At 39.3% G+C, this 259,882-nt stretch overlaps 1 long non-coding RNA gene across 1 annotated transcript; it reads left to right on the top strand.

Moving 5' to 3' along the window:
* Positions 1-16,995: 16,995 nt before the first annotated feature.
* On the top strand, positions 16,996-203,445 carry LOC145984450 (uncharacterized). The gene is made up of 3 exons (XR_014441316.1): positions 16,996-17,117; positions 200,946-201,100; positions 203,351-203,445. It is a non-coding gene; the product is annotated as an uncharacterized LOC145984450 (long non-coding RNA).
* Positions 203,446-259,882: the final 56,437 nt, after the last annotated feature.

Genomic DNA, 259,882 nt, shown 5'->3' with positions numbered 1-259,882 from the left:
ATGCTGTTTTTCAATATTTTAGTATGAAGATTGCACTTTAGCTATTTAAGCAAGGGTAGGAAAGGTAGGATTTCTGAGAATTTGTTGCAGGATTTTGTTGTCCAAGTATAGATGAGAACTGAGCTGGGAGACTGTTTTGAACATTTTCATGAGAGTTTGCATGTGAACTGTATGCAAATTGAGCACTATTGACTGTGCATGCTTCTAAGTTTTGCTGTTATTTTACATCAAGTCTGTGAGACTGTAGTCAGTTTTCCCATTTCAAGTAGTTTTTATTGATTGTATTTGTATATGTTTTGGGGACTTAGCAGTTTTATGTTATGAGGCAGTTTGTTGTAGAATATTTTTACCGGATTGTTTTGAGATATTGAGTGTCTGCTGTTTTACTTGTAATTATTTTCCTTCTTGTGTTGTGTATTTGACTATATTTTGTCCAAGTTCGTAGTATTTAGAATAATTGTTATTGACTTGTAGATGTAGGGACTAATAATCCTTTGCAAGATGCCCTATGCTTTAGTCTGAACATTATTCTTAGTGTTCACTTTTGAAGCCTTAGTATTCTGGTAGTATTATTAATGTAGAGGTAAATTAGCCTGAAACGTAGGCATTTTTCTGATATATTATACTCACTTAGTTGTTTCAGCACATAGAAGTTGCATGATGGTTTACTGCTGATGATGTTAATTTGCTCTTCTTATGTACTACGTATGATGTAGCTTACTTGAGTAATTGGAATTTTCTACTGAAAAAAGGATTGCTTGTCTATTTTATTCCTATGTTGTTGAGTTTGTCCATAAGCAAGCCATGTTTTTACTCTATCCTATGCCTTGGAAGAATCTAGATATATTGTGTTTGCAGTTTTATGTTTCTCTAAGGTTTCAGCTATGTAGTTTTTTAAACTGTGCTATGGGTGTGACTATTGATTTCTCTTTCTGTATCCCATGTTGGTTTCTGTGTATTCCTCTTGCTGCTTGAATTTGACTTAGGTTGTTTGCTTTTGATCTATAAAGATCTAAGAAAAAAAAGCAAACAACCTAAGTCAAATTCAAGCAGCAAGAGGAATACACAGAAACCAACATGGGATACAGAAAGAGAAATCAATAGTCACACCCATAGCACAGTTTAAAAAACTACATAGCTGAAACCTTAGAGAAACATAAAACTGCAAACACAATATATCTAGATTCTTCCAAGGCATAGGATAGAGTAAAAACATGGCTTGCTTATGGACAAACTCAACAACATAGGAATAAAATAGACAAGCAATCCTTTTTTCAGTAGAAAATTCCAATTACTCAAGTAAGCTACATCATACGTAGTACATAAGAAGAGCAAATTAACATCATCAGCAGTAAACCATCATGCAACTTCTATGTGCTGAAACAACTAAGTGAGTATAATATATCAGAAAAATGCCTACGTTTCAGGCTAATTTACCTCTACATTAATAATACTACCAGAATACTAAGGCTTCAAAAGTGAACACTAAGAATAATGTTCAGACTAAAGCATAGGGCATCTTGCAAAGGATTATTAGTCCCTACATCTACAAATCAATAACAATTATTCTAAATACTACGAACTTGGACAAAATATAGTCAAATACACAACACAAGAAGGAAAATAATTACAAGTAAAACAGCAGACACTCAATATCTCAAAACAATCCGGTAAAAATATTCTACAACAAACTGCCTCATAACATAAAACTGCTAAGTCCCCAAAACATATACAAATACAATCAATAAAAACTACTTGAAATGGGAAAACTGACTACAGTCTCACAGACTTGATGTAAAATAACAGCAAAACTTAGAAGCATGCACAGTCAATAGTGCTCAATTTGCATACAGTTCACATGCAAACTCTCATGAAAATGTTCAAAACAGTCTCCCAGCTCAGTTCTCATCTATACTTGGACAACAAAATCCTGCAACAAATTCTCAGAAATCCTACCTTTCCTACCCTTGCTTAAATAGCTAAAGTGCAATCTTCATACTAAAATATTGAAAAACAGCATATCTATTTACATAAAAGTGTGTACACATGTGTTTGTCTGCGTGTACTCTTAGATAAATTGATAAAAAAAGCAATATAGTTATAAATCAAAGACTATACCTAATAATATTAATTTCAAAATAAGCTGATAGAAAAAGATATAATAACTACAGTATAAGCTAGAAACATAAATTAAAAGTATTTGAAAATAAAATCCTTAGGAAAATATTTGGGACTAAAACAGATTACAAAGCAGATGAGTGGAGAAGATTACATAATTTAGAAGTACATAATTTGTATTCATGTACAGATATTATTAGAATAATTAAATCAAGAAGACTTAGATGTGTAGATCATGTGGTACAAATGGGAGAGAAAAAAAAAGTATACAGGATTCTTGTTGGGAAACCTGATGGTAAAAGACGAATAGGAAGACCAAAACAAAGATGGAGGGATAATGTAGAGATGGATCTAAAGGAAATTGATAGGGATGGAAAGGAGTATATAGATCTTGCTCAGGACAGGAACAGATGAAAGACATGTGTTGCTGCAGCCATGAACCTTCGGGTTTAAGAAGGCTAGAGAGTTAGTTAATTATACATTAAATAAGCATAATATTTGGATTGTAAGTAGAGAATATAACAAATGTACAATGCATTGTGCGAAAACTGTCAACTTTGCATTATAAACAGAAAATTAAACTAGTTTGCCCTAGAAATACATTTTAAGAATAGCCCAAAATAGCATGCGTAATAGAAAATTAAAAAAAACAACTTTCTGATGCATAAAAGTACTGACTAGTGCTGAATGAATCAATTACTGTAAAATATTATTCTCTGATTCAAGTAATTTAACTGTAAACATTATCTTTTGTGTGTAAAATATAATTGTTAGTCGAACTGATAAGTACAAATATTAACTTTATACGCCTTCATACACTCTAAATAACATAACTTTGATATATAAATTAGTAACAATTTGTTAAAATTAAGTTAAACTGTAGAATTGTTTTCTTAAATAAATATAAACTAGTAAAAATACTAAACAAATAATTCCTTCTTTTCCTATTTAAAGGATGCCAAACAGTGTAAACCAGTTGTTAGTGACTAAATAACATAAAATTTGAAGGCAGTAACAATAGTTTTAAAAAACACTGCTTTTTACCTAACTTTGTGAATTAAATACTAGTACATTTTGTCAAATTATAAATAAAATATACCTATTTCTTTGGTATTAGTACTATAGTGAAGGAAAATGTTACTAAAACTTGGCTAGTACAGTAAATCTGAGAGTTTTAGCTAACTGGATATAATTGTAACTTGTTAATCTCGCCAAACACAATCTTTACCTCAAGTTTGGAAGCTAGCTGAACTTTAGCGTTTCGAATTACATATAATGAAGGCCTCTATAGTGGAAAAATACACCCAGTCTGAAAACATTTGGAAATGTTGTCTCCTTCTCTGTCGAACCAGACCAAGAGTGTTCTCACATGTTTCAATATATTTCTTAACATAACTAACTTTTGAAGAAAAGAATACCTTGTGCCCAGATAGCTTAGTTGGTATAGCGTTAGGCTTTTAACCTATCTGTCCAGGGTTCGAGTCCCTGTCTGGGCGATAACAATTTTTAAATTTTGTCATCGGATCTTTTGCAACAGTAAGTCGTGAGTAAGCTTTTAAGTTTCTCAAATATCAGCATCTTTAGCTAACAGTACAGCATAACCAGTATTATTATGATAGAAAAGTTCTGGTGGTAGAACCTACACCTACTGTAATATCTCTGTGGTATTAACTTACATGCAGCTCATAACTTTTGGGACTGTTTGTCCTCCGTTACATTTCTTCGCCATTTACCCTTAGCGTCGCGATTAGCCTCAGAAGCAAAAAAAAGCGAAATCTTATAATTGTTCTTTTTATATCTCTGAAACCACCTATACTATAGAACTACATTTAATGAATTTTGCAGTCTTTCTGTTTGATCTGTTAAATAATCCAGTCAATAAAAATATACTTGCATAGAAAAATCTGTTTTTCAGATACTTTAATCGGGTAATCTGCTTTTGCGTACTTCCTCAGAAATATAGTTCTTGCCACATTTATATAAATCGAAGTGTAGTTAGAGTTGACCTGTGTGCTTCTGGTACAAATAGTTACTTGAAAAAGCAAATATTGGGTGTATAAAAGGTAGCATTCTTGTGAAACAGTAAAAATCAACCTCATTTCCTCATAGCATTAGTTGCAACTGCTTCTTGCAGATTAACAAAGCTCTGGCGTGTGGTCCTAAGTCACCTATAATCCTTTGTAAGGTTCATGTTGTCCTATAAATTGTCGCTATACATACTAAGTCCCTAGCTACACCCTAAGCTTTTAGTTTCAATCAGAGGATTTCAGTGTTCAGATAGTGATTGTAGCCTCGTATAATAAACCAAATGGAAATAACCCAAGTGTTGATGCACCCAAAAAATCCAGTAATACTTCTAAAATACCTTGAAAAAGGTTATAAGGCTAAATTATTCTTCTAGCATAGAAACAACATTTAGCAAGTGAACCTATGGTCCATATAGTCAGTCGTCTGTGAACTTCGTCTTGTCCTGTGAATTGTCAATATATTGATAAATGGTTATATTTTTTTTAAAAAAAAGGAACAATGTTCGTAAGCGTCCAGTTATGGACCCTTCGGTAAAGGCATTTCAGTCTTTATAGACACACAATAATTTTCGTTACACTAAAAATTAGGCAAATAATCGAAATGTTAAACATTTCGTGTACTTTATCCAGTAAGCCTTAGCTAGAAATACAATAACAGCGTTACAGACATAAAAATTAAGCAAGCTTTGATATTCTAGTAGCACATAATAAATATAAAATATCCTTTAAAATACTCTGACAAATAGTTGTGGGTTATCTGAAATGAAAATTTTCAAGCCCTCTCTCCTGCATAAATAGGCTCTAGAATTCACTAAGCCTCAAAATAATATTGGGTACATAAAATAAAAAGCAGATGGAGAGTGATGCTGGTCGCATCATCTCCAAACAGCAAAAACAAAAGTATATGGATGGAGCCCTACCTGATATATTTAGAAAACTTTACCTAGTATAAAAGTAACAAAATACTCAGCAAACTCTAAAATAAACAAACTTTCCTACGTAGCAGGCGTAACCGGACCTAAATAAATACATATAGAAATACAGAACCAGAAATAGCATAGTGGAAATCAGTAAACCCTAATAATAATAATAATAATAATAATAATAATAATAATAATAATATATTCTGTGGCTTACATTTTAGCTAAAAGTACTTTTTCTTTAGTGTTTTTTGAAAAAAATTAAATAAATACTAAACTCTAAATTAAAAATTTGTAAATGTATATATGATACGAAACAAAATAAATAAAAATTAATACGTACCCTGCAAAAAAATCAGTAAAAAAGTTGAAAACATCTCTTTGTGCATCCAAAATATAATAACAAATCCTTCCTGACTGGATTAAATTGTGTTATTTGAGTAATAATAAGCCTAAACTTGTAAAATAAAAGGGTAGAACTTGTCAAAACATACTTTTGCATCCAAAATATAATTCAAAACACATCTAAATTGTGTTATTTGAGTAAACTAGAGAATAATACTGTAAACTTGGAAAAATCTCTCTCTCTCTCTATCTCTCTCTATCTATCTCTCTCTCTCTCTCTCTCTCTCTCTCTCTCTCTCTCTCTCTGTGTGTGTGTGTGTGTGTGTGTGTGTGTGTGTATGTGTGGATGTGTGTGTGTGTGTGAGAGTGCGTGTGTGTCCAAAATGTAATAAAAACACGTTCAAATCGTGTTATTTGAGTAAATATTAGGCTAAACTTGTAAAATAAACAAATAAAAGTTGAGAACACACACTTTGTGTGTCGAAAATGTAACTAAAAATCTTTCCTGAACAGATAGAATTGTGTTATTTGAGTAATAATAAGCCTAAACTTGTGAAATAAACAGATAGAAGTTGAGAACACACACTTTGTGTGTCGAAAATGCGACTAAAAGTCTTTCCTGAACAGATTGAATTGTATTATTTTGGTAATAATAAGCCTAAACTTGTGAAATAAACAGATAGAAATTGAGATCACACACTCTGTGTGTCGAAAATGCGACTAAAAGTCTTTCCTGAATAGTGTAAATAGTGTTATTTAGGTTAAAAATAGGTATAAACTTGTAAAATAATAAGTTAAAAAGTTGTAAAAATATCTTTCCGAGTCCAAAATTTAATAAAAAAATGTTGCCTGAATAGTATAAATAATGTTATTTGAGTAATAATAAGCCTAATAAACAGATAGAAGTTGAGAACACACACTTTGTGTGTCGAAAATGCGACTAAAAGTCTTTCCTGAACAGATTGAATTGTATTATTTTGGTAATAATAAGCCTAAACTTGTGAAATAAACACATAGAAGTTGAGAACACACACTTTGTGTGTCGAAAATATAACTAAAAGTCTTTCCTTAATAGTATAAATAGTGTTATTTAGGTTAAAAATAGGTATAAACTTGTAAATAATAAGTTAAAAAGTTGTAAAAAAACCTCTTTGTAAATTCAAAATTTAATAAAAAATGTTGCCTGAATAGTACAAATAGTGTTATTTTGGTAAAAATTAACATAAAGTTGTAAAATAATAAGTTAAAAATTGAAAAATGTTTTTTGCGAGTGCAAAATTTAATAAAAAATGTTGCCTGAATAGTACAAATAGTGTTATTTTGGTAAAAAAATTAACATAAAGTTGTAAAATAATAAGTTAAAAGTTGAAAAATGTCTTTGTGAGTGCAAAATTTAATAAAAAATGTTGCCTGATTAGTACAAATAGTGTTATTTTGGTAAAAAATTAATATAAAGTTGTAAAATAATAAGTTAAACGTAGAAAAAAATGTCTTTGTGAGTCCAAAATTTAATAAAAGTGTTGCCTGAATAGTACAAATAGTGTTATTTTGGTAAAAATAAGGATAAGCTGTGAAAATGTTTGACATAAAGTCAAAGTTTGGTAAAAAATAAACTCAAAATTAAGTTAAATAGCACACAGTAACATACATTTACTACCTAAATCAATAATCAAAGGGTCCTAGGTTCGTTACCCCGTGATAAAAGCAAATAGTGAAAACTGTAGGCCCCGTCCCTAATAGCTCTCCCTTCTTCATAGTACAGATAAAAAAAAACCTGCGCTAAAGCGTCCTGTGCCTTGGAGGCAAACCTGAGCGGAATATTAATTGGCGGCGGAAACCGCATAGCTTCAGAGATTTGACCCTTGCTGCTTATTTCCAGACATCCTTTGTTGTCTGGTTGAATCCCTCCCCTACCCTACGGCATTGCATACCTTTCTCCTGTTCTTGCGTACTGGTTAACCTTGAAAAAACCGGTTCTGAAAATCTACCGACGCGTTCTCTGATTGGTCAATCGGGTTCCTTCTTTGTCCTGACGTTGTGACGTCATTTGACCTTGACCGCATATCTCCCAAATTCCTTTCTCGTCTACCTGCGCGGAATATTAATTCATTCTCTCTGTCTGGCATCAGAGCGGAGTCGAGATTCGGAGACCGTATTCTGTCTAGCGTGTTGCACCACCGTGTTTCATAACATGATGAAATTACTGCATAGTACTAATTAATAATATTACATATCGCGGGTTCGAGTACCGGGACCGTCCCCAATCGTAATTGGACCTGTACCTACAGCCATTACCACCGTTCATAGCGGTTCATAAACCATAGAAAACTTATTTTCAATATTATAAACATTAATATTAACATTTTATACATTACATACTTTGCAGTAATGAATATAAAACCATATGCATAACGTTTAGTACCTCTAATTACCTTCTATATACATATTTTTCATAAAATAAATAATTATATATTCATAAAAAGTTATAAACATGCAAATACATAAATGTAAAGTATTCTAAGTACATGCAAATGAATTCTAAGTACGTGCGAATTAATTAAAACCCGTGCAAATTAATTAAAACCCGTGCAAATAAAAGACCACCCACGAAGAAAAAACTGCCACTGGCGGGGATACCATCTACTCTGCCTGCTCCTCCTCCATATCTTCCTCCACCACTTTTCTGAGACGTCTTTCTAGTATCCTTGTGTATAATTTATAAGCGACTGATGAGAGGCATATTGCTCTGTAGTTATTACAGTCATAGCTACTGCCCTTCTTATGTAGTGGGATAATGATATTCTTCCTCCATTCATTTGGTATTTTGTTTTCCTTCCATATTCTTTGAAACATCTTGGTTAAATTCTTAACTACTTCCATACCTCCATATTTTATTAATTCTGGATTTATTCCATCGGATCCTGCTGCTTTTCCTGTATTCATCAGTTCTATTGCTATTTGTACTTCATCTTCCTTTATTTCCCCTTCTATATCTGAGTCTTGTACCTCCATGTATGGTCCATATATCACCCCTACCTCCTCTGGGTTATTATTTTCTTTCTGGAATTTTTCACCATAGTGTTTCCGCCATACATCCAACACATCCTTTTTTTCTGTGATCAATTTATCTCCATCTTTAATGGTTCTTATTGTTTTTCCATATTTTCCTCTCAAGTTCTTTACAACTTTCCAAAATTGCCTTGTATTCTTTTCTCTAGCTTTTTCTTCAACCATATTTCCAAATTTTTCCCAGGATGTTATTTTAGCTTCCTTCACTATTTCCTTGACTTCATTTCTTTTTTCAATGTATTTCCTTCTATGTTCTTCTGTCTGAGACATAATATATTTTTTCCATGCTTCCTTTTTGTTTTTTACTTTTTGTTTCACTTCTTCATTCCACCAAGATGTTTTCTTTTTTCTTGTATCTACTATTTTCTTTCCGCATACTTCTTCTGCAGATTTTATGAGTGCCTTTTTAATTCTCTTCCATATTTCTTCTATCTCTAGTTGTTCTACATCTGGTCCTTCTGTCAGTCTGGCTGTTACCTGTTCTTTATACTCTTCCTTCTTCTCTTTTTTCTGTAACTCATTTATCTTAATTGTTTGGTATTTTTTCATTCTGGGCTTTGGTGGTCTCGTGAAGCGTGTGTCCACTATTAATAATCTATGGTCTGTACCCAGTTCAGCACCTCTTATAACTTTAACATCCATTATGTTTCTCCTAATACTACTGGTATATATTATGTAGTCTATTATGCTTTTAGCATTTCTTCCTTCAGCCTGGAAGGTTATTTTATGTACTTCCTTATGTGGGAAGAAGGAGTTTCCAAGAAGCAACTGATTTTCTACACAAAACTCCAGTAATCTTTTGCCATTCTCATTCAATGTCTTTTCTCCCCCATAGCTTCCCATACTACCATGGGCTACCTTCTTATACATTCTCCAATACATTTCAAAATGTTATTGAATGTCTCATGTCGATAATTTGACCAACGCATCAATTCTTGACGCTGAGACGATATTTTCTGCAACTACTTCTTCTCTTCAGTCCCTTCTGTTCTTCTCTTTTCCTTCTCCTCTCCCCTCCTTCTGCTCGCTCTGCTTTTATCTCATATCGCCTTCCCTACTTTTCTCGCATCTTATCTCCATCCCACTCATCTCCACTCCTCGTATCTCCTTTCCTGTCTTAGATTTCCGACTCCACTGCACTCTTCTCCTCTTCTTTTCGTCCTTCTCTTTTTCTCTCCTTTACATTACTCTCCACTCCCCCTCCTCTCGTCTTCTCTTCTCCTCTTCTCTCTTCTTCGCTCCATTTTCCTCATATCTCCTAGAATCTTTTTCCATTATCCTCACTACATCTCCTCTCCTCGTTTATCCTCTCTTTCTTCTCTCCTCTACTTTTCCTCTTCTCCTTTCGCTTTCTCTTTCTTCTCTCCTTTGTCACCTTTCGTTTTCTCTCACCTCTTTTCCTTTCTGTAGACTCATCAGCGAAGAAATACTAAGAAACCTTTTTTTTTCTTTCAGAAAGAATTTTGTCACTTGCGATATAATAGTGATATTTTTCATAATTTTATACAATATTACTTGTTTTTATTCCTTTCGCGTATTTTATAAATATCTATTGTGCATGTGGCAACCCTGAAATTGAGCCTAACTATACACGCAACCCACCAACGTCTTGTGTAAATTGGGTTGCCTAGTTTAAAATGTCGTTGTCCTAAAACTTTTGAGAGACACTGTACAAAAGCATCTAGATCCGGCTGTCAGCACACGTAAAAAAAAGTTAAATTTGTCACACAAGGAAGAAGTATACACTTACATTACTTTAACATAAAACCAGCATTTATAACAAATTACTCAAAGTAGCAGCCAGCAGAGAGTGGAACAAATTACCGATATCTCAAGCGGAAATATCTCCCAAGGTTAGTTTCAAAATAAATCTCGAAACCTAACTACTAGCTCAATAGAAAGATGACTCCAAATAAATTTGTTGATCTGTAATCAGTCTTCTTGAAGCGATTTGTTCATGTATTACTTGGTTAACCCGGGGATTATCCAATTCTGTAAGTGAAAGTGATTTTGTTTATGCATTTCTTGATTCAGCTTTAATACTCCTATGTGAAAGAAACCCGCACAGGTCGCATCAATGTAATCACCCGTTACCACCTTCTGTTTCCAGCCGGCCTCCGCTGCTAAGTGGTTAGCACAGCCCGCTACGTCGACAGGGGTTCAGGATTCGAATCCCATGGGTGTGTGTGAGTGTCCCTTCATCAATGTCATTGTATTATCACTCATCCTCATCTTCGCGATTAGACAAATGTGGCAAAAAAGCGAGATAAAGTAAATCAAATCAATGAATAAAATCAATTAATCGAATTTCGTGCAGTTCATTTCCTTGAATTTTAAGTCTAAGTTATTGATTTGGTTTTAAGTGCATCTATCCCGTACTTATAATTTTAAGTCTATCTACTCATTATGTAACCTCTCATATTTTAATTTGAGTAATGTTATTTGTGACTTTCTCATATCTATGGGAAAGGTCGGTTGTTGATTGATTGCATTGCTTTATTTTACTTCGTTTTTTGTGCCACTTTTGGCTAATTTGCGAAGTTTGGAATGAGTAATGATATGATGAATTTGATGAAAGGACACTCGTAAACATCCATGCTCAGGCCAGGATTCGACCCCGGAACCCCTGGTGTCGTTTCGCTATGTGCTAACCACTCCACCACGGGGTCGGCTAAAGGTCGGTTGTATGAGTAGCAATAGAGGCCGAAACACGTCTGCTAAATATAGACGATATCTATCTATCTATCTATCTACCTATTTAATATATCTATCTGTCTAATGCTTATGATATTATCATATCTCTTTCTAGACTATATTTATGAAGATTAACAAAAATACAATCGAAAGTATTTAAAAAACATAACATTGAAATACAATTTAAAGGGAAAAAGTGGGGAAGGATAGACTAAGTCAGCTGTCACAAAAAATGCTTTAATTTCAGGGTTTTCCAGCGGTAGTTCTTACAGTATCTAGATACGTTAGATGACTATTTACCTCTTGCATTTGGGCAAAAACTGGTGAACCTACTTCAAAATGGTGAACGTTAAGCTTACCTTAACTAAACTTCAGAAAAAATAAACTTGGCTCCCTAGTGCCAAGAGAAACGTTTCATAGGGCGAATAGTCTCCAGTTATCAAGAAAAAGGACCTACAAATTACTGCTCTTTACGCCTTTTGTTACCCGAATTTCATTTCATTATTTTGGCGGTGGGGATGAGATTGTTGACAAATACATTTTCTGGCTAATGTAGGAGTTGCGTAGCACGATTTTATTATCTAGGTCTTCGCATTATTAAGTTCCTAAACCTAAGCTATCGACCTTATCCTAACTTGAAAATCTGCTGCACTTGCATTTCCTAGTTGTAATAGTCTCTGAAATATCAATAGTTGAAACGGACTTACAGATACGCTAATTAATATAATAAAACTGTCGATGTATCATAATTTGAAATGCAAAGGAGATCGCCCATTTGTGCTACACATACATATTTTCTTACGAAATTTCTGTCTTTTTCTAGGCTACATATTTTAAATCTTAATAATTTTTAAATGTGTCGGCTGATACTTCATCTGGAATTAAAAAGTTTCCTTGCTTTTCTACATTTATTTCTACTAAAAGGTGTGTTTGTGTTTATCTTATGTAGTAGTTATGCTGTCTAATGTATTTCTGTTTGTCTTGTGTAATATCGGTGATATGTATGTATGTGTCTTGTGTTGTAGTTGTGCTGTCTAGTATGTTTGTGTAGTAGTTGTGCTGTCTAGTATGTTTGTTTTGTCTTGCGTAGTAGTTGTGCTGTCTAATTTGTTTGTGTAGTAGTTGTGGTGTGTAGTTTGTTTATGTTTATATTGTGTAGTAGTTGTGGTGTGTTTGTGTTTATATTGTGTTATAGTTGTGATGTGTTTGTGTGTGTCTTGTGTAGTAGTTGTGCTGTCAAATGTGTTTGTGTTCATCTTGTGTGGTAATTGTGCTGTCTAATGTGTTTGTGTTTGTCTTGTGTAGTAGTTCCTCCATTCATATTGGGGGTTAGGCGTAGAGCTGACAACTCTGCACTGTAAAAAAAATGTCAAGAAACAGCAATATAAGGCCATGGATGTTTCCAAGGTAAAATATTCCGGAGGTAAAATAGTCCCCCGTTCGAATCTCCAGGTGGGGACTACTTTGGGAGATCCCTGGACTAAGGATAAGATCTACGTTAGGAATAAGGATATTAAATTAGGCACCTGGAATGTTCTGAGCCTTTACCGGCCTGGGGCATTTCAGTGTACAGTTAATGAGATAGTTAAGTATAAAGTAGATGTAGTAGCTGTCCAGGAAGTAAGGTGGCCAGGAGAAGGGAATGGTAAAACTAAAAATTATACTTTTTTCTATGGTGGCACTGAAAATCATAATTTTGGAACAGGCTTTTTCATAAATAATAGAATTATCTCGGCTCTTAAAACAGTAGAATTTATTAATGATAGGAAATCATATGCAGTTTTACAGGGTAGGTGGTGTAAAATTATTTTAATAAACATACATGCACCAACGGAAGATAAAGATGATAATACTAAACATGATTTTTATGCAGAGTTAGAACAGGTCTTTGATAAATTTTCTCAGTATGATATGAAAATTCTGTTAGGTAACTGTAATGCACAGATGGGCAAAGAAGAGACATTTAAACCCAGGATTGGTAAAGAAAGTCTTCATGAATTAAGTAATGATAGTGGTATAAGATTGATTACTTTTGCAACCTCAAAGAATTTAATTGTGAAAAGTACCACTTTTAAACATAAAGATATCCATAAATATACCTGGTCTTCTCCAGATGGTAAAACTCATAGTCAGATAGATCATATTCTCATTGATAAGAGAAGGCATACTAGTATAATTGACGTTCGTACACATAGAGGTGCTGACTGTGCCAGTGACCATTATTTAGTAATTGCTAAATTAAGAGAAAGACTCTCAGTGATAAATCATAAGCAACAAAATCTAAAAGTTATAAAATTTGATACAGGAAAGTTTACTGATGAAAGAATTAAGAAAGATTACCAAATTAAACTGTCAAATAGATTCGATGTTTTGCAGGATTTAAATGATGATGAAAATATAAATGAAATAGACGTAAATAAGAATTGGGAGCACATACGTAATGCAATAGAATCAGCAGCTAAAGAAAGTATAGGATACCATAAACCAAGAAAACGTAAGCCATGGTTTGATAATGAATGTCATAATCTAATAGAAATAAGAAATCAGGCTAGACTTAGGTGGTTAAATAACTCTAATGATACAAATCTAAACAATTATAATAGAATAAAGCGAGAAGTTAACCGCACGTTTAGAAGTAAAAAAAGAGATTACTTGAAAAGCAAAATTAACGAAATTGAAACAAACAGCAAAAATAAAAATATCAGAGATCTATATAAAGGTGTAAATGAGTTTAGAAAGGGGTGGCAACCTTAAGTAAACTTGATAAAAGATAAAGACGGTGATTTTCTAGCTGACCCAAGCGATATTCTAAATAGATGGAAGAACTACTTTAATGACCTTTTAAATGTCCATGTAGGAGATAAATCACAAGTAAATGAAGTCCACACAGCAGAACCTTTAGTTCCAGAACCTAACTTGACTGAAGTTAAAGATGCTATTCAATGGCTAAAGAATAACAAAGCACCTGGCATTGATTTAATACCAGCTGAGTTAATTAAATATGGTGGAAATTCATTAATATGTCAAATTCATAAATTAATTTGTTTAATATGGAATAAAGAAGAAATCCCTCAACAGTGAAAAGAATCCATAATTGTTCCTGTGTTTTAAAAAGGTGATAAAATGAACTGCAATAATTACCGTGGAATTTCTCTACTCTCAACAACATATAAAATATTGTCTAACATTCTTTTAACAAGACTAACCCCATATGCTAATGAAATTATAGGTGATTATCAATGTGGATTTAAACGTAACAGATCAACTACAGATCAAATTTTTCACATCAGACAGACACTTGAAAAAAAGTGGGAATATAATCAAAATGTCCATCAGCTATTCATTGATTTCAAAAAAGCATATGATTCGGTCAAAAGAGATAAATTATATAATATATTAGTAGAGTTTGGAATACCTAAGAAGCTTGTTAGTATGATAAATATATGCACCAGTGAAACAGAAAGTAAAATTCGTGTAGGTATTAATATGTCTGACAAATTTACAATTCATGATGGGTTAAAACAAGGAGATGCATTATTTCCATTGCTCTTTAATTTTGCCTTACAATATGCTGTTAGGAAAGTAAAAGAAACTAAATAAGGTCTAAAATTAAATGGTGTGACTCAGTTGTTAGCATATGCAGATGATGTAGACTTACTTGGGGATGATGTGATTACAATTAAGAATAATGCTAAAATATTTTTCAAAACTGCTAAAGAGATATTTTTGGAAGTTAACAAAGAGAAAACTAAATATATGCTTACATGCCGAAACCAAGTGTTAGGTAATAATCAAAATCTAATTATTGATAACAACTCGTTTGAACCAGTTTCCAAATTCAAATACTTAGGAGTAATATTAACAAATGAAAATTATATTAAAGAGGAAATAAAAAGTAGGCTTAATTCAGGAAATGCATGTTACTTCTCTCTTCATAAACTTTTTTTTGTTTTCTCATTTAATATCTAAGAAACTAAAAGTTAAAATATACAAAACAGTAATTTTGCCTGTAGTAGTATATGGATGTGAAACTTGGTCCCTTACGTTGAAAGAGGAACATAAATTGAGAGTATTTGAAAATAAGATCCTTTGGAAAATCTTGGACCTAAAAGGGATGAGGAAACAGGTGAGTGGAGAAGGTTACATAATTTAGAACTACATAATTTGTATTCATGTCCAGATATTATTAGAATAATTAAATCAAGAAGACTTAGGTGGGCAGGCCATGTGGCACGAATGGGAGAGGAAAGAGGAGTTTACAGGATTCTTGTTGGGAAACCTGATGGTAAGAGACCTGTAGGAAGACCAAGACGAAGATGGAGGGACAACGTTGAGATGTACCTAAGGGAAATCGGTAGAGATGGAAAAGAGTATATAGAACTTGCTGAAGATAGAGAAAGATGGAAGGCCTGTGTTGCTGCAGCCATGAACCTTCGGGTTTAAGAAGGCTAGGGAGTTAGTTAGTTTGTTAGTTAGTTAGTTAGGTGGTGCAATTAGTTTTAAAAATTATATTAATAATCAGTTTTAACGGTGATCACAGTTTCTTAATTTTTTAAATTTTTCAATATACATCATCATTTTGTTGTTTGGTACATTAGAAAAGCATAATATGTAAGATTGCGTAAGTGCAGTTCCAATTAATTATCTTATTCCAATTTTAGGTCTTACGTTTAGCAATCTATGTCAGTCAGTTAACATTGGTTTTTAAAATGGGAAGTATATGAAGGGTTTGGGTGTTAAACATGGCAAATGACATTTTGGTCATTTGAGTTACAAACTAATATGTGGCATTTCTTAAATTCTTGAGTGGAATTTCCATGTCAAAGAATTTGGATTGAACTCAGTGAAGTATTCTGAAATTGTTAAACACAGCACGTAAACATTTTATCTGCAGTATAGCTTGTAATAACCTATTTTCTTAATAAACTCAGCGAAATTGTTAGCCTTTGGTGCAAGCCGTCCCGGGTTCGATCCCCAAAGGGAGCGCCCAAAAATTTTGATTCTGACCTGGCGTCGTGAGGACAATTGGGGAGCTACTTGAAAAGAAGTAACAAGACCCGGTTTCGAAAACCACAAACGATGGGACTGGATGCATTGACCAAACGCCACTTAATGAAAAAGAACGTTTGGTAAGCCCTGGCTCTTAGAGGTCTGTTGCGCCATGTTTGATGTAAGAGATAATCAACATGATAAAGTAATGTAACGAAAATCAATTCGATTTCAAGCAGCATAGGAATTAAAGCAACGTTCAAATTAAGCAAATCGCCATGTTTCCCCTGAAATTTGCATATAGGCACTATGTTGGTAAGATATCCTAACAGGTTTTCCCTTTTCGTATATCGTTTATATGGACGTTTCAATCCATATTTATTTGTAAGGAATGTTTCCATACTTATCGACCACCTTGTACTTTACTCGAAGTTAAATTTTGAGATTTTGCTAAAATATTATTATTTGAGAAGCTTGTGGCACATACGCACAAGGTGGTGCGGAAGTTTCAAATTGCAAGGTTGCATTAGAACCTTCATAAAATGCAGCTTTATGGTATCAGAAATAGCAGTAACCTTAGCTGAAATGCAAACAATTTGCAAGAAAGGATATATTGGCCTTTCTAAGAAGACAATTTCCTTAAGACAATTGTTACTATCTGTTGACTTCGCGTAAGTGAAGTGGAATGCAGGATTCAAATTTCGTTGCATGTAATGCTGCACATTCCTTACGTCATTGTTCCGAGTATCAAACAATAAGCTTTTATTCTTCGGGGAAGGATGGTTTCTGACGTTGTGCAGTGTCTCGGCCGTTCTCGGGGGAGCGATCGCACATTTCGTTGTCTGCTGTCGTGTGAAGTGGTCGGTGGCAAGTGACTGTCGAAGAATGATGCATGATTTGATAGGCCTACTCAACTCAACTAGAGCCGGCCCCGAAGGAGCAATGGGTCCTCAAAGTAAGAATTGCTATTTATTATAGATAATTTTATTTCTTTTAACTCCCCTTTGTAGTTTTTCCATTAATTTACTAATCATGGATCCCTCTTTTAACTTTGTACATTGTTTTCATTCCCTTCATGTGTTCCGTAATTTGATTGATTGATCATTTTGTTAGTCTACGTTTCTTTCTTTTCCACTTTTGGTCAGTTGCGTGGAAATGGAGTATCTCTAAATGCCTGATGGAACGTTCATTTAGACATCCCTCTCACCTTCTCCAATTTTCACCAAAATGGTGCCAAACGTTAGTGCTTTGTTTGTACACGAATGTGCATGCAAAAAATTCGTTTGTGCACAACGGGAAATCCGAGATATTAACACCTCACCTATTATGGTCAGCCCCTTCCCCCCCACCTTCTCCGATTTTCACCGAAATGGTGCCAAACGTTAGTGCATTGTTTCTGTACGAATGTTCACGCAAATATTTCGTTCGAGAAAGAACAAAAGTATGAATTCTTTTGTGGTGTTCTCTTAATGACATGAAATGATTCCAATATTTTGTGTTTTTATTGCTGCTTTTCAAATATTCTACTGAAAAGGAAATAGGTTCATTGCTTGTTAAATAATGCAGTCTATTTTATCTACCGACACGAATCAATTGTCGGCATGTGAAATAGCCAAGTAAAATCAGTTTATTAGATAATACACTATTTTATAATACTGTTAGGATTGGCCTGGGTGGTGCTAGTTTTGTCACACCTCCAACTGTCATTGTTTGTGTGTGTGTGTGTGTGTGTGTGTGTGTGTGTGTGTGTGTGTGTGTGTGTGTGTGTGTGTGTGTGTGTGTGTGTGCGCGCGCGCGAGGGGGATTAATGACTTATTTGAATTCCTCCTGGTGAATTTTCTTTATTACTGTGCTTTGGTAAGTTAACCGAAAGTGTACATTTATTCTATGCGACTTGATTTTCTCTTGCGCCTTATTTTATTAATTTGCAAAGTAGATTAAAGGAAAGTCTTCTTCCTTTTGCTCGTGAAGTAGCTGTTTTGTAAGACACATTGATGCCTAATAACTTCCCACCACCGTAACATTTTTTGATACACATGGTGATTCAAATGTCCGGTGCAGAAGCGAGAAATATAAAGACGGAAAAGGCGTCGGTCGGAAATATATTGTTTTCAGTCTAAAGCAGAGCCAGCGATTAGGGGAGGCGAGGGGGCAGTTGCCCTCCCCGTTTCACCACCTTTGCCCCCTCCCTATGCCAAACCTTATCTACAAAGAGGAATATCCTGTCTTTGCCTCCCGGTTTTGGAACTCAATCGCCGCCACTGGTCTAAAGTGAGTGAATTTTCAACGTTGGTTCACCGTGGAGGTTGTATGTATATTTGTACGAGTCTCAATGGAAACCGAAAATGCCACGCTGCTACATGCTTCGTTCGAAATACCGTGCGTCGCCGCAGTAGCGTACAACGCTTAATAAATTAAGAATTGGTGACAATTATTATGGGCAACTTAAAAAAATTAAACAACGTGAATATGGGAACTGAAACACGTGCAGACCCTCCACCCCTTCTACCTGCACCACCGCTATTAGGAAAGGTGTTTCATGTTCTAATTTTACGAATACCTGTGGTGTCAATTCTTAGTTTTGCATGGCGTCGTCTGTCTCTCCGCAATTAAGCAGACACCGATGGAGTCAGCCAGTTATCAGGGGTGTAGAGTAGATCGGAGCAAGTTGAGACGGAGACAAGTTGATACATTGCCATTTACGAGGGAACGCGCATGCACTGGGCAATGTCAGTTAAACAGAAGACGCCGTTCACCAGTCCCTATTGTCTGAGCGTGTGTATGCTAACGAACAATTTTGTGGGCGAAGTTATCCGACCAAGTGTATTTTTCACGGTGTAAAGTAACTTTTTTGGATGTTGTTTGAAGTCCCCTGGTGGGCTTACATGAACTGTGAATTATTTTGTCTTGGTGGATGTGTGTTGTGCCACTAAAAGGTAAGAAAACTCGGTTATTGTTGTTTGTTTTTCTGTTGTCTGTAGTACGTTATAGTTCGTTAATCGAAATGGCACCGTTTGGGGAAAGTTGATACAGCTGAATTGGAGCAGGTTGATACGTGTATCAACTTACCCCAGCTGCTTCTAATTTTTTTTTGTTGTTTTGTTTACAGAAAATGGTCCGGCATTCGAGGAGAAATACCAATTGAAACATTTAAGAAAGCTTACACCGATGTCAAGAATGGTACCTTGTCACTGAAATAAGTCGCAAAGACAAATGGGATCGACAAAATGACTCTTATGAGGTAAACCAAAGTGAGGATACCAAAATACGAATGGGTTACTCCAAACATCGTCAGGTCTTCATTGAAGATTTAGAACTTCAACTAAAGGAATACATTGTCCATTGTTCAAGGATCTACTATGGTTTGACGCCTAAAAAACATCAGAGAGTTCGCATATGAATTAGCAGTAGCTAACAAGGTGAAAATTCCTGACGCTTGGATAAATAATAAAATTGCCTCGAAAGAATGGTTTACTGCATAGAAGAAAAGGCATCCTAGACTGTCTCTTAGAGAGCCTGAATGCACGAGTCTAAGCCGTGGTACTAGCTTTAACCGACACAATGTAGCATATTTTTCAACAACTTAAAAGCTGTTCTGGAGACGTACAAATTTGAGAGCAAAGATATTTGGAACACCGATGAAACAGGTATTCACACTGTTCAGCGCCCTGGGAAAATCGTTGCAGAAGAGGGTGCATGTCAAGTAGCCAAGGCAATGTCAGCAGAGATGGCACAATTGTAACAGTTGCCACTGCCATAAATGTGATTAGAAAATCCGTGTCCCCAATGTTCATATTTCCAAGGGTCTATTTTAAAGATCACTTTATTCAGAGCGGACCCCTTGGCTGTATTGGAACTTCATACCCCACAGGATGGATGACAACGGAATCATTATGTTGTTATTTCCGCCTCATACTTCCCACATACTCCAACCCCTGGGCAGATCGGTTTATGGACTTTTAAGAAGTTTTATTTTGCAACAATTGACAGTTGGATGACCAGCAATCCAGGGAAGACCTTTACGACATACCAGGAGTTGTTACTCAATGCTCTAACGCCAAAAAATATTATATCAGGCTTTCAAGCAACGGGAATCATGCCATTCAATCCTGATATTTTTACTGAAGAAGATTATTTACTATGTTCCGTAACTGATCGACCAATGAACGAAGAACATGAGCAAGATAGTTTACCTGATTGAAGTAGAATCTCTGAAACCAACGTCTTGGGATTGAAAGCCCCCCTTCCACCAGCAGTGACAATCAAGAATTGCATCGTGTGTCAGTAAGCCCAGAAGAGTTACGTCTGTACCATAAAGCTGGATAACGAAAAGCAAATCGAAAAGGGAAACAACGAATGATATCGTCAATTTTTACAGACACACGAGTGAAGAACAGATTAGAAAATGAAGCTCTAACAAGAGTTAACAATAAATTATTGAGATCAGAAAGAGTTGAAAAAAGATTGTGCCAATCTTTGAAAAATGAAAAAAAGGAGTCAGCAAATAATAGTCAGAAAATAAATAATGGACCGACCGAAAGAGAAACGCCATGTAAAAAGAAGAAAATACCAAACAGGAAATATCTGAAGAAGAAGAATTCAGTCAGAGTCAGAAGATGAAGACAGCTTGTGCCTAATGTGCCTCGAACCATTTTCAGCTTCTAAGCCTGGTTAAAAATGGATAAAATGCATTTTCTGCAGTAGATGGTCTCATTTAAAATGGTACGTGTACTACACCTGTGTTCATAGTAAATCAGATATGTGCATAACAGAAAAGTAGTATGAATGCTTTGTTCTGGAACAGTCCTTTGACCTACTTTTTATTTTACGACGTTTAACGGACTAAACTAACCTACAATGAGAGAAAAATGGACAGAAGAAGCTCTGGCATTACTTTTTTAGCTATTTTTTACCTCCTGCAAATTTTGCTCTTATGCTAACCTCGTCCTTTGACCTACTTTTGAAAATGACTTACGACATTTTCCTATAAGTCTGCTGTATCCTCTTACTGTAAGGTCCCTCAGTGTAATCTACTACGACCTGCTAATAGGCTTCTGCTCTCAGCGTAATCCGTTTTTTACGGACTAAACTAACCTACAATGAGAGAAAAAATGGACAGAAGAAGCTCTGGCATCACTTTTTTAGCTATTTTTTACCTCCTGCAAATTTTGCTCTTATGCTAACTCGCCCTTTGACCTACTTTTGAAATGACTTACGACATTTTTCCTATAAGTCTGCTGTCTCCTCTTACTGTAAGGTCCCTCAGTGTAATCTACTACGACCTTGCTCTCAGCGTAATCTGCCACGATGTTTTTTTAAAACTCATGTGTGATCTTATACGGTGTGTGTGTGTGATAATCAAAATTATTTTTGTTAAGGAAATCCCAGACCCCCCAAAAAAGAAAATATCCCGCCAGGGGTGCGTGGTGCCCAACACAGTTCTAATGGCCACGGCTATCATAGCCATGCCTCTGTAGAGTTTCATGGGTTCTTTTTTTTTAAACCCCCCCATGACTCCCTACAGAGGACCTCCGTGTGTAATGTGTGTGTTTTTATGATTGAGGAGAAGAAAAAATTTTGCTTAAGAATGGAATGTGTAAGAACTAATAGTTTCCGTAGGGTGCAGCATCTGAAAGAAAAAAAAAATATCCTCAAATAGTGTACATAATATGATAGAAAAATATAAAAAAAATATTTAAAACATTAGTGTGAATGCAAAAATTAGTGTGAATGATTGTTTTTTTTTAAGAAAAAGTGGTGGAAGAAATAATACGTACTTTTTGATGCAGAAGTCTAATGGTGCGAGCAGATTTCTTCCTCGTCATGGTATCCCCATTCTCGGGTGTGGATGTTGCAGTCCAGTAGTCTCAATTTGGTGTCATGGGGATCAAGCGCCACTTTGTTGATCATGGATGTACGTAACTGGTCGATGGTGCTCGTGATGCGATATTCTGTCATGCGTTGCTTGCTTTTGATGAATAAGCACGACTTATAATCTTCTACGGTTAGTTTGTTTGTGCTCGAACGCCCCACCCCCTTTGCCTTCTTTATTTCGGTCTCATCCTGGATTTTTATGGCGTACATTTTTGCTCGAAGACCAGCAAACTCTGTGATGATGCGGCCGTTGACTTCATCCTTCATCTTCCCGATCGTCATTTTCTGACTGTTGTCGAAGAGAGCGTGATCTTTCGGATAATTGGAGAAATCGAAATGCTGGCTCATGCTTTTGAGATCTTCGTATAGATCATCGGTGCGGATGTTGTACACGAAGCTGTCCGTGTCGGTGTACGCCACCTCGATCCCCTCTCCATAGCGTGGTTTCATGATGTCGTAGTGAAACTTGTACATGGCCAGCTTCGACAACTCGAGGATCGCGACTCCCACGGCGATTGGTTTGTCGAATGTTATGTGACGGAGAGCACGTTCGATCAATACCAACGTGTCGCTCAGTATCGTGAAGTTCTTGTACGTGGGCTGAGCGACGAGCTTGTTTATTTTCTTCGGGTCGGAGACCAAGTTGATATTTTTTCTTTTCCTCGCATCTTCCATGCTCTTGCCGTAGATGCTGTTGTTCATCAATTTGTATAGGTCTTTGTCTGCTGAAGAAGAAGCTGATGCTCGACGTTGAGTGTTGCCGTCGATATAGGGTGCTAGCCACCTGGTCTGTCTAAACTTCAATCCCGAGTGCACACGCTTCAAAACCAATCCATGCTGGATGTAGAATTGTAGGAGACGATAATGCACCACGTAATTCTCTTTGCTCTTGAAGGTGAGCATCAGCTTCTTCTCCGGAGCCAATTCCATCACAGGTGCCATCGCAAATCCATGGTGTTCTTGATGAAGCGATGCAGGATATTCCAAATGTACTTTCAGGAAATATCCATTTTCATGATCTTCGCTCCATTCTAAACAATCTTGAAGTTCCTGCTCACTCATCCATTTGTATTCTCCGATGGGCAGAGGCTCGGACATGGCATAATCATAGAGGTTGTTCATGTCCCAGTATGCCAAGAAGTTTGTCGGTTTCCCTGCATCGAAATCGGCAACATATGGATTGTTGGCCTTGACGTATCGAAGGGGACACTGGACGATTCCACCACGTTTTGCCTCTTCGACAAACAAAAGTTGATTGACGTCTTTGATGAGTTCTATCTTCACCTTCGTGGATTTTAACATCGCCTGCCAAGAATAACCCGGTGTGGTGTAGCTGATAGTGGGGTCCAAACCATATGCTCCCATTCCTCTCGAGCGATGGAGATGAAAACGGTCGCTTAATAGCGTAACATCCAGTTTCAAATACAAATCATGATAGTCGGCCATGGTTTGACAAGAGAATGTAGACCAGACAAGCTGAGCATGATGGTAGTCCTCTTCGGTGCAACAGGTGTCGCTAAGACGACTGTAGAATGATTCTCTCGGTGGTAACGATGTTTCTGAGAATTTGGAAGCATCCGTCATGTATTCGTAGGGGTAAACACCCTTGCGTCTCAACAGTGCTAAATGTGGGTCGCCAAAACATTTCCTGGTGGCGACCAAATCATCGTCGGTGAGTTGAGACGCAAGTGTCGCCAAACTCAAAGACAGAAAGTTGTAGGAGTCCAAGAAGCGAATTTCTACGTGATTGCCATTTCCAACGTCCACCTTCTTGCTGAATGAAATGAATTTCTCATTGGTGCGAGCTATGACGCTAATGGGTTGAGCGTCACATTCCATCTCTTTTATGAAGATTTTGGAATCGTAACCCTCCAAATTGTGAATGAATACAGGAATAAAATTCGTTTTTTTTATTACAGTTGTTACACAGGGGAGCCACATATTTTCCCGTGTGATGATTATGGTGGCAAACTTTGACATTTTCGAGGGTGAAGTTACATTCGCACGCATCACACTGAGAGGCAAGGTCGTATGCTTCCTTCTCTTCCTGGGTAAGAGGCTCTATTGCTTTGTCTTCTCTTAGTAGGGGAGCGAATTGTATGGCCATCTGTTTCAAGGTTTGAACGAATTTTTGTGGAGCATCATTGCCACGATGTAAAATAACATTGCCTGTGTTGTTGACCATCAATCCAAAAGCGCAGGCTTCGTGATGTAGAATTTCGGTAGTGCTCGATAGGCTGGGATTCGGTTCGCAGATGGCGAGTGGAAGTTGGAAACTTTCAAAGTCGGCGCATATCACCACGGGATGCCAGAGTAATACCTTGTAGTTGGAAAATGTCATGTCTCTAGAAGGCATTTTGATAGCCGTAGCCGGATGTTTACTACACATTTCATGATGATCTCGGAGTTCTTCATCACCATTCTTTTTTCCTCGACCGTAGAATATACTCAGGCATCTGTCGCATACTCGAATTTTATGGTGATCTGTGGTAATTTGACTTCTTGTTAATTTTGGAAGATTCTGAATTAGACAATAATGATAATTATCATCATCTTCGATCAGGAGTAATCTGATGACATGATTACTTTTAATGTTGCTATGTCTGAGAACGTAGATGGTGTTGTTTTTGTCTAATCCGAAGATGTGTACTGCTATACTTTCGTTTTTATCTGTCTTGTACTGTGTCTCAAATTTACTAATGTCTCGTAGATTTACAGGGTAATTAATACCAGCCATAGGTTTTTCAAATTCTGAGAGATATTCTGGCTTGTTGTAGTGGCATAAACGTTGTTTGTTATTATTGGCTGGGTGATGATCGGCAATGATGCACCACAAAAAGCATCTGTTATCCTCATTTTGAATTTTGATGATGGCTTTCTTACTGGCTATTTTCGGGGGCAAATTGATGAAGCTGGATGCTCCCATCGGGTTGTATCTTGCTACCTTCAAAGTTAAAGTGTGAGGCGAACCGCAAAGTGTCCAACTCGATCCACGTTTTTGGAAAGTCTCGTGCTTGTTCAACAAAGCATCAAACATCTGGTTGCAAATGGCATCCACCTCATCGACGTCGGAGGCGTGGAGGCTCTTTACACCAGTGTAATGATGGAAAGTTTCTCGCTCTTTTTTTACGTTTTCATAAATGACGGAAACGATGAGGTGGATTTTCAACGAGCATTGCAACAAAGCTTCGGTGATAGACGAAATTAAGTTGCTTTTGACCGAGCGAAAAAAGTTGTTTAGATCAGATGTTTCTTCAGATCGGAAAGTCTCCTCGGTTAAAATATTTCGAATACTTTCGCCGGCACTCTTCTGCTTCTTTCGTGGCGCTTGATCGTCAACATCGAGCTTCCTCTTACTTGATCCTTCCCCATGCACATTCTTCCGATGTCTACTCAAGTTAGAAATGGATATATATTTCCCACAGTGGTCACATGCACGTTTCGCTTCCTTCTTCTCCATTTTTTGCTAAGAAAAAAAGATGAAGTTACTAAATTGCACACATTTTTTGTGGTGTTATTTATATTAGACCCCAAGCATAAACGATCTACCATAGATGAAGTTACTATTTGTGGTGTTGTTTATATTAGATACGATCTCAATTTTTTCTTAAATAACCAACATGAATCTTTTTGGTTTCCGAAAGCAAACAATGGAGACTGTACACCGCACGACAGATCTACCTTCCATGTTATCTAAACTCAACGGTCTACTGATTATTCACCTCAACAGCATTTGGACAAAATTGGACGAGGACGTGGGTAACACTTTTTACGTCTTCAACAACAATTTACATTTCTACGAAATTCCGATCGACGGGAAACTTCGGATCACCGTGAATCCGAAGAACGCAGGGCGAAAAATCAAAATTTCTAGCGGCAAGAATATTTTTCGAATGAAGCACGACAAGGTGCTTTCTAACATGGCGTACGATGTTTCTGCAGGAGATTGTTTATACGTGGAACTCCTCGGAGATTACGACAAACTCATTCCTCTCTTCGTAGAATTACGAATCACCTATCCTTTAATAAATAACCGTTAACAAAATGCCTAACGACATTTTCGGCCACACCAAGCGTGTAGACCACGCAGAAGAGATTCTCATGCTGGACATTCGAGTTAAAAAGTTGAGGAGCGATTTGATTGCTTTGCATGAGACCTTAAACAAAAGTTTAGAGTCAGAGATCGCTACGCTCCAAACGCAATGTCTCGATCCTATTCTGAAAATCGATTCCGAACTGAAAACACTCATAAAAAATTATGTTGACGTACCTTCTTACGACAACGTTCCAAATATACAGTTGAGCTTCGATTCGCTTCAAAATGATTTGGCCAAATTACAGCAATTTCAATCGAAAGATTTGGAAAAACTGAAACTCGAAATCGAAGAACGAACTTCCGCAATTGAAAAGAATTTCTCTGAACTTCAAACCGTCGTGAATGATATCGATGTAGAACGCTTGCATGTCGTCGTTTCTAAATTACAAGAAGAATTCACCAGCACGTTGGAAGAAATTAAATCCAAGGTACAGACTTTGGAAGATACCATGACGAACCTACCATCGTCAGACGAACTGCAGGTCATCGGTAAAAGCGTTGCGAACATAAAAATTCAATTGGAGGCTTATCAAAATTTCGAACACATTCAAACCACCATCGCTACGCTTCAGGCGCCTTTGGAGTTGATCAACGAAGAAATTAAAAATATTCATGTTCAAGCAAGCGCGTTGACGAGTATTCAAGACACGTTAAGCACGGTTCAGCAGAAGATCGAATATTTAGAAAATTTGAACGTGGAATCGAACCTTGCTCATTTTCATCACGTACCCGACAACATACAGGGTGACTTGGAATCGTTACAGACGAGTGTGCCTTCGAAGGAAGATTTGGAAAAATTGAAAACGGCAGTGACGGCAGTATCCGATTCGAGTGACATCAAAAGTTCATTGAGCGATCTCGAAAGTACGGTGGCCAATCAGTAGTTGTATTTGTGGTATTATAAACCCACGAAAGGAAGAGCTCCCCTCAAGCAGATTTGCTACACTTAAAACTTGCTCAACATGTTCATATGAGTTTTTTGCTCAAGTGTGGAACCCTGCCTAATCCAGGATTTTTGTAAAAATGCCCTCGGGAATTTTTCAGAAAGGAAGAGCTCCTCTGAGAAAGGAAGAGCTCCCCTGAGAAAGGAAGAGCTCCCCTGTATTATAAACTCACGAAAGGAAGAGCTCCCCCTCAAGCAGGTTTGGCTATACTTAAAACTTGCTCAACATGGCCATATGAGCTTTTTGCTCAAGTGTGGAACACCGTCTAATCCAAGATTTTTGTAAAAATGCCCTCGGGAATTTTTCAGAAATGATGAGCCCCTCAGATTAATTTGTCTATACTTAAAACTATGGCAAGTTCTCTTATCATCTTATTGTTTATAGTATGTTTTTCTGTCAAAATCCCAGGAATCTTGAATTGATATTTATTGAGTTCTAAGACCCAGTGGAGTGTGGTGCATGGTTTTTATTGCCTTGTAATCAAAAGGTTCGGGTTTGAATCCCGATAAAAATGTGAAGCCTCCCCTGATGGCAAAATGTTAATATTGTTGTCTTGTAATCAGGAGGCTTTTGGGTTTGAGTCCTGAGAGATTGAAATATATGTGGCATTCCATATGTGAGATTTTGAGAATAATTTTGTTTTGTTGATAGCCCCCAGATCTTAAACCTGGTAAAAAATGTTGTACAACAAAACAAAATTATTCTCTATTAAGAATCACCAGAGTTTTGTTATTGCTGTTATCTTGGTAAAATATCAGCTCAGCTATACGGGCAAAATTGCCTGATCAATACAATAGAAGCGAACAAACATAATTAATTATTTCCATGTTCTTTCCAATCTTTTGATCAGTCCCATGTTTCGGCCAACAATAAATTATTGCATGCCAACAGATATAATCTATATTGTGTCTTTTCAGAGAGAAATAACATATTATTCATCATCAAAGAGTAATTGCCTTCTTTCTGTATGCCCGGGAGATTATATCTGTTGGCATAACCTGCACTGTGCCTTTTCCGAGGGAAATTACATGTCATTTGTCATAGAACTCAAAGAGAAATTCTTATCTACACTGTGCCCCCTTTCAGGGACCATTCATCATATTGAGGAAATTCCTGGATATTGTCATGCAAACCGAATTGCAGGTTTGGTCTTGTTGCAATAATATAGGCTCAAGTCTTTAACTTACAGAATAATCATTGCAATATTTCTGTATTTCAGCTTTTGGCTGTGTTATTTGGGTAGGTAATATATATATAAAAGCTTTTCTGCCACGAGCAGAGGTGCTATAAAATTTGAGTAAATAATATATTTCCTGACGGCAAAATTGTTTTATAATCAAGGGGCTTCTGTGTTTGAATCGGACCTCTAGAATTGCTCCGTGACTCTCTCATTTCTTACATCATAAACATATGATTTTTCACCTATGAGAATAACACTACATATGGTGTCATCAGGTAAAGCCTCATGGAATTCACAGATAATTTTAATGTTTGTCCTGTCATTCACCACAACTTGTTTTCTTTTTGAAGTGTTGATTACAAACATGGGTCTCTGTGCTTTGAATTCATCTGGTGTGTAATACATATCAGTATTGCCTGTAGTGACACGTTTGAAGGAAGAAAATGCCTCATATAATTTGAGGAAATCATTCTTGGACATGTCTAAATTGTAATTTTCTCTAGGGAATACCTCATTTCTGCCATTTTTAAGATACATGTTCTTGATGTTGCAGTTATCAAATCTACTTGAATTTTTTTCCTGATTATTGTGTCTTCCATTCTGAAACAATACCACCACAAAATCCGGCATGTCGTATTGTATGCTGGAGAATGAATTTGTGGCATCAAACTCATAATATGTACCAGATGCAGGCTTCTGTACAGATTGATATGTATAAAATTGCAGAGGAACCTGTGGATTTTTTATTATATCAGCTTTGTATTTAAGAGCATAACTGGCCTCATATTCAACAACCGGGATTCTTAGCTCCATAGTCTGAATAATGCATTTGCCTGCATCTGGTAGGGTATTGGGCAGAGCTTCTCCTGTAGGGTTTAATGTGCTGTATCTCATCAAATCATTATTATCATTGGCAGCTCTTCTAAATGTAATTCTTAACCCACCCTTCCACATAATATCTTTGTAATCTGAGAAGAATCCTGGCAACAGGCGCATGGGGAACAGCACTGTGTGATTTTTAGATAATGTTTTCTCACCAGCCTCAAATCCACCGATTTTGTAGTAAGAAGCCTCGGTTTTGGATAATTTTAGTGTGGCCAAAGCTGTGGAGGTAATGCCGGGATAATCTATTCTGTTTATAACAACGCCATGCTTTCTGATCTCAATTTCAGAGAACAGATGCGGCACAAAATTATCAACCAATCTTATATTTGAATTTGCCGGATAATCTGTACCATCGAGCTTTACAACATCAAATTTGATGTATAGATCTGCTCTGTGGGGGTGTATAAACCCATCCCCTACATCAAGATCAACCTCAATCTCTGTGTTGGGTTGATTTAAATTTGCAAATGTCCTCCTGTTTGGGGGGAATGATTGTAGCTCATAACTCTCAATATTTTCCATTGTATGTATTTTTATTTAAATGTTAATCTCTATGATAGCAGTTGTTGTGGCTCCAGCAAAATCAACTAATTCTTCTTTTTCATTAGTGACCATCAATTCAATGTAATCTATTCTATTATGGCACACAGGAAAATATAATGTTGGGGATGGATTGTAGATGATGGGCTCCATAAATTCAGAATTAGGTTTGAATGTTGCAATGATGCCGGTTTGTTTGTGAGTGCCTATGCCATTTGATTTGGTGATCATACCCTCAGCCACATTACAGTGAATATTCAGAGTCTCTATGGCTAAGAATTTAGGTATATTAATAGCAGTGTGTTTGATGGCCGGTTCAAGTTTTGTGTTGTTCTCAAAGCCTAACAGCTCTCCTATAGTACCCAGATTCACTGTTTCTGTAGCAGATACAATCTCTACTCTGTGAGTGACAGAATTTTGACTTAACACTACACCTCTGGGTAATTGAGCATTTAGAGTGGACAGATTATACTGCCCTGGAGTGATGACAATTTTTTGATCCCCTACTGCAATTTTGTTGTTGTGGTGTGTAATATTAGGGATCAGGTACATGCCGTAAAATGCCCTGAGAGCTATTGTTTTGGGATACACTATATCATCATGTAATTTGAGTTTCAATATTGAATTTTGGCTGGTGAGATGGAATACCCCCATGATGTTTCAGATACCACAAGGCCTTTTGAAAATTTTCAATTGATGGTTTATTTATTTGAGACAGATATCTGAGAACAGATAAACAGAAATGTCCGCAATTAACATCTTTGAAGTTTTGAACACGGGCATTATTGTAATAAAGATTAACTGATTTTAGATATTTTATTAAATTTTCAGGTGGATCAACTCCAAATGATTCAAACACAAATGCCTCATCTTTTACATATTTAAGATAACAAATCCAGTGAGTGCCCTGATTTTTGTACTTATCCAAATTAACAATGCCACACTCTTTGTTGAGTGGTTGTTCTGGTAAAGAATCAGACATGTACACACCCCTAAAATGTTTGATGCCCAGTGGCTTGATTAAAGCTTCAATATCTTGGTTTGTAAGCGGCTCTTGTTTTTTTAAACTTATTCATGGCTCTCTTAACACCTTTGCCTTTTTTCTCCATGGCCAGGTTATGGCGCCTCTGCTCATCTAATTCTGCCCTATTTTTCTTGGCATCTATTACTGTTTTTGCTATGGCAGCTGATCCCCCAGCCAAGCTCCCAACAGCCCCGAGAGCTGCTAAGATGGCAGGGATAGTAAATATGAAACCCCCTGTATGCAATTTTTTTCTTGATTGCTGTAATTTTTTTAATTGGGGGGTGCTAAGCAACAATTTCATACCATGGCCCTTTGCAAGACAAGAGCTTTTTTTCTTGCGCTGCTTTTTGGTTAAAAGACTATCAATAGTTTTAAGAGATTTAAGACCTGCATAAGGTATTTGATACATAACACCCTTGGCCTTCATTGTAGGTTTATTATATACATATTCACAACCCCCACCCCAGTTTTTGTTTGGTGCTCATAGCTATGGTGGTTCCCAATGCTGCTATTTTTTCACTTAAAGAAGCATCTTTGCTTACAAATCTGCCAAATGCAGCCTCTTCTAATTTCTTGTCTGCAACATGTCTCTTGTCAAGATCAGAATGTGTGTTGTATGCTATGTCATGGTCTCTACAAGCAGCATCTAGGGGATTTACACCAGGATCCCCTCTGTTTAATCTATGGTCCAATTTTGTGCCTGGACCACAATACTGATAGCCTGGAATATGTAGTTCAAATGGCAGCTTGTTTATAATGTCATTTACCAGGCCCCGACCCTCAGAAATATTCCAAAATTTGGGGGGTAAAGTATTAATAATTTTTATGAGATATCCAATCCCCTTAGTGTCATTCACTATAAAATTAGACAATTTTGTGCTTATCATGTCCATAATTCCAACCTTTTCATTGTAAAAATTGTGGTTCCCAGCATTTTCCTCCCCAGCTATCACCAATAACCTATCTACAAGTTTCCTGACATCATCAACCCAGACAAATTCTTTGGGCAGGGTGTTGTATTGTTTGATTCCACTGCCAGTCTTGACCTGTGACCATATGGGCTTGATTAAATTATTGTATTTTGCTCCACTGCTCGACTTAAAACCCTTTTTTGTGTGGGATCATTGTTCTGGTATAGAGCATCTGATTTTATTAATATTTCTTTGTAATGTTCATAATCTTGATCTGTATAGCTGCCAGGCCTTTTCCTAGTCATCAGTTCCCACAATCCAGGTGTGCCGGGGTACTTAACAAAAGCACCTTTTTCTCCGAGACGAGATTCTGAATAAACAATCAGATCATCCCCCATAAATGTTACTCTGAAATTGCCAATTCTATGTATGATGCTGCCATCAAGCTCTGTGTCAGCATATAAGCCAAACACCTCATCTTTGTTGTCTTTAGGTGTGGTTAAATATTTTTGAGCAAGAAGACCCAATTCAATAGGATCCTGAGTAGCTTCAATTCTTCTAGGAGCAATAGGACTAGGTGTATGAATACTGGAAAGTGGGGTGAATGGATAATCTAATATGTTCCTTGCAGCTACAGGTACAAGCTCTGTGATCAAATTTTGATTTTGCTCTGTAACAGTTTTGATATTTTTACCTAATTCACCAATAGCATCAATGATAGGCTGTTCTGTTTGTTTGTGTTGTTCATAAATTCCTCGGTTCTGTGATTTCCATCCCTTAAATCTTTTTACAAGATAATCTCTTAACTTAAGATCATCAATTATTGGCCTTTTCATGTTTATTTATTTATATTTCAATGTCTAGAAAATTGTTGATTTTATTTCTGTATTTTCCAGTATTATGTGTTCTTGTCATATCAATTGTGACAAACCCATAACTGTCCTGGTTCCAGCACCTACTGCAAAACTTGGAAAAATCATTGTAGCTCAAGTCCCCACCTACATATTCATCATGTATGTGTTTGAGGTTGGTATGATCTTGATGAAACACACATATAAAATTGCTGTTGTCTCGGATCAGCTGCTTCGGTATTTTAGAAAAAGTCTGTGCCAGGTAGAAACAATCAATGTTTTTGTGCCGCCCCTGTGTAAAGAAATTTCTAACCTTGTTTTGATTATCCAATATAATGTCATCAAACACAACAACAGAATTATCGAGACAGTCATGAAGTGGCTTAACATCTGGTTGAAAAGTGGCAATATCCAATCCATCATATAGCTTCATCAACTGCTGATATTTTAATTGTTCCAAGCTCTTAGAGAAGATATACAAGTGCCTGTTTTCCAGTCTAACCAGTTGGGTGCCAATAAAAAATTATCAACCATTAGTGTAGTTTTACCACAAGCAGATGGCCCAACAATAAGACACCTAATATTTTCAGGCAGCAAGTTACCATTTCTCTTATTCTGTTGTTCAGGTTCTGGCAGCCTTTTTATAACATCCCAGGTGCTCATATTATCACTTTGTTTGCATCGATCCAGCTGTTTTCCGGATGACCCAGCCATTTGACAAGTAACTTGTTGCCTTTTCTGCGGATGATTTTTTCTATGAGATATGTGTCAGGCTGTTTAGTTTTGCTGAGCTCTTGTTCATAAAACCTGCCTTTGAGAATTTCTCCTCGGTGATCTTTTATTATATATGTGTTAAGGGTCCCGGGTTTAACTTGAACCACTGTAAATAATTCAGTGCTCCAGTTTCTTGTAAAGCCTCTTTTGAATAAGTGCTTATATTTGCTGATTCTTACTTGATCACCCACCCTGTATTTGGCCTTTCTTGTTGTTGGCTGGTATCTAGGATAATAAACAGTCCTGATCAATTTTTGCTCATCAGATGAAGTTACTTCAGAGGGTTTCATGTTGATTGTGGAATGGACCGAGTTGTTATATTTATGTAGAAGTTCTGGAAGAATATTAATCCATTTATAATTACCTTGAAGTGTAAATTGTTTATACATAAGATTTTTTAAGGTTCTGTTGAATCTCTCTACAATTGAGGCCTTGAGATCACTGTAACTCGAGTAATGTTTTATTGCCTGGCTTTTAATAAATTGTTGAAACACTGAATTATAAAATTCTTTGCCATTATCTGTTTGTAAATAGCGCGGTGATCTTCCACTCTGATTGATGATTGTCCTGAAGGCTTCTGTAACACATGCCCCAGTCTTGGATTTGAGTGGCACAGCCCAGGCAAATTTTGAAAATGTATCTATCACAGTGAGTAGATACTTGTAGCCCCTGTTGATTTTGTCTAAGTTTTTCAACTGCCCACTTGACAACTCAATCAAGTCGCTTTGCCATAAATCATCTATGCCCTTTGTGACTACTGGCAGTCTCTTAAAATTATGTCTGGCCTGTCTGTGTAATTCATCAACAATAATTTGTCTAGACATAATATGTAAACAAAAATATTGCAACTATGGGGTGTTCAGCAGCTGAGACTGCAGGATTTTCTAAATATAATTTATCCCCTATTTGTATTTTAAATTCCAGAGAGCCATCATCTTCAGCATAGGCTGTTTCTAATGTATTGGGGTCTGTAAAATCCTCTAACTCTACACTGGTGATTTTTGGTTTGTTGTCAGCATTTGTTATTGATAAGGTGGGGTAGTGGTGTGCCTGTGGTTGAAGCCAATATTTGATTTTGATTGGTCTTAATGTGCCCACAACAAAAAACTGGTAATAAAATTGAGCAGGGGACAGCATATATATCTTGCCACCTGGTGTAAATGGTGAATCATATTCTTTGTTGGGGATGCTGTACAATTCAAGAATTACTGTATGTTTTGGATTCTCGATTATGCCTGTTATTTCCTTTTCTGCTGTGAGCAATCTGCTTGTTACAGATTCAAGGTGCTCATTGATGGTCCTAACAACATCATCATGGCCTGGCTTGATCTTTATGTCCACAATAAGTTTTTTGTATTGTTGCACAATTTCTTGAAGCTGGGTGGCAAAAACAGACAGAGCATTTGCTTGATTGGATTCCATGGTCCCTAGCTGTTGCTTGATATTAGCTACAATTTGTTGCAAATTTTCAACAACTGCCAATTTTGAATTTTGAGCAGTAAGATCATGGACCTGTCTTCTGATATCCTCAAACAGGGCATGCAGTTCATTAATATGTTGATTAGTTGGTAGAGTGGCAACTGTCTGAGTGAGTTGTTTGATCTCTGCTTGGATATTCTTGATATCTTCTGATTTCAATATCCTATTCACTGCCCTCTTAATATTTTTAAGTTCCTGTGATGTAGGAAGATTTGATACTGTATTTTGCAAAAATTCAAGTGCCAATTTCACATTGTTTAATTCAGAAGCATCAGCCACATTTTGCATAGCATTTTGGAGCAGGGCTATATCTGCCTGAGTGGGTGTTGATTGTTGTAAAATTTCAAGTTTTGTTTGAATATCATCAATCAAGTGATGAAAATGAGATAGCTCAGATTCAGTGTTGAGGTTTTCAAGCTTTGTGATTTGTTGCTGGACACTGACAAGTGTGTCTACAATCCCAGGCAGGCGGGATTCTAGTACATTTACCAAATCATTTTGCACTGCTGCTATTGTACCTTCAAGATGGGTTATGGTACTTTGAATTTTTCCAAAATCTTCATATGTTTCAAGTTGCAGCTTAATATTTGCTACACTCCGAGTTATTGCATTCAAAGCATCAGAAGATGGCAAGTTGTTCATAAAATTTTCAAGTGTCTCAATTTTTTCTTTAACCTCGGCTATGGCATTGTGCAGAGGATCCAGATTAGGTATCTGGAGTGACTGAATCTGTTCCTTTAGAGTGGAAATGACTAGATCAAAATCTTCTTGTGATTTTATGCTTTTGACAATTGTTTGGAGCTGTGTCTGGACATTATTTATCTGCTCTTCCAATTGTTGTTTCAATTGCTCGGAGTTGGTAGCCTGGGTCTTAAATTTGGCTTGAAGAGCTGCTACAGCTTCTTCTAAACTTTGAAAATTATCCAATGTTGCCAGATCAGTATATTTTTGAAGCAACAATTTGAGTTCAGAATCAATTTTAAGAAGAGGGTCCATGCATTGTGATTGTAAATTTGTAATTTCTAATTGAAGACTGGCATTGAGTGTGGTTTGTAAAGCTTGTAAATCACTTCTTAATTTCTTGACTCTGACATCAAGCATCAGAATCTCATCACTGTGATCTTCATGTCTTGTATGGCCAAATATATCATTAGGCATTTTTGTTTTAATGGTTATTTATTATAGAGTATCTGATTCTTAATTCTATAAAAAAGGGTATAAGCTTGTCATATGATCCAGGGACCTCAATATATAAGCAGTCACCAGCAGAAACAGTATAAACAGTGCCAGAAATCATGTTTGAGTGCTTAATTCTATAAATATTTCTCCCTACTGAAATCTTGACATCACCCTCAGGGGTTGTAATAAATTGCAATTGCCCACCTACAGGTAATTGGTAATGATTTAAATTATTGTTAAATATGTACAATATTTTACCTGTTTCATCATCAACATCTGTAAGTATGCTGTTCAGATGAATAATTAACAAGCCACTCAGTTTAGATATCATATCAGAAGAGGGTTGTGGTGTTGGCAGCTCCATAATAGCCTGTTTTTTGAACCCAAATAAGTTCATAGGCATGTTTATTTATTTCAAATCATGCTCTGTAATTGGGCATTGATTCCCATTTTTCAAATCACAATGCCCCCAAGGTAGAGTATGTATGCCGCATGATAAAATGCATCTCTTATCATCATGTGGGTCCAGAGCCACTTTTCTTACAATATTGCTAGTCAAGAAGTGATCCTCACTCTGGATTCTATTTTCTGATGTTTTGATTAAATTCTGGGATTTGAGGCAATTTTTATAATCTTCAAATTCAAGATCTTTTTCCACAGTTACTTTGCCAATGCCCTTGGCTTTTTTGACAACAGCACTACATGTTTTAAAACTGTACATCTTGGCACTTAACCCAGCAAATTCCACAATAACATCACCATGTGTCTCATCTTTTAACTTGCCACGCACCTTTTTGTTGTGGGGTTGAATCTTTGTATGTTCACTGGTATCAAAGTATTGAAACAATTCAGGCTGGGACATATCTTGATAAACATCTTCTGTTTGAATATGAAGAATAAAACTATCCGTGTCCATGTACATCAGTTTTACACGATCACCATAAAAAGGTTTCAACACATCATAATACAATATTAACATATGTAATTTGGCCAATTCCAATATTGGAGCCCCTACATAAATAGGTTTATCAAACTTAATCTTTGTTTTCTTAATGTTGAAAAGTGCCATGTGCTCATCATAAATTCTTCTATAATTGAAGTTGGGCTTTGCAACCAATTTTTTGCTCAGGCTGGGGTCAGTAATTATTTTAACATCGGTATGTTTTCTGACATTTTCAATTGTTTTGCCATACACTGAATTCACCATCAATTTAAACAAGCCCTTATCAAATTGGCTCTTTGCAGATGTTCGAAGCTCTGTATTTGTATCAATGTATGGTTTCAACCATTCTGAGTGCCTGAACCTTAAGACTTTTCCAACTTTGGTCACTTGAACACCATGTTTCATCAGGAACTGGAGGTTTTTGTAATATGTGACATATCCCTGTTTCGGCTCCAGAGTCATCATGAGCTTCTTCCTTTAGAGCCAGGTGAACACTGAACCTCGGGAGTTGGGGGCAGATCAGAAAATTTCTTGTGCAAATCATCTGGAATTGTCAGATCAACCTCTAAGAAGAGGCCATAGTCACTGTCATCAAAGTCCTGAAGATCCTCAATATTAAAATCTTCAACCCATTCAAGCCCTGCATATGGCAATTTATCCATCATAGCATGACCATAGAGGCTGTTTGCATCTACATACACTATATAATTTGATGGCCGTGCTGGATCATAATCAGGCATATATTTGTTATTTGCTCTGGCATATCTCTGAGAACATTGCACCATCCCTCCTCTTATACATTTCTCCATAAACAGATACTTATCTTGATCGTGGATCAGATCCAATGGCTTTTTGGTGTTCAAAAACGTTGCGGCCCATGCTAGGCCCGGGGCACTGTAAAAATACACTGGGTCCAGTTTATAATTTTGCATAGAAGATTTTCTGAATGCCTGCAATATATCAGCTAAGAGGGTGACATCAAGTTTTAAATATGCCATGTGATAATCACCAAATGTCTTGCATTTTAAATTGTTCCACATCGACTGAGCATGGTGATAATCTTCATCAGTGATTCCAGATCCTCTGATTCTGCTGTAAAACTCTTCTTGTGGTGGCAGGGAACACTCATCAAATTTAGAAAAATCTGTAACATAGTCATATGGATATACACCCTTCCGCCTAATTAATTTCAGGTCCTGATTTGGAAACAATGCACGTGTGATTTTGAATTGTTCATCAGATAATTGAGTGGCCAGTGTAGCCAGGCCAGCAGATAAAATTCTGTAAGAATCAAGAAATCTTATGTGAATAGGAACACCATTAACTTTAATTATCTTGCTAATAGATATATATTTCTCATCATTTTCAGCTAAAATATTTAAATTCTGCTTGTCAAACCCCTCGTACCTGATCAGATGATGGAAATCATAATTGGATGCTCCATGGCAAAATGTGGGGACAAATTTTGGTCTCTTGATCTTAATATTACAGCTATTACACAGGGCCATTAAGAATTTACCATCTGTATGAGAATGGTGTTTCACCTTGATATTTGCATCTGAAAATTCAGAATCACATACCGGGCATTTTTCTGCATTGTTGAAATCTTCAATCTGTTCCTCTGTTAAAGGCAACATGGGCTTTGATTTTAATAAAATATTAGATGCTATGTCATGGCACTCATTTTCTATTCTATGTGCAAATATTTTGATGGCATCTGGTCCCATGTATAAGTGTGGCTCACTAGCTACACCATCCCGTATAACTATATAACAAAAGCTGGAAGGTTCATGTAGCTGGTATGGTGTAATTGAAGATTCTTCGGGATCTGGATTGCAGAATGCAAGAGGTTTGAGGTTCGATTCAAAATCACAGACAATATATGCTGGGTGTTCCAACAAGGCTTCAAACTTTTTGAATTTGCAATTTTCACTTGGATTGGGCATCACCATATGAACAGGTTTATGGTTCCCACAGTATTTCAGATGCTCAATTAACTTGTTTTTGGCAATTTCTGCATTCTCTTCACAAACACCATTCACCATTTTTCTACCATCAAATACAGTTAAACATCTTCTGCACAACTTGAATATTGCATTAGATTTGTCTAGTTGTGTTCTCACCAAAGCTTCAAGATTATGTATCAAAGTATAATGATATGTGCCATCCCCTTCAATTAAGAGCAGATCAATCGGGAGAGCAGATTCATCATCAATTGTACTGATTCTGAGAGGTGCTATCGGGCAATTGCCAGTGGAACAAATAAATACATTAATAGATAATTGTTTGCCATTGATATTCCTGGCCCTTTTTTCAAATTTATCAATATTCTGAACAGACATTGGATATTCCAAACCCTCCATTGCATCGTCAAAATCATGTTCATGCTGTTTGAAATAACTTATTCTCTCAGGATGCCTTGAAACTGGATACAAAGCAGCTAATATACACCACAAAAAGCATTTCTGGTCGGTATTTTCAATATTGACCACGGCTCTTCTGTTTTTAATATTGGCAGGTAATGGCAAATATGTAGATCCTTGTAATGGAGTGAATTCAGAAATATTAACATATAACTTGTGCGGAGAGCCGCATAGGCTCCATCCGGACTCTTTTGCTGCAAATTCAGAGTGTTTGATATTCAGTTGATCTATCAATCTGCTTATTATTTTGTCTGAATTTGCATTTGAATAAACCGGTACAGTTTCTGTTATGTGGGGCTGTATAAATTTTGTACCATTTGGCTTCTTATATTGTGTAAACAATTTGAGGGAGAGCTTATAAGAGCCATTTTGTGCATTGAGAATTGCCTGCAGATCAGAATTTACACTGTTCAAAAAATTCTCAATACCACATCTTGGCTCTGATACAAACCGGTAATCCCTAAGTTGGGCATTAAAACTGCTACGGATGGGTTCATAGCGTGGCTGCTTTGCTGCTCTGGCATTAAGAGGTGCTTCGTGCCTTCTTTTCAGACCAGATGTGGATGGTTGTGTTGATGATTGTGCAGAGCAAGTATTTTTATGTGTATATGTGAAGTATTGCATGCTGTATTTTCTATTGCATTTGGGGCAAATTTTTGTGGGAGTTCTGTATTTGTCTGGGTTACAAATCTTTTGGTGTCTGGCCCAATTAGAGCTAAATATATTTTTATTGCACTGATTACAATATTTTTGATTCGGCATTTTTGCTGTTGTTTATTATATACAATTTCCTGGGTTTCAATTCAAAACTTTATACTGAATAAAAAATATCAGTTGGGTTCAGCTGTGTGCTTTGTGTGTGTGTGTATGTGTGTGTGTGTGTATGTGTGTTAATATTTTTGGCTTTGGTATTTATATAAAATTTCCTGGGTTTTAAATCTAATCTCTATGCTTATTATGACAGGTTGTAAAGCCAATAGCCCACGAGTGGAAAAAAAGAATAAATATTCATTCACACTGACCTTCCGCAAATACCTGCACAGACATGCATGTCCTAGAAAGGTAATGACCTTGTTATGTATTGATTTTTGTTTAACAAGCTGGGATAGATATATGCCTGACTCTAAATATGAGTGGATTACAACAAACAAGCTAGATGTAACAAATATTAGGCAAAATATTGTTCAATATATATTTAATATTCATATTAAATCAAACTGGCCTATAAATATGAGAAGCACTGTAACAACACATCTGTTCTCCTCAACCTCTCTCACAATACTGGCTGATGCAATACTCGGGAATTTCTGTAAGTACTGGCGCTGAGGAGAAACATGCAAAGCAAAAATCAATACTACCGTCTCGGGAATTGTACACACTGACACAGAGGAGAAACATGCGAACATATAATATAAAAAATAAGAGTGTCATGGAGCAATTCTAGAGGGGCTCTGCATATTGCATTGTTTTAATATTAGATAAGCAAATTGAACCTGGTATCCAATTAAACTTAAACCAGAAGTAAATATGTATGTGTATGTATGGGTTTTTGCTTAATTTCTGGTGTGGCCAAAAATATATCAATTTTTGACAAATTTATGGACAAAAATCTGGCTGATGCAACTTTTGTAAGTATGCGCAAATCAATCTGAGGGAGCTCTTCCTTTCTGAAAAATTCCCGAGGGCATTTTTACAAAAATCCTGGATTAGGCAGGGTTCCACACTTGAGCAAAAAGCTCATATGGCCATGTTGAGCAAGTTTTAAGTATAGCCAAACCTGCTTGAGGGGGAGCTCTTCCTTTCGTGAGTTTATAATACAGGGGAGCTCTTCCTTTCTCAGGGGAGCTCTTCCTTTCTCAGAGGAGCTCTTCCTTTCTGAAAAATTCCCAAGGGCATTTTTACAAAAATCCTGGATTAGGCAGGGTTCCACACTTGAGCAAAAAACTCATATGAACATGTTGAGCAAGTTTTAAGTGTAGCAAATCTGCTTGAGGGGAGCTCTTCCTTTCGTGGGTTTATAATACCACAAATACAACTACTCCAATCTCCCCACCTCCAAAGAATTACACGCTTTGAAAAGGAACATATCTCGAATGCTGAAACGACTAGAAACGGAAACGGCAAACGTGGAACAGATTCGAGATGAAATTACTTCGTTGGTGTCGACGTTGCCCACTTCGCAGAGCGTCACGGATTTTCACATGCAGTTTACCGAGATGCGAAGCATCGTGAACGATCTTACCGAGAAAAGTTCGAAATTGAATCAAGTCGAGAACCTTCAGAACATTGTCGTCTACATCAGAGATCAAGTTGGAGTGCTGGAATCCACGCAGGAATCGACGCTGGCCTCTTTCGGTGCCAAGTTGCAAGAACTCAACGAAAACTACAAGCAGTTGAACGTGGAAGTGAAAATCAAACCGTCATTTTCTGCCGTAACGGATACCATAGTCGAGTATTTGTTGCCCATCGAAAATAAACTTGGACACGTTCACAGTAATCTGCTCGGCGTCGACACTAAATTCGCCAAATTGTTCACCTTGCAAGCCATCGAAATCAACAGTGTTCCCAATCAGCAGAGAATCTCCACGTTCGTCGAAGGTAACAAACTGTACATGTTACATCCTTATCATCCGTATTACAAGTTTCTCCTCGATGGCACGATTCAGATAAACGAATTTTCGTACTGGTCTCACGGCAGAAAAGCTAGCGTCCCCACCATGACGTTGATATCGAATCGTGGTGTCCATTAAGCAGGAAACATTCCTCTGGCACGTTGGAACGAAACGCACAATATATATGAAATACACGAAGACGAAGATCTTACCGTTTTCGACGTGAGTGCCGGCGATAAGCTGATCATTCAAAACACGAGTGAGGTGTCACCCTCTTTGAATCCCATCACGCTCGTGCTTCTCTTCAAACGTAATCTCTAAAAAAATGTCTAGGCAAGCCATCGTCGAAGAATTGCATAAACCTGCACGCCGCAACTATGAACGTTTGGTGGTAACCAAGGGCATCGATGACCTCTGGGAAAGTGACCTCGTGGAAATGAGCAGCGGCAAGTTAAAAAATGTACATAAATTGAACAAGGGCAACAAGTACCTCCTCACCGTCATAGACACATTTTCGAAATTCGAATGGGCAGTACCTTTGAAAGCCAAAACGGGAACATGCGTCACGGAAGCATTCAAGACAATTTTTCGCGAAATCGGCAGACGACCTCGGTTTCTACACACGGACAACGGGAAGGAATTCTACAATGCCACGTTCAGCCAGTTTATTCGGAAACACGACGTTCAACATTACTCGACCTTCAGTGACGTCAAAGCCAGCATCGTGGAAAGATTCAATCGCACTCTGAAATCGCGCATGTGGTCACGCTTTACGCTTCAGGGAAGCTACAAGTGGGTCACCATTCTTCCGGAACTCGTTAACGACTATAATCACACGGTGCACAGAACGATAGGCATGAAGCCAGCTGACGTTTCGAAGTCCGACGAGCAGCGTTTAATATCTACCGTTTACTGCCCAAAGTACACACCCACGACAAAAAGACCTAAATACAAAATTGGAGACCAGGTGAGGATCAGTAAATTGAAGCGAACGTTCGACAAGGGTTTGACACGAAACTGGAGCACGGAACTTTTTATGTTGTTCGAGTTTTACCCGGGAACCGTCACACGTATATAATAAAGGACAGTGGCGGTGAAATTTTATTGGGGCGCTTCTACGAGGAGGAACTCTCTAAAACTAAATACCCAGACACGTACCTTATCGAAAAAGTATTGCGTAAGAGAGGTGACAAACTTTTGGTGAAATGGCTGGGACTTCCGGGAACAAGTTGGATCGATTCGAACGAAGTGATTCTATGAGTACGTGGAATGTTGTGAAACGTTTACCTGATTCGGAAAGTCAAACGAAAAAAGGAACGGCGAATTGCTCCCCGATAGCATACGATGTCTGATCATAGGACCTTCGGGGTGCGGAAAGACGACACTGCTCATTGATAATTTTATCCTCGCACCAAATTGGTTAGACTTGGAAAACAGACACCTCTACATATTTTCGAAAAGTCTCGAACAAGCAAAATACCAGCAACTTATGAAACTGTACGAGGGACTGGGAATTGCAACTTTCGCATCTGAAATCATTCCACTGGACGATTGTCTCGAGAATTCCGTTGTGGTGTTCGACGACATGATCTTGGAAAATCAAAACTAGATTCGTAATTTTTTCACTCGAGGTCGTCACAAAGGATTAGATTGTTTCTACCTGGCACAAACTTTTTCCAAGGTTCCGAAACAACTGCTACGCGATAATGCAAATTTTATTTGCTTGTTTCGACAAGACCACACCAATTTAAAACACGCACATGATGATTACTTAGGGGCTGAAATGAATTACAACCTATTTTCTAAATTCTGCTCCCACTGTTGGAACAGTGACGATTTCGGATTCGTGACCATTGACATGACTCGAAAAGCAAACCATGGAAAGTATAGAGTAGTGTAAGTGTATTGTTTCTAAGTCACACTTTGTAGGTATGCATTTGTAGCCTCTGTTTTTTACCAATCGAATATCAGTTTTTGACATATTTTGATAATTTTTTGTCGACGTTTTAGCGCTTAGCGATGTTTTAGTAAAATTTCCCTTTTATCCCACTCACACTTGGTAGGTATGCATTTGTAGCCTTTGTTTTTATCAATTGAATATCAGTTTTTGACATATTTTGACAATTTTTTGTCGATGTTTTAGCGTTTAGGGATGTTTTAGTAAAATTTCCCTTTTTTTCCCACTCGCACTTGTAGGTATACTACGATCTTACGTGATATAACTTAACCTATTTATTCTTTTTTTATTACGTGCTAAACTACACGAGAGCCTCTACATGCTTTGACCTACTTTAGAGTAGACCCAAATGGACAGTTCACAAACCGAAAATGGGGCTCGGTGGGGCTCGCCAAAACCTCAAAAACTCCCTTTCTCTCCACGTTCCGCACCTCATTTATTGCGCTGACGATGTTTCGCAGCGAAGAAAACAGCACCAAAACATCAAAAACTCACTTTACTCATTTGGGGTTCCGCCTCAAAGTGAGGCTCGGTGAGGCTCGCCTTAATGGTTTTACGTGATATAACTTAACCTATCTTACGATTTTTTTTTACGATCTTCAGTGATATAACTTAACCTATCATTTTTTTTATTTGCACACCGAACTAACTTACATTATATTTTATATAACCTTGTTGATTTTTTTTTTTAGTATGTGGCAATTTTTTTTAGGAATATTTTTTAAAACTGCTCCGTGACCCTCTCGTTCTTCACGTCGTGGACGAAGGACTTCTCTGCGATCAGGATGACGCTGCACACGGTGTCCTCGGGCAAGGCATCGTGGAACTCGCAGACGACCTTGATGTTGGTGCGATCGTTGACCACGACCTGCTTCCTCTTCGTCGTGTTGATGACGGACATCAGCCTGCGTGTTTTGAATTCGCTGTAGTACATGTCCACGCTTCCCTCCTTTACGAGCTCGATACGCTCCCGAACGAACGCGGAATCCTTTTTGGGAAAATAGCGTTCTTTGCTCGCGTCCACGTTGAGAGAATCGATGTACGCGGCCCACGACCACACTTGGTGGTGCTGCTGCTGCTCGCTGCCACCCTCCACGATCTGGTGGAAACGAAAATTATCGGGCAGGATCGTCCGTTCGAAGGTTTTGTACTGATTCGATATTCTTTTTTCCGTCCTCAGGAGGCGCAGAAATTGAGTTTTGAACGCGTCAGTTTCGTTTACGTCCTGGTACAAATCTTTCAGGACGTTCAACTTGTTTTCCAGAACCGTATAATGCAACACCAGGTAATTGATGTTGCAGTGTATGATGAAGAACGTCGGGATGATGCAGCAGAATCGATAGATCAGACCCCAGCCGAGAAAGTAATGCGTGTGGAAACGATGCTGGGTCGTCCACGTGAATTCGTTGAGAACGTGGCCGTCGCAGACGGTGTTCGGAAAAATCGTTCGCAGGTACTTGGCCGGATCCTTTCCGAAAACCTTCTCGAAAACGTGACGCCAAGCCAGAGCGTGGATGCAGTCGCTTTTGAAACTAGCCAGCGGAGCTGACAGATCGAGCTTCCTCCCCAGATCGAATTGAGTCGCGTGCCTTTCCACGAACTCCAAGTAAGCCTTCGCCGTGGGCCACACGATGCTCGTGACGATCTGATCGACCGAGTCAGTGGTTCGATATCCCGTGTTGAAGTATTCGCCCCATGCTTTCTTCAAGATTGTAAGTAAAAAATTCCTCTCTCGCACGTCTATGGCGGTCCTCAACCCTTTAAATTGCACCTCGTCGCTGTCGGCCAGCTGCAGGATGTATTTTTTCTTTGTCAGTGCGAAAATGTTTTTCAGTACGAATTCGACCTTCACCCGCAGTTCGGGAACCAACTGCTCGTGCAGGTGATCGATCAGGTTAGCCTGATGGCGTTTCTCCATGAGGATGAAAAGCGAATCCGTGTCCATGTACATCATGCGCGGACGCGGGTTCGAGGGGAAATTTTCAACTACGTCGCGCGATTTCAATAAGATGGTTCGTGAGAGAAAAGTAACTAGAGAAGCGCAAGCGGGATTCTTCGAAACGAACGAGCCCCACGTTTTCCCGTACGGCCTTCGAACGTAAAATTGGTTCACCTGAGATCGAATCTCTTCGGGTATGTTTTCAGCTCGTACATCTGACCGTACATGCTGTTCATCATCAACTTCGCCGTGTTCTGTTTCGCGTCCATTTCGAGCAGTTTGCCCGGCGGCAAGGTCTTCTCCTTGCAATTCTTGACTTCCTTGATTTTTTTACGCAAGGCCATGATCTTGCGGATGCACGTGGCGTTGAGCGTGTCGGGAGAGAAATACACGTGGAGATCCGCTTCCGTGCAGCCGGTTTGGGGATTCGTGCTGCCGCGATAAACATCGACTTCCGTGCCCGGTGGAACGGACGTTTGTCGGTGTGGAATTCACGCCCTTCAACGTGAACTTGGAGTGGCGAGAGCCCCACTGTTACCATTGCGCTCGGGTAGAGGGGACGTATGTGAACCCCGAGAAAATTCTATATAAAATAACATACCTGGAAATTATATTCACAGTATAGATTGAATTTTTGATTCTTGTATCACCCCGAGAAATTCTATATAAAATAACATACCTGAAATTATATTCACAGTATAGATTGAATTCTTGAGTTTTTTTTTGTATTCGCACCCAAGAAATTCTATATAAAATAACATACCTGAAAATTCTATTCACAGTATAGATTGAATTCTTGAGTTTTGTAATCACCCCCAAGAAATTCTATATAAAATAATAACATACCTGAAAGTTGTATCGCTAATATATACTAGACTTTTTTTTTTATTTCTGTGATTTTGGAGACATCATAATGGCATCCACCACCAGTTTCAATCGTAAAAATGATAAAACTGAATGTGTTACTTGTGGGAAGCTAATCTCAAGGAACAATTTATCGGTACACAGGGCAAGATGTAGCGAAACAGGTTCGAGAATTAATCGTTCGCTACCTTCTAAGCCTTGTGCTCGATGCGGAAAGATGATCAGCATTGCACATTTAAGTAAACACCTCAAAATTTGCAAACCATCGACCGCACAAGCATCGAAAAGGAAAATCGATAATTCAGAAACGGAAGCTTCTACTTCCAAACAAGTTAAATTATCTAATGAACGCAAACCGATTAGATCTGCATTCAACCGTCATATTCAGGATTTCTCTTTTATTTCGGAACCAGGCTGCGACATTCTTAGTTTCTTGCGTGAAACGAAAACATCCGTGATAAATATTCTAAAAAATAAATTTTAAAATAATTCCTTAAAAGTATACGTTGATCTATTTTCCGAATACGAAAAAGTCGACGGTACAACAAGAGTCTTTTATCATCGAACAAAAAACCAGGCTCTTCATTTGGCGGACGTCGATAATTTGGACGGATTTTATTCCGATCTTTCAAATGAACTGGTTAAGAAACACGACGATTTCGAGGCTAAAGGGTCGGGATGGTCTCTGTGTGGAAGCCCTCACACGTTAACCGTTTACGTGAACGGATTCTCGCCTCTTCGCGCTTCCAGCTACGTTCCTCTTACACCGAACATTCAACACAAGAGGGCCGTGTTAAATATACAGAACAGCGATAACAAGTGTTTCCTTTGGTGTGTGTTGGCGGAACTTCACCCGATTCATTGGTCAAATAATCCAGAACGGGTTTATCATTACAAGCAGCATGAACCTGAACTGGAAAATGCAATGGTTGGCATCGAATACCCGGTGACCATTTCTGATATATCAAAATTCGAAACACGAGCACGAGATGCAGAAGGAAAACGCTTAATCATCAACGTGTATTCCTACACGTTGGATAAACATGTCGTGCATCCCGTCAGGATAAGCGATGTCGACGATGACGATGCTCGTGTGATTAATCTTCTTCTAATTTCAAACGACAGTGTTCATCACTACACACTAATTCGTTCACTATCACGCTTGGTCAGAAGTCAATCAACCAAGTATGCAAACAACATCAAAGTTTGCAAGAGATGTCTAACCACGTTCAACGATCGACAACAATCCGATTATCGAAAATACACCGGACGTCAGATTGCTATCGATAAACTTGTTCAACATAAAATATATTGCGGCAAGAACAGACCGGTTCGAATGTTGATGCCCGAAAAGAACGAAGTGGAAGAATTCAAGATGCACAAGGCATTTCTGGAACATCCGGCCATCATCGTTGCTGATTTCGAGGCGTTCAGCAAACCACTCTCGTACTGCGATCCGGATCCCGAAGTTTCTTCCACCACACCTTACCAGCTTCACGAATCAAACAGTTTCGGTTACGTTGTCGTGCGACAATATATAATAGATGAACCGTACGTATACCGAGGACCCGATGCAATCGAACGCTTCTTGGAAAAGATGATCGAGGAGGTTGGGAAAATTGGATGCATGCTGCAAACATCGAAACCGATGCTTCCGTTATCTGCTATCGAACTTCAAAATTACTACGACACCGTCAAGTGTCCTGTGTGCGATAACCACTTCACAGACGACAATCGTAAAGTTTTTTACCATTCGCATACGGACGGTCGCTTCATAAGCGGAATCTGTAATGCATGCAATCTCAAAATCCAAAAACCGAAATTCGTACCCATATTCTTTCACAATGGCTCTAATTACGACTTTCATCCCTTAATCAGGAAACTCGGATACGACACTCAAAAAGAAGATATTCTTGCTCAAAACGAAGATCGATACATCTCTATAAGTAAGAAAGTTATGATTCCCGAGACTAAAAATACCATCGAGATGAGGTTTCTGGATTCGTACAGATTTCTCTCTGCAAGCCTGGACGCTCTTGCCAGCAAACTTTTAGACGAACAATTCAAAATTACAAAAGCTAGTTTTCCCAACGTAGACATAGAACTCGTTAGACGTAAAGGGATTTATCCTTACGAATATGTTAGTGATAATTCTAAATTTAACGACGACGCTCTCCCACTTCCAAGAGAATTTTACAGCAGACTCAGAGAGAAAGGAATCACGGACGAAGAATACCAACACGCGCAACTCATGTGGGAGAAATTAGAATGTAGGACACTCGGAGACTACCACGATGCCTACTTAAAATTAGACGTAACGATACTCGCGGATGTTTTTCAAGCGTTCAGGAAAACGGCAACGAATATTTACAAATTAGATCCAGCGTATTTCTACAGCCTACCGGGATTAGCGTGGTCGGCAATGTTATTCCAGACAAAGGTCAAGCTGGAACTGATATCGGACGTGGACATGTTACTTTTCATCGAGAGGGGGATTCGGGGCGGGATGGTACAATGTGTACAGAGATATGCAAAGCCAACAACGTGCACATGAAAGAAGATTATGATTCAAATCGAGCATCGAATTACATCTTCTACGTCGACGTTAATAATCTCTACGGACATGCCATGGTACAGAAACTTCCTTACGGGGGATTCGAATGGGCATCAATAGACGTAGAAAATTTCGACGATAGTGAGTATGGCTTCTTCGCAGAGGTGGATATCGAATTCCCCGACCATTTACACGATCTGTTCAGCGATTTACCACCGGCATCCGAGTTCAAATCTTCGCCTCATTCTAATCAATGCAAGCTTTTATTGACTCTAGAGGGGAAAAAGAGATACATTGTTCATTACTCGAATCTCCGATTCTTGATCGGGAAGGGTGTTAAGGTAGAAGAGTCCTCAGGTTTAAACATTCCGAGTGGCTCAAACCGTACATTGAAACAAACACGCAACATAGGACGGTTGCCACTTCCGATTTAGACAAAGATTTTTTTAAATTGATGAATAACGCGGGGTATGGCAAGACGATGGAAAACGTGCGGAATCATGTAGACGTGAAATTGGTTTCAGATAAAAATAAATGCATGAAGTGGGTGGCCGATCCTAGATTCAAGTCGAGAAAAATTTAAAATGAGAATTTGGCACTTTTCAATCTGGATATAAAATTGATGAAATTCAGAAAACCAATTTACGTTGGCGCAACGCTTCTCGACTTGTCGAAACTTTACATGTTCGAATTTCATTACGACGTGATGAAACCCTTCTTCAATGATAAGATGTCACTTTTGTACACGGACACCGACAGCTTCATTTACAGCATACAAACACCTAACCTATACGAAGACATAAAAAATCCTTCCATGCTCGAGTATTTCGATACTTCTGCGTATCCTCAACCCAACAGATTTGGGATTCCTTCCCTCAACAAAAAAGTCCTAGGCAAACTGAAAGATGAATGTAACGGTGATATTATTGTCGAGTTCGCGGGTTTGCGTTCGAAGATGTATGCCATGAGAACAGAGAGTAGCGTCACGAAGAAAGCATAAGGTGTGTGCAAGAATACGGTGGAGAACAAACTCACCTTCCACGATTACATCGATTGCCTTTACTCACAATCGTCGATACTAAGTATAGAACAAAGAATCCAAAGTGTAGACCATGTGATTACAACAAACAAAGTTAGGAAAGTAGCATTAGATCCGCATGACGATAAAAAATGTATTTTGTCTTGTGGAATCCACACTTTGCCTTGGGGGCACTATCGTTTAGAAATTAGTAAAAATTGTAGGCAATGCAAATGAAAAAAAATGAATAAACTTAAACTGTCTCACATACACGATAAATAAATAGCAAGGACAATGAATCTCTTTGTTTCCGAAAGCAAACAATGGAGACTGTACACCGCACGACGACAGATCATGAATTTCTAACTTCCATGTTAACTAAACTCAACGGTCTACTGATCATTCACCTCAACAGCATTTGGACGAAATTGGACGAGGACGTTGGTAAAATGTTTTACGTCTTCAACAACAATTTACATTTCTACGAAATTCCGATCGACGGGAAACTTCGGATCACCGTGAATCCGGAGAACGCAGGCGAAATCAAAATTTCTACCGGCAAGAACATTTTTCGAATGAAGCACGACAAGGTGCTTTCTAACATGGCGTACGATGTTTCAGCAGGAGATTGTTTATACGTTCAACTCCTCGGAGATTACGACAAACTCGTTCCTCTCTTCGTAGAATACGAATCGTATATCCTATTATAAATAACCGTTAACCAAAATGCCTAACGACATTTTCGGCAACACCAAGCGTGTGGACTACGCAGAAGAGATTCTCATGTTGGATGTCCGAGTCAAAAAGTTGAGGAGCGATTTGATCGCTTTGCAGGATACCTTAAACAAAAGTTTAGAGTCGGAGATCGCTAAGCTCCAAACGCAATGTCTCGATCCCATTCTGAAAATCGATTCCGAACTGAAAACGCTAATAAAAAATTATGTCGACTTACCTTCCTACTACAACGTTCAAAATATACAGTTGAGCGTGGATTCGCTTCAAAATGATTTGGCCAATTACAGCAATTTCAATCGAAAGAAGAAGATTTGGAAAAATTGAAACTCGAAATCGAAGAACGAAAAGAATTTCTCTGAACTTCAAACCGTCGTGAACGATATCGATCTGGAACGCTTGCACGTCGTCGTTACCAAATTACAAGAAGAATTCACCGGCACATTGGAAGAAATTAAATCCAAGTTCCAGACTTTGGAAGATACCATGACGAACCTACCATCGTCAGACGAACTGCAGGTCATCGGTAAAAGCGTCGCGAACATAAAAATTCAATTGGAGGCTTATCAAGATTTCGAACACATTCAAACCACAATCGCTACGCTTCAGGCGTCTTTGGAGTTGATCAACGAAGAAATTAAAAATATTCACGCTGAAGCGAGCGCGCTGACGAGCATTCAGGACACGTTAAGCACGGTTCAGCAGAAGATCGAATATTTAGAAAATTTGAACGTCGAAACGAATCTTACTCATTTTCATCACGTACTGGACAACATACAGGGTGACTTGGAATCGTTACGGACGAGCGTGCCTTCGAGCGAAGATTTGGAAAAATTGAAAACGGCGGTGACGGCACTATCCGAATCGAGCGACGTCAAAAGTTCATTGAGCGATCTCGAGAGTAGGGTGGCCAATCTCCCCACCTCCAAAGAATTACACGCTTTGAAAAGGAACATATCTCGAATGCTGAAACGACTAGAAACGGAAACGGCAAACGTGGAACAGATTCGAGACGAAATTAGTTCGCTGGTGTCGACGCTGCCCACTTCGCAGAGCGTCACGGATCTTCACACGCAGTTTACCGAGATGCGAAGCATCGTGAACGATCTTACCGAGAAAAGTTCGAAATTGAATCAAGTCGAGAACCTTCAGAACATTGTCGTCAACATCAGAGATCAAGTTGGAGTGCTGGAATCCACGCAGGAATCGACGCTGGCCTCTTTCGGTGCCAAGTTGCAAGAACTCAACGAAAACTACAAGCAGTTGAACGTGGAAGTGAAAATCAAACCGTCATTTTCTGCCGTAACGGATACCATAGTCGAGCATTTGTTGCCCATCGAAAATAAACTTGGACACGTTCACAGTAATCTGCTCGGCGTCGACACTAAATTCGCCAAATTGTTCACCTTGCAAGCCATCGAAATCAACAGTGTTCCCAATCAGCAGAGAATCTCCACGTTCGTCGAAGGTAACAAACTGTACATGTTACATCCTTATCATCCGTACTACAAGTTTCTCCTCGATGGCACGATTCAGGTAAACGAATTTTCGTACTGGTCTCACGGCAGAAAAGCTAGCGTCCCCACCATGACCTTAATATCGAATCGTGGTGTCCAGAAAGCAGGAAACATTCCTCTGGCACGTTGGAACGAAACGCGCAACATATATGAAATACACGAAGATCTTACCGTTTTCGACGTGAGTGCCGGCGATAAGCTGATCATTCAAAACACGAGCGAGGTGCCACCCTCTTTGAATCCCATCACGCTGGTGCTTCTCTTCAAACGTAATCTCTAAAAAATGTCAAGGCAAGCCATCGTCCAAGAATTGCATAAACCTGCACGCCGCAACTACGAACGTTTGGCGGTGGTAACCAAGAGAATCGACGACCTCTGGGAAAGCGACCTCGTGGAGATGAGTAGCGGCAAGTTGAAAAACATACATAAATTGAACAAGGGCAACAAGTACCTCCTCACCGTCATAGACACATTTTCGAAATTCGCATGAGCTCTACCTTTGAAGGCGAAAACTGGAACGTGCGTCACGGAAGCATTCAAGACAATTTTTCGCGAAAGCGGCGGAAGACGACCTCGGTTTCTGCACACGGACAAGGGGAAGGAATTTTACAACGCCGTATTCCAAAAGTTTATTCGGAAACACAACGTTCGACATTACTCGACCTTCAGTGACGTCAAAGCCAGCATCGTGGAAAGATTCAATCGCACTCTGAAATCGCGCATGTGGTCACGCTTTACGCTTCAGGGAAGCTACAAGTGGGTCACCATTCTTCCGGAACTCGTTAACGACTATAATCACACGGTGCACAGAACGATAGGCATAAAGCCAGCTGACGTTACCAAGTCCGACGAGCAACGTTTAATTTCTAGCGTTTACTGTCCAAAGTACACACCCACGACAAAAAAACCTAAATACAAAATTGGAGACCAGGTGAGGATCAGTAAATTGAAGCGAACGTTCGACAGGGGTTTCACACGAAACTGGAGCACGGAACTTTTTACGGTGGTTCGAGTTTTACCCGGGAACCGTCACACGTATATAATAAAGGACAGTGGCGGTGAAATTTTATTGGGGCGCTTCTACGAGGAGGAACTCTCTAAAACTAAATACCCCGACACGTACCTTATCGAAAAAGTTTTGCGTAAGAGAGGCGACAAACTTTTGGTGAAATGTCTGGGACTTCCGGGAACGAGTTGGATCGATTCGAACGAAGTGATTCTATGAGTACGTGGAATGTCGTGAAACGTTTACCTGATTCGGAAAGTCGAACGAAGAAAAGGAACGGCGAATTGCTCCCCGATAGCATACGATGTCTGATCGTAGGACCTTCGGCGTGCGGAAAGACGACACTGCTCATTGATAATTTTATCCTCGCACCCAATTGGTTAGACTGGAAAAACAGACACCTCTACGTATTTTCGAAAAGTCTCGAACAACCGAAATACCAGCAACTTATGAAACTGTACGAGGGACTGGGCATTGCAACTTTCGCATCTGAAATCATTCCACTGGACGATTGTCTCGAGAATTCCGTTGTGGTGTTCGACGACATGATCCTGGAAAATCAAAACGAGATTCGTAATTTTTTCACTCGAGGTCGTCACAAAGGATTAGATTGTTTCTACCTGGCACAAACTTTTTCCAAGGTTCCGAAACAACTGCTACGCGACAACGCTAATTTCATATGTTTGTTTCGACAAGACCACACCAATTTAAAACACGAACACGATGATTACGTAGGGGCTGACATAAATTACAATCTATTTTCTAAATTCTGCTCCCACTGTTGGAACAGTGGTGATATCGGATTCGTGACCATTGACATGACTCGAAAAGCAAACCATGGAAAATATAGAAATAAAATAAACGTTCATCTAGACGTCTCAAAGGCTAACAAGAGGACAATTTCAGATTTGCAACAAGAAAAAAATCCAAAAAAAATCAAAGGTCGTGAGAATCTAAAAAATAAAATTTGAAAAAACGTTCTTTTTTTTCAAACGTCTGACAAGCATATATAAAATAACCATTACAACAAAAAGTGAGTGTTAGAAAAAGTGGATAGTCTCAAGCGGGTGACGGCAAGAAAACTACGAGAACCGAACGTATAGGCTGAGAATTCGACGTTTCAGAAACGTTTCAACGTATATAGAAAAATGTCAAAACGTCAATTTCAAGAAGAGGACAATCTCAAGTTGCGGGAATATCTAGTGAAACGCTTCAAAGGTTGGAAATCCGAGAATCGTGGATCCTACGAAGAGAAGAAACGTCAGGATCAACCTGTGAATAATGCCATCAGCGGTCTAGGTAAAGAAATTAAAAGTGTCACGGAACAAAATAAAAATTTAATCAACGAACTCGTACCACTTGCAGCTAAAAGTTACACCGTACCCACGCCCATTTCGAGCATTCCTTCGACGCCGTTCGAACTGAAGGACGTACCACGAAGTCAAGCCATAGGTAACACGTCCACGTCTTCGGATAAGATCGAGTTGGGACATTTGGCACGAGACTACCTGAGCACGGGGAAATTCGACAAGGATGAAGTGTTCGGATTGTATCCGAGCATGGAAACCAAAGAAGGCGGTGTGGTTTGGAAGATAGGGAAATCGAAAGTCACCTTCGAAGGCAACGACATTAAAGTTAATTTAGGCGATAAGATTAGTTGGACCAGGTATCCGGGTACGGTGGGACTGTGGGAACTCGTTGGCAAAAAGCAGCCGAAGGATTACACCGACGAAGATTACCAGAGTTAAAGGGAAATTCTGATCATGACGGATGCCATGTACCAGAACAACGATGCCTCGCAGAATAGGGTGAAATCGAGCAGCGGTGAGAAGTACAGGAATCTCATCAAACCGATTTGGAACGAGGTGAAGAGTGGAAGCGGCGTCAAACGCTACAACACGTTACCCAAAGAATTCGTTTGGGTGGACGACGTGAGGAAGCTCGTGGACCGATTGTTGGTGATAGCCGGCGAAGAGAATGCAGGCAATCGTAATTTCTACAACGAGAAGGTTGGCATCGTGGACATGATCAGCACGAAACTTTCCAACTTCATCGTGAACGACGACAAGGGCATAGGTTACCTCATCAAAATTATCAACACGCTGCCTCCGAGATTCTGGAACGTGGCCGAAGGAAAGGGACTCGTGAACGACATAATCAACAAGTTACCTTTCGAGATGCATTTACCTGGCTACCTGTACTGCGGACCGGGTACCAAACTCGAGAAAAGATTGGAGAGAGGAGACAAGGGTGTGAATCCGTTGGACGCGGCATGCAAAGATCACGACATCGCCTACAACACCACTCGCACGGATCTGGATGCACGTCACGAAGCAGACAAGAGATTGGAACATGCAGCTTTCGAAAGGTTCGTCAGCAGAGACGCTTCGCTGGGTGAAAGAGTTGCAGCACTGGGCACCACCATCGCCATGAACACGAAACAAAAATTTGGGTGGGGTATATAAATAACATACAGTAAAAAAAAGCAGTAAACGGAGATGTTAACAAACTTTTAATCATAGCGAGATCAACGCCGGAATTTCGCATCCCTTGTGAAATGGCTGTCAAGGATTATCTTCGGGAGATCAGTGGAATGATGTGCGGTGATCTCGACATTCTTCTTTCGGCCGCAGGGGAAAAATTAAACGATAGGTTGGATGAACTGCACGAGGCGAGGCAGGGGAGAAGACGATACACGGATGATTGGCGCAAGTCTAAACAGGAGACCGAAGAAATCATCACGCACATCATCGCGTTTTCCGAAACACGGACTTTCTTCCTCTAACACAGACAAGAAAATCTTCGATACAAAAATCTCGTGAAAAAAAAGTATATATAAATATTACATATCGTGAAGAAAAATTAAATTTCTCTAACACACTGAAATTTCTCTTCGATATGAGTGAAAAAAAATGAGTGACATTCAAGCATTAAAACAAATGCTAAATTTGTCAGTCGAGTATGTAAAAATTCAGGAATTGGAAGTCGGTAAACCTTACACGATAACTTCCGGTTCAATCGTTTCTACCCAGTATGGTCCCAAGGTACGTCTGTATATATAAAATAACATACCTTGAAAAAAAAATTACACGAAACAAAAAAAATAATCTCTGAACATATATATAAATAACATACCTTGAAAAAAAAATTACACGAGAGGGAAACAAAAAAAAATCTCGGAACATTTATATATATAAATAACATACCGTGAAAAAAAAACCTATAGAGGATCAACATGAAGCCCAAAGGTGTGTGTACCAGATACCATATTCGAAACTTAAAAATCTAGGTGCCCTCGATGGGTTACTCACCAAAAAACAACGCGAGAAGAAACGTTCTTGCTTGTCCAAAGGTCACGGAATGAAATTACTTCTCAGCACACCTCAATTGAGACGCTTGCAGCGTTCGCGGAAACAGCAAAAGATCGGAGGTTTCATATTCAGCATCCCGGCCATCCTGGCAGCATTGGGGGCCGTTGGAAGTTTGGCCGGCGGAAGCGCCGCCATCGCGAAAACCGTCATCGACTCGAAGAAGAGCAAGGCGGAATTGGAAGAACAGAAACGTCACAACCTGGCCATGGAGAAGAAGAGGAAGGGTGTCTTGAGGAAGTTTAAAAAAAAGAAACAGCAGCACTCACCAACCGAGACATTGAATCTCTGATCAAACCGTTACAAATCAAACACTTCAGAGGAGTTTTCATGTCCGACTCGTTACCTTCAACCGTTAAAAGAAGAGAATGCGGAGTAGTCAACTTGGACAGTCAAGAAAATCCAGGCACGCATTGGATATGTTACCACAAAAACGATAATAAAGCATTCGTTTTCGATTCATTCGGAGGTGTTCCACCTACAAATTTAGTCCATTATCTGAAAACGAACAAAACCTCTATATACTACAACGACGAACGCATTCAAAATTTCGGAGACGTGAACTGCGGTCATCTCTGTCTTTCCGTGCTCGCGTTTCTCACTCAAATAAATAAGCCGCCGCAGGTGGAAGATTTCCAGAAAGCATTGTGGAACCTCAAACAGCATCACGATGGGCGTGTTTCATCTCACGAGCGAATCTTCGATCTTGAAACTCACGCTGCACGACGACATCGTCTATCCTAAATCCGTAGCTCTGCGTGCATTCTACAGTATGTACCTCATACCTAACGTCACGCAGCACAACAACAAAATTAGCGTCGGAAGCGAACATATCGTCGTCACGCCAGGTCAATACAATCTTTCCACTTTGCAAGCTCAATTACCCAAAGGCACGTACCTTTCTCAAAATTGGGTCACGCACAGAGTGGAAATCTTGTCGGCGACGGAGACCGTGGACCTGGGCACCATGGGAGAACTTTTAGGTTTCGAGAACGACACAAAACTCGAAGCTGGCATCAAGCACGTAGCAGCTAATATTCCTAAATTCTTGGCCATAGAGACTCTGAACGTACACTGCAACGTAGCGGAAGGCATGATCACGAAATCCTCGGACGGGGGGTTGCTGGGAAGTCACAAGCAGACGGGAATCATAGCCACGTTCAAACCCAGTTCCGAATTCATGGAACCGATCATCTACACACCCTCTTCGCCGATCTATTTTCTAGTATGTCGCAACCGCATAGACGACATAGAGTTGGTGGTGACGAACGAGAAAGGAGACGTGGTGGATTTCGCAGGTGCCACTACGACAGCCATCGTGGAGATCAACGTATAATAAATAACACACATAGTGAAAATGGAGCAAATCGAAAGTTACGAATTGCAATCTTTCCCTCCCAACCGTCGCACGTTCGCAAATTTGAACGAAGCGAACAGGGAGATCGAATACGACGTGGACGTAGGCGGCGGGTTCGTTCATCCTCACAGAGCGGACCTCTACCTTCAATTCGACGTGGTGAAGAAGGAAAGCGGAGACGCGTTTCCCGCAGCAGCAAATTTGATACTCGTGGACAACTTCGTGCCTCACCTGTTCTCGCAGGTGGAGGTGAGGAAACACAACACCGTCATCGACAGAATAGATTATCCAGGCATCACGTCGACGGCAGTGGGAACTTTGAAATTATCCAAAACGGACGCGGCATACTTCCAGGCGGGAGGGTTCGAAGCGGGGACCAAAATATCAACGAGAAGTCACACGGTGCTCTTTCCCATGCGTCTGCTTCCCGGTTTCTTCTCGGACTACAAGGAGATCATGTGGAAGGGAGGACTGAGGATCACGTTTCGAAGAGCGGCCAACGACAACGACGCACTGATGCGATACGCTACTTTGGGTCCGGACGGCTCACGCCGCTGCCCAACACTTTACCCGAAGCAGCCAAATGCGTCATCCGGAGCATGGAGTTGAGAATGCCGATCGTGGAATACGAAACGAACTACGCCCTCAAGTACAAAGCGGAGATCTTGAAAAGTCCGCAGGTGCCGATTCACTTTCACGGTTACCAGTGCGTGCAGAAATTGGCGTCAGGAAGTCACATGGAATTCGACGTGACGACGCAGTTCAACAACATACAGTTCGACATGCCAGATTTCGTCGTTGTGCTCTTTCAGACCGGGCGCGATAAGAATCAGGAAAAAGATTCCAGCAAATTCGACGACTGCAAGATCAAGAACGTTTATCTCAAGAACGGTAGAAACGAAGTGTTCCCGCGCGAGAATTACAACCTCGACATGACCAAAGACGATTACCTCAAACTTTACGAAGCTTACACCTCTTACAAACGCGTAACGGAGGGAAGCGTGGACATGTACTACACGCCCAGCGAATTCAAAACACGCAGGCCGATGTCCGTCATCAACACGACGAAGAGGTAGCAGGTCGTGGTCAACGATCGCACCAACATCAAGGTCGTCTGCGAGTTCCACGATGCCTTGCCCGAGGACACCGTGTGCAGCGTCATCCTGATCGCAGAGAAGTCCTTCGTCCACGACGTGAAGAACGAGAGGGTCACGGAGCAGTTTTAAAAAATATTCCCAAAAAAAATTGCCACATACTAAAAAAAAAAATCAACAAGGTTATATAAAATATAATGTAAGTTAGTTCGGTGTGCAAATAAAAAAAATGATAGGTTAAGTTATATCACTGAAGATCGTAAAAAAAATCGTAAGATAGGTTAAGTTATATCACGTAAAACCATTAAGGCGAGCCTCACCGAGCCTCACTTCGAGGCGGAACCCCAAATGAGTAAAGTGAGTTTTTGATGTTTTGGTGCTGTTTTCTTCGCTGCGAAACATCGTCAGCGCAATAAATGAGGCGCGGAACGTGGAGAGAAAGTGAGTTTTTGAGGTTTTGGCGAGCCCCACCGAGCTCCATTTTCGGTTTGTGAACTGTCAATTTGGGTCTACTCTAAAGTAGGTCAAAGCATGTAGAGGCTCTCGTGTAGTTTAGCACGTAATAAAAAAAAATAATTAGGTTAAGTTATATCACGTAAAATCGTGCTATACCTACAAGTGCGAGTGGGAAAAAAAGGGAAATTTTACTAAAACATCGCTAAACGCTAAAACATCGACAGAAAATTGTCAAAATATGTCAAAAACTGATATTCAATTGATAAAAACAAAGGCTACAAATGCATACCTACCAAGTGTGAGTGGGAAAAAAGGGAAATTTTACTAAAACATCGCTAAGCGCCAAAACGTCGACAAAAAATTGTCAAAATATGTCAAAAACTGATATTCGATTGGTAAAAAACACAGGCTACAAATGCATACCTACAAAGTGTGACTTAGAAACAATACACTTACACTACTGTATAGGAATAAAATAAACATTTATCTAGACGTCTCAGAGTATATTAATCACCCTGAGGCTAACAAGAGGAAAATTTCAGATTTGCAACGAGAAGAAAAAAATAAAAAATGAAAGGTCGAGAATCTAAAAAAAATAAAATTTGAAAAATCTTTTTTTTTTCAAACGTCTCAAGCGTATATATAAAATAACCATTATAACAAAGAAGTGAGTGTTAGAGAAGTGGATAGTCTCAAGCGGGTGACGGCAAGAAAACTACGAGAACCGAACGTATAGGCTGAGAATTCGACGTTTCAGAAACGTTCCGATGTATATAGAAAAATGTCAAAACGTCAATTTCAAGAAGAGGACAATCTCAAGTTGCGGGAATATCTAGTGAAGCGATTGAAAGGTTGGAAATCCCGAGAATCGCGGATCCTACGAAAAGAAGAAACGTCAGGATTAACCTGTGATCGACGCCTTCAGCGGTCTAGGTAAAGAAATTAAAAGTGTCACGGAACAAAATAAAAATTTGATCAACGAACTCGTACCACTTGCAGCTAAAAGTTACACTGTACCCACGCCCATTTCAAGCATTCCTTCGACGCCGTTCGAACTGAAGGAAGTATCGGCACGACGTCAAGCCTTAGGTAGCACGTCGTCTTCGGATAAGATCGAGTTGGGACCTTTGGCACGAGACTACCTGAGCACGGGGTAATTCGACAAGGATGAAGTGTTCGGATTGTATCCGAGCATGGAAACCAACGAGGGTGTGATTTGGATGAATGGAAAATCGAAAGTCACCTTCGAAGGCAACGACATTAAAGTTAATTTAGGCGAGAAGAACAGTTGGACCAGGTATCCGGGTACGGTGGGACTGTGGGAACTTGTTGCCAAAAAATATCCGAAAGATTACACCGACGAAGATTACCAGAGTTACAGGGAAATTCTAATCATGACAGTAGTGTATATTGAGCGTTTCTACGCCGTACTTGGTACGAGTGTTTTTTTAGCCTCTTTTTTTATCAATTGAATATCACTTTTTGACATATATTGACAATTTTTTGTCGATGTTTTAGCGCTTAGCGATGTTTTAGCAAAATTTCCCTTTTTTCCCACTCGTACTTGGTACGAGTGCTTTTTTAGCCTCTTTTTTATCAATTGAATATCAGTTTTTGACATATTTTGACAATTTTTTGTCGATGTTTTAGCGTTTAGCGATGTTTTAGTAAAATTTCCCTTTTTTCCCACTCATACTTCGTACGAATGCCACGATCTTACGTGATATAACTTAACCTATTCATTTTTTTTTCGTGCTAAACTACACGAGAGCCTCTACGTGCTAGTAGTGGTGGTGGACCGGTTCACAAACCGAAAGTGAGGCTCGAAGTGAGGCTCGGTGAGGCTCGACTTAATGGTTTGCTCTTGTAAGACATAAGCCTCATTTTCTCGGAGTGTTGCCAACACCTTACTCGAAATACAATCACCAAGGTTTTTTTTCTTGGTCTAACCTATGTTATTGAACTGCGTCGTCACGTCCAAACCCGCATGACTTCCGGACACTATTGGTTCTATTCATACTTTTTCTCACATATAGGTGTACATGACGAATCACCAAACAGATTTTTCCTAAGTCTTACCGTTTCCAAGATAACTCCACTTCCGGTCGCCATTTTGGATTTCCGAGCATAGGTTCTATTCATACTTTTTCTCACGTATAGGTGTACGTGATGAATCCCCAAACAGATTTTTCCTAAGTCTTACCGTTTCCAAGATAACCCCACTTCCGGTCGCCATTTTGGATTTCCGAGCATAGGTTCTATTGATATTTTACTTACATATAGGCGTACGTGATGAATCCGCAAATAGATTTGTCCTAAGTCTTATCGTTTCCAAGATAATCCCACTTCCGGTCGCCATTTTGGATTTCCGAGCATAGGTTCTATTCATATTTTACTTACATATAGGCGTACGTGATGAATCCGCAAACAGATTTCTCCTAAGTCTTACCGTTTCCAAGATAAACCCACTTCCGGTCGCCATTTTGGATTTCCGAACATAGGTTCTATTCATACTTTTTCTCACGTATAGGTGTACGTGACGAATCCGCAAACAGATTTCTCCTAAGTCTTACCGTTTCCAAGATAAACCCACTTCCGGTCGCCATTTTGGATTTCCGAACATAAGTTCTATTCATACTTTTTCTCACGTATAGGTGTACATGACGAATCCGCAAACAGATTTCTCCTAAGTTTTACCGTTTCCAAGATAAACCCACTTCCGGTCGCCATTTTGGATTTCCGAACATAAGTTCTATTCATACTTTTTCTTACGTATAGGTGTACGTGATGAATCCGCTAACAGATTTCTCCTAAGTCTTACCGTTTCCAAGATAAACCCACTTCCGGTCGCCATTTTGGATTTCCGATCATAGGTTCTATTCATACTTTTTCTCACGTATAGGTGTACATGACGAATCCGCAAACAGATTTCTCCTAAGTCTTACCGTTTCCAAGATAATCCCACTTCCGGTCGCCATTTTCGATTTCCGAACATAGGTTAGTAGATAGTAAATGTGACTCCCAGGCCAACCCTGATTTTTCGACCCCTCAGAAAATCGCATCGAAACCTCAAAAACTCACTTTCTCTCCACGTTCCGCGCCTCATTTATTGCGCTGACGATGTTTCACGGCGCAGAAAAGCCGTGATGAGTAAATTCACTTTCTCATCCTTGAAGGATGAATGCGCCTTATCGTAATTTTCCAAGTCCGGGACCAAATGTTATATATATCGTGACCTTTGTAAACCTCTCGGGAACGATGTGCCTCACACACACGCACACGCGCGCGCGTATGCCTCTCATTATTTCCGTATTGTGATGCAAAACAAACAAATAATAATAGTTTTGTAATCACCTGAAGAAATTCTATATAAAATAACATACCTGAAAATTGTATTCACAGTAGATTGAATTCTTGAGTTTTTGTATTCGCACACAAGAAATTCTATATAAATAACATACCTGAAATTCTATTTAGAGTAGATTGAATTTTTGAGTTTTGTAATCACTCCAAGAAATTCAATATAAAATAACATACCTGAAAATTGTATCTCTATATACTAGACTTTTTGATTTCTGTGATTTTGGAGAAAGCAATGGCATCCACCACCAGTTTCAATCATAAAAATGATAAAACTGAATGTGTTACTTGCGAAAAATTAATATCGAAAACTAATATTAGCAAGCACAGGGCAAGATGTAGCGAAACAGGTTCGAGAATTAATCGTTCCTTACCTTCTAAGTCTTGTGCTCGATGTGGAAAGATGATTAGCATTACAAATTTAAGTAAACACCTCAAAATTTGCAAACCATCGACCGGACAAGCATCGAAGAGGAAAATCGATAATGCTGATACGGAAGCTTCCACTTCTAAGCAAATTAAATTATCCAATGAACGCAAACCAATTAGATCTGCATTCAACGACCAACTCCAGGATTTTTCAATTAAGTCAGAACCAGGCCGTGACATCCTTAGTTTCTTGGATGAAACGAAAACATCTGTACTAAATATTTTAAAAAATAAACTTGAAAACAACTCTATAAAAGTATACGTTGTTCTGTTTTCTGAATACGAAAAAGTCGATGGCACAACGAGTATTTTTTATCATCGTACAAAAAACCAGACTCTTCATTTTGCTGACGTCGAAAATTTGGACAACTTCTATTATAAAGTTACCAACGAGCTGGTTAAGAAACATGACGGTTTCGAGGCTAAAGGGTCGGGATGGTCTCTGTGTGGAAGTCCTCACACGTTAACCGTTTACGTGAACCGATTCTCGCCTCTTCGCGCTTCCAGCTACGTTCCTCTTCCACCGAACATTCAACACAAGAGGGCTGTGTTAAATATACAGAACAGCGATAACAAGTGTTTTCTCTGGTGTATATTGACTGCACTGCATCCTGTTCATTGGTCAAATCATCCAGAACGGGTTTATCATTACAAGAAATACGAGTCCGAGTTTGAAAGTGTAATGTCTGGCATCGAATACCCGGTGACATTGTCGGATATAACAAAGTTCGAAAATCGTGCCGGAAAACGCATCGCTATTAATGTATATTCCTTCACCTCAGATAAATATCTCGTGCATCCCGTCAGGATAAGCGATATCGACGATGACGATGCTCGTGTGATTAAGCTTCTTCTAATTTCAAACGAGGATGTTCATCACTACACGCTAATTCGTTCACTATCACGTTTGGTCAAAAGTCAAACAACCAAGTATGAACATTGCATCGAAGTTTGCCCGAGATGCCTAACCACGTTCGACGATCGAAAACAACTCAATTATCGAAATTACACTGGACGTCAAATTGCTATCGAGAAACTTGCCGAACATAAAATTTATTGCGGTGACAACAGACCGGCTAGAATGTTGATGCCCGAAACGAACGGAGTCGAAGAATTCAAAATGCACAAGGCATTGTTGGAACATCCCGCAATCATCGTCGCAGATTTCGAGGCGTTCCTCAAACCACTCTCCTACTGCGAACCGAATCCTGAAATTTCCTCCACAACGCCGTACCAGCTTCATCAACCTAATAGTTTCGGCTATGTTGTTGTGCGACGTGATAAAATAAATGAAGCATACATATACCGCGGGCCAAATGTAATCGAACACTTCCTGGAAAAAATGGTGGAGGAGGTTGAGGTAATTGGTAGCGTACTGCTTACATCAAAACCGATGGCACCTTTAACTGAAAATGAACTTCAAAATTACAATTCCACTGAGGTGTGTCCGGTATGTGATCAAAGTTTCACTGATGAGAACAAAAAAATATTCCACCACGATCATTTTAGCGGAAACTACATAGGTGGAATTTGCAACACGTGCAATCTTAAAATCCAGAAACCTAAATTCATCCCCATATTCTTTCACAACGGAAGCGGATATGATTTTCACCACCTGGTGAGACATCTTGGCTACGATCCGAAACGTATAGGTGTCTTGGCCGAGAATGAAGAACGCTACATTAGTCTCAGCAAGCAAGTGTCGATTCCGCGAACGAAAAATACAATCGAGATGAGCTTCCTGGATTCGTATAGATTTCTCTCTGCAAGTCTGGATGCTTTAGCGAACAAACTCACCGACGATCAATTTAAAATAACTAGAGCTAGTTTTCCCAACGTAGACATAGAACTCGTTAGACGTAAAGGGGTTTATCCTTACGAATATGTTAGTGATGGTTCTAAATTTAACGACGACGCTCTTCCACTTCCAAGAGAATTGTACAGCAGACTCAGAGAGAAAGGAATCACGGACGAAGAATACCAACACGCGCAACTCATGTGGGAGAAATTAGAATGTAGGACACTCGGAGACTACCACGACGCATACTTAAAATTAGACGTGACGATACTCGCGGATGTTTTTCAAGCGTTCAGGAAAACGGCAACGAATATTTATCAATTAGATAGAACGTACACATGAAAGAAGATTACGATTCAAATCGAGCATCGAATTACATCTTCTACGCCGACGTTAATAATCTCTACGGACATGCCATGGTTCAGAAACTTCCTTACGGGGGATTCGAATGGTTAGATCCTACTTCGATAGACATTATTCATTTCGACGATAGCGAGTGTGGTTTCTTCGCAGAGGTAGATCTCCAATTCTCCGACCACCTGCACGACACGTTTTCGGATTTGCCTCCGACTCCCGAAATCAAATTCGATGCTCGAATTGAATCGTAATCTTCTTTCATGTGTACGTTATTAGCTTTTGCATGTCTCTGTACGCATTGCACCATTCCACCTCGTATCCCTCTTTCGATAAATAGCAACATGTCAACATCCGATATCAGTTCCAGCTTGACCTTTGTCTGGAATAACATTGCCGACCACGCTAATCCCGGTAGACTGTAGAAATACGCTGGATCTAATTGATAAATATTCGTTGCCGTTTTCCTGAACGCTTGAAAAACATCCGCGAGTATCGTCACGTCTAATTTTAAGTATGCGTCGTGGTAGTCTCCGAGTGTCCTACATTCTAATTTCTCCCACATGAGTTGCGCGTGTTGGTATTCTTCGTCCGTGATTCCTTTCTCTCTGAGTCTGCTGTACAATTCTCTTGGAAGTGGAAGAGCGTCGTCGTTAAATTTAGAACCATCACTAACATATTCGTAAGGATAAACCCCTTTACGTCTAACGAGTTCTATGTCTACGTTGGGAAAACTAGCTCTAGTTATTTTAAATTGATCGTCGGTGAGTTTGTTCGCTAAAGCATCCAGACTTGCAGAGAGAAATCTATACGAATCCAGGAAGCGCATCTCGATTGTATTTTTCGTTCCCGGAATCGACACTTGCTTGCTGAGACTAATGTAGCGTTCTTCATTCTCGGCCAAGACACCTATACGTTTCGGATCGTAGCCAAGATGTCTCACCAGGTGGTGAAAATCATATCCGCTTCCGTTGTGAAAGAATATGGGGATGAATTTAGGTTTCTGGATTTTAAGATTGCACGTGTTGCAAATTCCACCTATGTAGTTTCCGCTAAAATGATCGTGGTGGAATATTTTTTTGTTCTCATCAGTGAAACTTTGATCACATACCGGACACACCTCAGTGGAATTGTAATTTTGAAGTTCATTTTCAGTTAAAGGTGCCATCGGTTTTGATGTAAGCAGTACGCTACCAATTACCTCAACCTCCTCCACCATTTTTTCCAGGAAGTGTTCGATTACATTTGGCCCGCGGTATATGTATGCTTCATTTATTTTATCACGTCGCACAACAACATAGCCGAAACTATTAGGTTGATGAAGCTGGTACGGCGTTGTGGAGGAAATTTCAGGATTCGGTTCGCAGTAGAAGAGTGGTTTGAGGAACGCCTCGAAATCTGCGACGATGATTGCGGGATGTTCCAACAATGCCTTGTGCATTTTGAATTCTTCGACTCCGTTCGTTTCGGGCATCAACATTCTAGCCGGTCTGTTGTCACCGCAATAAATTTTATGTTCGGCAAGTTTCTCGATAGCAATTTGACGTCCAGTGTAATTTCGATAATTGAGTTGTTTTCGATCGTCGAACGTGGTTAGGCATCTCGGGCAAACTTCGATGCAATGTTCATACTTGGTTGTTTGACTTTTGACCAAACGTGATAGTGAACGAATTAGCGTGTAGTGATGAACATCCTCGTTTGAAATTAGAAGAAGCTTAATCACACGAGCATCGTCATCGTCGATATCGCTTATCCTGACGGGATGCACGAGATATTTATCTGAGGTGAAGGAATATACATTAATAGCGATGCGTTTTCCGGCACGATTTTCGAACTTTGTTATATCCGACAATGTCACCGGGTATTCGATGCCAGACATTACACTTTCAAACTCGGACTCGTATTTCTTGTAATGATAAACCCGTTCTGGATGATTTGACCAATGAACAGGATGCAGTGCAGTCAATATACACCAGAGAAAACACTTGTTATCGCTGTTCTGTATATTTAACACAGCCCTCTTGTGTTGAATGTTCGGTGGAAGAGGAACGTAGCTGGAAGCGCGAAGAGGCGAGAATCGGTTCACGTAAACGGTTAACGTGTGAGGACTTCCACACAGAGACCATCCCGACCCTTTAGCCTCGAAACCGTCATGTTTCTTAACCAGCTCGTTGGTAACTTTATAATAGAAGTTGTCCAAATTTTCGACGTCAGCAAAATGAAGAGTCTGGTTTTTTGTACGATGATAAAAAATACTCGTTGTGCCATCGACTTTTTCGAATTCAGAAAACAGAACAACGTATACTTTTATAGAGTTGTTTTCAAGTTTATTTTTTAAAATATTTAGTACAGATGTTTTCGTTTCATCCAAGAAACTAAGGATGTCACGGCCTGGTTCTGACTTAATTGAAAAATCCTGGAGTTGGTCGTTGAATGCAGATCTAATTGGTTTGCGTTCATTGGATAATTTAATTTGCTTAGAAGTGGAAGCTTCCGTATCTGCATTATCGATTTTCCTTTTCGATGCTTGTCCGGTCGATGGTTTGCAAATTTTGAGGTGTTTACTTAAATTTGTAATGCTAATCATCTTTCCACATCGAGCACAAGACTTAGAAGATAAGGAACGATTAATTCTCGAACCTGTTTCGCTACATCTTGCCCTGTGCTTGCTAATATTAGTTTTCGATATTAATTTTTCGCAAGTAACACATTCAGTTTTATCATTTTTATGATTGAAACTGGTGGTGGATGCCATTGCTTTCTCCAAAATCACAGAAATCAAAAAGTCTAGTATATAGAGATACAATTTTCAGGTATGTTATTTTATATTGAATTTCTTGGAGTGATTACAAAACTCAAAAATTCAATCTACTCTAAATAGAATTTCAGGTATGTTATTTATATAGAATTTCTTGTGTGCGAATACAAAAACTCAAGAATTCAATCTACTGTGAATACAATTTTCAGGTATGTTATTTTATATAGAATTTCTTCAGGTGATTACAAAACTATTATTATTTGTTTGTTTTGCATCACAATACGGAAATAATGAGAGGCATACGCGCGCGCGTGTGCGTGTGTGTGAGGCACATCGTTCCCGAGAGGTTTACAAAGGTCACGATATATATAACATTTGGTCCCGGACTTGGAAAATTACGATAAGGCGCATTCATCCTTCAAGGATGAGAAAGTGAATTTACTCATCACGGCTTTTCTGCGCCGTGAAACATCGTCAGCGCAATAAATGAGGCGCGGAACGTGGAGAGAAAGTGAGTTTTTGAGGTTTCGATGCGATTTTCTGAGGGGTCGAAAAATCAGGGTTGGCCTGGGAGTCACATTTACTATCTACTAACCTATGTTCGGAAATCGAAAATGGCGACCGGAAGTGGGATTATCTTGGAAACGGTAAGACTTAGGAGAAATCTGTTTGCGGATTCGTCATGTACACCTATACGTGAGAAAAAGTATGAATAGAACCTATGATCGGAAATCCAAAATGGCGACCGGAAGTGGGTTTATCTTGGAAACGGTAAGACTTAGGAGAAATCTGTTTGCGGATTCATCACGTACACCTATACGTAAGAAAAAGTATGAATAGAACTTATGTTCGGAAATCCAAAATGGCGACCGGAAGTGGGTTTATCTTGGAAACGGTAAAACTTAGGAGAAATCTGTTTGCGGATTCGCCATGTACACCTATACGTGAGAAAAAGTATGAATAGAACTTATGTTCGGAAATCCAAAATGGCGACCGGAAGTGGGTTTATCTTGGAAACGGTAAGACTTAGGAGAAATCTGTTTGCGGATTCGTCACGTACACCTATACGTGAGAAAAAGTATGAATAGAACTTATGTTCGGAAATCCAAAATGGCGACCGGAAGTGGGTTTATCTTGGAAACGGTAAGACTTAGGAGAAATCTGTTTGCGGATTCATCACGTACGCCTATATGTAAGTAAAATATGAATAGAACCTATGCTCGGAAATCCAAAATGGCGACCGGAAGTGGGATTATCTTGGAAACGATAAGACTTAGGACAAATCTATTTGCGGATTCATCACGTACGCCTATATGTAAGTAAAATATCAATAGAACCTATGCTCGGAAATCCAAAATGGCGACCGGAAGTGGGGTTATCTTGGAAACGGTAAGACTTAGGAAAAATCTGTTTGGTGATTCGTCATGTACACCTATATGTGAGAAAAAGTATGAATAGAACCAATAGTGTCCGGAAGTCATGCGGGTTTGGACGTGACGACGCAGTTCAATAACATAGGTTAGACCAAGAAAAAAAACCTTGGTGATTTTATTTCGAGTAAGGTGTTGGCAACACTGCGAGAAAATGAGGCTTATGTCTTACAAGAGCAAACCATTAAGTCGAGCCTCACCGAGCCTCACTTCGAGCCTCACTTTCGGTTTGTGAACCGGTCCACCACCACTACTAGCACGTAGAGGCTCTCGTGTAGTTTAGCACGAAAAAAAATGAATAGGTTAAGTTATATCACGTAAGATCGTGGCATTCGTACGAAGTATGAGTGGGAAAAAAGGGAAATTTTACTAAAACATCGCTAAACGCTAAAACATCGACAAAAAATTGTCAAAATATGTCAAAAACTGATATTCAATTGATAAAAAAGAGGCTAAAAAAGCACTCGTACCAAGTACGAGTGGGAAAAAAGGGAAATTTTGCTAAAACATCGCTAAGCGCTAAAACATCGACAAAAAATTGTCAATATATGTCAAAAAGTGATATTCAATTGATAAAACAAGAGGCTAAAAAAACACTCGTACCAAGTACGGCGTAGAAACGCTCAATATACACTACTCATGACGGATGCCATGTACCAGAACAACGATGCCTCGCAGAATAGGGTGAAATCGAGTAGCGGTGAGAAGTACAGGAATCTCATCAAACCGATATGGAACGAGGTGAAAAGTGGAAGCGGCGTCAAACGCTACAACACGTTACCCAAAGAATTCGTTTGGGTGGACGACGTGAGACAACTCATCGACAGATTGTTAGTGATATCCGGCGAAGATAATGCAGGCAATCGTAATTTCTACAAAGAGAAGGTTTTCATGGTGGACATGATCAGCACCAAAATATTCCAACTTTATCGTGAACGACGACAAGGGCATAGGTTACTTGATCAAAATTATCAACACGCTGCCTCCGAGATTCTGGAACGTTTCCGAAGGAAAGGGACTCGTGAACGACGTCATCAACAAGTTACCTTTCGAGATGCATTTACCTGGCTACCAGTACTGCGGACCGGATACCAAACTAGAGAAAAGATTGGAGAGAGGAGACAAGGGTGTGAATCCGTTGGACGCCGCATGTAAAGATCGCGACATCGCTTACAACACTCGCACCGATCTGGATGCACGTCACGAGGCAGACAAGAAAGTGGAACATGCCGCTTTCGAAAGATTCGTCAGCAGAGACGCCTCGCTGGGTGAAAAAGTTGCAGCATTGGGCACCACCATCGCCATGAACGCGAAACAAAAATTTGAATGGGGAGTGTAGAAATAAAAAAAATTCTCGAACCGTGAAAAATTTTCTTCCGTATATAAATAACACTACGTGAAAAAAACAACTCCAGTTGTGTTTGTCATCTTAAAAAAATGAGTAAACAATCACTAGACCCCCAAGCATTAAAACAAATGCTAAATTCGTCAGTCGAATATGTAAAAATTCAGGAATTGGAAGTGGACAAACCTTACACGATAACTTCCGGTTCAATTGTTTCTACCCAGTATGGTCCCAAGGTGCGTCTGTTGCTCAACGGACAATACAGTCTTTTTTACCAGATCGATACGCTATCATGTTATCCGACGAGAAGCTAGCTATTTTAATCGAGAATAAAACTCAAATCGTGTACAAGGGGACAAAGGAACTTCTTGGTAAGAAAACGAAGCACGTAATAGAATTTGTTTAATCACAGACACCCACCCCCGGAATATATATAAATAACATACCATGAAAAAATGACAACTTGTATAACTCAACTTCCTCCCGAAGTGTTGCACAAAATATTTACGTTCACGTTCGACGGGGATGTAACTAAACTCATAGTCTTGTGTAAAGTAACGCCAGAATTTCGTTCACCGTGCAAAATGATTTTAATGGATCACCTCCGAGAAATAAGCGAAATGAAAAAATGTTCCTATCCCGAGACTCTCTTTCGAGCTGCAGACAAAAAAATTGACGATAGGTTAGACGAGCTGCACGAGTGGAGGCAGGGGAGAAGAAGATTTACCGAAGACTGGTACGCGCCGAACATTGAAACTGACGATCTTGTGAACCACATGATAGCATTAGGCGAAGCAAAAACTTTTTTCTTTCCCAGAATACATATATATAAATAACACACCGCCACAGTTGTGTTGAGTGAGACGATATAAATAACATACCTTGAAAAAAAAATTACACGAGAGAGGGAAACAAAAAAATCTCAGAACATATATATAAATAACATACCGTGAAAAAAAACATTAAGCCCAAGGGTGTCGTGTACCAGATACCATAGTCCAATCTAAAAAATCTAGGTGCCCTGGATGGGTTACTCACCAAGAAACAACGCAAGAAGAAACGCTCTTGCTTGACGAAAGGACATGGAATGAAATTACTTCTCAGCACATCAATTGATAAGATTGCAGCGTTCGCGGAAACAGCAAAAGATCGGAGGTTTCATATTCAGCATCCCGGCCATCCTGGCAGCATTGGGGGCCGTTGTAAGTTTGGCTGGGGGTTGCGCCGCCATCGCGAAAACCGTGATCCACTCGAAGAAGAACAAGGCGGAATTGGAAGAACAGAAACGTCACAACCTGGCCATGGAGAAGAACGGGAATGGCGTCATGTGGAAGTTTAAAAAAAAGAAACAGCACTCACCAACCGAGACATTGAATCTCTGATCAAACTATTACAAATCAAACACTTCAGAGTCGTTTTCATGTCCGATTCGTTACCTTCAACCGTTAAAAGAAGAGAATGCGGAGTAGTCAACTTGGACAGTCAAGAAAATCCAGGCACGCATTGGATATGTTACCACAAAAATGATAAAGCATTTGTTTTCGATTCTTTCGGAGGTGTTCCTCCTACAAATTTAGTTTGTTATCTGAAAACGAACAATCCTATATACTACAACGACGAACGCATTCCAAATTTCGGAGACGTGGACTGCGGTCATCTCTGTCTCTCCATGCTCACGTTTCTCTCTAAAATAAATAAGCCGCAGGTGGAAGATTTCCAGAAAGCATTGTGGAACCTAAAGCATCAAGATGGGCGTGTTCCATCTCACGAGCGAATCTTCGATCTTGAAACTCAGGCTGCACGACGACATCGTCTATCCTAAATCCATAGCTCTGCGTGCATTCTACAGCATGTACCTCATACCTAACGTCACGCAGCACAACAACAAAATTAGCGTCGGAAGCGAACATATCGTCGCCACGCCAGGTCAATACAATCCTTCTACTTTGCAAGCTCAATTACCCAAAGGCACGTACCTTTCTCAAAATTGGGTCACGCACAGAGTGGAAATCGTATCGACGAGGGAGACCGTGGACCTGGGCACCATAGGAGAACTTTTAGGTTTCGAGAACAACACCCCAAAACTCGAAGCTGGCATCAAGCACACGGGAGCAAACATTCCTAAATTTCTAGCCATCGAAACTTTGAACGTTCACTGCAACGTAGCGGAAGGCATTATCACGAAATCCGACGGTTTGTTAGGAAGTCACAAGCAGACGGGAATCATAGCCACGTTCAAACCCAGTTGCGAGTTCATGGAACCGATCATCTACACACCCTCTTCGCCGATCTATTTTCCAGTATGTCGCAACCGCATAGACAACATAGAGTTGGTGGTGACGAACGAGAAAGGAGACGTGGTGGATTTCGCAGGTGCAACGACGACGGCCGTCCTGGAGATCAACGTATAATAAATAACACACAGTGAAAAAAAATTGGAGCAAATCGAAAGTTACGAATTGCAATCTTTTCCTCCCAACCGTCGCACGTTCGCAAATTTGAACGAAGCGAACCGGGAGATCGAATACGACGTGGACGTAGGCGATGGGTTCGTTCATCCTCACAGAGCGGACCTTTACTTTCAATTCGACGTGGTGAAAAAGGAAAGCGGAGACGCGTTCCCCGCAGCAGCCAATTTGAAACTCGTGGACAACTTCGTGCCTCACCTGTTCTCGCAGGTGGAGGTGAGGAAACACAACACCGTCATCGACAGAATCAATTATCCAGGCATCACGTCAACGGCAGTGGGAACATTGAAATTATCCAAAACGGACGCAGCATACTATCAAGCGGGGGGGGGGGGTTCGAAGCGAGGACGAAAATGTCGACGAGAAGTCACACGGTGCTCTTTCCCATGCGTCTGCTTCCGGGATTCTTCTCGGACTACAAGGAGATCATGTGGAAGGGAGGACTGAGAATCACATTTCGAAGACAACGACAACGACGCACTGATGCGATACGCTCTTTGGGTCCGGACGGCACGCCACTGCCCAACACATTACCCGAAGCAGCCAAGTGCGTCATCCGGAGCATGGAGTTGAGAATGCCGGTGGTGGAATACGAAACGAACTACACCCTCAAGTACAAAGCGGAGATCTTGAAAAGTCCACAGGTGCCCATTCACTTTCACGGTTACCAGTGCGTGCAGAAGATAGCGTCCGGAAGTCACATGGAATTCGACGTGACGACGCAGTTCAACAACATACAGTTCGACATGCCAGATTTCGTCATTGTACTTTTTCAGACCGGGAGGGACAAGAATCAGGAAAAAGATTCCAGCAAATTCGACGACTGCAAGATCAAAAATGTTTATCTCAAGAATGGCAGGAACGAAGTGTTCCCGCGCGAGAATTACAACCTCGACATGACAAAAGATGATTACCTCAAACTTTACGAAGCGTACTCTGCTTACAAGCGCGTGACCGAGGGAAGCGTGGACATGTACTACACGCCCAGCGAATTCAAAACCAACAGGCCCATGTTCGTCATCAACACGACGAAGCGGAAGCAGGTCGTGGTCAACGATCGCACCAACATCAAGGTCGTCTGCGAGTTCCACGACGCGCTGCCCGAGGACACCGTGTGCAGCGTCATCCTGGTCGCCGAGAAGTCCTTCATCCATGACGTGAAGAACGAGAGGGTCACAGAGCAGTTTTAAAAATATCGCCAACAAGCAAGAATGTTTTTTCTACAAACCCATTACAAAATTTTTGATCTGAAAAAACGCCAAGCACCCCAATAGGTTGCAGAGTTTTAGGATCAAAACTAAATTTCGTAAAAAAAAATTGAGGGGTCGCTTGCTAGTTGAGTAGTTATCATCAAAACCTATCCAACAAACCCACAATCATCATCCTAGCTCAATTAGGAGCCGAGAAAATCAATGTCTTGGAAAACGTCTTACTTGTCTTAAGAAAATTTTCTTGATAGACCGGAAGTAACATCTTGATAGACCGGAATTCGACTTTCTTAAAGATTAAAGTATTTGTCTTAAGACATTAAGTATCTCGACTCCTATGGGACCTACAACAATATAACCTTTTGGTCTATTGCCTTCACGGATCTCCCCTAACTCTATCGCCTTTTTGGATTTCAGAACAACTCGCATATGTGATGTGGTCAGCACCACGCAACCGGTCATTAGCCAAGAGAGACACGGCAGACAGCCCCTGCAATCATAGTCATAGCCTTTGAGCTGAAAATTCACAATCATAAAAAATCTATAGTCGGCACAGTCGACCATTTTTGTGATTTACATAGTACCTCAAGCCATAAGCTCAGCAGGAATTGGGGCCTACAGTTTTTTTTCTGAGCAGAAATGGGCCTACAGTTTTTCTCTGAACATAAAAAATGGGTCTACAGTTTTTTTTCTTCTGAACATAAATGGGTCTACAGTTTTTTTTCTTCTGAACATCAATGGGCCTACAGTTTTTCTCTGAACATAAAATTGGGTCTACAGTTTTTTTCTTCTGAGCATAAAAGTTAAACAGTTAAGATTCGAACCACACTTTCCACTTGATATCAAACGCAATAAAAAAGTGCCAAATAATGTGTCCCGCACACACATTTTTTCCTATCAACAAACGGTACACAAACAAAAAAATCCATGCTAAAATGTATGTGTATTTTCTTCCACAATACGTTAAGGGGCTGTTAGGCTTGTTTCATGGGAGTCCCATCCACAATCCCCTTTACGTCTGTTTGGCTCGTTTCAAAAATCAACTCGCAAAAACAAAACACCATCATGCAAGCTACAAACTTTTCTCTCGCAACAAGAAAAAAAAACTTTATACTTTGTGTTCTGCGAGTGTATTTTCTTCCACAATACGTTAAGTGCTGTTAGGCTTGTTTGATGGGAGTCCCATCCACAATCCCTTCACGTCTGTTTGGCTCGTTTCAAGAATCAACTCGCAAAACGAAACACCATAAGAAAACATATAATGCAAGCTACTTACTTTTCTCTGGAACACACACTCAACAGGAAAAATAAACTTTATACTTTGTGTTCTGCGAGTGTATTTTCTTCCACAATACGTTAAGGGCTGTTAGGCTTGTTTCATGGGAGTCCCATCCACAATCCCTTAACGTCTGTTAGGCTCGTTTCAAGAATCAACTCGCAGAACAGTCGCTCTAGATGATATGGAAGTTACCATGGCAGAGCTTCGGATTATAAGGGGATGCGAGGAGTGATATGTTGAGCAAAGTGGCGTAATCCGCATCAGAAAATAGTCCCCATTCCATTGTCTGAACTGATCATCACCCCACGTTTTCGATGAAAAGCCAGGAAGTACTCTTCCGCTCTCCTATTGTTCAGTGAACATGCCCTTCACACAGCACAGTCGATTTCAAATACCGCTACAATACCAATTTTTGCATCATGAGGAGAAAAACATCGTAGCAGGGGGGCCCAAAACATCGTAGGAGAGGTCCCGTTAGGTCGTAGCAGGGGACCACACATTGTAGAAGATCACACATGAGTTTTAAAAAAACATCGTGGCAGATTACGCTGAGAGCAAGGTCGTAGTAGATTACACTAAGGGACCTTACAGTAAGAGGAGACAGCAGAGTTATAGGAAAATGTCGTAAGTCATTTCAAAAGTAGGTCAAAGGACGAGTTAGCATAAGAGCAAAATTTGCAGGAGGTAAAAAATAGCTTAAAAAGTGATGCCAGAGCTTCTTCTGTCCATTTTTTCTCTCATTGTAGGTTAGTTTAGTCCGTAAAAAACGGATTACGCTGAGAGCAGAAGCCTATTAGCAGGTCGTAGTAGATTACACTAAGGGACCTTACAGTAAGAGGATACAGCAGACTTATAGGAAAATGTCGTAAGTCATTTTCAAAAGTAGGTCAAAGGACGAGGTTAGCATAAGAGCAAAATTTGCAGGAGGTAAAAAATAGCTAAAAATTGATGCCAGAGCTTCTTCTGTCCATTTTTCTCTCATTGTAGGTTAGTTTAGTCCGTAAAACGTCGTAAAATAAAAAGTAGGTCAAAGGACTGTTCCAGAACGAAGCATTCATACTACTCAGAAAGTGATAGTTACTGACTGCATGTAGGCTATTAATCATGATACGATATTTTGTTCATGTTTGTATGCTTTTCCTGAATACTAAACTTTAATTCAAAATTACTTCCTTGTATTTTGTCTTATTTAATCAAACTATGTCACATCGTTATCAACCTACTTCAAATTAGTATCAACTTGCCCCATACCAGTATCAACTTGCCCTACGACGGGGCAAGTTGAGACGTTGCGTCCTGCGGTACTAATTAGATTCTCGTCAGCTTACAAATTATATCTGCGAAATTTTATGTGCTTTTTATAAACGTAAAGAGTTAAGTAATCAAGTAGTAACATGTTTTATTTTATTGCTAGCAACATAAAAAAGAAAAAAGTTCAAAGTCTCAATTTGTATCAACTTGCTCCGCTCTCCCCAAACCAGTGCCGGATCTACAAATCTTTGCCCCCCCAGAAAATATTGCCAAAACCCCCCCTTACCTACCTACCTTCACAAAGACACACATTATATATATACGTATGTATGTATGTATGTATGTATATATACAGGGTGTAATTTTAATGGCGCCCACGGACCACAGATTCGTATAGAGGAAAATAAATATTCAAACGCATATCAAAATAATGAGGAGGCTAGTCAATATTTAGACAAATACATACCAATCCTCCAATCAGAAGAAATGGTTGGATTAAACCTACCATACACAAATGAAGAAGTGTATAAAGCAACAGTACAGGCGGTACGGGGAACAGCACCTGGGGAAGATGGAATAGTGACTAATGCATATAAAGTTTTATGGCCAACAATGGGTAATACTTTAACAAAATGGGTTAATACAGTATTAAACAATAATAATTTAGTAAATTATGAGACAACAGGAATAATAATTTTAATACCAAAAAATAGTCAACCCAAGGAGATGAAAGATTACAGACCAATAACATTATTTAACACAGACTATAAAATACTGATTAGATGTGTAGCAAATCGATTAAAGTTGATTTTGACAAAACTGGCTACACCATATCAATATGGAGTAGTTGGAGAAAAAAATATACCATTTATTGACAATATTACGAGATGAAATAATAAAATCTCAAGAATCCCAACCAAATAAATACCTTGTAGCGATTGATTATTCACAGGCATTTGATAGAGTGGGACATAGTTTTTTGTTAAAAACAATACAAAAGATGGGTATTCATGGACAAATGTATGAAAATATTAAAACATTAGTGACAAATATAAACTTAAAGGCAAAAATCAATGGATTTTTAACTAATAAATGCATAGTCAAAAGAGGACTTCCGCAAGGAAGCCCATTAAGCTTACCCCTTTTTGTAATGGCCTTGGCACCTTTCTTTCAACACTGTCGCACGACCGTAAATGATAACAATACAGGAACGGAATTTACGATTGGAGCTTATATCGACGATGTCACATTCATATGTCAAAATCAGGCAGCAATTAATAACTTAATGGAATGTATACGGCAATATGAAATAGAATCTGGTGCCTTAGTGAATATGACTAAAACATGTTACTTAACATTAGGAAAACAACATGAACAGCCATCTGACGTGACATTTAAAAAAGTGGATCAAGTTAAAATTATAGGAGTGTTTTTAGAAATGACACTACAAAAAGCATACAACTTAGTTATGATAATATATATCAGAATATTAATTATACCATACACAAATTTATACAACGACCCTTGACTTTATGTACGCGAGTCAAAATAGCAAATGTATATATATCTTATCAAAACTGTGGTATGGAGCCCAAATTTGGCCACGTGATAATCGTAACTTAGCACGAATAAAGAAAAGTTTAAACCGGTTCCTTTGGGCAGGAAAAGTTTTCCGAGTGAATCAGCAGACACTTAGCTTACAAAAACAGCAAGGAGGAATGAGTTTGGTGGATGTTGGTAAAAAAACAAAAGCTTTGTTTATTCATCGGTGTTTTTCAATGATTCAATCTAAAGAAAATGTCGAGGACATTCCAGAGTATACATATATAAGAGATATTCCATTAGAAGCACCAGTGAATGAGATCAAAATTCCCACTTCCCAAAAAGTATATCAAGAAGCTATAATGGAATATTTATATGGACTTATAAAGAAAATAGACTATAATCAGCTAACAGTGAAATATTTGTATAATCAATACCTTACTCAAATTATGGATACACCGCACATAATGAAGAAACACCCACAATATAATTGGAACAGAATTTTTACCAATATTTCGGCAAAACGTTTATCCAATAGACAATGCAGTTAATGGTACCAAGTTGTTCACGAACTAATTGATAATAAAGCAAAACGACATCGGTTGGGATTTAGTTCAGACCCTAATTGTGAGCAGTGTTTATTAGAAGACACAATAGCACACAGGATGACGCACTGTGGAAAGGCAAAACAAGACTGGCCGGTACTCCAAAAAATGATAACACATATAAGTCGATCATCAGTTCAGTGTATTACTCCAAAATTAATAATTTTTCCGGAATTTTATTTTTTTCCTGCTACAAAGCATCGAGCGATACAGTGGATTATAGGTACGTACATGATATATATTTTTTCAATGGACAAACAGGAAACAATATAAGGGACTATTACCGAAGTGAATATGGGAAAATTTTACCTAGTAAAAAAAAGGTTATATGCAAACTATATTCAACACACACTGTATGACTCAACAATAATGTACCATTTGTGAATGTAACCACAAATGAAGTATGGTAAACCTTGTTAAAAAGTAGTAGTACGTAATAGTTATATTGTGAATAAAAAAGTCGGTAACCCGCCTGATTACCATGCTCAAGATCCCGAGTTCGATCCCTGGCTGGTTCAAATCTGGGAACTTTTCTAACGTTGGAAGCGGCCCCGGCGCCCACCCAGCGTCGAATGACATCGGTACCTGGGGGAAACACGGGGGGTAAAGGATGTCAGGGGGCATGATTCTGATCACAGCACCCCCACTTTTGACTGGAGTCGTGTGGGTCGTTACCACCACACTCCCTATACGCCCTCATGGCGTGGTGCTAAGCACAGGGGGGCACTTTACCTTTTTTTACCTTTAGTTGGGTATGTAGGGCGGGAAGGATGGCAGGAGAACGTCCGTTATGGTGAAGATCTTCGGAACCAGTTCCTGATGAAAGCTTTAACGAACACACCCGGGCGCTTGAACTTGCTCGCCCTCACCTTGTCCCCTATTTTATACTTTGCTCTCTTGCGACCACTGCTCTAGCATCGCTTGCACAACACCTCGGAGAGTAAGTGCCCCTCTTCTTTCTTGGTCACCTCCGACGGTTTCATTCCGATCGTCCCGTGGCGTTGTATTCACTCAGCAGTTCTTGCATCATGTCCACCCACTTGTAGTTCCCGCGGGGAGTGAACCGCTTCCACATAAGGTTCTTGAGGGTCCTGTTCAAGCGCTCCACAATACTCGCCTTCAAGGTTGAATAGTGGAGGATGCCGTTATCCTTCAGCACCTTCTGGAAGAGCGAGTTGTAACATTCCTTGCCGCGATCGGTCTGAAGGAAACGAGGAGATATTTTCTCGGAGGTGCCGACGCCAAGAACGGATCCGAAAGCTTTTCCGATCTCGACCCCCGTCTTGTTCTTCACGGACACAGTCCAAGCGTACTTGCTGTAAGTGTCCACGACCTTGAGCAGGTACCTGAAACCTTTTTTGATCTTGTGAAGATTCTTGAGGTTTCCCGTGTTCATCTCCACGAGGTCGGCTTGCCAAAGGTCGTCGATCCCCTTGGTGACCACGGGCAGTCGAGGATACTTCCTGCGGGCAGGTTTGTGCAGTTCACGATAGCTTCTCTCATGACAATGAAGTCGACGTTGTTTGAGACTTATAGACCACAGAGCTCCGATGCAAAGATGGAGGGGGATGAAGCAAAGATGGAGGGGGGATGAAGCAAAGATGGAGCATGACCTTTTATCTTGATTCATTTCTTTCATTTCTTCATTTTTTATTTTTTATTTATTTCTTTTTTTCTTTTTTGCTTTCTTGCTTACTTACTTAAAATCGGCGACTTACTTAAGACCCACGACTGATGCTGGCGACGGGATAGGACAGTACCAGCTCCAAGAAAAGCGTTATCCAATGCTCCATGATCGTCGCGGTAGCTTCTGCGTACAGACGATCCCGACGGAAACGTTGGCGTACGGGACTCCGGTTTTCATGTTGTCGTGCTTGATCCTGAACAGGCTCTTCCCGTGATGCAACATGCGATGTAAGTCCACGATCCGGAGACTTCCGCTCTTGAGCGGGAGTTCGTAGAAGATGCGATTGTTGTTGAACACGAAAAAGATCTTGCCGGTGTTCTCTTCGAACAGAACTGCCGTTCAAGTGGACGACCATGGCGGCCAACAGGTCGGTTCGGAAAGCGATCAGAGCCTCGTCGAGCATGTCACAAGCTTTGATGAACACCTCGCTTGATATCTTGACGTACTTGGGAAGCAAGGCGCCGGTTTTCCTTCTGTTGTCGTCGAACACGTTGGTCGGCATGTTATGGTGCATTACTTTCTTTTCCCTCGTCAGGCTATTTTCCCCCCTTGCTTCAAGAAAGGCCTCGCTGATGTAACTAGCGATCGATTCTTATGATTGAAGATTGGCGGCTCGCCTCGCAAGGTAAATTTATAGCTTATGGATAAAACAGAACCAAAATCCTTTACTTCTGCGCATGCCACTCAGTTTTCTTTTTCTCGGTTAAGAACGCAAGAAAAGAGCCGGATGGCAAAAAGGGCTCCTGGGCCTCGCTAGAGGACAATCTTGAATTTTATATTTCTAACTTTTTGCGTTTTGGAAACGGCCACGAAGGTATGTGACCCCCTTTACTCTAAATCAAAAACAACCACGAAAGCACGTGAAATTCTTGCGGTAACAGTAAGGTAGTGCCAGGGTCGGCAGGGTATGGAATTTAGAGGCTCGTGAAAGACTTCGATGCTCACGTACACGCATCCGCAAAAATAGTTCATGAAGGGCATCGGCTAGTCTGATGAAATTTTCAAGGGGGAAGTTGGCAACAATGTCTGAGGTCACATGACCTGGGCGCCTCAGAAAAAATTGAAAACTACAAAGTTTGGGATCCCCTGAGATAGGGCATAATTGTAATACTCGTAATGAATGATTGACGTATAAACTTGATGTGAAGCGTACAGAAATGTTTGTTTCGCGAATGGAGCGAACAATAAAACGATTTATAAATCTCACTCCTTGCAACCACCCATTCACAGTAACTGTTCATCAACTGACCTCTACTTCCACGTCACCGATCAAGTCTGCAGGTGTTTCTTTGCGTTCTAGCACAAGCATTTCGTTTTCGCGCCTTTTTTACCGGACGCCCGGTCCTTTCTTACTTCGGTAGTTCTTCTCGCAGTCAAGTAGGAGAGTTCCACCTAAGGCCTCCCCGATGGCCATGTCGACCTCCGTGGCGGACTGGTTAGCACGGCGCGCTACGACACCAGGGGTTCCGGGTTCGAGTCCCGGGTAAGGCACGGGTATTTGTGTTTGTCCAAATGAGAAAAACTGAAAATTGAGAATAACCGAGAAATTAAAATCTTGAGAATATACTGAAAAACGGGGGATACTTCCGGTTAGGGGTATTCCTTAAAAAATGACGTAGTGGTTGCTTCGTCGCCTTGTAATCAAGGGCTCCCGGGTTCGATACTCGGTGGAGGCATTTCGTGGTTTTGGATTCCACTTTAAATTGTAGGTCCAGTCCCGATTAGCCTTACTGTGTATAAAGCGGACTTAAAACACCAACTCAAACAAACGAGTTCCACTTGCACCAAAAGCAAGCATACAGTCAAGAAGTTTAAATATCGTATGTCTTCATGTCGTTACCTAGTCTCAAACGGAGGATAAAAAAAAAAAACACGATTAAGAAAAAGAAATGAACCAATGTTCTCGAGGCCGAGTTGGGAGAAGTATATTATGGTAAATAATAATATTGTAGTCACGGACACTTCTGTGTTGTAGCAACACTATTGACTTTCAATGGAATCATTACTACCCAGAAGCGTTTCTGTACAACCCTAAACTGCGTCACATTTTGTTGGTATGTCGAATAAGAAACTCTCATAACATGTCGCAATAAAACAAGTGGCTTCACCAAACTGAGGTAGAGGCGAACACGCCATTATTCTGCACTGTTATCTCAAGAGTCCGATATTAGCAACAGAGGGAGACATTTCTTAGTCACAAGAAATGTTTTGAATTCACTACTTATAAAAAGTATATGGTGTCGTCTTGGCAGAACGAACTGACCTGACTACAAAAGCACAAGAAGCTAACTGTCTCGATTATTGCGATCACACGGTCTAGTTTTATTAATGTGTGTAGTTTTACCAACTAACCTTGAAAGAAACAGTTTGGATCGACGTATACACGGAACATTTCCAACCAATGGCAGCACAAAACATGTCGCTACTAATACACAGCGACTTAGTGCAACAAAACAAGCCTACGAGCACAAAATGAACAATCTCTATTTTATGGTGGTATTTTAAGACTTTAGACTTTAATGTCGTTGGAAAGGTGTAGAGTTCTTAACACAAAAAATACTAATAAATAATATGAATGTGAAACATGCAAGGGTAAAGTAAAGTGCATTACAGCGTTGCATGGATGTAGTTGTAAGGGGTCACATATTATATCTCACTTAATGTCCCACTATTTTGGAACATTTCTTGATTTAGGGCAGTTATTTGGAAAATATTGTCCGTCGACGAAGCTGCTTTGCCTGCAGTCATCTGTAGAAGACACAGAAAATCTCAGTCCGGATACGAGTGCATCAGCTCAATATATGGCGTAAACTCGTTCCGACTTTTGTAATTGTTAATCGGCCCAGATTTGAAAGCACCACTGATGCAAGGCCTCTTGTTGAGTGAGCGTGTCATCCGTTTCTTTTCCTACCTCCTAATTTATGTTGGCGGACCTCACGCAAAAAGTGCATAATTTTAAAGAGTGGGAAGTTGCATGAACGTTTACTATACAGGGTGTCGCAAAACTCTTTCAACAACGCTTGGGAGCTGGTAGATATCATAAAAACAAGTAACTTTTCCCTATAAAGTTTACCTCGAAAGCGCTTAGTTTCTGTGCTATAAGCGCTTAAAGTCTATCCTGTACGTATTCAAACCAACACAGCAAACTCTTGCTCTGACATAACTAGCAGGGGCGCGTGGCAGGGTTGCCACTAGCGTTCCTCGTTAAGAGAGACGACTTAAAAACAACAACTTGGGAGTCTTGCCTGAGCAAAATCGAAACCATTAATGATACTTGCGATGTTGTAAGAAGGATTCACAGTATTTATAAACTGACCAAAACAAATAATGGGCAGACTGAAATTCAAGATTACTCATTCTAAAATATCTTCATAATTGATTGATTGATTTGGTTTATTTTAATTCGCTTTTCTGCCACCTTTGGCTAATCGCGAAGATGAGGATGATATGATGAAATAACAAATGACAGCAATGTCTAGACCAGGATTTAAACTCGAGATACCTGGCGCCGTAGCGAGCTGTGCTAACCACATCACCACGGAGTGTTTCGTACATCATGCAATATCAACAATTGCAAGGGACACGTGATATAGGCGAAATCCACGAAGGAACACATGTAAGCATGATGTGTTTGCTGCCTCGTTTCGAACACGCAGACTGAAATGTAGAAATTTTCAGCGAAAAATGCAGGCTCGACCAGGACTCGAACCCGGGTTATTACAATTTATTTGAAAATTATTCCTATCTGTAATAGCGTTATTGCTAGCGTGTTTGTCTCATAAGAAAATAATTGCGAGGCTCTTTTCATTTAATGATTGATTGATTCATTGCTTGATTGATTTGCTTTATTTTACTTAGCTGTTTGTGCCACTTTTGGCTAATATACGAAGATGGTGATGAGTGATGATATGATTAAATTGATGAATGTACACTCACAAACATACATGCCCAAGCTGGGATTCGAACCCAAGACCCCTAGCTTATTTTAGAAAACAGTGGCAACCTATAAATTTTACCGACAACTGATATGCATGTAAGAAAAATTATGTGTTTCAAAAATTGGTATCAAGAAAATTCCAAGGATTATTTGCAATACTAGGAACATGCGAATTAAAAACTTTCTCTCCCCCCTCTCTCTCTCTCTCTCTCTATCTCTCTCTCTCTCACTTTCTCTCTATCTCTCTATGTCTCTCTTTCTCCCCACTCAAACTGGTTAATCTTGAATGCTCTATTAAAGAAGTTGTAGGAAGAAATTAATGTTTCACTGAAAGGAATTACATTGAGTTCGGTGCATACTTACTGCCTGTACTAGTTTGTTCTGCACTTCACGATATCGTTTGATATTGGTACATCAAGAGAAATCCTCGTAATTTACACTCTTTTCATGTGTGCGAATTAGTTTTCTCATTTTGTGTCTTTGCTTAGCATTCTTATCATGGAACGTGAAAAAAAAATAATCAAAAGGAAACCATTGAGTACACGTCATAAATTGTACATATTTATCATTCATTGTAGCAACTTGATATCAACATTGAAATGTAAGAGTAATATTTTCGGAAGGCACCAAAATGTCAACTTTTAGTTCACCCTGGAAACAACGTTTTGTAGCAAACGAGCGAGATTCTGACATCTAGATGAATTTCCAGAATAATTCGTGTGAATTTATATTATTCTCATTGTACGTAATTTTCCTACACTTTCGGGCAAATAGTAAATACGAGGACATAAGATTCAGTGACTTTTTTGTCCAGGTCGAAACTCGTGTCCGGAACATTCGGTAGAGAGGGATCATGTGTTGATCACTAAACGTACTGTCACCGAAATGGCTCAAGAATATTCATCTGCCGGTGATTTTTGTTTCTTTTCAGCCTACTTTTTATAACGAACTCGATTTGCAATAGCGCTAGTTCACTTTATTTCTAAACAATAAATTGTAATAACATTACAGTCTGCGTGTTTGAAACGAGGCAGCAAACACATCATGCTTACATTTGTTCGTTCGTGGATTTCCCCTATATCACGTGTCCCTTGCAATTGTTGATATTGCATGATGTACGAAACACTCCGTGGTGATGTGGTTAGCACAGCTCGCTACGGCGCCAGGTGTCTCGGGTTTAAATCCTGGTCTAGACATTGCTGTCATTTGTTATTTCATCATATCATCCTCATCTTCGCGATTAGCCAAAGGTGGCAGAAAAGCGAATTAAAATAAACCAAATCAATCAATCAATTATGGAGATATTTTAGAATGAGTAATCTTGAATTTCAGTCTGCCCATTATTTGTTTTGGTCAGGTTATAAATACTGTGAATCCTTCTTAGTTCTTAAATTCTTATTTATATTTTATTGCTCGAACAAATTAACATTGCTCAAAGAATTACATTACATTTACATGTAAATGTAACGTAATCGTCTATTTCGAGTGTTTTTGTCGATTTGTAGTACCTGAAAAGTTTCAAAAGATGAACAGAATAGTGTGTTAACTAACTGCTACGATCCTAGCTGGAGTTCAATACCAATTCAGGATAACAAAACTGTTGGAAAACAAGCTTTGTATCGAAACTTTCCAGGATTTATCCATGCTCTTAAGCCGCTTTTACACCGGGGTTGCTCACACATGTTACCAGCAAATGTCTTTAATATTTCGAAAGTAGTGTCACAAATATGCCTTTGACTGCAACTCTGATTTCTTGACCAAACGACCACCAAAACCTCAAAATCTCACTTTCTCTCCACGTTCCGCGCCTCATTTATTGCGCTGACGATGTTTCACGGCGCAGAAAAGCCGGTACGAGTAAATTCACTCTCTCATCCTTGAAGTACGAATGCACCTTATCGTAATTTTCCAAGTCCGGGACCAAATGTTTATATATCGAATCACAAGCAGGAAACGAGGCGTCCACATGTTTCGTTTCAGGCATGGTTGAGTTTTGTGCTGGGGGTCGCCTGTTTCACACACCACACCCTGACGGGGCGTGGAATAGAGGCCGAGGAAATGATCGACAATACATGCATGGGTGGAACTGTCAACGCCCGTTCATTGTTATTTGTCCCCCACAGGATATTGTGCGCATCGAAAAGTCTTTTGTTGAAAAAAAAAGTATAGCATGAGTGAATCGGTCAACGGGGTTTATTGCTAGGACATTGACTATAGCGCTCATTGTGTTTTTACCAAAGGGGGTCGCGTGGGGTGGGGGTTCCTATATAATGTACCAGTTTCTTCTTTTGTACATCATTATCATAGTGAACGTCAATCGTGATACTTCAGTATTTTTTAATTTGTTTGTCTGGCAGTATACATACATAGGAAGTTTTTTTTTAGTGAACTACAAGTTTTTATTTTGAAGTCTCTCTATCTCTCTTGAAAGGTAAGTTTTTATTTTTTTATGATATATTAATATTTTGTTTTGCGTCTGACACACACATATTCAGAGGAGTCATAAAAAATTGACACACACTTACATGTCGCATATTTTTTACCTCCTACAGCAGTGCACACACACATACATACATACTGTTCGCGTCTAATATATATATATATATATATATATATATATATATATATATATATATATATATATATGTGGAAGGAAAAAAATGTCTAGCATTTTTCAACTTTTTTTCCTTCTGTTTCAGTGCGCTTTCCCCTACCACCACCACAACCCCCCCCAAAAATTTTCTCTGTATATATAAATAACAGAGAAAAAAATGGAATCGCAACCAGGTCCCTCCGGTCTTTGCGGGAAAGTGGCATGTCGCAACTGTGGGAAGTTGATTTCCAAATCGAACATCTCGAAGCATTTGAAAAAATGTCGTCTACCGGAACATGATGTCGTAGTCCCCCCGGCAAAGAAATCTCGCACTGATGGGCATGAATGCGGTGCTTTGAATAAAAGTGCACGCATCATGACGTATAAATCTGAAAGTGACGAAAAATGTGACTCGAGCACCTTCCTCGACAATGTGAAATCGCGGGTAGTAGATCAATTACGTGATTGCCTCGTCAATGTTACAATTAAAATTCATCTCGTCTTGACCCTGCTGTATGAGAAAGTTGTCTCGTCCAAGACAAGCACTTTCAGCTTTTACGTAGGGTGTGAAGGCTTACACGATGACAATCACGAGGATCTTGACGAGATAGTGACACGGCTATTTGAGCACCTGACACAAAAACAAGAAGAGTTTGAAGGTAGAAAAAGTGGATGGAGTCTTTGCGGTGAGAATCACACGTTAGAACTTCGAGTGTGCAATTTCAAACCATTACGCAGCGCTCAAAAAAACAAAAACAAAAACAAAAAAAAAGCAAAATGCAGTGTTGAACATAAAAAGTAATGATGCGAAGAGTTTCCTATGGTCTGTCATCGCCGCATTACACCCAGCTAATAATGTTAACCCCGAACGCCTGTCCAATTACAGAGGATATGAGGGGAGATACGAGAATATGATGAGAGGAATTTCCTATCCTGTGCCCCTGAATAAGATCGATCAATTTGAAAAAAACTATAGAGAGGAAAAAGGAGAAGATATCAATATTTCTGTGTTTGGGGTTGACGATTGCGACAACATTCGTGTGTTAAGACCTGCGAGAAACCAGAATAATGTAATTCGACTCTTGCTTGTAGATGGCCGTTATAGTTTGATACGGAATTTCTCACGATTAGTAGGAAGACAGATCACCAAGGATCACGATAAGATCGAAATTTGCGATCGATGTTTGAGAATTTTTCGCGTGGGAAAGAAGATGAAAGAACAGCACAAGTGTTTTGGCTCCGTGAATGCAGAACCCGAAGATGTCATGCCGGAACCCGGAACCAAGATGAAATTTCAGAAACACCAGGCTCTTCTCCACCATCCCGCTGTCCTTTATGCCGACTTTGAAAGCTTCCAAGTTCCCATGACGTCTTGCAACCCTGATCCCTCTACCTCAAGCACGATACAAATTTTTCACCACGAGCCTTGCAGTTTCTCCATCTACGGAGAAAAATTAAATGATGTCATCTTGTATTGCGGACCTGATGCGGCAAAACATTTTGTTAAGAAGATAGCAGAATGCGCAAGAGAACTTGCACCCAGCCTGAAAGGCTCTTACGTTTCTCCACCTGCTCTCACGACGGAACAACAACGGAGACATGACACGGCGACAAGATGCGCGGAGGTAACCAGGCTTTCACCCCCGAAAATCACAAGGTCGTACACCATGACCACCAGAATGGATTATTCCTGAGCACCATCTGTAATTCGTGCAATCTTAAAATTAAGGAGTCGCATTTCGTTGCCGTGTTTCTGCATTACACGGAAAAATACGATACACATCTGTTCGTCAAGGAGTTGTACAACATCACGACTCGAATCAGGATTATTCCGAGAACGAGTGAGAAATATATTGCAGTAAGAGTTTGGATCCCTCTCCAAGAAGGAGGAAGTGTGGAAGTGCGAATCCTGGATTCTTTTAATTTCCTGTCCTCCAGCCTGGCCACCCTTGCATCTCAACTTGGCGACGAAGATCTTGTGGCCACCAAGCAAATGTGTTTTTCGGGGAGAGATGAGAATTTGAATCTGTTGCGTCGCAAGGGCGTCTACCCCTACGAGTACGTCAACGATTTCGACAAATTTGACGAGACGGAACTTCCACCCCGGGAGGCATTTTATTCTCATCTCACGGAGGACGTCTGTTCCGAAGAGGACTACGAACACGCTCGTAGTGTGTGGACGGCCTTCAATTGCCAAACTTTTCGTGATTATCACGATCTCTATCTCAAATTGGACGTGACTCTTCTCATGGACATTTTCGAATCGTTTCGCAAGAGATGCATCTCGATCTACAAGTTGGATCCCGCGTATTTCTTCACGACGCCGGGATTGACTTGGGAATCGATGATGAAATACACCAACGTGGAACTGGGGCTCATCGCAGAGAAGGAACAGTATGCCTTCATGTAGAGTGCGATACGCGGTGGCATCGTCCAATGTCCCCGACGCCATGCTCAGGCAAACAATCCTCATACGCCTGGTTACGATGCATCGAAGCCCAACACCTACATCGTCTACTGGGATGTCAACAACCTGTATGGCCACTCCATGTCCCAGTGTCTTCCCATCAGCGACTACGCGTGGATGACCGAAGAGGAACTCTCCTGTGAGGATTTTCTCAACTGGAGCGAAGATAACGAATGGGGCTGTTTCTTGGAAGTGGATCTCGATTATCCCGAAACGCTTCACGAGAAACATCACGGATTGGCCCTGGCCCCCACCAAAGAGAAGCCACCTGGAGGATCATCGGAGCCAAAACTAATACTAAGCATGGAGAACAAGCGGAATTACGTTCTGCACTACCGACTCCTCCAATTTTACATAAGTCACGGTTTGCAGCTGAAGAAAGTTCATAGAGGATTGAAGTTCCGACAGAGTAGGTGGCTCGAACCCTACATAGCCGAGAACACGCAACGCAGAGCGCAATCGACATCGCCTGCAGACAAGGATCTGTACAAACTATTCAATAACGCCATCTACGGCAAGACGATGGAAAACGTGCGTAATTACATCGACGCAACGTTGGTCACGGACGAAAAGAAATTTGAGAAGATCGTCGCGTCCCCTACTTCAAAAACTTCACCATTTTCGACGAGAATCTAGTATTCGTCGAGAAGAACAAGAAGCTAGTGATGCTCAACAAGCCGATTGCCATAGGTGCTACCGTCCTTGAACTATCAAAATTGCACATGTACCAATCGTACTACGATCAGTTTCAACCCTTTTATGGAGATAACATCCAAATATGTTACATTGACACGGATAGCTTTATTTTTCTAATCCAAACACCAAGCCTCGAACATGATCTGACTAAGATGAAGCATCTTTTTGATTTTAGCAACTTACCATCAGGCCATCACTTGCATTCAGCAGAAAACAAAATGACGATTGGAAAATACAAAGATGAAGTTGGCGGGAAGTACATCAGCGAATTTGCGGGGCTTCGTGCCAAAATGTACTGTGTAAAGATTGCAGAAGGAAAAGAGATCAAGAAAGCGAAGGGGGTGGGAAAAATAAGTACCAGCAAATTTAGCATGCAAGACTACAAGGAATGCCTTTTTCATGGTAAAAGGCAACTTAGCACTGATCATCGCATTGCAAGTAAATTGCATGATTTGTACACGACCCGTGTAACCAAAGTAGCACTCGATGGCCGAGACAATAAGTTACGCGTTCTCGAGTGTGAAATTCACACGAGAGAGTGGGGCCACTGCAATAGAAGCAATAAATGTGACGGGTGTTAACTAACTGTAACCGCATAGCCATGAAGTCCGCTGTGTCTTTTGCCATTCTTCAAAATATACGGAGGAAAAGAGGGGCCCTCGGGCGATGAAAAGTAAGAGTTGTTATTATGTCGTTAAGCCCGCTCCAAACCGAGGCTCCAAACTTCAAATCAACGTGAATCCGGAAAACGTAGGCGAAATCAAAATTTCTACCGGCAAGAACATTTTTCGAATCAAGCACGACAAGATGCTTTCTAACATTGCGTACGATGTGTCTGCAGGAGATTATCTTTACATGGAACTCCTCGGAGATTACGACAAACTCATTCCTCTCTTCATAGAATTACGAATCGTCTATCCTATTATAAATAACCGTTAACCAAAATGCCTAACGACATTTTCGGCAACACCAAGCGTGTAGACCACGCAGAAGAGATTCTCATGCTGGACGTTCGAGTTAAAAAGTTGAGGAGCGATTTGATTGCTTTGCAGGAGACCTTAAACAAAAGTTTAGAGTCAGAGATCGCTACGCTCCAAACGCAATGTCTCGATCCCATTCTGAAAATCGATTCCGAACTGAAGACGCTGATAAAAAATTATGTCGACGTACCTTCTTACGACAACGTTCAAAATATACAGTTGAGCGTGGATTCGCTTCAAAATGATTTGGCCAAATTACAGCAATTTCAATCGAAAAATGAAGATTTGGAAAAATTGAAACTCGAAATCGAAGAACGAACTTCCGCAATAGAAAAGAATTTCTCTGAACTTCAAACCGTCGTGAAAGATATTGATGTAGAACGCTTGCATGTCGTCGTTTCCAAATTACAAGAAGAATTCACCGGCACGTTGGAAGAAATCAAATCCAAGTTGCAGACTTTGGAAGATACCATGACGAACCTACCATCGTCAGACGAACTGCAGGTCATCGGTAAAAGCGTCGCGAACATAAAAATTCAATTGGAGGCGTATCAAGATTTCGAACACATTCAAACCACCATCGCTACGCTTCAGGCGTCTCTGGAGTTGATCAACGAAGAAATTAAAAATATTGACGTTCAAGCAAGCATGTTGACGAGCATACAAGACACGTTAAGCACGGTTCAGCATAAAATCGACTACCTGGAAAATTTGAACGTCGAAACGAATCTTGCTCATTTTCATCACGTACTGGACAACATACAGGGTGACTTGGAATCGTTACGGACGAGCGTGCCTTCGAGCGAAGATTTGGAAAAATTGAAAATGGCGGTTCCGGCACTATCCGATTCGAGCGACGTCAAAAGTTCGTTGAGCGATCTCGAAAGTACGGTGGCCAATCTCCCCACCTCCAAAGAATTGCACGCTTTGAAAAGGAACATATCTCGAATGCTGAAACGACTAGAAACGGAAACGGCGAACGTGGAACAGATTCGAGACGAAATCAGTTCGCTGGTGTCGACGCTGCCCACTTCGCAGAGCGTCGCCGACCTTCACACGCAGTTTACCGAGATGCGAAGCATCGTGAACGATCTTACCGAGAAAAGCTCGAAATTGAATCAAGTCGAGAACCTTCAGAACATTGTCGTCAACATCAGAGATCAAGTTGGAGTGCTGGAATCCACGCAGGAATCGACGCTGGCCTCTTTCGGTGCCAAGTTGCAAGAACTCAACGAAAACTACAAGCAGTTGAACGTGGAAGTGAAAAACAAACCGTCGTTTTCTACAGTAACGGATACCATAGTCGAGCATTTGCTACCCATCGAAAATAAACTCGGACAAGTTCACAGTAATCTGCTCGGCGTCGACACTAAATTCGCCAAATTGTTCACCTTGCAAGCCATCGAAATCAACAGCGTTCCCAATCAACAGAGAATCTCCACGTTCGTCGAAGGTAACAAACTGTACATGTTACATCCTTATCATCCGTACTACAAGTTTCTCCTCGATGGCACGATTCAGATATACGAATTTTCGTACTGGTCTCACGGCAGAAAAGCTAGCGTTCCCACCATGAATTTAATATCGAATCGTGGCGTCCAGAAAGCAGGAAACATTCCTCTGGCACGTTGGAACGAAACGCGCAACATATATGAAATACACGAAGACGAAGATCTTACCATTTTCGACGTGAGTGCCGGCGATAAGCTGATCGTTCAAAACACGAGCGAGGTGCCACCCTCTTTGAATCCCATCACGCTGGTGCTTCTCTTCAAACGTAATCTCTAAAAAATGTCAAGGCAAGCCATCGTCCAAGAATTGCATAAACTTGCACGCCGCAACTACGAACGTTTGGCGGTGGTAACCAAGGGATACGACGACCTCTGGGAAAGCGACCTCGTGGAGATTAGTAGCGGCAAGTTGAAAAACATACATAAATTGAACAAGGGCAACAAGTACCTCCTCACCGTCATAGACACATTTTCGAAATTCGCATGGGCTCTACCTTTGAAGGGGAAAACAGGAACGTGCGTCACGGAAGCATTCAAGACAATTTTTCGCGAAAGCGGCGGAAGACGACCTCGGTTTCTGCACACGGACAAGGGGAAGGAATTTTACAACGCCGTATTCCAAAAGTTTATTCGGAAACACAACGTTCGACATTACTCGACCTTCAGTGACGTCAAGGCCAGCATCGTGGAAAGATTCAATCGCACTCTGAAATCGCGCATGTGGTCACGCTTCACGCTTCAGGGAAGCTACAAGTGGGTCGCCATTCTTCCGGAACTCGTTAACGACTATAATCACACGGTGCACAGAACGATAGGCATGAAGCCAGCTGACCTTACCAAGTCCGACGAGCAAGGCTTAATTTCCAGCGTTTACTGTCCAAAGTACACGCCCACGACAAAGAAAGCTAAATACAAAATTGGTGACCAGGTGAGGGTCAGTAAATCGAAGCGAACGTTCGACAGGGGTTTCACACGAAACTGGAGCACGGAACTTTTTACCGTGGTTCGAGTTTTACCCGGAAACCGTCACACGTATATAATAAAGGACAGTGGCGGTGAAATTTTATTGGGGCGCTTCTACGATGAGGAACTCTCTAAAACTAAATACCCCGACACGTACCTTATCGAAAAAGTTTTGCGTAAGAGAGGTGACAAACTTTTGGTGAAATGGCTGGGACTTCCGGACACGAGTTGGATCGATTCAAACGAAGTGATTCTATGAGTGCGTGGAATGTCGTGAAGCGTTTACCTGATTCGGAAAGTCAAACGAAGAAAAGGAACGGCGAATTGCTCCCCGATAGCATACGGTGTCTGATCGTAGGACCTTCGGGGTGCGGAAAAACGACACTGCTTATTGATAATTTTATCCTCGCACCCAATTGGTTAGACTGGGAAAACAGACACCTCTACGTATTTTCGAAAAGTCTCGAACAAGCGAAATACCAGCAACTTATGAAACTGTACGAGTGACTGGTCATTGCAACTTTCGCAACTGAAATCATTCCACTGGACGATTGTCTCGAGAATTCCGTTGTGGTGTTCGACGACATGATCTTGGAAAATCAAAACGAGATTCGTAATTTTTTCACTCGAGGTCGTCACAAAGGATTAGATTGTTTCTACCTGGCACAAACTTTTTCCAAGGTTCCGAAACAACTGCTACGCGACAATGCTAATTTCATTTGCTTGTTTCGACAAGACCACACCAATTTAAAACATGCACACGATGATTACGTAGGGGCTGACATAAATTACAATCTATTTTCTAAATTCTGATCCCACTGTTGGAACAGTGATGATTTCGGATTCGTGACCATTGACATGACTCGAAAAGCAAACCATGGAAAATATAGGAATAAAATAAACGTTTATCTAGACGTCTCAAAGGCTAACAAGAGGACAATTTCAGATTTGCAACAAGTAGAAAATAAAAGAAAAAAATCAAAAGGTCGTGAGAATCTAAAAAAATAAAATTTGAAAAACGTTCTTTTTTTTTCAAACGTCTGACAAGCATATATAAATAACCATTACAACAAAAAGTGAGTGTTAGAAAAGTGGATAGTCTCAAGCGGTGACGGCAAGAAAACTACGAGAACCGAACGTATAGGCTGAGAATTCAACGTTTCAGAAACGTTTCAACGTATATAGAAAAATGTCAAAACGTCAATTTCAAGAAGACGAAAGGAAAATATAGGAATAAAATAAACGTTTATCTAGACGTCTCAAAGGCTAACAAGAGGACAATTTCAGATTTGTAACAAGACGAAAAAAATCCAAAAAAAAATCAAAGGTTGTGAGAATCTAAAAAAAATAAAATTTGAAAAACATTCTTTTTTTTTCAAACGTCTGACAAGCATATATAAAATAACCATTACAACAAAAAGTGAGTGTTAGAAAAAATGGATAGTCTCAAGCGGGTGACAGCAGAAAACTAGGAGAACCGAACGTATAGGCTGAGAATTCGACGTTTCAAAAACGTTTCAACGTATATAGAAAAAAAATGTCAAAACGTCAATTTCAAGAAGACGAAAATCTCAACTTGCGAAAATACCTCGTGAAGCGATTCAAAGGTTGGAAATCCGAGAATCGCGGATCCTACGAAGAGAAGAAACGTCAGGATCAACCTGTGATCGATGCCATCAGCGGTCTAGGTAAAGAAATTAAAAGTGTCACGGAACAAAATAAAAATTTGATCAACGAACTCGTACCACTCGCAGCTAATAATTACGCCGTACCCACGCCCATTTCGAGCATTCCTTCGACGCCGTTCGAACTGAAGGATGTACCGGCACGACGTCGAGCTATAGGCAGCACGTCTTCGGATAAGATTGAGTTGGGACCTTTGGCACGAGACTACCTGAGCACGGGAAAATTCGACAAGGATGAAGTGTTCGGATTGTATCCCAGCATGGAAACCAACGAGGGTGGCGTCGTGTGGAAGATTGGGAAATCGAAGGTGACCTTAGTAGGTGGAATGGGCGATTCTAGGCACGTCCTTTGACCTACTTTTGAAATGCCTTACGATATTTTCCTGTAAGGCGGCGATTTTATGATTTACGACGTTTTACGGACTAAACTAACCTACAATGAGAGAAAAATAGACAGAAAAAGCTCTGGCATCACTTTTTAAGCTATTTTTTAACTCCTGCAAATTTTGCTCTTATGCTAACTCGTCCTTTGACCTACTTTTTGAGTAGGTGGAACCCAACGTTCTAGAACGGTCTTTTGACCTACTTTTCGCGCGCAGTGTTGCCAGCTCCTCACTCGAAAAAATCACCAAGGTTTTTGTTTTTGGGTCTAACCTAACCTAAAGCAAGGAGGTGGCAACCTTGCTTGAGGTATTTTCTCGCAGTGTTGCCAACTCCTCACTCGAAAAAATCACCAAGGTTTTTTTTTGGGTCTAACCTAGCCTAAAGCAAGGAGCTGGCAACTTTGCTTGAGGCTTGCCTTACAGTGCATAAAGCAAGGTTGCCAACCCGCTGGTACTTTTGCCATAGCCTTTTACAAAAAAAAAAAGAGAAAGGGAAGAGTTAAACAACCGACAGCTTACCCACAGCCTTTTTTGCTCTAACCTAACCTAAAGCAAGGAGCTGGCAACTTTGCTTGTGCAATCAACCCGGTTGACCACCCTCAAGTAAAAATCAGCGTTGCCAACTCCTCACTCGAAAAAAAAATCACCAAGATTTTTTTTGCTCTAACCTAACCTAAAGCAAGGAGCTCGCAATTTTGCTTGTGCAATCAATCCGGTTGACCGCCCTCAAGTGGAGATCAGCGTTGCCAACTCCTCACTCGAAAAAAAATCACCAAGGTTTTTTTTTGGTCTAACCTAACCTAAAGCAAGGAGGTGGCAACTTTGCTTGAGGCTTGCCTTACAGCGCATAAAGCAATTTTTGCCAACCTGCACACACTAAACAAGGAGAGCCGGCACTGCTGTAAAAGAGAGAGAGATGGGTGGATGGCAACGCAGTATGTGTGTGCGTGTGTGTGTATAATATGTAGTATTATTAACTAGAGTGTGTTGGCAATTTACTTACAACTAAAAAAAAATAGAGATGCCAACGTTGGTGTAAGATGAAGAGAGAGAGAGAGAGAGAGATTTATGGCTGGCAACAGTAACGAGCGAATGCGCCATATCGTAATTTTCCAACTCCGTATATCGTGACCTTTGTAAACCTCTCTCGGGGGAACGATGTGCCACACACACATGCGCGCGCGCCTGTATTGTGACGCAAGCAAACAAACAAAATAATAATTGTTGTTTTTTAGGATACCTGGCCCCTATAACCTCGCGAGGGTGCGTGGTGCCCAACACAGTTCTAATGGCCGCGGCTAACAAAGTCATGCCTCTGTAGAGTTTCACGTGTTTTTTTCCCCCCCAAACTTCTATGAAACCCTACAGAGGACCTCCGTGTGTAATATGTGTGTTTTATGATTGAAGAGAAGAAAAATTTTTTGGTTAAGAATAGAATGTGTAAGAACTAAAAAAGTTTCCGTAGGGTGTGCAGCATCTGAAAGAAATAAAAAAATATCCTCAAAATAGTGTACATAATATGATAGAAAAATATAAAAAAAGTGTGAATGCAAAAAATTAGTGTGAATGATTGTTTTTTTTTAAAAAAAATGATAGAAAAATATAAAAAAAATGTGAATGTAAAAATTAGTCTGAATAATTGTTTTTTTTTAAAAAAAAGTGGTGCAAGAAATAATACATACTTTTTTGATGCAGAAGTCTAATGGTGCGAGCAGATTTCTTCCTCGTCATGGCATCCCCATTCTCGGGTGTGGATGTTGCAGTCGAGTAGCCTCAATTTGGTGTCGCGGGGATCAAGCGCCACTTTGTTGATTGTGGATGTACGCAACTGGTCGATGGTGCTCGTGATCCGACGTTCGGTCATGCGTTTGATTTTTTTGTCGAACAAGCACGACTTGTAATCTTCTATGGTTAGTTTGTTTGTGCTCGAACGCCCCACCCCTTTTGCCTTTTTTATTTCGGTCTCATCCTGAATTTTGATGGCGTACATTTTCGCTCGAAGACCAGCAAACTCTGCGATGATGCGGCCGTTGACTTCATCCTTCATCTTCCCGATCGTCATTTTCTGGCTGTCGTCGAAGAGAGCGTGATCTTTGGGATAGTTCGAGAAGTCGAAATGGTGGCTCATGCTTTTTAGATCTTCGTATAGATCATCGGTGTGGATGTTGTACACGAAGCTGTCCGTGTCGGTGTACGCCACCTCGATCGCCTCTCCATAGCGTGGTTTCATGATGTCGTAGTGAAACTTGTACATGGCCAGCTTCGACAACTCGAGGATCGCGACTCCCACGGCGATTGGTTTGTCGAATGTTATGTGGCGGAGAGCACGTTCGATCAATACCAACGTGTCGCCCAGTATCGTGAAGTTCTTGTACGTGGGCTGAGCGACGAGCTTGTTTATTTTCTTCGGGTCGGAGACCAAGTTGATATTTCTTCTTTTCCTCGCATCTTCCATGCTCTTGCCGTAGATGCTGTTGTTCATCAATTTGTATAGGTCTTTGTCTGCGGAAGAAGAAGCTGATGCTCGACGTTGAGTGTTGCCGTCGATATAGGGTGCTAGCCACCTGGTCTGTCTAAACTTCAATCCCGAGTGCACGCGCTTCAAAACCAATCCATGCTGGAGGTAGAATTGTAGGAGACGATAATGCACCACGTAATTCTCCTTGCTCTTGAAGGTGAGCATCAGCTTCTTCTCCGGAGCCGTTTCCATCACAGGTGCCATCGCAAATCCATGGTGTTCTCGATGAAGCGATGCAGGATATTCCAAATCTACTTTCAGGAAACATCCATTTTCATGATCTTCGCTCCATTCCAAACAATCTTGAAGTTCCTGCTCGCTCATCCACTCGTATTCTCCGATGGGCAGAGTCTCGGACATGGCATAACCATACAGGTTGTTCATGTCCCAGTATGCCAAGAAGTTTGTCGGTTTCCCTGCATCGAAATCGGCAACATATGGATTGTTGGCCTTGACGTATCGAAGGGGACACTGGACGATTCCACCACGTTTTGCCTCTTCGACAAACAAAAGTTGATTGATGTTTTTGATGAGTTCTATCTTCACCTTCGTGGATTTTAACATCGCCTGCCAAGAATAACCCAGTGTGGTGTAGCTGAAAGCGGGGTCCAAACCATATGCTGCTATTCCTCTCGAGCGATGGAGATGAAAACGGTCGCTCAATAGCGTAACATCCAGCTTCAGATACAGATCGTGATAGTCGGCCATGGTTTGACAAGAGAATGTAGACCAGACGAGCTGAGCATGATGGTACTCCTCTTCGCTGCAACAGGTGTCGCTAAGACGAGTGTCGAATGCTTCTCTCGGTGGTAACGTTGTTTCTGAGAATTTGGAAGCATCCGTCATGTATTCGTACGGGTAAACACCCTTGCGTCTCAACAGTGCTAAATGTTGGTCGCCGAAACATTTCCTGGTGGCGACCAAATCATTGTCGGTGAGTTGAGACGCGAGTGTCGCCAAACTCGAAGACAGAAAGTTGTAGGAGTCCAAGAAGCGAATTTCTACGTGATTGCCATTTCCAACGTCCACCTTCTTGCTGAATGAAATGAATTTCTCGTTGGTGCGAGCTATTCGGTTTTTTGATTTGTAGATTGTAGTTGTTACACAGGGCGGCTACATATTTTCCCGTGTGATGATTGTGGTGGCAAACTTTGACATTTTCGAGGGTGAAGCTACTTTCGCACACACCACACTGAGAGGCAAGGTCGTATGCTTCCTTCTCTTCCTGGGTAAGAGGCTCCATTGCTTTGTCTTCTCTTAGTAGAGGAGCGAATTGTATGGCCATCTGCTTCAAGGTTTGAAGGAATTTTTGTGGAACTTCATTGCCACGATGTAAAATAACATCGCCTGTGTTGTTGACCATCAATCCAAAAGCGCAGGCTTCGTGATGTAGAATTTCGGTGGTGCTCGATACGCTGGGATTCGGTTCGCATATGGCGAGTGGAAGTTGGAAACTTTCAAAGTCGGCGCATATCACCACGGGATGCCAGAGTAACGCCTTGTAGTTGGAAAATGTCATGTCTCGAGAAGGCATTTTGATAGCCGTAGCCGGATGTTTACTGCACATTTCATGATGATCTCGGAGTTCTTCATCAGCATTCTTTTTTCCTTGACCGTAGAATATACTCAGGCATCTGTCGCATACTCCAATTTTATGGTGATCTGTGGTAATTTGACTTCTTATTAATTTTGGAAGATTCTGGATTAGACAGTAATGATAATTATCATCATCTTCGATCAGGAGTAATCTGATGACGCGATTACTTTTAATGTTGCTGTGTCTGAGAACGTAGATGGCGTTGTTTTCGTCTAATCCGAATATGTGTACTGCTATACTTTCGTTTTTATCTGTCTTGTACTGTGTCTCAAATTTACTAATGTCTCGTAGATTTACAGGGTAATTAATGCCAGCCATAGGTTTTTCAAATTCTGAGAGATATTCTGGCTTGTTGTAGTGGTATAAACGATGTTTGTTATTATTGGCTGGGTGATGATCGGCAATGATGCACCACAAAAAGCATCTGTTATCCTCATTTTGAATGTTGATGATGGCTTTCTTAGCGGCTATTTCCCGAGGCAAATCGATGTAGCTGGATGCTCCCATCGGGTTGTATCGTGCCACCTTCAAAGTTAAAGTGTGAGGCGAATCGCAAAGTGTCCAACCCGATCCACGTTCTTGGAAAGTCTCGTGCTTGTTCAACAAAGCGTCAAACATCTGGTTGCAAATGGCATCCACCTCATCGACGTCGGCGGCGTGGAGGCTCTTTACACCAGTGTAATGATGGAAAGTTTCTCGCTCTTTTTTTACGTTTTCATACATGACGGAAACGATGAGGTGGATTTTCAACGAGCATTGCAACAAAGCTTCGGTGATAGACGAAATTAACTTGCTTTTGACCGAGCGAAAAAAGTTGTTTAGATCAGATGTTTCTTCAGATCGCAAAGTCTCCTCGGTTAAAATATTTCGAATACTTTTGCCGGTACTCTTCTGCTTCTTTCGTGGCGCTTGATCGTCAACATCGAGCTCTCTCTTACTTGATCCTTCCCCATGCACATCCTTCCGATGTCTACTCAAGTGAGAGATGGATATATATTTCCCACATTGGTCGCATGCACGTTTCGCTTGCTTCTTCTCCATTTTTTTGCTAAGAAAAAAAATGAAGTTACTAAATTGCACACATTTTTTTGTGGTGTTATTTATATTAGACCCCGAAACCCATAAATAATCTAGCATAGATGAAGTTACTATTTGTAGTAATTATTTATATTAGACCCCCAAGCATAAATAATCTACCATGGATGAAGTTACTATTTGTGGTGTTATTTATATTAGACCCCAAAACTATAAATAATCTACCATAGATGAAGTTACTATTTGTGGTGCTGTTTATATTAGATATGTTCTCAATTTTTTTCTTAAATAACCGGCATGAATCTCTTTGGTTTTCGAAAACAAACCAACATGGAGGCTGTACACCGCACGACGACAATTCTACCTTCCATGTTAACTAAACTCAATGGTCTACTGATTGTTCATCTCAACAGTATTTGGACGAAATTGGATGATGATGTGGGCAAGATGTTTTACGTCTTCAACAACAATTTACATTTTTACGAAATTCCGATCGACGGGAAACTTCAAATCACCGTGAATCCGGAAAACGCAGGCGAAATCAAAATATCTACCGGCAAGAACATTTTTCGAATCAAGCACGACAAGATGCTTTCTAACATTACGTACGATGTGTCTGCAGGAGATTATCTTTACGTTCAACTCCTAGGAGATTACGATAAACTTATTCCTCTCTTCGTAGAATTACGAATCGTCTATCCTATTATAAATAACCGTTAACCAAAAATGCCTAACGACATTTTCGGCAACACCAAGCGTGTAGACCATGCAGAAGAGATTCTCATGTTGGACATTCGAGTTAAGAAGTTGAGGAGCGATTTGATCGCTTTGCAGGAGACCTTAAACAAAAGTTTAGAGTCGGAAATCGCTACGCTCCAAACGCAATGTCTCGACCCCATTCTGAAAATCGATTCCGAACTGAAAACGCTCATAAAAAATTATGTTGACGTACCTTCTTACGACAACGTTCAAAATATACAGTTGAGCGTGGATTCGCTTCAAAATGATTTGGCCAAATTACAGCAATTTCAATCGAAAAATGAAGATTTGGAAAAATTGAAACTCGAAATCGAAGAACGAACTTCCGCAATCGAAAAAAATTTCTCTGAACTTCAAACCGTCGTGAACGATATAGACGCAGAACGCTTGCATGTCGTCGTTTCCAAATTACAAGAAGAATTCACCAGCACGTTGGAAGAAATTAAATCCAAGTTGCAGACTTTGGAAGATACCATGACGAACCTACCATCGTCAGACGAACTGCAGGTCATCGGCAAGAGCGTTGCGAACATAAAAATTCAATTGGAGGCTTATCAAGATTTCGAACACATTCAAACCACCATCGCTACGCTTCAGGCGTCTCTGGAGTTGATCAACGAAGAAATTAAAAATATTCACGCTGAAGCGAGCGCGTTGACGAGCATTCAGGACACGTTAATCACGGTTCAGCAGAAGATCGAATATTTAGAAAATTTGAACGTCGAATCCAATCTTGCTCATTTTCATCACGTACTGGACAACATACAGGGTGATTTGGAATCGTTACGGACGAGCGTACCTTCGAGCGAAGATTTGGAAAAATTGAAAACGGCGGTGACGGCACTATCCGAATCGAGCGACATCAAAAGTTCGTTGAGCGATCTCGAGAGTAAAGTGGCCAATCTCCCCACCTCCAAAGAATTACATGCTTTGAAAAGGAACATATCACGTATGCTGAAACGATTGGAAACGGAAACGGCGAACGTGGAACAGATTCGAGACGAACTTGCTTCGCTGGTGTCGTCGCTGCCCACTTCGCAGAGCGTCGCCGATCTTCACATGCAGTATACCGAGATGCGAAGCATCGTGAACGATCTTACCGAGAAAAGCTCGAAATTGAATCAAGTCGAGAACCTTCAGAGTATTGTCGTCAACATCAGAGATCAAGTTGGAGTGCTGGAATCCACGCAGGAATCGACGCTGGCCTCTTTCGGTGCCAAGTTGCAAGAACTCAACGAAAACTACAAGCAGTTGATCGTGGAAGTGAAAATCAAACCGTCGTTTTCTGCCGTAACGGATACCATAATCGAGCATTTGCTGCCCATCGAAAATAAACTCGGACAAGTTCACAGTAATCTGCTCGGCGTCGACACTAAATTCGCTAAACTGCATTCTCTGCAAGCCATCGAAATCAACAGCGTACCCAATCAACAGAGAATCTCCACGTTCGTCGAAGGTAACAAACTGTACATGTTGCATCCTTATCATCCGTACTACAAGTTTCTCCTCGATGGCACGATTCAGATAAACGAATTTTCGTACTGGTCTCACGGTAGAAAAGCTAGCGTTCCCACCATGACTTTGATATCGAATCGTGGTGTCCAGAAAGCAGGAAACATTCCTCTGGCACGTTGGAACGAAACGCGCAACATATATGAAATACACGAAGACGAAGATCTTACCGTTTTCGACGTGAGTGCCGGCGATAAGCTGATCATTCAAAACACGAGCGAAGTGCCACCCTCTTTGAATCCCATCACGCTTGTGCTTCTCTTGAAACGTAATCTCTAAAAAAAATGTCTAGGCAAGCCATCGTCGAAGAATTGCATAAACCTGCACGCCGCAACTACGAACGTTTGGCTGTGGTAACCAAGGGCATCGACGACCTCTGGCAAAGTGACCTCGTGGAGATGAGCAGCGGCAATTTGAAAAACGTGCATAAATTGAACAAGGGCAACAAGTACCTCCTCACCGTCATAGACACGTTTTCGAAATTCGCATGGGCTCTACCTTTGAAAGCCAAAACGGGGACATGCGTCACGGAAGCATTCAAGACAATTTTTCGCGAAAGCGGTGGCAGACGACCACGGTTTCTGCAAACGGACAACGGTAAAGAATTTTACAACGCCGTATTCCAAAAGTTTCTTCAAAAACATGACGTTCGACATTATTCGACCTTCAGTCACATCAAAGCCAGCATCGTGGAAAGATTCAATCGAACCTTGAAAACACACATGTGGAAACGATTCACGCTTCGGGGGAATTACAAATGGGTCGACATCCTGCCGGAACTCGTCGACACCTATAATGATACGGTACACAGAACGATAGGCATGAAGCCAGCCGACGTTACCAAGTCCGACGAGCAGCGTTTAATTTCTACAGTTTACTGTCCAAAGTACACACCCCCGACAAAAAAAGCTAAATACAAAATTGGAGACCAGGTGAGGATCAGCAAATTCAAACGCACCTTCGAGAAGGGATTCACAAAAAATTGGAGCACAGAACTTTTTACCGTGGTTCGAGTTCTACCCGGAAACCGACACACGTATATAATAAAAGATAGTAGCGGCGAGATTTTGAAAGGAAGATTTTACGAAGAGGAACTCTCTAAAACGAAACACCCCGACACGTACCTCATCGAGAAAGTATTGCGTAGGAAAGGTGACAAACTGTTTGTCAAATGGCTGGGACTTCCGGAAAAGAGTTGGATCGACGCGAACGAAGTGATCTTGTGAGTACGTGGAACGTGGTGAAGCGTCTACCGGATCCGGAAAGTCAAACGAGAAAAAAAAAGAACGGCGAGTTGCTTCCCGACAGCATCCGCTGTCTGATCGTAGGTCCTTCGGGGTGTGGGAAAACGACACTGCTCGTGGACAATTTTCTCCTCGCACCGAATTGGTTAAATTGGAAGAACAGGCACCTGTACGTGTTCTCGAAAAGTTTGGAGCAATCCAAATACCAGCAACTGATGAAACTGTACGATGGTCTGGACATTGCAACGTTCGCCTCGGAAATAAAACCACTCGACGATTGTCGTGAAAATTCGGTCGTTGTGTTCGACGATGTCATCCTGGAAAATCAAAATGAAATTCGCAACTTTTTCACGCAAGGTCGTCACAAAGGAATGGATTGCTTTTACCTAGCTCAAACGTTTTCCAAAATTCCAAAACAGTTAGTACGCGACAACGCTAATTTCATATGTTTGTTTCGTCAAGATCACACCAACCTCAAGCACGCGTACGATGACTACGTAGGCGGAGACATGAACTACAATCAATTTTCGGAACGCTGCTGCTCTACTTGCTGGAACGGTGACGATTTCGGATTCGCGACGATCGACATGACGAGGAAACCCAACGACGGAAAATACAGAAACAAAATCAACGACTTTCTAAACGTTGCGACGTTGTGAGAAACGACGTATATAAATAACGTCATGACGAAACGAAAAATCGAAGACGAAAATCTCAAGCTTCGCGATTACCTCGCGAAACGCTTCAAAGGTTGGAAATCCGAGAATCGCGGATTCTACGAAGAGAAGAAACGTCAGGATCAACCTGTTATCGATGCCATCAGCAGTCTAGGTAAAGAAATTAAAAGTGTCACGGAACAAAATAAAAATTTGATTAATGAACTCGTACCGCTCGCAGCTAAAAGTTACGCCGTACCCACGCCCATTTCGAGCATTCCTTCGACGCCGTTCGAACTCAAGGATGCACCGGCACGACGTCGAGCCATTGGTAGCACGTCGTCTTCGGATAAAATCGAGTTGGGACCTTTGGCACGAGACTACCTGAGCACGGGGAAATTCGACAAGGATGAAGTGTTCGGATTGTATCCCAGCATGGAAACCAGCGAAGGCGGCGGTGTGGTGTGGAAGATTGGGAAATCGAAGGTGACCTTCGAAGGTAACGACATTAAAGTCAATTTAGGCGACATGGATAGTTGGACCAGGTATCCGGGTACGGTGGGACTGTGGGAACTCGTCGCCAAAAAGCAGCCGAAAGATTACACCGACGAAGATTACCAAAGTTACAAGGAAATTCTGATCATGACGGATGCCTTGTACCAGAACAACGACGCCTCACAGAATAGGGTGAAATCGAGCAGCGGCGAGAAGTACAGGAATCTCATCAAACCGATTTGGAACCAGGTCAAAACAGGCAGCGGCGTCAAACGCTACAACACGTTACCCAAAGAATTCGTTTGGGTGGACGACGTTAGGAAGCTCGTGGACCGATTGTTGGTGATAGCCGGCGAAGAGAATGCAGGCAACCGTAATTTCTACAACGAGAAGGTTGGCATCGTGGACATGATCAGCACGAAACTTTCCAACTTCATCGTGAACGACGACAAGGGCATAGGTTACCTGATCAAAATCATCAACACGCTGCCTCCGAAATTCTGGAACGTGGCCGAAGGAAAGGGACTCGTGAACGACATCATCAACAAGTTACCTTTCGAGATGCATTTACCTGGCTACCAGTACTGCGGACCGGGTACCAAACTCGAGAAAAGATTGGAGAGAGGAGACAAGGGTGTGAATCCGTTGGACGCCGCATGCAAAGATCACGACATCGCCTACAACACCACGCAGACGGATCTGGATGCACGTCACAAAGCAGACAAAAAATTAGAACATGTAGCTTTCGAAAGGTTCGTGAGCAGAGACGCATCGCTGGGTGAACGGGTCGCCGCACTGGGTACCACCATCGCCATGAACACGAAACAAAAATTGGGGTGGGGTATATAAATAACATAGAGTAAAAAAACAACATGTCTCGTATAACTGATTTGCCACCCGAGCTACTATCTAAAATATTCAAAAAAGTAGTAAACAGAGATGTTAATAAACTTGTAATCATGGCAAAAACAACGCCGGAATTTCGCATCCCTTGTGAAATGGTTCTCAAGGACCATCTTCGGGAGATCAGCGGCCTGAGGTGTGGTGATCTCAACATTCTGCTTTCGGCTGCAGGGGAAAAATTAAACGAGAGGTTAGATGAATTGCACGAGGCGAGGCAGGGAAGAAGACGGTATACTGATGATTGGTACAAGTCTATGCAGGAGACGGAAGATATCATCACGCACATCATCGCGTTTTCCGAAGCACGGACTTTCTTCCTCTGTTAAAAAAATAATAATATATATACGTGTCAAAAAAAAAACTTGATATATAAATAACACACATCGTGAAAAAAATAATCTTTGGTATATATAAATAACACACATCGTGAAAAAAACAATTAAATTTCTCTCTAACACTCTGAAATTTTTTTGATATGACGACTGAAAAAATAAGTGATCTCCAAGCATTAAAACAAATGCTAAATTTGTCAGTCGAGTATGTAAAAATTCAGGAATTGGAAGTCGACAAACCTTACACGATAACTTCCTGTTCAATCGTTTCTACCCAGTATGGTCCCAAGGTACGCCTGTTGCTCAACGCACAATACAGTCTATTTTTACCAGATCGATACGCTAACATGTTATCCGACGAGAAGCTATCTATTTTAATCGAGAACAAAACTCGAATCGTGTACAAGGGGACAAAGGAACTTCTTGGCAAGAAAACGAAGCACGTAATAGAATTTGTGTAACGACTGCGAGGCCTTGAAAATATATAAATAACATACCGTAAAAAAAACTACACAAGAAAAAATCTCAGAATATATATATAAATAACATACCGTGAAAATAACGCATAGAGCATCAACATGAAGCCCAAGGGTGTCGTGTACCAGATACCATATTCGAATCTAAAAAATGTAGGTGCTCTCGATGGGTTACTCACCAAGAAACAACGCGAGAAGAAACGTTCTTGCTTGTCGAAAGGACACGGAATGAAATTGCTGCTCAGCACACCTCAATTGAAAAGATTGCAGCGTTCGCGGAAACAGCAAAAGATCGGAGGTTTCATATTCAGCATCCCCGCCATCCTGGCGGCATTGGGGGCCGTTGGAAGTTTGGCCGGCGGAAGTGCCGCCATCGCGAAAACCGTCATCGACTCAAAGAAGAACAAGGCGGAATTGGAAGAACAGAAACGTCACAACCTGGCCATGGAGAAGAAAGGGGGCAAGGGGGTGATGAAAAAGTTTAAAAAAAAGAAACAGAATCACTCACCAACCGAGACATTGAATCTCTGATCGAACCGTTACAAATCAAACACTTCAGAGGAGTTTTCATGTCCGACTCGTTACCTTCAACCGTCAAAAGAAGAGAATGCGGCGTAGTCAACTTGGACGGTCAAGAAAATCCAGGCACGCATTGGATATGTTACCACAAAAATGATGATAAAGCATTCGTTTTCGATTCTTTCGGAGGTGTTCCACCTACAAATTTAGTCTATTATCTGAAAACGAACAAAACCTCCATATACTACAACGACGAACGCATTCAAGATTTCGGAGACGTGAACTGCGGTCATCTCTGCCTCTCCATGCTCGCGTTTCTCTCTAAAATAAATAACCCTACGATCGAGGATTTCCAGAAAGCATTGTGGAACCTCAAACAGCATCACTAGGATGGGCGTGTTCCATCTTACGAGCGAATCTTCGATCTTGAAACTCACGTTGCACGACGACATCGTCTATCCTAAATCCGTGGCTCTGCGTGCATTCTACAGCATGTACCTCATACCTAATGTTACGCAGCACAACAACAAAATTAGCGTCGGAAGCGAACATATCGTCGTCACGCCAGGCCAATACAATCTTTCCACTTTGCAAGCTCAATTACCCAAAGGCACATACCTTTCTCAAAATTCGGTCACGCACAGAGTGGAAATCCTATCCGCGACGGAGACCGTGGACCTGGGCACCATGGGAGAACTTTTAGGTTTCGAGAATGACACCAAACTCGAAGCCGGCATCAAGCACACGGCAGTCAATATTCCTAAATTTCTAGCCATCGAAACTCTGAACGTACACTGCAACGTGGCGGAAGGCATGATCACGAAATCCTCGGACGGATTACTGGGAAGTCACAAGCAGACGGGAATCATAGCCACTTTCAAACCAAGTTCCGAGTTCATGGAACCGATCATCTACACGCCCTCTTCGCCGATCTATTTTCCAGTATGTCGCAACCGCATAGACGACATAGAGTTGGTGGTGACGAACGAGAAAGGAGAGGTGGTGGATTTCGCAGGTGCAACGACCACTGCCATCGTGGAGATCAACGTATAATAAATAACCATACATAGTGAAAATGGAGCAAATCGAAAGTTACGAATTGCAATCTTTCCCTCCCAACCGTCGCACGTTCGCCAATCTGAACGAAGCGAACAGGGAGATCGAATACGACGTGGACGTAGGCGATGGGTTCGTTCATCCTCACAGAGCGGACCTCTACCTTCAATTCGACGTGGTGAAGAAGGAAAGCGGAGACGCGTTTCCCACAGCAGCAAACTTGATACTCGTGGACAACTTCGTGCCTCACCTGTTCTCGCAGGTGGAGGTGAGGAAACACAACACCGTCATAGACAGAATAGACTATCCAGGCATCACGTCGACGGCGGTGGGAACGTTGAAATTATCCAAAACGGACGCGGCGTACTATCAGGCGGGAGGATTCGAAGCCGGGACCAAAATATCGACCTGAAGTCACACGGTGCTCTTTCCCATGCGTCTGCTTCCCGGTTTCTTCTCGGACTACAAGGATATCATGTGGAAGGGAGGACTGCGCGTCACGTTTCGAAGAGCGGCCAACGACAACGACGCACTGATGCGATACGCTACTTTGGGTCCGGACGGCACCACGCCGATAGCCAACACTTTACCCGAAGCAGCCAAGTGCGTCATCCGGAGCATGGAATTGAGAATGCCGGTGGTGGAATACGAAACGAACTACGCCCTCAAGAACAAAGCGGAGATCTTGAAAAGTCCGCAGGTGCCGATTCACTTTCACGGTTACCAGTGCGTGCAGAAAGTGGCGTCGGGGAGTCACATGGAATTCGACGTGACGACGCAGTTCAACAACATACAGTTCGACATGCCAGATTTCGTCGTAGTGCTTTTTCAGACCGGGAGGGACAAGAATCAGGAAAAAGATTCCAGCAAGTTCGACGACTGCAAGATCAAGAACGTTTATCTCAAGAACGGCAGGAACGAAGTGTTCCCGCGCGAGAATTACAACCTCGACGTGACCAAAAACGATTACCTCAAACTTTACGAAGCGTTCTCGGCTTACAAACGCGTGACCGAGGGAAGCGTGGACATGTACTACACGCCCAGCGAGTTCAAAGCTCGGAGACCCATGACCGTCATCAACACATCTAAGAGAAAGAAGGTTGTGGTCAACGATCGAACCAACATCAAGGTCGTCTGCGAGTTCCACGATGCCTTGCCCGAGGATACCCTATGCAGTGTCATCCTGATTGCAGAGAAGTCCTTCGCCTACGACGTGAAGAACGAGAGGGTCACAGAGCAGTTTTAACAAGTTTTTTAACATCTTTTCTTGCACAATAAGAAATTTTTTGTACTAGCACAATCAGTTACAATGGCACAATACGAATTTCACTAGTTCAGATCAGTTACAAATGTCAATTTCATTAGTTATCAGTTACAATATCTTTTTTGCACTATAGCACGAGACAATCAGAAAATTTGCACAAAAAAAATTTGTTGTTGTTTTTACACGTGAAAATTAACAATAAAATTTCTTTTTTATCGTTTCAGATGCTGTCGAAACATCAAAAACACATACACACACACTAGAAAAAAAAGCATGCAACTTTATTTGTAACACACACATACATTCTCCATCTTCATCAAGAAAATATTATAATAAACATAATTATTTTTATCTATATCTCACAATAAAACTCTATATCCAAAAATATCACAACATCAAAATAACACTAGAGTCGTTAGTACACGTTGCATGCATTACGGAGGTCCTCTGTAGGGTTTCATAGAAGTTTGGGGGAAAAAAAAAACACGTGAAACTCTACAGAGGCATGACTTTGTTAGCCGTGGCCATTAGAACTGTGTTGGGCACCACGCACCCTCGCGAGGTTATAGGGGCCAGGTATCCTAAAAAACAACAATTATTATTTTGTTTGTTTGCTTGCGTCACAATACAGGCGCGCGCGCTTGTGTGTGGCACATCGTTCCCCCGAGAGAGGTTTACAAAGGTCACGATATACGGAGTTGGAAAATTACGATATGGTGTATTCGCTCGTTACTGTTGCCAGCCATAAATCTCTCTCTCTCTCTCTCTCTTCATCTTACACCAACGTTGGCATCTCTATTTTTTTTTAGTTGTAAGTAAATTGCCAACACACTCTAGTTAATAATGCTACATATTATACACACACACACACACACATACTGCGTTGCCATCCACCTATCTCTCTCTCTTTTACAGCAGTGCCGGCTCTCCTTGTTTAGTGTGTGCAGGTTGGCAAAAATTGCTTTATGCGCTGTAAGGCAAGCCTCAAGCAAAGTTGCCACCTCCTTGCTTTAGGTTAGGTTAGACCAAAAAAAAAACCTTGGTGATTTTTTTTCGAGTGAGGAGTTGGCAACGCTGATCTCCACTTGAGGGCGGTCAACCGGCTTGATTGCACAAGCAAAATTGCCAGCTCCTTGCTTTAGGTTAGGTTAGACCAAATAAAATCTTGGTGATTTTTTTTTCGAGTGAGGAGTTGGCAACGCTGATTTTTACTTGAGGGTGGTCAACCGGGTTGATTGCACAAGCAAAGTTGCCAGCTCCTTGCTTTAGGTTAGGTTAGAGCAAAAAAGGCTGTGGGTAAGCTGTCGGTTGTTTAACTCTTCCCTTTCTCTTTTTTTTCTTGTAAAAGACTATGGCAAAAGTACCAGCGGGTTGGCAACCTTGCTTTATGCACTGTAAGGCAAGCCTCAAGCAAGGTTGTCAGCTCCTTGCTTTAGGCTAGGTTAGACCCAAAAAAAAACCTTGGTGATTTTTTCGAGTGAGGAGTTGGCAACACTGCGAGAAAATACCTCAAGCAAGGTTGCCACCTCCTTGCTTTAGGTTAGGTTAGACCCAAAAACAAAAACCTTGGTGATTTTTCGAGTGAGGAGCTGGCAACACTGCGCGCGAAAAGTAGGTCAAAAGACCGTTCTAGAACGTTGGGTTCCACCTACTCAAAAAGTAGGTCAAAGGACGAGTTAGCATAAGAGCAAAATTTGCAGGAGTTAAAAAATAGCTTAAAAAGTGATGCCAGAGCTTTTTCTGTCTATTTTTCTCTCATTGTAGGTTAGTTTAGTCCGTAAAACGTCGTAAATCATAAAATCGCCGCCTTACAGGAAAATATCGTAAGGCATTTCAAAAGTAGGTCAAAGGACGTGCCTAGAATCGCCCATTCCACCTACTGACCTTCGAAGGCAACGACATTAAAGTTAATTTAGGCGAGAAGGATAGTTGGACCAGGTATCCGGGTACGGTGGGACTGTGGGAACTCGTCGCCAAAAAGCAGCCTAAAGATTACACCGACGAAGATTACCAAAGTTACAAGGAAATTCTGATCATGACGGATGCCTTGTACCAGAACAACGACGCCTCGCAGAATAGGGTGAAATCGAGCAGCGGCGAGAAGTACAGGAATCTCATCAAACCGATTTGGAACCAGTTCAAAACAGGCAGCGGCGTCAAACGCTACAACACGTTACCCAAAGAATTCGTTTGGGTGGACGACGTTAGGAAACTCGTGGACCGATTGTTGGTGATAGCCGGCGAAGAGAATGCAGGCAATCGTAATTTTTACAACGAGAATGTTGGCATCGTGGACATGATCAGCACGAAACTTTCCAACTTCATCGTGAACGACGACAAGGGCATAGGTTACCTGATCAAAATCATCAACACGCTGCCTCCGAGATTCTGGAACGTGGCCGAAGGAAAGGGACTCGTAAACGACATCATCAACAAGTTACCTTTCGAGATGCATTTACCTGGCTACCAGTACTGCGGACCGGGTACCAAACTCGAGAAAAGATTGGAGAGAGGAGACAAGGGTGTGAATCCGTTGGACGCCGCATGCAAAGATCACGACATCGCCTACAACACCACGCAGACGGATCTGGATGCACGTCACGAAGCAGACAGAAAGTTAGAGCACGCAGCTTTCGAAAGATTCGTCAGCAGAGACGCTTCTTTGGGTGAAAGAGTTGCAGCACTGGGCACCACCATCGCCATGAACACGAAACAAAAATTTGGATGGGGTGTATAAATAAATAACATACAGTAAAAACACAACATGTCTCGCATAACCGATTTGCCACCCGAGCTACTATCTAAAACATTCAAAGAGGTTGTAAACGGAGATATAGGAAAACTTTTGATAATAGCAAGAACGACACCAGCATTTCGAATTCCGTGTGAAATGGCCGTCAAGGACCGTCTTCGGGAGATCAGCGGCCTGAGGTGCGGTGATCTCGACACACTTCTTTCGGTTGCAGGGGAAAAATTAAACGAGAGAATGGACGAACTGCACGAGGCGAGGCAGGGAAGAAGACGATACACGGATGATTGGCGCAAGTCTAAACAGGAAACGGAAGATATTATTACGCACATCATCGCGTTTTCCGAAGCACGGACTTTCTTCCTCTGTTAAAAAAATAATAATAATATATACGTGTCAAAAAAAACTTGATATATAAATAACACACATCGTGAAAAAAAATAATCTTCGGTATATATAAATAACACACATCGTGAAAAAATTAAATTTCTATAATTTCTATATTTTTTCTCTTCGATATGACGACTGAAAAAAAAATGAGTGACCTCCAAGCATTAAAACAAATGTAAAATTTGTCAGTCGAATATGTAAAAATTCAGGAATTGGAAGTCGGCAAACCTTACACGATAAGTTCCGGTTCAATTGTTTCTACCCAGTATGGTCCCAAGGTGCGTCTGTTGCTCGATGGACAATACAGTCTATTTTTACCAGATCGATACGCTAACATGTTATCCGACGAGAAGCTAGCTATCTTAATCGAGAACAAAACTCTAATCGTGTACAAGGGGACAAAGGAACTTCTCGGCAAGAAAACGAAGCCCTTAATAGAATTTGTGTAACGGCTGCGAGGAGTATATCCTTGAAAAAAAATTACACGAAACTAAAAAAAAATAATCTCAGAACATTTATATATAAATAACATACCGTGAAAAAAAAATTACACGAGAGGGAAACAAATCTCGAAACATATTTATATATATAAATAACATACCTTGAAAAAAAAAAATTACGCGAAACAAAAAAAAAATCTCAGAACATTTATATATATAAATAACGTACCGTGAAAAAAAATATATATAAAGCATCAACATCAAGCCCAAGGGTGTCGTGTACCAGATACCATATTCGAATCTTAAAAATCTAGGTGCCCTCGATGGTTTAATCACCAAGAAACAACGCGAGAAGAAACGTTCTTGCTTGTCCAAAGGACACGGAATGAAATTACTTCTCAGCACACCTCAATTGAGACGCTTGCAGCGTTCGCGGAAACAGCAAAAGATCGGAGGTTTCATATTCAGCATCCCGGCCATCCTGGCAGCATTGGGGGCCGTTGGAAGTTTGGCTGGGGGTAGCGCCGCCATCGCGAAAACCGTCATCGACTCGAAGAAGAACAAGGCGGAATTGGAAGAACAGAAACGTCACAACCTGGCCATGGAGAAGAAAGGGGGGAAGGGCGTGATGAAAAAGTTTAAAAAAAAAGAAACAGCAGCACTCACCAACCGAGACATTGAATCTCTGATCGAACCATTACAAATCAAAAACTTCAGAGCCGTTTTCATGTCCGACTCGTTACCTTCAACCGTCAAAAGAAGAGAATGCGGCGTAGTCAACTTGGACAGTCAAGAAAATCCAGGCACGCATTGGATATGTTACCACAAAAACGACAACAACAAAGCATTTGTTTTCGATTCTTTCGGAGGTGTTCCACCTACAAATTTAGTCCATTATCTGAAAACGAACAAAACCTCTATATTCTACAACGACGAACGCATTCAAAATTTCGGAGACAAGAACTGCGGTCATCTCTGTCTCTCCATGCTCGCGTTTCTCTCTAAAATAAATAACCCTACGATCGAAGATTTCCAGAAAGCATTGTGGAATCTGAAACATCATCACTAGGATGGGCGTGTTCCATCTCACGAGCGAATCTTCGATCTTGAAACTCACGCTGCACGACGACATCGTCTATCCTAAATCCGTGGCTCTGCGTGCATTCTACAGCATGTACCTCATACCTAACGTCACGCAGCACAACAACAAAATTAGCGTCGGAAGCGAACACATCGTCGTCACGCCAGGTCAATACAATCTTTCCACTTTGCAAGCTCAGTTACCCAAAGGCACGTACCTTTCTCAAAATTCGGTCACGCACAGAGTGGAAATCCTATCCGCGACGGAGACTGTGGACCTGGGCACCATGGGAGAACTTTTAGGTTTCGAGAACGACACAAAACTCGAAGCTGGCATCAAACACGTAGCAACCAACATTCCTAAATTCTTGGCCATAGAGACTCTGAACGTACACTGCAACATAGCGGAAGGCATGATCACGAAATCCTCGGACGGGTTGTTGCTGGGAAGTCACAAGCAGACGGGAATCATAGCCACTTTCAAACCAAGTTCCGAGTTCATGGAACCGATCATCTACACACCCTCTTCGCCGATCTATTTTCCAGTATGTCGCAACCGCATAGACGACATAGAGTTGGTGGTGACGAACGAGAAAGGAGACGTGGTGGATTTCGCAGGTGCAACGACCACTGCCGTCCTGGAGATCAACGTATAATAAATAACCATACATAGTGGAAATGGAACAAATCGAAAGTTACGAATTGCAATCTTTTCCTCCCAACCGTCGCACGTTCGCCAATCTGAACGAAGCGAACAGGGAGATCGAATACGACGTGGACGTAGGGGACGGGTTCGTTCATCCTCACAGAGCGGACCTCTACCTTCAATTCGACGTGGTGAAGAAGGAAAGCGGAGACGCGTTTCCCGCAGCAGCAAATTTGATACTCGTGGACAACTTCGTGCCTCACCTGTTCTCGCAGGTGGAGGTGAGGAAACACAACACCGTCATCGACAGAATAGATTATCCAGGCATCACGTCGACGGCAGTGGGAACGTTAAAATTATCCAAAACGGAGGCAGCATACTATCAGGCCGGGGGATTCGAAGCCGGGACCAAAATATCGACGAGAAGTCACACGGTGCTCTTTCCCATGCGTCTGCTGCCTGGTTTCTTCTCGGACTACAAGGAGATCATGTGGAAGGGAGGACTGAGGATCACGTTTCGAAGAGCGGCCAACGACAACGACGCACTGATGCGATACGCTCTTTGGGTCCGGACGGCACGCCACTGCCCAACACATTACCCGAAGCAGCGAAATGCGTCATCCGGAGCATGGAATTGAGAATGCCGGTGGTGGAATACGAAACGAATTACGCCCTCAAGTACAAAGCGGAGATCTTGAAGAGTCCGCAGGTACCGATTCACTTTCACGGTTACCAGTGCGTGCAGAAGATGGCGTCGGGAAGTCACATGGAATTCGACGTGACGACGCAGTTCAACAACATACAGTTGTTGAAGAATGGTAGGAACGAAGTGTTCCCGCGCGAGAATTACAACCTCGACATGACCAAAGACGATTATCTCAAACTTTACGAAGCTTACACGTCTTACAAACGCGTGACCGAGGGAAGCGTGGACATGCACTACACGCCCAGCGAATTCAAAACCCACAGACCCATGTTCGTCATCAATACCACGAAAAGAAAGCAGGTGGTGGTCAACGATCGAACCAACATCAAGATCGTCTGCGAGTTCAACAGTCCGTTGCCTGCCGATACCCTATGTAGCGTCATCCTGGTCGCAGAGAAGTCCTTCGTCCACGACGTAAAGAACGAGAGGGTCACGGAGCAGTTTTAACAGGTTTTTAACATCTTTTCTTGCACAATAAGAATTTTTTGTAATAGCACAATCAGTTAGATTGGCACAATACGAATTTCACTAGTTCAGATCAGTTACAATGTCAATTTCATCAGTTATCAGTTACAATATCTTTTTTTTCATCACTATAGCACGAGACAATCAGAAATTTGCACAAAATTTTGGTTATTTTTTACACGAGAAAATTAACAATAAAATTATTTTTTTTTTATCGTTTCAGATGCTGTCGAACATCAAAAACATATACACATACACACACTAGAAAAAAAAAGCATGCAACTTTATTTGTAACACACACATATTCTCCATCTTCATCAAGAAAATATTATAATAAACATAATTTTTTTATCTATCTCACAATAAAACTCTATATCCAAAAAAATTACAACATCAAAATAACACTAGAGTCGTTAGTACACGTTGCATGCATTACGGAGGTCCTCTGTAGAGTTTCATGGAAGTTTGAGAGAAAAAAAAACAAACACGTGAAACTCTATAGAGGTGTGGTAATCTATAACCGCAGCCGTTAGAGAACCTTTTACTTTTTTTGGTTGGGTACCACGCACCCCTGGCGAGGTTATATAGGGGCCAGGGATCCTAAAAAAAAAAACAATAATTATTATTTGTTTGTTTTGCGTCACAATACGGAAAATAATGAGAGGCATACGCGCGCGCGCGTGTGTGGCACATCGTTTCCCCGAGAGAGAGTTTTACAAAGGTCACGATATATAAACATTTGGTCCCGGACTTGGAAAATTACGATAAGGTGCATTCGTACTTCAAGGATGAGAGAGTGAATTTACTCGTACCGGCTTTTCTGCGCCGTGAAACATCGTCAGCGCAATGAATGAGGCGCGGAACGTGGAGAGAAAGTGAGATTTTGAGGTTTTGGTGGTCGTTTGGTCAAGAAATCAGAGTTGCAGTCAAAGGCATATTTGTGACACTACTTTCGAAAAACGCTTGTGAATTTCTTATCAACATCTCATGTTTTCAACAGATTTCCCGTGTTGGAAACAGAAATGTTGTTATCTACTAGAAGTCGGTACAGATCAAAGGGCACATCCCCTACAATTAGCTCCTGTCCCCAGTGAAGGTCTCTTCCAGAATCTTCGGTCTTCTCTGTTTCGACAAAATGACACATGCTGCCACAGAGAGTACAACGTCCTCCACGGTCGGCATCTTGCAGCCAAAATGTTAACAAAAGTTATTAACAAAAGTAAAGTGAAAGTAGTGTTATGATTACCAACATTTTGACAACATCTGTTGTTAACCGTGTTGGTAACAAAAGGTTGATAACGTTTGCAGGTAACATTCGGTGTAAACGCGCCTTTATCCATCCCGTCCCCCTTTCTCCGTAACGGTTGCCATTTGGCAGACGCTCTTTATTCCTCGAACCCCTGCACATGTAGGATCTTCTGTGGCTAAAATTTATACCCGCACGTTACATAACTGCACTGTCGTGGTTTTTGAGACAAGAATTGCTGTAGAAAGGACGTTAAAATTCCCGTTATGAGAGTATTGATCGAGGCAGAAACTGTAGTTGAACCTGAGACGCTTTCTTATACTGTAGTTAGGCCTAGTGGCCGTAGCGGTTAAAAATTTGGGTGATTTGTTAATTACAAAGAAAAAATGTTTTTCGTACTTTTGTAAAGCGCCGAGATCACGCTTTTTTTACTAGCAAATGTCTGTGTTCCTTGTAGCTATTCTTTTCTATTCAAACTTACGTAGTTGTGGAGCAAAAAACTGTTCATGATGACTAATTGCGACTTAAATATAGGGAGAAATCCAGAGCTCATCCTCATCTTCGCGATTAGTCAAAAGTGACAGAAAAGAAAAGTGAACTACACCAAAACAATCAATAATGTCCAATTACCATCCTTTTCTCCGTTATTTAGTTAACGATACGATACGCAGTCTCAAGGTCATGTTTCATGATGCCGGGGAAAAGATATTCAGCTTCTGAAATGTCACTTAAACACGTGGGTAATAGAATTCAAAACTATACGCTCTCCTCTCCCTCCCCCTCACACACATATGCAAGCGCAGACTAATTTATTTGGGAGTGTTAAGGGGTGTTTCAGTAGCCTATCTGGACAATGTTACCTTAATTGTCATACGTTCATTTCCCCCTTTCACAGAAACCATTTTACCTTATGGTTTATGGGTATGCATAATCACCTTAGCACAGGATTTGCTATTATTGTGACGGTATTTATACTATTTATATGTGCCGCCACTGAAAATCGAGTCCGAGACATCTTGATTACGGTGACTGCTATATCAGTTTTGCACCCCACACCCCTCGCTGAGGAACTGATTAATGAGGCTATATATAAAACCAGTAGCGTAATTTCTCGTGCAGTTTGTAGTACGCTAAATATTTACACATAAAGAAATCTAATTAGAATTCTGTAATACAATTGTTATGCAAGAAAAACTGCATGCTATGTCGAATAAATTGAATAAGAAGAATATAGTCGAAATTATCTTGTACTTCGCCAAAATGTGTGTCTTGGAGTCTGACCCTGAACTGCATTTATAAGACTAACGAGTGTCTGGTGCCTGGGTTGTGTCGTCCATATAGGTTTGTGATTGTCACTTCATCAATCTGATTGTATTTCCATCCACCCTCATCTTCGCAATTACCGGCAATGAATATTTGAAAGAAGCGCTGATCCAGAAACTGTCTGTTTTCATTTCTTCAGCTTTGGTTTCAAGTTTGGTCCTGAAAATTGGTTAACTCGGATTTGCGACCAGCCAAAGGGATAGCCTTTTCCCTCTGACCCATTTCTTTCAAGAACTTTAATAAATAGTCGGGCTGTTTGCTTTGCTTTATATCCAGTGGAAACTCACTTTTCTCGGGGGCCACATATCTTTGCTTACCTACGAACCTTTGAATCCTTTATTAAATCTGTTTACAATTTTAAATCTCCTCTCCTTGCCTTCTTTCGTTTATATTTGAATTACACTTTCAATTTTACTTCCAGGTTATTAGTTCTTACTAGTGTTGGACAATATATAGTCACGATATTTTAGAACATATATCGTGTCAGCGATATATCGTCACGGCATTTGGCGATATACCAATTGCCTCCCCCAAATAAATCAAGATTACATTCTGATCTACCAGCAGCCTCTTACGGTTAACAACATTTTACTGTAGTATGCAATTTTAGACTAAACATTTGGTCAAAATTGCCTGTTTTACCCTCAATTTTGCAAAAAAAATATTTCTTGCTTGCTTCGATTGTAATATAAACATTTCTACACGTCACATTATTTTGAAAGAATTTGCGACCTATTCAATTAAAATGTTTCCTATATAGCTATTTCTATTTTTTTTATTTTACGTCACCGATCTATTTCGTGGATGAATCCAGACAATGATGTGGAATGATAAAATGTTGAAGGTAGAATTACGATGTCCATGACTCCATATTATCGAGTCTATTCTTTAGATTTAGCTATACTTTGTATAACATGTATTAACGCAATCTTTCAAACCAGAATTTTGGTAACTGTTTGAGACCAACATTGGCCCATGTACGCAATTGAATCTCCGACGCTGTTTTTTCTTGCTTGTGGGCTAGGGGACGTCAAGGAAGGGGAGGGAGTGGGTGACGCCGTTTTTGGCTGATTCCAGGGTTGTCGTTTGAAAGTACGGAGGGAAAGGGGGGAGACTATGCCATTCCTGTTTTCTCTGTGTTGGTACTATTTGAGGGCAATTGACCTGAAAGCGAATGATTGTCTACAGTCGGATTAAACATTATGGAGACTCGAGTTTGAGCTCCAATCAAAAAATTACCCAGTAGAGCTACGTATTTAAATTTCGTCACGATTGGACCACAAGTTTTTTAATTACAGAATCTTAAAGAGAGCGTAGTTTGAAAAACACCAAAAAAGCGGCATTTTATTTGGTTCTCACGAGGATAAGAAATTGAAGGCATAATTGAAAAAAAAATAGTTATTATAACTTAACTCACAATTCAATAAGTTAACTGGTTAATTTTTAATTCGAGAGCAAACTCGAGTAGCCATAATTTTTAATTGGACGGTAGTTCGGCGGAATCTTTCTTTATTGTTTCATTTATGACGCCGTGTTTGTGCAAGAGATCGTGATGATTAGATATAATGAGATATCGCTGTTCGGGAACAGCACATGTTAACGGCTTGTAAAGCAATCGCCTGTTCTCTGTCACCTTTGCACATTTTAAGTCTTAGCGCCTTTCAACTCATTCAGAAAAGTGTCATGATGCTTTAACTTGATATATAAACAGCAGATATTAACATATTAATTAGTTTAATAATTTAAATGAATAATAGAAATATGGGCGCATAACACGTACGCAAAATTAAAAACTATTTAATAAATTGTGTTTCAAATCGGAGAAACTTGAAATCAATTTATCATCATAATTATTTTCATTCTTTCACTTTCCGATCTCGGAATGTAGTCTTGAGGCTTGGGCCCCCTTCTCTCGCAGTGCGGTGTGTGCGAAGTCACCTATACCACTAACACTGCGTATATTTTTCGGGCGAAGAGAGACAGCATAGAATTGTTGCAGTTATCAGGTCATCTTATCATATTATGCCCTATAACTCCACAGTCCACACTACCGTGATATTCAGTCATGGCGCAATGCACAGGGAACAGCTGTACTTTACTGCATAGACAGGTCCCTAGCTTCCCCCTTCCCTGCATTGAGGGAGCTGCTGCTATGCCACTGGTCACCCCTGAAACCTACTTTGTTCTTTTTATGTCTTATATTTTGTTCAGTTATAAGCCAACGAAATGATTCCCTGTTCAAAGGGACGTGTGGGGGGGGGGGGGTTATGGACTGTTAGGTTAAATTGTGCAGTTATGGACAGTACGAAGCTTTGTCGTTGGCCAGGCCACTGTTTTTTAGAAGTCATTTGTATTTGATATTTATTATTTATTTTACGTCGCTTTTTTTCCATTTTTGGTAATTCACGACGATGAATCTTGATTATGTTAAATGCATGAAGAGACACTCGCAAAACAGCCTCGTCCAGGCTGACGGGACTCGAACCCGGAGTGTACGATCACCCAACGCACTCAACAACAGAGTCGAACTTTTATAAATGGGGGAATTAATCTTTTCGCACCATATTTCTCAGGAAATTACGTTACGACTATGCGTCAATCAGTGACTGAAAATATGAATATATGTTAATAATAAGTTGTGATAGGATTATTTGTTTGTAAAATATTTGTGTTCGACGTAAGAAAGTGAAGAGAAAAAGCTGTACAGTTTGATCGGGGGAGCAGACTTTTCCGTTGCAGCTGTAAGGGATTAAGGGATTAGCGAGCTAGCGATAAGTAGGTCAGTGGTACAAACATGGTTCGAACGTCGATCTCTCCTTCTCAGGACGAAACAGCCGAAATAGGCTGGAATAAAATACTTGAGTGCTGCGGCAATGAACTTTCTTATGAGGGAGCAATAGAATGTAGTTGTTTTTTTTTATGTGGTACCATAAATCTTGCGCGGGAATGAGCGAAGAAGAATTTACGAAATTTGAGTTGCATATAGAAGAAATGTTTTCTTGCAAGATATGCTGCGCACTGTCAGAAAAGGAAAATGTCAGGGTGTTCAAAAATTAACTGACGAAAATAAAGAGAGCGTTAGCGTCACGACACTTTTGTTATTTATGAAGCAGAGTAGAAAAGAGGATATGCAAGATCAGCTTAAATTTAGAGAAGAGGATAAGCAAAAGTAGAATAAAAAATTTGACATGTTGTATCAGAATGTGGAGGAAAGTAAACGAAGCATGAAAGAAATGAGCGTCCGGCTGGAAGATAAATTGGATAAGTTAGAAATTAAAGTATATTTATTGAAAGAGTAATGTAGTTTAATGTAGAAAGATAGGTCCAATGTTCCATTTGTAACATTTTCACTATCTACTCTGTCCGCAGTCAACCATCGGTCACAGGTCTTCTTGTACTGCATTTGACATGTTTAACTCAATGTATGTAGTTCGGCGAAAAGAAAAAAAGAAGCAAGCACTTCTTATCGCTATCTTGCAGGAGGGCGAGGGACAGAGCAGAAACGTTTTTAATCCTCTTAGCTTCTTACAGAAGGCCTGATTTTCCTGCATTTACTTGGGCCTCTCCGATGGCGCAGTGGTAGAGTGGTCGTCTTGTAATCAAGGGGCCCCGAGTTCGATACCGGATGGAGACACACAGTATTTCGGGTTTAAACTTTAGGTCCAGTCCCGATTTGCCTTACTGTGCATAAAGTGGACTCAAAATACCAAATCAATCAATCCTGCATTTACTTGAAAGACAAAAACGTATCAGCAGCAAAGGAAGTGAATGATCCGATGTATGATTAGACGTCGAACTCCACCTAAAAGAAGTAGATATAATGATTTTGATGTTAGAGCTTGAGCAATATGAGAAATTCACTGGCGCTGTTGCAAAATTGTCAACTGTAAGGGAGTTGCCATAGCCTGCTTAACGCAAGGAGCTCTTTACCATGTAATCCTGCCTCTGCGTTGCCAAAATGTTCAGCATTTTTCAACAGATGGTCGTCACCTTTATTCAGTATTAAACAGTATAATCATGAAGCTTACGCATCGAAAATAGAGATGTGATATTTATCGTTGTTGAAGCCTTTGTCGACGAAACATTGATGGAAACTGGCGACGTCTCGATACTCGGGTGAAGGCTATACGGAAGGGAGGAAAAAAACAATTGACTGTCAGTAATAGACATATTTTGGATCCATCGCAAAACATTACTTAATGTGCCTTCAATGTAAAACACGTAATTGTGAACTGAAATGCAAAACTTTTACTGCTACTAAGTTTCTTCAGTGTATGTATGTTGTTTGTGTGTGATTTGATTTTGTTATTTTGCATCGCTTTGCTATCACTTTTGGCTAATCGCAACGATGAAGATGAGTGATGATACGATGAAATTACGAAATTGATGCAGGAACACTCACAAAGAAAACATATGTCGTTACCATTGGCGTCGTAAACTCTCCTAACCACTCCGTACGGAGGTCGGCATATCTGTGGATCTTTTTTACGTAAGTTTTTAAGTCCACTTTTATGCACAGATAGGTTAAACGGGACTGGACCTACAGTTTTAAAATAAAATCCGAACCACTATGTCCCTTTACCGGATATCAAACATGGTATATACCTATAGAGAGGAAAGTAGAATTGTAAAGGTAGAGTTTTGCAAAATCATGTGCAGATGAAACTTTCCATAAGTCACTTACGACAGATGTTTAAATATACAATTCAGCTGGAAATGATGGACCAATAACTGGTTCATAATATTTCTACATTTGCGCACTTTTAATTTCAATTTGTCTAGTTTTGGGCTGGGTATGCAGTTCTGGTTTTGTTGTATCCACGGGATTTTCGTCCTTTGCTCCGCCTGTCTGTCACAATTACAAGTATTATACATTGATTGGACAAACCATTCGTTATATTAATACAACGCACGTTCTCTCCAATAACCAAGTACGAAAGTTAACTTTTGCATTTCAAACTCCCTCAACCTTTGGCTCAGGGCGGTTAACAATTTGAAATAAGACATTCTTACTTTTGTTTGTTTGCTTGTCCTTGTAAATACAAGATTTTAAAAAAATATTTGTAAAATAATAATAAATTTAAAAAAAACTGGGAACGAAATGTTCGATCACAGGCCAGTTTCATAAGTAAAGCGTCAAAGAAAGGCAAACGCTGTATGTTAGCTATTGTCTTTGTTTTGATTCATAGTTCTTTACTTTGCTATCTCATTGTTGTTAACTTTAGCGAAAGGGAAAACTATTTCACTTTGCAAAAGAGCAATTCATAAATAATCTCTAATAATAATCGTCATGTTATATCGCATTACTAATTATTTTGTTAGACCTTGCTTGTAGCCTGGAGCGAAAATTAGATACCGGTCAAAATAATTCTTACGCACTACTCTGGCAGCCCGATGAGTGGAAGAAGGGGAACGACTTGACGATTACTGCAGCAGATAACACTCACTTGTGCAAGCAGTAGAAGAACTCTGCCGTTGAAATATCGAACTGGGCCATTTGTACAGTCACTGGCACTTCTTGGTTGTAATTATCCAACTGAAAGTCAATGAAATCGTTACAACCCAGAACTGTTAGTGACTTGTCATGATGCAACAAAAGACAAGTACAAAGGCATGCTTTTCTAGGATTCGAACCCTGAAACGTTACCCTTGCGTTCTACACATAAACAAAGACGGACTAGAAGTAAAATCTAGATCTAGCATTTTTGTTTTTCAGACTGTCCAGTATTTGACGAAGAGAAGCATTCCTGTTTTAATTTTTTATTGAAGTTTGTTATGAGGAGAGCGTATAAGCAGCAGATCTTTGGCTGCGACTAATGCTAATTCCGTGTTAAAGAAAGGAACATGCTAGTATTAAATTCTGTGAAGTAAGGTATTTTTTCGTGTTAGTGTAGTATTTTTTTGTCCCTAAGTAACTTGGAGTTATGAATTATAATTTGGCTGTTATATCTGTAGGGCCTCCCCGATGATGTAGGAGGAACGTCAGTAGTGGGGTTGACTGTATTATAAACCCAGGAAAGTATGAACCCCCCTCATGCAGATTTGTCTACACTTAAAACTTGTTCAACATGCCCATATGAGTTTTTTGCTCAAGTGTGGAACCCTGCCTAATCCAAGATTTTTGTAAAAATGCCCTCCTGAGAAAGTATGAACTCTCCTCAAGCAGATTTGGCTACACTTAAAACTTGTTCAACATGCCCATATGAGTTTTTTGCTCAAGTGTGGAACCCTGCCTAATCCAAGATTTTTGTAAAAATGCCCTCCTGAGAAAGTATGAACTCTCCTCAAGCAGATTTGGCTACACTTAAAACAAGCTCAACATGCCCATATGAGCTTTTTGCTCAAGTGTGGAACCCCGTCTAATCCAAGATTTTTGTAAAAATGCTCTTCGGAAAGTATGAACCCCCCTAAAGCAGATTTGGCCATACTTACAAAAATTGCATCAGCCGGATTTTTGTCCATAAAACTTGTCAAAAATTGATATGTTTTTGGCTACACTTAAAATTAAGCAAAAACCCATACCTACCCACACATATTTACATCAGGTTTAAGTTCAATTGGATGCCAGGTTCAATTTTTTTATCTATAAGCAGAGCCCCTCTAGAATGGCAATGACCTGGCACTGTGTTATGTATTGATTTTTGCTTCCCGAGTAATGAAGCTTTGCGTGCAAACAATTGCATCAACCACTATTGTGAGAGTGGTTGAGAAAAACAGATGTGTTGTTACAGTGCTTCTCATAATTACAGGCCTGTTTGTTTTAATATCATATTTCTGGTATATTGAACAATATTTTGCCTGACATCCAGCTTGTTTGTTGTAATCCACTCATATTTAGGGGGTCAGGCTTATATCTGTCCCAGCCTGTTATACAAAAATCAATACATAACAAGGTTATTGCCATTCTAGACATGCATGTCCGTGCAGGTATTTGTGCTAGGTCAGTGTGAATGAATATTTTTTTTTTTCCACTTGTAGGCTATTGGCTTTACAACCTGTCATAAGATAAGCATAGAGTTTTTGATTTGGACCCCAAGAAATTTTATATAAATACCAAAGCCAAAAAATATTAACACACATACACATACACACACACACACACACACACACACACAAAATATACAAAGCACAGTGCTGAACCCAGCTGATATTTTTTATCCAGCATAGAGTTTTGATTTGAATCCCAGGAAATTGTATATAATAAACAACAACAAAAATGCCAAGTCAAAAATATTGTAATCAATGCAATAAAAATATATCCAGCCCCAATTGGGCCAAGCATCAAAAGATTTGTAATCCAGACAAATACAGAACCCCCACAAAAATATGCCCTAAATGCCATAGAAAATATAGCATGGAATATTTCACATATAAACATAAAGGTACTTGCTCTGCACAGTCATCAACACAACCATCTACATCTGGTCTGAAAAGGAAGCATGAAGCACCTGTTAATGCTGGACCTGCAAAGCAGCCATGCTATGCACCCATCCATAGCAGTTTTAATGGCCAATTAAGAGATTATCGGTTTGTATCAGAGCCAAGATGTGGTATTAATAATTTTTTGAACAGTGTAAATCCTGATGTGCAGGCAATTCTAAATGCACAAAATGGCTCTTATAAGCTCTCCCTCAAATTGTTTACACAATATAAGAAGCCAAATGGCACAAAATTTACACAGCCCCACATAACAGAAACTGTACCTGTATATTCAAATGCAAATTCAGACAAAATAATAAGCAGTTTGATAGATCAATTGAATATTAAACAATCTGAATTTGCTGCAAAAGAGTCAGGATGGAGCCTATGCGGTTCTCCACACAAGTTATATGTTAATATTTCTGAATTCAGCCCATTACAAGGATCTACATATCTGCCATTACCTGCCAATATCAAAAACAAAAGAGCCGTGGTCAATATTGAAAATACCGACCAGAAATGCTTTTTGTGGTGTATTTTAGCTGCTTTGTATCCAGTTTCAAGGCATCCTGAGAGAATAACTTATTATAAACAACATGAACATGATTTTGATGAGGCAATGGAGGGTTTAGAATATCCAATGTCTGTTCAGAATATTGATAAATTTGAAAAAAAGGGCCAGGAATATCAATGGCAAACAATTATCTATTAATGTATTTATTTGTTCCACTGGCAATTGCTTGATAGCACCTCTCAGAATCAGTACAATTGGTGATGAATCTGCTGTTCCGATTGATTTGCTCTTAATTGAAGGGGATGGCACATATCATTACACTCTGATACATAATCTTGAAGCTTTAGTGAGAACACAACTAGACAAATCCAATACAATATTCAAGTTGTGCAGAAGATGTTTAAGTGTATTTTATGGTCAAAAAATGGTAAAAGGGGTTCGTGAAGAGAGTGCAGAAATTGCAAAAAATAAGTTAATTGAGCATTTAAAATACTGTAAAAATCATAAACCTGTTCATATGGTGATGCCCAATCCAAGTGAAAATTGCAAATTCAAAAAGTTTGAAGCCTTGTTGGAACACCCAGCATATATTGTCTGTGATTTTGAATCAAATCTCAAACCTCTTGCATTCTGCAATCCAGATCCTGAAGAATATTCAATTACACCATACCAGCTACATGAACCTTCCAGCTTTTGTTATGTGATTGTACAGGATGGTGTTGTTACTAAAAAAGATTCATACTTGGGACCAGATGCCATCAAAATATTTGCACATAGAATAGAAAATGAGTGCCATGACATAGCATCTAATGTTCTATTAAAATCAAAACCCATGCTGCCTTTAACAGAGAAACAGATTGAAGATTTCAACAATGCAGAAAAATGCCCGGTATGTGATTCTGAATTTTCAGATGCAAATATCAAGGTGAAACACCATTCTCATACAGATGGTAAATTCTTAATGGCCCTGTGTAATAGCTGTAATATTAAGATCAAGAGACCAAGATTTGTCCCCATATTTTGCCATGGAGCATCCAATTATGATTTTCATCATTTGATCAGGTACGAGGGGTTTGACAAGCAGAATTTAAATATTTTAGCTGAAAATGATGAAAAATATATATCTATTAGCAAGATAATTAAAGTTAATGGTGTTCCTATTCACTTAAGATTTCTTGATTCATACAGAATTTTATCTGCTAGCCTGGCTACACTGGCCACTCAATTATCTGATGATCAATTCAAAATCACACGTGCCTTGTTTCCAAATCAGGACCTGAAATTAATTAGGCGGAAGGGTGTATATCCATATGACTATGTTACAGATTTTTCTAAATTTGATGAGTGTTCTCTGCCACCAAAACAACAGTTTTACAGCAAAATCAGAGAATCTGGAATCACTGATGATGATTATCACCATGCCCAATTGATGTGGAACAATTTAAATTGCCAGACATTTGGTGATTATCACATGGCATATTTAAAACTTGATGTCACCCTCTTAGCTGATATACTTCAGGCATTCAGAAAATCTTCTATGCAAAATTATAAACTGGATCCAATATATTTTTTCAGTGCCCCGGGCCTAGCATGGGCCGCAATGTTTTTCAACACCAAAAAGCCATTGGATCAGATCCAAGATCAAGATACGTATCTGTTTATGGAGAAATGTATAAGAGGAGGGATGGTGCAATGTTCCCAGAGATATGCCAGAGCAAATAACAAGCATATTCCCAATTATGATCCAGCACGGCCATCAAATTATATAGTGTATGTAGATGCAAACAGCCTCTATGGTCATGCCATGATGCAAAAACTGCCATATGCAGGGCTTGAATGGGTTGAAGATTTCAATATTGAAGATCTTCAGGACTTTGATGACAGTAATTATGGCCTATTCTTAGAGGTTGATCTGACAATTCCTGATGATTTACACAATAAATTTTCTGATCTGCCCCCAATTCCCGAGGTTCAGTGCTCACCTGGCTCTAAACAGAAGAAGCTCATGATGACTCTGGAGCCGAAACAGGGTTATGTCATATATTACAAAAACCTCCAGTTCCTGATGAAACATGGTGTTCAAGTGACCAAAATTGGAAAAGTTTTGAGGTTCAGGCACTCAGAATGGTTGAAACCATACATTGATACAAATACAGAGCTTCGAACATCTGCAAAGAGCCAATTTGATAAGGGCTTGTTTAAATTGATGGTCAATTCTGTATATGGCAAAACTATTGAAAATGTCAGAAAACATACCGATGTTAAAATAATTACTGACCCCAGCCTGAGCAAAAAATTGATTGCAAAGCCCAACTTCAATTACAGAAGAATTTATGATGAAAATATGGCACTTTTCAACATGAAGAAAACAAAAATTAAGTTTGATAAACCTATTTATGTAGGGGCTGTAATATTGGAATTGGCCAAATTACATATGTTAACATTGTATTATGATGTGTTGAAACCTTTTTATGGTGATAATATAAAATTGATGTACATGGACACGGATAGTTTTATTCTTGATATTAAAACAGAAGATGTTTATCAAGATATGTCACAGCCTGAATTGTTTAAATATTTTGATACCAGTGAACATACAAAGATTCAACCCCACAACAAAAAGGTGCCTGGCAAGTTAAAAGATGAGACACTTGGTGATGTTATTGTGGAATTTGCTGGGTTAAGTGCCAAGATGTATAGTTTTAAAACATGTAGTGGTGATGCTGCCAAAAAGGCCAAGGGTATTGGCAAAGTAACTGTTGAAAAAAAGCTTGAATTTGAAGATTATAAAAATTGCCTCAAATCCCAGAATTTAATCAAAACATCAGAATCCAGAATTCAGAGTGTGGATCACTTATTGACTTCAAATATTGTAAGAAAAGTGGCCCTGGACCCACATGATGATAAGAGATGCATTTTATCATGTGGCATACATACTTTACCATGGGGTCATTGTGATTTGAAAAATGGCAATCAATGCCCAATTACAGAGCATGATTTGAAATAAATAAACATGCCTATGAACTTATTTGGGTTCAAAAAACAGGCTATTATGGAGCTGCCAACACCACAACCCTCTTCTGATATGCTGTCTAAACTGAGTGGCTTGTTAATTATTCATCTGAACAGCATACTTACAGATGTTGATGATGAAACAGGCAAAACATTGTACATATTTAACAATAATTTAAATCATTACCAATTACCTGTAGGTGGTCAATTGCAATTTATTACAACCCCTGAGGGTGATGTCAAGATTTCAGTAGGGAGAAATATTTATAGAATTAAGCACTCAAACATGATTTCTGGCACTGTTTATACTGTTTCTGCTGGTGACTGCTTATATATTGAGGTCCCGGGACCTTATGACAAGCTTATACCCTTTTTTATAGAATTAAGAATCAGATACTCTATAATAAATAACCACTAAAACAAAAATGCCTAATGATATATTTGGCCATACAAGGCATGAAGATCACAGTGATGAGATTCTGATGCTTGATGTCAGAGTCAAGAAATTAAGAAGTGATTTACAAGCTTTACAAACCACACTGAATGCCAGTCTTCAATTAGAAATTACAAATTTACAATCACAATGCATGGACCCTCTTCTTAAAATTGATTCTGAACTCAAATTGTTGCTTCAAAAATATACTGATCTGGCCACATTAGATAATTTTAAAAGTTTAGAAGAAGCTGTAGCAGCTCTTCAAGCCAAATTTAAGACCCAGGCCACCAATTCTGAGCAATTGAAACAACAATTGGAAGAGCAGATAAATAATGTCCAGACACAGCTCCAAACAATTGTCAAAAGCATAAAATCACAAGAAGATTTTGATCTAGTGATTTCCACTCTGAAAGAACAGATTCAATCACTCCAAATACCTAATCTGGACCCTCTGAACAATGCCATAGCCGAGGTTAAAGAAAAAATTGAGACACTTGAAAATTTTATGAACAATTTGCCAACTTCTGATGCTTTGAGTGCAATAACTCGGAGTGTAGCAAATATTAAGCTGCAACTTGAAACATATGAAGATTTTGGAAAAATTCAAAGTACCATAACCCATCTTGAAGGTACAATAGCAGCAGTGCAAAGTGATTTGGCAAATGTACTAGAATCCCGATTGCCTGGGATTGTAGATACTCTTGTCAGTGTCCAGCAACAAATCACAAAGCTTGAAAACCTCAACACTGAATCTGAACTATCTCATTTTCATCACTTGATTGATGATATCCAAACAAAACTTGAAATTTTACAACAATCAACACCCACTCAGGCAGATATAGCCCTGCTCCAAAATGCTATGCAAAATGTGGCTGATGCTTCTGAATTAAACAATGTAAAATTGGCACTTGAATCTTTGCAAAATACAGTATCAAATCTTCCTACATCACAGGAACTTAAAAATATTAAAAGAGCAGTGAATCGCATATTGAAATCAGAAGAATATCCAAGCAGAGATCAAACATCTCACTCAGACAGTGGCCACTCTACCAACCAATCAACATATTAATGAACTGCATGCCCTGTTTGAGGATATCAGAAGACAAGTTCATGATCTTACAGCCCAAAATTCAAAATTAGCAGTTGTTGAAAATTTGCAACAAATTGTAGCTAATATCAAGCAACAGCTAGGGACCATGGAATCCAATCAAGCAAATGTTCTGTCTGTTTTTGCCACCCAGCTACAAGAAATTGTGCAACAATACAAGAAACTTATTGTGGACATAAAAATTAAGCCAGGCCATGATGATGTTGTTAGGACCATCAATGAGCACCTTGAATCTGTAACAAGCAGATTGCTTACAGCAGAAAAAGAAATAACAGGCATAATCGAGAATCCAAAACATACAGTAATTCTTGAATTGTACAGCATCCCCAACAAAGAATATGATTCACCATTTACACCAGGTGGCAAAATATATATGCTGTCCCCTGCACAATTTTATTACCAGTTTTTTGTTGGGGGCACATTGAGACCAATCAAGATCAAATATTGGCTTCAACCACAGGCACACCACTACCCTACCTTATCAATAACAAATGCTAACAACAAACCAAAAATCACCAGTGTAGAGTTAGAGGATTTTACAGACCCCAATACATTAGAAACATCTTATGCTGAAGATGATGGATCTCTGGAATTTAAAATACAAATAGGGGACAAATTATATTTAGAAAATCCTGCAGTATCAGCTGCTGAACACCCCATAGTTGCAATATTCTTGTTTTCATATTATGTCTAGACAAATTATTGTTGATGAATTACACAGACAAGCCAGACATAATTATAAGAGACTCCCAGTAGTCACAAAAGGCATAGATGATTTATGGCAGAGCGACTTGATTGAGTTGTCAAGTGGACAGTTGAAAAAATTAGACAAAATCAACAAGGGCTACAAGTATCTACTCACTGTAATAGACACATTTTCAAAATTTGCCTGGGCTGTGCCACTCAAATCCAAGACTGGAAAATGTGTTACAGAAGCCATCAGGACAATCATCAATCAGAGTGGAAGATCACCGCGCTATTTGCAAACAGATAATGGCAAAGAATTTTATAATTCTGTGTTCCAACAATTTATTAAAAGCCAGTCAATAAAACATTATTCGAGTTACAGTGATCTCAAAGCCTCAATTGTAGAGAGATTCAACAAAACTCTAAAAAATCTTATGTATAAACAATTTACACTTCAAGGTAATTATAAATGGATTAATATTCTTCCAGAACTTCTACATAAATATAACAACTCGGTCCATTCCACAATCAACATGAAACCCTCTGAAGTAACTCCATCTGATGAGCAAAAATTGATAAGGACTGTTTATTATCCTAGATACCAGCCAACAACAAGAAAGGCCAAATACAGGGTGGGTGATCAAGTAAGAATCAGCAAATATAAGCACTTATTCAAAAGAGGCTTTACAAGAAACTGGAGCACTGAATTATTTACAGTGGTTCAAGTTAAACCTGGGACCCTTAACACATATATAATAAAAGATCACCGAGGAGAAATTCTCAAAGGCAGATTCTATGAACAAGAACTCAGCAAAACTAAACAGCCTGACACATATCTCATAGAAAAAATCATCCGCAGAAAAGGCAACAAGTTATTTGTCAAATGGCTAGGACTTCCAGAACACAGCTGGATCGATGCAGACAAAGTGATAATATGAGCACCTGGGATGTTATAAAAAGGCTGCCAGAACCTGAACAACAAAATAAGAGAAATGGAAAATTGCTGCCTGAAAATATTAGGTGTCTTATTGTTGGGCCATCTGCTTGTGGTAAAACTACACTAATGGTTGATAATTTTTTATTGGCACCCAACTGGTTAGACTGGAAAAACAGGCACTTGTATGTTTTTTCTAAGAGCTTGGAACAATTAAAATATCAGCAGCTGATGAAGCTATATGATGGATTGGATATTGCTACTTTTGAACCAGATGTTAAGCCACTTCATGAATGTCTCGATAATTCTGTTGTTGTGTTTGATGACATTATACTGGATAATCAAAACAAGGTTAGAAATTTCTTTACACAGCGGCGGCACAAAAACATTGATTGCTTCTACCTGGCACAGACTTTTTCAAAAATACCGAAGCAGCTGATCCGAGACAACAGCAATTTTATATGTGTGTTTCATCAAGACCATACCAACCTCAAACACATACATGATGAATATGTAGGTGGGGACTTGAGCTACAATGATTTTTCTAAATTTTGCAGCAGGTGCTGGAATCAAAACAGTTATGGGTTTGTCACAATTGATATGACAAGAAAACCCAATAGTGGCAAATACAGAAATAAAATCAACAATTTTATAGACATTGAAATATAAATAAATAAACATGAAAAGGCCAATCATTGATGATCTTAAGTTAAGAGATTATCTTGTAAAAAGATTTAAGGGATGGAAATCAGAGAACCGGGGAATTTATGAAAAACACAAACAAACAGAACAGCCTATAATTGATGCTATTGGTGAATTAGGTAAGAATATCAAAACTGTTACAGAGCAAAATCAAAATTTGATCACAGAGCTTGTACCTGTAGCTGCAAGAAACATATTAGATTATCCAATCACCCCACTTTCCAGTATTCATACACCTAGTCCTATTGCTCCTAGAAGAATTGAAGCTACACAGGATCCTATTGAATTGGGTCTTCTTGCTCAAAAATATTTAACCACACCTAAAGACAACAAAGATGAGGTGTTTGGCTTATATGCTGACACAGAGCTTGATGGTAGCATCATACATAGAATTGGCAATTTCAGAGTAACATTTATGGGAGATGATCTGATTGTTTATTCAGAATCTCGTCTTGGAGAAAAAGGTGCTTTTGTTAAGTACCCCGGCACACCTGGATTGTGGGAACTGATGACTAGGAAAAGGCCTGGCAGCTATACAGATCAAGATTATGAGCACTACAAAGAAATATTAATAAAATCAGATGCTCTATACCAGAACAATGATCCCACACAAAAAAGAGTCAAGTCTAGCAGTGGGGCAAAATACAATAATTTAATCAAGCCCATATGGTCACAGATCAAGACTGGCAGTGGAATCAAACAATACAACACCCTGCCCAAAGAATTTGTGTCGGTTGATGATGTCAGGAAACTTGTAGATAGGTTATTGGTGATAGCTGGGGAGGAAAATGCTGGCAACCACAATTTTTACAATGAAAAGGTTGGAATTATGGACATGATAAGCACAAAATTGTCTAATTTTATAGTGAATGACACTAAGGGGATTGGATATCTTATAAAAATTATTAATACTCTACCACCTAAATTTTGGAATATTTCTGAGGGTTGGGGCCTGGTTAATGACATTATAAACAAGCTGCCATTTGAACTACATATTCCAGGCTATCAGTATTGTGGTCCAGGCACAAAATTGGATCATAGATTAAACAGAGGGGATCCTGGTGTAAATCCCCTAGATGCTGCTTGTAGAGACCATGACATAGCATACAACACACATTCTGATCTTGACAAGAGACATGTTGCAGACAAGAAATTAGAAGAGGCTGCATTTGGCAGATTTGTAAGCTTCTTTAAGTGAAAAAATAGCAGCATTGGGGACCACCATAGCTATGAACACCAAACAAAAACTGGGGTGGGGGCTGTAAATATGTTTATAATAAACCTAGAATGAAGGCCAAGGGTGTTATGTATCAAATACCTTATGCAGGTCTTAAATCTCTTAAAACTATTGATAGTCTTTTAACCAAAAAGCAGCGCAAGAAAAAAAATTCTTGTATTGCCAAGGGACATGGTATAAAATTGTTACTTAGTACCCCCAATTAAAAAAATTACAGCAATCAAGAAAAAAATCACATGTGGGGGGATTCATATTTACTATCCCTGCCATCTTAGCAGCACTTGGGGCTGTTGGGAGCTTGGCCGGGGGATCAGCTGCCATAGCAAAAACAGTAATAGATGCCAAGAAAAATAGGGCAGAATTAGATGAGCAGAGGCGCCATAACCTGGCAATGGAGAAACAAGGCAAAGGTGTTAAGAGAGCCATGAATAAGTTTAAAAAAAACAAGAGCCGCTTACAAACCAAGATATTGAAGCTTTAATCAAGCCTCTGGGCATCAAACATTTTAGGGGTGTGTACATGTCTGATTCTTTACCAGAACAACCACTCAACAAAGAGTGTGGCATTGTTAATTTGGATAAGTACAAAAATCAGGGCACTCACTGGATCTGTTATCTTAAATATTTAAAAAATGAGGCATTTGTGTTTGATTCATTTGGAGGTGTTCCACCTGAAAATTTAATAAAATATCTAAATTCAGCTAATCTTTATTACAATAATGCCCGTGTTCAAAACTTCAAAGATGTTAATTGTGGATATTTGTGTTTATCTGTTCTCAGATATATGTCTCAAATAAATAAACCATCAATTGAAAATTTTCAAAAAGCCTTGTGGTATTTAAAACATCATGGGAGTATTCCATCTCACCAGCCAAAATTCAATATTGAAACTCAAATTACATGATGATATAGTGTATCCCAAAACAATAGCTCTCAGAGCATTTTATGGCATGTACTTGATCCCTAATATTACACACCACAACAACAAAATTGCAGTAGGGGATCAAAAAATTGTCATCACTCCAGGGCAATATAATCTATCCACTCTAAATGCTCAATTACCCAGAGGTATAGTGTTAAGTCAAAATTCTGTCACTCACAGAGTAGAGATTGTATCTGCTACAGAAACAGTGGATCTGGGTACTATAGGAGAGCTGTTAGGCTTTGAGAACAACACAAAACTTGAAGCAGGCATCAAACACACTGCTATTAATATACCTAAATTCTTAGCCATAGAGACTCTGAATATTCACTGTAATGTGGCTGAGGGTATGATCACCAAATCAAATGGCATAGGCACTCACAAACAAACCGGCATCATTGCAACATTCAAACCTAATTCCGAATTCATGGAGCCGATCATCTACACTCCATCACCAACATTATATTTTCCTGTGTGCCATAATAGAATAGATTATATTGAATTGATGGTCACTAATGAAAAAGAAGAATTAGTTGATTTTGCTGGAGCCACAACAACTGCAATCATAGAGATTAATATTTAAATAAAAATACATACAATGGAAAATATTGAGAGTTATGAGCTACAATCATTCCCCCCAAACAGGAGGACATTTGCAAATTTAAATCAACCCAACACAGAGATTGAGGTTGATCTTGATGTAGGGGGTGGATTTATACACCCCCACAGAGCAGATCTATACATCAAATTTGATGTTGTAAAGCTGGATGGAACAGATTATCCGGCAAATTCAAATATAAGATTGGTGGACAATTTTGTGCCGCATCTGTTCTCTGAAATTGAGATCAGAAAGCATGGCGTTGTTATAAACAGAATAGATTATCCCGGCATTACCTCCACAGCTTTGGCCACATTAAAATTATCCAAAACCGAGGCTTCTTACTACAAAATAGGTGGATTTGAGGCTGGTGATAAAATATTAACCAAGAGCCACACAGTGCTGTTCCCCATGCGCCTGTTGCCAGGATTCTTCTCAGATTACAAAGATATTATGTGGAAGGGTGGTTTAAGAATTACATTTAGAAGATCTGCCAATGATAATAATGCTTTGATGAGGTACAGCACATTAAACCCTACAGGAGAAGCTCTGCCTAATACCTTACCAGATGCAGGCAAATGCATTATTCAGACTATGGAGCTAAGAATCCCTGTTGTTGAATATGAGGCCAGTTATGCTCTTAAATACAAAGCTGATATAATAAAAAATCCACAGATTCCTCTGCAATTTTATACATATCAATGTGTACAGAAGCCCGCAACTGGTTCTTATTATGAGTTTGATGCTACAAATTCATTCTCCAGTATTCAATATGACATGCCTGATTTTGTGGTGGTATTGTTTCAGACTGGGAGACACAATAATCAGGAAAAAAATTCAAGTAGATTTGATAACTGCAACATCAAGAACATATATCTTAAAAATGGCAGAAATGAGGTATTCCCTAGAGAAAATTATAATTTAGACATGTCCAAGAATGATTTCCTCAAATTATATGAGGCATTTTCATCATACAAAAGAGTCACTACTGGCAATACTGACATGTATTACACACCAGATGAATTCAAAGCACAGAGACCCATGTTTGTAATCAACACTTCAAAAAGAAAACAAGTTGTGGTGAATGACAGGACAAACATTAAAATTATCTGTGAATTCCATGAGGCATTACCTGATGACACCATATGTAGTGTTATTCTCATAGGGGAAAAATCTTATCTTTATGATGTAAGAAATGAGAGAGTCACAGAACAATTCTAGAAGATATTTGCTTCTATTATGCTGTTATACAACACACAAATTTCAATTGTATTATCAGCTAGCAGTGAATATCTTATGTGTGGGCAGTTGTATATATTTCAATCTTATATCAGGACTCGAACCCAAAGCTACCTGATTACAATGCAACAATATTAACACTTCTCAATATGGAATATGCCCACATTTTACTGGGTTCTGAGACCTTAATACAGACAAAATTGGATTTTGAACTGCCATAATATTTTCTAAGTCTTTGCCTAAGCTCATATTATCAGAATAGAATTGCTTTCAGCATGAAAAACAGTTCATTGCCACTATGCCAGAAGATATGTATTTTTATCTCAATAATCTTTGTTACATTTTTACATGTCGCACAGAAAGATTAATGGCCTCTTCAGTGAATCGCACAGAAAAATCATTAATGTTCCCTTCTAGCTGTGTAGATTATATCTCTTGCGTGCCGGCAAAACATGCAAGCAATTAATTATGTTTGCCCGCTTTTCCCCTATTGTATGGCTGAGCGGGTGGTTCCCAATAGAGAATAATTTTGCTCTGTTGAACAACACTTTTTACCAGGTTTCAGATCTGGGAGTTGTATATCAACTAGGAATAATTATTCTCAAAATCTCACGTATGGAGATATTATTTTGCAACATGTATTTCAATCTTATAAATTTTATCAGGACTCAAACCCGAGCCTCTTGTTTACAAAGCAACAATATTAACATTTTGCCATCAGGGGAGGCTTTACATTTTTACCAGGATTCAAACCCGAGCCTTTATTACAAGGCAATAAAAACCATGCACCACACTCTACTGGGTCTCAGAACCCAAAAGATATGAGCTTTATATCAATTCAAGATTCCTGGGATTTTGACAGAAAAACACACTATAAACAATAAAATCATATGGGAACTTGGCATTGTTTTAAGTATGGCCAAATCTGCTTGAGGGGGGTTCATACTTTCCGAAGAGCATTTTTACAAAAATCTTGGATTAGACGGGGTTCCACACTTGAGCAAAAAGCTCATATGGGCATGTTGAGCTTGTTTTAAGTGTAGCCAAATCTGCTTGAGGAGAGTTCATACTTTCTCAGGAGGGCATTTTTACAAAAATCTTGGATTAGGCAGGGTTCCACACTTGAGCAAAAAGCTCATATGGGCATGTTGAGCTTGTTTTAAGTGTAGCCAAATCTGCTTGAGGAGAGTTCATACTTTCTCAGGAGGGCATTTTTACAAAAATCTTGGATTAGGCAGGGTTCCACACTTGAGCAAAAAACTCATATGGGCATGTTGAGCTTGTTTTAAGTGTAGCCAAATCTGCTTGAGGGGGGTTCATACTTTCCTGGGTTTATAATACAGTCAACCCCACTACTAACGTCCTTACCTTGTAATCAAGGGTCCTGTGTTCGATGGAGACACATAGTGTTATGATTTAACTTTAAATTGTAGGTCCACAATGACTAGCCTATTGATATATAAAGTGGGTTTGAAATAAAGCTCAAGTCAATTTAACTCACCTGATTCATCTAACCTATTAAGCACAAAACATTAACAATATTTAGGACAGCTGTATTATTCGTAAATCCTCGTAACTTCTTTTTCTCTTAAATTTTACAATTATTTTACACTTCTTCTTACAATCCAGTAATATAGTATTTTTCCCAGTGCTGACATTTTTCTGTACATATATTAATAGTGGACAAAGAACGCTGTCACTTTATAATCACGTTTTGTAAGCAAGTTGTCCCGGATTGGATGTCAGGTGGAGGCACATAGTCCGGATCCCATCCAGTCCCGATTAGTTTATCTGTTTAAAAAGCGGACTTGCAACAAATCTTTAGCTCTTTACCTGAGCAGTAAGTTGTTGATCTGAAATAATTCTACACATGTTTATGCAGTTTATTTATTTGTATTAACATCATTAGAATTAAATGCAAAATTAACAAACGTTGAAACGTTTCGGTAAATGATATTGATGCATCCGATGGAACGTTGAAACGTTTATATAGGAACGAGAGAAATAGACGCAATTCTGGACGAATACTGCAAAAAAAATAAGTTTTGTAGGAATTCCCTTGTCAATATTAATACCATGTTGCTGCCTTTTGGTTTCTGAAATATGTTAAATTATATTACATTGAATATCAATTAACTAACTAACTAACGAACTCTTGAATCCTAAAATTCATGGCTGCAGCAATATAGTTTTCCATTTGTCCTTATCCTGAGCAAGATTTATATATTCCATTCCATCTTTACCGATTTCTTTTTAGGTTCGCCTCCATCTTCGTTTTAGTCTCTTACCATCAGGTTTTCCCCAACGAGACTCGTGTAAAATCTCCTTTATTCCTTTCTCATTCGTGCCTACTTAAGTATTCGTGATTTAATCATCAATCTAATAATACTTGGAAACTAACATAAATTATGTACTTCTAAATTATGTAAACTTCACCATTCACTTGTTTCTTTATCCCTTTTAGGCTGAAATATTTTCCTAAGGATCTTATTTTCAAATAGTCTCAATTTATGATCCTCTTTCAATATAAGAGACCAAGTTTCACACCCATATAATACTAGAGGCAAAATTACTGTTTTGTATATTTTAACTTTTAGTTTCTTAGATATTAAACGAGAAGACAAAAGTTTATGAAGAAAAAGTAACATGCATTTCCTGAATTTATCCTACTTAAGAGACCTGTAGGAAGACCAAGACGAAGATGAAGGGACAACGTTGGGATGGACCTAAAGGAAATCGGTAGGGATGGAAAAGAGTATATAGAACTTGCTCAAGATAGGGACAGATGGAATGCCTGTGTTGCTGCAGCCATGAACCTTCGGGTTTAAGAAGGCTAGGGAGTTAGTTAGTTAGTATGTCTCACTGCTACACGGAAAATCCTACAGGAGTTTTATTTTTCTTGGAAGTCTGAGATTCACCGAACCCCCATATAGTACTAATTATCGTCATCGTTGCGATATAAAAAGAGAAACATAAGTATTTGTGTTGTGAATAGAATAGCCATGTCACGGCTTTTTGATGTTATCTGTAAAAAAAAACAAAAAAACATGAGGATCATGTCGGAAATAAACTTGTAAAGAGCGAGGCTTGCAGCATGAAGCTTCGAGGATGCCAGTTCCTAATTAGCTCCGTATTAACCAACTAATTCTTTTGCCTTCTTAAACCCGAAGGTTTAGCAACAAAAGCCTTCCATCTCTCAATTTTGTACTAATCACACAGCTGGAAGCTTACGTGTATCACCCTCACTGTTTATTCAGCTCTTGACCTTAACTATTGATCATGCATTTTTATTGCATGTTTCCCATGTCAACACAAAATATATATTTTCTCTTGGATTAATTTTAACTATGATGATGAAAATTTAAGAAAGAGTAGAGAGAAAGAGAAAGAGAAAGAATACCATAACAAATAGCTTCTAACATTTTAAGATATATCCTACCATATTCTACATATTCAACGATTTCATTTGATTACAATGCAACAACATTTTATTATTACGTCATATGTTTCAATATTTTCATAGTCATCGAAAAACGTTTGACAAAACATTTTTTTTAGTTACGAAGATAGGAAGAGCAAAAAAAAAGTGGTTGAATAATTTCGAGAAGTATTTCTTAATAGGGGACAGTGTTTTTAATTTTTTTTCTTTCTTTCTTTCGTGTAACCACTATGTTATCGATAGGAACAGGGCAAGACCAACATTACCACTATGTTATTATATTGAAGGGGATTTTCCGTTATCAATTGTGTTCACACACAAAACTTAGTACCTGTCTGCATCCATACCTAGATCAAAAGATTCGAACCCCTTGTAACTTATTTAATTATTTACGCTTGTGCTTGTATTTGCTCTCTTCGGGTTTAAAAAGCCTAGAGAGTTGGTTAGTTGGTTGTTTCCCACTGCACTATTTCAATTTTTGAATAATCACATGTTAGTTATGAATGCATTGTTGACATCCTGTCTGATCATATATGTGTTTGGGCTGAGGCTCCGTATCTACCTGCAACATTTCTTTTCTTCTTTTTCTTGTTATCTGCTTTCTATATTTAACATTAGAAACAACACATTCCCATTAACAATATTTCATGTTATGCAAAACATTTAAGTTTATACACCATCAGAGGTGTGATTGCAACAACGTTACCACTACGTCATCCGACAAAAAAGCCAGAATCGGTATTGTTATATTTTATTGCTCAGGTCATTTCTTTTTTTTAATATGTACAGTTATAGGTAAACATAGTAACTTTAACTTAAGCCCTCAGAGTCGTAAACCAACAAATATACACCTCTGTTAACTGCTTTGTATTTGGGGAGGGGGTAGCTGTTATTGCAATACACTTTGAAGTTTTGTTTTCTAAGTGCCACACATCAATTTCATCATAATTATCATTATTCATCCTCATCGTTGCCATTAGCCAAAATTGCCTCTTCCTTTTTACAAATTTTCGTACTGATATCGCCTTAGCAGATTAACAGAAATCGTCTAAAATTTGAACTCGTGACACCTCCCAATATCGTTGCAAGCTTATTTGTGATTGTTCCCCTCAATTATTTAAAGTACCTCACTTTCATATTCAAATACACACAAGTGAAAAAAGTTCATATCACATTAGTTGAGTTGGTGTTTTAAGTCCACTTTATGCACAGTAAGGCTAATCGGGAGTGGACCTACAGTTTAAAGTTAGATCCGAACCACTTGTGCCTCCACCGAGTATCGAACCCGGGACCCCTTGATTACAAGGCGACGACGCTACCACTGCGCCATCGGGGAGGCCCATATCACATTAGTGATTTTAAAATTGTATTCTTGGAGGCCACTTTCTAACATTGTTGCCTGATATTAAAATAAGCGAAAACACTCTGCTATGCTTAATAAAAAGAAAACATCCATTCATTGCCAGATTGTACACTTGTATAGGTCGAGGTTCATAAGCCTCGTCCATCTCATTCTAGGGACTGCATATTTTGTATACAGTTTATAGTAGAATCACAACACAGGTTGTTAAGAATATCATCAGTAAATATGAGAATTCTTGCTGTGAAATTTCTATGCTGTTTAACCTAATAAAATTCGAATCCCTGAGAGAGCCAAGTACTGAGCTTTAGCATTCCATATTAGCAAAACATTTATACGTACGTATTTATAACCTCAATTTACTAATAAGAAAATCCCCCTTAGCCAACCAATTAGCACATTTATATGACCTTCTATAGAGGGAGAGGACATGACATTTCCGAGCCGGTATTATTGATGTGACATTCTTAACAAGTTAATGCACATATATAGCTGTAAGTGTATCAATCTTTATGCAAACACTTAGGAATGTTTGGAATGCAAACAATTCTTGTGACAAAACAAATAATTAGGAAATTCTTTTTAACCAAACAATCAACACAAATTTCTCTTTTTTATAGAGAAAAAGGAAGAGCATAACATTCCCGAGACAGTATTATTGATGTAACATTCTTAACAAGTCAATGCCTTAATGTTTACACACATACATAAGCGCATCAATCTCTACACAACCACACACACACACACATATACAAGAATATTTGGAATGGAAAGAATTCTCAGAAAATTCCCCTTAGCCAAAAAAGAAAAAAAGGTAAAGGTAAAGTGTTCCCCTGTGCATAGCACCACGCCATGAAGGCGTATAGGGGGTGTGGGGGTAACGCCCCACACTTTCTTGATCCGGTCGTGAGTGGGGGTGATGTGATCAGCATCACGCCCCTGACCGCCTTTACCCCCCAGGGTTTCCCCCAGGTACCCATGTTATTCGACGCTGGGTAGGCGCCGGAGCCGCTTCCACCGTTAGAAAAGTTCCCGGATTTGAACCGGCCGGGGATCGAACCCGGGACCTTTAGCATGGTAGTCAGACGCGTTACCGACTTTTTTTTTTTTTTTTTTATTTACAATATAACTATTACATTCTACTACTTTTTAACAAGGTTTAACCATACTTCATTTGTGGTTACATTCACAAATGTTACATTATTGTTGAGTCATACAGTGTGTGTTGAATATAGTTTGCATATAACATTTTTTTTTTACTAGGTAAAATTTTCCCATATTCACTTCGGTAATAGTCCCTCATATTGTTTCCTGTTTGTCCATTGAAAAAAATATATATCATGTACGTACCTATAATCCACTGTATCGCTCGATGCTTTGTAGCAGGGAAAAATTAAATTCCGGAAAAATTATTACTTTCGGAGTAATACACTGAACTGATGATCGACTTATATGTGCTATCATTTTTTGGAGTACCGGCCAGTCTTGTTTTGCCTTTCCACAGTACGTCATCCTGTGTGCTATTGTATCTTCTAATAAACACTGCTCACAATTAGGGTCTGAACTAAACCCCAACCGATGTCGTTTTGCTTTATTATCAATTAGTTCGTGAACAACTTGGTACCATTGACTGCATTGTCTATTGGATAAGTGTTTTGCCGAGATATTGGTAAAAATTCTGTTCCAATTATATTGTGGGTGTTTCTTCACTATGTGCGGCGTATCCATATTTTGAGTAAGGTATTGATTATACAAATCTTTCACTGTTAGCTGATTATAGTCTATTTTCTTTATAAGTCCATATAAATATTCCATTATAGCTTCTCGATATACTTTTTGGGAAGTGGGAATTTTGATCTCATTCACTGGTGCTTCTAATGGAATATCTCTTATATATGTATACCCTGGAATGTCCTCGACATTTTCTTTAGATTGAATCATTGAAAAATATCGATGATTAAACAAAGCTTTTGTTTTTTTACCAACGTCCACCAAACTCATTCCTCCTTGCTGTTTTTGTAAGCTAAGTGTCTGCTGATTCACTCGGAAAACTTTTCCTGCCCAAAGGAACCGGTTTAAACTTTTCTTTATTCGTGCTAAGTTACGATTATCACATGGCCAAATTTGGGCTCCATACCACAGTTTTGATAAGATATATACATTTGCTATTTTGACTCGCGTACATAAAGTGAAGGGTCGTTGTATAAATTTGTGTATGGTATAATTAATATTCTGATATATATTATCATAACTAAGTTTTATGCTTTTTGTAGTGTCATTTGTAAAAAACACTCCTAGGATTTTAACTTGATCCACTTTTTTGAACGTCACGACAGGTGGCTGTTCGTGTTGTTTTCCTAATGTTAAGTAACATGTTTTAGTCTTATTCACTAAGGCACCAGATTCTATTTCATATTGTCGTATACATTCCATTAAGTTCTTAATCGCTGCCTGATTTTGACATATGACTGTGACATCGTCGATATAAGCTCCAATCGTAAATTCTGTTCCTGTAATGTTATTATTTACGGTCGTGCGACAGTGTTGAAGGAAAGGTGCCAAGGCCATTACAAAAAGGGGTAAGCTTAATGGGCTTCTTTGCGGAAGTCCTCTTTTGACTATGCATTTATTAGTTAAAAACCCATTGATTTTTGCCTTTAAGCTTATATTTGTCACTAATGTTTTAATATTTTCATACATTTGTCCATGAATACCCATCTTTTGTATTGTTTTTAACAAAAAACTATGTCCCACTCTATCAAATGCCTGTGAATAATCAATCGCTACGAGGTATTTATTTTGTTGGGAGTCTTGAGATTTTATTATTTCATCTCGTAATAGTGTCAATAAATGGTATATTTTTTTTTCTCCAACTACTCCATATTGATATGGTGTAGCCAGTTTTGTCAAAATCAACTTTAATCGATTTGCTACACATCTAGTCAGTATTTTATAGTCTATGTTAAATAAAGTTATTGGTCTGTAATCTTTCATCTCCTTGGGTTGACTATTTTTTGGTATTAAAATTATTATTCCTGTTGTCTCATAATTTACTAAATTATTTTTGTTTAATACTGTATTAACCCATTTTGTTAAAGTATTACCCATTGTTGGCCATAAAACTTTATATGCATTAGTCGCTATTCCATCTTCCCCAGGTGCTGTTCCCCGTACCCCCTGTACTATTGCTTTATACACTTCTTCATTTGTGTATGGTTGGTTTAATCCAACCATTTCTTCTGATTTCAGGATTGGTATGTATTTGTCTAAAAATTGACTAGCCTTCTCATTATTTTGATATGCGTTTGAATATTTATTTTCCAAATATTTATACACTATTTGTTGTATTTGGTTCCCCTCATTATGGCCTACTCCATGATTATCCTGCATTTCTGTTATCAGACTCTGTTTTTGTCGCTGATATATATTTGTTACGTGAACTAAATTTATTTCTTCTTCAATATCTATATTGGGGAGCGCACTGTGTATACGTATTCCTTCTACTTTTGTTGCCTGTAGGCGCAGTAGTTGTGCTTTTACTTTTTTAATTTTCGTTTGCGTGTCACGGTCATTGTTCTTTTTCTTATATAGATCGTGTAATACTGCATAATGGAAATTAAATTTATTATACCATTCGTGTTGTTTTTCCCAGGAGTATTGTTTACAATATCTTTGGAAATTTGGCTTAAAAATTTCTGTCCACCATCTATTAATATTTTGTTCATATAACGATCTCTTAGTCCATTTTTCCCACTGTTTGTCAAAGCCAAATCTAAAATCTTCTTCAATTAAATGTGATGTATTCATTTTCCAAGTTCCCCTCCCTATTCTAGTTAACCTTACCGGTGATTTCATTGTTGTAATTACAGCATGGTGATCACTAAAAATCACCGGTTCCATATGAACAGAGGTAATGTTTGATTTTAGTTCACTTGAAACATATCCCCTATCTATTCTCGAGGCACTAGTTGCAGTGACGTATGTGTATCCGAGTTCATTGCCTCTTTTTTCTTGCCACACGTCCTTTAACTGCAAGTTGTGCACTAATTTTTGCAAAGCATTTGAAAAATTATAACCCGGTGTTTGGTCCACATTACATAATACGCAATTAAAATCTCCTGCTAAATACATTGAACCTGCACTACCTGCAATGTATTGTGGTACTGTATATGTATAAAAATTACTTCTTTCGTTCCGGTATCTTGATCCCGACGGGGCATAAACGTTAATTAATGTCAAGGTTCCCAATTTCCCCATGATTAGTCTTCCACTGGATTCTTTTTGTACTTGGATAAATGATAGTCCTTTACGAACTAAAATTGCAGTTCCTGTACCACTTGAATTAAAATTATTATATTCTATGTAATTTTGATTACATTCTAGCGAATTTCGGCCTACTTCTTGCAACATCGCAACATCTATACTTTTTTGATGCAAGAAACTACGTAGTGATTTTAACTTTGTTTCATTTTGTATATTATTTATATTTATATTTGCAACTCGTATTACTGATGTTTCCATATTCCTATATAATACTATTAATAGTATTAAAATAATCCACACTTTTGTATAATACATATTTTCCATATAAATAAATTACTCTAAGTACTATGTTCTTGAGCTGCCTTTTCGCTTTCTTTACTTCGATTACCAGTCCCCATCTTCACTACTGGAGAATTTAATCCAATAATTGGAGCACTATTTGAAAAGTTATTTCCTAATCGTCTGGTAGAACGCCGTTTTGCTATAGAGTTTTTTGTTTTTGTTTTTCGTTTAAGCTTAGTTTCACTTACCTTCATTTGATTACTATTCTCACTCCCACAAGTGGAAATGAGATCACTGTCTTCTTCTGATTCTTGTTTGTCACTCAGTGATTTAGTGGCGGATGCAGTTTCCTCTGGTGGTAAGGTAGTGGGGGGGAGGGATGTGTCCATGAATTCTTCCTTTTTCTTCTCACTCTTCATTGATTCTCTTGATTCTTTTTCTTCCTTCGAGTGTTTTTTATCTTGAGGTTCTGACGTTTTTTTATTTGCTCCCTCCTCTTGTGTTCTTCCTATTTGTTTTCCCATCTCATTATTACTGGTTGGCTTCATTTGTGAGGTAACCTCATTTTTCTTCTGATTTGATGCACTAGCTAAACCCTCTGAGCTTACTATGTCGGTCTCACTGGACAAAGCTGCCTTACTGTAGGTTGCCTTGACTTTCGGTGGGACCCGTAGGGTAGTCATTTGCCGCTGGTTACAACTGTATCTTAAATGTTCATCCGAACCACAGAACTCACACGTTGGAGTTTGTCCCGTATATATCACGTGTGCCTTATATTTGCCAATAGTTACAAATGATGGTATTGGCTTCTTTAATGACATTTTTACCGTACGTACGCCACTGGGCACGGGGTAACGAAACTTTTCACTCCACATTTCTTCTGTCACTTCATCCACTGTTCCATATTCACTGAATTTCCCGTGCACTTGTCTTAATTCAACTTCCATAGGTAAATTAAATACACGTACGTATTTCACTGTTCGACTTGCGTCGCTAATTTTTACTTTCACTACGTTCCCATTATCATACTTAAATTCTAATTCACCTGGGTACTGTTCTAGCAATTTTAACATAGTACGTTGTCGCACTAATTTCAAATAAACACCTCGCGCAGTTGTCGGTACTTGTATTGCTAAAATTTCATCAATACTGAGTTTAAACTTACTGTAAATGAACTCGTGCACATCCATTGCACTGGGTTTTGCTGCTCCATATGCGAAATTTATCAAAATGGTATTTTCACGTTCCATTTCTATCCTTTTTGTTCTTATTAACTATTGTCAAATACTATTACCGATCAGAGTCCTATTTTCCACTTGGCTCAACACTCGCACTCGGTTTTCCGCGTCACGCGTTATCTAAGCCCGCACGACTGCTTAGCTTCGACCTGCCTCTCCCGTGGCCAAGCACGGACTGGCTGAGCTACCGCGGCCACCAAGCAATCAGAAAACAACACACGTCTAATAATTTGTTGCATAATATTGAATAATAATTTGTTGCACAACATGATGCAATAGAAGTAGACCAGAAGTAGACGTGTATGTGTATGTGTGGGTAAATATATATAGGTATAGGTGTGTGTGGGTGTGTGTGGGTGTGTGTGAATGTGGCTCATATGAGCACCTTGGCTTAGTTTTAAGTGATGCCAAAACAATATCGAAAAAAAAACATATTTTTAACAAATTTATAAACAACAATTTGGCAAATTCAAGTTTAGCCACATCAATCTGAGGGGGGTCATCCTTTCTCGGAGGCTTTTTTTTTACAAAAATCGTAGGTTATACACAGTAGCAATAACATTTTATAGACATTTTGCCTTAGTTTTAAGTATTTCTATACAGTCAAAAATACCTCTTCATTTCTCAAAAACCTCTTCATTTCTCGCACCAGTAGTACCACCAACTACACTACCTAAATGACAATAGTTAAAGACATATTTTAGCGAATTACGCCGGCATAAGCTAAGTACGTGTTGCTAGAAGGCCTTCGTCGTTGCAAGTCACCTAACCCATTCACTAAGAAATAAGAAAAAAAATATTGACGTACTGAAAAAAGTTGACTTGTTCACCGAGTTCAGATGTTTACTCATTGATGACTCCGTCGTTGTCGTCTATCAAAAACCTAAGTACCTTGGAAACAGTGAGAGTTATCGAAAAATCTCCCCTTGTCGATTTTTTTTTTGGTGACGTAGAGTAGGCGTAGAAAGATCGGGTTTAGTGCGTCTGTCGAGTTTCGGTGTCCTCTGTCCACTCATACCAAAATAAACATAGGTCGTCATAGAACCAATTTTTCATCAATCAAAAATTTTCTAGTTAAAAAAAATCTTAAATTGCAAATATCTCGAAAATGGTAAGAGTTATCGAAAAAATATATCGAAAAACATCCCCATCCGGTATCGTTAATTACCCCCTGTCGATTTTGGAGGTGTAGAATACGTGTACCAAGTTTTGGTGGTCCTGGGGTCAAGGGGTAAGAAGTTAACCCACCCCCCAAAACTTTGATCACTTGTAACTTTTGAACGAATAGTCGTAGAAAGGTCGGGTTTAGTGCGTCGGTCGAGTCTCGGTGTCCTTTGTCCTCCCATACCAAAATAAACATAGGTCGTCATGGAATCAATTTTTTTCATCAATCGAAAATTTTCTAAGTCCACAGCGTTAAATTGCAAATATCTCGAATTTTTGACAAACAGAGGTGTCCCATAGGACCTTTGAGAAAAAAAACACGTGAAACTCTACAGAGGTGTGGTTATCTAACCGCAGCCGTTAGAAACCTTTTTTGGTTGGGCACCACGCACCCTGGCGGGGTTAGGGGGGCCAGGAATCCTAAAAAAAAAAAAAATATTATTATTTGTTTGTTTGCTTGCGTCACAATACAGAAATAATGAGAGGCACGCGTGTGTGGCACATCGTTCCCGAGAGGTTTACAAAGGTCACGATATATAAACATGGTCCCCGGACTTGGAAAATTACGATAAGGCGCATTCGTACTTCAAGGATGAGAAAGTGTATTTTCTCGTACCGGCTTTTCTGCGCTGTGAAACATCGTCAGCGCAATAAATGAGGCGCGGAACGTGGAGAGAAAGTGAGTTTTTGAGGTTTTAGTGCGGTTTCCTTAGAGGTCAAAAAATCAGGGGTGTCATGGAAGGCATATTTACTGTACTACTGTTTTAATCGTACATATCTTGGTTCTATCAACCATTTACAGTAGGGCATTAGGCAAAAAGCAAGGAATAAGACCTAGGAAATAATATGAAGAAGTTTACAGCACGTAATAACAATAAATTGCGTTATACAAATCAAGCAAAAATAATCATGACTATCATCAAGTATCAAATATCAAAAAGTAATCACGCTACATTGAAATCTAAAGTTGCTTGTGGGAAAATAAATGGAATTTTACGTATGAAATATTTCCCTACGCCACCAACACTTATTATCCTTCATACCTTCAAATTTCCACAGATGTTTGTTATTTATAATGGCGTGTTCATAATAATTTATATATGTCTAGTATATGTAGGATGCAGCTGTTGATATTTGACGTCGCTTTCTACGTCTTTATGATAACCGCAACATTAAAAATGAATGATGAAATGATAAATTTGATGGGACCGTAGGCAAGATGAGTGTGGACACTCTGTTCAAATCAACATTTTCCACGTAATTCACTGTCCACAAACTATGGGAAAACTGCAGAAATATTCTACCTGAAGTGATTTGTGTTTAGAAAACCGTAACTCAGATATATTTTATTTTTGAAAAATTTAAATATGTCTTCTAGACATTGTAAAAGGATAGAATTTAATGTCGTGTGAAAACGTAATCCATCAATAAAAGATTAATTTCCTCCTCCCTTTGTGGATGAATTACAAAGAAACTCGTGCCAGCTCGATGGCCAATGTGGTCAAGTGCGTTAAGTGTTTGATTTTGGATCCCGTCATTAAAGTTCCCGAGTTCGAGTCACTCGTGGGCATGGATATTCTTTGTGACTGCCCTTTCATCAATTTCATGTGATCATCACTCATCGCCGCGATTAACCAAGCGATATGGAGAATTCACACAGAAGCTGTAAGCGACAAGCGACACCATGGACTGTATTGAGAAAACGGGCCAGTTTGAGCGACACACAAGCTTCAAGCGGCACGTGCGGTTTGTTCTGCCGCTTCTGTTGGAAAGGTTCACTTGATTACTGGGGGTTCGTTTCCAAGCGACTCGTGTCGCTTGTCGTCTGTCGTTTGTTCAAGGTGTGAAATCTCTCTAAAGCTAAACATTCACTGCGAACAACGGACTGAGACAACAGGATTATAAAAGCCCGATTCGAGCAATACGCGAGCGACAAGCGTCACAGGCAGCTTCTCTTATCGCGTGTTTCTACTTCACCTAAGGAAAGGAAGAAAATGCTTACGCAAAGGCAGTATCCGCAGAGCTTTTGCAAAGCCACTCACTACATATTTTCTGTGCACACTCAGTGTGCACTATAATCTACTGAAGCGACCCTAAGAAAATATTGCTGAAACTAAGTTTTCACCTTTTTCAACGTTCTGAAATGTCAGTCACAATACAGCTGTTAAGATCCTTGCGCCCTGGGCGTGATGAGATTTAGGATACCCTTCAGTCAACTACAATAGAATGATTGATTGATTTGCTTTATTTTACTTCGCTTTTTGTACCACTTTTGGCTGCTTTGCGTAGATGGAGATGAGTGATGACATGATGAAATTAATGAATGGACATTAACAAACATCATGCCCAGGCCGGGATTAGAACCCGGGACCCCAGGCGTCGTAGCGCGATGTGATTGATTGATTGATTGATTTAGTTTATTTTACTGCGCGTTTTGTCCCTCTTGGATAATTTGCGAAGATGGAGATGAGTGGACATTCACAAACAACCAAGCCCGAGTGGGATTCCAACCCTGGACCCTTGGCATCGCAGCGCGATGTGATAACCACTTCCCCACTTAACTAAAATTTTACCTCTGTTGGAATTATTTGCTTGGGCTAGGAGGAGGTCGCATCACGTAGCTTTTGCGAATATACTATATTTCAACAAAGAGAGCGAAGGAAAAAGTCACTTATTTCATTCCTTTTTAAAATGACGATAGTGTTAATTTTAGAAGGCCGCGGTGGCTCAGTCGGTAACGCGTCTGACTACCATGCTCAACATCCCGGGTTCGATCCCCGGCCGGTTCAAATCCAGGAAATTTCTAACGTTGGAAGCGGCCCCGGCGCCCACCCAGCGTCGAATGACAGGGGACAGGGGCATGATGCTGATCACATCACCCGCACTCACGACCGGATCAAGAAAGTGTGGGGCGTTACCCCCACACCACCTATACGCCTTCATGGCGTGGTGCTAAGCACAGGGGAGCACTTTACCTTTTGATAGTGTTAATTTCTCAGAGATCCAGTACAGTAAATTTACAAGAATAAAATCGTGTCTTTTAATGGAAATTTCAATAGAATCTTTCATCTCAAACAAATTCAATATTAATTGAATAGTGCATAATTGAATAAATATTTAATTGAAAGTAGAGAGTATAAACTTGATGTGAAGTTTACAGAAATGTTTGTTTCGCGAGTGGAGCGAAGAAGAAAACGTTTTCTAAATCTAATCCTTTGTAACCACCCAATCACGATAACTGTTGGTCACCTGACCTCTACTTCCACGTCATCCAAGAAATCTGCTGGTGCTTCTTTGCGTCCAAGTTCATAGACAATTAGCCTTTCGTTTTTGCGCCTTTTTTTTTTTTTTACCGGACTCCGCTCCTTTCTTAATTCGGGATTTGTCCCTGCAGTGAAGCACGAGAAATACGAGTTCCACCTGCGCCAAAAGCAAGCATACAGTCACGTTTAAGGGCCTCCCCCATGGCACAGTGGTAGCGTCATTGCCTTGTAATCAAGAGGTCCCGGGTTCGATACCCGGTGGAGGCACAAGTGGTTCGGATCCCACTTTAAACTGTAGGTCCAGTCCCGATTAGCCTTACTGTGCATAAAGTGGACTTAAAACACCAACTCAAACCAAATCAAACCAAACAGTCACGTTTAAATATCGTGTGTGGATGTCGATCCCCTGTCTCAAACGCGGGATACAATGAAGAACCCCTTTTACCACCTTGTTGCCTCGAAACACTTCATCCTTGCGATAGGCAACCGCAGGGAGCAGGCAAGGTTGAATGAATGAATGATTTGATTTATTTTACTTCGCTTCTTGTGCCACTTCTGGCTAATTTGCGAAGATGGGGATGAGTGATGATATGATAAAATTGATAAATGGACACTCACAAATATCCATGCCCAGGCCAGGATTGGAACCCGGGAACCCTGGCGTTGTAGCGCGATGTGCTAACCACTCCGCCACGGGGCCGGCGCAGGCAAGGTTGAGACCAACCTCTTCTCAGCCTTTCATATACAAGATTATGAAACTTCGAGTGACGTTACGAGGTAGTAACATTGCAGCAATGTGTCCTCTGCGTCTCTGTGTTGATTCAGTGACATTTTTCTTTGGAATCTCTTCCCGTCAGCATGTCATTGTAAAATACGAGTGTATTTGTTCTGACAGACAGTTGTAACTCGTGTACAGTAAAATATATCACATATTCCTTTATTCTTCCTAGCTTACTAGAAACATACTTTGTACATTTTTCAAACTTTACAAAATATTTCCTCTTTAATATGCTGTTGCTACTTACATTTGAAACTTCTTTCGTGTAATATTCATTTTGTTGCAGCCCACCTCCCCCGTGACGGAGTGGTTAGAACATCGCGCAACGACGACAGGGGACCCGGGCTTGAATCCCGGCCTGGGTATGGATATTTGTGAATGTCCGTTCAATCCTCCGTACTTTCACGTGTCGCCAAAATAGAAAAACGCAAATACAATCTATACTTGACTCCCTTTTCGGTTGCCGTGTTCTTGTGGATCCCTCGCTGTTCTTTTGTTTTCAATCCAGCGCGTCGTTAGGTAGTAATATACAGGTGGGTCCATTATACATTGTTTCGGCGATTTGAAGTGTGACGTCAGCAGGAGTAGGTTATTACGTACTTTTGAATATCAAATTCAATTAACGGTTTCACCTTATTAATGTTGTGTTATATATTTAATATTATTTTCTAATTATTTTTTTTTATTTTCTACCTATTAAAAAGAAATTGTATCGATAATGATGCATGATTTTTATATGAAGTTCACTCACAAATGAACCAACATGTCCTGATCAAGACTCGAACCTTTAAACTACAATTTAGACCCGACCCTGTGGCCGAGTGGATAGCACATCGCTCTGCGACGCCAAGGGTCCCGGGTTCGAATCCCGGTCGGGCTTGGTTGTTTGTGAATGTCCATTCATCAATTTCATCATTTCATCACTCATCCCCATCTTCGCAAATTAGCCAAGAGGCACAAGACGCGAAGTAAAATAAACTAAATCAATCAATCAATTTAAATTACAATTTCGAAATCGCAAGTCGACCACTCAACCAACCGAAGCGACTGCCAGAGGCAGTGGCGGCGATTGGGTTCCAAAATTAGGGGACAAGGTGTAAAAAATGGGGGTGGGGGCAAGGACAATTTACTTTCCCTTGGTACATAAGATTTAGCATAGTGCGGGGACAAAAGTTGGAAAAAGTGGGTGGGGGCAACTACAACCCTCGACCCCTTAATCGACGCCACTGGTCAGAGGCTTTTTCGAGTCCCTTACCTCTACCTCATAGTGCTGATGGAACCAGTCGGCTGTTGCCTCAAACATGGCCTAAAGGAATACGTAGAAAGGTAAACTGAAGTGACATCCATCTCAGTCACTAATGATTCCGTCCATGATATCTGAAATCGTATCCAAGTTAAACGATTTATGCTGAGCCCTGAATGTCTATGGTACAGTGATTCGGACCCCATTTTCAACTCTATATCCAGTCCCAATTAACCCCGATTAGTGGCTCTAATCGGTTTGGCGTCTGACTGCCACACGGGATACAAGAGTTCTATTCCCGGTGTGGGTGATCTAAATTAGGATTTTTTTCCGGCCTTGTCATCGAATTAAGCGGCTCTGGGGACTATCCAGCCTCAAATCAGTGTGTACCTGGAGGCAAACCTACAGGTTAAAGGCGGCGCTGGTGCTGATCACAAAACCTCCAAAATGGCCGAGATCGAGAATGTGTGGAACCCTAACCCAGTTCCCCTGAATGTGGCACGGTGCAGTATGCACGGGGAAGTTACCTTTACGTTACCAAATCCTTTCAACTAGACAGAGATACGAACAGAGGGTCTGTTAAAAAGGTTGTTATGTATTATTACAATATATCTTAATTCCAGTCGGGAAGGACGCGGACGCCTTGTAAAAAATGACTACCAGGTACGATTCCTGGCGAGACACATTGAACCGTGATTTGAATCCGACATTTGAGAATAAAGTGAATTTGAAACCAATTTGGCTAATCAGAAAGACTAATCCCAGAATCACTTAAAGATTTCTCAAAATCGTAAGGGCAATTACGCTGTAAATGTATGGGAATTACAAATCTATTTATTAATTCTATAATATAACACATGGGGGGAAAATATAAGGACAGAGAGAAGAGGGAGAAAGAAGGGTGGAACAGAGAACACTGTAAGCTACGCATCGTGATTCCGTGGCGCCGTCTTGTCCGAATCGAATAACCGTTGCAAGAGGCTTAACGATTTGAGAGATGGTTTGATAAGGTACCATCTGCTGCAGCCTGACTAAGCTTTTCTGTTGTTTGGTGTAGTCACTTCAGGCCACTGGCGTACGCACAAGGAGGGGGGCTAAATGGGCTACAGCCCCAGATATTTTTATAAAATAAACAAATGAAAGCAGAAAAGTCGGGAAACCTTCCATTAAAATAATCGCCGAAAATCATTGTTGTCTTTCAATAACTTTTAAAACGAAGGTTTAAAATCGTATTTGGAGCTCATATCTGATAAAAAAAGGGACATTATCGAAATTGACTTACAGCGATGTAGCTTATTCTATGATCCAAGAAAATATATAATCTCTGAACCAGCGTTCATATTCAGCTGTAGATATTGGAACAATTTTGATATAATTCACATAAACTTTGAGTGACGTGGCAATGTGTTGTGGAGTTTCTTTGTAGGTGCGAAGATTTTTAACTACTGACGCACACATCCTTTCGCTTACAAAGTTTGCCTGACATCTCACACACCTTCACAATTATCTAAATACCATGTATGTGCATTTTATGGGACTGTATGCGAAAATATACCTGAGTCTTCAAACCGGCTATTCATATTATTCACGAAAGAAGAAAATGCTTTGGAACATGGCTATCCTTAACTCCGAAACTATCGTCCTTCAAGGTGAATCAATTGTTTTCAATGCGTAAAGAGTAGCCATGTCTAAATATCTAAGAAACTGAACTGACGAGACGGAACTGAACGGTTCCAGATAATCACGAACCGGAAGCCGTTCCGGTCGGCTACGGTCCATTTCGAGCCCTGACCTCACCTTATGCTTCGTCTGTGTTTGTAAAATAACAATCTACGTGTAAATATTTTGTGCCAAACATCCTTTGTTTTCGTTTTTGTAATCGGTGTAAAATGGGCGCACAGTACTGTAGGTACTAGGTAAATAAACAAATAATGTGGTGTCCTGAACTACGTTATTTGGGTTAAAGGTATTTTACCAGTATTGTATGAAAGACGGAATTGTCCATTTCCATCATCAAACTGTGCGCAAGGGCAGGAAACAATAAACTGAGAAAAGAAGAGCGCGTCCAACAGCAAGGCGCCTTGAATTCCAGAGGTTAGGTTACGATGAACAGAAATGTATAGCTTACACTACGTACAACACGGGTTAAAATATTGAAATAATATATATTAGTATTTTATACGTGATAGTTTTGTAAGACAGTAAATAAATTCTCAAGTCCGACTTCGCCACCCACCAAACACCCCCTCGGGTCCCAGCTGTGAGTCGCGCCCCATAGGTTGAGAAACGATGCGATCCAATGCCTTATTCCCCTTAGCATTTGAGTCGGACAGAAACAAGTTTGGGAAGAATGCTTCTGCAAGCTGTGTCAGTGCATAGCTCCTGGAAGTCTGGAGAAGGGTCGGCGAAGAGTAGAAATCAAGGAAGGAGAAAGATAACGTTTGCTTCCACAAATTAAACTTGCAGTCAGTGGCGTGCCCAAGGGGGGTTAGTGGCGGTTATAACCCCCCGTTTGGCCCAGCATTCCTAAAAGAAAAATGTCAAAGGTAGGAAAATATGACAAAATGAGGGCAGACTGCCAAGACAAAGTATACGTAACCCCTCCTTTTGTAAACTCCTGGGCACGTCACTGCTTGTAGTAGCATACTTTTACTTGCATTCTCTTATTTTAAGTTTGCAGTTGCACCAGCAGGCAAGTTGTCCTTCACTATGTTTATAACTATGCCATATGCAATACAAAATTTAAGGATTGAAAGAAATTCCCTAAGGAGACCGAGGACAACGGCAGAATATAAAATTGCACGGCGTACTTCGGCGACAACATAAAGGGGATAAGTTCTATACAACCTCTAACCTCACTGAAAGCAAGTTCAACATAAGTACAATCAATAAACGATCTTTCAAACCCATATATTTTATCTTCATATGTTTTTATGGGTATGTCCAATGATATTTTGTCCCTAAAATACACACCCTTCTGTCTCCCTATTGTTCCTGGTGTATTTTCTGGTAGAATGGAAATATTACGGGACGGTTTCCTTAACTTCATATTTACCAAGGATCCTGCAGTACGTGTTCAAGACACTCGATCCAAATTCTTTGTGGTTAACTGAAAGTAAGCGAATTAAATATATCTAATGAAACCTATCATTATAAGCAATTTTACTGGCATACGTACATTAGGCATAGACGATTCATTGCATTTGTGCAATTATCATAAAATTACTTCATCATTCTACGGTGAAGAGCAACATGAAATAACCAAAATGGGACTCAGAGATAGAAGAAACTCTCTCCATTAAGTGTAAAATAGCCCCTCCAATGTAAATTTAGTCATGGACGGATTAACTGGGAAATGGAATACTTTCGCCCGAAACGTCTCAAAATGTTATTAAATATTTGGTGGCCGAGTGGCATTAAGAAAGTATCAGTCCTTTGTCCACCATAATAAATAAATAATTTTTAATTAATCAAATGTGGAATATTAATTTCAACAAGTTAAGAGAGAGGAGAGTAAGCGTTACTATGACACTCTAAGGCATATATAAAATACTCTTTCTTCGTTTTATCCTACATTGCTTCTGATGAGAGTATTGATCGAAGCAAACACTGTAGTTGAGCCTGTGACATTTTGTAAGCTAAGCCTAATGGCGGCAAGCGACTAAAAAGTTGGGAGTTGTGTTAATCACGGAGGAAAAAAAAGTTTCTCGTACATTTTTAAAGCGCACACATCGCGCTCTTTTACTAGCAGATATCTGCGTTTCTTATCGCTTTTATTTTCTATTCAAACTCATGTAGTTGTGGAAGAAGGGTTTCCTTTAAATAACAGTGCGTGATGACTAATTCGACTAAAATATCGGGATAAAACTAGAGTTCATCTTCATCTTCGCGATTTGCCAAAAGTGGAAGAAAAGTGAAGTAAAATCAAATCAATTAATCAATTAGTAGTGCGTCATTACCGGTCGAGCATCCTTTTCTCCGTCGTTATTTAGATAACGATACGATACGCAGTCTCATTCATGCATCATGATGCCGGGGAATACATATTCAGCTTCTGGAAATGTCACTTATACATTTGGTTAATGAGTTTTTCAAATATACGCTCTCCTTTCTCTCTCCTCCCCCTACACATGCGCACGTGCAGACTAATTCATATGGGAGTGCCTAAAGGGGTGTTTCAGTTGACTATCTGGACAATGTTAACCTATTTGTCACAAATTAATTTTCCCCTTTCACAGAAACCATAAGGTGTGTGAAGATGAAAATTTAACTTATGGTTTATGAGTATGCGTTTTCACATGAGCACACGTTTTCTTATTTTTGTGAAGATATTTACGTTATTTACACATACATAAATCTAATTAGAATTCAGTAACGCAACTGATATGCAAGAAAAACTGTATGCCATGTCTAGTAAATGGAATAATAATAAAGAGAATATTGATCTATATTACCTACTTTGTGATGAATACTATAAATGTTGTGAGGTTGAAAAGTTTGTACTTCGCTAAAACACGGGACGTTAGAGATTTTATTGCCACAGCCAGTTCCTGACGCGCACTTCTTCTCTGTGGAGGCAATGGAAACTGTTTGAGAAATCTAATAAAACAGGGGAAAGTCAAAATTCTACAAATAACTAAGTTGGTACTTTCTTCAGCATTCCTTGGCACTTTCTATTTCTTTTCAACCGATAGCTGCACTGAGTTTACTATTCGAAGAGAAATGTACAAGAACCAGATAATTATTTATTATTACCCACACAGATTGATTTGATGGCACCCAACAAATGTTAAACATTTCCCTCTAATTTCCATCATTGTTGTTTCTACTGCTTGACCACTCTAGAACAGATCCTTTTAATTTTTTTCTGTTTTGACTGAAAATAAAATAACGTGCATCCATAAAATATTTAGGGTACAATGACTATCTTTCTTAAAAACATCTTGAAGAGCAAGCTCGAAATTATGACTCAAACAGTGTCATTCCATTCAAAGTACACGTTCAGAGGGGGACATTTTCTTCCCATGGTTGGGAATGAAAATATTAATGTAGAGCAGGGCATGGGAAAAATAGAGGGAGGAAATTCCCCGGTTCACCCCTTCATTCGAATACTGCTTCATCCATCCGATCCTATTATCATTCACCTTCATCTTCGTGATTAGCCAAAAGTAGAAGAAGTGCGACGTCAAAAAAATCAAATCAATCGGACTCTACTTCAAACCCTGTTTTCTCTAACGTAGACTGTTGCACCACTACACACATCGCGCTGATTACGTAGATCATTTTGCAAACTATTGTGGGTATTGTTAGCATTGTATTATTATTGTTTTGTCAAAATAGTTTGCTTGCCACTCGTTAAGCAATCAAGGATGTCCTCTTATCACTGGTGAATCCCGAACGAAGGGTCATCTTTCTAGGCGGATTCCAGCTTTGGCTGCAAGTCGTTTCACTCTTCTGTCTTTAACTTTAGAAAGATCCGGCCATTAAAATTCAAATCTCGAGACAGCAGGGGAGACATTATTTTCATTATTGTAATGGTTCTTTCTACATTCTTAATTTTTTGAGGACGCATTTTGAGGTGTTCATGCACCACTGGCAACCACCGTGCGCACTCCTTTGCCCTCACATATCAATTTTAATTTGCTTCATATGTACAAGATGTTGTTTGAAAGTGTGTTAATATCGGGTGTTTTATAGACGAAAAGTATATATATATATATATTGGTTACTGGGACTCGCTGTTGGCGTAGTAGTAAACGTCGTCGCCTTGTAATCAAGGAGTCCCGTGTTCGATAACCAGTTGAGACAAAATGATTCGGATCCCAGTTTAAACTGTACGTCTAGTCCCGATTAACCATACTGTATGTAAAGTGGACTTAAAACACGAACTCGATCAATCTATCAATTTGTTTACTGAAAGGTGCTATTCGGAAATGAGCAAAGCGTTTTCGTTACTTAAGAAAAATTATCCAACTTTAACCAACAAAATTATAATCGAAACATTGTTTTATATATCTCGGCTATGACTGCCTGGAAAAGTTAAAGGACGCCACGATTGTTAAATGTCGGTCAACTCATTATATTAGCACAATAAATTCTGTGTTCGAATTCCTATGTCAGTTTCATCTGTCTTATGTGGCAAATAAATAATCAATTAGAGCCAGAGATATACGTATATAAAGAGACAGTAAACATATAATTTTGGGGGGAGGGGTACTGACTGCATTTACGCACAGCTTAGGCAGTATTAAAAACAAGGTCGGTAATTGTTTTGATAATATATCAAAAGGTAAATAAAAGCAAACGTTGTTATTCACTTTGTTGATTTTTGGTTAAATATTTTTTTTACTTTTTTTATTATCGGAAGAAAAAAATTCTTACACTCTACAGAAGAGAAATCATTTATTAATTTCCGAATAATAGTAACCATTTTATATCATATGCATATCATTAACATTATTCTGTTAAGCCTTGCATGTATCCTGCAGCGAAATAGGACACCTGCCAAAATACTTCATCGCAACCAAAGCAGTGAGTCAAAGGCCACGACAGTAGAAATGCATGTTCCAACGAACATCAGTGGCTTAACCGTTATCTTTTTCAAGACGCCTGGAGTTGTCTCGCTGATAGCTCGAGTTTCTGTTTCCCTTGTAAGCGAGTGAACACGAGTAGCCCGTACTTATGTATATACACAAGCAACAGTGGCGTGTGCATGGGGGCAATTAGTTGGGAATACAGTACTCCCAATATGATTCAAGTTCGCTGTATTATTAACTTCAACTGCAAATAAAGATGGCGAAAAAGTGTGAATGTTTTCTGCTATCGCAATTGTCCCCAATGGCGTAGTGGTAACGGTATCACATTTAATGGTGCGGTTCGGCGTTTGATCACCATTGGATCCTCAGCGGCTGTTTCCATTGGATGATATTCAGCCAACAACTTCCCCGACAATTGTTTCCGCGAAATCACACCCATTGCAATGATTACGGCAAACGTTTCGGAGCGTGTTGCAAACACTTTATAGGCATTGCACCTTCATCACTTGTGGCAGTGATTGAAAGTGCAAATATAACGATTATATTCTAAATGTAGTCCTGCATTTTGTTTAGTCTCTCAACAATGACAAGACTATCTATTACACTAGATAAAACGATGTGTAGGGCCTCCCACATCCCTCAATCGCGGCTAATTTGGAGGTGCTGTGATGTGAACAAGAAAAGCATTGATTCAATATTAACATATTATTTTGAGGTTTAGAGAATGATAAAATATGACGTGTGTAACACTCGTGAAATAATTCGTTCCCTATTTATTAATGATGATAATTTTGCAATTATTTGCAACAAAAGAAGAAATTATTCATTAAAAAATTGCTTCTTTAATTTTAATGTTAAAAAGTATCAATATCTATTCATGTCACTGATTGGAAATGATCTACCAAAAGCGCGGATTTTCATAAATGACTAGCATGTGAGTCAATATGGGAAAACAACCGTCTCCTCGAATTAATAGCACGGAGTTAGTGTAGAAACTAGAGCCCCTGGTAGCAGCAGATTTTTCATTTATCCTTTATTAAAGTTCAAGTTGCTGCTTCTCATATAGTACATGCATGCGAAATATTGAGGACAGAGTTCTGAAAACAATTCTCCCCTCCTTCTTTGTTGCTACTAGCATTTCTAGTTTTAGATGAGAGTATTTACGTTTTGAACGAGTTTCCCCCCCTTCCCTTGAAGCAACAATGCAGCGAATTCAGCAGTCTTTCAACAACCACCCCTTCGCTCTCTGTGATGTCCCCAACTTAAAATATATATTAGCTTCAAGTACATTAACTTGACATGACATTTGTGTGAAAATGTAAAACAATTTACCAATTGATTTTAGGCGAGTTTAACCACAAATATTTTATTTTCGATAGTTATAACTGCGAAAGTCAGTTAACAAAGCAACACCTTTAATCCACAATCATGCAATTATAATTTATTTTATTTTAACGGTTATCCCATTTTTCATATGTCCCTGGTCATTAACACTGTGTTACACATACATATCTGTAAGTTGGACGGCAGAAATACATCAACTTGAATTGATTGATTGATTGATTTAGTTTATTTTACTTCGCGTTTTGTGCCTCTTGGCTAATTTGCGAAGATGGGGATGAGTGATGAAATGATGAAATTGATGAATGGACATTCACAAACAACCAAGCCCGACCGGGATTCGAACCCGGGACCCTTGGCGTCGCAGCGCGATGTGCTAACCACTCGGCCACAGGGTCGGGCTCACACATCAACTTGAAGTATGGGGGCATACATACTATTCACCTTGAAACCACATCAAGTTGAGGTATTGATACCGATATGGTTGAATGCTCGGCAGAGACCTGAAGGCGCCAATGCAAGTCGTATTCATCTTGCCACTTATATCGTGTGCGTCTCGAGAATCACTCCTGCAAGCACAAAGTATTTCAGGTCGGCTCTGTGGCTGAATAGTTAGCGTAGCGTGCAACAAAACTCGGTGTCCTAGGTTCGCATCCTGGAAAACCTGGACATGAAATTATTTTTGTTCCAACAATCTGTTTCATCATTCATCCTAACCTTCATGTTATATGCGATATCTGGGAGAGGAATCCTCAATTTGAGGAAGATACAGCCATTTACTGGTGTTATATAGAGATTAATTCGACTAATATTACTTCTCGCTTTTGTCTCTTTTGGTCAATCGCTAAGATTAGGATGGAATTGATGCGAGGATGTCAAGAATGTATGGGCAGTACGCAACAAACAGACTGAATCTGAGTCTAGACGCGAAAGCACCGATTGTCTGCAAAATGTAGCCCATCCAGAGCGGGATATATAGAATTTGGACTATCCTCTATTTTGGGCACTGTAGACATTTTTATTAATAATTTGTTCTCATGGTACTTCATTTACACTAACTGCATCATGCTCTGTACTAATAACACTTGTAAAGTTCAAAACATTGATACATCTGATTAAAAATTACTCATTAAACTTCGTTTTCCTTTGAAACAGCCACTTTCAATATATATTTCGCCAGACAACACTAATACCGCACACGCACTAAAGGAAAACGAATCAACACTACCTTATGGTAGCCACACTGCACGCGAACCGGTAAATCGGTAAACAATGATGTTGATTTTGGTCGCCAATATCCCCCAATTGACTTTTATTTGTTGGCATTCAAAATGTTTACATTAGTTTTTTCGAGGAACAATTACTTATATTCGAACAATAGAGTTGTACATACAGTTTATATGATTTAGGTGACGTTTGAAAATAGGCCATGGTGAAAGAACTTATTTAATTGCTAGATAGTCCTTCGTTAACGAAATAAGCAAGTAAAAGGATTTGGCATGTTTCAATTTGCCATGGTTTTCACTTCTGCCCCTTCAGCATCTCATTTTTGTCTGACCCTAGGTTATAGCCTAGGATAGCCTAATGGCAACCCCCCTTCCTCCCTGAGTCCAGGACGTGGAAGAGAGGTTGACATTTAGGCTCTTGCAGGAAAGCCATGCATTACACCCCGCTTCTGTTATCGTTATTTAAGGAATCCTCTCCATTTTTTTTGCGGGCAGTATTCTCCACGCTTTCAGTGCCGTACTCACAAATGCAGTGAAGGGATGTGAACATAAGGTGGTTATAAAGGAGTCCCGGGTTCGAATCCCGGTGGAAGCACAAGTGGTTCGGATTCCACTTTAAACTGTAGGTCCAGTCCCGATTAGCCTTACTGTGCATAAAGTGGACTTCAAACAACAAATCAAATCAAATCAAATCATAAGGGGTTATCAGATATTCCTTACCACTCCTAGAACATGCCATATTTTCCTAAATTTTATTTTTATTTTATTTTAAGGAAAGTTGAGCAAAAATAAGATTACCTAGCTCTAAAACTCCTTCTAAATACGCCACTGTTCTTAACTTTAAAGCTGACATATCATAACACCCATCTATCACCCAGTAACAGAATTCACCTTCGATTAGCGTGAAACACAATAATAGCATGTTTTGTTAATATTTTCTCGCCAATCTTATATAAAATTAATCATCTCCATAACAGCTACGATGAAAAAACTCCGTGGCGAAACGGCCATGAATAACAAAGGCCTCTTAAGTGGTTTCCTTATAAGTTGACACGTGGTCAGCACATCGAATCCCTTTGCCGCTGTTATCTTTATCCTCTATTTCACGTAGCTCCCCAATTGCCTTCAAGAAACCGAAATGTTCGGTAATGGAACCTGTGATCACGCTAACTTGAGTTCTAAGTCTACTTTATGCAAAGATGGGCTAATCGGTGCTGACCTATAATTAAACGTGGTATCCGAACCACAACGTGCATAAATCCAACAGTAAGGGAGCGGTCGGAGCGTGGGTGACGCAAGCAGCTCTTTACAATGTCATGCTACCCCTGCGTTGTCAAAATGTTAAGCATTCTTGAACAGATGGTCGTCGCCTTTATTCAGTGCTAAGCATTTGTATCATCATGAACCTTAGACATCGAAAGAAGAGATGTAATATTTTTCTTTTTTGAAGCTTTTGACAACGAAGCACTGAAGAAAACTGGCAACAAGGCGGTACTCGGCTAAAAGCGATGTGGAGAGGAGAAAACAAATGACTGTCAGTGACGAATCTACATATTTTTGGCCCATCGCAAAGCATTATTTAAGTTCCCTTGAATGTAAAACAAACACACTTGTGAAGAGAAATGATAAAACATTTCCTCCTGTTCAGTTTCTTCTATTTATGTATGTTGTTTGCGTGTGTCTGCAAAGATTTGATTTTGTTATTTAGCATAGCTTTTTTACCACTTTGGCTAATCGCGACGATGAGGATGAGTGATGATAGGATGAAATTAGGAAATTGATGCAGAAACACTTACAAAGTACACCCACGTCCAGGGGGAGATGCGAACCATAACCATTGGCTTCGTAAACTCTGTGCTAAGCAGTCCGTGCGGAGATCGGAATATCTCTGGAGTTTTTTAATGTATAGTTTTAAGTTCACTTTTTTGCACAGATCGGTTAAATGGGACAGGACATATAGTTTTAAAATGGCATCCGAATCACTATGTGCCTCCACCGGATATCTAACAAGGTATACCTCTGTAGAGGGAAACTGGAAGGAAACTGGAGAGGTAGTGTTTGGCAAAATCATGTGCAGATGAAACTTTCGATAAGTCACTTGTGAGAGATGTTTAAGGATACAATTCAGCTGGGAATGATGGACCAATATCTATTGCATAATATTTCTACATTTGCTCGCTTTTACTTTTAATTTGTCGAGATTTGGGTTGGGTATGCAGCGGTTGTTAGGTAACTAAATCACGTTTGATGGTTCCCAATGTAAATAGTACTTTCGTTCTATCCACGGGATTTTCGTCCCTTTCGCAATTATTAGTCATTCATTGGACAAACCATTCGTTAACTTAATATTACGCACGTTCTCTCCAAGAACCAAGTACTGAAGTTAACTGTTACATTTCGAAGTCCCTCCCACCTTTCGTTTCACGCTACGGGGTTAAGAATTTCAAATAAGACGTCCTTATGTTTCTTTGTTTGATTTTCCTTGTAGATACAAGATTTAAAGAAGAATAATATAATATATAATAACGAAATATTGGATCACAGGTCTGTTTCCTAACTAAATCGTCAAAGAAAAGCAAACGCTGTTATTAATTTCGTTGATTCATAGTTCATTCTTTGCTATCTTCTTTATGTTAATTTTAGCGAAAGAGAAAACTATTTCACTAATTAATCTTTAATAATAATAATAATAATCGCCATGTTATAACACATGAGGTATAATTTTGTTACACATTGCTTGCAGCCAGCAGCGAAAATTACATACCAGTCAAAATAATTTAAAGCACTACTACTCTCGCAGCCTGGCAGGTGGAACAAGGGAGCGTAGATTACTGAAGCAGATAACATCCACTCCTGCAAGCAGCAGAAGAGCTCTGAAGTTGAATTATATCGAGCTGAGGCATTTGTACATCTTATCATGATGCAAGAAAGGACAAGTGCAAAAACATGCTTTTCTGGGTTTCAAACACTAAAACTTTAACCTTTCCCGCTACACGTAAACAAAGACGGACTGCAAATAGAGAAACGCTGTTCTTTTTTTTTAATTTTTAGTTGATCTTTGTTATGAGGGAAAGGGTATATGCAGCAGATCTTTGGAAACACTCATATAGTTTGCAGGTAATGATAATTCCGTGTTCAAGTATTATATTCTGTGAAGTAATTTATTTTTTGGGGGGTCAGTGTAGTATTTTCTTGTCACCAAGTAACTTGGAGTTCTAAATTATAATTTGACTGGTACAGTCCGGCCAAGGGAAACGAAACTAGCTGGAAAGTACGATTCCAAACGCGAGAAGGGAAGCAGGTAGAACACCACCCTGTGGCTCTTGCTTGCTATAGTAAAACCACAAGCAAAAAACCTGCTCAGAGCAGCAAAGCCTGTGCACCGTACTCCTGCGAGGAGAGGAGGGGGAGAGTGGACCAGGCTTCCTTATGGCACGAGCTGAACGGAAGAAGGGAAAACTGCGCTGGGACATTTCGTCCATGGTTCTTTTCCTTGTGGTCGCTCTGTAGGGTTCGCTTGCTGTGTTTATTACTGCTTTCTGTGTTGTGTTTGTGATGTCTCTTACAATTCGTAACAAATCGTTTCGAAGTGGAACAAAGAAAACAAAGACGTATTGGTCCCTGTTGCACATTATACAAAACACCCTTGATATAATACACAATGCCACAAACCAATCAGTTACTACATGTTCTTTACTGTATTTATAATAGTTTGCATAATAATACTGTTAATACTATTCTGATTACTGCTGTGTACATTTGTGCTAATTATACGATTTACTAAGGATACCAATTTAATTGAATGACCGAAAATGAAGTTCCATGTTTACAAACAAGTTTATCTACTAATGTGACGTAATGAATACTTTCCTGATATGTTCCGTTTGCTTATATAGTATATGGATGGTTATTTTTTTTCATTCTGTACCCTTACATAATTCGTAAACATCTATACGTATTTTGGCGGCGATGTTTCTACCTTTGAAACTTCATTGTTTTTTCAACAGCTGACGATTTTCACGAAACCCGCTTCCTGAACAAAGTGCCCCTATTTTGCCAATGCGCACTTTCGTCCATGGTCTCAGCTAAGGTAGCCAGACAGTATGTCTGTAGGGCCACCCCGATGGTGGCAATCTCGGTGACTTTTAAGCAAGGGGTCCTGTGTTCGATGGAGACACGTAGTGTTATAATTCAAAATTAAACTCTAGGTCCACCATGACTAACCTATTTGTACATAAAGTGGATTTATAATAAAACCTCAAATCAATTTAACTGATTCTTCTAAGCTTTTAGGTCCAAAACATTAACAAAATATAGGATATATATTATTCGTAACTCCTTTTCGCTCTTAAATTTTACAGTGATTTTATACTTCTTTTTTTAAATCCTGCAATATTGTATATTTCCCACTATTGAAATTTTTCTAAACATATATTAATGCTGGACTAAGAACGCCTCAATTTCCAATCAAGCTTTGTAATCAAGTTGTCCCGGATTCGATGTCTAGTAGACACTCATATTGGTTCGGATCCCATTCAGTCCCGATTAGTCTATCTGTTCACAAATCAGACTTGCAATCTCTTAACCTTAATATCCAGGAACAGTAACTTGTCGATCTGAATTCTAATTTGCTAATTCTTCACATGTTGACATAGTCTACGGTATTCTTTTGTATTAAAATCGTTAGAATTAAATGTAAAATTTACTTTAGTTTTCCTTCAAAACGCTTTGAATTCAAAGCTTTATTCTTCCATAGCATTTGAACTTCATTGAAAAACAAGCCTGGGAAAAACGCAGCGGGCTGTTTCCATTGCATGGCGCCTCGAAATCTGGACACGAGTCTGCGAGGAGTAGCGATCGAAAAGCGAAAATAACAATTATACCAATACAAAATTAGATTATAGCAGTATACATTGACTTGCATTTTGTTACTTCCAGTTTGCAAATGCAGCAGTAGTCACGTTGTCATTGTGCACATATTTTGATTGAAAGAAAAGCTATAAGAAAACCGAGGACAATGTCAGAATGTCAAAGAACACGCACACAGTAGTGGCAAGAGAGAGGGGAGAAGGTACACGTCGCGAAAATTGGTTGCTATTGCTAAGACCCTTCATTCATTTCTGACATTCACTTGCATCCTCGCAATTAGCCAGAAGTGGTAGAAATGCGACGTCAAATAAACTAAATAAACTAACAATAAGTATAAAACAATTGCACAAAACATGCATGACTCTTCGAAATATGGATTTTTGAATTTAGTAATCCTCTCTCAACAGTGGCGTAGCAACATATAGCGAAGCCCTGGTTGAGATTAGAATGCCAGGCCCCAATCCAATGGCAGAAATTAAATGGAAGTGGGGGTGAGCAGTCGCTCCCCTCTTTTCCAGAAATGTGCTAAACCTTATCTGCCAAGGGAAAGTAAACTGTCCTTGTAATTTTTGTTTTATAATCATTGATGCGTGTTTACAAGACATTCCAAATTAGTCGGAACAGTCTATTCTTTCAAATCTCTGTCCCAATTTCTTTCAAACTCAAGTCGTAATTTGAGTAAATGTTTCGAGGTTTTATTTTGGTGGGCGTTAACCCCCATTTAGACATGTTCTTCATTTTAATAATGATTGCTAATTATTAATAATAATTAATTAATAATTAATAATTATTTCTTACCGATACTTTGGACCTTAACATTGCAACTCTACAATTCTACAATTAGGAAAGATAATAGTAGGCAAATTGTTCACCACCATTTTAATTGAGCCTCCCCGATGGCGCAGTGGTAGCGTCGTCGTCGCCTTGTAATCAAGGGGTCCCGGGTTCGATACCCGGTGGAGGCACAAGTGGTTCGGATCCCACTTTAAACTGTAGGTCCAGTCCCAATTAGCCTTACTGTGCATAAAGTGGACTTAAAACAACAAATCAAATCAAAAATCAAACCATTTTAATTCTCTCATTACTCCTACATCCTGTGTTCTTCTAAGGGGTCATTGATTCTTTTGATGCGAAGCTTATGTTGACTGCGTTTCTATTTCAACCCATTATCATGACACTGTGGAAAACAGACTGAATGAAAATACAGTGGAGATGGACATATTGCTTTTACCGTTGGGTGTACACTTAGCACTATACGAGCTACGAGCTAGCACTAGCTCTTACAATAATACTACCGAAACATTGGTGGTCACATCCAGTACTCCCAACAGCATTTCGCCGACCAGGGTCGACCACCTGGTTAGCACAACGCGCTACGACGCTGTGGGTTCCGGGTTCGAATCCAGGATTGGGCATGGACGTTCTTTGTGAGTGTTCTGTGATCAATTTTCATCATATCATCACTCATCATCGCGATCAGCCAAAAGTGTCAGAAAATCGATGTAAAATAACCTAACTCAACAAATCCAATAGCATTTCGGATCTTCTCTTTTGTTCCACATTTTCGGATCTGTCTCCAACCTCCTCAAAAAAATTCTGGGTACGGGCCTGTTCTAGGAAGGAAGGAAACAACGCAAGCGTTTAAATGTCTCGCGCTTGCTTCGTGCCAGTTAGAGGTGTATGTTGTTAACTTATTAAAATCGGGAGTGCAAGGTCAAGAGATTGAAGAGAATACAAGACAAAGGACGTTCTATTCAATGAAAGAATAAATGTGTAAAAATGTCTAAGCAAGTTATCGTAAATTTTTCCTAACTCTTTCACATGAGAAATACGACGATCATTTTTTACTTCTTTCGTGCCCCTTAGACTTAAGACCTGCCTGCCTGTATGTTATGCCTCTGATTTGACGTATTCATTCAAATTATAACGTTTAACTAGAATTTAAAACCAGATAAATACAGAATATTTTAATATTACTGCCCACAAAAAATAGCATTTTCCATGCCCCCCCACTTCTATTTATAACATTTTTCGTATCAAGCTCCTTTAAGCGTGAAGTCCCGTGCGGTCGCGCACTTCTTCAACCCGTTGCTATACCCCTGCCTCTCAATGCCTTGGATTGCCTCGAAAGTGAATATTCTTTACGTTGCTAAACTAACATTTTCCCCTAGGATAGTGAAATGATACACATTAATGAAGCGACTGAAGAATGCGACGTATATTTACGTTAATTTTAAGCGTTTTTCTACGTCATAGGTTAATCGTTAATGAGCATTATTGGTGGAATCAGAATGAGCACGATGATACATATATTCATTCCTCACCCAGGATTCAAAAGTAGGGCTTCTGGCTTCGTAGCCACTTCTTCATGGAGGCTGGAAGGTAAGTAATGAATACATTTGATTAGATGATTTTTAGCGTCGCTTTTTTCATTTTCGGCTAATCCAAACGACGAGGATGAGTAATAATATGATGAAATTGATGAAGGGCACCGTCAAGGGAACACCATGCCATGTTCCTCCACCGCGTGTCGAACCCGCGACCCCTAGATACATCAGAGCGTGGTGTTGATCATTCATGTATCCTTCACTACGGCAGAGATCGAGAATGTGTGGAGCCATATCATTTGCTCGAATGGTGTCACGGCAGACTGCCATACACAGGGGAGAACTTTACCTTTTGTAGCAGTCGACACATATATTTTGATGGCATAAAATCTTCGCTGTCCCTTCAAGTACATTTGCTTCTGTAACTTTGTAAATATTGTTATATAAAGACCACACTGAGGGAAGAATACGCTATCTTTCACTAAATCTGAATACTGTGTGACCATTTACTTCATTGCATTATTAATTATAAAATGCAATCAAATACACGACTATAAATTATCAGGTTTAGAAACGGGAAGAGTATATATGTCGTTTATATTTTATTTTGCCATCTAGAAAGTAATGTTTACTACAGTGGATTTAATATTTTCGTTAAGGTCATAGAAGGCAAATATGTTGTTTCCAGGCATTATATAAAACATTAAATCGATGTCTTCAACTCGAGCTTTTTCCCTCAAAGTTTTCTGGTAGGGAACATTATCAAATGTACATGTCATTGTTCTCTCGGTTGTTTTATGCATAAGATGGCGCAGTGGTAGCGTCGTTGCCTTGTAATCAAGGGATCCCGGGTTCGATAACCGGTGGAAGCTCATAGTGGTTCGGATCACACTTTAAACTGTAGGTCCAGTCCCGATTAGCCTTATTGTGCATAGAGTGGACTTAAAACACCAAATCAATCAATCATTTATGTATAAGCAAATGCATTATACGCATATAATAATGCGAATATCTCTGCGTCAGCATTTGTATGTTATCTTTTTACATTTGAACTATGAACAAACCGAAGTGACGAGCAGGACACAGTTCCTACTTTGTGAAAATAACGCAATGGAGAGATCAAGCTTAAGATACCGTGACAACAGACACAGGGGGAAAATGCGCGGTGAACTTACTACAAGCAGGGAAGCGATTGTTTTGCCCGTGCGACGTTGTCGGGTGAAGACTTTCCCCTCTCGTTTAGTCGCACGTTAAACAGAGCGAGCGAGTACAGAAGACGTCAAATACGTGTAGCATGCAACGTCGCAAAAGACATCCACAGCTCTCTGTCCACGGTTTCGGTGCGGCTGCAGAGGCGAGAGTGAAAACTTCGCTTCACTTATCAGTGTTGCCAAACACGACTGTTAAAAAGATACATGCGCTACAGATGCGAAGTAAGATGGCGGATAGTACTGGGAGCGTGTTTCTTTGCTCTGCAAATTGTGGTTTTATTTTCTTGGTGTTGTGCTTCATTTGTGTTTTTCAATACCACGTACGTGTGAATCAGAACTCTGAAGTAACTATGGTCAATAGTGGCTCATTATTGGAGACGTGGAAAATAGGATATAGGAACTTTCTTTTTCCGGCCGCTGGAACTTCTTCTGGCCTGAGCGCAGCCATGATGGGACTACGGACGTCTGAGGACCAACGACCGTGAGGTAAGCGATCCACTCTCGGTTACTTTCACCTCTTGTGCCTCGTGCTCTTGTGCGGTGACATCCATGTCAACCCGGGACCCTCCCAAGGAAATGATACTGTTTTTTCCGTGTATTACCAGAACGTGCAAAGTTTAAAAAAACAAACTTTCTGACTGTGACATTCACTTAAGCGAGCTACTGCAATACGACTGCTTAGTTTCCACCGAAACTTGGCTAAACGACACGGTGATGGATAGTGAATTTCCATTTTTAAAGCATTTCAATGTCGTCGTGGTGGAGGAGTGATGATCTGCGTTAATGTTAAATGGAATGGACATTTCCACTCAATTTTTTTTACAACAATTTTAAAAACTACACCCTGGAAAAATGATCCCTGCAAGTTCTCGCGTTTCTCTGCGTCCAGTTTAAGGCAGAAACGAGACTTCCAAAGTTGCGAGGCTAGCGTTGCGCTGAAAACACGCCGCCGCCATGTTACTACGTCACTCCTTAGGGAGAGCTCGTTTGTCGTCTGCTTCGAGCGTCCAGTTCCGGATGGCTAGCCCACGGTGAGCGAACACGTGCAGCAGTTTCTCAAATCTGTACCGATTTAAATAATGGAAGAAGGAGCGATAGGAGAAAGGATCATTCTTCTATGAAATATCCGTGCTGCTCACGTACAAGATAAATGAAAGGGTTCAACTGCGTGTGTGTTCTCAGGCCATGCGCAAAGTATTGCTTATAAAATTGGTTGCTGACCAGACACTCAAAAATATTTTTTTAACTTATATTTATCGATATTTACCGTAACCTATGTAGTGCAAAATAGGAATTTTCACATTCTTCACTTTATTTATAAAGCCTATTTAATTTTCTTTTCCATAAAGCAATTTCAGTTTGTGTTCCATTTCTGTTGCGCAAATTATGTTTTGAAATATTTTTGTGCAGATAAGAGAAAATACACTGAGAAGATTACATTAGTTGGACAGTACATATCTATACTTAGTTTATGTATAATTATTACAAGGAAATAATGTGTATAACCATGGGCGTATTTAAGGGGGATTCAACGGGTCCAACCCCCCCTCTTTTTTTGGTTCACTAAAATTACCAGTTTCCTTGTTCTATCCGCTTGTTCATAAAAAATTCATTCAGACTTATTTCATTCTCTTAAATTAAAGACGAATAGGACGGGATACGGATGGGAAGGAAATTTCGTAATTCCACACACCAGATGGGACTGCAGACCAATGTCTGCAATTTTCTGATAGTTTCGGAATTTCTGCGATAAGAAACTGCATTGAGACTGTCAAATCAGTAATTTTTCACCCATGAGTCATCTTAAATATACTTGGTTCTTAAAAACGTAGTGACACAAGATGAACAGAAAAGTATCAATACTAGCGTGACTTCGTGACTACATACACACAACTTTGTCGGGTCCAACATCCCCTCCCCCCATGCTTGCCAACAAGCTTCCGGCCAGCAGTGTTCTGGATTTTCACTTACGAAATAAAGCAACCCTAATCATACCAAAAGTTGATCCATCCAAAGTTAATCCTATCGAGACGAGAAATGGCAGCCTTGGTCTCGTTCTCGTTGAGAGTTGTAAATGTCTGTCTCGTCTTTATTTGTAAATGTCTCTTTGACAGTCTCGTCTCCATTTATAAAAATCCGTCTCGGTTTGGGAGGTCAATTCTCTTTCTCGTCTCAAGTCTAGAAAAATATAGAATTAACAACGTATGCAAAGGCTTATCATTATAAATACAAAAAAAAAAACTTTCTTAATAATTTTTATTACTTTTTTTTACTCCTTGTTTCGACGGTACAGTCCTCGAAAACTAAATATTTTCCTGCTTATATATGCAAACCAAACTGCAGATTCAGAATTACCAGGAATGAACTGGCGTTGTAATTATTATACACAAAATACATGATTTATCTGAGGAAGTCGCATGTTCCAGGTTTGACTCTCGACCTGGGCATGACTGTTTCCTTGTGAGTGACATTTCATTGAACTGGAAATTGTTACATGTGAGGATGTTTGCTCGAGACTTTGGGGACAGCTAGGGGGATGCTTCTATTGTTAATGTTAGTGTTGCTCACCGTCTCATAAAAGGAGATGGGACAAGTGAATGTTTTCGAATTAAGATGGGACAGAAGGAAAAGTTCGTCTCTTATCATGGCAGGTTGGGTGATACTTAGATTGTGCAGTTGGTGGTAGTGTGTGTGTGTGGGGGGGTGTACTCCTGCACCCCGACTTCGAATACTGCTTGTAGTTATTCATCTTCATTGTAGCGATTAGCCAAAAGTGGGAAGAAATGTGATGTTAGAGATGATACATAATAAATTAACTATGCGTTCTCATCGTTGCGGTTAAACAAAGTGAACGGAAAAGCGACGTAAAAGTAGGCTAAATACAAAAGTTTGCAATATATATATTAACTGAAGAAAACTGTCATTTACTGCAGGACATTTAAAAACTCACCGTATCTTTTTATACCGTATCACCTCTTATATTGCAGAAATTGGCGTGTAAACCAGTGTGTTCTAAAAGTATTATCTTAAAATTTGTGAAGAAAATATTATGATGAAAATAATTGTAATTCCAGAAAAGGCATTCCTATAACATTAAGTTCTTGCCAGTCAGAACTAACCTATGTATTCGCAATGAACAAGGCTGTTCACGTGTTCAGCCATTGACTGTTACAAGGTTTGCTTTGTCACCCTAATGGGAAAACCCTCTACCGAGTGGCTGAATTATAGTAAATACTACTATACTGCTAGGGCATAATCCATCTCCAAGAAATGGAGCACAGATTTTTGCACTGGAAGTTGTAAGATACTTGTTTTACACAGTAACAAGTGAATTTTCTGTCACTTCCGCGGATCATGCTAAGTTGACGGGACGAGCAGAAGCCCCGCCTCCACGCATTTCTAAGTGATGACGTCAGAGGACCTCCTGTCTGTGGAGAGGACGTTTTCAAATCCGTGACGTAGTAGGTGAATTTCAGCGGTGTTTGGAGGCGTGTTTCTCGAGAACTAAAACAAATATCGCCGAGATATTTTGCACATCTCATGTTTGTGTCATTATTTGTAAAGTGAATGGATTTAAAACGTTTCTCATGTCAAAGTGGAAATGTCCATTGTAAAATACGAAGAGACCTAATCAAGGACTGTGAAATTATTGGGATAGAACTTAATTTTCAAAAAAACAAAAAACTTCTAATTGGATCGTATTATCGCCCACATAAGAACTCTCCTATTTCCATCCTCGAAGCCTGCAGGGATTCAGTATTAGCAACAATGACAAGTGGTGATATTATGCTATTTGGTGATTTCAACCTGTCCATCAGTTGGGAAAGCCCAAATACGGGAACTATAAACTGCCAAAATGATCAGTGGTTTATTGATACGTTCATTCACGGAATAGGGTTAAATCAGTTCAACTTGCGTAAAACACGTGGTGACAGCAACCTTGACTATGTACTGGCAACCCTGCCTAATATGCAGGTAACTACAGGTAAAAATCTTCTAACCTCCGACCATGACTCACTCGACGTCACAATGCACCTGCCTACCACGAAGAAAGACAAGGAATCCGTCAAGCAGAAAAGCTCTATGGAATGCCATCCAGCTGTCGCTTAATGTCTACCCTTGGTTTTTGTTGATGGAAGAGGAAGTGAACGAAGCCGTTGAGAACTTTGTCGAAATTCTGCATGCCACGATAAAGGACTTCGTGCCTACTACGAAACCGAGATCTACCAAATACCCCGTCTGGTTCGACAGAGAAGTTCTCTTTGTGTTAAAAAATAAAAAAAACAGGCTTGGTACCTATGGAAGCAGCACCCTAATGTTCACACTCACGATACCTATTGTGACATCAGACGTCATTCAAAATACCTACTCAGAAATAATATAGTGAACATATAAATAACATAACAACCGAATGTACTAGAAACCCTAAGAGATTCTTCTCTTTACTAAATTCAAGAAAACAAAGCCCACGTATACCTAAAGAAATTGTTCATAATACTGATATTGCTAGTGGAGAAGAAAGAGCCGAACTTTTCAATGTTTTTTTTTTCATCAGAACTTCTCACCTCCCTCAGTTTCCGACCCTTTCCCCCACTTAAATGCTGTTTGTCCTCACACACTTTCTTCAATCAAAACATCCGCCGAGGAAGTAAAATACCTTCTCGCTTCATTGTCCCTTTGTCCAGATGAAATCGCCACAATATTCCTTCGTAAAACTGCTAACTCCTTGGCTCTTACTCTGTCTGCCTTACTCAACAAATGTTTCTCTAAGGGTGTGTTTCCAAAAAACTTCAAACGGGCCAACATTGTGCCCATTCACAAAACTGGAGATAAAAAATGTGTAAAATCCTATAGACCAATCTCACTTCTATCGCCACTATCAATTATTTGTGAAAAAATCATCAGAAACAGGTTACTTCAGTTTACGTCACCACATATCAACACAGCACAACATGGTTTTCTTCCAGACAGCTCTTGCCTAAGAAATCTTTCTGTCTTACTTTCGCATGCTGCCAGAGATATTGATAATAACTCACAACTTGACACTATATATTTGGACACTTCGAAAGCCTTTGACAAAATTAATCATAAATTTCTCCTTCATAAATTATCATCCAGATTTAATATCCATGGCAAATTTCTCTCTTTACTCCAGGACTACCTCCATGAGCGTGAACAACGTGTTGTTCTTTCAGGTACCTCTTCTAACTTTCTTCCCGTTTTGTCTGGAGTTCCCCAGGGGAGTGTCTTAGGGCCGCTCCTATTCCTTCTGTACATGGATGACCTCTCTGAAAAACTGTCCTCCCTCCCTATCAATATACTTTCGTTTGCGGATGATTGAAAATTCTTTAAGGAGATCTCATCGCATCATGACATGATGATTCTTCAAAATGCTCTCACAGAACTTGTTAAGTGGTGTCGTCAGTGGAATTTAGAACTAAACCCCCAGAAATGCTCTTTCCTTACTTATTCCCTAAAAAAGAACAAAGTGGTGTCTACTTATACTATTGAAAACAAACCAATCCAAAACGTTTCCACCCAAAAGAACCTAGGTATTATCATGGATGAAAAACTCACTTTTAATTATCATATTATTGCTACCACTAAAAAAGCCATGCGCCTTCTCGGTCTTCTATACAGATTTAGCGAAATTCAAAACCCATCGTCTCTTGCTTTATTCTTTAAATCTTTCATCTCGCCCATCCTTGAATACTGTTCCCCAATTTGGGCAATGGCCTCAAAAACCAATCTCACCAGAATAGATTCTGTTCTCAGTTTCTTTCTTGCAATTGTTCGCCATAGAATACCTTCCTTTCGACATGTATCCAAATCAGACACCATGGCTGCTCTGAATATTCACACTCCATCCTTTCGTCGTGATCCAGCTGACATGAAATTTTTATACAAGATAATAAATGGCAAAATCAGAACAGATCTCCTAATCAGTGAATTCACACTTAGGGTACCCCAAAAGCTAACGCGCAACCTGCAACTCTTCCACAGCCCAACCACTAGGCTATCCCTTCTACAACGCTTCTTGTTTTACAGGCTCCCAGAAATCTACAACAAACTTCTCCTGAATGTAGATATATTCCTTCGAGAACGTAATTTTTGTATATTACTGACGAGGAACATGTAAATCTATCCCATCTCGTTATTGTTTTTATCTTTTGTTATTTTTTGTTTCTACTTTATGTTGTTTCAGTGTAAAATGGCCAAATAAGACTGTATCTGAAACTCTGAGTAAATAAATAAATAAATAAATAAATAGAGAGACCGAGGCGACACGATAAACGCTATTGGGAAAAGGGACCAGTCTGAGTGACACATGCAGCTTCCCGTGCCCGTTCGGTTCGAAAAATTGCATTGATTTCTGAGGGTTCTCTTCCAAGCGGCACGTGTTGCTTGTCGCTTCGGGCTGAATAGAGAGTTTTGATACCGAAAAAAACACGCGATACGTTCCGCTTTGAGGATTTTACCAATGTAGGCTTGTACCGCTAAGGCAGGTGTAAACGTTGGCTTGCTCGTTCCGACTCGACATTAGTCGCGTGTACATAACATCTGAAAACTCTATTACTAGTATCCACCCCAGTTTAACACTGTCAACAACCCTTTAGTTTTATTTTCTCCTTCCCCTCCTCTATTGTTGTAAACAAGTGCAAATGTGTGAACACTTGTTCACAAAAGTTGGCATGTTTGACATGTAGTGAATTGAAGTGGAGGGTGAATATATAATGTTCTTTTGATATTAACAAAAGAACGAGAGGGGAAAAAGTAAATGAAAATAAAAGTTTTGAATATATACAGTATATAAAATGAAAGAAAGTTTATATTGTATAAGAAGTGTCGCGTTTTTCACAATGGTGCAACCCTGAGAGCGCATGTGTTTCGAGAAGGTACAAAAGAAATGTTAGTGAAAAGGTTTTTAAAATGTGAGAGGGAAAGCGAGGTATTGTAACTGAGTGAATAGTTTCAGATTTTGTAAATCGAAATGCGGGTCAATACAAAAGAAAGAGATTTAGTGAAAAGGTTTTTACAATGTGAGAGGGAAGACGCGGTATTGTTATTGAATGAATAGGTTCGGATTTTGTAGTGCGAAATATGAGTCGATATAGAAGAAAATCTATTGAAAAGGTTTTGTAAAGCGACAGGGAACCCAAAAGAAATGACAATTTAATGATAATGTTTCCAAAACGCGGAAGTGAGGTTGCGGTATTGTTATTGTTTGAATAAGTATGGTTGTTGTATCGCGATACGAGGGAAAAGCGAAGGAAGATAACTGACCTTGAAAGTGTTTTGTGCTTGAACATAAAAAGAAAAGTCACGATATATGGAGTATGGGAAGACTCGGGGGAAAGGAACAATAGACGATGGACCGTGTAGATGTTTTTGGTGTAGCAAGAATTTGGTAAAAAAACGGATTAATTTGGTTACGAAGAACAAGTCTAAACAAGTTTTAAGTGCATTACAGATTGACTCAAAGTAAAAATGGAGGGCTATGTTGAACCCTGTAAGTACCTGCAAATGTTTAAATGCGTGAAAAGTTTACATTCTGTAATACGGTGACTGACCAAATATATGAAACGCTCCACTATAGTGTTAACAAGTATAACTCTTATATTTCCCCCGAAAGAATCTAAGTTGATTCCTTGTTTTATTATTTTACAACACTTTTGCCTAGTCGGGACGATGAGGATGAATAATGTTATACACTCATGTTTAGACCAGGATTCGAACCTTTAATCTACCACTCCTATTTTTTATATTCAATGGAACACTGCATAGTTTATTGAAAGTCAACGGCTACGCCAAACCTTCTTGTGTTAAATAATTTATGCTATACACTTTAAACTATACATATGGTACTATCTGGAACATTATTTGCCATCACTCTTTTTCAATCAAAAACTCAACACTATGAGGGAAACTTAAACTATTAAACGATACACTACAATACTACACTGAGAATACAGACTCAGCTTTATTCTAATGCATTTACATCAATTACTATTACTATATTTATGCACAATTAGTTGAAATCTACCGCTAGTTTAACGCTTTAATGTCAAAATATATTATTGTTATTATATTTTTTACACACGAAGTATGTGTTTCAACTATTAACTTAATACTTTACAACTTTATTTAAATTTTTGATCAAATAACACAATTTAATGTATTCAAGAAAGACTTTTTATTATGTTTTTCAACATTTAACTTATTACTTTAATTCTTTATGTACATCTTTTTACTCAAATAACACAATTTATTCTTTTTCGGAAATACTTTTCATTGCATTTTGGACACACGAGGTGTGATTTTTCAACTTTTAACTTATTACTTTACCATATTATATAACTTTCTTACTCAAATGACACAATTTATTCTGTTCAGGAAAGATTCTTTATGGCACTTGGGACAAATTAAAGTAAAAAAGTATTTTCTGAACAGATAAATTGAGTTATTTGAGTAAAAAGTTACATAAAGTTGTAAAATAATAAGTTAAAAGTTGAAAAACACACTTCGTGTGTCCAAAGTAAAATAATACCGCAACCTCACTTTCGCGTTTCAGAAACATTATCATTAAATTGTCTTTTCTATTGGGTTCCCTGTCGCTTTACAAAACCATTTCAATATATTTTCTTCTATAACGACTCATATTTCGCACTACAAAATCCGAACCTATTCATTGAATAACAATACCGCGTCTTCCCTCTCACATTGTAAAAACCTTTTCGCTGAAATTTCTGTTGTATTTTCTCGAAACACATGCGCTCTCAGGGTTGCACCAATGTGAAAAACGCGACCGCCATTAATTTTCCGGTTTCCTTTTATATAAATATACAAAAATATTATTTTTATTTACTTTGAGCCGTCATCCCTTTTGTTAATAACAAAAGAACATTATTTATTCACCCTCCACTTCTTATACAATATATACCTTCTTTTCTTTTATATAAATATACATAACTTTTCATTTCATTTAATTTTCCCCTCTCGTTCTATTGTTAATAACAAAAGAACATTATATATTTACCCTCTACTTCTATTCACTATATGTCAAACTTGTTTACAATTTTTGTGAACACGTGTGCACATGTTTGCACTTGTTCACAACAATAGGGGAGGGGAGGGAGAACAATAGAACTAAAGGGTTACTAACAGTGTTAAACTGGGGTTGATACTACTTCCATTATTAGAGGCCACAAGCGACACGGGCTCCTTCAGTCTTATGCCAAAAAATTAAACGTGCATGCGGCACCAACAGACCGAGGCGACACGATGGACGGTGTTAAGTAAACGGCCCAGTCCAAGCGACACGTGCAAGTTGGAATGTCGCTTCGGTTCGGAAGGTCTCATTTATTTCTGATGGTTGGTTTCCAAGCGACACGTCTCCCTTTTTTAAAGGCTGAAGTCTCTCTTTGTTCATTCAATGAATTTACATTTCACAAAGTTCTCAACACGTATAAACATTTGCAATAGTTATCTTTATGAAACGTGCGAACGGTTTTCACTATTCCGATATGTCACAATTTTGAATTTAAAATTTTATACATGCCTTCAATAAGAATACCACTAATAAAATCATAGCAGAAATGCGTGTATAATAAACGTAAAGATGTTGTATCTGGGGACCTCTTAATTCCTTCTTTCATTAAAACATTTCTTGCCACTTCTATTGTTGCATCCGAAAGCTGCGAACAGAGGCATAGCTTCTTATTTATTATCTACTCGCACTGTCACTGAAATTCACAGATAGTATGCACTATAAACGAAGATTCCACGCTCAAATCCCTACTTCCACCACTGTATCAGCTGTAACTGTGGCACATACTAAGGTGACGGATTTACCTCACCCCCTTCCCGTAAGGGCTTCATCCCCCTCAGCCAGAAAACATGCTTGCGCTCCCTCTATTCCTTGTATACTGTAAGGCAGTGGTGGCTGGTGGTCTGGCTCTATGGGTGTGCACTTTAGTATCGCGTCCAGAAGTGTTGTAACACCTCTGTCAAATACTAGCACCCGTTTTTGAGCACATGTTGATGCTTAATATATTGGTAATCCAAGTTTTGATCAACTTTTACTGAAAATGAGGCTATGAAAGAGTTATATTTCATAACTTTTTAAAACGTATTTTATTGAAAACTTCAAATATTTCGGAAATTATCCAGCCAATCACGAGAAGTATGATGTTATTGTGCAATATGTATTTCAGCATTCGATAATCTGACAAAATCGCTCAATACATATACGAGGCGCATCCAGAAAGTAAGTTTCCCTATTTTTTTTAAAAAAAAAAACAACACAGTTTCAGGAAACCATTTATTGGCAACAGGTACAGCAAAGGTTCAGCTATTTTTCAACATAGCAACCACCAGAATTGAGACACTTGTCGTATCGTGGTATCAACTTTTGGATCCCACTGTCGTAGAACTCTGCCGCCTGTGAATGGAACCAGCGTGTGACAGACGTCTTCAGCTCTTCGTCGTTGCCAAAACGCTCACCGGAGGACAGGAATTTCTTGAGGTGCAAGAAAACGTGAAAATCGCTGGGAGCCAGATCAGGACTGTAAGGCGGATGATCAAACAACTCCCAGCCAAATTCCGTCAAAACAGCTGCTGTGCGCCGAGCCGTATGTGGAGGAGCATTGTCATGGAGGAGCACAACACCTGCAGCAAGCATGCCACGCCTCTTGTTTTGAATGGCACGTCGGAATTTCCTTAGTGTTTCACAGTAATGGTCAGCGTTCAATGTTGCACCTCTGGGGAGGAAGTCAATGAGCAAAATGCCCTTCCTGTCCCAAAACACGGTGCACATCACTTTCTGTACCGACAGCGTCTGTTTGAATTTCTTCTTAACCGGAGATCCACTATGCCGCCAATGTATTGAATGCTGCTTGGTTTCCGGGGTGAATTGCGAAATCAACGTCTCATCGCCCGTGACGATCCTGTCGAGGAAATCATCGCCGTCATCATGGTACCGTTGCAGGAATGTCAGTGCTGCTCCTGAACGTTTCATTTTGTGTTCGGGTGTCAGGTTTTTCGGCACCCACCTGGCACACAATTTTTTGAACAGCAGGCGCTGCGTGACAATCTCATGCAACACGGATCGCGATATCTGCGGAAAAAGGCTACTCAACTCCGTAATCGTGAAGCGACGGTTCTCTACGATGCGCTGCCGCACCAGCTCAACCAGATCATCAGTGATGAGGGACGGATGCCCACTGCGCTCTTCATCATGGGCACTTTGACGACCTTCCGAAAACTGAAAGACCAGCGACGCACCATCTGCTTACTCATAATGTTCGGCCCATAGACCTCACAGAGCTGACGATGAATGTCAATTGGCGCAATGCTTTGTGCATTCAGGAACTTTATCACCGACCGAACCTCGCATGCGGCGGGAGAAGGAATACGAGCTTCCATTTCGGACCACTGCTGCCTCGTTACTGGCATGCGGCGGGAGAAGGAATACGAGCTTCAACTTCGGAACACTGCTGCCTCGCTACTGGCGCCGGGCGGGATCTGTCCGCCTGGCATATGATTGATACGTCTTAGCTTTGCTGCGCATGCGCAATTTACACTGCTCATTATGTTTACTTTCACGGAAAAAAAAAGGAAAACTTACTTTCTGGATGCGTCTCGTAAATACCGATCTACAATATCAATACTATTGTCAATTTGCAAAATATTTCATAAAAACCTCCTCCTCTGCTCCACTGATATTAATGAACAAGGAGAATAATAACATACACCTCAGAAGCCGATCCAGCTACCACATGGAGAAAATAAATTGTAATCTATTTAGCTGTTGTTTATTTCTAATGACAGACTGATTGAACCAAGCAAATCAAACGAAATCAAGAGAATACCAAATCTTAAAGAAAATTATAGTACTCACTCAGATCACACTTCCTTCGTACTTCAGAATTTTTCCTTCCCTTCCGCCGTATCAATATATTGCTGCAGTTGCTACAGGCTTTGTAGCTAACTTCCCTCCAAAAATTCAACAACGTTAAATATTAGGTCTCTGCTTTCGCTATGTACAGTTTCCCTATTCATCAAGATATCAAACAGTTTGCACTGAAACAGGTACGAGCTTTTGACAGCGCTAAACAATTTTGCAACTCAGTAACAGCCACACACAATGCAAAACAGCTGGCTGATTAATGTACGCTCCCTCCGCGTGGGTTGATAATTCGGCTACTGCGCCACAGAGACAGTTTATTTTGGCCAAGATGCACTAAGCAAAGGTGATATCAGGCATGTTTAAAACAATTGTCTCGCTTTCAGTTGCCCTCCTCACCTTCCCCCTTTTCTTCCCCTATCGTGCACGGGACACAATCGGAGGGACAATATACCATTTTCCCTTTTCTAAAAACAAATTCCTTGAATTTGCACTGATTTATGGGTTGGCTCGACTCTGTCACACGATCTCTAATGGAATGGGTTTGCAACACTACATTTGCTCGCACACCGATCGCTGCGTTCACAGCTTTCGTAAATAATGCAACCCCCCCTCACACGGCGCTCAAGCCAAAATACCCAATCAGCGTCCTCTACGCGACTGCAACAGCGTCATAGGAAGCGAAACTAACATTGCGTTCAAACCCAAGCGCGGCTCGGTCGACGCGGGTTGATATCACTGATGGAACGCTTCCCCACCATCTCTCTTGGTGAAGCGGCGAGGGAACACTTTGATGTTTCGAAGGAGATAGAGTTCAATAAATAACTATAATAATATTATTTTCCATTACAGATTTATTTAGGTGTGAACGTTCGAATTTGCGAATAGTCAGAAGCCGCTACTGCTCCAAGGTATATCCCTAGGAGATTTGTGGAATATGGGATAATACACTATTTCCTGAAACTCGGACAGGTTTTTGGGGAAGGGAATCCTTTCTTTCCTACCTTCCAAGTCGCTTACCTCTTGGAGAGGAATCCAGCTGACGCTCATGGCCTATATATTCAGAAAAGCAATGTAAAGAAGGAAATATAACTCTTGGATTGTAATGTCAACGATTGATTGACTGCGTAAAATCTCAGTCTTTCCCCGCGGTGGTACACTCGGCTTTTGCCACTTCAAGAGGGCATTCAAGGCCTTCCTATCCTTTTGCACGTGTTTCGAACGTTATACCTTACCTCTACACCAGTGTATGTGCGCCGGGGAGAGGCGCGGGAGAGGGAGGGGGGTTGCAGCCGACTGCAACTACTTCCAGAGTTGCCAATCTCAGAACTTTGCACGCTTGTGAAAGTGACCACATTCTTGCCTTCTGGACCGTATGCTCACACAGAAAAATCTTATTGGATATCTGTAGTAGGCTTGTATTTAACGATTTATATAACATAAGATAGCTAAATAACAGCGGAGTTGGCACCATTCAGCCGGAGGTCCCAACTTCTAACTCTGATCAAGAAATGAATGTATCATCGTGTTTGTGCGATTTATAAACAGTTATTTCTTATTATTATGTATATTTCTATCAATTTTAAAGCTTTTTATAGTATGTGATGGAATTTGATTATTGACACTTTTCAAGTGCGAGAAATTCTGATACTGGTTAACATAGGCACATGTAATAAAAACTTTCATATCGCCGTGTTTTACTTTACCTCCCAAGTACCCGTTTATTTGATTGATTGAATTGTTGTTTAAGTCCAATTTATTTATTTGAGTCTGAGGCCCAGAGTCTCTTTATGCAGAGAGAAGGCCGGCCATATAAAATCTGACCTTAGTTCACCCACCCCCCATTCGAACCCGGGTATTCCACTTGGAATTCAGACGTCCCCCCGACTAGAGCAGCACAACTCGAAGATATATATACACAGGGTGTCATTTTAATGCCACCCACGGACCACGGAAACGTATAGAGGACATCAAAACAAACAACTTTTCTCAGTAACATTTTTGTCGTTGGTGCATCGTTTCGGCGCTACAGTTGCTAAAAAAAACGTTTTGCCGCCTGAATTCTGGCAACCACACACAACATTTGATTGCATTTGTGACGTCATATCCCGTCGTGAAGCGATGAGTTCCAGGGTTGCCATAAACAGACATATTCTGCGAGAAATGACATAGCTACAATCAGCCACATTATGTACCGTAAAACAAAACGAGAAAAAAAACGTTCTGTAACCTAACAGGAAGCAAACAAAAGATACGAAAAATGGTAGAAAAAAATTCAATTCAAGTGGAAGTGTTCATATCGAATTTTGTCACAGCTTACAGGTCAAATATTTGCAAATCTAGTTACCAAGTTGTTATCTGCAATTTAGTCTATCCACTTCGTCCTTCTGATACTGATTGTCTGTGACACACTGAACAGATAACAAAATAGAAGTGAAAGAACACAAAATTCCAAAGGTAAGCAACACAAAATATAATGTATATTCAGGGCATTATGAGGCAAGTGACAAAAATGTTTGAAAATGCAGAGATATAAGTAGCAGTATAGCCCGACACAGATATCTCTGCCGCGGTGCAGATCTCAATTTTAATTTCGTCTCCGTCCCTCTTACCATCATGTGTTTTTATTTATTTTATTTATTTATTGCGTCTTGTTTATCATGGCGAAGTTAAGGCTTTGTAGCCTTTTCTACCACTTAACCATGTTTACAACAACATTTAAACCATTACATAGAAAGATAAATATTAAAATATAAAAAGAGAAATATAAAATTACAAAGAAAAAATTACAGAAAAAAATTATAAGAAAAAAATACATACGGGAATAAAAACCTAACCTATACTCACGAGCATACAACAAAACACACACACACACACACAATCACATATTCATGACAGTAGTCAGGGATTTGAAATATTAAGGTGAATTAGGGTTTTCAGTGTTTTTCTGCGCTTAACTGTATTCAATTTATCACTAAAATATAATGTGCTAACTATTTGTGCCCAATAAAAAATGTTTTAATTGCGTCTTAAAGACATATGCTGAAGATGAGTTTCGGATTTCGAGGGGCAGTGAGTTCCAAAGACGAGAAGTAGAAACGGTGAAAGATTTTGAATAAAAATTTGAGTTATGAAGGGGGATGAGTAGTTGAGTTCTCCCTCGCGATCTGGTGTCAAGGCTGTGTGATTCGGAAAGCACTGAGAATCTGCTCGAGAGATAAGCCGGTTCCTTTGAACTGATTGCCCTATAGAGAAGGGTGAGGTTGTGTACCTTTCGCCGATCAATTAATTTGAGCCAATTTAGCTTTGTAAAGAAAACGGATAAATTGTCCCTATATTTCAGATCGAAAATAAAGCGGACGCAGGTGTTTTGTACTCGTTGAAGACGTTGAGCGAGATCATCTGGTAATTCGGAATAGACAGAATCGCAGTAATCGAAGTGTGGAAAAACAAGTGCTTGCACCAGTTTGATTTTAATGCTAACGGGTAGAAAATGTTTAAGCCGAACAAGAGCGTGCAATGCAGCGAAGGCTCTTTTACTAGTTAAATTTACGTGATCTGACCATGAGCGATGCTGATTAAACATTACGGCCAGATTTTTGGCTGTTTTACTTAATTTAATAGCTTTCCCTAAGACCATTATGGGCGGGAGGGAAGAAATTTCAAATGCGGAAAGCATTTTTTGTGAACCTATGATAATAGTTTGGGTTTTCGAAGGATTAATTAGTAGCCCATGATTAGCTGACCAAGTACTGATTTTGTTCAGATCATAATTTATATCGCGAATTGAATTTTCAATATTCTTTGGACTAAAGGACAAATACAGCTGAACATCATCTGCATAGATGTGATATTTGCAGTGTTCGAGTGCGTCAGGAATATGGTTAATGTACAGAGAGAAGAGGAGTGGACCGAGGACGGTTCCCTTGGGGACACCGGCGCTGATTGATCGCCACGACGATTTCTCACCAGAGTTGAAGACGCATTGTTGGCGTTCATTAATATACGAACGGAACCAAGCTACGGTTGGGTCAGAGAAATTGTACAGGAAGGATAGCTTGGATAGCAGGATGTCGTGGTCAATAGTCTGAAAAGCTTTACTGAAGTCCAGAAGTACAAGAATAGTTACTTCTTTAATGTCCATGGCGTGTCTTATGCCACCGTGCTCGCCAACCTTCGCCATTGTGGCCAATTGTCATTCCATCCTTGGACACACTCGCGCAAATATAATTTAAAATAATTGAATTGCGCTCCAGCTCGCGGTTCACGCCGTTCGACAGGGACGATAATGTGGCAATATAGCATGACGTAATGGTTGCTTCTTTTTCACATTGCATTTTCATTGGCTATATAATAACTAGTGTTGCCAACTGTATTAAGGAAGCACTATTTCTATCACTGAAGGAGAAAGACAAAGTGGTGATGAGTTTTGTTTCATTGAAAGCACCATAATATTATTTTAAGTATTTGACCGGTTTGCGTTTTGTATGTGAAAGTGTGTGTTTGTTAATGAACGTTAAATTCCATAATGCCTCCAAGGTAGTAGAAAAAAGGTCACGAGCGGCCACCTTTCCAAAATCTAACAATTTCATAGTGAGCTCTCTTAGTGTAATTTAACTGAAAATCATGATTTTAGCTGATTTTCCAAGTGTAAAAAACTGAAAATTTGTTTTACGCAAGAGCTTATATTCTAATTTTATTGTATAAAAATTCTAAGATTTAGATAATTTCCCCTATGACATCTATTTTTTTTAAATTTCACTTTTTCAAATAACTAAAGGGAAATCCATTACTTTTTTAACTGTAAAAAATAATTGACTCACATGAGTCAATTTTAAAATTGTTTGCAAAATACCCCAGTATACATTCGGTCCATTTATATCTGAACCGAAGATACCGTACTTGCATATTCTCATATCCTCCAGTGTTGTGATATTGTTTGTGCTTGTAACTGATCAGTAACATTATGGCGGTACAAGAAATATACAAGTTTAAGATATTCTAGTAATATTTTGGACCCTAGCAATAGCTACGTGAACTCGAGAGCGCTCTGTCATACGTCTTCACCTAATCGTATTACTACCGGACGATATATAAAATCATTGAGTAATGAAACTCTTTTCCAACAAGTATATTTTTTTGCAACTAGATGGCAGCATCTAGCGATACTTACTTCTTTCATGTTCTACAAGTACATTTATTTGCAACTAGATGGCATCGGTGATATATAAATCACTGTGTAGGAAGTATTTTTTGGGAACCTAACTTGCGTCACATGCAAGAATTCTCATGTAAGCTAGTTTTTACTTAGATAAATCAATAGTTTTGTTACGAGAATTCTTTGCATTCCAAACATTCCTGAGTGTATGTGTGAAGATTGACGTACTTACGGGAGCGTTTGAATATTGTGGCATTGATCTGTCAAGGTCATAGGTTCTCGTAGTGTTTCTTTTTCTACTTTTTTAAAAAAAACTTTTTTCTTAACCAGTAACATTGGGGGCACTACAAACTTAGCTACGTCAACTTAAGAGTACTTTTTTTGCAACTAGATGGCGATCACTTACACATACATACTTCTAATTGTTACTAACCCCCCCTCACAATCTTCTGGAAAAGTGTAATATGAAAGTGTATGTACAAACATTGAGGCATTGCTAAATGTTACTAGCTCGGAGAAAGTTATGCATGCTTAGTTATGAAAGCTATATTAGTACTCTCCATTGCAACTAGATGGCGAGCACTTACATACACGCACACATACACATACATATGCTTCTATTCTGCTTTCATGTTTCTCCAAGTACTATTATTTGCTGCTAGATGGTAATACTGTGTAACAAATAACTTCTCTTCCCCATTTGGGGGGACTCTGTAATATGCAGGTGTATGCAATGCCCTGTTAGAAATATTATGTGGATAATAGAGAGACAAAAAACTGAATGAATGCATGAATGAATGGCAAGGTCACGCATGTTGAGCGAATAGAAAATCAATGTTAGCATGTAACACTGACATATGTAGTGTGCGAACAGGGGATCATTGACAGTTCGTGACATGACACGCTAAACAGGTTCAACTTGGAATAAAGATTGTTATCTGTTTCTTTGCATGTAATAAAGAAAGACAATAAGTAATAGATTTTGTCTTACAGTTTTCTTGACCTAGTGATTATTTGCAAATTATTAAAACACTCATATCTCGAAAACTATATTACGTAGAATGGTGCGGTTTTTCTATTCGCTTCGTCTCAACGTACTTTTTAAATTGAGACCATAGTCGACATAGCTTATCATAAAAACTATTTTATATTTTAAGAATTAGTAAAAAATATATTATATTAAAATGATAAAAATATCCCAAAAGAAAAAAATGCCAATCAATGTATTTGGCTATAAGAAGCAACATATTCTCCAAATAGAGAGAAGTGCAGACAGCAGCATGCAAGTGATTTCCGATCTTCATCGTAAATTTAGAGGGTTGGTCATTATTCAACTTAATAGTATATGGTACGAAGTTGATGAGAATACCGGAAAGCAATTATATGTTTTTAACAACAACCATCCAACATATGAAATCCCTGTGACAGGAAAGATCCAAATAAGTATCTCTACTCCAAATGCTGCTGTTGTTCATATAGGAAAAAATCTCTACAGAATTATGCACAATAATATGTTTCCCAACACATCATACGATGTAGAAAAAGGAAATTTCCTCTATGCTGAAATAATTGGCGGTTATGATAAACTAATTCCCCTCTTTATTGAAATAAGAATAATTTATCCTCTAATGAATATATAAATACCGAAACAAAAATAAAAATAAATAAATAAAAATAAAACAAACAAATAAACAAAACAAAATGGACATATTTGGAAACAGAAGAAGGCAGGAAATACCAGATAATTCCAGCGACATTTCCAGATTAGACGAACGTCTTAAGAAACTTAAATCTGATTTATTAATATTACAAAATTCTTTGAATGTAAGCCTACTCGCTGAAATTACCAATCTACAGTCTGAATTAATTAATTCCATAGTAAAAATTGATGCGGAACTCAAGTCTTTACTTAAAAAATATACTAACTTACCGTCTCTCGATAACGTTGAAAATTTAAAAGAGAATTTATCTAAATTAAAAAATGCTCTTGAGAAATTCCGTCAAATTCAAACAACTACCTCGGAACATCTAAAGCAAGAACTAAATAACCAAGCGAATACTATTCGTACCGAACTACTTTCCATAATTGAAACTATCAAGACTCAAGAGCAATATGAACTGCTTAATGCAAGCATTCTTGAATTACGGGACCAATTCTTATCGTTTGAAATTCCCTCACTGGAATATATTAAATCCGAACTGCAAAGAGACAAATTACATCTAGCCATAACAGAAGGTCAATCCAAACTACAAACATTAGAACACTTTATTAATAATTTACCTTCATCTTCCGAATTAAATGCCATCGCTCACAGTGTTGCCAGCATCAAATTGCAATTAGAAACTTACGAAGATTTTGGAAAGATACAGACTACCATAGCTCATATTGAAGATACTTTGACAACCACAAGAAACGAATTGACGAATGTACAGGAAACTCTGGAATTTAAGTTGCCAAGCATAACTGAATCTTTAAATGTAATTCAACGACAGATCACAAAATTAGAGAGTCTCAACACTGAATCTGAACTATCTCATTTTCACCATCTCATAGACGACATACAGAACAAATTGCAAACACTGCAACAGTCTACCCCTACGCAAGATGACATACAGCAACTTAAAAATGTCTTAACCAGTTTAGTAAATGCTACAGAATTAGATGTAGTTAAGCAAGCTTTAACCTCACTTCAAAACACAGTATCCAATTTACCCACTTCCCAGGAGATGAGATCTGTAAAAAGAGTAGTAAATAGAATATTGAAGTCGGAGGACATTAAGAATATTCAAGCGGAAATTCTTATAATTCAAGATAGTATTGCTACTTTGCCTACCAATCAGATTGTGAATGAATTACATGCATTGTTTGTAGAAATCAGAAGGCAGGTATTCGATCTTACAAACCAGAGCACTAAATTTAAACTTGTAGAAAGTTTACTGGATATTACTTCCAACATTAGAGAACAAATTGCTACCCTCGAAACAAGTCAGGAATCTGCTTTATCAGGTTTCTCATCAGAACTTCACGATCTCAAAGAACAATTTAAACAATTGTATGTTGATATGAAAATCAAACCCAGCTACGATGAAGTGGTACGCACCATAAACGAATATCAAGAAACGGTATTAAGCAGATTAAACGATCTCGAATTACGTCAATTTTTCACTGTTGAGATAGTTAGGCTTGAGAGTGTACCAAATGTACGAGGGCACTGGACTTATGTTAATGCAGGAGATGTTTACAAAATCTACCTTTACAGTCAGTCTCATGAATTTTTCCTTGATGGCAAAATTATTTTTTTAAAATTTGGCTATGTGAAGAAGGGAAAGCATGTGGAAGTGTCAAATTTCACCATACAGAGAAAAGATGGCGTCTACAGAGCACTACAGATACCTGTTGCATATTGGGACGACTCTGGAAAGAAATAGTAATAAATATTGGTTTTTTATATGTTAGTATACAAAACTATATATTTTTTGGTAATTAACAAACCTCTTCTCTGTTTACTTTGATCAAAAATCTGTTTTAAAGTTTTAACACTGGAGGATATGAGAATATGCAAGTACGGTATCTTCGGTTCAGATATAAATGGACCGAATGTATACTGGGGTATTTTGAAAACAATTTTAAAATTGACTCCTGTGAGTCAATTATTTTTTACAGTTAAAAAAGTAATGGATTTCGATTTAGTTATTTGGAAAAGTGAAATTTAAAAAATTGGATGTCATAGGGGGAAATTATCTAAATCTTAGAAATTTTATACAATAAAATTAGAATATAAGCTCTTGCGTAAAACAAATTTTCAGTTTTTTACACTTGGAAAATCAGCTAAAATCATGATTTTCAGTTAAATTACACTAAGAGAGCTCACTATGAAATTGTTAGATTTGGGGGGGGGGGCGCTCCTGCCCCTTTTTCTACTACTCTCCAGTTCTGTCAAAGTTGAAATCAAAAACCTTGCATAGCCAAGGTCGGAAGATTCTAAGCAACGTGCACAAGTTCATGAAGGAAGCCAGTCAAGGTGTTAGCATTACAATAAAGAATTTTGGCAAGAGAGGAGCGGCTGCGACTGAAGTTCCTGTTCATATTTCATAATTTTGGAATTCTTCAAAGAAATAAATTATGTGTCTCCATGAGTATTAATGAGATGCATATTGTTTTCTGTGTTAAAATTGCCATGCTTTGATGGGTGACAAGTTCATAGCAAAAGAAAAATCAGCGCAGCTTATCGTCTAGTGGCAGTATGTGTAGATTGGCCTCAACAAGTACTCCGGCAGTTTGTTTCTTTATACAGCATATTTGCAGAAGATACAATTCAATCTACACGTGTATCAATATACGCTGTATAAAACACACCTTATTACTAACTTCGTTGACCCTGTACTTGTTATTGTTGTGGAAGCCGGCATAGTCTGTAAATGTACAATAAAGACAACCGACTGTCGCCGATCACAGAGAAGCAATAATACTGCTTGAGGAGGAGTGTTTTGGTCCAATTGTCGCGGTTAAAACCTTTTGATTACCGAGCCCAATTTACCAGGTAAGCACGCTGGGACCGGGCCAATTTTTAGCAAAATCTAGAGTTTCATTTAGATTACTGTGCTCGGAGGCTAATTGCCCTAGACGGACGAATGAAATACCGTTATACGCGTAATGAACCATAGATTTGGATTATATAAAATCCATGCACATTGAGTGTATATGTTTGGATGCGGGGGTGGGTGGGGGGAGGAGCCGGAAAATTCCAAAATTTCTGAAGAGAAATGACGCTTTCCCCCTCCGTTCCTTGACAACAAAGTACAGGACATTCTCAAAATACACATGGAAATGATCGCTGGCATGTCTGGAACAAGAAAATAATTGCATTATTGATATGAACAATACAAAACTACTTGTACCTCCAAAACGATATGTCTGTACGCCACTGAGACATTCGGCGTATTGTGCAGATACCTTGAAACGACTGTAGGTCCGAAGATATTTGCCCTAGACGGACGAATCAAGTACCGTTATACGCGGAATAAACCACAAAATCGAACTATATAACATTTATGCACATTGAGTGTATAATATGGATGCAGGGGAGGGGGGGGAGGAACCGGAAAAAATCCAAAATTTCTGAAGAAAAATGCCCCTTCTCCCCTCCGCCCCTGAACAACAATACCCATACACATGGAAATGATCACAGCAAAGTATTTCCAAATTGAGGTTCAACTGCACTATTGGCACTATTGTAGTGGAACAAAAATTCCGGTCTTTGTTGCACAATGCTTTTATCTTTAGAGGAAGGCGCCACAAACAAAGCCGTCATTTTACCGCCTTTTTATGGAAGAAGAAGACGTGGAAGAGACCTTACGGTGCAATATATGTGTTTACAATAATATATATATAAAAAATCGTAACTCCAAATAGAAATATCGACATTATGACCCAAAAACTACGACTTTGTCGAAGTGTCTGTATATAGATAGCTGGTAAACAATGGATATACCTAGAGGTATCTATTTATAGATATCTTGTGAACAAAGGGACATGTTCGCATGTTGTTAGTTCTCAAAGCAGTGGTAGTGTCGGTCGTGTATTAGCTGTCGTTGCAGTTCTATTCCAGAAATGTAGACTGGTTTATTTGGAGTGAACAGTTAGAACGTCACCAGTGCAATAATGCAATGGAAAATAATAAGTTGTTTATTTTGTTTGAAATCACTCAAATAAAGAATCACTATGAAGAAGTCTTCTTTGCAGCATTTTGGGTAATTTTATATATGTTTTAGTCCATATTTTGCGAATTTTTAGTCCATTTGTATGTACACACAAAGCCACTTATTAGTACATATTTATCCTAGTCCTGGTATAATGCATGACGTTTAAAACTCAACGTTAGATAGAGCTGAATTCTCTAATTGTTTTGTTGTACGTAACAGCTGTGCATCGGCGCATTGCAGCGATATTTATCTCCTCCGTTAGCAACATTGCTTCTTGAGTTGTGTCGCGCATCGCACGGCAGAGATATACATATGTGTCGGGCTATAATACAAGCTCCTCAACGACTGTGTTTATGTATGCACCGGTTACACATGTAATAGTTTGCAACTTTGAACAGGGCAGTTTATTCACTACTGGTTCATAATTAGATTGTTACTGTGGATGTACGTGATTTAGCCGTAATGTAACAACGTGAACCTCGGATACTTCCGTTATCAGTACAAAAGTACCACAAGGCATCTGGACACAAACCTGTATATATCAACCTTGGAAGCTAACTAACTAACTAACTCTCTAGCCTTCTTAAACCCGAAGGTTCATGGCTGCAGCAACACAGGCCTTCCATCTTTCCCTATCTTGAGCAAGATCTATATACTCTTTTCCATCCCTACCGATTTCCCTTAGGTCCATCTCAACGTTGTCCCTCAATCTTCGTCAACCTTGGAAGCAGATTTGCAAATATTTGACATGTAGCTGGGAGTAAACAACCACATGTAAGCTGTACGTCCAATAAAATGTATTGTTGTTGATATTTGACATGTAGGTTGAGATAAAATCCGATATTGCCATTTCATTTTGAATACGTTTTTACGATTTCTCATATCGTTGGTTCATTTTTCCCTCCCCTGAGATGACTGCTGATCTTGTGGCTGGTAGGCTATGATGTTCGTCCTACTGGACGCGTTTCTCGCTTCGTTTTACAGCTAATAATGTGGTTGGTAGTTTGTCATTTTCACAAAATTTGTGTTTTCCTTGCAACTCTGCCGTGCGCTGTTTCGCTGCAGGAAATGACGTCACAGATAGGATCAAATGTTGTGTTGGGTTGCCAGCATCCAGGCGGCAAAACGGTCTTTTTTGAACGACTGTTGTGTCGAATCGACGCACCAACGTGAAAAATGTTACTGAGAAAAGTTGTTTGTTTTTGTGTCCTCTATATGAATATGTGGTCCGTGGGCGCGATTAGAATGACACCCTGTATATAAGTTTTCATGGAAAATCTGATTCTCAATATACAGCGTGTTCTCCTTAGAGGCATCGAGAAATAAATGCTCACCGTTTAGAAACAGATGATGATGTTGTTATGATTCTCATGTTGCATATCTCGTACAGAAACTCTCAGAGTTTATACACCAATAGTGAATACAAGTGCTTGCACATGCACAAGCACTACAACGCATTAGAAATGCAGCTACGCTAGTCACTCCACAGATGCTAGAGAAAAATTGGCGGGAGCTTTTATACCGTTTAGATGTTTGCAGGGCAACTCAAAGTGTAGACATAGAGTTGCAATGGCAATTTTCCTAAAATCGGAGAGTTTTTACATCAAGGAATGTAAAAGGTGTAAAAAGTGTAAATCATTATTTACACTTGAAATTATGGAATATTTCTCGACCTCTCTAACCGGAACATGTTGAATAATGACATAATTTTTACCAGAATGGCATTTAGAGGAAGACAAGGGAAAATTCCTTCTTCTGGTTTCTATGTACTGGAGGAAGGAGTTGAGATGGAGTGTCGTTTGAAGGGGAAACGTGTCTGCTAGCTTCCTTCAAGAATAAATACTCGTAATACAAACACGCACGACACATATATAATGTATTATAAATAATTTTTAATTCTTTTAAATTTTCACTGCAACACCAATGCTCCAAACTACCAGACGCCACTGTTATTTCGAACAAAAATAGAAATCAAGCACGAATTTGATTAGGTGGAAACAAACTTCCTCGCAATAATCTCCCCCCCCCAAAAAAAAAACATGAAAAGAGAGAAAAGAAAAGCAGGCTGAAAACTTAAAACCATAAATTCTGTACTGGATTTCTTTCTTATTTAACAGGAGAATGAGCTTGTATCCTTTAACAAAAAAATACTTGTGTGAAACCTCTTGTAACGACACTCGAATACAATATATTTTTCGTCGTTGTCTTGTAATCAAGGGATCCCGGGTTCGTTAACTAGTGGAGGCACATAGTGGTTCGGATTCCATTTTATAAACTGTAGTTCCAGTCCCGATTAGCCTTTCTGTGCATAAAGTGGACTTAAAATCCCAAACCAACCAATCAATCAATCAAACAATATATTTTTATAGTACGACACGGAGAAATTTGGGTGAGTTCGGTACAACCAAACGTTCGTCGTGGAGGTCGAAAAGTAAATGTTGGTAGCAATGTCTGCAAGGAAGAAGGAGACATAGGCTCTCTCCTCTCCTTCACACCTTGATTCTTGTTTACAAACGACTCTACACTCTGTCTCCGGAATGTGTGGAGCAAGGTGACGCATAAAGGTGGAGAACGGGAGAAAGCAAGTGGGTGGAGCAAAGCAGTGCGCCCTGCTTGAAGCGGTTGGTAGCTGCAGCCGTCTTTTCTCCTCTTTGCACTCACATCCTCAGTTACGAGTTCGTTGGTCGAGCCCTTGACTTGTTTTCGTTCGCTTGATCCAGAATTCCCGGGACAGAGTGTCGTGGCACAGTAGTCTGCTGGGAGACACGAGTTGCAACAGAGGGCCCAGCGTTGCGTTGCAACAGCGCATTAGCAAACCGAAGTAATGACGCGCAAAACTTTTGTGAATTTCTTTCTATATCATGAATTTACGCGTCTGTGTTTCAGTGCTTCATAAATAAAGTAATAATAATAATAACTCTCAGTTATTATTTGTATCAAATTCCATCAATGTAATTCCTAGTTGTTTATTAATGGGGGCGGTGATTACACTGACCAACAGAAAAAGTTCCTTTCAGGTACAGAGAACAAACCTGCTGATTACGAAACTGTAAGCAGTTTTCCCCATCACCCTCCAATGTTAAGTTATAGTGGTTATAGATGTTACTAATGTCATCATTTAGCGCAATATATTATACAAACCTACAGTAACTGCAGTAATTACCGTGGAATTTCTCTACTCTCAACAACATATAAAATATTATCTAACATTCTTTTAACAAGACTAACCCCATATGCTAATGAAATTATAGGTGATTATCAATGTGGATTTAAACTTAACAGATCAACTACAGATCAAATTTTTCACATTAGACAAACACATATAAAGCATATAAATTCTTTAAAAAAGCAGTTATAGTATAACATTCACATTAAGAACGAATCACAGAATATTTCGCCCTTTAAGTGGTAGATGATGATGATACAGGCTGAAGTATCTTTGATAAATACTTTCTCCTGTAGGATATTGACCCTTCACGCTGAAGAAACCACCAGCAATAATCACTTGACATTGATGGGTTCCATCTGCCTTTGTAATGGTTTTCACTTGATTCCTGCTGCACTTCCTCAGAGTTGCATGATATATCGTCGGTATCACGAATGTCTTCCCATGTAGATGGGGTAATGGGTATGGGTAAATCTTCTCCATGAAACACAGATCTAACTGCCGATGGACTATTTGAATACTCAAGTCTGTTCTAATTCTTGGAAGAAAAACCGGTAACATTAGTCAAACAAAAGTATCAATCGTCCACGTGTTTTTTTGGCTCACGCCAAATTACTGGTATCCCAAATGTTAAGTGTTTCTTTTTACCTTTCAACTACCGTGTTAGTTTAGCATTACGCCATGAACACGTATGTGAGGTTCTCAACTTTTATCTTGGCCTCCCAGTGGACATTGGCTATATAAACTGTATGCCCTCTTCAGCAGTCTAGATATAGGCGGTCTTTGTTTCTTCGTAGTGAATTCACCACATACATAACAAAATGCATCTGGATTGTTCTTACACCCATAGTTTCTGTTTCGTGCCAGTGGCGGCGATTGGGATCCAAAACCGGGAGGGGGGAGGGGCAAGGACAATATATTCCACTTTGTGGATAAGCTTTAGCATAGTGTGGGGCCAAAAGTGGAAGGCAAGTGGCCCTCCTAGACCCCCTTAATCGCCGCCACTGTTTCGTGCACAAGATCCACTCTCACTGAACCACGTCCACTGTTTTGAACAGAAGATAATCGCTGTTTGCAATGTTACGGCATTCTGTTCCACCTCTAAACTAAGGGACAGTTGAAAGTAGTATTGCGTTCACTCTAGCATGCGTCATCTGTATCGTGTAACACACAAAGTTTACTTCTTTTTTACCTTCGACACCTCAAGGGGTTGCCCCATACTTAGAATTAAACGTTGAAATAAAAATAAGGGTGAAACAAGTCTTTCAAAATGGTTTCAGTGAATCAACAACAAATCGTCCAACTGACATGTGCAATACGCTATATGAATAGCTTATTATAATATTTTCGCACATAACTTATAATCCTAACGTGATAGCCACTACTTGCTTTCGCATTACCGTTAATCTGGTGGTCTGTAGTATTGTTCAATATACAGCTTGTCTGTACCGAAATCAGTGTTGACCAGTGGTTCACAGTGGCAGGAACTTATATTGATTTGATTTGATTTGATTTTTTGTTTTATGTCCACTTTGTGCACAGTAAGGCTAATCGGGACTGGACCTATAGTTTAAAGTGGGATCCGAACCACTTGTGCCTTCACCAGGAATTTATATGGTTTGGTGAATATTAAAATAAGGTTGCTTTCAAATTTAAATACTTTCCACTTTACATTGTGTAGATATCTCATGATAACATGTGCGATCGCCTTTGCTGGTATTCCTTACTTTAATGGAATGTACCTAGTAATTTATTCTATTATTTCATGTTTCTTTTTCTACTTGCAGATGGAGGTTCATACGTGCATGGGCTCGAATGGCCAGTGATTGTTGCGCTTATTATCATAATTTTGTTCATCATCATGGCCTTACTTCTTTGTGCATGTGCTTCTGGACGTTGTATTGGCAGAGGAACGTGGAAGAAAATTATGCAAATGATAAATGTAAGCTTTACTTTCATTTCACTTGTCTAATGTTCTATTACTGCCAAGTAATGAAACATTGACATAATGGGAAATGAAATATCAATTTTCAAAAACACAACTTTATATTTATTTATTATCATTACCATCATCTGCATCCATTGCAGAAATATTATAATAATATGTTTGTACCTTCCATAAGTAATATAAATATTTCGCATTCATATTATCGAAAACAATTGAAACTCGCCTTACTTGTTACATACATGATGTGAAATTAGTTTCATTTAATAAATGTGGAAATTTAAATTAACTGAGCCATTGAGCTTTCCTTGCAGAAGTTACTAGACTCGTTAAATTACTGTTCTTCTGCAGGCATCTCGGTCTCCTGTAACTTCTTGGTTGAAATGTAGAGCGGTCGTACAGACGATCAAGGTTATTCATGTGCTTTTATGCAAGATAATAAAGGCAAAAATTCAATTTATTTCAATGACAATAATTTAAATGATAAAGAAACTTTGGTTCAGATATATTTGTCATTCAGAAATAACCATTGATATTTTGTCTGAACTTTCGATAAAATGCTGCATTTTATACCCACGGTTATATGCGTTTGTATAACTCTTTTACTTCTGGATATTGGTTATTAAATCAGAACAACATATTTCAAGCACTTCTTACAATCAACTAAAGTTGATTCTGCTACTACAGTTAATATAATCACAAATACATAGATTAGAGTAGAAGGCAAACACACACACACACACACACACACACACACATATATAGTGGACCAAGATGGAGCTCTTGAAATAGGAATGCAGGTGCGATATCCGATCGGGCAATATCATTGCCGAGTCATGAAAAGTGAGATACATTGGCCGGGAGGAAGTCGTGGCTGAAGGGGAGTGGCGTTTGGGGAAGTGTGGGGAGAAGGTGGTGCCAGGATAGAAGAAAATTAAGCTAAGTAAAGGGAATTCATCTTGTTCACATTAGGGGGTCACGGTATTACAATAAAGGAAATATTGGCCAAAAGGGAAAGCGAGTATCTCTTCAGAGTTATATCCCGGACTACAAGGTGCCGCAAAACAACATCAACAACGCTTGGGTGCTGATCACGTATATTTTAAAAACAAGTAGCTTTTCCTCATAAACATTACCTCGAAAGCCCTCAGTCTCTGCACTACAAGCGTTTAAAGTCTATCCTGCATGTATGTAACCCAACAAAGCAAACGTTCGCTCTCTGATAACTTCCAGGGACAAGAGGCAGGGTTGCCAATAACGTTCCTGATTAAGAGAAACGACTTGAAGACAACAACTTGAAAGCTCACTCGTACCTGAGCAAAATACAAAAGAATAATGGCACTTGTGATGTTGTAAGAAGTATTTATAGTATTTACAAACAGACCATGCAAAGGATTTCCAATAAATGGGGACTGAAATTCAAGAGTGTTCATTGAAAAATTGTTTAGATTGTCTAGATAGATAGAGAAAGAGGAGAGAGAGAGAGCGAGCGAGCGGAGAGAGAGATTTTGTTGTAACACAGTTTTTAATTCGCATCTATTTGCAAGTAACCCGTGGCTCTACAGCGCTGGAAGGACCCTGGAGTATCTCCGGACTTACAGTCTCCCTGCAAATAATCTGCGCGAATTTCTTGAAACCCACATTTGTAACACCACACAAATTTCCTCACATGCTTGTCAGTCGACACTGAACTTGCCAAAGAAGTTTGTAGGCAGTTCGTGTTTAGTGAATACTTGTTGCCACTGTTTTGTAGAATACTTATTGCATGTTGGTTATTTTGTTACTTTGGCCTCATAACGCGTCTCTCAGTATTTCATATGCGGGCGCTGTAGACACCAACCTCGAGGTTTCTTCGTACCATACCATTTACTCTCGTTTCTTCAAATGTCCACAGAATGATTGTATTTAAGTTTTCTTAATGTGCTGGACCTTCAGTTTAAAGTGGGATCCGAACCAAAATTTGCCTCCACCGGGTATTGAACCCGGGACTCCTTGATTATAAGGCGAGGACGCTAGCATACATATATGATTGATTTTAAGTGCTTGTAGAGCAGATACTTAGCGCTACCGATGTGAAGTATATGAGGAGAAGTTACTTGTTTTTATGATATCTGCCAGCACCAAGCCTTCTTGAAGTTGTTTTGCGACACCCTGTGTACGCACACACACATTTATACGTTTCTATGTGTCTTTCAAAGTGACTACCCTCATTTTTTTAACATTTATTTGTTTCTTTCTGTTTTTCAGCCCTGTACTGAGAATGCTGGATTCATTACTGTTGTTGTCTAAGAAGAGGAGTTGATTGCTTTAAAGAAGAAGGATTGAGAGGACAGTAACTTGTATGAGATGCTATTTCTTACGAATTCGTATAAAAAATACCTGTTCCTGATGTTGTTGAATGAATTGTGGTTTTGGAAAAAATGAAATCTACGGAGGATATTTTACACATGAATCAACATCTTATATTTCAAATTTGTACCAACTGCTATGTCAGTTCGGATGTTTGTTAATCTTCATGTATGTAAGTGAATAAATAACAACATTTCACTATAAAGTTTAATCCTTTATTGTGTTAACATGCATTTTATTTCAAGAAGGTTCTTCAAATTTCAACATAAAATAATGAAGGTTTAATCATATAATTGCAGTTTTAGTGTAAAAAGAGTCTAATACTCAACTCATTTCTTCAGGCATTATATTTTTATACAATATACCTGTAACTACTGTGTCAGGCATTATGCAAATGAGAGAGTAAATAACAACATATTCAATTTAAAGTCATATTTTATAGGATGCCTTGTGTGTATAGAATACTCTGTCTTACTAGTAAAATTTCTCCCTTTTCTAAATGCTGTCTTCGTATTAAAAGCTTGTAAATTTCTTCTTTATGTCTTTGACTTGCTGCACATAGGCTGTTATATTGATAATTTTTGTTCATTGTTCTAGTTGTATCGGGACATTTTGTGGCTCTCAAAGTTTTTCTTAAAACAGTTATAGCCAAGCAATAGTTCACTTCTTCTACACATGCCCTTTAATTACTATTAGTGAAAATGAACGTGAACACTTTAATTGGCTTGTCACTTTCTTGTCAAATTTTCTTAACAACTAGCCTATTTTACAATGACTCTTTTACTTATAATAGGTTTGGTGAATGAAAGATATTACCACAGATAAGTGTATATAAGTAGATCTGGAACGAAAGCAGGAAACCGGTGCACTGAGCTCCTGCTGTGAATCCCCATTCGCAAGAAGTTTTGTAATAATCCGCTAAGAGGCGCTGAGAGGCACCACTCGCAATCTTGCTTCCACTTATTCTGACAAACAGAACAAGAGATGGCACTGCTAAATTTCAACAGCTTTCAAGCCTGACATCACCGGAACCATTGCCCTGAAGCGATGGATTCCGAGAAAACCTTTACCTGCGAAGTCTCACAGTGCTTCGGCATTGAAAACTGACCGCGAAGGTGTGAGTTTTACTTGCGGTTAGGAAACAATAGAATGATGTACAGTCTTAGAAAAAAATACCTGGGCCACGGGACGTAGAATTTCGTAACGTCTTAAAGCCTGTTGTTTATGCAACCCAAATAACAAAATATTGGCTTAAGTTTGCCTTTTGATTCCGAGTTCTCGGGAAGGATTGAGCTTTGATAGCATGAGTCACATGACTCGTGCCCCAGCCACAACAAACAGCTGGGTGCTACGATGCCTCCAGAAGAAAATTTCAGGAACTGGTTTCTTGACAAGAGCTACTCGTAAGGAAATACTATTCTTTCGAGTGATATTAGAGTCATTGTCAAGAAGGTTTGCTTAAATGATGGTTCTCATCACAGACCACATGCCACACGTTAATTGTTTAAGTCCAGTTCATGCACTGGACCTACAGATTAAAATGGGATCCGAACCAAATGCGTCTCTATTTGGTATTGAATTCGGAAGCCTTTCATTACATGGCGAAGACGTTACCACTACGACATCAGAGAGGCAATGGAATCCCTTGAGAAAGAGATAAGCGAAAATTGCTACTTGACAAACCATATTTGCCCGTAAATTTTAAAAATAAGACAATATTTTGTACTGACAGTTTCGAACCGTGGGAGTCCCGGGTTTGATACCCGGTGGAGGCACAAGTGGTTCGGATCCCACTTTAAACTGTAGGTCCAGTCCCGATTAGCCTTACTGCGCATAAAGTGGACTTAAAACACCAAATCAAACCAAACCAAATCGAACCGTGGGAGAGGCATATATTTTTTTGTACCATCGTCCATTTCACGAGTTTATAATTCTTCCTCACCGACTCGAGTAACGCGAGTGGTAGAAGAAAAGCGAAGTAAAATAACTGAAACAGAAATAAAAGGAAAAAGCGAAATAAATTTTATTCATAATATTCTGCAGTCACTTGAGTTGTATTCACGGGATGCTATCTTTAAAGAAAGCCGTGGTCTCTTCCTTGTCTTTTTCGCTTCCTTTGTGCTCTTGCTTCCCCCGTCACGATTGGTCTAAAACTAATTAATGCGACGTTAATTAAACAATCCAAACAACGAAACAATGCACAATCAACTGCACAAAACAACATTCCAAATGTTTTCGAATCGGAAAACAATTGAGATGCTGTAAAATGACTTAAGATGCAGTAATAAAGTTGGAATTCGGTACCGTATAGCATTAAATCGGTGGAGATGTTCGATTTGATTGGATGTTTGTTATTTAGATTTGCTATTTTTTCACTTTTGGCAAATAGCGACGATGAAGATGAGTGATGCTATGATGAAATTGATGAAGGGACACTCACCAAGGACACCCACGCCCAAGTCGAGATTCTAACCAGGGACCCATGGCATCGTAGCGCGCTGTGCTAACCACTCCTCCATGGAGTGGACATTATACCATATTTTGTGTGTGCAATTGGGATCAATCAATGGAATGAATAGGCATATTATATGATTAGAAAATTCATGTCATAATACCACGTCATATTATTCGGCACGAAGTAACATCAGAGACATTCTATCTTGCATTTTTGCCTTTCAACTAATTCTTTGAATTCAGGTTAATCACAACAATAAGATAAATTATGAAGCAAATGATAGTGAATGTGGGATATTATTACGAATTACCTGACAGAAACAACATTTAGCAGGCTCGGTGGTCAAGCTCATTAAGTCATTGACATTCGATATCGTCGCCAAAGTTCCCGGGTTTGAGTACCGTCCTTGTCGGGGGTGTTTGACTATTTCGTCATCAATTTCATGTAATGGTCACTCGTCCTTATCGTCGCGATCATCAAACAGGGAATAAAAATTATAAAAATAAATACCATGGAAGAGTACTTATTTCATCTCTCACGAAATCTCCTACAAAACCGGAATATATAAAATACATGTATATTCATTCACATAAATTTTCGATTTCTATATTTAACTAATCGAGACCGAGAACGGGAGAGCAATTTTCAATTCGACAAACCGAGAGACGGAGACACTGTCAAGTCTCGTTTCTTCTTGGCACCTCCGTAATCGAGTTGTTCTGTTTGTCATTGGCTTTGTATTGGCAATTATTGTCATTATTCTTCCCCTGCAGGTAAACCATAACGATGAATTATGATGAAATTAAGCAGATAAAAGGGCAAGAACAAGAAAGTCATGCCTGTTCAGGACTCCAACCCAGAATCTTATGTAACGAGATTTGAAATTCTGGAGAAGGCGTCCGTGTTTCGCTTGGTTTTCTCTTTCCTCCACTTCTCTTATATTATCATACATGTATAATAAAAATGGATCTGATACGATATGTTGCGATTCATAATTGTGCTGGTTAGATGCTACAGATGTGAACTCCAACCTGCAATATATTATTATCTTTTGTTTCGTATCTGGTTGAACATGAAATTTTCTTACACTGCGACAATTTCTTTCTTAGTTTTGGTTTGGTGCACAGATATGCTAATCTGGACTCGACCTTCAGTTTAAAGTGGGATACTAACCACTATGTGCATCCACTGTGTATCAAACCCGGGATCCACTGATTACAAGGCGACGACGTTATCACTACGCCATCGAGGAGGCCCCATGTCAAAATATTATTCACTCGATCTCTGCCATAATTTATTTCAGCATTTACATTTTCGTTTTCTTCTTCTTTTTTCCTTTTGTTAACTACTCTTATACAACTCTTTTTGCGTCTTCGAATTTCTTCTTGTTTCAGGAAAAAATAATACATGCAAGCTGTATAAAAATCCCCCGTTCAAATAGATAAAACGTTCACTCTCGAGAACTAATTTACATGTTTATCACTAACGTAACCATTAGGAAGGAAACTATTGAAAAGTTAACTGATATAACTGCAGATGAAACAATACTTACTGCCACTGACGAAATATCTATTCTTGTGTAGCCTCACAGACAACAAGTATATGGTGAGTCATTCACTCTTGCTGACTACGGGCGAAGGTCACTGAACTAAAGGGTGGTGGCAAGCAAGCAGGCTTCTGCTCTACCAAAGACGAGGTCACGTGTTCCAGTTATCAATGGCGTACGAAATAAGGAGGAACACAACTATCTGACGTATGTTTTGGTCCCGTCATTGCACGTAGAACACTTTATCATCGTGGCCTTGAAGTTCCCTCAGGGCACTCCTACGTAAAGGCTTCTCAGCTAGAAGGATATCTTCCCCATTGAGTGGAGGAAAAGTGGGTGCGTATAGAGGTCATTCAACTTTCGTATTCTTTTTCATTTCAGAACCCGTGCTGTATCGTCGACTTATTCCAATCTATCCGATGTAGGTTTTAGGTTCTGTTTCTGTTCGGTTATTTCACGTTGTCTTCCTGCTTATGTTATTCGCGACGAAGGTTCTGGATTCGATAATCTGGACAATAACGGGATTGTGTTGGTTGCTTGATTTGGTGTCTTAAGTCCACTTTATGTCCTGTTAGGCTAATCGTGAATGGACCTACAGTTTAAAGGGGGATCCGAACCACTATGTTCCTCCACCGGGTATCGAACCCGGGATCCCTTAATTACAAGGCGCCCACGATCCCACTGCGCCATCGGGGATTGTGTTCGAAACGAATGAATCAAATTTGAGTGATATGATATGCAACCATTGGAAGACTATTGAAAGAAAAGCAATGGGAACCTGCCAGTTTTTCTACTGCAGACAGGAAACCATAAACATGGAAGAGAAGCTTTTATTCTATGAAATCTGACGCTATGTGCTCGAATACTGGCTAAATATAAACCATAGAGGCATAGCAACGTTAAACAACCTCTTATATGATACATATAAGTTTAAATAGGTCGAAATACAAAGATTGTGTGCGCCTCACTGATGGCGTAGTGAAAGGCCTTGTAATCAAGGGGTCTGGGGTACGATACCAGGTGATCGCACATAGTGGTTCGGATCCCACTTTAAACTGTATGCACTTCAGATTAGTCTATCTGTGCCGGTGACTCAGTCGGTAACGCGTCTGACTACCATTCTATAGGCCCCGGGTTCGATTCCCGGCCGGTTCAAGCCCGGGAACTTTTCTAACGTTGGAAGCGGCCGCAGCGCCCACCCAGCGTCGAATGACATGGGTACCTGGGGGAAACCCTGGGGGTAAAGGCGGTCAGGGGCGTGATGCTGATCACATCACCCCCACTCACGAACGAATCAAGAAAGTGTGGGGCGTTACCCCCACACCCCCTATACGCCTTCATGGCGTAGCGCCAAGCACAGGTGAGTACTTTACTTTTTTTTTTTTTGCATAAAGTGGACTTACAACAAAATTTAAACTTGCGATAAAGATTATGATAAGGTATTAAAGAATTGGGTCTAACACATTTTTTTATTGTTTACCAATGACATTGTTAACTAATATTCTTAATTTCAGTTTCAAGATGAAATCGGCTACGAAATAAAAGGAGTGGGTTCATATTTCTGTTACGAAATTCCACTTTTGTAGTAGACCTGTGCCACACTAAGTTGTGACAATAAACAAATCTGAGACACTTTTAAAGTATTAAATTGCTATCTACGTATTTGGGAACAATCTTTCAATATAATACTTTTTTTGGACGCGTCAAATCATAGTATTTAATTCCTGTTTTAGCAGCTTTAAGAAACCTGATTTGGGGGGGGGGTTACAAATGCCCTTTCTGCTCCCGTCAAGTTACGCCTATGACAAACAGGAATTCAAAGTAAAAGACTGTCCCGACTAAATAGGGAGACACGTCTGATAGATTTACAATTGGGAAAATCATAATTAAGCGTGTAGTTGAAAACAACCTATTTTCATATATTGCATGCAGCTCTACTTTTTCTGCAATGTGGATCAAGAACTGGGGACGTGGAGAAGCACAACACTCCACGTAACCAATAGTCACGTGACCCTCTTTGCTTTCCTGCCATGTTGACCTTCGCGTGGAACACATTTCTCGGTGTTAAGACAGGCAAAATCACCCGATCATCGAAGGGTGCAATATGTGTTGCCTACCCTCCTGCATTACTTGCTCCTATTAAAGCCTTATGGGGAAGAACTTTTTTCCATGACTGTACATCTATGTAAAGAATATATTTTGGAAAATACCTTAATATCATACTCATTCCTTACAGATAAGAGGTTACTGAAGAAACAACCTTATAAAAACTAGTACTTTTTCAAGGAACACTTAAGCAATTTACCACAGATATATGTGGTTTTATTTATCTTGCATTTATTTTCCATTTTCTACATAAATAGCACCTCAATAAATATAAAAGACTTTACTGAGTGAATTCAATAATCGCAGCAATATCTCTGGAAAGCAATATTACACCCTTTAATTAAAACTGCATGACGACGAACATTTTTTTGTTTTAATTATTTTTGAATGACGAACACTAACTAACGAACTGTCAGAATTAAAGGGAAAGATACAGTCAGGGGTTTATCTAGATTTTTCCATTATGGTGTGAGTTCAAGAACATTATGTAGGCGGGTGTATGGGTAAATTTAGAGTCAAAATGATCGTAAACGAGCCCTTGAGATAATTTTAGAAGGTAATAAAAAACGTAAGTAAACCGGATACTTTTCAAATATATATCTCAGCAATTTACCAGTGGTTGAAAGTATCGCATTGCTTGTAGCCGCGCTGCTGTAACTAACTACAAAATCTGTAGCTATAGTGGCGCTACATTCTTAAAATTGTAGCTGTAGGGAAGCTACAAAATATTTTTGATTAATCAATGACTTCTTGGATTACAGTGTCATCTTTAAGGTTTCGTATTAAGATGCATGGAGGAAAATTTTGTACGCTATTTACATTACCACAAAAAATGTTCCTTAATGACTGTGGTACGAAACAAAATGTTGGTATAATATAAGGCATCTTCTTTACCTTACCCTATCCGTGCAGGGTAATGCATGATGGCGCTTGTCACTGCCATTGAAGGAAAACCTACAAAATGCAAATATCACTGTATTGTCTATATCTGATGCTGATTTTTTCCAGACACAAAATGGCTTAAGAATACTGAAAAATAACGAGAGTTCACTTCACATCAAAAGAGTCGTTATACTTACTTTGTCCCAACTTCCATAATGTGTATGGGACAACAAGGCGAACAAGCTCTCTGGATGGGACCTCACCGATGACGTAGTGAAAAGGTCGTCGCCTTACAATCAATGGATCCCGGGTTCTATACCTGGTGCAGGCACATTGCACAGTGGTTCGGATCCCACTTTAAACTGCAGGTACGGTCCCAATTATCCTATCTGTGCATAAAGTGGACTTAAAATAACAAATCAAAATCAAATCAGGTTCTCTTGGTAACGAATTGCTCGTCGAGTTCTTGCTTCGATGCTACATCTGTCCCTAATACATACAATCCAATAGATATATTCGTAGTTATCATTGGTATTTTATTTTTAATATAGCTTAAAATCGGAAAAGCAATAATATCTACGGAAACGATATCATGGCACCATAGGTCCCGTCAGGGTGATAACTAGAGTTCGGAAGTAAATGTCTTAAAAAGTCACAGAAATGACCTATAGAATGACCTCAAAATGATTAAAATATACCTAAGAATTTAAGGAAAACTACACAAATAAATTTTCACCCTTATAATGAAAACTTGATTTTTTAATACATTACAAGAGACTAGTTGAATAAGTTGATAAAATCTGTTTTTTTCCGGTTTAAAGTATCTTTGCAAAGGAGATAGCAAACAATTAGTGCTAATTTAGTTATATATATGTATATTATTACTAGGGTGTGGATTTTTTCTTATTTGCCTTTTTTATTCCTTTCTAGGAAAATATAGACTTTAATGTTTAAAGATCATTGCATGGTGTTTGTAGTCAGAAAACACATTTTTATAGTGACCATAAATTCCTATTTTGAGGGTTAGTGTCTACTTTGCTTAATTGTGCCTAAACTTGCCTATTCTGCCATTTTTGATAACCAACTTTTTTATATGCGTCTTTAGCTTTCCCACCATTGAAGAAGGTATGCCATTTATTACGTTGAAGTGACTGAAATCTGGTATTCGCCAGATTTGAGGGTCTCAAGGGATGTCAGATCTTTGGAAATACCAAATGTCATTGAATCAGGGTAAGCAAACTGGATAACCTGTTGGTGATTCATACTTGGACAAAACGACGCCAACCCAACTCTTCCAGTACTCATATGTTTTGTTGTGCGTATGATAAAAGTAGGCAGTTTTGTGTGGAGATATCTTGTTCATATGTTTTAAAATGCCAAAGCCAGAAATTTATTTACGAAAAAATGGATTGATGCAGAGGTTGTTTTACTGCTGACGGAAACTTAATTTTTGTTATTAAGCGCCGCTTTTCTCTACGTTTGGCTAATCACATCGATAAAGATGAGTGATATGATAAAATTGATGAAGACACACTCACAAGGAACACCCATGCGCAGGCCGTGATTCCACCCGAAACCCCTGAGTTGTAGCCTTGTTGTACTAACCACTCCGCCACGGAAATCGCCCCCATACAGAAAAGTAAATTTCTGTCAAGCTTGTATGAAGCAGACATGTTTTTCTGTTAAATTACCTTACAATAAACTTTTTTTTTCAAATGTACACTTCTCCAAATGTGACCGCCCTGAAAGATTTCTAAGTAGAGAAATCTTTAATTTGGCAACATAGATAGCTCCTGAGCAGCAGCAGAGAGTAGCCAACTTTACTACAGGTCGCTCTGCTAGGAGAGAAACCCTGTGGTGAAAGATTTACATTCTTGTTTATAGAATGAAGACAGAAACTATATTAAGATAACATATTAATACAGAAAAAAGTCGAAGCTTAAGTATGAGTAATAATTTTAGAGAATACTTGCCATTCGGCGTCTTAATATTGGAATCAGAGAGACTGATGCGAGGTTGGAAACACTGCACTCGCTAGTGGTCGACATGGAGGAAAACGCTCGCAAGTTTGAACAAAATATGGCATAAGTACGAATCATAAACATAAGAAACATTTTTTAATTATATTTTGGACTTACAAAGAAACTTTTCAACTTCTAACTTAATATTTTACGAGTTTATGTACCTAAAGGTTTCACTATTAACTTTTATCACGGGGTGTTGAACCTCGGGCAATTTGATTATTGGTTTATAACCAACAGGATGTTTGTTCAACTAATGAATCTCTGTTACTGTGTGAATTTTAATATAATACTGAGTTGTTTTTTTTTACCAAACTTTGACTTTATGTCAAACATTTCCCAAGCCTATCCTTATTTTAACTCAAATAACACGTTTTTGAACGTGTTTCTTATTACAATTGGACACACAAAGTGTGTCTTGTCAAGTTTTGTCTATTTATTTTACAAGTTTATACCAATTTTTAATCAAAAAACACAATTTCATCCATTCAGACAAGATTTTTTATTATATTTTGGACCCACAAATGTCTTTTCTCAAGTTTTACTTTTAATTTTACAAGTGTTTGTATTATTTTGTATTTATTGCGTTTTGTATCAAACATATATTTAGAAATTTTTAACTTAGAGTTTTGTTTTTTATTTAAATCTTTTCAAAAACACTGAAGAGAAAGTAGTTTTGGCTAAAATTTAAGCCATAGAATATATTAATATTATTAGGGTTTACTGATTTCCACTATGCTATTTTTGTTTTGGATTTCTATATGTATTTATGTAGGTCAAGTTATTTTAGAGTTTGCTGAGTATTTTGTTACTGTTATACTAGGTAAAGTTTCCTAAATATATGAGGTAGGGCTCCTAATACTTTTTCTTTTGCTGTTTTGGAGATGATGCGATCAGCACCACTCTCCATCTGCTTTTTATCTTATGTACCCAATATTGTTTTGAGGCTTAGTGAATTCTAGAGCCTACTTATGCCGGAGAGAGGGCTTGAAAATTTAGATCTCAGATAACCCACAACTATCTGTCAGAGTATTTTAAAGGATATTTTATAATTATTATGTTCCACTAGAATATCAAAGCTTGCTTAATTTTTATGTTTGTAACGCTGTTATTGTATTTTTAGCTAAGGCTTACTGGATAAAGTACACGAAATGTTTAACATTTCGACTATTTGCATTTGAGATATTATAGAAGGCCAAAGTATTACTGTAACTAAAATAATTATGTGTCTATGAGGACTGAAATACCTTTACCGAGGTGTCCAAAACTGAACGCTTACCAACATTGTTTCTTTTCTCTTTTAAATATAACCATTTATCAATATATTGATAATTCACAGGACAAGACGAAGTTCACAGACGACTGACTGTATGGACCATGGGTCCACTTGCTAAACTTTTTTCCTATGCTAGAAGAATAGTTTAGCCAAATAGTCTTTTTCAAGGTATTATTCAAGTATTACTGGTTTTATCGGGTGCATCAACATTTGGGTTATTTCCATTTGGTTTATCATACGAGGCTACAATACCTATGTGAAGCCCTAAAATCCTCTGATTGAAGCTAAAAGCTTAGGCTGTAACTAGGCACTTAGCATGTATATCGACAATTTACAGGACAACACAAACCATACACAGGATTGTAGGTGACGTAGGACCAAACGCTAGAGCCTAATTAGTCTGCAAGAAGCACTTACAGCTAATGTTACGAGGAAATGAGGTTGATTTTTTACTGTTTCACAAGAAGGCATCCTTTACACACCTAATATTTGCTTTTTCAAGTAAATATATGTACCAGATGCACACAGGTCTACGCTAACTAGATTTTTTATTTATACTATATCAGGTGCAAAATGTAGCAAGAACTATGATTATCTATATTTCTGAGAAATTACGCAAATGCAGATTTTCCTATGTAAGCATTTCAAAAACAGATTTTTCTATGTGAGTGGATGGCAAAATTCATTAAATATAGTTCTATAGTATAGGTGGTTTCAGATATATAAAAAGAACAAATATAAGACTTCGCTATTTTTTTGCTTCTGAGGCTAATCGCAACGCTAAGGGTAATCGGCGAGGAAATGTAACGGAGGAGAAACAGCCCCAAAAGTTATTTGCTGCATGTAAGTTAATACCCAAGAGATATTACAGTAGGTGTAGGTTTTGACACCAGAACATTTCTATCATAAAAATACTGGTTAGATAAAGATGCTGATATTTGAGAAACTTAAAAGCTTACTTACGAAATTTGAAGATAAATAATAATCTGTTTGACTGCAAACATATTTTATATCCATTCTGCACAAGATCAAAATTTAAAAATTGTAATCACCCAGACAGGGACTCGAACCCTGGACAGATAGGTTAAAAGCCTAACGCTATACCAACTAAGCTATCTGTGCACAAGGTATTCATTTCTTGAAAAGTTAGTTATGTTAAGAAATATATTGAAACACTTGAGAACACTCTTGGTCTGGTTCGACAGAGAAGGAGACAAAATTTCCAAATTTTTACAGATTGGGTGTATTTTACCACTATAGAGGCCTTCACTATATGTAATTCGAAACGCTAAAGTTCAGCTAGCTTTCAAAATTGAGGTAAAGATTGTGTTTGGCGAGATTAACAAGTTACACTTATATCCAGTTCTGCAAATTGGTTTAATTTTCTGCTTATAATGCAAAGTTGACACAGTTTTCGCACAATGCAATGTACATTCGTTATATTCACTACTTACAAACCAAAAATTTGGATAATATAATGTATAACTAAATAACTAGCTAACTCTCTAGCCTTTTTAAACCCGAAGGTTCATGGCTGCAGCAACACATGCCTTGCATCTGTATCTGTCCTGAGCAAGATCTATATACTGTTTTACATCCCTACCAATTTCCTTTAGGTCCATTTCAACATTATCCCTCCATCTTCGTCTCGGTCCTCCTACTGGTCTCTTACCATCAGGTTTTCCAACAATAATTCGTTAAACTCTCCCTTCCTCTCCCATTCGTACGACATGGCCTGCCCACCTAAGTCTTCTTGATTTAATCATTCTAATAATATCTGGACATGAATACAAACTATGTACATCTAAATTATGTAACCTTCTCCACTAATCTGTCTCTTCATCCCTTTTAGTCCCCAATATTTTCCTAAGGATCTTATTTTCAAATACTCTCAATTTACGTTCCTCTTTCAATGTAAGTGACCAAGTTTACTTAATGTATTTGACTTCTATTTCTTGTAATTAACAAACGAATCTAATTACTTTGACGTGTTAAAAAGTTTATACTGTAGTTACTATATTTTTCTATCAGCTTATTTTCAAATTAATATTATTAGGTATAGTCTCTGATTTATAACTATTTGCTATTTTTATTAAATTATCTAAAAGTACACACAGACAAACACACCCCTACACACTTTTACGTACCTAGATATGCCTTCTTTTTCAATATTTTAGTATGAAGATTACACTTTAATGCTATTCTAGCATGGGTAGTGTGGTGAATCGGGACTTGTTTATCCCGTTTCGCCACATTCTTCGGCCCACCCTGTATAGAGGAATTAGACCCAAGCGTGGGATTGTCAGTTCGCGGAGAAACTTCGTTTGTTTTCCCAAAAAACTCGCATGGGGGGGCGACGAGACTGCCACCTAGCGAGCTTCTCGGGGTAGAAGTTTTTTCCTTGTTGGGCAAACCGATTCCGATAACAGCAACTCCAGCAACGGTGTTCCACGGCGTGATAGCTGGCTGAGTCAAAGTGGCGTGACTCAGCTCTTATCTTCCGGTACACCTGTGAGCCTTGACTAGAACGTGGAAACCTTGCGGATATGGAGTTAAGTATTATTACAAGAATGGTTTAGTTTATCGCGCTACCTTAATAGATATTTTTTTTAATCTTTCATCTCCTTTTTTTTTTTACTTAAAATTTTTTTGGGAAAACATCGTAACTTCATTTTTTTTTTTGCGATAATAATTTCCTATAGCCGGGGTCTAATTCCTCCAAAGTATATATGTAGTCAAAAGAAGGAATGATCATGGGCTTAGTTTTGGTAGCATAAGTGATGTAAGAGATAGTGGGAATCCAAAGTAAAAGTGAATCGATGACGTGGATCGTCATTGTAAAAAATGTTTTTGTGAAAATCTGTCAAGAAGGGGGGGGGGTAATTGGTAACTGTTTTTTCGGGTAAGAAACGAGTTATTTAAATGAGAACACGTTGTTAATACTGTTTTAAGAAATTAAATACTCTGCACTTGTTAAGCAAATAAAAAGTATTTTGAGAAAATATCTAACCTTACTATTCATGTAATTACGCAAAGCGCTGGGCGCTGTTTAAGATAAGTTCACCCCTTCCAGTATAATTTCTTGCGTAGCAGATTTATTATATATATATATATTTTTTTTTTTGGCAAAGGGTCACAAAAAAGGGGAGTTGTATTTTTTGTTGCTCATATACACGTCAGTTCGTCGGGAGTGGGACTAGACGAGCCCGCTATAAAACTCCGGACCAGCTGGCGGTATATGCGAGATCTTGGAGCGACGCACTATTTAATACCAAAAAAATAAAACTGGGATTAGTAGTTTTGACTTGTGCCCATTTTGATTGTCAGATCCTTTTGGTTTTCTCCCTACAGCACCGCAGCCACCCGTGATTGAGAAACTTAATATATATATATATATATAGTAAGTATTTTCTTTTGTGGAGGGCGTGTGCTATTTATTTCTCTTACAGGGAGATAGCCAGGAAAAAAAAGCACGTACTTCCAAATAAATAATCAAAAAATGGGTTGTGACGGATTGTTCCAAACAACATCGAAATTGAGCAAGACGTCACAGTAGGAAAGGTAGGATTCCTGAGAATTTGTTGCAGGGTTTTGTTGTCCAAGTACAGATGAGAACTGATTTGGGATACTGTTTTGAGCCTTTTCATGAGAGTTGCATGTGAACTGTATGCAAATTGAGCACTATTGACAGTGCAAGCTTCTAATTTGTGCTGTTATTTTCCATCAACTCTGTGAGACTGTAGAGACTTTTTTCTTTCAAGTAGTTTTTATCGATTGTATTTGTATATTTTTTGGGGACTTAGCAGTTTGATGTTATGAGGCAGTATGTTGTAGAATATTTTTACCTGATTGTTTTGAGATATTGAGTGTCTGCTGTTCTACTTGTAATTATTTTTCTTCTGGTGTTGTGTATTTGACTATATTTTGCCCAAGTTCGTAGTATTTAGAATATTTGTTATTGACTTGTAGATGTAGGGAGTAATAATCCTTTGCATGATGCCCTTTACTTTAGTCTGAACATTATTCTTAGTGTTCACTTTTGAAGCCTTAGTATTCTTATTGTAGAGGTAAATTAGTCTGTAATGTAGATATTTTTCTGATAAATTATACTCACTTAGTCGATTCAGTAGGTAGAAGTTGCATGAGGGTTTACTGCTGATGATGCTAATTTTCTCTTCTAATGTACTACGCATGATGTAGCTTACTTGAGTAATTGGAATTTTGTACCGAAAATAGGATTGGCTGTCTATCTTATTCCTAATTTGTTGAGTTTGTCCATAAGCAAGCCATGTTTTTACTCTATCCCATGCCTCGGAAGGATCTAGATATATTGTGTTTGCAGTTTTATGATTCTCTAAGGTTTCAGCTATGTACTTGATTAACTCTGCTATGGATGTGACTATTGATTTCTCTCTCTGGATTCTATGTTGGTTTCTGCTTATTCTTCTTGCTGCTTGAATGATCTGAGTTAGGTTGTTTGTTTTTTATTTGTTCATCTTTAGATCTTGTATTTTGTTCGTTTTGTAAAAAATTGAAACTCCAAAATGAACAAACTTTCCTACGTAGCAGGCGTAACCTGACCTAAATAAATACATATAGAAATCCAATACAAAAAATAGCATAGTGGAAATCAGTAAACCCTAATAAAAATAATAATATATTCTGTGGCTCAAATTTTAACCAAAACTACTTTCTCTTCAGTGTTTTTGAAAAGATTTAAATAAAAAAACAAAACTCTAAGTTAAGTATTTGTAAATATATGTGTGATACAAAACGCAATAAATACAAAATAATACAAACACTTGTAAAATAAAAAGTAAAACTTGAGAAAACACCCTTTGTGGGTCCAAAATATAATAAAAAATATTCTCTGAATGGGTGAAATTGTGTTATTTGAGTAAAAATAAGGATAACCTTGGAAAATGTTTGACATTAAGTCAAAGTTTGGTAAAAAAAACCTCAGTATGATATTAAAAATCACACAGTAACAGATATTCACTAGTTAAACAAACATCCTGTTGGTTATAAAACCAATAATCAAATTGCCCGAGGTTCAACACCCCGTGATAAAAGTAAATAGTGAAACCTTTAGGTACATAACCTTGTAAAATAATAAGTTAAAATTTGAAAAAAATGTTTCTGAGTCCAAAATATAATAGAAAAATGTTTCCTAAATAGATGAAATTGTGTTATTTGAGTAAAGATAGGTCTTAACTTGTAAAATAATAAGTTGAAAGTTGAAAAAATATCTCTGTGAGTCTAAAACGTAATAAAAATGTTTCCTGAATAGATGAAATTGTGTTATTTGAGTAAAATACATAAAAACTTGTAAAATATTTGACATAAAGTCAAAGTTTGGTAAATATCAAACTCAATATTATGTTAAGAACAGGCAGTAACATAAATGTAGTAACTAAATCAATAATCAAAGGGTCCTAAGTTCGTTACCCCTTGATAAAAGCAAATATTGAAAACTTTAGGCCCCGTCCCAGATAGCTCTCCCTTCTTCCTAGTACACATTAAAGAAAAACTTACGCTTCGTTCTCCTTGTTCATAGTAAATTTCTAGCTCTAATCTAATTGGGTATCCCAAAATTCTTTTTTCTTGTGTTCTCGGTAACCTTAGGCTACTTTGACAGTAGGTGGAATGCTTCGTTCTGGCGCAGCCCTTTGACCTACTTTTTATTTTACGACGTTTTACGGACTAAACTAACCTACAATGAGAGAAAAGTGGACAGAAAAAGCTCTGGCATCACTTTTTAAGCTATTTTTTACCTCCTACAATTTTGCTCTTATGCTAACCTCGCCCTTTGACCTACTTTTGAAATGACTTACGACATTTTCCTATAAGTCTGTCTTCTCTTACTGTAAGGTCCCTCAGTGTAATCTACTACGACCTAATAGGCTTCTGCTCTCAGCGTAATCTGCCACGACCTAATACGATGTTTTATAAAACTCATGTGTGATCTTCTACAATGTGGCCCCCTGCTACGACTTAACGGGGAAAAAGTGTAAACTTATTGTTTCAAAATAATACTTTGTAGGTATCCTCTTTTTTATCAATTGAATATCAGTTTTTTGACATATTTTGACAATTTCCTTGTCGATGTTTTAGCGTTTAGCGATGTTTTAGTACAATTTTCAATGCACCTCTTTTTTTTCCCACCTCGTACTTGTAGGTATATCACGACCTTACGTGATATAACTTAATCTATCCTTTTTTCTTACGATTTTTTTTACGATCTTCAGTGATATAACTTAACCTATCCTTTTTTTTTATTTGCGATCTTTTACGCACCGAACTAACTTACATTGGACTCCGTTTATTTTAATATTTCAGTATTTTAAAGTTTTCACATATTTTATATAACCTAAAATGTGTTGATTTTTTTTTAGTATGTGGCAATTTTTTTACGAATTTTAAAACTGTTCCGCCACCCTCTCGTTCTTCACGTCGTACGCGAAGGACTTCTTTGCAATCAGGATGACGCTGCACACGGTATCCTCGGGCAATGGACTGTGGAACTCGCAGACGATCTTGATGTTAGTGCGATCGTTGACCACCACCTGCTTTCTCTTCGTTGTGTTGATGACAAACATGGGTCTTTGTGCTTTGATTTCGCTGGGTGTGTAGTACATGTCGACGTTTCCCTCTGTTACCCTCTTATAAGCGGTGTAAGCTTCGTAAAGTTTTAGATAATCATCTTTGGTCATGTCGAGGTTGTAATTCTCGCGCGGGAACACTTCGTTCCTGCCATTCTTGAGATAAACATTTTTGATCTTGGAGTCGTCGAATTTGCTGGAATCTTTTTCCTGATTCTTATCGCGTCTGGACTGAAAGAGTACAATGACGAAATCTGGCACGTCGAACTGTATATTGTTGAACTGCGTCGTCACGTCAAATTCCAGATGACTTCCTGACGCTATTTTTTGCACCCACTGGTAACCGTGAAAGTGAATGGGCACCTGTGGACTTTTCAAGATCTCCGCTTTGTACTTGAGGGCGTAGTTTCTTTCGTATTCCACGATCAGCATTCTCAACTCCATGCTCCGGATGACGCATTTGGCTGCTTCGGGTAAAGTGTTGGGCAGTGGCGTGATACCGTCCGGACCCAAGTTACTGTATCGCATCAGTGCGTCGTTATCGTTGGCCGCTCTTCGAAATGTGATTCTCAGTCCTCCCTTCCACATGATCTCCTTGTAGTCCGAGAAGAATCTCGGAAGCAGACGCATGGGAAAGAGTACCGTGTGACTTCTCGTCGATATTTTGGTTCCCGCTTCGAACCCCCCCCCCCCGCTTGATAGTATGCTGCGTCCGTTTTGGATAACTTCAATGTTCCCACTGCCGTTGACGTGATGCCTGGATAATCGATTCTGTCGATGACGGTGTTGTGTTTCCTCACCTCTACCTGCGAGAACAGGTAGGCACGAAGTTGTACACGAGTTTCAAATTTGCTGCTGCGGGGAACGCGTCTCCGCTTTCTTTCTTCACCACGTCGAATTGAAGGTACAGGTCCGCTCTGTGAGGATGAACGAACCCATCGCCTACGTCCACATCATATTTGATTTCTCTGTTCGCTTCGTTCAAATTTGCGAACGTGCGACGGTTGGGAGGGAAAGATTGCAATTCGTAACTTTCGATTTGTTCCATGATGTGTGTGTATGGTTATTTCTTATACGTTGATCTCCAGGACGTCCGTCGTCGTGGCACCTGCAAAATCCACAATGTCTCCTTTCTCGTTCGTGACCACCAACTCTATGTTGTCTATGCGGTTGCGACATACTGGAAAATAGATCGGCGAAGAGGGTGTGTAGATGATCGGTTCCATGAATTCGGAACTGGGTTTGAACGTGGCTATGATTCCCGTCTGCTTGTGACTTCCCAACAACCCTTCAGATTTCGTGATCATGCCTTCGGCCACGTTGCAGAGAACGTTCAAAGTTTCGATGGCTAGAAATTTAGGAATGTTTGCTCCTGTGTGCTTGATGCCAGCTTCGAGTTTGGTGTTGTTCTCGAAACCTAAAAGTTCTCCTATGGTGCCCAGGTCCACAGTCTCCGTTGCGGACACGATTTCGACTCTGTGCGTGACTGAATTTTGAGAAAGGTATGTGCCTTAAGTAATTGAGCTTGCAAAGTACAAAGATTGTATTGACCTGGCGTGACGACGATATGTTCACTTCCGACTCTAATTTTGTTGTTGTGCTGCGTGACGTTAGGTATGAGGTACATGCTGTAGAATGCACGTAAAGCTATGGATTTAGGATAGACGATGTCGTCGTGCAGCGTGAGTTTCAAGAACGAAGATTCACTCGTGAGATGGAACACGCCCATGATGCTTTAGGTTCCACAATGCTTTCTGGAAATCTTCCACCGATGGCTTATTTATTTTAGAGAGAAACGTGAGCATTGAGAGACAGAGATGACCGCAGTTCACGTCTCCGAAATTTTGAATGCGTTCGTCGTTGTAGTAGAGGTTGTTCGTTTTCAGATAATGAACTAAATTTGTAGGTGGAACACCTCCGAAAGAATCGAAAACAAATGCTTTGTTATTTGCATTTTTGTGGTAACATATCCAATGCGTGCCTGGATTTTCTTGACTGTCCAAGTTGACTACGCCACATTCTCTATTTTTAACGGTTGAAGGTAACGAATCGGACATGAAAACGCCTCTGAAGTGTTTATTTTGTAATGGTTTGATTAAAGATTCAATGTCTCGGTTGGTGAGTTCTTCTTCTTTTTTTATACTTGCTCATGACCCCCTTCCCTTTCTTCTCCATGACCAGATTGTGACGTTTCTGTTCTTCCAATTCCGCCTTGTTCTTTTTCGCGTCGATCACGGTTTTCGCGATGGCGGCGCTACCCCCAGCCAAACTTCCAACGGCCCCCAATGCTGCCAAGATGGCCGGGATGCTGAATATGAACCCCCCTGTCTTTTGCTGTTTCCGCGAACGCTGCAACCGTAACAATTGTGGACTGCTGAGCAGCAATTTCATTCCGTGTCCTTTAGACAAGCAAGAACGTTTCTTCTCGCGTTGTTTTTTGGTGAGTAACCCATCGAGGGCACCCAGCTTTTTCAGATTCGAATATGGTATCTGGTACACGACACCCTTGGGCTTCATGTTGATGCTCTACATGTTATTTTCACGGTATGTTATTTATATATATATATGTTCTGAGATTTTTTTTGTTTCCCTCTCGTGTAATTTTTTTTTCAAGGTATGTTATTTTACATACTCCGCAGCCGTTACACAAATTCTATTACGTGCTTTGTTTTCTTACCAAGAAGTTCCTTTGTCCCCTTGTACACCATTCGAGTTTTGTTTTCGATTAAAATAGATAGCATTTCGTTGGATAACATGTTAGCGTATCGATCTGGTAAAAAGAGACTGTATTGTCCGTTGAGCAACAGACGTACTTTGGGACCATACTGTGTAGAAACAATTGAACCGGAAGTTATCGTGTAAGGTTTGTCGACTTCCAATTCCTGAATTTTTATATACTCGACTGACAAATTTAGCATTTGTTTTAATGCTTGGAGGTCACTTATTTTTTCAGTCATATCCAAGAAATTCAGGGTGTTAGAATTTTAATTTTTTACAATGTGTTATTTATATACCGAAGAATTTTTTTTTGACCTCGTAGATTTTTTTCACGATGTGTGTTATTTATATATCAATTTTTTTTTTGAGACTTGTACATTTTTTTGGCACGTACATTTTTTTTGACACGTACATTTTTTTTGACACGTATATTTTTTTGACACCTATATTTTTTTGACACGTACGTTTTTTGTGTTTTTTTGTGGCGTATATTTTTGAACGTACATTTTTTGACATACATTTGTTGTCATATTATTTTGACACGTATATTTTTTACACCTACATTTTTTTCTCACATTTTTTTTGACAGGTACATTTTTTGACACGTACTTTTTTTTGTTGCACATTTTGTGACAACTTTTTTTGACGAGACAAAATTTTTTTGACGATAAAATTTTTTTACGATAAGGCAACTTTTTTTCTGACGATGTACACGTCAACTTTTTTTGTGTCGATACATTTTTTTTAACGATAAAATTTTTTTACGATAAGGCAACTTTTTTCTGACGATGAAAAATTTTTCCATGCCAACTTTTTTTTGACATGTACATTTTTTTGACGTATATTTTTTTTGTAACATATTTTTTGACACGTACATTTTTTGACATGTATATTATTATTTTTTTACAGTGTGTTAGAGAAAGAAAGTTCGTGCTTTGGAAAACGCGATGATGTGTGTGATGATATCATCGGTCTCCTGTTTAGACTTGAACCAATCATCTTTGTATTGTCTTCTTCCCTGCCTCGCCTCGTAAAGTTCGTCCATCCTATCGTTTAATTTTTCCCTTGCGGCCAAAAGAAGAGTGTCGAGATCATCGCACCTCATTCCACTGATCTCCCGAAGATAATCCTTGACAACCATTTCGCAAGGGATACGAAATTCCGGTGTTGTTCTTGCTATGTTTAAAAGTTTCCCTACATCCCCACAATCTCCGTTTAAAGCGTGTTTGAATGTGATGCATAGCAGTTCGGGCGGTAAGTCGGTTATACAAGAGATGTTGTTATTATTTTTTTACTGTATGTTATTTATTTATATACCCCCACCCAAATTTTTGTTTCGTGTTCATTGCGATGGTGGTGCCCAATGCTGCAACTTTTTCACCCAACGATGCGTCTCTGCTCATGACCCTCCCGAAAGCGGTATGCTCCAATTTCTTGTCTGCTTCGTGACGTGCATCCAAATTCGTGTGCGTGTTGTAAGCAATATCGTGATCTTTGCATGCAGCGTCCAACGGATTCACACCCTTGTCTCCTCTCTCCAATCTTTTCTCGAGTTTGGTACCGGGACCGCAGTACTGGTAGCGATGTAAATACATCTCGAAAAGTAACTTGTTGATGATGTTGTTCACGAGTCCCTTTAGTAGTATGATTTGTGGTATTATTGGAGCGAGAAAGTATGAACCCCCCTCAGGCAGATTTGCCTACACTTAAAACTTGCTCAACATGCCCATATGAGCTTTTTGCTCAAGTGTGGAACCCTGTCTAATCCAAGATTTTTGTAAAAATGCCCTCGGGAATTTCCTGAGAAAGTATGACCCCCCTCAGATTGATTTGCCTACACTTATAAAAGGCACTTCTGTGAGATTGTTGTCTATAAACCTGTGAAAAATATCCCCCTCTTGATATTTTTTTTGCCCACACCTAAAACTACGCCAAACGTATTAACACACACACACCCACCCACCCACACCCACACACACGCTGATCTTGACCTTGACCTTGACCATTTTTTCGATTATTTTTTCGATTATTTTTTCGATTATTTTTTTCTATTATTTTTTCGATTATTTTTTCGATTATTTTTTCGATTATTTTGACCTTGACCTTGACTTTGACCTTGAGATGACCTTGACTTTGACCACACCCACCCACATACACACCCACACCCACCCACATACACACCTACACCCACCCACATACACACCCACACACACCCACACCCACCCACATACACACCCACACCCACCCACATGCACACCTACACCCACCCACACCCACCCACATACACACCCACACACACCCACACCCACCCACATACACACGTACACCCACCCACACCCACCCACATACACACCCACACCCACCCACACCCACCCACATACACACCCACACACACCCACACCCACCCACACATATTTACTTCCGGTCCACTTGTGGCCTATTTCTGGTTTATTTATATTGCATCATGTTTTGAAACAAATTATTACCCAATATTATGCATTAGACATGTGTTGTTTTCTGATTGGTTGGTTATGACATAATGTGATGATGTGTTATATTCTGATTGGCTTATTGTTTCAGATATTTTCAATGCGGTCCGTGCTTAGTGCATATAAAGAGATTTTGCATTGCATATCAGCCAGTATTGTGAGAGTTGTTAAAGAGTGAGGGTGCGTTGTTGCAGTGCTGCTCATATTTTTTAAACACAAAAATATTGCTGATTTGAATAAATTGAATTACAAATCTATTTGATTTAATATATAGAGTTTTTAACAACCTGTCATAGGTTTATTAAGTATAAAGTTTTGATTTGGACCCCAAGAAATTTTATATAAATACCAAAGCCAAAAATATTAACACACATACACACATACACACACACACAAAATATACAAAACACACTGCTGAACCCAACTGATATTTTTTATTAAGCATAGAATTTTGATTTGAATCCCAAGAAATTGTATATAATAAACAACAACAAAAATGCCAAATCAAAAATATTGTAATCAATGCAAAAATAATATATCCAGCCCCAATTGGGCTACGCATCAAAAGATTTGTAATCCAGACAAATGCAGAACTCCCACAAAAATATGCCCAAAATGCCATAGAAAATATAATCTGGAATATTTCACATATAAACATAAAGGTACTTGCTCTGCACAGTCATTAACATTGCCCCCACAACCATCTACATCTGGTCTGAAAAGGAAGCATGAAGCACCTGTTAATGCTAGAGCAGCAAAGCAGCCACGCTATGCACCACTTATCCGTAGCAGTTTTAATGGCCAATTAAGGGATCACTATTTTAAATCAGAACCAAGATGTGACATTAAGAATTTTTTGAACAGTATAAATCCTGATGTGCAGTTTTAATGGCCAATTAAGGGATCACTATTTTAAATCAGAACCAAGATGTGACATTAAGAATTTTTTGAACAGTATAAATCCTGATGTGCAGGCAAAAATGCACAAAATGGCTCTTATAAGCTGTCCCTCAAATTGTTTACACAATATAAGAAGCCAAATGGCACAAAATTTACACAGCCCCACATAACAGAAACTGTACCGGTATATTCAAATGCAAATTCAGATAAAATAATAAGCAGTTTAATAGATCAATTGAATATTAAACACTCTTAATTTGCAGCAAAAGAGTCTGGATGGAGCCTATGCGGATCTCCACACAAGTTTTATATTAATTTTTCTGAATTCAACCCATTACAAGGTTCTACATATCTGCCATTACCTGTCAATATTAAAAACAAAAGAGCCGTGGTTAATATTGAAAATAACGATGAGAAATGCTTTTTGTGGTGTATTTTAGCTGCTTTGTATCCAGTTTCAAGGGATCCTCAGAGAATAACTTATTATAAACAACATGAAAATGATTTTGATGAAGCAATGGAGGGTTTAGAATATCCAATGTCTGTTCGGAATATTGATAAATTTGAAAAAAAGGCCCGGGATATTAATGGTAAACAATTATCTATTAATGTAATTACTTGTTCTACTGGCCGTGGCAATTGCTTGATAGATCCTCTCAGAATCAGTACATTTGATGATGATTCTGCTGTTCCGATTGATCTGCTCTTAATTAAAGGGGATGATACACACCATTATACTCTGAAACAAAATCTTGAAGCTTTACTCAGAACACAACTAGACAAATCCAATACAATATTCAAGTTGTTTAGAAGATGTTTAATTGTATTTGATGGTAGAAAAATGGTGAATGGTGTTTGTGAAGAGAATGCAGAAATTGCTAAAAACAAGTTAATTGAGCATCTGAAATACTGTGGGAATCATAAACCTGTTCATATGCTTATGCCTAGCCCAAATGAAAATGCAAAATTCAAAAAGTTTGAAGCCCTGTTGGAACACCCAGCATATATAGTCTGTGATTTTGAATCAAACCTCAAACCTCTTGCATTCTGTAGCCCAGATCCTGATGAACCTTCAATTACACCATACCAGTTACATGAACCTTCTAGTTTTTATTATGTGATTGTACAGGATGGTGTTGTTAGTAAAGAATATTTATACATGGGAGCAGATGCCATCAAAGAATTTGCACATAGAATAGAAAATGAGTGCCATGACATAGCATCTAATGTCTTATTAAAATCAAAACCCATGTTGCCTTTAACAGAGGATCAGATTGAAGATTTCAATAATGCAGAAAAATGCCCGGTATGTGATTCTGAATTTTCAGATGCAAATATCAAGGTTCATCACCATTCCCATACAGATGGTAAATTCTTAATGGCCCTGTGTAATAGCTGCAATATTCAGATCCAGAGACCAAAATTTGTTCCTATATTTTGCCATGGTGCATCCAATTATGATTTTCATCATTTGATCAGGTACGAAGGGTTTGACAAGCAGAATTTAAATATTTTAGCTGAAAATAATGAGAAATATATTGCCATTAGCAAAATAATTAAAGTTAATGGTGTTTCTATTCACTTAAGATTTCTTGATTCATACAGAATTCTGTCTGCTAGCCTGGCTACACTGGCCACTCAATTATCTGATGATCAATTCAAAATCACATGTGCTTTGTTTCCAAATCAGGACCTGAAATTAATTAGGCGGAAGGGTGTATATCCATATGATTATGTTACAGATTTTTCTAAATTTGATGAATGTTCTCTGCCACCACAACAAGAGTTTTACAGCAAAATCAGAGGATCTGGAATCACTGATGAAGATTATCACCATGCCCAATTGATGTGGAACAATTTAAAATGCCAGACATTTGGTGATTATCACAATGCATACTTGAAACTTGATGTGACCCTCTTAGCTGATAAACTGCAGGCATTCAGAAAATCTTCCATGGAAAATTATAAGCTGGATCCAATGTATTTTTACAGTGCTCCGGGCCTAGCATGGTCTGCAATGTTTTTAAACACTAAAATGCAATTGGATCTGATCCAGGATCAAGATATGTATCTGTTTATGGAACAATGTATAAGAGGAGGCATGGTGCAATGTTCTCAGAGATATGCCAGAGCAAATAACAAATATATTCCTGATTATGATCCAGCACTGCCATCAAATTATATACTGTATGTAGATGCCAATAGCCTCTATGGTTATGCTATGATGAAAAAACTGCCATATGCAGGGCTTGAGTGGGTTGAAGATTTCAATATTGAAGATCTTAAGGATTTTGATGACAGTAACTATGGCCTGTTCTTAGAGGTTGATCTGACAATTCCTGATGATTTACACAACACATTTTCTGATCTGCCCCCAATTCCTGAGGTTAAGTGTTCACCTGGATCTAAACAGAAGAAATTGATGATGACTCTAGAGCCGAAACAGGATTATGTCATATATTACAAAAACCTCCAGTTCCTGATGAATCATGGTGTTCAAGTGACCAAAGTTGGAAAAGTTTTGAGGTTCAGGCACTCAAGATGGTTGAAACCATATATTGATACAAACACAGAGCTTCGAACATCTGCAATGAGCCAATTTGATAAGACCTTGTTTAAATTGATGGTCAATTCAGTGTATGGCAAAACAATTGAAAATGTCAGAAAACATATTGATGTTAAAATAATTACTGACCCCAGCCGGAGCAAAAAATTGATTGCAAAGCTCAACTTCAATTACAGAAGAATTTATGATGAAAATATGGCACTTTTCAACATGAAAAAAACAAAGATCAAATTTGATAAGCCTATTTATGTAGGGGCTGTGATATTGGAATTGGCCAAATTACACATGTTAAAATTGTTTTATAATGTGTTGAAGCCTTTTTATGGTGATTGTGTAAAATTGATGTACATGGATACAGATAGTTTTGTTCTTGATATTCAAACAGAAGATGTTTATCAAGATATAGCACAGCCTGAATTGTTTAAATATTTTGATACCACTGAACATTCAAAAATTAAACCCCACAACAAAAAGTGCCTGGCAAGTTAAAAGATGAGACACTTGGTGATGTTATTGTGGCATTTGCTGGGTTAAGGGCCAAGATGTACAGTTTTGAAACATGTAGTGGCGCTGTTGCCAAAAAGGCCAAGGGCATTGGCAGAGTAACTGTGGACAAAGAACTTGAATTTGAGGATTACAAAAATTGTCTCAAATCATGTAGCACAATCAGAACATCAGAATCCAGAATTCAGAGTGTGGATCACTTGTTGACTAGCAATATTGTAAGAAAAGGGCCTCTGGACCCACATGATGATAAGAGATGCATTTTGTCATGTGGCATACATACTTTACCATGGGGTCATTGTGATTTGAGAAGTATCAATCAATGCCCAATTACAGAGCATGATTTGAAATAAATAAACATGCCTATGAACTTATTTGGGTTCAAAAAACAGGCTATTATGGACCTGCCAACACCACAACCCTCTTCTGATATAATATCTAAACTGAGTGCTTTGTTAATTATTCATCTGAACAGCATACTTACAGATGTTGATGATAAAACAGGCAAAACATTGTACATATTTAACAATAATTTAAATCATTACCAATTACCTGTAGGTGGTCAATTACAATTTATTACAACCCCTGAGGGTAATGTCAAGATTTCAGTGGGGAGAAATATTTATAGAATTAAGCACTCAAACATGATTTCTGGTACTGTATATACTGTTTCTGCTGGTGACTGCTTATATATTGAGGTCCCTGGATCATATGACAAGCTTATACCTTTTTTTATAGAATTAAGAATCAGATATTCAATAATAAATAACCACTAAAACAAAATGCCTAATGATATATTTGGCCATACAAGGCATGAAGATCACAGTGATGAGATTCTGATGCTTGATGTCAGAGTCAAGAAATTAAGAAGTGATTTACAAGCTTTACAAACCACACTCAATGCCAGTCTTCAACTAGAAATTACAAATTTACAAACACAATGCATGGACCCTCTTCTTAAAATTGACTCAAATTATTGCTTCAGAAATATACTGATTTGGCAACATTGAATAATTTTCAAAGTTTAGAAGAGGCTGTAGCAGCTCTTCAAGCCAAATTTAAGACCCAGGCCACCAACTCTGAGCAATTGAAACAGCAATTGGAAGAGCAGATAAATAATGTCCAGGCACAGCTCCAAACAATTGTCAAAAGCATAAAATCACAAGAAGATTTTGATCTAGTGATTTCCACTCTAAAAGAACAGATTCAATCACTCCAAATACCTAATCTGGATCCCTTGAACAATGCCATAGCCGAGGTTAAAGAAAAAATTGAGACACTTGAAAATTTTATGAACAACTTGCCATCTTCTGATGCTTTGAGTGCAATAACTCGTAGTGTTGCAAACATCAAGCTGCAACTTGAAACATATGAAGATTTTGGAAAAATTCAAAGTACCATAACCCATCTTGAGGGTACAATAGCAGCAGTGCAAAGTGATTTGACAAGTGTACAAGAATCTCTAGAATCCCGCCTGCCTGGTATTGTAGACACACTTGTCAGTGTCCAGCAACAGATCACAAAGCTTGAAAACCTCAACACTGAATCTGAGCTATCTCATTTTCATCACTTGATCGATGATATCCAAACAAAACTTGAAATTTTACAACAATCAACACCCACTCAGGCAGATATAGCCCTGCTCCAAAATGCTATGCAAAATGTGGCTGATGCTTCTGAATTAAATAATGTGAAATTGGCACTTGAATCTTTGCAAAATACTGTAACAAATCTGCCTACATCACAGGAACTTAAAAATATTAAGAGAGCAGTGAATCGCATTTTGAAATCAGAAGATATCAAGAATATCCAGACAGAGATCAAACAACTTACTCAGACAGTGGCCACTCTACCAACTAATCAACATATTAATTAACTACATGCCCTGTTTGAGGATATCAGAAGACAGGTCCATGATCTTACTGCTCAAAATTCAAAATTGGCAGTTATTGAAAATTTGCAACAAATTGTAGCTAATATCAAGCAACAGCTAGGGACCATGGAATCCAATCAAGCAAATGCTCTGTCTGTTTTTGCCACCCAGCTTCAAGAAATTGTGCAACAATACAAGAAACTTGTTGTGGACATAAAAATCAAGCCAGGCCATGATGATGTTGTTAGGACCATCAATGAGCACCTTGAATCTGTTTTTTGAGTTGGTGTTTTAAGTCCACTTTATGCGCAGTAAGGCTAATCGGGACTGGACCTACAGTTTTAAAGTGGAATCCGAACCACTTGTGCCTCCACCGGGTATCGAACCCGGGACCCCTTGATTACATGGAAATGACGCTACCACTGCGCCATGGAGGAGGCCCACCTTGAATCAGTAACAAGTAGATTGCTTACAGCAGAAAAGGAAATAATATTCATAATCGAGAATCCAAAACATACAGTAATTCTTGAATTGTACAGCATCCCCAACAAAGAATATGATTCACCATTTACACCAGGTGGCAAAATATATATGCTGTCCCCTGCACAATTTTATTACCAATTTTTTGTTGGGGGCACACTGAGACCAATCAAGATCAAATATTGGCTTCAACCACAGGCACACTACTACCCCACCTTATCAATAACAAATGCTGACAACAAACCAAAAATCACCAGTGTAGAGTTAGAGGATTTTACAGATCCCAATACATTAGAAACAGCCTATGCTGAAGATGATGGCTCTCTGGAATTTAAAATACAAATAGGGGACTAATTATATTTAGAAAATCCTGTAGTATCAGCTGCTGAACACCCCATAGTTGCAATATTCCTGTTTTCATATTATGTCTAGACAAATTATTGTTGATGAATTACACAGACAAGCCAGACATAATTATAAGAGACTGCCAGTAGTCACAAAAGGCATAGATGATTTATGGCAAGGGGACTTGATTGAAATGGCAAGTGGACAGCTGAAAAACTTAGACAAAATCAACAAGGGCTACAAGTATCTACTCACTGTCATAGACACATTTTCAAAATTTGCATGGGCTGTGCCACTCAAATCCAAGACTGGAAAATGTGTTACAGAAGCCATCAGGACAATCATCAATCAGAGTGGAAGATCACCGCGCTATTTGCAAACAGATAATGGCAAAGAATTTTATAATTCTGTGTTCCAACAATTTATTAAAAGCCAGTCAATAAAACATTATTCGAGTTACAGTGATCTCAAAGCCTCAATTGTAGAGAGATTCAACAAAACCCTAAAAAATCTTATGTATAAACAATTTACACTTCAAGGTAATTATAAATGGCTTAATATTCTTCCAGAACTTCTACATAAATATAACAACTCGGTCCATTCCACAATCAACATGAAACCCTCTGAAGTAACTTCATCTGATGAGCAAAAATTGATCAGGACTGTTTATTATCCTAGATACCAGCCAACAACAAGAAAGGCCAAATACAGGGTGGGTGATCAAGTAAGAATCAGCAAATATAAGCACTTATTCAAAAGAGGCTTTACAAGAAACTGGAGCACTGAATTATTTACAGTGGTTCAAGTTAAACCTGGGACCCTTAACACATATATAATAAAAGATCACCGAGGAGAAATTCTCAAAGGCAGATTCTATGAAGAAGAACTCAGCAAAACTAAACAGCCTGACACATATCTCATAGAAAAAATCATCCGCAGAAAAGGCAACAAGATATTTGTCAAATGGCTAGGACTTCCAGAACACAGCTGGATCGATGCAGACAAAGTGATAATATGAGCACCTGGGATGTAATAAAAAGGCTGCCAGAACCTGAACAGCAGATTAAGAGAAATGGCAAGTTGCTGCCTGAAAATATTAGATGTCTTATTGTTGAACCATCGGCTTGTGGTAAAACTACACTAATGATTGATAATTTTTTATTGGCACCCAACTGGTTAGACTGGAAAAACAGGCACTTGTATGTCTTTTCTAAGAACTTGGAACAATTAAAATATCAGCAGCTGATGAAGCTATATGATGGATTGGATATAGCCACTTTTGTACCAGATGTTAAGCCACTTCATGAATGTCTCGATAATTCTGTTGTTGTGTTTGATGACATTATACTGGATAATCAAAACAAGGTTAGAAATTTCTTTACACAGGGCCGACACAAAAACATTGATTGTTTCTACCTGGCACAGACTTTTTCTAAAATTCCGAAGCAGCTGATCCGAGAGAACAGCAATTTTATATGTGTGTTTCATCAAGATCATACCAACCTCAAACACATACATGATGAATATGTAGGTGGGGACTTGAGCTACAATGATTTTTCCAAGTTTTGCAGTAGGTGCTGGAACCAGGACAGTTATGGGTTTGTCACAATTGATATGACAAGAAAACCCAGTAGTGGCAAATACAGAAATAAAATCAACAATTTTCTAGACATTGAAACATATATAAATAACCATGAAAAGGCCAATCATTGATGATCTTAAATTAAGAGATTATCTTGTAAAAAGATTTAAGGGATGGAAATCACAGAACCGAGGAATTTATGAACAACACAAACAAACAGAACAGCCTATCATTGATGCTATTAGTGAATTAGGTAAAAATATCAAAACTGTTACAGAGCAAAATCAAAATTTGATCACAGAGCTTGTACCTGTAGCTGCAAGGAACATATTAGATTATCCAATCACCCCACTTTCCAGTATTCATACACCTAGTCCTGTTGCTCCTCGAAGAATTGAAGCTACTCAGGATCCTATTGAATTGGGTCTTCTTGCTCAAAAATATTTAAGCACACCTAAAGACAACAAAGATGAGGTCTTTGGCTTATATGCTGACACAGAGCGTGATGGTAGCATCATACATAGAATTGGCAATTTCAGAGTAACATTTATGGGAGATGATATAATTGTATATTCAGAATCTCATCTTGGACAAAGAGGTGGTTTTGTTAAATATCCCGGCACACCTGGATTGTGGGAACTGATGACTAGGAAAAGGCCTGGCAGCTATACAGATCAAGATTATGAGCACTACAAAGAAATATTAATAAAATCAGATGCTCTATACCAGAACAATGATCCCACACAAAAAAGAGTCAAGTCTAGCAGTGGAGCAAAATACAACAATTTAATCAAACCCATATGGTCACAAATTAAGACTGGCAGTGGAATCAAACAGTACAACACCCTGCCTAAAGAATTTGTGTGGGTTGATGATGTCAGGAAACTTGTAGATAGGTTATTGGTGATAGCTGGGGAGGGAAATGCTGGCAACCACAATTTTTACAATGAAAAGGTTGGAATTATGGACATGATAAGCACAAAATTGTCTAATTTTATAGTGAATGACACTAAGGGGATTGGATATCTTATAAAAATTATTAATACTCTACCACCTAAATTTTGGAATATTTCTGAGGGCCGGGGGTTGGTTAATGACATTATAAACAAGCTGCCATTTGAACTACACATTCCAGGCTATCAGTATTGTGGCCCAGGCACAAAATTGGACCATAGATTAAACAAAGTGGATCCTGGTGTCAATCCCCTAGATGCTGCTTGTAGAGACCATGACATAGCATACAACACACATTCTGATCTTGAGAGGCGACATGTTGCAGACAAGAAATTAGAAGAGGCTGCATTTGGTAGATTTGTAAGCAAAGATGCTTCTTTAAGTGAAAAAATAGCAGCATTGGGGACCACCATAGCTATGAACACCAAACAAAAACTGGGGTGGGGGCTGTGAATATGTATATAATAAACCTACAATGAAGGCCAAGGGTGTTATGTATCAAATAACTTATGCAGGTCTTAAATATCTTAAAACTATTGATAGTCTTTTAACCAAAAAGCAGCGCAAGAAAAAAAGCTCTTGTATTGCCAAGGGCCATGGTATGAAATTGTTGCTTAGTACCCCCAATTAAAAAAATTACAACAATCCAGGAAAAAATCACATATGGGGGGTTTCATATTTACTATCCCGGCCATCTTAGCAGCACTTGGGGCTGTTGGGAGCTTGGCTGGGGGATCAGCTGCCATAGCAAAAACAGTAATAGATGCCAAGAAAAATAGGGCAGAATTAGATGAATTGAAGCGCCATAACCTGGCCATGGAGAAACAAGGCAAAGGTGTTAAGAGAGCCATAAATAAGTTTAAAAAAAACAAGAACCGCTTACAAACCAAGATATTGAAGCTTTAATCAAGCCACTGGGCATTAAAAATTTTAGAGGTGTGTACATGTCTGATTCTTTACCAGAACAACCACTAAACAAAGAGAGTGGCATTGTTAATTTGGATAAGTACAAAAATCAGGGCACTCACTGGATTTGTTATCTTAAATATTTCAAAGATGAGGCATTTGTGTTTGATTCATTTGGAGGTGTTACACCTGAAAATTTAGTAAAATATCTAAAATCAACTAATCTTTATTACAATAATGCTAACTAACTAACTAACTAACTCTCTAGCCTTCTTAAACCCGAAGGTTCATGGCTGCAGCAACACAGGCCTTCCATCTGTCCCTATCTTGAGCAAGATCTATATACTCTTTTCCATCCCTACCGGTTTCCCTTAGGTCCATCTTGACGTTGTCCCTCCATCTTCGTCTTGGCCTTCCTACTGGTCTCTTACCATCAGGTTTCCCAACAAGAATCCTGAAAACTACTCTTTCCTCTCCCATTCGTGCCACATGGCCTGCCCACCTAAGTCTTCTTGATTTAATTATTCTAATAATGTCTGGACATGAATACAAATTATGTAGTTCTAAATTATGTAACCTTCTCCACTCACCTGTCTCCTCATCCCTTTTAGGTCCAAATATTTTCCTAAGGATCCTATTTTCAAATACTTTCAATACAAATTTATGTTCCTCTTTCAATGTAAGGGACCAAGTTTCACACCCATATAATACTACAGGCAAAATTACGGTTTTGTATATTTTAACTTTTAGATTCTTAGATATTAAACGAGAAGACAAAAGTTTATGAAGAGAGAAGTAACATGCATTTCCTGAATTAAGCCTACTTTTTATTTCCTCTTTAATATAATTTTCATTTGTTAATATTACTCCTAAGTATTTGAATTTGGAAACTGTTTCACACGAGTTGTTATCAATAATTAGATTTTGATTATTACCTAACACTTGGTTTCGGCCTGTAAGCATATATTTAGTTTTCTCTTTGTTAACTTCCAAACCTATCTCTTTAGCAGTTTTGAAAAATATTTTAGCATTATTCTTAATTGTATTCACATCATCCCCCAGTAAGTCTACATCATCTGCATATGCTAACAACTGAGTCACACCATTTAATTTTAGTCCTTCTTTAGTTTCGTTTACCTTCCTAACAGCATATTCTAAGGCAAAATTAAAGAGCAATGGAGATAATGCATCTCCTTGTTTTAACCCATCATGAATTGTAAATTTGTCAGACATATTAATACCCACACGAATTTTACTTTCTGTTTCACTGGTGCATATTTTTATCATACTAACAAGCTTCTTAGGTATTCCAAACTCTACTAATATATTATATAATTTATCTCTTTTGACCGAATCATATGCTTTTTTGAAATCAATGAATAGCTGATGGACGTTTTGATTATATTCCCACTTTTTTTCAAGTGTCTGTCTGATGTGAAAAATTTGATCTGTAGTTGATCTGTTGCGTTTAAATCCACATCCATCACCTATAATTTCATTAGCATATGGGGTTAGTCTTGTTAAAAGAATGTTAGATAATATTTTATATGTTGTTGAGAGTAGAGAAATTCCACGGTAATTATTGCAGTTCATTTTATCACCTTTTTTAAACACAGGAACAATTATGGATTCTTTCCACTGTTGAGGGAAGTAGATAATAAATGTACTTCTGAGGCCAACTTTGATTTCTTGACCAAACGACCACAAAAAGTTAAAAAACTCACTTTCTCTCCCCGTTCCGCGCCTCATTTATTGCGCTGACGACGTTTCACGGGGGCAAAAAGGCAGTGATGAGTGAAAGATGAGCTCTCGTTCTCTCATCCTCCTCATCTTTCTCATCTTTCTCGTTGTTCTCTCATTCTCTTTTTATTCTCCTCTCATCCTCTTATATTTTTTTTTATTCTCTCATTTTTTTATTCTCTTATTTTCTTATTTTTTGAAAGATGAGTGCATCTTATCGTAATTTTCCAAGTCTGGGACCAAATGTTTATATATCGTGACCTACGTAAACCTCTCCTCTCATTCTCTCATTCTCTCATTCTCTCATTTTTTGAAAGATGAGTGCACTTTATCGTAATTTTCCAAGTTTGGGACCAAATGTTTATATATTGTGACCTACGTAAACCTCTTCTCTTATCCTCTTATTCTCTCAATCTCTCAATCTCTCAATCTCTCAATCTCTCATTCTCTCATTCTCTCATTCTCTCTACCTTTAGAATATTGTCGTCAACATTTTAGAGAGATGAAGTTGGAGTGCTGGAATCAACGGGGCCAAATGTTTATATATATCGTGATCTTCGTAAACCTCTTCTCTCATCCTCTTATTCTCTCAATCTCTCAATCTCTCATTCTCTCATTCTCTCTACCTTTAGAATATTGTCGTCAACATTTTAGAGAGATGAAGTTGGAGTGCTGGAATCAACGGGGCCAAATGTTTATATATATCGTGATCTTCGTAAACCTCTTCTCTCATCCTCTTATTCTCTCAATCTCTCAATCTCTCATTCTCTCATTCTCTCTACCTTTAGAATATTGTCGTCAACATTTTAGAGAGATGAAGTTGGAGTGCTGGAATCAACGGGGCCAAATGTTTATATATATCGTGATCTTCGTAAACCTCTTCTCTCGGGGAGGGAACGATGTACCACACACACACACACACACACACACACACACACACACACACACACACACACACGCGCGCGTATGCCTCTTATTATTTTCCGTATTGTAACGCAAACAAACAAACAAAATAATAATTGTTGTTTTTTTAGAATACCTGGCCCCTAACCCGCCAGGGTGCGTGGTGCCCAACCCAAAAAGGTTCTAACGGCGAAATCATCACGAGTTTAGATTTGTACTGCGAATGTTGTCAAAAATTTAATCAATGTTGTTTATTCTCGATGCTAGAATCTTACATAGATTATTCTCTAAAACAAAAATCGATAATCCTATGCCAAGCCCCCAAGCTATTCAGGCAATTTCTAATGTTCGCGTGGATAGCGACGCTCGGTAGAAATTTTTCCTGTCCCTGTGGAGAAATTGTGTTTCATCGCTCAATGTAACATTTTCATCACGGACCAAACTATCGACAGCAACCCCTCCCCGAACCCATTCACCTTACATCCTTTTTCGCCCGAAGAGATTTTATTTTTTTTCAGCTTTCCCACGGTTCTGAATAAAGAATCTATTACATCCCCGATAACAATAGATTCAGAAGCGAATGCGACGGAAGCAAACACAGCAGCATCTTCCGCTTTTTGAGTTTTGTGCTGGGAATCGTTTGTTTCACACACCACACCCCGACGGGGCGTGGAATAGAGGCCGAGGGGGAAATAAACGACAATACATGCATGGGTGGAACTGTCAACGCCCCGTTTATTGTTATTTGTCCCTACAGAATATTGTGCACATCACAAAAATCTTTTGTTGAAAAAATATGGCATGAATGAATTAGTTAACAAGGGTTTTATTTGCTAGGATATTGACCATAACCCTTATTGTGTTTTCACCAAAGAGAGTCGCGTGGAGTAGGGAGGAGAGAAGGAGAAAAAAAAGAGGAGTTCCTATATAACGTAGTAGTTTCTTCTTTGTACATTATTATCATAGTGAACGTCAATCGTGGCAGTTCAGTATTCTTAATTGTTTGTCTGGCAGTATACATATATATCATCGTGGAAGTTTTAGTGAGCTACAAGTTTTATTTTGAAGTTTTTCTATCTCTCTTGAAGGGTGAACGTCAATCGTGGGAGTTCAGTATTCTTAATTGTTTGTCTGGCAGTATAGATATATATCATCGTGGAAGTTTTAGTGAGCTACAAGTTTTTATTTTGAAGTTTCTCTCCATCTCTGTTGAAAGGTAAGTTTTTATTTTCATGATATATTAATATTTTTGTTTTGCGTCTGACACACACATATTCAGAGGAGCCATAAAAAATTGACACACACTTACATGTCGTATATTTTTAACCTCCTACAACAGTGCACACACACACATACATACATACATACATACATACATACTGTTCGCGTCTAATATATATGTGGAAGGAAAAAACATCTAACATTTTTTAACTTTTTTTCCTTCTGTTTCAGTGCGCTTTCCACTACCATCACCACAACCCCCCCCAAAAAATTTCTCTGTGTATATATAAATAACAGAAGGAAAAAATGGAACCGGAACCAGGTCCCTCCGGTCTTGGCGAGAAAGTGGCATGTCGCAACTGTCGAAAGTTGATTTCTAAACCTAATATTGCTAGGCATTTGAAAAAATGTCGTCTACCAGATCATGATGTCGTAGCCCCGCCGGCAAAGAAATCTCGCACTGATGGGCATGAGGAGGGTGCTTTGAATAAAAGTGCACGCATCATGACTTATAAATCTGGAAGCGATGAAAAGTGTGACTCGAGCATCTTCCTCAACAATGTGAAATCTCTGGTAGTCGATAAATTACGTGATTGCCTCGTCAATGTTGCAATTAAAATTCATCTCGTCTTGACCCTGCTGTATGAGAAAGTTGTCTCGTCCGAGTCAAGCACTTTCAGCTTTTACGTAGGGTGTGAAAGCTTACACGATGACAATAACGAGGATCTTGACGAGATAGTGACACGGCTATTTGAGCACTTGACACAAAAACAAGAAGAGTTTGAAGGTAGAGGAAGTGGATGGAGTCTTTGCGGTCACAACCACATGTTAGAACTTCGAGTCTGCAATTTCAAACCATTACGCAGCACTAAAAAAAAACAAAAAAACAAAAAAAGCAAAATGCAGTGTTGAACATACAAAGTAATGATCAGAAGAGTTTCCTATGGTCTGTCATCGCCGCATTACACCCAGCTAATAATCACCCCCAACGCCTGTCCAATTACAGAGGATACGAGGGGATATACGAGAATATGATGAGAGGAATTTCCTATCCTGTGCCTCTGAATAAGATCAATCAATTTGAAAAAAACTATAGAGAGGAAAAAGGAAAAGATATCAATATTTCTGTGTTTGGGGTTGACGATTGCGACAACATTCGTGTGTTAAGACCTGCGAGAAGCCAGAATAATGTAATTCGACTCTTGCTTGTAGATGGCCGTTACAGTTTGATACGGAATTTCTCAGGATTAGTAGGAAGACAGATCAGCAAGCATCACGATAAGATCGAAATTTGCGATCGGTGTTTGAGAATTTTTCGCGGAGGTAAGAAGATGAGAGAACAGCACAAGTGTTTTGGCTCCGTGAATGCAGAACCCGAAGATGTCATGCCGGAACCCGGAACCAAGATGAAATTTCAGAAACACCAGGCTCTTCTCCACCATCCCGTCGTCCTTTATGCCGACTTTGAAAGCTTCCAAGTTCCCATGACGTCTTGCGACCCTGATCCCTCTACCTCAAGCACGACCCAAATTTTTCACCACGAGCCTTGCAGTTTCTCCATCTACGGAGAAAAATTGAATGATGTCATCTTGTATTGCGGACCTGATGCGGCAAAACATTTTGTTGAGAAGATAGCGGAATGCGCGAGAGAACTTGCACCCAGCCTGAAAGGCTCTTACGTTTCTCCACCTGCTCTCACAACAGAACAACAACAGAGACATGACGCGGCGACAAGATGCGAGGAGTGTAACCAGGCTTTCACCGCCGAAAATTACAAGGTCGTCCACCATAACCACCAGAATGGATTATTTCTAAGCACCATCTGTAATTCGTGCAATCTCAAGATTAAGGAGTCGCATTTTGTTGCCGTGTTTCTGCACTACACGGAGAAGTACGACACACATCTCTTCGTCAAAGAGCTCCACAACATAACTTCTCGAATCAGCATCATCCCGAGAACGAGCGAGAAATATATTGTGGTGAGAGTGTGGATCCCTCTCCAAGAAGGAGGAAGCGTGGAAGTGCGAATCCTGGACTCTTACAATTTCCTGTCCTCCGGCCTCGCAAGCCTTGCATCTCAACTTGGCGACGAAGATCTTGTGGCCACCAAGCAAAAATGTTTTTCGGGGAGAGATGAGAATTTGAATCTGTTGCGTCGCAAGGGTGTCTACCCCTACGAGTACGTCAACAATTTCGACAAATTTGACGAGACGGAACTTCCACCCCGGGAGGTATTTTATTCTTCTCTCACGGAGGACGTCTGTTCCGAAGAGGACTACGAACACGCTCGTAGTGTGTGGACGGCATTCAATTGCCAAACTTTTCGCGATTATCACGATCTTTATCTGAAATTGGACGTGACACTTCTGATGGATATTTTCGAATCGTTTCGTAAGAGATGCATCGCGATATACAAGTTGGATCCTGCGTATTTCTTCACCACGCCGGGATTGACTTGGGAATCGATGATGAAATACACCAACGTGGAACTGGGCCTCATCGCAGAGAAGGAACAGTATGCTTTCATGGAGAGTGCGATACGGGGTGGCATCGTCCAATGTCCCCGACGCCATGCTCAAGCAAACAATCCTCATACGCCTGGTTACGATGCATCGAAGCCCAACACCTATATTGTCTACTGGGATGTCAACAACCTGTACGGCCACTCCATGTCCCAGTGTCTTCCCATCAGCGACTACGCGTGGATGACCGAAGAGGAACTCTCCTGCGAAGATTTTCTCAACTGGAGGGAAGATAATGAATGGGGCTGTTTCTTGGAAGTGGATCTCGATTATCCCGAAACGCTTCACGAGAAACATCACGGATTGGCCCTGGCCCCCACCAAGGAGAAGCCACCTGGAGGATCGGAGCCAAAACTCATACTAAGCATGGAGAACAAGCGGAATTACGTTCTGCACTACCGACTCCTCCAATTTTACCTGAGTCACGGCTTGCAGTTGAAGAAAGTTCATAGAGGATTGAAGTTCCGACAGAGCAAGTGGCTGGAACCCTACATAGCCGAGAACACGCGCCGCAGAGCGCAATCGACATCGCCTGCAGACAAGGATCTGTACAAACTGTTCAATAACGCCATCTACGGCAAGACGATGGAGAACGTGCGTAATTACATCGACGCAACGTTGGTCACGGACGAAAAGAAATTTGAGAAGATCGTCGCGTCACCCTACTTCAAAAACTTCACTATTTTCGACGAGAATCTAGTATTTGTTGAGAGGAACAAGAAGCAAGTGATGCTCAACAAGCCGATTGCCATAGGTGCCACCGTCCTTGAACTATCAAAATTGCACATGTACCAATCGTACTACGGTCAGTTTCAACCCTTTTATGGAGATAACATCCAAATATGTTACATTGATACGGATAGCTTCATTTTTCTAATCCAAACACCAAGCCTCGAACATGATCTGACTAAGATGAAGCATCTGTTTGATTTTAGCAACTTACCATCAGGCCATCACTTGCATTCGACAGAAAACAAAATGACGATTGGAAAGTTCAAAGATGAAGCGGCTGGTAATTACAGCAGGGAATTTGCGGGGCTTCGTGCCAAAATGTACTGTGTAAAGATTACAGAAGAAAAAGAGATCAAGAAGGCGAAGGGGGTAGGAAAAATAAGTACCAGCAAATTTAGCATGCGAGACTACAAAGAATGCCTTTTTCATGGTAAAAGGCAACTTAGCACCGATCATCGCATTGCAAGTAAATTGCATGATTTGTACACGACGCGCGTAACCAAGGTCGCATTGGATGGCAGAGACAACAAGTTACGCGTTCTCGATTGTCAAATCCACACGCGAGAGTGGGGGCACTACAATAAAAGCGATAAATGTGACGTGTGTTAACCGTAACCCCATAGTCATGAAGTCCGCTGTGTTTTTGAAGAAGAATGGCAGACGGAGGAAAAGAATAAAAGAGGGAGCCCTCGGGCGATGAAAAATAAGAGTTGAATTTAATGAGCCTCGGTTTGAGCGGGCTTAACAACATAATAACAGGTTGCAACTTTTCATCGCCCGAGGGCTCCCTCTTTCATTCTCTTCCTGCGTATGTTTTGAAGAATAGCAAAAAAGCACGATGTGTTAAATAACTAACAAGAACAATGAATCTCTTTGGTTTTCGCAAACAAAGCAACATGGACACTGCAGCACCAAATTCCAATAACCTCTTACCTTCCGTGTTATCTAAACTCAGCGGTTTGTTAATCATTCACCTCAACAGCATTTGGACGGAAATAAATAACGATGTGGGCAAGATGTTTTATGTTTTTAATAACAATTTACATTTCTATGAAATTCCGATCGACGGGAAACTTCAAATCACCGTGAATCCGGAAAACGCAGGCGAAATCAAAATTTCTACCGGCAAGAACATTTTTCGAATGAAGCACGACAAGCTACTTTCTAACATGTCGTACGATGTGTCTGCAGGAGATTATCTTTACGTGGAACTCCTCGGAGATTACGACAAACTTATTCCTCTCTTCGTAGAATTACGAATCGTCTATCCTATTATAAATAACCGTTAACCAAAAATGCCTAACGACATTTTCGGCAACACTAAGCGTGTGGACCACGCAGAAGAGATTCTCATGTTGGACATTCGAGTTAAGAAGTTGAGGACCGATTTGATTGCTTTGCAGGAGACCTTAAACAAAAGTTTAGAGTCTGAGATCGCTACGCTCCAAACGCAATGTCTCGATCCCATTCTGAAAATCGATTCCGAACTGAAAACACTGATAAAAAATTATGTTGACGTACCTTCTTACGACAACATTCAAAATATACAGTTGAGCATGGATTCGCTTCAAAATGATTTGGCCAAATTACAGCAATTTCAATCGAAAAATGAAGATTTGGAAAAATTGAAACTCGAAATCGAAGAGCGAACTTCCGCAATAGAAAAGAATTTCTCTGAACTTCAAACCGTCGTGAACGATATTGATATAGAACGCTTGCAGGTCGTTGTTTCTAAATTACAAGAAGAATTCACTGGCACGTTGGGAGAAATCAAATCCAAGTTGCAGACTTTGGAAGATACAATGACGAACCTACCATCGTCGGACGAACTGCAGGTCATCGGTAAAAGCGTCGCGAACATAAAAATTCAACTGGAGGCTTATCAAGATTTCGAACACATTCAAACCACCATCGCTACGCTTCAGGCGTCCTTGGAATTGATCAACGAAGAAATTAAAAATATTCACGCTGAAGCAAGTGTGTTGACGAGCATTCAAGACACGTTGAGCACGGTTCAGCAGAAGATCGAATATTTAGAAAATTTGAACGTCGAAACGAATCTCGCTCATTTTCATCACGTACTGGACAACATACAGGGTGACTTGGAATCGTTACGAACGAGCGTGCCTTCAAGTGAAGATTTGGAAAAATTGAAAACGGCGGTGACGGCACTATCCGATTCGAGTGACATCAAAAGTTCATTGAGCGATCTCGAGAGTAAAGTGGCCAATCTCCCCACCTCCAAAGAATTACACGCCTTGAAAAGGAACATATCACGTATGCTGAAACGACTGGAAACGGAAACAGCGAACGTGGAACAGATTCGAGACGAACTTGCTTCGCTGGTGTCGACGCTGCCCACTTCGCAGAGCGTCGCCGACCTTCACACGCAGTTTACAGAGATGCGAATCATCGTGAACGATCTTACCGAGAAGAGCTCGAAATTGAATCAAATCGAGAACCTTCAGAACATTGTCGTCAACATCAGAGATCAAGTTGGAGTGCTGGAATCAACGCAGGAATCGACGCTGGCCTCTTTCGGTGCCAAGTTGCAAGAACTCAACGAAAGCTACAAGCAGTTGAACGTGGAAGTGAAAATCAAACCGTCATTTTCTACCGTAACGGATACCATAGTCGAGCATTTGGTGCCCGTACAAAACACACTGGGTCAGCTTCACAGCAACCTCGTTAGCATCGATACTAAATTCGCTAAACTGCATTCTCTGCAAGCCATCGAAATCAACAGCGTTCCCAATCAACAGAGAATCTCCACCTTCGTCGAAGGTAACAAACTGTACATGCTACATCCTTATCATCCGTACTACAAGTTTCTCCTCGATGGCACGATTCAGATAAACGAATTTTCGTACTGGTCTCACGGCAGAAAAGCTAGCGTTCCCACCATGACTTTGATATCGAATCGTGGTGTCCAGAAAGCAGGAAACATTCCTCTGGCGCGTTGGAACGAAACGCGCAACATATATGAAATACACGAAGACGAAGATCTTACTGTTTTCGACGTGAGTGCCGGCGATAAGCTGATCATTCAAAACACGAGCGAAGTGCCACCCTCTTTGAATCCCATCACGCTTGTGCTTCTTTTGAAACGTAATCTCTAAAAATAATAAAAAATGTCTAGGCAAGTCATCGTCGAAGAATTGCATAAACCTGCACGCCGCAACTACAAACGTTTGGCTGTGGTAACCAAGGGCATCGACGACCTCTGGGAAAGCGACCTCGTCGAAATGAGTAGCGGCAAGTTAAAAAACGTGCATAAATTGAACAAGGGCAACAAGTACCTCCTCACCGTCATAGACACATTTTCGAAATTCGCATGGGCTCTACCTTTGAAGGCGAAAACAGGAACGTGCGTCACGGAAGCATTCAAGACAATTTTTCGCGAAAGCGGCGGCAGACGACCTCGGTTTCTGCACACGGACAAAGGGAAGGAATTTTACAATGCCGTATTCCAAAAGTTTATTCGGAAACACAACGTTCATCATTACTCGACCTTCAGTGACGTCAAGGCCAGCATCGTGGAAAGATTCAATCGCACTCTGAAATCGCGCATGTGGTCACGCTTCACGCTTCAGGGAAGCTACAAGTGGGTCACTATTCTCCCGGAACTTGTTAACGACTATAATCACACACGGCACGCAACGATAGGCATGAAGCCAGCTGACGTTACCAGGTCTGACGAGCAACGTTTAATTTCTAGCGTTTACTGTCCAAAGTACATGCCCACGACAAAAAAAGCTAAATACAAAATTGGAGAACAGGTGAGGGTTAGTAAATTGAAGCGAACGTTTGACAGGGGTTTCACACGAAACTGGAGCACTGAACTTTTTACCGTGGTTCGAGTTCTACCCGGGAACCGTCACACGTATATAATAAAAGACAGTGGCGGTGAAATTTTATTGGGGCGCTTCTACGAGGAGGAACTCTCTAAGACTAAATACCCCGACACGTACCTTATCGAAAAAGTTTTGCGCAAGAGAGGCAACAAACTTTTGGTGAAATGGCTGGGACTTCCGGAAACAAGTTGGATCGATTCAAACGAAGTGATTCTATGAGTACGTGGAACGTGGTAAAGCGTCTACCTGATTCGGAAAGTGGAAGGAAGAAAAAAAACGGTGAATTGCTCCCCGACAGCATCCGCTGTCTGATCGTAGGACCTTCGGGGTGTGGAAAAACGACACTGCTCGTGGACAATTTTCTCCTCGCACCAAATTGGTTAGATTGGAAGAACAGGCACCTGTACGTGTTCTCGAAAAGTTTAGAGCAATCCAAATACCAGCAACTGATGAAACTGTACGATGGTCTGGACATTGCAACGTTTGCTTCGGAAATAAAACCACTCGACGATTGTCGTGAAAATTCAGTTGTTGTGTTCGACGATGCCATCCTGGAAAATCAAAATGAAATTCGCAACTTTTTCACGCAAGGTCGTCACAAAGGAATGGATTGCTTCTACCTAGCTCAAACGTTTTCCAAAATTCCAAAACAGTTAGTACGCGACAACGCTAATTTCATATGTTTGTTTCGTCAAGATCACACCAACCTCAAGCATGCGTACGATGACTACGTAGGCGGAGACATGAACTACAATCAATTTTCGGAAGGCTGCTGCTCTACTTGCTGGAACGGTGACGATTTCGGATTCGCTACGATCGACATGACGAGGAAACCCAACGACGGAAAATACAGAAACAAAATCAACGACTTTCTAAACGTTGCAACGTTGTGAGAAACGACATATATAAATAACGTCATGACGAAACGAAAAATCGAAGACGAAAATCTTAAGCTTCGCGATTACCTCGCAAAACGCTTCAAAGGTTGGAAATCCGAAAATCGCGGATTCTACGAAGAGAAGAAACGTCAGGATCAACCTGTGATCGATGCCATCAGCGGTCTAGGTAAAGAAATTAAAAGTGTCACGGAACAAAATAAAAATTTGATCAACGAACTCGTACCGCTCGCAGCTAAAAGTTACGCTGTACCCACGCCTATTTCAAGCATTCCTTCGACGCCGTTCGAACTGAAGGATGCACCGGCACGACGTCGAGCTATTGGTAGCACGTCCTCGTCTTCGGATAAAATTGAGTTGGGGCCTTTGGCACGAGACTACCTGAGTACGGGGAAATTCGACAAGGATGAAGTGTTCGGATTGTATCCCAGCATGGAAACCAGCGAAGGCGGCGGTGTGGTGTGGAAGATTGGGAAATCGAAGGTGACCTTCGAAGGCAACGACATTAAAGTCAATTTAGGCGACAAGGATAGTTGGAACAGGTATCCGGGTACGGTGGGACTGTGGGAACTCGTTGCCAAAAAGCAGCCGAAAGATTACACCGACGAAGATTACCAGAGTTACAAGGAAATTCTAATCATGACGGATGCCTTGTACCAAAACAACGACGCCTCGCAGAATAGGGTGAAATCGAGCAGCGGCGAGAAGTACAGGAATCTCATCAAACCGATTTGGAACCAGGTCAAAACAGGCAGCGGGGTCAAACGCTACAACACGTTACCCAAAGAATTCGTTTGGGTGGACGACGTGAGGAAACTCGTGGACCGATTGTTGGTGATAGCCGGCGAAGAGAATGCAGGCAACCGTAATTTCTACAACGAGAAGGTTGGCATCGTGGACATGATCAGCACGAAACTTTCCAACTTCATCGTGAACGACGACAAGGGCATAGGTTACCTGATCAAAATCATCAACACGCTGCCTCCGAAATTCTGGAACGTTGCCGAAGGAAAGGGACTCGTGAACGACATCATCAACAAGTTACCTTTCGAGATGCATTTACCTGGCTACCAGTACTGCGGACCGGGTACCAAACTCGAGAAAAGATTGGAGAGAGGAGACAAGGGTGTGAATCCGTTGGACGCCGCATGCAAAGATCACGACATCGCCTACAACACCACGCAGACGGATCTGGATGCACGTCACGAAGCAGACAGAAAGTTAGAGCACGCAGCTTTCGAAAGATTCGTGAGTAGAGACGCATCGTTGGGTGAACGGGTCGCCGCACTAGGCACCACCATCGCCATGAACACGAAACAAAAATTGGGGTGGGGTATATAAATAACATACAGTAAAAAAACAACATGGATTGCATAACTAATTTGCCACCCGAGCTACTATCTAAAATATTCAAAAAGGTAGTTAACGGAGATGTTAATAAACTTGTAAACATAGCAAGAACAATGCCGGAATTTCGCATCCCTTGTGAAATGGTTCTCAAGGACCTTCTTCGGGAGATCAGCGGCCTGAGGTGCGGTGATCTCAACATTCTGCTTTTGGCTGCAGGGCAAAAATTGGACGATAGGTCGGACGAACTGTACGAGGCGATGCAGGGAAGAAGACAGTATACTGATGATTGGTACAAGTCTATGCAGGAGAGGAAAGATATCACTACGCACATCCTCGCGTTTTCCGAAGCACGAACTTTCTTCCTCTGTTAAAAAATAATAATATATATACGTGTCAAAAAAAAACTTGATATATAAATAACACACATCGTGAAAAATATAATCTTCGGTATATATAAATAACACACATCGTGAAAAACAATTAAATTTCTCTCTAACACTTTGAAATTTTTCTTTGATATGACGACCGAAAAAATAAGTGAGCTCCAAGCATTAAAACAAATGCTAAATTTGTCATTTGAGTATGTAAAAATTCGGGAATTGGAAGTCGACAAATCTTACACGATAACTTCCGGTTCAATCGTTTCTACCCAGTATGGTCCCAAGGTACGCCTGTTGCTCAACGCACAATACAGTTTATTTTTACCAGATCGATACGCTAACATGTTATCGGACGAGAAGCTATCTATTTTAATCGAGAACAAAACAAAAATCGTGTACAAGGGGACAAAGGAACTTCTTGGCAAGAAAACAAAGCACGTAATAGAATTTGTGTAGCGACTGCGAGGCCTTGAAAATATATAAATAACATACCGTAAAAAACTACACAAGAAAAAATCTCAGAATATATATAAATAACATACTGCGAAAATAACGCATAGAGCATCAACATGAAGCCCAAGGGTGTCGTGTACCAGATACCATACTCCAATCTTAAAAATCTAGGTGCCCTCGATGGGTTACTCACCAAGAAACAACGCGAGAAGAAACGTTCTTGCTTGTCGAAAGGACATGGAATGAAATTGCTGCTCAGCACACCTCAATTGAAAAGATTGCAGCGTTCGCGGAAACAGCAAAAGATCGGAGGTTTCATATTCAGCATCCCGGCCATCCTAGCAGCATTGGGGGCCGTTGGAAGTTTGGCTGGCGGAAGTGCCGCCATCGCGAAAACCGTCATCGACTCGAAGAAGAACAAAGCCGAGTTGGAAGAACAGAAACGTCACAACCTGGCCATGGAGAAGAAGGGGAAGGGCGTGATGAAGAAGTTTAAAAAAAAGAAACAGAAGCACTCACCAACCGAGACATTGAATCTCTGATCGAACCGTTACGAATCAAATACTTCAGAGGAGTTTTCATGTCCGACTCGTTACCTTCAAGCGTTAAAAGAAGAGAATGCGGAGTAGTCAACTTGGACGGTCAAGAAAATCCAGGCACGCATTGGATATGTTACCACAAAAACGACAATGATAAAGCATTCGTTTTCGATTCTTTCGGAGGTGTTCCACCTACAAATTTAGTTCATTATCTGAAAACAAACAAAACCTCTATATACTACAACGACGAACGCATTCAAGATTTCGGAGACGTGAACTGCGGTCATCTCTGCCTCTCCGTGCTCGCGTTTCTCTCTAAAATAAATAACCCTACGATCGAGGATTTCCAGAAAGCATTGTGGAACCTCAAACAGCATCACTAGGATGGGCGTGTTCCATCTCACGAGTGAATCTTCAATCTTGAAACTCACGCTGCACGACGACATTGTCTATCCTAAATCCGTGGCTCTGCGTGCATTCTACAGCATGTACCTCATACCTAATGTTACGCAGCACAACAACAAAATTAGCGTCGGAAGCGAACACATCGTCGTCACGCCAGGACAATACAATCTTTCCACTTTGCAAGCTCAATTACCCAAAGGCACGTACCTTTCTCAAAATTCGGTCACGCACAGAGTGGAAATCCTATCCGCGACGGAGACCGTGGACCTGGGCACCATAGGAGAACTTTTAGGTTTCGAGAACAACACAAAACTCGAAGCTGGCATCAAGCACGTGGCAACAAACATTCCTAAATTTTTGGCCATAGAGACTCTGAACGTACACTGCAACGTGGCGGAAGGTATGATCACGAAATCTTCGGACGGATTGTTAGGAAGTCACAAGCAGACAGGAATCATAGCCACTTTCAAACCAAGTTCCGAGTTCATGGAACCGATCATCTACACGCCCTCTTCGCCGATCTATTTTCCAGTATGTCGCAACCGCATAGACGACATAGAGTTGGTGGTGACGAACGAGAAAGGAGACGTGGTGGATTTCGCAGGTGCAACAACTACTGCCATCGTGGAGATCAACGTATAATAAATAACCATACATATAAAATGGAGCAAATCGAAAGTTACGAATTGCAATCTTTCCCTCCCAACCGTCGCACGTTTGCCAATCTCAACGAGGCAAACAGGGAGGTCGAATACGACGTTGACGTAGGCGACGGGTTCATTCATCCTCACAGAGCAGACCTCTACCTTCAATTCGACGTGGTGAAGAAAGAAAGCGGAGACGCGTTTCCCGCAGCAGCAAACTTGATACTCGTAGACAACTTCGTGCCTCACCTGTTCTCGCAGGTGGAGGTGAGGAAACACAACACCGTCATTGACAGAATAGATTATCCAGGCATCACGTCGACGGCAGTGGGAACGTTGAAATTATCCAAAACGGATGCAGCATACTATCAGGCGGGAGGATTCGAAGCGGGGACCAAAATATCGACAACAAGTCACACAGTGCTCTTTCCCATGCGTCTGCTGCCTGGTTTCTTCTCCGATTACAAGGAGATCATGTGGAAGGGAGGACTGAGAGTAACGTTTCGAAGAGCGGCCAACGATAACAACGCAATAATGCGATACACCAACTTGAATGCCGACGGCACACCAATAGCCAACACTTTACCCGAAGCAGCCAAGTGCATCATCCGGAGCATGGAATTGAGAATGCCGGTGGTGGAATACGAGACAAACTATGCCCTCAAGTACAAAGCGGAGATCTTGAAAAGTCCGCAGGTACCGATTCACTTTCACGGTTACCAGTGCGTGCAGAAGATGGCGACGGGAAGTCACATGGAATTCGACGTGACGACGCAGTTCAACAACATACAGTTCGACATGCCAGATTTCGTCGTAGTGCTCTTTCAGACCGGGAGGGACAAGAATCAGGAAAAAGATTCCAGCAAATTCGACGACTGCAAGATCAAGAACGTTTATCTCAAAAATGGACGCAACGAAGTGTTCCCGCGCGAGAATTACAACCTCGACATGACCAAAAACGATTATCTCAAACTTTACGAAGCGTTTTCGGCTTACAAACGCGTGACCGAGGGAAGTGTGGACATGTACTACACGCCCAGCGAGTTCAAAACACGGAGACCCATGACCGTCATCAACACATCTAAGAGAAAGAAGGTTGTGGTCAACGATCGAACCAACATCAAGGTCGTCTGCGAGTTCCACGATGCCTTGCCCGAGGATACCCTATGCAGTGTCATCCTGATTGCAGAGAAGTCCTTCGCCTACGACGTGAAGAATGAGAGGGTCACAGAGCAGTTTTAACAAGTTTTTATCATCTATTTTCTTGCACAATAAGAAATTTTTAGTGCTAGCACAATCAGTTACAATGGCACAATACGAATTTCACTAGTTCAGATCAGTTACAAATGTCAATTTCATTAGTTATAAGTTACAATATCTTTTTTTGCACTATAGCACGAGAGACAATCAGAAAATTTGCACAAAAAAATTTGTTGTTGTTTTTACACGTGAAAATTAACAATAAAATTTCTTTTTTTATCGTTTCAGATGCTGTCGAAACATCAAAAACACATACACACACACTAGAAAAAAAAAAGCATGCAACTTTATTTGTAACACGCACATATTCTCCATCTTCATCAAGAAAATATTATAATAAACATAATTATTTTTATCTATATCTCACAATAAAACTCTATATCCAAAAAATATCACAACATCAAATAACACTAGAGTCGTTAGTACACGTTGCATGCATTACGGAGGTCCTCTGTAGGGTTTCATGGAAGTTTGGGGAAAAAAAAAAACACGTGAAACCCTACAGAGGTGCGGTTATCTAGAGCCGTAGCCGTTAGAACCTTTTTGGGTTGGGCACCACGCACCCTGGCGGGTTAGGGGCCAGGTATTCTAAAAAAACAACAATTATTATTTTGTTTGTTTGTTTGCGTTACAATACGGAAAATAATAAGAGGCATACGCGCGCGTGTGTGTGTGTGTGTGTGTGTGTGTGTGTGTGTGTGTGTGTGTGTGTGGTACATCGTTCCCTCCCCGAGAGAAGAGGTTTACGAAGATCACGATATATATAAACATTTGGCCCCGTTGATTCCAGCACTCCAACTTCATCTCTCTAAAATGTTGACGACAATATTCTAAAGGTAGAGAGAATGAGAGAATGAGAGATTGAGAGATTGAGAGAATAAGAGGATGAGAGAAGAGGTTTACGAAGATCACGATATATATAAACATTTGGCCCCGTTGATTCCAGCACTCCAACTTCATCTCTCTAAAATGTTGACGACAATATTCTAAAGGTAGAGAGAATGAGAGAATGAGAGATTGAGAGATTGAGAGAATAAGAGGATGAGAGAAGAGGTTTACGAAGATCACGATATATATAAACATTTGGCCCCGTTGATTCCAGCACTCCAACTTCATCTCTCTAAAATGTTGACGACAATATTCTAAAGGTAGAGAGAATGAGAGAATGAGAGATTGAGAGATTGAGAGAATAAGAGGATGAGAGAAGAGGTTTACGAAGATCACGATATATATAAACATTTGGCCCCGTTGATTCCAGCACTCCAACTTCATCTCTCTAAAATGTTGACGACAATATTCTAAAGGTAGAGAGAATGAGAGAATGAGAGATTGAGAGATTGAGAGAATAAGAGGATGAGAGAAGAGGTTTACGAAGATCACGATATATATAAACATTTGGCCCCGTTGATTCCAGCACTCCAACTTCATCTCTCTAAAATGTTGACGACAATATTCTAAAGGTAGAGAGAATGAGAGAATGAGAGAATGAGAGATTGAGAGATTGAGAGATTGAGAGATTGAGAGAATAAGAGGATAAGAGAAGAGGTTTACGTAGGTCACAATATATAAACATTTGGTCCCAAACTTGGAAAATTACGATAAAGTGCACTCATCTTTCAAAAAATGAGAGAATGAGAGAATGAGAGAATGAGAGGAGAGGTTTACGTAGGTCACGATATATAAACATTTGGTCCCAGACTTGGAAAATTACGATAAGATGCACTCATCTTTCAAAAAATAAGAAAATAAGAGAATAAAAAAATGAGAGAATAAAAAAAAATATAAGAGGATGAGAGGAGAATAAAAAGAGAATGAGAGAACAACGAGAAAGATGAGAAAGATGAGGAGGATGAGAGAACGAGAGCTCATCTTTCACTCATCACTGCCTTTTTGCCCCCGTGAAACGTCGTCAGCGCAATAAATGAGGCGCGGAACAGGGAGAGAAAGTGAGTTTTTTAACTTTTTGTGGTCGTTTGGTCAAGAAATCAAAGTTGGCCTCAGAAGTACATTTATTATCTACTGAGGGATTTCTTCTTTATTCCATATTAAACAAATTAATTTATGAATTTGACAAATTAATGAATTTCCACCATATTTAATTAACTCAGCTGGTATTAAATCAATGCCAGGTGCTTTGTTATTCTTTAGCCTTTTAATAGCATCTTTAACTTCAGTCAAGTTAGGTTCTGGGACTAAAGGTTCTGCTGTGTGTACTTCATTCACTTCTGATTTATCTCCTACATGGACATTTAAAAGGTCATTAAAGTATTTCTCCCATCTATTTAGAATATCGCTTGGGTCAGCTAGAAAATCACCGTCTTTATCTTTTATCAAGTTTACTTTAGGTTGCCACCCCTTTCTAAACTCATTTACACCTTTATATAAATCTCTGATATTTTTATTTTTGCTGTTTGTTTCAATTTCGTTAATTTTGCTTTTCAAGTAATCTCTTTTTTTACTTCTAAACGTGCGGTTAACTTCTCGCTTTATTCTATTATAATTGTTTAGATTTGTATCATCAGAGTTATTTAACCACCTAAGTCTAGCCTGATTTCTTATTTCTATTAGATTATGACATTCATTATCAAACCATGGCTTACTTTTTCTCGGTTTATGGTATCCTATACTTTCTTTAGCTGCTGATTCTATTGCATTATGTATGTGCTCCCAATTCTTATTTACGTCTGTTTCATTTATATTTTCATCATCATTTAAATCCTGCAAAACATCAAATCTATTTGACAGTTTAATTTGGTAATCTTTCTTAATTCTTTCATCAGTAAACTTTCCTGTATCAAATTTTAGAACTTTTAGATTTTGTTGCTTATGATTTATCACTGAGAGTCTTTCAGACTCTCAGTGATTACAATAATGCCCGTGTTCAAAACTTCAAAGATGTTAATTGTGGACATTTGTGTTTATCTGTTCTTAGATATATGTCTCAAATAAATAAACCATCAATTGAAAATTTTCAAAAAGCCTTGTGGTATTTAAAACATCATGGGGGTATTCCATCTCACCAGCCAAAATTCAATATTGAAACTCAAATTACATGATGATATAGTGTATCCCAAAACAATAGCTCCCAGAGCATTTTATGGCATGTACTTGATCCCTAATATTACACACCACAACAACAAAATTGCTGTAAGTGATCAAAAAATTGTCATCACTCCAGGACAATATAATCTGTCCACTCTAAATGCTCAATTACCCAGAGGTATAGTATTAACTCAAAATTCTGTCACTCACAGAGTAGAGATTGTATCTGCTACAGAAACAGTGGATCTGGGTACTATAGGAGAGCAGTTAGGCTTTGAGAACAACACAAAACTTGAACCGGCCATCAAACACACTGCTATTAATATACCTAAATTCTTAGCCATAGAGACTCTGAATATTCACTGTAATGTGGCCGAGGGTATGATCACCAAATCAAATGGCATAGGCACTCACAAACAAACTGGCATCATTGCAACATTCAAACCTAATTCTGAATTTATGGAGCCAATCATCTACACTCCATCCCCAACATTATATTTTCCTGTGTGCCATAATAGAATAGATAACATTCAATTGATGGTCACTAATGAAAAAGAAGAATTAGTTGATTTTGCTGGAGCCACAACAACTGCAATCATAGAGATTAATATTTAAATAAAAATACATACAAAAAAAATGGAAAATATTGAGAGTTATGAGCTACAATCATTCCCCCCAAACAGGAGGACCTTTGCAAATTTAAATCAACCCAACACAGAAATTGAGGTTGATCTTGATGTAGGGGATGGCTTTATACACCCCCACAGAGCAGATCTATACATCAAATTTGATGTTGTAAAGCTCGATGGAACAGATTATCCGGCAAATTCAAATATAAGATTGGTGGACAATTTTGTGCCCCATCTGTTCTCTGAAATTGAAATCAGAAAGCATGGTGTTGTTATAAACAGAGTGGATTATCCCGGCATTACCTCCACAGCTTTGGACACACTAAAATTATCCAAAACCGAGGCTTCTTACTACAAAATAGGTGGATTTGAGGCTGGTGATAAAATTATATCTAAGAGCCACACAGTGCTGTTCCCTATGCGCCTGTTGCCAGGATTCTTCTCAGATTACAAAGATATTATGTGGAAGGGTGGTTTAAGAATCACATTTAGAAGAGCTGCCAATGATAATAATGCTTTGATGAGGTACAGCACATTAAACTCTACAGGGGAAGCTCTGCCCAATACCCTACCTGATGAAGGCAAATGCATTATTCAGACTATGGAGCTAAGAATCCCAGTTGTTGAATATGAAGCCAGTTATGCTCTTAAATACAAAGCAGATTTAATAAAAAATCCACAGATTCCTTTACAATTTTATACATATCAATGTGTACAAAAGCCTGCCGCTGGTACTTATTATGAGTTTGATGCTACAAATTCATTCTCCAGTATACAATATGACATGCCGGATTTTGTGGTGGTACTGTTTCAGACTGGAAGACACAATAATCAGGAAAAAAATTCAAGTAGATTTGATAACTGCAACAACAAAAACATATATCTTAAAAATGGCAGAAATGAGGTATTCCCTAGAGAAAATTATAATTTAGACATGTCCAAGAATGATTTCCTTAAATTATATGAAGCATTTACAGCATACAAAAGGGTCACTACTGGCAATACTGACATGTATTACACACCAGATGAATTCAAAGCACAGAGACCCATGTTTGTCATCAACACTTCAAAAAGGAAACAAGTTGTGGTTAATGACAGGACAAACATTAAAATTATCTGTGAATTCCACGATACACTCCCCGATGACACTATATGTAGTGTTATTCTCATAGGTGAAAAATCATATGTTTATGATGTAAGAAATGAGAGAGTCACAGAGCAATTCTAGAAAGTCTCTGCATATTACGTTGCTTTAATATTAGATAAACAAATTGAGGCTGGTGTCCAATTGAACTTAAACCGGAAGTAAATATGTGTGTGTGTTGGGGGGGGGGGTGGGTGTGTGTGTGTTAATACGTTTGGCGTAGTTTTAGGTGTGGGCAAAAAAAATATCAAGAGGGGCATATTTTTGACAGGTTTATGGACAACAATCTCACAGAAGTGCCTTTTATAAGTGTAGGCAAATCAATCTGAGGGGGGTCATACTTTCTCAGGAAATTCCCGAGGGCATTTTTACAAAAATCTTGGATTAGACAGGGTTCCACACTTGAGCAAAAAGCTCATATGGGCATGTTGAGCAAGTTTTAAGTGTAGGCAAATCTGCCTGAGGGGGGTTCATACTTTCTCGATCCAATAATACCACAAATCATACTACTCCCTTTCCTTCGGCCATCATCCAGAATCTCGGAGGCAGCGTGTTGATAATTTTGATCAAGTAACCTATGCCCTTGTCGTCGTTCACGATGAAGTTGGAAAGTTTGGTGCTGATCATGTCCACCATGCCAACATTCTCATTGTAAAAATTACGATTACCTGCATTCTCTTCGCCGGCTATCACTAACAATCTGTCGATGAGTTTTCTCACGTCGTCCCCCCAAACGAATTCTTTGGGTAACGTGTTGTAGCGTTTGACGCCGCTTCCACTTTTCACCTCGTTCCATATCGGTTTGATGAGATTCCTGTACTTCTCACCGCTGCTCGATTTTACCCTATTCTGCGAGGCATCGTTGTTCTGGTACATGGCATCCGTCATGAGTAGAATTTCCCTGTAACTCTGATAATCTTCGTCAGTTTAATCTTTCGGATATTTTTTGGCAATGAGTTCCCACAGTCCCACCGTACCTGGATACCTGGTCCAACTATTTTTATCGCCTAAATTAACTTTAATGTCGTTGCCTTCGAAGGTGACGTTCGATTTCCCAATCTTCCACACGACGCCTTCGTTGCTTTCCATGCTCGGATACAATCCAAACACTTCATCCTTGTCGAATTTTCCCGTGCTCAGGTAGTCTCGTGCCAACGGTCCCAACTCGATTTTATCCGAAGACGTGCTGCTTATGGCTCGACGTCGTGGTACGTCCTTCAGTTCGAATGGCGTCGAAGGAATGCTTGAAATGGGCGTGGGTACAATGTAACTTTTAGCTGCAAGTGGTACGAGTTCGTTGATCAAATTTTTATTTTGTTCCGTGACACCTTTAATTCCTTTACCTAGATCGCTGATGGCATCGATCACAGGTTGATCTTGACGTTTCTTCTCTTCGTAGAATCCGCGATTCTCGGATTTCCAACCTTTGAAGCGTTTCGCGAGGTAATCGCGAAGCTTAAGATTTTCGTCTTCGATTTTTCGTTTCGTCATAACGTTATTTATACACGTCGTTTCTCACAACGTTGCAACGTTTAGAAAGTCGTTGATTTTGTTTCTGTATTTTTAGTCGTTGGGTTTCCCCGTCATGTCGATCGTCGCGAATCCGAAATCGTCACTGTTCCAGCAAGAAGAGCAGCGTTCAGAAAATTGATTGTAGTTCATGTCTCAGCCTACGTAGTCATCGTACGCGTGCTTGAGGTTGCTGTGATCTTGACGAAACAAACATATGAAATTAGCGTTGTCGCGTAGTAACTGTTTTGGAATTTTGGAAAACGTTTGAGCTAGGTAAATGCAATCCATTCCTTTGTGACGACCTTGCGTGAAAAAGTTGCGAATTTCATTTTGATTTTCCAGGATGACATCGTCGAACACAACGACTGAATTTTCACGACAATCGTCGAGTGGTTTTATTTCCGTAGCGAACGTTGTAATGTCCAGACCATCGTACAGTTTCATCAGTTGCTGGTATTTGGATTACTCTAAACTTTTCGAGAACACGTACAGGTGCCTGTTCTTCCAATCTAACCAATTCGGTGCGAGGAGAAAATTGTCCACGAGCAGTATCGTTTTCCCACACCCTGAAGGACCTACGATTAGACAGCGGATGCTGTCGGGAAGCAACTCGCCGTTCTTTTTTTTCGTTTGACTTTCCGAATCCGGTAGACGCTTCACCACGTTCCACGTACTCACAAGATCACTTCGTTCGCATCGATCCAACTCTTTTCCAAAAGTCCCAGCCATTTGACAAACAGTTTGTCACCTTTCCTACGCAATACTTTCTCGATGAGGTACGTGTCGGGGTGTTTTGTTTTAGAGAGTACCTCTTCGTAAAATCTTTCCTTTCAAAATCTCGCCGCTACTATCCTTTATTATATACGTGTGTCGGTTTCCGGGTAAAATTCGAACCACCGTAAAAAGTTCCGTGCTCCAATTTTTTGTGAATCTCTTCTCGAAGGTGCGTTTGAATTTGCTGATTCTCACCTGGTCTCCAATCTTGAATTTTGATTTCTT

This window comes from Lepisma saccharinum, chromosome 2 (assembly GCF_977018435.1).
Source record: "Lepisma saccharinum chromosome 2, izLepSacc3.1, whole genome shotgun sequence".
NCBI classification, from domain to species: Eukaryota; Metazoa; Arthropoda; class Insecta; order Zygentoma; family Lepismatidae; genus Lepisma; species Lepisma saccharinum.
Note: the sequence above shows the minus strand (reverse complement) of the source record. Positions and strands in the feature narration are given on the sequence as shown.